The sequence below is a fragment of the Thalassophryne amazonica genome, chromosome 20 (genome assembly GCF_902500255.1).
Source record: "Thalassophryne amazonica chromosome 20, fThaAma1.1, whole genome shotgun sequence".
Taxonomy (NCBI): domain Eukaryota; kingdom Metazoa; phylum Chordata; class Actinopteri; order Batrachoidiformes; family Batrachoididae; genus Thalassophryne; species Thalassophryne amazonica.
This window is the reverse complement of record NC_047122.1, coordinates 52,584,212-52,829,163: the sequence shown is the minus strand read 5'-3', so window position 1 is coordinate 52,829,163 and position 244,952 is coordinate 52,584,212. Positions and strand designations below refer to the sequence as shown.

General features: G+C 41.0%; 4 protein-coding genes across 4 annotated transcripts; 2 read left to right on the top strand and 2 right to left on the bottom strand.

Annotated features, from left to right (window-relative positions):
• The first annotated feature begins 19,650 nt into the window (after positions 1–19,650).
• Positions 19,651–140,231, top strand: kcnh8 (potassium voltage-gated channel, subfamily H (eag-related), member 8). Its single transcript, XM_034161081.1, has 16 exons — positions 19,651–19,855; positions 49,063–49,296; positions 59,744–59,875; positions 66,627–66,754; positions 69,978–70,215; positions 70,303–70,460; positions 81,979–82,183; positions 89,139–89,348; positions 96,368–96,567; positions 98,981–99,230; positions 105,645–105,859; positions 119,009–119,050; positions 119,208–119,482; positions 124,563–124,678; positions 124,882–124,961; positions 139,173–140,231. Exons 1-16 carry the CDS (start codon positions 19,780–19,782, stop codon positions 139,611–139,613), a joined length of 3,000 nt encoding a protein of 999 aa, XP_034016972.1. The 5' UTR covers positions 19,651–19,779; the 3' UTR covers positions 139,614–140,231.
• A 16,862-nt stretch (positions 140,232–157,093) lies between these two features.
• On the bottom strand, positions 157,094–168,476 carry LOC117502372 (polypeptide N-acetylgalactosaminyltransferase 15-like). The gene is made up of 10 exons (XM_034161404.1): positions 167,680–168,476; positions 167,424–167,590; positions 167,084–167,288; positions 165,799–165,966; positions 163,846–163,963; positions 162,841–163,035; positions 159,339–159,470; positions 159,075–159,176; positions 158,845–158,988; positions 157,094–158,748 (listed from the first exon to the last, which is right to left on the bottom strand). Exons 1-10 carry the CDS (start codon positions 168,225–168,227, stop codon positions 158,548–158,550), a joined length of 1,980 nt encoding a protein of 659 aa, XP_034017295.1. The 5' UTR covers positions 168,228–168,476; the 3' UTR covers positions 157,094–158,547.
• An 8,242-nt stretch (positions 168,477–176,718) lies between these two features.
• gpnmb (glycoprotein (transmembrane) nmb) lies at positions 176,719–188,582 on the top strand. The gene is given in 13 exon segments (XM_034161038.1): positions 176,719–176,944; positions 177,910–178,065; positions 178,165–178,305; positions 179,469–179,642; positions 179,718–179,879; positions 180,686–181,012; positions 183,662–183,721; positions 183,838–184,071; positions 184,639–184,744; positions 186,429–186,544; positions 186,547–186,648; positions 186,734–186,824; positions 188,311–188,582. Coding segments are annotated over 13 exon segments (1,884 nt in total). The 5' UTR covers positions 176,719–176,883; the 3' UTR covers positions 188,465–188,582.
• A 4,037-nt stretch (positions 188,583–192,619) lies between these two features.
• Positions 192,620–241,550, bottom strand: igf2bp3 (insulin-like growth factor 2 mRNA binding protein 3). Its single transcript, XM_034161039.1, has 15 exons — positions 241,165–241,550; positions 240,209–240,269; positions 235,451–235,499; positions 231,489–231,540; positions 229,120–229,183; positions 226,355–226,633; positions 223,425–223,559; positions 219,792–219,914; positions 218,775–218,910; positions 209,678–209,806; positions 199,308–199,427; positions 199,098–199,172; positions 198,753–198,884; positions 198,546–198,659; positions 192,620–195,063 (listed from the first exon to the last, which is right to left on the bottom strand). The coding sequence occupies exons 1-15, from the start codon at positions 241,337–241,339 to the stop codon at positions 194,962–194,964; spliced, it is 1,746 nt and encodes a 581-aa protein (XP_034016930.1). The 5' UTR covers positions 241,340–241,550; the 3' UTR covers positions 192,620–194,961.
• Between the last annotated feature and the right edge of the window lie 3,402 nt (positions 241,551–244,952).

The window sequence follows — 244,952 nt, the reverse complement described above, 5'->3', positions numbered from 1 at the left end:
ATTAATAAAGTTAAGGTAACTTTTTCCACATAACATTGTCAATTAAGTGCACAACAATATTGTAGTTGAAATTAATTAAATCAGTTGAAACATTATTACTTAAATCCCTAAAATTAACAATTGTAAGTATATTGAAAATACTAGTATTAATTACATTTAAACCCCCCGTGTTTCATTTCTTAGAGTGCATAAATATTAATTAACACCTTCATTTCTAAGAGTGTACTTTGTTGATGCACCTTAGCAATTACAGCCTCAAGTCTTCTTGAATATGATGCCACAAGCTTTGTGCACCTATCTTTGAGTAGTTTTGTCCATTCCTCTTTGCAGCACCTCTCAAGATCCATCAGGTTGGATGGGGAGTGTCGGTGCTCAGCTATTTTCAGATCTCTCCAAAGATGTTCAATCAGATTCAGGTTGTTGTTGATAACAGTCTAGACCACAGGTCTACTGACAGAGTGCAGGTTTCTTTGCAACCACCCACTCCACCAGGTGTTTTCACTGATTAACTGATTCCATCTGCTCAAAGTGATATTAATCAGTGAAATCACCTGGTGGAGTGGGTGGTTGCAAAGAAAACCTGCACTGTCTCGGCCCTTTCTGGAACAAGTTTGAGACCTCTGGTCTAGATGGTCCCCTTCGTCTTTGGTTCAGAGCACACACTGTTAATTTCTTTCAAAAAAGCTCTGACATACTGATTTGTCTGCCAAGACCAAAGAAGTCAAAGCCACATCTGGATAAATTGACACAAGGCTTCTTTTTACAATAAAATTTTAAGTGTCATTTATGAATGTAACTCCATACTCTAGTGCTTGACAAAGGTTTCCCAAAGTAATCACTTGCTCAAGTGGTTATATCAGCTATTCATGAATGATGGTTCTTGATTGTGCCACCCGAACTTTTTATAATTTGGGGTTGTATTATATATATCATAAGGTGTGGTATAGTCACTACAGGACACTGTAGTGTGATATACAGTGGGGAAAAAAGTATTTGACCCCCTATCAGTGTTGCAGGTTTTCCCACCTACAAAGAATGGAGAGGTCTGTAATTTTTATCGTAGGTACACTTCAACTGTGAGAGACAGAATCTAAAAAAAAAAAAAAAATCCAGAAAATCACATTGCATGATTTTTAAATAATTAATTTGCATTTTATTGCATAAAAGTATTTGAACCCCTACCAACTAGCAAGAATTCTGGGTCTCACAGACCTGTTAATTTTTCTTTAAGAAGCCCTCTTATTCTGCACTCTTTACCTGTATTAATTGCACCTGTTTGAACTTGTTACCTGTACAAAAGACACCTGTTCACACACTCAATCAATCACAGTCCAACCTGTCCACCATAGCCAAGACGAAAGAGCTGTCTAAGGACACTAGGGACAAAACTGTAGACCTGCACAAGGCTGGGATGGACTACAGGACAACAGGCAAGCAGCTTGGTAGAAGACAACAACTGTTATGATTATTTATTAGAAAGTGGAAGAAACACAAGATGACTGTCAATCTCCCTCAGTCTGGGATTCCATGCAAAATCTCACTTTGTGGGGTAAGGATGATTCTGAGAAAGCTCAGAACTACACAGGAGGACCTGGTCAATGACCTGAAGAGAGCTGGGACCACAGTCACAAAGATTACATTAGTAACACATGATGCTGTCATGATTTAAAATCCTGCAGGGCAGCAAGGTCCCCCTGCTCAAGCCAGCACATGTCCAGGCCCGTTTGAAGTTCACCAGGGACCATCTGGATGATCCAGAGGAGGCATGGGAGAAGGTCATGTGGTCAGATGAGACCAGAATAGAGCTTTTTGGAATCAACTCCACTTACCATGTTTAGAGGATGAGAACAACCCCAAGAAAACCATCCCAACCGTGAAGCATGGGGGTGGAAACATCATACTCTGGGGGTGCTCTTCTGCAAAGGGGATAGGACGACTGCACCGTATTGAAGGGAGGGTGGATGGGGTCATGTATTGCGAGATTTTGGCAAACAACCTCCTTCCCTCAGTAAGAGCATTGAAGATGGGTCATTGCTGGGTCTTCCAGCATGACAATGACCCCAAACACACAGCCAGGGCAACTAAGGAGGGGCTCCATAAGAAGCATTTCAAGGTCCTGGAGTGGCCTGGTCAGTCTCCAGACCTGAACTCAATAGAAAATCTTTGGAGGGAGCTGAAACGCCAAACCTGAAAGATTTGGAAAAGATCTGTATGGAGGAGTGGACCAAAATCCCTGTTGCAGTGTGTGAAAACTTGGTCAAGAACTACAGGAAAGTCTGACCTCTGTAATGGCAGACAAATGTTTCTGTACCAATTGTTAAGCTGTGTTTTTGTAGGGGTCAAATACTTATTTTATGCAATAAAATGCTAATTAATTATTAAAAAATCATACAATGTGATTTTCTGGATTTTTTTTTTTTTTAGATTCTGTCTCTCGCAGTTGAAGTGTACCTATGATAAAAATTACAGACCTCTCCATTCTTTGTAGGTGGGAAAACCTGCAAAACGTACAGGGGGTCAAATACTTATTTTCCCCACTGTATATTCTTTCACAGTATAGTGAAACATAGTGTAACGTATAGTGTAACATATAACTTAATATATGGTATGCTGTGCAGTACAGTATTGTCATGTAACATATTTCATGATATTTACAGTTGTGCTCAAAAGTCTACATACCCTGGCAGAATTTTTGCTTTTTTGGCCATTTTTAAGAGAATATGAATGACAACACAAAAACTTTTTTCCACTCATGGTTAGTGGTTGGGTGAAGCCATTTATTGTCAAACAGCTGTTTCCTCTTTTTAAATCAAAATGACAAGAGAACTACCCAAATGACCCTGATCCAAAGTTTACATCCCCCTGTTCTTAATACTGTGTGTTGCCCCCTTTAACATCAATGACAGCTTGGAGTCTTTTGTGGTAGTTGTGGACGAGGCTCTCTGATGGTGAAGCTGCCACTGAATATTTCTTGGACTTTATTTACATTAATTACAAAGAAATACAAACAGTATGACACTTTATGGTAAATCTGCATGGCGTAGACAGTTCTCAAAAACTGAGTGACTGTGCAAGGAGAAGAGTGAGGAAAGCCACCAAGACACCCAGACAACCCAGGAGAAGTTATGGGCTTATGTGGCTGTGATTGGAGAAATTGTGCACACTACAAGCTCTGCATTTTGCATCACTACTCTTAGCTTTATAGTGAAGTAGAGCAGAGAAGGATTTTCTTTCACCAAAACAGATTAAATCCAGGCTTGCACCTCAGATGCACCTTCTGGCAATTTGTAGCTAAACTTTCAGGTCTTCTTTTTAAGAAAATCCTCCTCTATTCCACTTCATCATGAAGATGGATAACTGGTGATACAAAATGCAAAGCTTACACTGTGCATAATTTCTCCAATCACAGCCACATAAGCCCATAACTTCTTCTGGGTTGTCTGGGTGTCTTGGTGGCTTTCCTCACTCTTCTCCTTCTTGCACAGTCACTCAGTTTTTGAGAACTGTCTACTCCATGCAGATTTACCATAGAGTGCCATATTGTTTGCATTTCTTCATAACTGATGTAAATAAAGAGAGAGCCTCGTCCACAACTACCACAAAAGACTCCAAGCTGTCGATGTTAAAGGGGCAATACACAGTATTAAGAACAGGGGTATGTAAACTTTTGATCGGGGTCATTTGGGTAGTTCTCTTGTCATTTTGATTTAAAAAGAGAAAACAGTTGTTTGACAAAAAGTGGCTTCACCCAACCACTAACCATGAGTGGAAAAAAAAAAGTTTTTGTGTTGTCATTCATACGAGGTCTATTAGAAAAGAAACCAACCTTTTTATTTTTTCAAAAACTATATGGATTTGAATCACGTGTGATTGCGTCAGACAAGCTTGAACCCTCGTGCGCATGCGTGAGTTTTTCCACACCTGTCGGTTGCGTCATTCGCCTGTGAGCAGGCTTTGAGTGAGTAGTGGTCCACCTCCTCGGCGGATTTTTATTGTCAGGAAATGGCGGAATGATTTGGGCTTTTTTTCCATCAGAATTTTTTCAGAAACTGTTAGAGACTGGCAGCTGGAAACCATTCGAAAAATTTATCTGGCTTTTGGTGAAAATTTTACGGGCTTCACAGAGAATAAGGACTGTTACTACAGCTTTAAGGACAGCTTTAAGGACAGCTTTAAGGACGCTTGGCGCGCTGCGCTCCGTGCCGCCATCGAGACCCACAAACCACCGGATTATTTCTAAACAGATGGCTCTGTGGATCCGAGACCATCGTGTGCACTTTCTCTGGTTATCACAAGAGCTGGACATTAGCCATTTTCCGGCAGATTTCACTTTTAACAAGAGATTTTGTCATGGAAAGCCGAGCGGAGACTTTGCGCGTCACGACCGATTTGCTGATGGAGCGAGACAAAGGAACACCTCCGTTTTGGTCTCACAGGACGGCTTTGAGATGGCGTTCAGACAGCTGTCGGTGGTTTTTCCATCGAGTGATTATCCGAGAAATTGTGGATGTGCCTGGACATGCCAGAACATGTCCCGTGAGGCTTCATCACGGCGTTGAAGTTCCGCTCCTCTTTCCATGACAAAAACTCCTGTAACAGTGGAATGTGCCCTTCATTTCCAAACTGGATGCTGTGTTTTATCCGGGACGTCGTCTGACTAGCACAGGAATTGTGAAAAGATGTGGACATCAGCACTTTTTCGGCACATTGAGACAGATGTGCAGAGGAATTCTGCACGTCGTGCAGGAGTGTAAACTCGTGTTTAATGGGTGTAGACTAAATGTGAGAGGGGCGCCGGTGCATGCAACTGCGCAAAGACAATTTTGAAATGTTCAAAAATCTTTCATGCATAAATGTCATGCAACATGGCGCGATCTGCTTGCTAACACTACGTGCAGCTCATCAAGTTGAGTAAAGAAGAAGTGAACAGAGTGAGTGATTGCGTCAGCGCACCGCATCAGAGCGCAGCCCGTCTGAACGATTATAATAACATGTTTAATCTGTCATAAACATACTTTAACAGCTGCACACAAGATGGAAAGAACATGCAACTGTTTTACCAAGCCATGACAATGTAAACATGTCAAATAATTACCTTTTTAGACAGCTCCAAAGGGTTTCTCCAGCTCGTTCAGCCACTCTGGCTGGAGCAGTCCTCTGTGATTCAGGAAGCCGTTTTCAGCAGACAGCTTGCAGAGGAAATGATTAATCCACTATGAAATAATTATTGTATATATGCAGCATCCAGCACAGAGCGTGTGGCAGCCTGTGGAACAAAGCACGGCATCCAGCTGGGAACACAGTGGGTGGGATCATCACAATGACGGCATGCATGCAAGTGCATGGATCACAGTCATGCAAGTGTCAGGGCATCTTTATTCCCCAGATGTGGCAGGAATCCTGTTTTTTTGACAGTCTGCCTAATTCAGCTTGGCTCGTGCTCATTCGTACTAAGTGTGATGGGGGTTTTAGAATGGCCTAAGCAGTAGGTCACCCCTCTGAGTCTGGTCTGCTTGAGGTTTCTTCCTCAGCAACATCATCAGAGGGAGTTTTTCCTCACCACTGTCACCTGTGTGCTTGTTCTAGGGGTTGGTAAAGTTAGACCTTTCTCGTGTGAAGCGCCTTGAGGCAGCTTTGTTGTGATTTGGTGCTGTATAAATGAAATAAATTGAAATTTAATTAAATTGAAAATTGGATAGTATTAGGGATTCCAGAAAACACAAAAATATATAATTTTGACACAGTTGACAAAAGCACACTGGAAAAACATTTGAAGTACAGCTGTCAAAAGCGATATAAGTCACCTAAACACATTGTTTTACACATCACTTCAAAGTCTGGATCCAGCTGAATTATTCTGTTTGCACAGAAACAGTTCAGTAGGTATCCAGTTCCCACAAACCTGAAGTTGCAGCCAGGCGTCCTCCGCACCGTCCTCTGCAGATGGGCTTAAAAGCCGGAGCCGTGTTCTCTAAACCACACGCATGTGTGAAGAGACAAATCAGAGGTCTGTCTTTCCAGCAGATATGATTTAAAGGACTACCAGGTGAAATGTTGCATCAAAGGAAGAACATGTATAGAAGGACGGATGCAGCATGGGTGTATGTTTGGAGAGAAAGTGAGAGAATGTGAGAGAAAGAGAGCGAGAGCATGCTGTAATACTTTTGACTAATTAAACAAAGTGAATTAATCATCTCCCTAGCCAGAGCGACTCATGGCTGGTTACCCATCACTCATAGTGATGAATTCAGCGAGAAAGATGTCACTCAGATCACTGCAGGTAGGTTTGCATATGTGCCTTTAAGTGGTTCCATATCTATATTTCTGTCTGTTTCACCCTCTGCTCCACTGTTTCATCACTAGCTTGGTGACGCTGGCATGCTAAATGAAAATTAAGACCATTACACGCTCACAGAGCATGCTACCAGTGCAGCATGCGGCTCTCTCAATCAGAGCCCCTTCTCGGGGGACACCCCACTACTCACACAGTCGTGCATCTCTGCAAATTAGGTTAGATTTTCATCCCACCTCATTGGCTGTAGATGTGATGTGGCTATTATAACCTCGTGATATGGTTAGTGAGCCTGCTGCTGTGAGATGGGTGGAGGCTTCATGTTGGCACTTAAAAGGGGGAATGGATTAGCAGTGAAGGTAGGGCACATCTTCAGTTTCTTTTGCACATGCCCACGCAAATAAGTATACCATAACTTAATACACACAAATGCACGTGCATGTCACACAAATGCACACTTGTGTCCATTACATGCAGCGCGGCGTCCGACCTGTCATCTCAATGCACGGCCCCCCCACCTGCTTATCATGGGGTAAAACACCCAACTTGGAAAGCTATCTGTGCAGACATGAGATATACAGTAAACTTATCGCTGACATTGTGCCGCAGCCAAGTTCTGAGACGGCTCTCTCGCTCTCTCCTCGGGTTTCTCCTGGTCTTGGATGTGTGCAGGCTCCTCACCTTGATATCGTAACAGTGCAGGTGCAGTGCTTTGGGGGAGAAAACAATACCCACAGATCTTCTACTGAACTCTGAGAAGACTGAAGCAGGTAAAAAGCAAGAACGTCTTTGACAAAGGAGGTTAAAGAGTGGATTCAAAGATTGTTAGATTTCAGATCGGGATTAGGATCGGAATTATGCACTCCGAAACTATTTGACTGAGGGTTCATTTGATGACAACAAAAATGCGTGCACACATAGGTATATACAAAATTTTGTCTTCTTGTATTATACTGCGCTTTACCATGTTATACTATACCATATTACACTATATTATTCTGGGTTACACCTTACCATGAGGTACTGTATGATGTAGTGCAATACCATGCTACACTATGCAGCACAATGCTGCATCATCCTGCACTGTGCCATGCTGTAGCAGTAGCACATTATGGTATAGAATATTACACAATACACAACACACTGAGTAGTGCAGAAGGCTCTCGGTTCAAACCCTACCCCTGCCCATTTCCTCATGTAATGTGGAGTTGAATGAATATTTTATTTCAGACATTCCACCAAAAGTAACCAAAACACCAAAATCAACGCACCTGTTATTCAGTATTAATACAAACACCACGTCACATATACACTGAAAAAACAACCAATTTAAAAAAGCGTTACAGTTAAAGTTCCTTTCACACTGGCGCAAACGTAAAGCTGTGTATTGTGGCGTAAGATCTATGCCGAGTTGAGCAGCTGTACGCCCACTTTTAGCAGCTCTACGCAGAGTTTTTGCTCCCTACACAGCAGTATGTTGAGAGCTACGCGCTTAGGATGGAAGAAATTAAACGTTTAATTTTTTTGGCGTAGAGCACAGGACACAGAAAATACGCAGTTTTAAGCAGGTCTGCGCAGCACGGCATTACTGCATGCAAGTCTGTGCAACACGGCGCTCCTGTACATATCCAAAAACTGAGTGCGTGCATCCAGAGTGAATCAGCTGGAGAACATGATCACACAGCCCACAGCACATCTCTGTGTGCTCAGAACAGCTGATCTTACTGATGGACGTGTGTGTGCTCAGAACAGGGAATCGAACCTCAAGTCATAAATCCAGAAATCCAGAAACAGAACAGAAACAGCAGGTCGGCCGCTCACTCTGTCTCACTCTGTCTCTCTCTCTCTCTCCCTCTGTCACTCTCTCCCTCTCTCTCGCTCTCTCCCTCTCTCTCTCTTAGGTCTGATCAAACCTGAAAAAGCGCTGTGTCTCTTTAAAAGCGCTGTTGGTGCGATCATCAGATGCCCTGATCGATCAGGTCTGATCAAACCTGAATAAGCGCTGTGACTCTTTAAAATAAACGCGCCGTTGCTGCATGTCGGTGCGATCATCAGACGCCCTGATCGATAACACAGCCAGACTCAGCAGCAGCTGTACACAATGAAAATGATCCATCAAGACAAATAATGAAACAAATAAAATTAATAAAATAATGTTAAATTTCTGTTTCTGACGTGCACCACACCGTGCAGTAGAGAACAGAGCGCACATCCACAGAGGCAGAAAATAGCAGCTATGGCTACATACGTGGCAGTAATGCAACTGTAAAAACCTCATGATACAGTCCACTGTTTTCCAAGTGCAACAATGTGTTCTGCACAGCCGGCAGGAGGGAACTGAAAAACATATATATATATACGAGGGCTGTCCGTAAAGTATAGGTCCTTTTTATTTTTTTCTAAAACTATATGGATAAACCTGTGAGACACATCGAAGTGGACATGGTTCGAAAAATTAAGCTGGTCTTCAGTGAAAATTTTAACAGCTGATGAGAGATTTTGAGGTGATTCTGTCGCTTTAAGGACTTTTCACGGTGCGAGACGTCGCGCAGTGCTCTCAGGCGGCGTCATCAGCCTGTTTCAAGCTTGAAACCTCCACATTTCAGGCTTTATTGATCCAGGACGTTGTGAGAGAACAGAGAAGTTTCAGAAGAAGTCGGTTTCAGCATTTTATCCGGATATTCCACTGTTAAAGGAGCTTTTTTTAATGAAAGACGTGCAGGCGGATTGCAGCGTCGGCTCGCAGCCGCCGCGACGCTCCGCCACAGGAAAAACACCTCTGTTGGAAGCCTTGAGGACAAGTTGGAACATCTCCAGCTGATAAACAATTTCTCATATACTCACTCCACTGAAAGCCATCAAAATCCGCCTGGATTTTACAAATGGTTATCAACACGGAGGTGTTTTTCCTGTGCCGCCGCGCCGCGTCGGCTGCGTCCCGACGCGCGGACCCGTCCGCACGTCTTTCATTAAAAAAATCTCCTTTAACAGTGGAATATCCGGATAAAATGCTGAAACCGACTTCTTCTGAAACTTCTCTGTTCTCTCACGACGTCCTGGATCAATACAGCCTGAAATGTGGAGGTTTTAAGCTTGAAACAGGCTGATGACGCTGCCTGAGAGCGCAGCGCGACGTCTCGCACCGTGAAAAGTCCTTAAAGCGACAGAATCACCTCAAAATCTCTCATCAGCTGTTAAAATTTTCACTGAAAACCAGCTTAATTTTTCGAACCATGTCCACTTCGATGTGTCTCACAGGTTTAGAAAAAACTTTGATCAAACAAAGCGCCAGTCTCTCAGCAACTTCTCAGACAAAGGAATTCCGACGAGGGGCTGGACGACTCCTCCCACAAGGAGTGCTCACAGGCGAATGACGTCACCGACAGGCATGGAAAAACTCACGCATGCGCACAAGGGTGCAAGCATGTCTGACGTAAAAACATATGAATGAAATCCATATAGTTTTAGAAAAAAATAAAAAGGACCTATACTTTACGGACAGCCCTCGAGAATGTGTACCTATATATATATATATATATATATATATATATATATATATAGGTACACATTCTCACACTTATTAGGGAGGGGTGTTATTTCAAAAAATTTGGAAATCTATAAATGTTTGCATGGAATATGGAAATATACACGAAATAAACCATAGCAGGATAAATTTTGGGTCATTTGGTTCCAAAAACCCATATGGACGGAGCCCGTGAAGATATCGGGTTCTAAAATCGCCAAAAATATAGACGAAAATGTCATATCTTGAGAACCGCTGCACCTAAAGACTTGAAATTTGGCTCCAAATGTTACTTGACCCCAAGTTTATATTCAACTTCTATAGTAACAATAAGCCTATCTGGTGTTTTTAAGAGTAATTGACAAAAAAAATAATAATTTCAGTACATATGTTACGATAAACTGTAACAAACAAAATCTATGTAGTTTTTATTTCAGGAACATCAGTTGAGTATAATCATCACATGTAAAGAATGACATGGCCACACTGAACTAATTATAAGCAGCAGAGTGGTTTTCTACGTCAACATCACATATATGACACACTCGTTGAAATTTTCAAACTCTCCATCCATATGGGTTTTTGGAACCAAATGACCCAAAATTTATCCTGCTATGGTTTATTCCATGTATATTTCCATATTCCATGCAAACATTTATAGATTTCCAAATTTTTTAAATAACACCCCTCCCTACCCTTATACATCATACACCCATACACACACACCCACACATACACACATCCCAACACACTGTCATTCCCCTCCCCTCCTCATCTCCGTACCTATTAATAATAATGAGTTTGAACCTTGTCTTAAACAGACTCATGCTTGGATTTTGTTTCAGCTCTTTGCTGAGTTTGTTCTACACTCTAAAACATTGTAGCACATTTAGTTTTGTCCACTTGCTACCTCTCTTTAACATAAAGAGCTCTTACAAGTTTTGGATGTTGAACTCAACTTTACAACTCTACTCAACTTGTAAAGTTGAGTTCAACACATCCAAAACTTGTAAGAGCTCTTTATGTTAAAGAGAGGCAGCAAGTGGACATGACTAAACGCAGCTGCAATGTTTTAGAGTGCAGACTCTCACACCACTGACTGGAATGTACATTCTTTTCATGGTTGTTCGGACAGTTAAGGTTTTGAAATTTAAGTTTTCCCTGTAATTATACCCCCCCAACAAAGAGTTTTTGTAAGTTATCTGGTAGCAGTTTGTTTCTATCTTTATACATTAACTGAGCTGTTTGAAATTCTACCAGATCTGGAAATTTTAGCAGGCAGGAGTTAATGAATAATGAATTAGTGTGATCATGATAACCCACCTTATGCACCGTCCTGATGGCTTTTTTTTTTTTTTTCCTGTTGGTAATACCCCAACTTCAGTAATTCAGATATGGCAAAATCAGAGAACAATACAAAATGTGTAGTGCTTTTCAATTCCGAAAGCATTTTACTTTATTAATAATATAGATGCTTCTAGTAGTTTAGTCTGAACATATTTAATGTGAGGTTCCCAGCAGATTTTGTGATCAATCATCACACCCAGAAATTTAATTTCCTTTATTTTTCCACATTCTTACCATCTCTTTTAACTTTCACTTCACTGTTTCCTTTATAGATTCCAAATAACATAAACTGAGTTTTATCTATATTTAAGGACAATTTGTTTATATCCAACTACTTTTTTAATTGACTAATTTCTGGTGTGATGTCTTCCAAGAGCTGCTGTAAATTCTCACCTGTACAAAAATATTTGTATCATCTGCAAATAGAACAAATTTTAATATTTTTGAAACCTTACATATGTTATTTATATAGAAGATAAACAATTTTGGTCCTAACACTGACCCCTGGGGGACTCCACAAACAAAGTTCAAGCATGATGACTGATAATCACCAATTTTTTCATGTTGTTGCCTGTTGCTTACATAGCTCTTCATCTACTCAAGAACCACCCCACGAACACCATAATGCTCTAGTTTCTTAATTAGTATTTTGTGATCACTCATGTCAAATGTTTTTTTTAGATCAATAAATGCTCAACTTTTCGAAAATATGTGATATTGTCACAAAAAGTGCCACATTTTTGTAACAGGAGCACAAATTCATTCTTATACATTCTGCTGCACGAAATTAAAAATGAGGCGGGCGGGGGGGGGGGGGGGCATCGGGGGTGGTTATGGTTGTCGTTGGGGGAAGGAGTAGGGTTAGTAATAGTGAGTTAAAAAAAACCTGTCACAAAAATTTGAATCATTTCGTGATGGAAGCATGAAAAAAAACGTGAGACTGGGTTGGCCGTACTACACTATGCTATGCTGTACTATGCTATACAATACTACTCTATAATACAATATACTTTCTATACTATAATTTACCAAAATATAATATTCTATACTATGCACGGCACACTACATTACACTGTGCCATGCTATGTTATCCTATGCCATGCTGTGCCATGCAGTGCTGTACTATGCTATGCTGTTCTATACTGTGCTGTACTACTCTACTCTACTCTACTCTACTATATTCTACTCTACTATACTCTACTATACTATACTGTATAATGGCTGAGTGGATCCTGGTCATTTGATTGGTGGGTTGTATGTCACGTGACATGGATTATTCATAGCATTTGCTGTTGTGTTTCATTGACCGTGCAATAGTACTTTTTAGCGTGCAATTTTGGTGCTATATGAAATGTGCTATTGCATGGCCTGAACACCATGTACGCTCACACTACCGCGGGTGGTGTTTAGCTAAACATAGTGCAGTTTGTGTTGCTGGCGGACGATGATTTGAAGGAGCTAATTGACGCTGCTGATTCTTCTAACACACACAAAAAAACAAAAACAAATCCACCATGCCGTAAGCCGAGGCATGAAGCGCTGTTAAGATGAAGTTAGGATGAAAAGATGGACAAATTTCTGTCGCGATTTTTCGCTGGAGTGAGGAAAGCAGACAGCAGTCTGCACACGAAGTCAGTGCACCGCATCACGGACTACTGAGAACAATTTTGTACGCCTATTTAAAGTTTGTGTTGGACTGTTAAGCACCAGTGATGCACACCAAAATGGAAGTCCCTTTTCTGTTGTTTTTAAATTAATGAAGGATCTATTTCAGCCATTATGTAAAACAAATAATGACTGTTTTTTCATTCTTTCAATGGAACAAATATTTAATTAGTTTATATTTATTTCACCTCATGAAATATTTGTACCATTGAAAGAATGAAAAAACAGTCATTATTTGTATACTGTGCATGGCACACTACATTACACTGTGCCATGCTATACTATACTATGCCATGCTGTGCAATACCATACTATGCTTGCTGTGCCATGCTATGCTGCTATGCTATTGGATGGTTTCTTTCTTGATCCCAGACGGGGATCGTGGACCCAGAGATGTCTGAACATGCCCATGTTCTTTCATCTGTTCTCTGTGACTTTGTTTATATGCATTTTTTGAGGACTTCTACTAAAATGGTGGTTATTATCTGGTTATGTAACAGTTGTTTACCTGATAAAATTCAAATGAGACGATGCATACCCACACAACCGTGCTGAAAGGATTTCAAATGAACGTAGCCAAAGCAAACACTTTTTCCTTGTCGCTTTTTAAAATGTTTAGTGCTGTTATTCTCCTGCCAATTAACGGCTCTTTTAAATTTAGCAAACAAAATAAAAACATTCAATTTGAAATTTTGTGCTTGATATATATGGGTGATTCTTAGACTACGGGCACTTATTAAGTCCTTTGATCATATTGTATGAAAAACAGAAAAAAGGGGAAATTTCACACTTTTATAGTTATCTTTACAATGAAAGTGTGTTAAGAAATTTGTTCTAGTAGTCTATGATGACTTTTTCACCTTTTTTCAGCATCATTATATGCAAATATTGCCATTTTGTGCTTGTCCCACACCCAGACTTTTGATTTTCAATGATAAAAATGAATGGTAAAGAAACGTTTTTTCTAATGTTGTAAAATATCTCTGAATAAAATATCAGTAAAATAAAACATAATTGGGGTATTCAATGTCATACAACTGTTGTGATTTTTTTAAACAAAATGTAGTTGTCCCACACTATTGCTGTAATTTCCACCACAACACCGTAATATCCCTTTAAACAGTTTGTATGAAAGATTGTTTGGGTAGTTTCTATGGAGATAAACAGTGACATCAGAGCACATGTATATAGCGCCAAATCACAACAAACAGTTGCCCCAAGGCGCTTTATATTGTAAGGCAATGGTGTGGTGGAAATTACATTTACAAGGCCAGTAGTGCCCGTAGTTAAAGAATCACCCATATATCATAACTGGTTGTTAACTGACTGTTTGTATTGAACATTAAAAACAGTGCAGATTGACAGAAAGGACTGCAAGCAACAGTGAGTCACTGTCATTTTCTGAAAGCTTACCGCTGGCGTGTGCACGCACTCATACGTGAGCTTATAGAGACACAGGCACACATGGTTTGTGTTTGGAGCAGTGATCAGGCTTAAATGATGCATTAAGTGCTTAATTAATCAAGCGAAGCATCTTTGTGTGCTGGCTGTCTGTTTTAATTTTATTAGCTGACACATTTGTGGAAGTGCCTCTCTGTGCTTAATTAATCCACATTACTTCACCTCAGGGGGATGAATCACATATGTGTGCACTATCTGTGTGCTATATGTCACCGGACCTGTGTGCAGTGTGTGCACATGCTCGAGGTCCATGAGGTGATTTGTGATTGACGGAAGAGCGACTGATGCAACTGTAGCTTCACCTTTCTGGATGATCTGAGTAGGAGGCACGCCGTGCATGTTTTGGCTGTTTGCCCCTCACGCTATGGCACTCTTAGTAAAGGGATTGACCCACATAGGACACTACTTCTGTCTATGATGTTTCCTCAGTGTGCAAAGCTTTAGATGCAATCCCTTCTTTTGTATTTCTAACATAGTTTCAGATCATCAAATTAGGATTTTTTTCTTGTACTGGTCAGCACCCGCTTCAGCATGAAGCGGGTGAGAGTCTATGACCTCCTAACTGAGTCAGGTATCCATTTACAGCTGGGTAGACTGTGACTTTGTAGATGAAGTGTCTTGTCCAAGGACACATACAGGTAGCGTGACCTGGAATCGAACCCTGGTCTCTATACTGGTCGTCGAACACCAATCTCCAAACCAGTATTCATTTAATTCATTAAAATATGATAATTCACAACTAGCCTGACAGGGCATAGGTAGAGATGTGTCATGCCCAAAGATTAATGTGCTGTTGGGTTATGAATGAATGAATTTATTGAACACACACAGATACAAAACAACAAAAAACATACAAAGAAAGAGAAAAAATAATCCAACAATGCACCCATGCACCCGAATCAATCAAATCCCAAAATTTCAAAATATGCAAATGGACAAACAATGTATTTGTTGGCTCACGATATGGTTTCTTACTAATAATTCTTATAGCTTTCTTTTGAAGTAAAAATATAGGATTTGTATTAGTTTTGTAGGTGGTTATGGCATACTATAAACTAAAATGTCAAATTTTGTATTGTCAAAGTTTCAGTGGTCCTGCTTGAGTCCTCTTGCTCAACTCTTGGAGTTTATATGTAACATTTATATGTATATAAATTTATATTTATATGTAACATTTATATAATAATTGTATGTTTGTCTCTGTTGCAATCTGCCCCTTGTGCCTGTCTTAAGTTCTGTTTGTTGATTGTTGTGTTTTTGTGGTCCCCGTTAATTTGTTTTATACTTCTGCTATTTTTTGAGTTCTGCTTTAGTTTTCAGGTACCGCACTTTTGTTGACTTCTTGTTTAGTTTCACGCAGTGGTCTTTGAGTATGTTATTTGTGGTTTAAGTTATACTCACCCTGGGTTTCTTTTAGTTTGATGTTTCACTTTGTCTGTCAGTCTGTGTCTATGTGACTTGCCACTCGATGTTCCTCACAGCTGTTCCACATCACAATCACTACACCTGTTGCTTGTGTCGTAATTACATTCACTATTTAAGTTTGTTCCCAGGTCTTCTTTGTTTGCTGTACATGATCACAGGTAGGTGTTCGCCTACTATAGTATATGCTCCCTAACGCACCTCCTCCGGTGCCTATGGGTTGGCTTGCTGCAGGGTCGTCAGCCAGGTACCACCGATCCTTCATGTTTCGCCCCTTTGAACCCGGAACATCTCCTGGTGGCGGGGCAGCGACTGGGACATCTCCCAGACACCCCCTGCAGCCTGCCCTTGATCTAGGTTGTGCCCCAGCATGTATCCCTCCTTTTGAGCCAAAGCCAGAAGCTACTTCTCTCCGCCTCCTCTGCCAGGTCTTTTGTTGCTTTTCGGGGACCTGCCCTGCACACACCCACCTTCCTCAGGAGGTGGATGACTGATGTTCCCACAAAGCCATGGCAGCCAACCTCCACAGGGTAAATAGTGGTCCTCCAGCCCGCCTCCCTGTACTCTTCTGCAAGGTCAGAGTATTTGAGCCTCTTCCGCTCCCATGCCGCCTCCACGCCTGCTTCCCACGGGACAGTTAGCTCTATGAGAAGCACTGTCTTGGTGCTGCTGGACCACAGCACAATATCTGGACGCAGGCTAGTGATGATGATCTCGGCAGGAAACTGCTGCCTCCTGCCCAGGTCGATTCTCATATTGCAGTCCTGGGTCACAAGCGGTGATGACTGTGGAAGCCTCTGAGGAGCTTGCAGACTGGTCTTTGCTCCTGTCTCCCCTTCATGAACAAAGTCAATGTGCCGGTCCCTTAGTGAAGGGTGCCTTTTGCTTGCCTCCTGCCTCTGCCCCTCTAGGACCTCCGCCAGCTTTCTAAGGACCTGATCATGTCGCCATCTGTAGCGTCCTTGAGAGAGTGCAGTCTTGCAGCCTGACAGGATATGGTTGAGGCTTGCACTCCTGGTGCCACAGAGAGGGCATCATTCCTCTTTGCCCAACCAGAGTTCTAGATTCCATGGGCAGGGGAGGGAGTCATATGTGGCTCTCACCAGAAAGCTGAGCCTAGCCTGCGGGATCTTCCATAGGTCAGCCACATTAATGGTTTTTCCAACCACGCCCTCCCATGTAGTCCATTCCTCCTGGTGTCCCTGAGCAATGGCATTGATCTTGAGACGATCGCTCTCCACCTCAGCCACAATCAGCTCCTTCCTCTCTTTCCTAGTTGCCTTTGACCAGAACTTTGGGGCTTCTCCATATCCAAGGCCAGCTCTCCCTACTTGCACTCGGCCAATGATTTCTTTGTGCTGCAGCCTGCTTACTGCCTAGGCAACTGGATTATTATTGTGTTTCTCATCCTGTTCACAGTGGCCTTATCATTGCCCTTTTTTGAGCCTCTCTCTATCACACCTCCTGACAACATGACTGTTTGGACTGTACCCTGGTTTTGAACTTCACTTGACACTGTGGGAATAAAATTTTTTTTCATTCTCCGTGTGGTTATTGCCTGCATTTTGGGTTCTATTAATGCAAATCATAACAGTTTCAGCAACATTTGACTCTGTCCTCATGAATATGCCTCATGTATCAGAATTACCTTCTCTTTGGATTCATAAAAACTTGTCTCTGCTATAAAAAAGCAATCTGATTGATATATTATTATATAATGATGTTTACAGCAAAAATTTAGGTATCCCAGTCACGTTTGATGCCCCCTTTTTTATTGGTATGTCAATGCAAAATCAGTTCCAACAAAAGTTAATATGTAAGGAATATTTTTATTCAATAACAACAATATTATTAATAACAATTTCTTTGTAAGTGTACTGACCAGTAGAATACCACACAAACACAGTTACAAATGCTTATGCAATATTCAAATGATTGTAAAATACAATTACTCATATTTTAAGCAACAACAGCAGCAGCAACAACAACTGAAAGTTCTTTACAGAAAAGAAGGTGTTAAAATATTTAAGTGTACAATAAATAAACATGTTAAACATCTGAAACTATTACTAATAATTATAGTAATTGCTGTTTTGACCTGAAACTGTTTTTGGTTGTTTTTAATGCCTTTGTTCTTGTGAAGCACTTTGTATTTTTAAGTGATGTGCCATAATAATAATAGTTAGTCCCTTCCACTGCTCCCTTGTTTTGCACTCGGGGTCGCCACAGCAAATCCAAGGTGGATCTGCATGTTGAATTTGCATAAGTTTAATGCCAGATGACTTTCCTGATGCAACTCCACATTATATGGAGAAATGTGGCAGGGGTGGGGTTTGAACCGGGAGCCTTCTGCATTGAAACCAAGTGCATTAACCACTTGGCCACCACCCCTGATAATAATAATAATAATAATACCTGTAATAATAACTCAAAGTTATTTGCAGAAAGAAAAGTTGTTAAAACATTTAAATCATTAATAAATAAACAACAAAGTAAAACAGGTACATGGATTAAAACTGCAGATGTAAAACACCTGTTATTAATAATTATATTATTCTACCCTGAAGCTATGTTTTTTTAATTACAGTGTTATTGTTTGTTGCATTTCATTTTATTGATAAATTGCTTCAATTTGCCACATGCCAATAAAATAATGATGATGGTGTTGATTAAGCAGAGCAGCAAAGAAGATTATTAGGGCCAGGCTGCCAACCATTGGTGAAATGGCAGAACAACACTACCTGTCCAGGGCAAGAAGGATAATCAGGGACACTTCACATCCCTTTAACAAACTGTTTTCCCTCCTGCCCTCAGGCAGATGGTACCATAGCCTGAAGTGGAAAACATGCAGATTCAGGGACAGCTTTTACCCAGCCTCCATAAGACAGTTAAATACAAGACAGTTAAATACAGACTGATAGAGAGAACTGTGCCATATAGAATACAGGACATAGAATATACTGTAGCATCTGGGAGCAACTTTATCCTTGCAGCATCTTCATACGTGCAATATCTTGTGTCCTTTATTTATCTGTTGTATGTTGTGCATATACAGATACAGAGACAGTTATTTTTTACAACTCTATTGGGAGCAGCCGAAAGAAGAGGAAGATATATCACCATCACATACCTTGGGCATTTATTCTGTTTTTATTTATTCATGCAGTGTATTGATATTTCCTTCTGTGACAGCATCTGTGTTGTTTTTCACTTAGTCTAAACAAAGAGTGTGACAAAACAAGATTCAGTGAGGATGATTTTATTTGTGTATTTTGCATCATCTAACCAACTCAACACTTATTTTATGAATTTGAACTTTCACCTCTGTTGGCCTATTTATTGCACTGTAGGCACCGTATTGTTCACTAAGGGACGCTGTTGCACCATTGGTGTAGCTCCTGCAGTCTCGCACAAGCGTTTACTCTTGTTTACCAGCCGGTGGCGCCAAACACTCAATTTATGGTCAGCCTGCGCCTAAGGATATGCTTATACACACATCTGATACAGAAATACTGCAGATTGCCTTAATATAGATGCATATTACTAAAAATTTTATTTGTGACTTTGTTTGTTGGCCAGTTTGTCCTGATGACACACACATTCATAAAAATAAGAGTATTAATAATAATTGGAAAGAAAAACACTACAAACTAAAGTGTTTTTGGTGCATCCCGAGACCTTGTGCTCACGTGTGCTGCTGAGCCTGAGCGTGATTTATGCTGTTCCCATTGCGCGCTGTGGACAGATGACCATTGAATCCAGCGTCGGTGTAATAATGGTCCGCTGACAGGGAGCCCGTCTCTCTCTCTCCGCCGTCCACGCCTGATACCTGAGCTCCACCTGCGTGCTTCGTCTTCTCCACACGCAACCCAGGCTCCACATCCACGGGGACGCGCATCGCGAGCACGCGCGCTGGGTAGGGCCGGGTGTTGTTTGGCTGAGTTGACCGGATAGGTCCTTATCCAGCAGGTGGACGGGGCTCTTAAAGGCGGGGCGGCCGCGCACGTTCGGACCACTCCAACCTTCTCTTCACCAACTTTGATGGGGACTTTCACATTAAGCCGGGAAAATGCCTGTGATGAAAGGATTATTAGCGCCGCAGAACACCTTTCTGGACACTATAGCCACAAGATTTGACGGAACTCGTGAGTTATTTCCAGATCCTTTCATTTTTGGGGGTTGATTTTGCCAAAAGCGCAGCGCAGATTAACAAAGAAAGAAAGAAAGAAAAAAAAAATCTAACTGTCCAGACTCCTGCGTGAATTATATGTGTTTGCGCTTGATGAGTTTAGTTCATTTCCCTTTAAAATAAGCCATCACATGCTTGATTTTTGCGGAGAAATAAAGTTGAAGCGGAGCCGCGTTCTGTCGCTGTCCGTGGTGCTGAAACCCATCAGCACCATGGACAGCGACACCGGCCGCTTCCACGCTCACAGCCACAGCAACTTTAGGGAATAATTCCATTTGTGGCATCTGTTTGCACTGATTAAACTTTATTAATATTATTATCATTATTATTATTTGATTATTGTACATTTATTTTTCTGCCATATCTGCATGAAATACGCATTTACGATCTGTCTTTTGTCCGAGAAGATTTGTGTGTGAGAGATCTTTGTCCTGCTGATCTGAAACCAGCAGACGCATTGATGGATAGATGACTGAATTAATAAATTCCATTTTCTGGCTTTTAAAACATAAATCGGCCCTTTATTGTTTGTTTAGGCTGCACAGCTTAGGTGCGCAAATTATGACTGAGTACACTTTGGATTTGTCTTGCCATATAAACTTTTTTATGTTGTATGGACTCTATTTTTTAAGGAGTCCACCATTACACACTACCTCTGCTTTATGTGATATGTTTTATTTGAATATTATTACCAATCAGTTTATTATTTTTTCATATTTAATATGATTTTGTTTGATTTTAAATAAACTATTAATAACATGGTCAGAAAAGGAGGGAAAAGCAAATCAAGTTAAGTTTTATTTACTTGACTCAGACATGTTCTTGCACTTTCATTTTCACATTTCCACAATTGATTGTTGACCATGAAATATTCGTTCATTTTCATTCATTTCATTTCTGCTGCTTATCTGGGTCTGGGTTGAGGTGACGGTATACCAAGCAGCTCGTCCCACACTTCCCTATCCTCAGTCAAATTCTCTAACTCTTCCCGAGGGATCCCCAGACGGGAAATGTATTCTCCTCAGGTGTGTCCTGGGTCTTCCCCGGGGCCTCCTCCCAGTTGCCTGGAATACGTCCCCAGAGGGCATCCTCACCAGATGGCTTACCAGATGCCTGAACTACCTCTACATCAACTCCTTCTTGGATATTTGAGCTTCTCACCTTGTTCCAAGGTATAAGCCCAGAGTAATCCCCTTTCCATGTCTTATATTCTCAACCCTGTTCTTTTGGTCATCACCCCAAGTTCACAACCATATGTGAGGATAGAAGAATAAACTGACTGATCAATCAAAAGCCTTGCCTTCTGGCTCAGTCTGTAGTCTCTCACACGCAGCCCCAGTTAGTCTATTGGTCTTACACTCCATCTTACATGCACTCATGAATAAGATCCCGAGCTACTTGAACTCCCCCACTTGGGGCAGTAACTCTCCTCTGACCCAGATGGGACAGTCCATCCTTTTCCAGCACAGGACTATAGTCTTGTACATAGTACATTTTGCAGAGTAAAATATAGTCTGCCAAGATAACATTTGGTCCCAGTCCAAATAGAGTTAAATATACTCTATCACAGTGCTAAATCAGTTCTATCACAGAGTAAAATCAACTCTGTGAATGACTCTTATTGGAATTGAAAAATGTGATTTCACAAGACGCAAGAGCTGATTTCACTCTATAATGGAGTGTATTTAACTCTATTTGGACTGGGACCAAATGTTATCCTGGCAGAGTATATTTTACTCTGCAAAATTTACTGTGTGTGTTCTGTTCCTCATCCCAGTCGCTTCACACTGTGACTGAAACCTGCCCTGAAAGGAAATATAAAATATGCAAGTTATAGTTTTGAGGTTTTAGGGCGGCACACTGGATTAGTGGTTGGCACTGTTGCCTCCCACCAAGAAGGTCGTGGGATCTCTTCCCACCTTTCTTTGCAGAGTTTGCATGTTCTCCCCTTGTTCGGGTAGGTTCCCTCGAGGTGCTCTGGGTTCCTCCCATTCTGAATGTGTTTCTCTGTCTATATGTGGCCCTGGTGTCCTGTCCTGATTGTACACCTCCTCTTGCCCAGTGACTACTGGGATAGGCTCCAGCTTCCCCTTGACCCTTAAATGGAGTAAGGGGTTTCAGAAAATGAATGAATTTTGAGGTTTTATTCACATAAAATCCTGAGTGCTAACAATTCTGACACTGTGACAGTGATCACAAGTGAAAATTTACAAGGCCGTGTTCTCCTCTGAATTTGTCTGATTTGTTTTTATGTGGAACCGCACCTCTTTTCTTTTCTCCCCTGTGTAAAAATCTTCCCCTCTTGTATGATTCATATTATTTGCAGTTATATTTACTCTTGATAGGATTGTGAGTATCAGAGCAGCCCCCTTTATTGTTTTCATGTGACTCACAACATTCTCCGTAATTCACATGTTCACCAGTGGTTTGTGTCCCATGCTACACTGGTGACCTGTCATCACAGGAGACCACACCGATGTATCACTTGTTTTGTTATTTGTTTAGTCACTAATGCACATGCAGCGCTTTTTGTGAGCCGATTTGAACATTATTGTGGTCTCACACACACACAGTTACAAGTAAGACCTATATAGTCCTTGAGGCCCATTGTTTTGGGTGCTTAATCTTGGATTCTGCAGTATGAAGCAGATGAGATTCTATGACTCCATCTCGATGGGGTGCTAGTCTGATACAAATTACTTCCCCAGCCAAGGCTGGATACACATTTACAGTTGGGTGGACAGGGACAATGCAGATGAAGTGACTTGTCCAAGAACATAGACAGGTAATATGACCTGGAATCAAACCCCGGTGTACATATTGAGAATTGCTTTTGTCTTAAGCTACAATGACACCCCCCCCCCCCCCACCCCCCAGTTTAGGAACCTTTGTACTACTAGTGTATGGATGATGTATCACTTGTTTTTGTTAATAATGCACATGCAACACTATTTCTTGATAGATTTGTACATTAACATGGTCAGTCACAGCAATAGGCAGCTCAAGCACATCTATAAGTAAGTCAAGCATACCAATGATAAAGTCAAGCACACCTATAACTAAGTCAAGTACACCAATAACTAAGTTAAGCACACCTAAAACTAAGTCAAGCACACCAAGTCAAGCACTCCTACAAATAAGTCAAACACACCTGTAAGGAAATCAGTCAAGCGCACCTATAAATAAGTCAAGCACACCAGTAATTAAGTCAAGCACCCCAATAATTAAGTCAAGCACCCCAATAATTAAGTCAAGCACACCTACAAGTAAGTCAAGCACACCTGTAAACAAATCAGTCAAGCGCACCTATAAATAAGTCAAGCACACCAGTGACTAAGTCAGGCACACCAATAACTAAGCAACACTAAGCAATAACAAGCACCCAGATAATTAGGTCAAGCACACCTACAAGTACATCAAGCATGCCTACAAGTAAGTCAAACACACCTATAAATAATTCAAGCACACCAGTAACTAAGTCAAGCACCCCAATAATTAAGTCAAGCACACCTATAAGTAAGTCAAGCGCACCAACAACTAAGTCAAGCATGCCTATAACTAAGTCAAGCACACCTATAAGTAAGTCAAGCACACCAACAACTAAATCAAACACACCAGGTAACTAAGTCAAGCACACTTATAAGCATGTCAAACGCAGCAAAAAGCATGGCAGACACACCAGTAATTAAGCCAAGCACACCTATCAAGTAAGTGGTAAAGACGGAGCTGAGCCAGAAGACTAGGCTCTCAATTTTCCAATCAATTTACGCTCTGATCCTCACTGATGGTCATGAGCTTTGGGTAATGAGTGATAGTATTTGATTGCAGATATGCAAGCAGCAGAAATGAGATTCCTCGGTCTGGTATCTGGGCTTACACTCCTCGACAGGGTGAGAAGCTCGATTATCTGGGAGTGACTCAGAGTACAGCTGCTAATTATTCACATTGAAAGGAGCCAGTTGAGGTGGATCGGGAATCTACTGAGGATGCTCCCTGGTCATCTCCCTAAGAGCATCTTCCAGGCATGTCCAACCGGGAGGATGCCCTGGGTAAGACCCAGGACATGCTGGAGAGATTCCCAGCTGGCTTGGGAATGCCTCGGGATGCCCCGGGAAGAGTTACAAGACTTGGCTAAGGATAGGGAAGTGCGGGATGAGCTGCTTTCTCTGCTGCCAGCACGACCCAGATAAGCAGCTGAAGATGATTGAAGGAATGAATGAATATCCTAAACGTTTCTTCGGTCCCTGTGCACACTCTGTGTTCACATTGTTCATATCATCTACTTTTACATCTAATAACAGCAGGCTGAAGAGTACGGTTTGGCCAACAGTGGCCCACAAACAGTCAGCTGCATGGACAAGAGCATATGGAGTGGAACTGTTCTGAACAGAAGTGGTTTTCCAATGTGGCATTGAAAGAACTGCTGTCCTTGAACAATGAGTTAAAGGAAATTAACACTGGAGTCCAACTGCAAGGTAGGCCAGGCCAGTGGCAGCAGAGCTTGACAGGACTATTTGTGTGTGATGGCCCGGCCAAGAGAAAATATACAGGGAAATACCGGGATCATTGTGCTGTGATCCCCTTTCATGTCATCTTGAGGTCAGATAGGTCACATCTGGCTACAGCTTACATTAAATGGATGAAAAGAAAAGTGGATACATCTGCAACTTGGTCAAATTTGCATCCAGAGAAAGGTTTTTGCAGATGCTGGCACATACTTATTCACCTCTAGAACTTTTTATGATGTGTAACACACACAGAAGTGAAATTTACTTGATAAAACAGCTTAAATGCGTTTTAAGTATATTGAACATAAAATAGGTATTTTGCTCACTCTTTACTGATATATCCTACTTCAGTATTATGCCATGTATCAGTCAGGACAGATCCTGGAGTCTCTGTACAGTCTCACCCGAGAGGATTCCTTCTCCTCCTTCCTCCTGGATATTTTAACACAAATTACCAGGGATTACACCACTAATCTGCTGGTAATTGGAAAACCATCTCTACTTGCTGACCTACAGTCAAATAATGTCAAGTAGCTTCAAAATTATAACTGGTTTGTTGTAACTGCAGCTGTGGCTCAGATGGCAAAACACTTTATTACTTCTGTGTCCAAATGTCCTTGAGCAAGAGGGAAAAGCAGCAGGATGCTCAATGGAAAGGTTTGAGTGAGGCATCACTGAAAAAAAAATATCTGTTAGTAGTATTGACACAATGCTGAAGAAGAGTAACGTTGACAACAAGCATCAGTGGCCTTGAAGGCCACCAGACAGGCTTTGGAAATGAAAAAAGTGACAATGTTTTTCAAATAACACAACACATAACATGAATAATTACACATACCCTAGGGGGGAGAGAGAGAGAGAGAGAGAGAGAGAGAGAGAGAGAGAGAGAGAGAGAGAGAGAGAGAGAGAGAGAGAGAGAGAGAGAGAGAGAGAGAGAGAGAGAGAGAAGTGTGTGTGCCTTGGTTATTTTCATACGAAATCCTTTATGAAGGGTTGTGTGGACTTGAACTGTTATTTGAATTTTGAATGTAACCACTGTCAAAACAAACAAACAACAACAACAACAACCCCCCACCAGATAATAGTGCATTGCTTTTCAACTTGATTTTCAACTTACCTTTGTGGAAATGTTTTGTCTCTCACCCAGTCTCCATCTATGTTTATTTGTCGAAATGGTCTGTGTGATTTACTGACAACCACACCTGCTGGATTGATGGTGGATTAGGAGCAGGTGTGGTATCTATCTATCTATCTATCTATCTATCTATCTATCTATCTATCTATCTATCTATCTATCTATCTATCTATCTATCTATCTATCTATCTATCTATCTATCTATCTATCTATCTATCTATCTATCTATCTATCTATCTATCTATCTATCTATCTATCTATCTATCTATCTATCTATCTATCTATCTATCTATCTATCTGTCTATCTATCTATCTATCTATCTGTCTATCTATCTATCTATCTGTCTGTCTGTCTGTCTGTCTGTCTGTCTGTCTGTCTATCTGTCTATTCTGGAGCTCTCTATATATTGTTCTGACACTCTCCGAATCATTATATATATATATATATATATATATATATATATATATATATATATATATATATATATATATATATATATATATATATATATATATATATATAGTGAGGAAAATGTAGGGGTCTAAAATTTTCATCTTAGGTGCATGTCCACTGTGAGAGACATAATCAAAAAAAAAAAAATCCAGAAATCACAATGTATGATTTTTTTAATAATTTATTTGTATGTTACTGCTGCAAATAAGTATTTGAACACCTGTGAAAATTAATGTTAATGTTTGGTACAGTAGCCTTTGTTTGCAATTACAAAGGTCAAACATTTCCTGTAGTTCTTGACCAAGTTTTCACACACTGCAGCAGGGATTTTGGTCCACTCCTCCATACAGATCTTTTCCAAATCTTTCAGGTTTGGAGTTTCAGCTCCCTCCAAAGATTTTCTATTGAGTTCAGGTCTGGAGACTGGCCAGGCCACTCCAGGACCTTGAAATGCTTCTTACGGAGCCCCTCCTTAGTTGCCCTGGCTGTGTGTTTGGGGTCATTGTCATGCTGGAAGACCCAGCAATGACCCATCTTCAATGCTCTTACTGAGGGAAGGAGGTTGTTTGCCAAAATCTCACAATACATGACCCCATCCATTCTCCCTTCAATACGGTGCAGTCGTCCTGTCCCCTTTGCAGAAGAGCACCCCCAGAGTATGATGTTCCACCCCCATGCTTCACGGTTGGGATGGTTTTCTTGGGGTTGTTCTCATCCTCTAAACATGGTAAGTGGAGTTGATTCCAAAAAGCTCTATTCTGGTCTCATCTGACCACATGACCTTCTCCCATGCCTCCTCTGGATCATCCAGATGGTCACTGGTGAACTTCAAACGGGCCTGGACATGTGCTGGCTTGAGCAGGGGGACCTTGCTGCCCTGCAGGATTTTAAACCATGACAGCATCATGTGTTACTAATGTAATCTTTGTGACTGTGGTCCCAGCTCTCTTTAGGTCATTGACCAGGTCCTCCTGTGTAGTTCTGAGCTTTCTCAGAATCATCCTTACCACACAAAGTGAGCTCTTGCATGGAATCCCAGGCCGAGGAAGACTGACAGTCATCTTGTGTTTCTTCCACTTTCTAATAAATAATCATAACAGATGTTGTCTTCTACCAACCTGCTTGCCTGTTGTCCTGTAGTCCATCCCAGCCATGTGCAGGTCTACAGTTGTGTCCCTGGTGTCCTTAGACAGCTCTTTGGTCTTGGCTATGGTGGACAGGTTGGAGTGTGATTGATTGAGTGTGTGAACAGGTGTCTTTTATACAGGTAACAAGTTCAAACAGGTGCAATTAATACAGGTAAAGAGTGCAGAATGAGAGGGCTTTAAAGAAAACTTAACAGTGTGAGCCAGAATTCTTGCTGGTTGGTAGGTGTTCAAATACTTACTCAAATACTCAAATACCAAGTAACATACAAATAAATAATTAAAACATCATACATTGTGATTTCCAGATTTTTTTTTTTTTAGATTATGTCTCTCACAGTGGACATGCACCTAAGATGAAAATTTCAGACCCCTCCATGATTTCTAAGTGGGAGAACTTGCAAAACTGCAGGGTGTTCAAATGCTTATTTTCCTCACTGTACATACATATCTTTCTGTCTCTATTCCTCTCTATTTCTTTATCTATATCTCTCAATCTCTATTTTTATCTCTCTACATCTGGCTCTATATCTACTGTATTTCTATATCCATATAGCTCCTTATCTATGCACTGCCTTTTATGGGGTACATAAGTAGGTCCCCACCCCAAATCGCAGAAAAGCACAGAGAATACATCATGTTAAAGTGTTTACTTTCAGTATTGAAACTGCTACAAAGCAAGTTGTACTCTTCCATTTATTTTTCAGTGATAACAGATACGGTTTAGTAATTGAAAAACCTTAAGGGTCATTCCAATTAACTGTAGTGACAAAACACTGCACCCTTGCTTGTGTGCTGAAATACACACACACACACACACACACACACACACACACACACACACACACACACACACACACACACACACACACACACACACACACACACACACACACACACACACACACACACGCACACACACACCTCTGATCACTGCGTTGATTTCACCGCGCCCCTTTTTCAATTTCTTGTAGCTAAAATACCTACGTAAATCAGCCCTTAGTGAAGTGTGTGACATACAAAGGAAAAAAATTACCACAGGGAAAATGGAGCTGAAATGTGCCTTCATGCTGGATAACAAATAGTCAAGCGATACCTTTGAACCCAACGTGATTATTGCAAGCTTGTCGCTGCACTTGCTGACTTGACATTCTCTGAGTGTTTGACAGCGCTCACTGGAGAGACGGCCACAATAATACAGTGCCCTGCTGCCAAATGAAGTCGACTGTTTGGTGTTACAGTCGTATCTGACAGCTGTGTAAAGCCTCCCGCCGTGTGCCGTGAATTCCCATTCCACACCATTCTCCCATATTGCTATTTTCTCACACTAACTACACCTTTACTAGGCAGGTAATTACTGTCACAATCACAGACGCCGGGGCTTGGAGCAGCTGTGTTGTACTGGGGGCAGTGGTGGTGGTTGGATGGAGGAGTGGGGTGGTGGTAATGTTTCAGTGTGGGTATGAGAGCAAGAGAAAGCCTGTTTGTGTGTAAAACAAGATAAAGCACTTTGCAGGTTTGCATCACAGAACTTTATGTATGTGTGTGTGTGTGTGTGTGTGTGTGTGTGTGTGTGTGTGTGTGTGTGTGTGTGTGTGTGTGTGTGTGTGTGTGTGTGTGTGTGTGTATGCCCAGCTGTCTTTCTTTGAACATAAGGCTACTAAAACAGAAGTTTTCCCCTCTGCTTATTAACTTTCTTTAAATGCAGCACGTCTAATTAAGCTGTTACAGTAAAGCGCGACAGTGGGATCTCACACCGTGATTACCACATGCCGCAGAGTGTGAACACTTGAAGACTCGCACAAGTATCACCATGCATAATAGTGGAGCAAGTAAGAGAATATTTACAGAAGAATCCTTCAAATGGTGATGCAAGCACCAAATTTGGCACAAATACTCCTTATACATTACTCTTTTGAAAAAGCAGTGTCCACTTAATTTTCAATAGGCGGCCAGGCAGGGGTCAATTCAAGAATTACACAGGGGTCAAAATTTAAAAATGCTCCACTCATATTGAAAGGCAGTCCATCTTATTTGTCTGATCATAACAATTTTAAAGAGGTATAGCGTGGACTAACTATGACTGAATTCTATGGAGTTATGGGGTAAAAAATTGGCAAACATGGTGACAAAGGTCAGTTTCCATTTGTACAGGGTTAAAAGATAAAGTTGCTTCAATTTTGGTAAAAAGTGATGCAAATTATTGGTTGAGTAAATAGGGTTGTAAAAATGAATAGTTTGCACCATCTGTCATGCTTAGTTATCATATTACAGGGTAACATATGTTACCTTTCACTGCTATGCTGATGATATTCAGTTATACATGCCGATAACTGCTGGTAATCTCATCCACATAAAACCCTTAGAAGATTGCCTTGCATCAGTGAGAAGTTGAATGTCGAGCAATTTCCTACTTTTAAACTCTGATAAGACTGAAATGATGGTTCTTGGTCCAGTGAGACATCGGCATCAATTTGACCTGCTAACGCTTAGTTAGCCAAGGCTTGTGTCTTGTACATCACACTGACAAAGTGAGGAACCTTGGGGTAATTTTTGATCCTACATTGTCCTTTGATCTCCACATTAGAGATATTACGAGGACTGCTTTCTTCCACCTGCGAAATATAGCGAAAATTCGTCTCATCCTGTCTATGGCTGATGGTGAGACCCTGATTCATGCATTTGTTTCTTCTTGACTGGACTACTGCAGTGTTCTACAAAGCAGTTTGACCACATTACATCCATTTTGGCATTTCTTCACTGGCTTCCTGTCCCTGTGAGATTAGATTTTAAGGTTCTGCTACTAGTCTACTGTATAAAATTGTTCATGGACTGGCACCTCCCTACTTAGCTGATCTAATTAAAACCTATGTACTGCCCTGGGCTTTGCATTCTCAGGGTGCAGGACTACTTTGTGTCCCTAGGGTGAATAAAAAGTCTGCGGGTCACAGAGCTTTCTCTGTGAAGAGTCCGATTCTGTATAGACTTTCAAGTCCAGACTTAAGACGCACTTATTTTCCCTTTTGTATGGCTAGCCTACTGGCATAGTATGTTACTATGCTTTTTACTCTTTCAAATTCATTTTATTATGAAACAGAGCGGGCCGTGGTCTCAACTTTATCTAAATTCTGGGTCTTTTGGTGAATCTTAGGGCTAGTGGCCGGCGATCACCTTACTATTTCTTCTGTTTTTCTTGGTGCTTAATGCTGACATACCTTATTTGTTGTCTTTCTGATGCCTGATTCAGTTTTTTTGTCTCTGTTTGAGGTGTAGCTCCATCCAGAAATGGGTGTGGTGTCTGTTTTTGCAACCTCTGTCCTGTGCACCGGCAACATTTCCTGTATATTCATTTTGTGAATTGTTTTGTAATTTGTGTCTCTAGCATGGCCCAAGCAGAGGGTCACCCCTTTGAGTCTCGTCTGCTTGAGGTTTCTTCCTCAAATCATCAGAGGAAGTTTTTCCTTACCACTGTCCCCTGTATGCTTGCTCTGGGGGTTGATAAGGTTAGACCTTGCTTGTGTGAAGCACCTTGAGGCAACTTTGTTGTGATTTGGTGGTATATAAATGAAAATAAATTGAAATTGAAATTGAAAATTGAAACATATATTATATGCCATATAATCCAATGGATGTTGACATTGTTTGACCTTTGCTGTGGATACCACACATTCAGCATGGTCAAACTATTCCATTTATTAATCCTACTAGCTCAACCTATAATTTGCATCACTTTTTACCAAAACTGGAGTAACTTTAACTTTTAATCCCTGTACAAATGGAAATTGACATTTGTCACCATGTTTTTCTATTTTTACCCCATAACTCCATGGAATTCAGTCATAGATAGCCCAAACTATACCTTTTTGGAACCTCTGTGTGCAGACAAATAATGTGGTATAGTCTTCAATATGATTGGAGCATCTTTTAATTTTGACCCCTGTGTAATTCTTAAATAGACCCCTACCTGGCTGCCTATTGAAATTTCAAGTGGACACCCTGCTTTTTCAAAATGGTGATGTCTAAGGTGTATTTGTGCCAACTGTGGTGCTTGCATCACCATTTGAAGGATTTTTTTTTTCCGTTATCCACTGCACTATAAGAAGAAGAAGAAGAAGAAGCTGTCAGGAGCAGGTCAGGCTCGTCTCTGACAGCAGACAAAGGATGTGCTCTCTCTCACCAACAACCCCGTGATCTTTGGAAAGAATCAGAGACAGTTAATTACAGAGTGTGAATGACCACAAACCCCACTCGTATTTCCAAAAAGTTTCTAAAGTGGATTATTTGCTTGAATAAGCCAAATGCCACACAATGCCAGAAACAATGGCAGTGCTGTCACTTCCCTTAATAGACGTTTAGCAATTGTGCTTATTTGTGCAAAGGTCTAGTGCTGTCCTCCGCTAGGAAAGAAATAATGAGTGCGGTTATGAGACTGTGAGGGAGTGATCAATCATCATTGACGAGAGTGCTGCAGGGTGCACGGGGCCGCTCACTTACTGACAGTGGATTGGCGCTCCTGCTCCATTTTTTCTTCAAAGTCCACTTAATAACATTTTCATTTAGTGTGAAAATAAACAGAAATGGCAGTGTGGTGAATGTGATTGTATCAGCCGTACATACTTGTAGAAGCTTGCTTTCATGACATCACAGCACCATATCAAGTTCATTAATTAATCACAAATAATCTTTCAGGATGCTCTGCATGTGTGTAGGAGTAGGTAATCATGAACTGTGTAAAGCATCAAAACACCACCTCAGAGTAAAAAATTACTCAAATTAGTCTTTTGTTACTTCTGTCGAGGAGGCTGTGTGATAACATTTATGTGTGTTTGTTTGTTAGTAGGATTAAGCAAAAACAGATGCACAAGTTTTAATGAAACTTGCTGGAAGGAAAGAGTATGGGCCCAGGACGAAACAGCTCCATTTTGGTACAGGTCCAGATCAAAGGACGGATCCTTAATACTAGACTTTGCTCCTGTAATTGGTGTTACAGGCCACTGACGAAGAACAAAGATTTGTATCAGGGATATCTAAGATCATTAATCAAATTAAGATAAAAAAAAATCATTAAAGAGTATCAAAGGTTAATGATCATTCATGTTAGTTAAATCATCACGTTAAATCACAATCAGGAGTAAAGCAATGTGTATGATCAAAGATCAGCACTTAAGATCAGCAATCAGGATCAAAGGTCAGTAACTGGGATGTTAAAGGTCATCAATCAAGTTTGAATTAAAATCAGTAATGTGGATCAAAAGTCAATGATCATGATTAAAGTTAAATCATGATCATGGTTATGATCCTAGTTGAATGATTCCCATCAAAATCAGCAATCTGTATCAAAGATCAGTAATCAGAATATCTAATGTTATCAATCAAGCCTGAATGAAAGGTCAGTGATCATGGTTAAAGTTGATTCATGATCATGGTTAAAAATCACAATTATGATCCAAATTCAATGATTCCCATCAAAGATCAGTAATCAGGATATCTAATGTTATCAATCAAGCCTGGATCAAAGGTCAGTGATCATTGTTAAAGTTAATTCATGATCATGGTTAAAATCACAATTATCATCCAAGTTCCAAGATTTCCATCAAAGATCGGGAATCAGGATATCTAATGTTTTCAGCTAGATAGATGCTTTACTGAAGGAAATTTAATCATTTGGATTAAAAATCAGTCATGAGGATCAAAAGTCAATGATCATTATGGTTAAAGTTAAACCACAATCACTATTAAAGTCATGATTAGGAGCAAATTCAGTGAGTTGGATCAGACATCAGCAGTTAGGATCAGTGATCTTAGTCAGAATCAGGTCATCCATCCAAAATCAGGATCAAAGGTCAATAATTGGCATCAAAGTTCACTTATCAGGATCAAAGATCAGGCAGAGCAGTAACCAGGATATCTAAGGTAAACACATTCTCCCTCTCAATTTGTCACATTTTTTAATGCTTGGTCAGTGCCCCTTTGATTGCACTGACCAAGTCAGTGCAATTTGAGTCTCTATGATTTCAATTCAGTTTAATTTATTCAATTTATACCGCACCAACTAACAACAACATTGTCTCAAGGCGCCTCACAAAAACAGTTTAGAAACAGATTATAAAGAATTAAAAGATTAAAAAGCACAATTTAAGAGACACAATTAAATAAAAGAAATAAAAGGCAACACACAAACCTAAGCTAAGCGCTAGCTGGTCAAATTGATGCGGATGCCTCGGTGTGCCAAGAACCATCATTTCAGTCTTATCAGTGTTTAAAAGTAGGAAGTTACGAGACATCCAACTTCTCACTGATGCAAGGCAATCTTCCAAAGATTTTAAGTGAATGAGATTACCAACAGTTATCGGCATGTAAATTTGAGTATCATCAGCATACCAATGAAAGGCAATCCGAAAAAGCCACAGTATATTCCCAAGGGTTGCTACATAAAGGGAGAAAAGCAGGGGGGTCTAAGACTGATCCCTGTGGAACCCCAAACTTCATGTCACTAAGATTAGAGGTTGTGTTATTATATGAAACACAATGAGAATGACAGGTATGACGTCACCCATGCAGGGGCACTTCCAGTAATCCCAAAATGACTCTCCAACCTATTAAGTAAAACACAATGTTCCACAGTATCAAACACAGTATTGAGATCTAACAGCACCAGAACTGAAGTGGAGTCTGAGTCCATTGCTCACAGAAGGTCATTCACTACTTTAGTGAGTGTGGTCTCTGTGGAGTGAAACCACTTTTTCCAGAATTTTAGAACAAAATGATAGATTTGATATCGGCCTATAATTTTTCAATACACTAGGGTCAAGATTAGATTTCTTAAATAATGGCTTAATCACTGCACATTTAAAGCATTTAGGAACAGATCCAGACGTTGGTGAGAGATTAACAATTTCCAGCACAGTCGGCCCAAGAGTGGGACACAGATCCTTAAACAGTTTTGTTGGTATGGGATCAAATAAACAGGTTGCACTTTTTGTAGATGTCCACTTTCGTCAGCTCACGCAGTGAGATGCTATCAGATACTGTAAATCTAGGTAACACCTCAATGGTAGCACCCACCTCAATAACAGGATGCAATGGCTTAGCCAAGACATGCTGAGATATGCTTCTATTTTCTTCTCGAAATAATCCAGGAAGCCCTGTGCTGAGAAAAGAGAGCGACTAACAGGTGGCTGTCCATGAATGAGAGTTGCTACCCTGTCAAACAAAAACTTTGAGTTATGCTTGTTTTTATTGATCAAATCAGAGTAATAGGTCCGCTTTGTAGCAAACAATGCTTGCTTATAATCTAAGATAGCATCATGCCACGTAAGGTGGAACATGTCTAATTTGGAGCTACGCCATTTCCACATGATAACTTAAGTCACTCTGCACATCATTTAATGAGTGGAGAAGATTTCATTTCTTTTCTTTTTTTTACAGCAGAAACATTTCTCTCTGACAGCACACATAATCTGCTTCACTTCCACATCATCAGGGAACATTCATCTGTGTTTTGGTTATGGTCATGGTGATGCTTATGATTATGGCGAGGCTTAGCATTTCTGCGTGTGTTACATAGTGTAGCAAAGGGACGGCCCAACTTGTCACATATTCATTTATGATCAAAAGTAACCTTGCGCATTCTAAATGTGATGAACTGGGTGTGAGACGGTATTGCTAAACTCATCATTCAAGTCAGGATTAAAAATCAGTAACGAGGTACAAAGATCAGTGTGATCAAAGACCAGTGATCAGGATCATAGGTCAGCATCAAAATCAAAAGCTACGGATCAGGATCAATATGAAATAATTTGCATCAATGTTCACTTATCAGGTGTCAAAGAGCAGTAATCAGGATAAAATGGTCAGCAAACATGATCAAAGTTAGATCAGGATCAAAGTCAAAATTTAGATCAAAGTTCATCTAGTGGGATTTAAGCTCAGTAATCAAGATGAAAGGCAGAGGTGTGACGTTTCAGTTTAATTAGGGTGATATTATCACCACAGACTCAGCAGATAAAGGCTGGTCTCACTGGAAGGTCTCCTGGCCTGAGTATTACTGTGTACTTAAAGGGCTGCAAGTACATCCAGTACTTTGTCGGTTGTAATAAATTCCGTGAGACATTGGTAGGACAGCGTCCCCATTACTGACAATGTTCTCTCTTGTTAAACAGCTTAATTGGTGCCGTTCTTTGGCTAATCATTGACTTATGAGTCTTATGAGTTTTGCGTTAGGAGGCCAGAAGATTAGACTTTTCAAATGATTCCATAAGAATAAGAAAAATATTTGTTTTAAGTTGTCATACTGCAAGAAGGTAGCTAACATTTTTTCATTATGATGCCATAAAGATAAACCTAAAATGGTTTGCCTGTGATGTCCAGACAGAAAAGGAAAACCTTACGTAACGTAGCTCAGCCCCTGGCTGTGTTTGGGGGAAAAAAAGATTGATGAGCCATTCTTCTGAACGACTCTCAGACACAAATAGACCCTCGAGATCTGGATCCGTTCAAGAAGCCATTATTCCCAACTCTAGCCTGATTTTCTTAAAACGCGGTGAAGAGGTACAATGTGAGTCATGAAAACAAGATTGACATTAAATTCATTAAAACGTGGATCCAGGATTTCTTTTTACTTTCATCAAGTGCTCACATGATTCCTCTGTGATGTCGAAAAAGATCAACCTAAAATATTTATGATGATGTCACCAAGACAAGAAAGGAAAACTTATTTTTGCTTTGTGATAATATAAGGCAGGATATTTTTGTTTGTTTTCTATGACATCATCAACCAAAACATTTTAGGTTTAGCTTTTTGTTGTCAGAAAGAAAGAAAGAAAGAAAGAAGGAAAGAATTTCATGAACATTATTCCATAACTTTTTGTGCAATCCTACTGATAATTGGACAAACAAGCACACAGGGACATGAAATAAGCTCTTATTAACTTGTGTATGTAACATGAAATCCCAAATGTTGACTAAAAGATTCAGAATCTCTTCTTAAAACAAATGCTACATGTATAACCTTGGTTGCCATGGTGCGTCGGTAGTAACCATGACAACCCTGGTATAACTTATTTTGCCAGAAAGAAGCTGTGTTGCTTGAAGGGCTCGCACGCATCATGAAATCTGGCAAAACAGATCTGAGAAGGTCTTTCCAGCTGCCTGTCCTCTTCCCTGACACTTTTCATCACTCTCCATCTCTATCTTTCATCATTTCACCCGTCACAGCTCCATCCTCCCTTTAGCTTCAACTTTGGCTCTTTTTTTTGTTGGTTACATCATCCTGTCACTCTCTGTTGCTTTACTGTCCTCGTCTGTCTACCTGTCCTTCTTTTCCCCATCCCACGTCCCTTCATCTCTCACTTTCTCCACTGCCTCCTCATCCATCTTTTGCTCTCCCTCCTGTACTTGCGCTCTCTCTTTCTTAACTCGCCTTGCTACCTTATGCTCGCTCGATCATCCCATGAATTGCTGCTGTATCTAAAATAGCTTAGGGGGTGATCACACTGGGCTGTTGGGGAGCTGATGCAGAGTATTTCTGGGCCGGTGTTACACCCCAAATCTGGGGCATAGCTGACAAGATGCTAACTAATTTGGGTGCTTAAATACCCAAACACCATTTGTCTGAGGCAGTAGTGAAGAACTGCACCTGGTGGTGCTACCCCAGATACACTTATGGACTGTAACACCAACCTGCTGACAGTACGTTAGCGAACATAATATTTGAGAGAATTTGCGCTGATCACAAATATTATAAGACAAGAATATGTAAATGTATATGCAAATAAGTCTATGTGTGCATTTTAAAAGCTATAACCGTCACTGCCCACATACTTCCACGCGTCCTTTATGTTGACACAGATGTTCAGTCAAGCATCTTGAAAGTTTGTGACATCATCAAAAATAGTGATAGTCAAAGGCATCAAAGAGGCCAATTTACTAAATGTTTGTTGGTGTGAAAATGTGCGCAAACACCATAGCTCGTGTTAAAAAAAGTACAGTGAGCAGGTTTGAGGCCAAGTGTGAAGCGACTGGGATGAGAATGAGCACCTCCAATTCTGAGTTCATGTTCCTTTGTTGGAAAAAGGTGGACTGTCCCCTCTGGTTCAGGGGAGACTTACTGACCCAAGTGGTGGAGTTTAAGTATATTAAGTATGAGTAAATTGGAGAGTGAGGTTGATAGATGGATTGGGGCAGTGCCTGATGTTTTACGGATGCTGTACCAGACCATCGTGATGAAGAAAGAGCTGAGCGAGAAGATGAGACGCTCAATTTACCAGTCAATTTACACTCCTATTCTCAGCAATGGTCATGAACTTTGGGTAATGGGTGAAAGAATAAGGCCACGGATACCAGCAGCAGAAATGATATTCCTCCATTGGGTATCTGAGCTTATGCTCCTGGACACGATGAGAAGCTCAACTCTCCAGCAGAGACTCAGAGTAGAGCCGCTGCTTCTTCACACTGAAAGGAGCCAGTTGAGGTGGTTCGGGCATCTAGTGAGGACGGCCCTTGGTCGCCTTCCTAAGGAGGTCTTCCAGGCATGGCCAACTGGGAAGAGGTTGGAGGGATTATATTTCCCAGATGGCTTGGGAATGCCTTTATGCGATTTTGTTTCAACTTTGATAGTACAGCGGATTTTATCCCTTGGGGCAGCTGCCCCAAGGGGTTTCTGTGAAGGCTGTCAATTGTCCAGGTGGTTTCCATAGTAGAGAAGCTTGAATCTTTGACTGGACTGGGTTGCTTGACACGAGGACATTTCGCTTCAAATCGCAGAAGCTTCCTCAGCTAAAATTCTTGCTGTGGTAGTCTGACTTCCATTCGAAGATTCAAGCTTCTCTATTATGCTCCAAGGGGTTGTGATAAACTAAGTTTTCCAAAAACGTTAACTGCAGCATGATTGCAGCATGGCTTTGTGTTAACAATATTATAATATAGGAAAAAGTGGTCATGAAATAGATGTCCTGGACTCCATGGACTCCAAAAATTTCCTGTATATTTGTATTTTAAAGTATATCAGTAGCATGTCCTGAGCAGAGAGTCACCCCTCTGAGTCTGGTCTGCTTGAGGTTTCTTCCTCAAATCTTCAGAGGGAGTTTTTCCTTACCGCTGTCGCCTGTGTGCTTGCTCTAGGGGTTGGTAAGGTTAGACCTTACTTGTGTGAAGCACCTTGAGGCAGCTTTGTTGTGATTTGGCGCTATATGAATAAAATAAATTTAACTGAAATTGAACTTATTCTTTAGCAGTTTTCAAAAGCATGAAGTGACTGTTTTATTTAAATTTTACCTGCTAGTAATCACTTTGATTTTTAATTGATGCTGTATATAAATCACTCAGTCACCAACATTTACAAACCACACCGTGTCACGTTCCTTACGTAAGAAAAATTGCAAACATCTCTTTTCCTTCTTGCTCTCATTTTCACCTGTCTGCCTGTCTGTCTGTCTGCCTGTGCGTGCATCTGTCTGTTTGTCTTTCTTCCTCTCCGTTTCTCGTCCCTGTGGGGTTTCTCCAGCAGCTGTCATGCAGCATGAGGGGAGATGATCTATGGGCTCCTACACCGGAGCAATTAGCCCAAAGAAATGCTGGAGCCAAAGCGGGGAGAGAGTGTAACAGGGAGTGAGAGAGGAGGTGTTAGATACCAAGACAGAAGGGAGAAAGAAAGGAATGAGGAAAAAAAGGAGGACAAAAGCAAGAGAAAGGGGAGTTGGGGAGGAGGGATAATTGGAGTATTAGTAGAAAAGTGAGATGAAATATGAAACGACTTGGAGAAGGAGTGATATTCAGACTTTTTGTAGTTTTGTTTTAACAGAGATGCAGGGTGCAGATGAACAGATTGTAAACGCAGACAGATGAGGCTGTCAGCGAGGGTTTGTCGTGAAACTGCACCGAAGCTGAATGAAATGAATGGATTGGGGAAAACAATAGGCAGGTGGTATTTCAAGGCCAGAGAGGAGATGAAAAGGAATTAGGAGGAAAGATCCAAAACAAAAGGTTGGGACATGCGAGCTGGGAGGGAACAGGAGAAGAAGAGAGGGCAGGAATGTTAGAGGGCGGGGTAGTGGGAGCCTTTCGGAGAAGGGGGGAAGGCAGTAAGGTGAGAAAGTTAGAGGAAGGGAGTAGGAGGCAAGGAGAAAAGGTGCATGGGAAGGAGAAGTGAGGTTTTAAGGATATAATACAGGAATGGGGGAACAGGTAAGAGAAGAAGCAAAGGAGGGAAGAAAAGAGGACAGGAAAGTAGGACAGGGGACAGGACGGGGAGAAGGAATGGTAGTGGAAAATGGAGATGAGGGGATTTCGGAGAAAGAATGTGGCACAAGTTACAACTAACTTTAACAAATGACAGGGAAACCATTTGAAATGTTTGAATCCATTTATTAATTCCATCTGCCAAGGACATAATAAATGGATCAAGTTTCACTTTCTATAGGCTTTGAAGGATTGCTGTTAGCAGGATTACGTCAAAGCTAATGCATGGGGTTTGACTAAATTTTCACCACAGATAGATATTAGGCCATGGAAGACTCCATTAAATTTTGGAGGTGATTCGGATCTGGATTCTGGATCAAGTGTCTCTTTATAGGCTTTGAAGGATTACGTCAAAACTACTTCATGGATTCTCACTAAATCTGCACCACAGACAGATATTAGGGCATGAAAGACACCACTGAATTTTACAGGTGAGCCAGAGGATACTGTTTGGTAAATCTGTGTCAGGTATCTTCAAAAAATGAGTGACTGTGCTGGAAGGAGACTAGTCAGGGAAGCCACCAAGACACCTAGAGATCTCTGCAGGACTCATTCTACTGTGATTCTGACTGTGATGTGATTCTTCTTTGGTTGGAGAAACAGTGCATAGTGCACCTTTTGTCTGTTGCACCGCCAGTTAAACAAATATGATATAGTTGATTTAGCGCAGGGGTGCAAGCCCCTCTAGATCCACCACTGGTATTTGTATTTACTGTAATACCTGAACATCTTCTGTCTGTAAGTGCAGAAAATGATCTTTTTGAAGATCGACAGCTTTGACCAATGCATGTAAAGGCTTTTATTCGTGAGCCAAATAACCTTTGCATGAAATAAATCAAATAACCAAGCAGCATGTATTTTCTAGTCCTTAAAACTTTGGATCATCCTCACACAGTGCCCTCCAAAAGTGTTGGAATAGTTGGCATTTCACACATTTTAATTTGTTTATACCATTTCAAATACAAAAAATACAAAAAAAAATATCTTCCCTAAAATCAAATGGAAAGCAAATCTCTACAACTTGATATAAATTAATGAAAAATATAAAAGCCAAGAGGATGGGTTGCGTAAGTAATGGAATACGTTGGTATAATACCTGTAAATTATCTGTTTTTTTTGCCAGTTTTTTTCAGACAAGTCAGGGGATGGATACATGAACATTTCCACGTCACTGAATACGTCTTGGACTAAATTGACATCAATTATGAAGAAATACAAACAGTATGGCACTCTATGGTAAATCTGTATGGAGTAGACAGTTCTCAAAAACCAGTGGTGGGCACAGCTTACCAGAAAGTTAGCTTCGATAACCATTAATCTGATAACTGAAAAGTTATCTTTTATGACGGTAAACTGATAAAATGCTAAAAAATTGATCTTTATTACTGATAACCGATAACTTTGAGTACTGATTCGGACATGGCCACATCAGATTACACTGTCGGCTTCTGATAAACCAGTTTCACTTTCACTTTTCGCTGCTGGGTAAATTCAAGGATCACAAACACATAAGAATGCACGAAAAATGAATGAATAAAATAATAAAACCCCAAACACTGTCATCATCTTTCAAAAGCAGTAAAACACAGTATTAGAAGTCACAGTTTATCTCGGTATTAGATACTCCATCATTTACGAACTAAAAAGCTGCTGCTTTTTTCACACGCATTCAACCCTGCCCGAAATACATCCATTAAAGACATGTAAAAGACATGTAGTAAATATAAATTCTTACCTGTTAGTTTCAGTGGGATTCATCTGAATAAATATTCCACATAAAGAATCCTTTTTAAAAAAAAATCCAAAACAGTGTCTAAATGGTGAAGAAAAGTCCCTCTGTACACAGCTGCGCTGTGAGAGCTCCTCTCCCCCACCAAGTCTTGGTGATTAAATTATACCATCAGCCACAAAGAAATAAAATAAAATAATGTTAAAATTAGTCCATTTTGTTTTTGTGTCGAGCAGACGACTCACTGTAACATCCAAAGTGAACCTGAACTACACTACTCACAATGCTCCCTGCGTTGCCTGGCCAATCACGTTTTGCACTTAATGATGACATCATCAGCAAGAGACAGTCAGCCAGTCTGTTACAAAGGGTTAGCACTATTTAACCACTCTGTAAGTCTGATGCATGGAAACTGATGACGTCCCAACACATCCCCATTATATATTAAAAGTATTTTCATTAGGGGGATTTTCAGGGGTGGGGGGGCAGTAAATATTTGAAAAAAAAAATCCATCTCTGATATTTGAGGGATAAAAAACCCCATGAAAGTTTGCCAAATTTACGCATCAGACTTACAGAGTTGTTAGCGCTAACCACTACAAACACACAACAGATGAACTAAAATGTTTGATTTTAAGGTTTACACACATTTTTGACTGTTAAACTTTGCTTATTTTACCAGCAAAAAAAAAAAAAAAATGTTATCGGACTGAAAGTTATTGGAACTAAATTTATTGGAAGATAATTGGTCCAATGATGGTTTTAAAACTTATCTGAAAAGCTAATCCGTTAGCAAAACATTAGCTTTGATAATTATCTGTTATCGGATTAGCTGAACTGTGCCCACCACTGTCAAAAACTGAGCTACTGTGCAAGAAGGAGAAGAGTGAGGAAAGCCACCAAGACACCCAGACAACCCAGAAGAAGTTATAGGCTTCTGTGGCTGTGATTGGAGAAACTGTGCATCGTGCACATTTTCCATGTTGTATTCGCAGTTATACAGCTTCATGATGAAGTGGCACAGAGGAGGATCTTCTTTCACCAAAACATCAAATCTAGGCTTGCATCTCAGATGTACCTACTGACAAATTGTAGCTGAACTTTCAGGTCTTTCTTTTAAGAAAATCCTAGAATTTTTTAGAAATTCAGCCCTAATAGAAATGTTTATTTTTTTGTATTTTTTTGTACTTGAAATGGCATAAACACGTTAAAATGTGTGTTCCAATACTTCTGGAGGGCAGTGCATGCATTTTGCAGTATCTCATCATCTGTCAGGTTTGTGCAGCTGAAGTTAAACAGTAGTAAACGTTAGTTGTCCGTCAGCGCCATCCTTTCACGCTCCGGGGGGAGCTGGCACTAGACGGGCTGCAGGGCTTCACTTGGGGTCCCCAGGTGGCTGGCAGCCCCGTCGTCGGTCTGTCTCTGTTTATACTGAGCGTGAGCTGGAGGGGCCTCACATCTGACAGCCGCTCCCAAAGCTGCGACCTGCTCTGACCAGCTGTCTAGGCTGCACACTCGGCCGGTGTAAATGAATGAAAACGAAAATGCTACATGCACTTCTAAATGTGTTTATCTTTGTGTGGTTAGTGACTAACAATGAAGCAGTTAGAGCAAGTTTGACTGCTTATCGAATTACAGCAGATTGCAATATATAGTACAGTTGTGCCCTGTGTGTATATCGTGCATTATACGTCACGGCAAGACAGTCTGCAGACTTGTGCACGCTTTAAGTACGCCCGTGTTCATGCAGTTCTTATTAATAGATGCATTCAGGCATAAACAGCTTGTCTACTTCAACAAAGCATTTGGAGCTCGACACAAACAGGCTAATTAATTGTGATAAATTACTCATAACCATCCCAAAGACGTATCGTTATCTTTGGCTGCTTTCAGTGATGCCGGTATTTGATTAGACTCTTTCTCTCAGATTGTTCTGTCTGAGTTATTTTCATTAGTTACTTCATCCAAACCATCAACATGTCTATTAGACCCCATTCCTACCAGGCTGCTCAAGGAAGCCCTACCATTAATTAATACTTCAATCTTAAATATGATCAATCTATCTTTGTTAGTTGGCTATGTACCACAGGCTTTTAAGGTGGCAGTAATTAAACCATTACTTAAAAAGCCATCACTTGACCCAGATATCTTAGCTAATTATAGGCCAATCTCCAACCTTCCTTTTCTCTCAAAAATTCTTGAAAGGGTAGTTGTAAAACAGCTAACTGATCATCTGCAGAGGAATGGTCTATTTGAAGAGTTTCAATCAGGTTTTAGAATTCATCATAGTACAGAAACAGCATTAGTGAAGGTTACAAATTATCTTCTTATGGCCTCAGACAGTGGACTCATCTCTGTGCTTGTTCTGTTAGACCTCAGTGCTGCTTTTGATACTGTTGACCATAAAATTTTATTACAGAGATTAGAGCATGCCATAGGTATTAAAGGCACTGCGCTGCGGTGGTTTGAATCATATTTGTCTAATAGATTACAATTTGTTCATGTAAATGGGGAATCTTCTTCACAGACTAAGGTTAATTATGGAGTTCCACAAGGTTCTGTGCTAGGACCAATTTTATTCACTTATACATGCTTCCCTTAGGCAGTATTATTAGACGGTATTGCTTAAATTTTCATTGTTACGCAGATGATACCCAGCTTTATCTATCCATGAAGCCAGAGGACACACACCAATTAGCTAAACTGCAGGATTGTCTTACAGACATAAAGACATGGATGACCTCTAATTTCCTGCTTTTAAACTCAGATAAAACTGAAGTTATTGTACTTGGCCCCACAAATCTTAGAAACATGGTGTCTAACCAGATCCTTACTCTGGATGGCATTCCCCTGACCTCTAGTAATACTGTGAGAAATCTTGGAGTCATTTTGATCAGGATATGTCATTCAAAGCGCATATTAAACAAATATGTAGGACTGCTTTTTTGCATTTACGCAATATCTCTAAAATTAGAAAGGTCTTGTCTCAGAGTGATGCTGAAAAACTAATTCATGCATTTATTTCCTCTAGGCTGGACTATTGTAATTCATTATTATCAGGTTGTCCTAAAAGTTCCCTGAAAAGCCTTCAGTTAATTCAAAATGCTGCAGCTAGAGTACTAATGGGGACTAGAGGGAGAGAGCATATCTCACCCATATTGGCCTCTCTTCATTGGCTTCCTGTTAATTCTAGAATAGAATTTAAAATTCTTCTTCTTACTTATAAGGTTTTGAATAATCAGGTCCCATCTTATCTTAGGGACCTCGTAGTACCATATCACCCCAATAGAGCGCTTCGCTCTCAGACTGCAGGCTTACTTGTAGTTCCTAGGGTTTGTAAGAGTAGAATGGGAGGCAGAGCCTTCAGCTTTCAGGCTCCTCTCCTGTGGAACCAGCTCCCAATTCAGATCAGGGAGACAGGCACCTTCTCTACTTTTAAGATTAGGCTTAAAACTTTCCTTTTTGCTAAAGCTTATAGTTAGGGCTGGATCAGGTGACCCTGAACCATCCCTTAGTTATGCTGCTATAGACTTAGACTGCTGGGGGGTTGCCATGATGCACTGTTTCTTTCTCTTTTTGCTCTGTATGCACCACTCTGCATTTAATCATTAGTGATTGATCTCTGCTCCCCTCCACAGCATGTCTTTTTCCTGGTTCTCTCCCTCAGCCCCAACCAGTCCCAGCAGAAGACTGCCCCTCCCTGAGCCTGGTTCTGCTGGAGGTTTCTTCCTGTTAAAAGGGAGTTTTTCCTTCCCACTGTCGCCAAGTGCTTGCTCACAGGGGGTCGTTTTGACCGTTGGGGTTTTACATAATTATTGTATGGCCTTGCCTTACAATATAAAGCGCCTTGGGGCAGCTGTTTGTTGTGATTTGGCGCTATATAAAAAAAAAATTGATTGATTGATTGATAAACTTCAACACTAATGCAAATCTATTTCTGCTACCTTCTTTCTAGCACAGGCTCCGCTTCATTTTTTACACGCTTTCTTTACCCAAAGCTTCTCCTTGATGCTAACAGCAGTTTGAATTCAGGGTTGATTTATTGCCAGGAAGAAAAAAAGATGGTGTGACACTTCAGCTTGCACATAAATCAGTGACTTATCGAGGTGCACGACCTTCATGCTGCAGTCCACGCAGGCCATCATCAGGCTGAACTCAGGATCCCATCTATCTTTGTGCTGGTTTTAATCTGACTGGATGGCAGCCATCATTTTGTTAAAAACACCATGAAAAGCACTCCTTGACTAATTGAATTTTACTTCCATTTTTAAATGGGCAGAGTTTAAAATGTGGGTGGTTTGTACAACGGGCTGGTGGCCACAGCGTTGGCGGTGCAGCTTTTTGGTTGAGCTTGGTGAAAATATCACTTTGGTGTAGTTGAAAGAAGAAGAATAATAAGAAGCCATCACAGGAGAACACCAAGGGTCTTGTCTTTGGAGGATGGTAGTTGGTGCGTTGCTGAGGTGGTCATCCGCTGCATGGCGACACCCAGCTCACGTGGGCAGAACATAGTTTCTCTCAGTAAGGATGAATGCTGTTGTGGGAGCTTAAAAAAATTCTGTGTTGCAGTGGTTGCACTATCTGAGGTGAGAAGACCTGGAAGTGGACAGATCTCTGTGGGTGGGCACACCTAGTTTTGGTCTGGTTGTCCTAATAGTTGGCTTACGGAGGGAGTGGCAGTCGCCGTGGCAGACCATCTCCTTTGAGTGGTGTTGCATGCCACTCCATCAATAAGCATATTATGAGGCACAGACTCAAACATTCACTAGGTGTTGTGTCTCAGTCTATATTCCGACTGCAGTGAGCAATGTCTCTAGGTGACACTTTACTTCAATGGACTTCACTGGTCTACATGGATCTGGAAACTGTGACAAAAATGGATCAATGCTCCTTGACTTTGCAAAAAAGTTGATGCTACAAGTTGCTGGGCCCTTGTATGTTTGACCTTTCTCTGTTGTGCTTTGCTGTTTGCTATTTTGTTATTGGTACTATGGCCAAAGGAGATGGTCACGCCATTGAGTCTGGTCTGCTTGAGGTTTCTTCTTGCAATCAAAAATACCTGAGGCAGCTGTCACCATTGTGCTTACTTAGGGGGTTAGGGTTAGACATTACTCTTGTGAAGAGCCTGGGAGTGAGTTATGTTGTCATTTGGTTCTCGACAAATAAATTGAATTGAATTTAAATAAAATCTCTTGGTAGATGCTGTCTTGATTTTTGTGTTGATTAAACACAGTGTAAATTACTTTCATCTGAAAAGAGGACATTGGACCAATGAGTAGTGACCCAGTTCCTTTTCTCCTTAGCACAGCTCTGACATTGCTTCTGGTTTAGTTGTGGCTTGACACTAGGAATGCAACACTTGTAGCACATTTCCTGGGCATGTCTGTGTGTGGTGGGGCTTGATGCATTGTCTCCAGCCTTAGTCCATGATCTGTCTCCGACCCCCTGCATGCCATACTGATGTCCTGTCAGAGCACCTTCAGCCATAAAATGAAACCACCGAGGTGCACCACAGAACGCCACGGGAGGTCTTTACTACCTGTGGCAATCGGACTGTATAATTCCCCCCCCCCCCCCCCCCCCCCACCTGCAGGATGAATGCGTAACGAACAGAACTATTCAGGGTTATTTAGTTATTCAGAGAAACTTTGCTGCACTTATTGTAAAAAAAACTAACAAAACAAACAAACAAACAAAAACATTGTTTGCTATTTACTGTTTCTGTACTCTGGTGAAATAATTTCCTTCGGGATAAATAAAGTTGATCTTATCTTATCTTGGGATAAGTTTTTATTGTTTTAACTGTAGGCTGTAATAATCAAAATTAATATAAACAATTATAGTAACATTTAGTTTAGATGTAATGATTTTTATCAGTTATTTCATTTTCTGAAATAACTGACAAAAAATACTGAACTTTTTCACAGTATTCCAAATTTTAAGAATGCACAGAAGTTACAGTAGTGTTCAGAATAATAGTAGTGCTATGTGACTAAAAAGATTAATCCAGGTTTTGAGTATTTCTTATTTTTACATGGGAAACAAGGTACCAGTAGATTCAGTAGATTCTCACAAATCCAACAAGACCAAGCATTCATGATATGCACAGTGCACACTCTTAAGGCTATGAAATTGGGCTATTAGTAAAAAAAAGTAGAAAAGTGGGTGTTCACAATAATAGTAGCATCTGCTGTTGACACTACAAACTCAAAACTATTATGTTCAAACTGCTTTTTTAGCAATCCTGTGAATCACTAAACTAGTATTTAGTTGTATAACCACAGTTTTTCATGATTTCTTCACATCTGCGAGGCATTCATTTTGTTGGTTTGGAACCAAGATTTTGCTCGTTTACTAGTGTGCTTGGGGTCATTGTCTTGTTGAAACACCCATTTCATGGGGATGTCCTCTTCAGCATAAGGCAACATGACCTCTTCAAGTATTCTGACATATCCAAACTGATCCATGATACCTGGTATGCGATATATAGGCCCAACACCATAGTAGGAGAAACATGCCCATATCATGATGCTTGCACCACCATACTTCACTGTCTTCACTGTGAACTGTGGCTTGAATTCAGAGTTTGGGGGTCATCTCACAAACTGTCTGCAGCCCTTGCCCCCAAAAAGAACAGTTTTACTCTCATCAGTCCACAAAATATTCCTCCATTTCTCTTTAGGCCAGTTGATGTGTTCTTTGGCAAATTGTAACCTCTTCTGCACGTCTTTTATTTAACAGAAGGACTTTGCGGGGGATTCTTGCAAATAAATTAGCTTCACACAGGCTTCTTCTAACTGTCACAACACTTACAGGTAACTCTAGACTGTCTTTGATCATCCTGGAGCTGATCAATGGGTGAGCCTTTGCCATTCTGGTTATTCTTCTATCCATTTTGATGGTTGTTTTCTGTTTTCTTCCACACATCTCTGTTTTTTTTTTTTTGTCCATTTTAAAGCATTGGAGATCATTGTAGATGAACAGCCTATAATTTTTTGCACCTGCGTATAGGTTTTCCCCTCTCCAATCAACTTTTTAATCAAACTACGCTGTTCTTATGAACAATGTCTTGAACGTCCCATTTTCCTCAGGCTTTCAAAGATTAAAGCATGTTCAACAGGTGCTGGCTTCATCCTTACATAGGGGACACCTGATTCACACCTGTTTGTTCCACAAAATTGACAAACTCACTGACTGAATGCCACACTACTATTATTGTGAACACCCCCTTTTCTGCTTTTTTTTACTAATAGCCCAATTTCATAGCCTTAAGAGTGTGCATATCATGAATGCTTGGTCTTGTTGGATTTGTGAGTATCTACTGAATCTACTGGTACCTTGTTTCCCACGTAACAATAAGAAATATACTCAAAACCTGGATTAATCTTTTTAGTCACATAGCACTACTATTATTCTGAACACTACTGTACATCGTGTACACTTTCTACAGGAACAACCCTAGAAGCCTCTAACTCTTTCTGGGTTGTTGTGGGTAACTTGCTTGCTTCCTTCACTAGCCTCCTTGTTGCACGGACAGTCAGTTTTTGAGAACTGCCTCTTCCAGATAGATTTACCGTACAGTCCCATGCTGTTTGTTTTCTTATTGATGAAAATGAAATCCAAGACATATTCAGTGAACTGGAAATGTTCATGTATTCATCCGTTGACTTGTCTATAGCAAGCTGGCTGTAAAAGTAATGATTTGTGTTTGGTGTACAGACGCAAAAATACAAAAAGGTGTAAGGATGTCCAAATACTTACGGACCTGACTGTAAATATTACACATGTAGTTTATTCCCTCATTCTTTAGAGATGTTCAGTGGGTGTGGGATCTTTCAACCTACAAACAACAAAAAAGCCACATCTGCCCGTATAAGAAGTGTTGTATAACTCTACTCCAACACCCCCGCCTCTTTATCCCCCGGTTCACGTCATTTCTTCTTGTTCTCTTGCAGACAGCAATTTCATTCTGGCCAACGCTCAGGTGTCAAAGGGCTTTCCCATTGTCTACTGCTCCGATGGCTTCTGTGAGCTCACGGGCTTCTCCCGGGCCGAGGTCATGCAGAAGAGCTGTGCCTGTAAATTCCTCTACGGGCCCGAGACGAGTGAAAGTATCATCCTCAGAATTGACAATGCCCTTGAAGAGCGCAAAGAGTTTAAGGATGAGATTATGTTCTGCAAAAAGACAGGTGAGCTTCATAAAGACTGTCCTTTTGCTGTCTTAAATTATGCCTCTATCATATGAGCCATAACTTGTTGTAACCTGCACAGGGTGACTGATTACAATATGGGACTTCGTAAATGGATGATACATAATTCTCTATTGCTCTTTCTGAAGGGGCTACACTTCCATTACCACGGATAACTGTGGATAGATGGGGCAATGGGTGAATGGATGGATGCATATGCTTTTTTATTAGCTCATTTTCATTAAAAGGTGATTAATCAAAGCCACCAGTCAGAAATGTCCCACAGTTATTATTTAACACTGAGGCACATTAAACTTTCATAACTGTCTGTTTAGCAACTCTTTAACACTGTCTACTTTAATTACACTGGAGCCCAACAGCTAACCGAGCTGTAGTTCAGTTTGTGCCAAATAGATACACAGCGCTGACTGGGAGGTGGTGACGTCCTCTTGCACTCTTGTAGCGGGGATCACTTATTTGTTTTCTTACTTTTGTACTTTGAAGTTAATTTGCATAAACATAAATTCAACTGTTGTCTTCTAAGTACGAGGTCTGTGAGAAAAGAAACGGACCTTTTTATTTTTTTCAAAAACTATATGGATTTGAATCACATGCGATTACGTCAGACAAGCTTGAACCCTCGTGCGCATGCGTGAGTTTTTTCACGCCTGTCGGTTGCGTCATTCACCTGTGGGCAGGCTTTGAGTGAGCACTGGTCCACCCCTCCCGTCAGAATTCCTTTGTCTGACTACTTGCTGAGAGACTGGAGCTTTGCTTTATCAAAATTTTTTCAGAAACTGTGAGGCAGATCCAAGTGGACACCATTCGAGAAATTCAGACGGTTTTCGGTGAAAATTTTAAGGGCTGATGAGAGATTATGGAGTGTTACTGTCGCTTTAAGGACTGCCCACGGAGCCAGATGGCGCGCTGCGCCCGAGCTGCCGTCGTCAGCCTGTTTCGAGCTGAAAACATCCAAATTTAAGTCTCTGTTGACCCAGGACATCGTGAGAGAACAGAGAAGTTTCAGAAGAGGTCAGGATCAGCAGTTTATCTGGACATTCCACTGTTAAAGGAGATTTTGTAATGAAAGACGTGTGGACGGATTCGCGCGTCGGGACGCAGCCGCTCATCGCGCGGCGCCACATGAAAACGCCTCCGTGTTGATAACCATTCGTAAGATTTAGGCGGCTTTCGATGGCTTTCGTCGAGTGAGTATCCGAGAAATTGTTTAGCAGCTGGGCATGTTCAAACTTGTCCTGTAAGGCTTCCAATGGAGGTGTTTTGCTGTGGCGCCGCGCCATGAGCGGCTGGGTGCCGACGCGCGAATCCGTCCGCACGTCTTTCATTACAAAATCTCCTTTAACAGTGGAATGTCCGGATAAACTGCTGATCCCGACCTCTTCTGAAACTTCTCTGTTCTCTCACGACGTCCTGGGTCAACAGAGGCTTAAATTTGCAAGTTTTCAGCTCGAAACAGGCTGACGACGGCGACTCGGGGCGCGGCGCGCCGTGCCGTCTGGCTCCGTGGGCAGTCCTTAAAGCGACAGTAACACTCCATAATCTCTCATCAGCCCTTAAAATTTTCACAGAAAACCGTCTGAATTTCTCGAATGGTGTCCACTCGGATCTGCCTCACAGATTCTGAAAAAATTTTGATAAAGCAAAGCGCCAGTCTCTCAGCAAGTAGTCAGACAAAGGAATTCCGACGGGAGGGGTGGACCAGTGCTCACTCAAAGCCTGCCCACAGGTGAATGACGCAACCGACAGGCGTGAAAAAACTCACGCATGCGCACGAGGGTTCAAGCTTGTCTGATGTAATCGCACGTGATTCAAATCCATATAGTTTTTGAAAAAAATAAAAAGGTCCATTTCTTTTCTCACAGACCTCGTATAACCATACTATATAGGCAGAATAAGAAGTGCCAGTGTTAATAGTCTAGGGATAGACCGATAATCAGCTTGGCCGACAATTGGCTGATTATCGGCCAGGCCAATTATAGGCATCGGCCGATTATCGGGCAAGCTGATTATACCCAGTCGATTATCGGTCTATACCTACAAAGCACCCAGAGGGATTATCGGGCGATGCCGATTATCGGCCCAACTGATTTTCATCTATCCCTACAGAGCACACAGAGGGATTATCTGCCAATGTAGATTATTGGCACAGCCGATTGTTGGTCTATACCTAGTGGATTTTATTGAGTGCGGAAAGTTCCTTGTTCAAGGCCACCCCTGCCCATTCTCCAAGTAATGTGGAGTTGTGTCAGGAATGGCATCCAGTGTAAAGTGTCTGCCAAATCAACTTGCAGGTCCATCTCAGATTGGCTGTGGTGACCCCAAGTGAAAGAAGGGAGAAGCTGAAGAGACTTACTATTGACATTTATCCACTAGTGATGGTGATGTCACTGATTTTTAAAAAGTCATTGATGCCAAGTGATAGACATGGCAGGTGCCAGAAACAAACCATTATCTCCTACTCGTAATTTCAAGAGGAGGCTGATGTGGACAATTATTTTCATTTGGCTCATATTTGTTGGCTGTTGGATGAGATATGAACGTCGTGCTGAGTCTCAAAAAAAATAAACTTGTGCTTACAGTGTGTTAACATAAGCTATCAATTAGAGAATAAATATGGTGTTTTTGTTATGGAAGTCCTACTGCACACCTGTATTTATAAAAAGACTGCAGAGATTTATGGCATTTACAGCATCATCACTGGAACAGCTAATCCAGCTTGATAAAATAAGTAAGTAAAATTCTTACAGTGTATTCCTTCTATCTGTCAATCTTAATTTTGCTGTAAAAATAATTTGTAAGATACAAGTTTCTTGAAGCTCTAATGGAAATTTTGGCCAGAAAGTGGAAAAAATACTATGGTAACATCCAAACATTATTGAACTGATCTTGGCATAAATTTCCATGTACATTCACAAAATAACTATTGTTTATCCAGACAGCTTTGGGAAGAATCAATCGTACATCGCCCGACAGGAGTCCTGCCGGGAAAGCAGATCTGCACATCTTGGCTTATTACCATGTATAAAGCAGAGATTTCAAATATACATGTGAAACAGGCTTTAACATATAGAGTCAGACACACATTTGCAACCACAGGTGGTGATCTAACTTGGTGAATTTGTGTCTGAACAGCACATTGTATGAGCGCATGCTAGGGCTGTTCATGTTATATAGTGAAAAAATAAAAGTTGTGAAAGACTTTGAGTCACATGTTGATTTTGTTCCATTTGGGGTTTTATAGGTGCAGACCAAATTTGAACTCAATCAGATAAGATTTAGAGGTCCCCCAGAGTGACACATTTTCCTCTCTTTCCGCTGGCAAGGCACCGTCTGTTGTGTTGTTGGGGGGCTTGGCTGGATATTTTTGTGGTGTTTTCTTCTCTTTGCTCTCCAGGTGGTATGCAAACTGGTTTTTGTCTGTGGAGAAGGTGCTGGCAGAAGAGTCCTTCACCCTCATCAGCATTATTAGCTGCACCTGTGGAGGATGTTCACGTGCAGGCCTACTGACTCACAGCACCTATGGATGATGCTCACGTGCAAACTTAAAGACTTTCAGCTGAAGCAGATAATGAGATGGCGTTCTGCATTTAAGCCATGAGTGATTCAAGCAGAATTGCCGGGAACTCGACCTTGTGACGTTCGTTTGTGAGACGCTGAGGACCGCGCCAGGGTTTGACACATCGTGCCTGTGAAGGAGGACGGGTGAGGGACACATGCTGTCAGCACACATCAGAGGTGATTATTGTCTGAATGCTCGTTAATAGTAATTTGGCATTTTGTTACACAGTATATTTGAACATTGATGAGAATTGTGCAGTTTGCTTCTCACTGCCGTGGCGTACGGACTGATGATCCTCCACCTGTTGTGAGAAGCTGCTCATTTACATAAAGCTTAAATTCAGACCTGAATGTGTTGCTGATAGTGTGTGCCTCTGAAGGATGTTTGCTGTAGCTCTGTTGACTTACCTCACCTTTTCTATCCTTCACAGAGTCAGTTTGTCGTGTCCACCTGGGGGGAGTTTGGCGGTGAATCTGAGTCCAGAAGCGCCGGGCTTCGATCCCTTTGGGTGCTGGAGAGTGCGCCGTCCTTCACTCCACCAGACAAACCAAATATTTATGTTGTACACCAAGTATTGCACAGGAGGGGAAATAAAATTGTTTTGTTTTTGGAACCGTTTTCTGGTTATTTAGCGCTGGGTTCGGTCAGACGTTGGTCCGCTCCTCAACCTGCGTCTGCACATAACACTGTCACCTTAACGGGAGAAGACTCTGATGCCATTATTTATTTTTTTACAGGTACATGTGATGGCTTCTAATCGCAAAAAGTGGTGGTTGATTGGTCACCCAGAGGAGAACATTACTGGAATTACTGGATTACTACATTGCTTGTTTGGGGAAAATTGTTGTTTTGTGGGGGACCCCTAAACAATGTCAGATTACAATAAAATTTGGCACAGATCTTTTATTTTATTAGTGGAACAAGAACAACATGTGGCCCAAAAGATTTTGTAACATTTGAATGAATGGTCATTGCAGATGGCCACCGCAGTGTGTCTGGTCTGCTTGAAGTTTCTTCCTATAATCAAAAAAAATGGAGAGGAAGTATTTTCCTTGACACTGTGCTTGTCCATAGGTTGAGTAAGGTCTCGACCTTGCTCGTGTATATTGTGTTGAGGTGACTTATGTTGTGATTTTGTGAATTGAAGCTGAATGGAAATGGTGGCGTAATGAAGAAGAGAAATTGTTGGGGGTTCATTTCTTATCAAAAAGGAGATTATACATCCATCCATCCATCCATTTTCTTCCGCTTTATCCAGAGTCGGGTTGCGGGGGCAGCAGCTCAAGCAAAGCCGCCCAGACCTCCCGATCCACACACACCTCCCCCAGCTCCTCCGGGGGAACCCCAAGGCGTTCCCAAGCCAGCCGAGAGATGTAATCCTTCCAGCGTGTCCTGGGTCTTCCCCGGGGCCTCCTCCCAATGGGACGTGCCTGGAACACCTCTCCAGCGAGGCGTCCAGGGGGCATCCGGAAAAGATGCCTGAGCCACCTCAACTGACTCCTTTCGACGTGGAGGAGCAGCGGCTCAACTCCGAGCTCCTCCTGAGTGACCGAGCTCCTCACCCTATCTCTAAGGGAGCGCCCAGCCACCCTGCGGAGGAAACTCATCTTGGCCGCTTGTACCCGCGATCTCGTTCTTTTGGTCATGAGCCAAATCTCATGACCATAGGTGAGGATCGGAACGTAGATCGATTGGTAAATCGAGAGCTTTATCCCCTACTCAGCTCTCTTCACCACGACGGTCCGATACAGCGACCGCATCACTGCAGACGCTGCACCGATCCGTCTATTGATCTCACACTCCATCCGTCCCTCACTCGTGAACAAGACCCCGAGATACTTAAACTCCTCCACTTGAGGCAAGGACACTCCACCGACCTGAAGAGGGCAAAGCACCTTTTTCCGGTCGAGAACCATGGCCTCGGATTTGGAGGTGCTGATTTTCATCCCGGACACCTCACACTCGGCTGCAAACCGCCCCAGTGCACGCTGAAGGTCCTGATTTGACGAAGCCAACAGAACCACATCATCCGCAAACAGCAGAGACGAGATTCTGTGGTTCCCAAACCAGACCCCCTCTACACCCTGGCTACACCTAGAAATTCTGTCCATAAAAATAATGAACAGAACCGGTGACAAAGGGCAGCCCTGGCGGAGGCCAACGAGCACTGGAAACAGGTTTGACTTACTACCGGCAATGTGAACCAAGCTCCTGCTGCGGTCGTACAGGGACCGGATAGCCCTTAGCAAAGGACCCCGGACCCCGTACTCCCGGAGCACTCCCCACAGGGTGCCCCGAGGGACACGGTCGAACGCCTTCTCCAGATCCACAAAACACATGTGGACTGGTTGGGCGAACTCCCATGAACCCTCGAGCACCCGATGGAGCGTGTAGAGCTGGTCCAGTGTGCTGCGACCAGGACGAAAACCACACTGCTCCTCCTGAATCTATAGGCTAAAGCTTATAGTTAGGGCTGGATCAGGTGACCCTGAACCATCCCTTAGTTATGCTGCTATAGACGTAGACTGCTGGGGGGTTCCCATGATGCACTGTTTCTTTCTCTTTTTGCTCTGTATGCACCACTCTGCATTTAATCATTAGTGATCAATCTCTGCTCCCCTCCACAGCATGTCTTTTTCCTGGTTCTCTCCCTCAGCCCCAACCAGTCCCAGCAGAAGACTGCCCCTCCCTGAGCCTGGTTCTGCTGGAGGTTTCTTCCTGTTAAAAGGGAGTTTTTCCTTCCCACTGTAGCCAAGTGCTTGCTCACAGGGGGTCATTTTGACCGTTGGGGTTTTACGTAATTATTGTATGGCCTTGCCTTACAATATAAAGCGCCTTGGGGCAACTGTTTGTTGTGATTTGGCGCTATATAAAAAAAATTGATTGATTGATTGATTGATTGACCATTGGTCGAATTCTCCTCTCCAGTACTCTGGAATAGACCTTACCGGGGAGGCTGAGGAGTGTGATCCCCCTATAGTTGGAACACACCCTCCGGTCCCCCTTCTTAAACAGAGGGACCACCACCCCGGTCTGCCAATCTAGAGGCACTGTCCCCGATCGCCACGCGATGTTGCAGAGGCGTGTCAGCCAAGACAGTCCCACAACATCCAGAGACTTAAGGTACTCAGGACAGATTTCATCCACCCCAGGAGCCTTGCCACCGAGGAGCTTTCTAACCACCTCGGTGACTTCTGCCTGGGTAATGTATAAGTCCGCCTCTGGGTCCCCAGTCTCTGCCTCCTCTTCGGAAGACGTGACGATGGGATTGAAAAGATCCTCGAAGTACTCCTTCCACCGCCCAACAACATCCCCAGTCAGGGTCAACACCTCCCCACCCGCACCGTAAACAGTGCCGGTGGAGAGCTGCTTCCGCCTCCTGAGGTGTCGGACGGTTTGCCAGAATCTCTTCGAGGCCGAGATTATACAGCATGGCCAAAAGTCTGATTGGGTTGTGACTTCTGAAAGCCTGATTTTGAGAAAAAAATCATCAAATTTACTGATTTATAATGTAAATTTACCCGGTGGCTCAGTGCTCGGCTTGACCACACCTGTTTATTAGAGACTTAGCACTTCTACATCACACTGTCTACTGTATTTTCTAAGCATCCACGCCCCCTTTTTGCCTTTTGTTACCTTTCAGTTCTCAGTTTCCTGTTTGTCTCTCTGTCTCGCATTCATTATCACACTTGCTCTTTCTCTTCCTCTGTCTTTTTGTTCCACCTCTACCCCCGCTTTCCATCTATCAAAGCAGAATCTTGAAAGTAACGTAGCTGATTGACTTGGTTTTCCTCCATCTGTCTGCCTGAAGAATAGAGAACCAGCATGTTCGCAATCAAGAATGCTATTTCCCTCGCTGTGTGCTTGATCACACCGCCTTGCCAAACACACATGCACACACTCAGACACACACAATAACAGAAAAAAACCCCATTATGATTGAGTCATCGCCGGGCAAGACATGACGGGAGGGAACTCCATGGGAATTCCCTCTTAATGATCAACACATTTCTTCCGTGACTACTGAAAAGAAACAGAGATCACAACTATGACTTCAAGACAAAATACAGGTTTATCATTCACTGTCACATAAAACAAAAGCATCAGGCAAAATGTCTGACAACTAAAGAAGAAAAAGTGGTTTATCAGACTAGGTTCATTATACTGCATATGACCTGCTTTGTAATATTCCGAAGACTAGAAATCCCGAGAGGCTGACATGCTCATTACACCCCAAAAAATGGAGAGATGACTTTGCTATTCTTGGATCTGTAACAGCAGTGGGGCAAAAGTGTGACATTTAGCAGCAGAGGAAAAGACATGGTGTACAAATGATAAAACAAACTCTTTACTAAAGACCTTTTACATCTCAGGTACAGGTTGTCAAGTTAATCTCTTTCACATTAGATTTGGGTTTTTATCAGCTTTGATCAGTCAGAACTGTGTGCTTGTGTACGTATTTGCCGTTTTGAAGCTTTAATCTGAATTTAAGTGCCAATCTTCCTGGATTTACCATTTTGGATGACCGAATACAAGAACGGGGGATTTGCTGTAATTGCCTGAACCGAGGCAACGCCAAATGCAGGGGTTCCCTGAATTATCTTCTCCCTAGCACACATAAACAGGTTGCTACTTTCTGACAACAGCTACTATTTTGTAATTGCTAATATGCCCAACCAAGGTATTAATAGTTTAAAAGCAGGTGTATATAATTTGCAGTCAGCTTTAAGACAATTCTAGATAGCACAACAACACTCATTAAAAAAAAAAAAAATTATCCAGTTAGCGGCCATGTTAGTGTGCTAGCTAGCATGGATAGTTGAAGTAAATGACATATGCGTATGTGTTTTGCTAATACAACATGCATTCAGGGATAACGTAAGCTGTTATTTACTTTTTAAAATAAAAATTAAATAGTTTATTTTAACATGACAAATTTGTATTTGGTTAAATGCACATTGATAATGCACAAGCTACTGCACTTAGCCTAAAGCCTGTTTTGTTTAGAAAGAGAGCAAATCAAATTTACATTCTTGACTCATGATTTGATGATATATAAAATAAATAGAATTCTTTTTTTTTTAAAGCTACAGCCTGTAGGAATTTAAACAGCCCAGTCTCAGGCTGTTTCTTTTGTGATGCTGTCACAAAATTTAAAGGGTGTTTATTAGCAGAAAGTGAATGTAGCACTCATAACCATTTGTTCATCAACATTCAAAACCAAATTTATGTATTTTCATAAGTTAACGATGACCCCGTTATGTCTAAAAAGGAGCGGTGATCACCATATTTGCAATGCGGCTGAAAGCAAAGGTATCAGTGGTCCTGCTCCTCCATGCATTCTTTACTGGGTGCTAATGGACGCTAACATGTTTGAGAACCTCCATTTTTGTGAAATGAAGGATTATAAAGTAAGTCCTTTCACTTCACGGTTGTTCCACTCCGAGTCTCTACAACTGTAGTGGTGTGTGTGTCATTCATAATGAGGACGGCACACACTACAGAGAGGAGGTGAGACTCTTCACTGATTGGTGCAACAACAACAGTCTGATCCTGATTGTGGAGAAAACCAAGGAGCTGGTATCGACTTCAGGAGAAGATGCTCCCCTCATGCACCCATTTACATCAAGGACTCTGCTGTGGAGATTGTGCAGTAATCAAAATTCCTGGGGGTTCATGTCTCCAACAACCTCACCTGGGCTCTGCACATATCCTCTCTGGTTAAAAAAACAACCAACACCTCCACTTTCTTCGCAGGTTAAAGAATGCCCATCTCAGTCTGGCTGTCCTCATCTGTTTCTATAGAGGAACAATAAAGAGTGTACTAACCACTAGCATCTCTCTGTGGCATGAAAGTATCAGCCTTGCCGACAGGAAGGCACTAGGAAGAGTCGTGAGGGCAGCAGAGAAGATTATTAGGGCCAGGCTGCCAACCATTGGTGAACTGGCAGAACAGCGCTGCTTGTCCAGGGCAAGAAGGATAATCAGGGACACTTCACATTCTTTTAACAATCTGTTTTCCCTCCTGCCGTTAGGTAGACATTACCATAGTCTGAGTTGCAACACACGCAAATTCAACTCTACATCACATAGAATGGGTAGGGATGGCCTTGAACCAGGAACCTTTTGCACTGGAAATAAGTGCACTAATCCCTTAGCCGCCACACCTAACCCATAAAGAGAAGTGAAACATAAAGAGAAACAATATCATGACTGATGATGGCAAAATGAAATCTGTAGCTTCACCACTAGGTGACTCTAAATCCTACACAGTGGAGCTTTAATTTGACAGGCTTACTGAATACACTGAAGAAATAGTTCTGCAAATGACAAGGAAACTGCCACTTCGTACACATTCACTTAACCAAGTAGCCTTCATGGTCACCGTGCAACCATTTTGTTTTTGTATAAATTACTTTGAGAAAACTCAAATGGTTTTGTTTTATGTTGTCATATGTGTGTGCAGTATGAAGATGTATACACTGTACTTCTTCATTTAACAGTCAGGCGCTTGACATTTTCTGAACCAATCTCACAAAGCTGACTAAATCATAAGCACAAACAAACACATAGTGGAGCAGATGGACTTGCATTGCGACCCGATCTTCCTCTGAAACACAATTTATATAGCAGGAGATGAGACTTCAGACATGGGTTAATTTTGCTGCCTGGGGAACAATGATTTGGTCTATTTAAAGGCTTTTCTTCTCCCGAGGGAGTTCCCTGTGTTGATAGGCTTACTAATAAGTCTGCAACTGCGAACTGTTTCTGTAATCATGTACATTTCCACACTTTCATTATAAATCCATTCAGAATATTAACAGAGACACTGTGTGATTATGTTAATCAGACTGTTTTCCCTTTTAGTGGTGCTCTTCTGGTGCCTGCTGGACATTGTGCCAATTAAGAATGAGAAGGGGGACGTGGTGCTTTTTCTGGCTTCATTTAAGGATATCACTGACACGAAATCCAAAGCCATCCAAGAGGACAAGAAGGAAGGTCAGTATGGGGACACGCACACAGGTCTTTATGTGGCACATCTTTAATTTCTGTAATACTTAAGAAACAAGACCACAACATTACAGCATTCATTTAACAATCGGAATCTTTACATTGCTTGCTTTTGTCTGAAAAACACTTTTCAGACAAAGCTCCAAAGTGACGAATCCAATGCTCTAGTCCTCTGACAACTGTTTGGCTGGTTCTACACAAACAATCATAATCTCTGAATGGGCTGAAATAGTACAAATACTATTAACAAGAGTATGACCGGAAAGGACCAAGCAGTATTATTTGAAATTGGATGTATGTCACAAACACTTTCATTTTCCCTTCCATTCATTTTTTACACAAAAACAATTTAAAGAATAAAAAAGGTCTGGTCAGGTCTGGGAGTTTGCACTTGTGGTGCTGCAGTATCTAATCATCTAATCCACCACACTATAGAACCATGGATAGATGGCAACCACCCATACAGACATCTGGTCCATCCCTACCTTTCCATTCATTTATGTTACCATCTACTATATATTGCAGCCAGTTGAAATGTGGGGGTTGGCTTCCTACAGCCATTGTGGTCCTAAACACTGGTTCATGCCAAGACAAACATGCTGCAAGGCCAAATTGGTGTAGCCCCTTCGCCTAACCCGAATGTCTTTGGAAGCAGGAGGAAGCCAGAGCACCTGTATGGAAGCCAGGCAAACACAGGGAGAACATGCAAACTCCACACAGAATGGAGCAGGTGGGAAGTGATCCCACAACCTGCTTGCTGTGGGGCAACAGCACTAAGTCATGCTATTGGAAAAATGACAAAACTTCACTTTAGTGCTGCACTGCTTCACCTCAGGGAGCATTGGTGGCCACTGTCCATGTCATGCTCTGACATGTTGCACTTAATCCTTTAACACACCTGAAATCCTTTCATATGCATCATCTTTCTCAATACTACATCACTGTGCACCTGGCACACTCCGCTTTGAAAGTGATGGTAGGTCCCACTCTGATTGGTTGATGCCGTGTTCAGACTACAATATGGCTAACCCTTTGCACCCCAGCACTGCGGTTTGTGAAGGCTGTTGTGTGAAATTCAGTGAGCAGGTGAGAGAGGCAGTGGAGGGAGGGGAAGCAGTTTTGCACAACTGGAAAAGTATGGCAGATGTGGTGAGGGAGACAGCTAGAAAGGTACTGGCTTTGACATCTGGACAGCGGAAGGAAGACCAGGAGACTTGGTAATGGAACGAAGATGTCCAGGAAAGCATAAGGAGAAAGAGGTTGGTAAAAAAAAGAATTTGGATAGTCAGAGAGATGAGGAAAGTAGATAATGAAATACAGCTTAAGATGAAAAGAGAAGTGGCAAAACTAAGGAAAAGGCATATATCAAGCTGTACAAGAAGTTGAATAGTAAGGAAGGAGAAAGGGATTTGTACCAAGAGGCCAGACAAAGGGACAGAGCTAGAAAGGATGTGCAGCAGATTAGGGTGGTAAAAGATACAGATGGCAATGTGCTGACAAGCGAGGAGAGTGTGTTCAGAACATGGAGGGAATATTTTGAGGAGCCGATGAATGCAGGAAATGAGAGAGAGAAAAGGCTAGATGATGTGGAGAGAGTAAATCAGGAAGTGTAAGAGATTAGTAAGGATGAAATGAGGGCAGCTATGAAGAGGATGAAGAGTGGAAAGGCAGAAGGTCCAGATGATATTCAAATGGAGGCATGGAAATGTCTAGGAGAGATGGAAGTGGAGTTTATAACCAGATTGCTTAATAAAATCTTGGAAAGTGAGATGATGCCTGAGGAGTGGAGATGAAGTGTTCTGGTTCCTATTTTTAAGAACAAGAGTGATGTGCAGAACTGCGGTAACTACAGAGGCAAAAAGTTAATCAGCCACAGCGTGAAGTTATGGGAAAGGGTAGTAGAAGCTTGGCTTAGAAAACAGGTGAAGATCTGTGAGCAGCAATATGGTTTCATGCTGAGAAAGCGCACTACAGATGCAATGTTTGCTCTGGGAAAACTGATGGAGAGAGATGGAAACGATTGATCTGCAAAAAGAAGAAGAGGGCTGTGGTTTGTGCTGACATTTCCAACCTCTTAAATAGTAGTGTGGAAAGACACACCCCATATGGAAATGCACCGTCTACACCATTTGTTTTTATGCCCACTGTCAAGATAAAGCCCTTACAGTTCACTGTAATTTAAAATTTGGTTTGCAAACATCTCTACTGTTGCACCCTATTTTAATGGGAAAATTATGACAATTGATGTTTTTGAAAATGTATTTTCATGCATACTTATTCTGAGAATGTTAGATTAATATTTGTATATTATATTGTATTTCATAATCTGATTACATGAGTATAACGATGATAATGTTTAAAGGTGTGCTGTTACAGACATTCATAAAGAAGCTTATGCACTAACATGTTCATTCCAAGGCACCAGCGCTGTGATGCTCTGTGACGCATTTGACATTTCGCTGCTGGGGGATGCGTAGTGGATGGGAATCTACATCTGTTTACTGATGCCCATGTCGGCATTTCTACAGAGACACAGGGAGAATTTTAATTTGTGACATCTGTCCGAAATATTGTGACTTTTTCATTTACTACCTTCAGTTTGCACAGCCCTATTCAGATGTTTACATACACCTCCTACTTGTGCACCAAATTCTTCTATTTTTATTCCATTAAAGCAATATCATATCAAAGAAATCACTGAAAGATGAATATTTTCATGACATTCACATCCATGATCAGTACATGTAGACATATGACCATAACTGTACCTGCGATGTTGATTAAGGAAACAGCAAGCGTACGCCCCCCACCCCCTTCCTTCTCAAATTGCAATTATGATAAATACATAGAACATTTAATACGGTCACACACATTTCCCCAAATTCAATACCTTCAATGGTTTCATCGAAGGACAACACCTGACCCAAAGCAAAAATCAGACGAGGAAACAACAACAAGGTCCTTACGAGTTTTGCCCCCCCCCACCAGCGGCTTTAATTGCTCTCAATACTGTAAATGATGGAGAGCAAAAAATGGCAAGCACGGTTATTTTGAACACATAATGAAATGGTTTTTATAGAATACAGTTGATGCAGTGCGCCTTCACTCTGAGACATACGTCTCACTTTAATAACCGCGAGCCTGACAAATCTTTAAATGAGGATGTTTTATGAAAGTCTCAGTGCGGCTGTAAAAAGGATGGACTTGTTTCTGTGTGTAACCTTGTGCAGTAATATAAAGACACCACAAAAAAAAATCAATAAATAAAGGTGTTTGTAAGGTACCAAATGTATTTGGAAACTGCCTTTAAAACTGACATCCTATCTGCAAACCCAAGTGTACTGTGAAAATGTATATTTTGTATGGACAGACTTTTTAAATTTATGTTTGTAAAATCCTGTAACTCCTTGGATGCCGCTATCATTTTCGTGTATGTCCGCTATCTTCATAGAATTTTTCAGAGAAGCTCTTCTTTGTGTAGCAGGATGAAGGTCCTGGGTCCTGATTGAAAAGACGTTCCCGCTAGTTTGGCTAACGGGGAATTCCACTTTGGCTGACCTGGTAAAGGAATGGTCTTTAGTGCGAGCCATCCGGGTTCGATCCCACGTCGTCCTGGCCACAAAGGTCCTGTGGTCACAATCTGGTGTCACAAACAGGATGTGGGTAGTCACAGAACATGCTTAAATGCACCTGTGACTTCGGGACGAAGTCAAAAATGGTGGGGAGATACGCAGCAAGATGAAGTCCAGATTGAAAAGACGTTCCCGTTAGCTTGGCTAACGGGGAATTCCCATTTGGCTGACCTGGTAGAGTTCTGGTCTTTAGTGCGAGCAGTCCGGGGTTTGATCCCACCGCCGTCCCAGCCACAAATGTCCTACGGTCACAATTGGCGTTGTCGGCAGGATGTGGGTGGTCACAGAACATGCTTAAATGCACCTGTGACTTCGGGACGAAGTCAGAAATGGTGGGGAGATATGTAGCAGGATGAAGGTCCTGGGTCCTGATTGAAAAGTCGTTCCCGCTAGCTTGGCTAACAAGGAATTCCCCTTTGGCTAACCTGGTAAAGGAATGGTCTTTAGTGCGATCCGTCCAGGTTTGATTCCACCATCGTCCCGGCCACAAAGGTCCTGCGGTCACAATCACTTACTCATTCTCCAGGTGCATCATTGGACAGCAAAGCCTGCTGGCACCAGTGGTGGGCACAGTTCTGGCAATCCGCTAACCGCTAATTAGCCAAGCTAACCTTTTTGTTAGTGGATTAGCTTTTCAGCTAACTTCAGAAACTATCAGCTGACCAATTAACTTCTGCTAAATTTAGTTCCGCTAACTTTCAGTCCGCTAACACTTTTTTTGTTGTTGTTGGTAAAGTGATTAAAGTTTAACTGTCAACAACGTTTGCAAACCCTAAAATCATACATGTTAGTTCCTGTCTGTTGTGTGTCTGCAACAGTCAGGCCGGTGTCGCCGACCAAACGTCCCCCTTAAAAGTCGGTCTGCCCTGCCTTCACTGTGCATGTGTCATTAGCCGCGGTTCACGGATTATCGCCTCGTTTCTGCATAAAACTGCACTCTAGTCATCATCTATCTCAGCAACAGATATCTGAAGCTTTTGTACAACAATCATTTCCACATAAATTCAGCATTATTTCATCATAAAAGATGGAGGAAACGATCAGAGCGCCACGGCTACACGAGCTGCTAGCTGATGCGTTCACCGAGCGTCTGTCATTTCAAAACATCACAGAATATCTGCTCATTTTTGCTTAAAACAGGCTCGTTTGTGCTTAAAAATGACTTCAGAATGATTTAAGGGGTTTTACCTTGCCATCTGATGTTTAATAATCCCATTAATCCACAGAACACCAGTGTTCTGTTGAGATGAGCTCCCATATCGACAGTTAGTGTGTCTGCTGTAAAAACAGTGTGTACATGCAAATCTTTACTTTTTTAAAGTGAAAACACACTTATTGCTGTATTTTTATATAAAGACAAAACTTTCGTTTTGAGCACTGTTTTTGACCTACCATAGCCCAAAGAACATGTACGATTATGACTTCTGACATTTGTTTTTTCCCCACACAACATAAAGCGTTACTAAATCATCATCTTTTAAGTAAATGGGACGTATAAGACACCAAATGAAAGCTGTCTTTATATAGAATCGACTACATTTTGAATTATGTGCATGGCTTTCTTGTTCACATCGTAGGGTACACCTTCAAAGAAACCCCCATGTCGTAGGTTGGAATGATATATTCTTGACCTACTTCATGTGTGGCCTCTTCTGCTACTTGCAGGCATTCTTTGACAGTTTTGTATTCCTTAATAGGGTGGTTAATGACAGTGTAGTAATCCAGTGTTGTCATATGTCATAGTGAGACCCAGTATTTTTACTGTTAGCAGTTATTTCTCTAATCTAGACATCCTAAGCTTTCTCATCATACCCAATGTATAGGGTTGGTGGTGGTGGGGGGGTACACCGGACCATGCTGGCCCATGGCCTCTGGTAAATTTGTTGTGATTTGAGTCTGCATAAAAAAATTTAATAGAATTGAACTGAATTAACGAATTGGACCTTTGTTCTCCTGCCATCGTATCAACATCTCCAAACACCTCTGTCCAGTGACCTCCTGAGTCCATGAGCTCTTCCCCTGGGAGGTCATGGTCTAGTGGTTAAGCATTGGGCTTGAGACCAGAGGATCCTCGGTTCAAATCTCAGCCTGACCAGAAACTCACTAAGGGCCCTTGGGCAAGCTCCTTATTCGCCTATTGCTCCCAGTGTGTTGTGGGCATCTTTCATGACAGCCTCACATTGGGGTGAATGTGAGGCATTATTGTAAAGCGCTTTGAATGTCTGATGCAGATGGAAAAGCGCTATATAAATGCATTCCTTTCCCAGGCATCTCAAAGTCCGAGTACCCAGTGACATTAATGTCACCGCCAAGACAGTGAAAGTGAAATTCTACTAGTTATTATTTGATATATCCATTTTTGCTGCATTAGCCAAATATTACACTGGCGTGCAGCATCACTGTAGCTTACTCAGGTCTTTAATCTGCTCACTACTATAGCTCCGCAAGACCAGCTATGAAAGTGAAGGGAAATTCATTAGGTCTAAAAATAAGCAAGTCCCTGTCTGTGAGTTCCTGGTGTGTTGCGTCCCTCCAAGGCGTCGCCGTGTTATGGATGGGCTCTGTCTGTTAGACTCATCTAGGGGTCCGTGCACACTCGCGCGTGTGACAGATAGCGTACTTTCCAAAGGACACTCCAAAGCAGTTATCACTTCCATTCTCCGGCGTTGTTATTGCCATCGTCTCCTCTAAAGCCAGTCTGGCCTTCATCCTTTCCTGTGGCTTCACAGCGGTGAGAATGAGGCCCAGATCTCAGTAAGCAATAAAGTGCCACCTCCCATTACCCTACCCCTCCGTCTGAACACATATCTCCTGTGTTAGCCGCTTTATCTGCACATCCACTGTTCAACTTAACCCCCTGTCTGCCCCAGTAGATTTATCAAAGCCGAAACATGCTTTCCGTCTCCATGCTGGGATGACACAACATGTAATGCAAACAGCAAAATGACAGCAACAACTCAGATGTCACACAGACTGTTGTGTTGTGTTCAAGCTTTCTTAGTCAGGGTAAAATATTGTGTATTTTTGATTCAGTCATGAATCATGAATGGTGGCGGGTTGGTTGGGGTGCCGCACATTTGTGCACTAACTTGTGTATTTGCCGCCAGAGCGACGACGCGGCCGGGTGAAAACGGGCTCACCCTTCAGCTCAGCTCGTCTGCGAAGCAGCACCGTCCTCTACCACATCTCTGATCACCTCCACAGCAGAAAGAAGCGCAAGCTTAAGCTCAACAAGGTACATTATCAGATATTTTTAAAAATAGGGATTGTGATTCAGGAAGTAAGGGAGGTGGTTCTCGTTAAGCCGACAAGATCTATATCAGGCTGCAGAGTCACTGTGTACAGGTGAAGAGGGGTTTTTCCAATAAACAGGAAACTTAAAGACTTAACTGACGCTGTCACAGATTTAATAAGTGAAAATCTCTCACAAGTGATTTAATGATAAGTGTTAAACTGAAAGCTGGGTGCAATGTAAAACCGAAAATTCAAGAAAGGTTAAAGATTCGGGGCAACTGGCTGGATAGATAGATAGATAGATAGATAGATAGATAGATAGATAGATAGATAGATAGATAGATAGATAGATAGATAGATAGATAGATAGATAGATAGATAGATAGATAGATAGATAGATAGATAGATAGATAGATAGATAGATAGATAGATAGATAGATAGATAGATAGATAGATAGATAGATAGATAGATAGATAGATAGATAGATAGATAATATTCTACACACAATACCCCATAATGACAACATGAAGAAATGTTTTTTTTTTTAGATTTTTGCAAATTTATTAAAAATAAAACAACTAAGAAATCACATGTACATAAGTATTCACAGCCTTTGCCATGAAGCTTGAAACTGAGCTTCCTGTTTTTACTGATCATCCTTGACATGTTTCTATAGCTTAATTGGAGTCCATCTGGGGTACATTAATTTGATTGGACATGATTTGGAAAGACACACACCTGTCTACATAAAAGGTCCCATAGTTGACAGTGCATGTCAGAGCACAAACCAAGCATGAAGTTAAAGGAATTGTCTGTAGATCTCTGAGTCAGGATTGTCTTGAGGCACAAATCTGGTGAAGGGTACAGAAGTATTTCTGCTGCTTTGAAGGTCCCAGTGAGCACAGTGGCTGTCAACATACATAAATGGAAGAAGTTGGGATCCACCAGGACTCTTTCTCGAGCTGGCCACCTGTCTAAACTGAGTGATCGGGGGAGAAAGGCCTTAGTCAGGGAGGTGATCAAGAACCATATGGTTACTCTTCTAGAGCTCCAGCATTCCTCTGTGGAGAGAGGAGAACCTTCCAGAAGGACAACCATCTCTGCAGCAATCCACTAATCAGGCCTGTATGGTAGAGTGACCAGACAGCAGCCACTCCTTAGTAAAAAGCACATGGCAGTTCACCTGGAGTTTACCAAAAGGCACCTGAAGGACTCTCAGACCATGAGAAACAAAATTCTCTGGTCTGATGAGAAAAAGATTGAACTATTGATGTGAATACCAGGCATCATGTTTGGAGGAAACCAGGCACAGTGAAGCATAGTGTTGGCAGCATCATGCTGTGGGGATGTTTTTCAGTGGCAGGAACTGGGAGACTAGTCAGGATTGAGGTGAAGATGAATGCAGCAATGTACCTGGATGAAAACCTGCTCCAGAACATTCTTGACCTCAGACTGGGGCGACGGTTCATCTTTCAGCAGGACAATGACCCTAAGTAGACAGCCAGGATACAGGGTAACCCCCACCAAAAAAATAGAACCCATAAAAATTGTAATAAATCCTACAAAAGTCCAGCAAATTTCAAGAAATTCAAGAAATTTGCTGGGCATAAACTTCACAGTCTGTGTATGATCATTCCCCAAAGTTTCAGTTATCTTGGTTGCTTGCATAAAAGTCATGGTCTTTCAAAATTATGCTCCAAATGGTATGACTTGTTGGTGAACTAGACCTTCAGGCAAAATGTCTTTTCCTTGGTTGACCAAGACATGTTGGGGAAGACGACTGGAACAATAGTCTTCCCCAACATGTCTTGGGAATGATTGATCAAATTTGCTGGACCTTTGTAGGATTTATTGCAATTTTTATGGGTTCTGTCTTTTTTTGGGTCAACTTGTATCGAAGGAGTGGCTTCAGTACAACGCTGTGAATGTCCTTGCGTGGCCCAGCCAGACCCTAGACCTGAATCCAATTGATCAACTTTGGAGAGATCTGAAAATGGCTGTACTTCCCATCTAATCTGATAGAACTTAAGAGGTGCAGCAAAGAGGAATAGGTAAAACTGCCCAAAGTGCATCAACCTTGTGGCATCATATTCAGGAAGACTTGAGGCTGTAATTGCTGACAAAGGTGTATCAACAAAGTATTGAGTAAAGGCTGTGAGTACTTATGTACAGCTAATTTCTTAGTTTTTAATTTTTAATACATTTGCAAAAATTAAAAAAATAAGTCATGTTATCATTATGGGGTGTTGTGTGTGGAATTTTGAGGGAAAAAACTGAATTCACTCCATTTTGGAATAAGGCTGTAATATAACAAAATGTGGAAAAAATAAAGGGCTACACTGTAGATAGAGTAGGTTGGGTGGAGAAATGTGGCAGGAGTGATTTATGACTGAATGGTATCTGGAAGCTGTCCGATGGTGTGCGATGTCCAAGGTGGTTCTGGTGAGGACTCCCCTGGTCATCTCTTTAGGGAGGTTTTTCAAGCATATCCAGGAGGCCCTGGGGAAGACCCAGGATACACTGGAGAGATTGCATTTCCTAGCTATCTTGGGAATGCCTCAGGATCCCCTGACTTGGCAAAGGATAGGGAAGTGTTGGGTGAGCTGCTTGGTCTACTGCCAATGTGACCCATACCTGGATAAGCGGCAGAAAATGAATGAATGAATGAATGACAGGGTATCTGGAAGAGTGAAAGGGAAAGTTTACAAGACGGTTGAGAGACCACCTGCATTGTACGGCTTAGAGGTGGTGGTGTTAATAAAAAGCAGAGCTGGAGGTGGCAGAGCTGAAGATGCTATGATTTTCCTTTGGAGTGATGAGGATGGACAGGATTGGGAATTACCATATCAGCGAGAGACCACAAGTAGGACAGTTTGGAGACAACGTCATGGGAGATGAGATTGGGCTGGTTTGGACATGTACGGAGGAGGGATGTAGGATATATAGGGAGAAGGATGCTGAGGATGGAGCCACTATACAGTAGAGGAGGGAGGCCAAGAAGCAGGTTTATGGATGTGCTGAGGGAAGACATTCAGGTGGATGGTCTGTGCAGAGGACAGGGTGAGATGGACACAGATGATTTGCTGTGGTTACCTCTAACGGGAGCAACTAAAAGACAGAAATACTTCATCTAAATTTAGCTTGAAATGCTTTCAAATTGACTGTTTTCACTGGACCATCAGTCTTTGTTTCTACTTGTGTTTTATTTTTTTCCTCAAATCAGAATGTCTTTGGAGATCCACCTGCTCTGCCAGAATACAAGGTAGCAGATGCCAAGAAGTCCAAATTCATCTTACTTCACTTCAGCACATTCAAAGCCGGGTGGGACTGGTTAATTCTGCTCGCCACCTTCTACGTTGCCGTCACAGTCCCCTACAACGTCTGTTTCATCGGCGATGACGACGATCTGACCCGCAGCACGACTGTCAGTGACATCGCAGTGGAAATACTCTTCATCATAGGTGTGACACTAATTAACAGAAAATAAAAGTGCTAACGTGAATTGTGAAAACATTTGCCTACAATAAATATTCCTTCCTGTCTGCCAGACATTGTATTCAATTTTCGCACCACTTACGTCAGCAAGTCGGGTCAGGTGATCTTTGACGCTCAGCAGATCTGCATCCACTACCTGACCACATGGTTCATCATTGACCTGGTGGCAGCCCTGCCCTTTGACCTGCTTTATGCCTTCAAAGTCAGTGTGGTAAGTAGCCACAAAGTTGTCACTAAAACACTCAGGGCAGCTGTGGATCAGGCTGTGATGAGGGTTTGTATTGCATATTCCAACACTTATACCACATGACTTCATAAGAATGGATTCCATGTGTTATTTGCGGTGCCGCTCTGGCACATATTTGATTCTGTGTATTGATTCCACACACTGTACAAAGCCTGACAAAGCAATCTAACATGCATCATTAAAGCCCTTTTTTACTTCTCCTACGTTCAAAAACATGGCCCCCTTAAGAGTAGAATGAAGGAAGAAAAGAGAGATCTAGAGCAATTAGGTAGATCTCCTTCTCTTGGCTGTGCCTGGATGATAATGCCCTGTGGATGCACAAAACTGTTGGGAAATTTTGACTGTTTGCTTGATGTTACAGAAGGCTTTTGTTTTTAATTATTTTTTTACTCTCTACCCTGTCATTTGTAATAAGAGGCTCACAGATGTTGCTTTAACCTGCAACTGAAGCAAGCCAATATTCTAGCTGGATGCACACAAACGATTGCTGCTTGTTTGTTCACAAAGTGAAACTGAAGTGACTTCTACTTATTTGAAATTCTCAAGTCAAGTCTAGAGAAATGCACTGGCGCTCCATCGGCCTAACCTCGGCCTTAGGTTCTGGATGGCAACTATTCAGACACACAACCGAGCCATCCCCCTTCTCAAAGCTAACCATTTATCTACTGCAGCCTGGTGAAACATGGGTGGTCCCTTGGGGTGGTCCTTCCAACTGTTGGGGTCCTCTGTGTGTTGGATCGTGCAGAGAAACACACCACATGGCCACCATGCAAGTGACACTCTTCATCTCAGTTTCCCTACGTAACCACTGATTTGATGTATTCATTGCAGCTGTACCCAAAGACCAGCTGAATAGACCTAATACCAAAGACATCTTATTCATGCTTTAGGTAACTGATTATCAATGTACAACTACACAATAAGACAGAATGCATTAGAACCTGAAAGACTTGGACCTTTATTCTCCTGTAAACATATCAGCATCGCCAAACACCTCTGTCTAGCATCCTCATGACTCCACAACCTCTTCCTAGGCATATGCTGATCTCAGGGGCTGAGGACCCATAACCATGAATGTCGCCGCCAAGACAAGTGAATGTCTCTTCAAATTCAACAGTCACTACATTCAGATACACTTCTGATGTCTGATTCTCAAAAGTCATTGAATCCCTTGATCTTAGTCTTGATCCAAGACTGACTGTAGCCATTATTCCCACAAAATCACAGCATCACCGATGAAGTCAAGGTCAGTAACCCTTTCCTTGCCAACAAAACCACCTAAGGTGCTGGTTTCCACAACCCAGCCCACCATCCAGTCAAAGCAAGTATTGAACATTGTAGGTACCAGAACACAGCCCTGATGAATGCCAGTTTTCACTGGGAACAATTGAGACTTCAGATTTAAAGACATGCAGGTTAGGTGAATTGGAAACGTTATAATTGTCCAAGTCTCCCCTGCAAAAGAAGTCTCAATCTCAATGGGACTAACCTGGTTAAATAAAGGTTAAATAAATAAATAAAATAAAGACTTTCTGCCCCCCAATGCAGCAGCACTCATAATACCTGTAATATCAAGCAACGTCTTGGGGATCCCACCAATTTCCAACATGCCCCAAAGAGCAGCCTGGTCAACTAAATCAAAAGCATTTGATTTTGACTTGACGTATGACTGATAATAGAAAAAGCACCCAGGTGAAGAAAAAAAGTCAAAAAGAATGGAAAAGAATTCTTGTGGAACAAGCTAGAGGTGAGATTGAGTGCTGTGAAAGGGAGCGTAAGCGATGAAAGAGTAGATGGTGTCTCGCCGAGCAGAGGGCTGGGCAGAATGACAGACTGCTTCGGGCTCAGGCACCAATTTGGTCCCACATTCTATTAATGGAAATTCCATGCACACTCCCACTAGATTGGGATTTCAATGCAAGGTTAGATAAACGTGTCCCGCTGCAGGGAACACCAGGAAAGGCTGGTAATTATGGAACGCCATCTCTAAGGATGGACTGTTTAGATGGATGTCCCCTCTGAGAGCAAAGTCATCTTTTACCAAAATGAGCCAGGGGCTCTCAGCAGTGCTCTCCTCTTTCCTGTTCATTTATGCTTTTTTTTTGGGGGGGGGGGGGCTTTATGTTTTACTGGCTTATTTGGTGGTTTCTTAGAATGTTACAGCAATTTTTACATTTTGGAATGGATTTGCAAAAAGAACCAAAGAAGTTCAATAAAACCTCTGGCATTACTACATTCTCCTCTATACCTGACCAGCATGAATCCTGTCTTCTGTGTCTTTAGCAGTAGCACAGGCGGGGGTATTATTTTCGGTCCTGTGACTGCATCTGTCTGTCACCCCATGCGTGAGCAAATAACTCAAAGAGGTTTTATCCGATTTGGATCAAACTTGGTGGAAAGGTGGTGTGACAGTAGGCGGGTATAGAAAATAGATGGATGACACAGTAGCATGAAATAATCATTCAACTTTCTCTTGGATACATGACCTTTGACTTTGGGTGATCTTGAAAGAGCAAAGTCTTAGAATGGCTTATTTTGAGGAACTGGGTGCAGATACACCTGTGGTTACTATGATCAGAAACAGAATCAGAATTGAATTTATTGCCAAGTAAGTTCTCACATACAAGGAATTTGATCTGGTGTCACTGGTGCATAAACAACAATAAAAGAAAAGGGGAAAAAATGCTTCTGTAAGAAGTAAAAGAGTCAAACGGGCAAAACTATGTTTACTGTCAAATAAATATAGTGGAATGGGGCTGTGCAGGCATGCAGATGTACAGTACCTTTGTGGGAGTGTGTGTGTGTGTGGGGGGGGGGGTAAGTGGGGGTATCTGGCATTATTTCTAAGTCTACCCGCAGATAGAAAGAACCTGTTTTTGTGTCTTGAAGTTTTAGTCCTGATGGACCTCAGCCATCTGCCAAAGGAGAGGGTGACAAAGAGTTTCAGATTGGCTGGTGTCTTCCTTGTTTGTCTCAGGGCCCTGGAGGTGTACAGGTCCTGTAGGGATGGCAGATTGCAGTCGATACACTAATATGAAATCTTATGTTGAATTTCATATCAATTTAACTTGATATGACCTCTGACCTCGGTGACCTTGAAAAAGCAAACTCCTTTATATCACTTAAGTTTGTGGATAATTCATGATTTGCAGCTGATTCACAGTTTGAGGGTTAACAGATGCACATATGATTACTGTTAAACACTAATATGAAGTCATACAGTCACTGGCCACTTTATTAGGTACACCTTGCTAGCATCAGGTTGAACCCCCTTTTGCCTTCAGAACTACCTTAATTCTTTGTGGCATAGATTCAGCAAGGCGTTGGAAACATTCCTCAGAGATGTTGGTCCATATTGACATGATGGCATCACCCTGTCACCCATTCAACCAGTCTGTCCATTCACCTCTGATTCTTGACATCAACAAGGCATTTTTGTCCACACAGCTGCCACTCACTGGATATCTTCTCTTTTTCGGACTATTCTCTGTCAACCCTACAGATGGTTGCGTGTGAAAATCCCAGTAGATCAGCAGTTTTTAAAATACTCAGACCAGCCCGGCTGGCACCAACAACCATGCCACATTCAAAGTCACTTAAATCTCCTTTCTTCCCCATTCTGATGCTTGGTTTGAACTTTAGCACCTCTTCTTCACCACGTCTAGATGCCTAAATGTATTGACTTGCTGCCATGTAATTGGCTGATTAGTTATTTGTGTTAACAAGCAATTGCACAGGTGTACCTAATAAAGTGGCCTGTGACTGTATATCACCTATCTCTTGATCTCGTAACCTTTGACTTTGAAAAGTAACTCAGACATTTTGGAGCAGAACTGATCAAATGCCAATGTCATGGCAAACCATATATTATGGTATCACTGAATTAAAAAAAAAAATAAATCAAAGAAATTATGTTACATAGTTGGCATTAAATGTGTTAAACAATCAATCAATCAATCAATTTTTTTTTTATATAGCGCCAAATCACAACAAACAGTTGCCCCAAGGCGCTTTATATTGTAAGGCAAGGCCATACAATAATGATGTAAAACCCCAACGGTCAAAACGACCCCCTGTGAGCAAGCACTTGGCTACAGTGGGAAGGAAAAACTCCCTTTTAACAGGAAGAAACCTCCAGCAGAACCAGGCTCAGGGAGGGGCAGTCTTCTGCTGGGACTGGTTGGGGCTGAGGGAGAGAACCAGGAAAAAGACATGCTGTGGAGGGGAGCAGAGATCGATCACTAATGATTAAATGCAGAGTGGTGCATACAGAGCAAAAAGAGAAAGAAACAGTGCATCATGGGAACCCCCCAGCAGTCTACGTCTATAGCAGCATAACTAAGGGATGGTTCAGGGTCACCTGATCCAGCCCTAACTATAAGCTTTAGCAAAAAGGAAAGTTTTAAGCCTAATCTTAAAAGTAGAGAGGGTGTCTGTCTCCCTGATCTGAATTGGGAGCTGGTTCCACAGGAGAGGAGCCTGAAAGCTGAAGGCTCTGCCTCCCATTCTACTCTTACAAACCCTAGGAACTACAAGTAAGCCTGCAGTCTGAGAGCGAAGCGCTCTATTGGGGTGATATGGTACTACGAGGTCCCTAAGATAAGATGGGACCTGATTATTCAAAACCTTATAAGTAAGAAGAAGAATTTTAAATTCTATTCTAGAATTAACAGGAAGCCAATGAAGAGAGGCCAATATGGGTGAGATATGCTCTCTCCTTCTAGTCCCCGTCAGCACTCTAGCTGCAGCATTTTGAATTAACTGAAGGCTTTTTAGGGAACTTTTAGGACAACCTGATAATAATGAATTACAATAGTCCAGCCTAGAGGAAATAAATGCATGAATTAGTTTTTCAGCATCACTCTGAGACAAGACCTTTCTGATTTTAGAGATATTGCGTAAATGCAAAAAAGCAGTCCTACATATTTGTTTAATATGCGCTTTGAATGACATATCCTGATCAAAAATGACTCCAAGATTTCTCACAGTATTACTAGAGGTCAGGGTAATGCCATCCACAGTAAGGATCTGGTTAGACACCATGTTTCTAAGATTTGTGGGGCCAAGTACAATAACTTCAGTTTTATCTGAGTTTAAAAGCAGGAAATTAGAGGTCATCCATGTCTTTATGTCTGTAAGACAATCCTGCAGTTTAGCTAATTGGTGTGTGTCGTCTGGCTTCATGGATAGATAAAGCTGGGTATCATCTGCGTAACAATGAAAATTTAAGCAATACCGTCTAATAATACTGCCTAAGGGAAGCATATATAAAGTGAATAAAATTGGTCCTAGCACAGAACCTTGTGGAACTCCATAATTAACTTTAGTCTGTGAAGAAGATTCCCCATTTACATGAACAAATTGTAATCTATTAGACAAATATGATTCAAACCACCGCAGCGCAGTGCCTTTAATACCTATGGCATGCTCTAATCTCTGTAATAAAATTTTATGGTCAACAGTATCAAAAGCAGCACTGAGGTCTAACAGAACAAGCACAGAGATGAGTCCACTGTCCGAGGCCATAAGAAGATCATTTGTAACCTTCACTAATGCTGTTTCTGTACTATGATGAATTCTAAAACCTGACTGAAACTCTTCAAATAGACCATTCCTCTGCAGATGATCAGTTAGCTGTTTTACAACTACCCTTTCAAGAATTTTTGAGAGAAAAGGAAGGTTGGAGATTGGCCTATAATTAGCTAAGATAGCTGGGTCAAGTGATGGCTTTTTAAGTAATGGTTTAATTACTGCCACCTTAAAAGCCTGTGGTACATAGCCAACTAACAAAGATAGATTGATCATATTTAAGATCGAAGCATTAAATAATGGTAGGGCTTCCTTGAGCAGCCTGGTAGGAATGGGGTCTAATAAACATGTTGATGGTTTGGATGAAGTAACTAATGAAAATAACTCAGACAGAACAATCGGAGAGAAAGAGTCTAACCAAATACCGGCATCACTGAAAGCAGCCAAAGATAACGATACGTCTTTGGGATGGTTATGAGTAATTTTTTCTCTAATAGTTAAAATTTTGTTAGCAAAGAAAGTCATGAACTCATTACTAGTTAAAGTTAATGGAATACTCAGCTCAATAGAGCTCTGACTCTTTGTCAGCCTGGCTACAGTGCTGAAAAGAAACCTGGGGTTGTTCTTATTTTCTTCAATTAGTGATGAGTAGAAAGATGTCCTAGCTTTACGGAGGGCTTTTTTATAGAGCAACAGACTCTTTTTCCAGGCTAAGTGAAGATCTTCTAAATTAGTGAGACGCCATTTCCTCTCCAACTTACGGGTTATCTGCTTTAAGCTACGAGTTTGAGAGTTATACCATGGAGTCAGACACTTCTGATTTAAAGCTCTCTTTTTCAGAGGAGCTACAGCATCCAAAGCTGTCTTCAATGAGGATGTAAAACTATTGACGAGATACTCTATCTCCCTTACAGAGTTTAGGTAGCTACTCTGCACTGTGTTGTTATATGGCATTAGAGAACATAAAGAAGGAATCATATCCTTAAACCTAGTTACAGCGCTTTCTGAAAGACTTCTAGTGTAATGAAACTTATTCCCTACTGCTGGGTAGTCCATCAGAGTAAATGTAAATGTTATTAAAAAATGATCAGACAGAAGGGAGTTTTCAGGGAATACTGTTAAGTCTTCTATTTCCATACCATAAGTCAGAACAAGATCTAAGATATGATTAAAGTGGTGGGTGGACTCATTTACTTTTTGAGCAAAGCCAATAGAGTCTAATAATAGATTAAATGCAGTGTTGAGGCTGTCATTCTCAGCATCTGTGTGGATGTTAAAATCGCCCACTATAATTATCTTATCTGAGCTAAGCACTAAGTCAGACAAAAGGTCTGAAAATTCACAGAGAAACTCACAGTAACGACCAGGTGGACGATAGATAATAACAAATAAAACTGGTTTTTGGGACTTCCAATTTGGATGGACAAGACTAAGAGACAAGCTTTCAAATGAATTAAAGCTCTGTCTGGGTTTTTGATTAATTAATAAGCTGGAATGGAAGATTGCTGCTAATCCACCGCCCCGGCCCGTGCTACGAGCATTCTGACAGTTAGTGTGACTCGGGGGTGTTGACTCATTTAAACTAACATATTCATCCTGCTGTAACCAGGTTTCTGTTAGGCAGAATAAATCAATATGTTGATCAATTATTATATCATTTACCAACAGGGACTTAGAAGAGAGAGACCTAATGTTTAATAGACCACATTTAACTGTTTTAGTCTGTGGTGCAGTTGAAGGTGCTATATTATTTTTTCTTTTTGAATTTTTATGCTTAAATAGATTTTGCTGGTTATTGGTAGTCTGGGAGCAGGCACCGTCTCTACGGGGATGGGGTAATGAGGGGATGGCAGGGGGAGAGAAGCTGCAGAGAGGTGTGTAAGACTACAACTCTGCTTCCTGGTCCCAACCCTGGATAGTCACTGATTCTAGTTTGGTCTTGAGCTGCTGCTCATTTGTAAAAGGTCCCACACAGAGATGAGTGATCCACTATGTCATTTGAAGTAATATTCTACTTTGACAGATCTTTAATCTTTTGCGAACCTTTGATTGGTTTTTAGCATTTTTCTCAAAGTGCTCATAATCCTGTTCATTTTCATCAGTTCAGTGTTTTAACGGTAATTTTACTCTTGCTGACCTTTTAATCGCTTTATATTGCTGCTGTCTTTTAATCACTGAAATCAAAGCATCCCCAGCTGAAGTGGTGGTCAGCGTTTTTGTAGCATCGAAGATCATTTGTAGAGAAGTCGCTGCGTAGAAAGATGACGCTGAAACTTCAGTCTGGCGGTAACGTCTTCACACCGTAACCAAAGGCACTGGAGGTTGTTATTAATTCCTTACTGCTGCAGTTATTATTAAAGCTCCTGTGAATACGTCTTGTGGGCCTGAAGACCTAGTTTGTATCTGGGTGTGATGCATAACATTATTCCTGCTTATTGGCTCACGCCTGCTGCATCAATAAAGCTAATAAAAAATAAGCATGACTAGTCACGCTGCTGCCGTGAATGGCTTGTAGCGCTAAAGGCGGGGCCAAAGGCAAAGAAGTAATGATGGAGTTTTTCCCCACCCCTTGTCAACTTACTTTGTCCCATATGTGCAAATAGTGCCTTAACAGCAAAATGAAAAACGTGAAAGGTATCAAAAGGTAAATTTCACACCTGGTGAGTGGGGAAAATGGAAATGTGATTGGCAGATGCAGGAGGGCTGTCATGGAAGTGGCAGAGGGACAAGTTTGTGGGAGAAAGCAGTGAAAGGCGGAACCGGCTCTGGCTGTGCGTAGTTGTTTATTGCTCGCGCCGCTGAAGGAGGATGGGACGAGGCACTTACTGCTCTCTCTCTCTCCACAGGTGGGATGTGGTGAAGTGATAGATGGTAGGGAAGAGATGGAGCTTCTCCCCAGAGCTTCGTAGGAGGCTTCATTACCCCTCGTGTTCCAGCGCTTCTCATTTTTGCACAGCAGAGTTGGTGGGGTGGGGGTGGGTTGTGGGGGGGGGGCATCATAAAATTTTGTGGAACCACATGCAAGAAACCCTGTGATAGGGTTTGTCCTCACGTGGTCTTTTGGTTTTGTGCAAGGATTCCGATTGTGTACTTTTCCTTTTCTTTTCTTCTGTTTGTTTCTCCTCCTTACATTTGTTTTATCTCTATTTTTCTATACCAGAATATCATAGTACCTGCGGGTATCAAGACGTTAAGGGCTATAGTAATCTGACCCCCATCATCTTGGCTTTTCCTCAACTGGTTGACCTTTGACTAACTTTACAAGGGCAATTCTGGAATCCACCTATAGTAATTGTGTGCCTCCAAATTCTCTCCAGGATGTGTCCCATCTCTCACACAATGACCTTTGGAATAGGATCCAGCTTCCCGAATAGACAAGTACAGAGAATGAATGAATGGATGAATGGAAAGGATTTGGTTAAATCTGGGTTGAAAATCAACTTCCTTGACTTTGACATTTCCAAAATGAATTCTTTTAGGGCAACCTTCAATGACATACCAAGACTGGTAGAAATCAGCACAAGGCCCTCAGAGGATTTAGCCAATAAACAGAAAGACCGACCTGACCTTGGACCCAGTGATTGAGCATTGGCACATTTGACCTTTCTGGACAATCTTGGACCTCAGCTTTATATATGTGTATCGCGTTTGGTGCAAATCAGAGGGAAAAACCTAAATTTTGATCTTTGACCCCATTGTTAATCCCACTGATTAACCTTTGGTAAATTTGATCTTGTCTGGGCGATTTCAGAACCCATATGTGTGCCGCATTTGATGGAAATTGCAGTGAAAAAATAGAAAAAACAAAGAAATCTAAACTTTGACCTTTTACCCAAAGACCTTTACCATTACCAAAACAAACCCTTTAAGGGTAATTCTTATATTGGCCTTAATCCACTTATTAAGTTTGGTGGAAAACAGATGAAGAACTGGGGAGGACTAAGGAAACAACAAGACAAACCAAAATTTTGTCCTTTCACCCCAGTGACCTTGACTTTTCCCCAAAAAGCCTTTTAAGGAGAATTCTGGGGTAATTTTTCTTCCACATGCCAAGTTTAGTTAGAATCTGCCAAAGGACTTGAGGTGAGAAGGCGAACAAACAGAGAAATGTTTCTCAGATTATAGTGTGATTTATGTCCCTATATTCATTTTCCACCAGCTTCCCAAATGCACACGTGCACTACACAAAATATGCATAACATGCATCTTTATGAGAGGTTACAATAATTGACCTTGTCCCACATCCTCTTGAAATCATGCCCTGTGCCTGTGCAGCGCCTCCTGTGGGGATTTGTGGTGCAAAGCCCACTGCAGTTGGAGATTACCTGAGGAGCAGGTGCACGATTAATGACCTTCACAGTACATCACAGAGTGTGAGGAAAGACAGAAAATGACAGGTGCAGATATACCTGTGCTTTAATTCATATTCAGGGACCCTTCATGAAAATAAGAGACACTTGAGGTGCATAATGCGCCACCAAAACGCTGAAGCTGGCTGATGACCTAAATGGGACATGTTTTGCATTTGTCTGTGGTGTGGTCAGGTCAGGTCTGGGAGCATGCACAGGTCCCATGCGTTGATGCTTCCAACCACGCAATGGAAGTGTCTTGGATCCTGGATGGAAGCCACCCAGGTAGACAACCTGTTCATCCCCACCGCTTGAAAGTAACCATCTATGTATCTGCCAGATCCAGCTTCAACGCTGTAGCACCTCCTGCGTTCTGGATCTGGCCTAAGAAATGCACCATGTGGTCAAAACATCATAGCTGACATTCTGTCACAAGTGATGCTGTAAGGGTCTTGTGATTCGTTCCTGTGTTGTGGTTTGCTATATCTTGTTATGATTAAAGTTATGAGCTAAATTTTGTTCTTATGTATATTATCCATTTTTTCTGTTACTGTTAGAGTTTTGTTGTTTTCAAGTGTCAAGTTTTATGTTTCTGAGTAGCACGTTGCCCATGGGGATCCACGGGCTCTAGTTTGGGTAGTATTTAAAAAATAGGCACCTGACATTTTTCAAGGGTGGTAATAAATTATGCAAATTTTCTATAATGATTTTAACTGAAAGTGCAAGACATTAAAATGCTAACATTTTGTGAATGATTGTATTTATTATTTGGCACATTTCACAACTGGCAAGGTTGAAATATTTCCTTTGTTTTGAGCTTGTTTCATTACCAAGGACTAATTAATGGTGATATCGACATCCATTGTTCACAGTTGTTACCTAATATCCCTAATTTCTCCACAAATAATCCTGTCAACTTTCCGTTTTTGCGGCATTCATCTTTGACTCAAAATACATAAACATACCAAACGACAAACGTCAGCTCTCCCCAGTTTGTCCGTGAAGTTACATACACATACACAGAGACCACTTGGCTTTTAATATATAGATTATTTCCTTTTTGTCCAGTTTTAGTTATCATATTTCCCTTGTTTATTTCATGGTGTCCTTTTGGTAAATTTTTTTTTTTTGCAGATATTTTTGCATGTGAGTTTTTGGTTGATTTATTCTACTGTCTTGGTGTTTTCTGTTTGATTCGAACACGAGTGTGCCTGTACACAGATTGTACTCATTTTCTTTAGACCCCTCTTCCTACCTATACCCTAAAATGTCAAGACATGAAAAGGAGAGTGTGGTGTTGGATGTTGTGGTAGTATTTGCTATTTAGCGTGGAATGAAAAGGCATGTTGCATTAAGAAAAATGAGTAGCTACATTTTTCATCAGTTGTGTTTCTGATGTACACGTTGGTTGTATATATATTTCTTACAACCTGTGTTCTTGATTTTCAAAATCTCGTGTCTAGTTGAGGTTTAATGGGTGTTGGCGTGTATGCTGGTGTATGTTCATGTTTATTTTAAAAAGCTTCATCGCACACACACACAGTCGAAATGATGCCTTACGGGAGCTTGTATAGTAGCCTTGGCTTATTGTTCCTCATTCCTAGGTGTCTGTGGTGCACCTGCTAAAAACTGTGCGTCTACTTCGTTTGCTTCGGCTGCTCCAGAAGATGGACCGCTACTCGCAGCACAGTACCGTTGTCCTGACCCTGCTGATGTCCATGTTCGCCCTGCTGGCCCACTGGATGGCCTGCATCTGGTATATCATCGGCAAAATGGAGATGGAAGCCAACACCTACAACTGGGACATTGGTGAGTAAGACTGCAAAGTCTGTTAACTTCTTCTCTTGTCAGCTCACGTTGGTGTTTTTAAGTAGTTGTACATAATTTTTTCCAGCTCACTTGAGTGTTTTTAGGATGTAGAAAAACATCATGAGGTGTATTTTGTATTGAGGCACTGCTGGAGTTGTGATTAATGTTATTAGTGGATGCAACGTGATATGAAGTGCGAAGGTGATATACAGTGTTGTATTCATAATTTCCAAATACTACATACTGGGGTGGGGCGGCATGGTGGATTAGTGGTTAGCACTGTGGCCTCACAGTGAGAAGGTACCAGGTTTGCTTCCGACTCGCACCTTCCTCTGTGGAGTTTGCATCTCCCCCTGTGTTTGGAGTTCCCATCTGGCTTCCTCCCAGTTTGAAATAGATGCAAGTTGGGTGAATGTGTGACTCTAAACGGACTGTAGGTGTGTGTGCAGATGCGAATGAGTTTGTCTGTCTATGTGTATCGACCCTGCGATAGACCGGCGGGATAGGATCCATCTCCCCTGTGAACTCTAACTGGAGAAAGCAAGTTTAGAAAATTATTGAATATATACTTTCTTGTTATCATAATGTAAATTATAAAAGAACAGGATGAAATTGATGATTCACCTTAAAAAAAGAAGATAAATACCAGCATTGGCAGCTGTGGATTTAACAAGAACAGATGATGAAAATGATGGTTTTCCATTCAAGGGACAAATATTTACTCACTAAACAACCAGAACACATGAACAGATAGAGAGGCAGCACCGTGATCACGACCCAGTAACAGATGAGTCTGTTGGAATGTACAGAATGTACCATGTGAAGCTATGTAAACCCCGGCTGCCCAATTTGGGGCAGTTTGCCCAGTTTGGCTGCACTCCCTTTGTTTAGACCTGATTCAACAGGGGCGTCTGAAGGTAAAGTCTCAAGAAAAAAATGGGTGAGGCGCATATATGCCTTTAGATCTATTAAGAAAGTCCTATACAGGCCCCGAGGCCCATTGGTGTGGTGGTTGTCCATGGTAAAAAACAAACAAACAAACAAACATAATATAAAATAATCATTCCTTAATTGTAATTGAGGAAAAAGTTTGAAATAATCATGGTATTGACTTGGAGTATGGTGGGCACAGCTAACCCTAAAAGTTAGCTTTCATAACTGCTAGTCCACTAACTGAAAAGTTAGCTGTGATGTTGCTAAACAAATAAACTGTCAACACATTCATCTGAAGCTACTGCAAACTGCTAATCGCTAACTTTTATGTGGCTTTCGCTCTTTTGTTTTTTTGTTCAAAAACACAGAAAAACAAACCTAAAGAGCTGAGATTTTAATAAGTATAAGCATAAACATGCAGGTTTCCAAAATGACGAGCACGCCAGGATCAGAAGATAATTAAGATGCACATAAATAATTCAATGAAGGCATGAAATTAAACAGTACTTAGTTTCTATTCAACATACGGTTTATTCACAGTACAGAAAGTAGTAAACCAATAAGAAATGTTCTGAAATAAAAATAAAAGTGAAAAATTATTTTAAAAATTGAATTAATGTGGTCAAGGTTGACTCTGGTCTGACCTCCTGCTCCTCGATCTACTCAAAATAATGTTTGCTGCCTTCACGCAATGTGTTGATTTCACTGATGAGTGCCAGTAGAAGAAAACATGTTTGATTTTATGGTTTATAAATGTTTTGACTGTTAAATTTTATTTAAAAAAATGTTAGCAGACTTAAAAGTTAGCAAAACTAAATGCAGTGGATGCTGATTGTTCAGCTAAAGGTCTTTCAAGTTAGCTGAAACTTTAATCTACAAACAAAAATGTGTGGCTAATTAGCAGTAAGCTGCTTAGCTGAACTGGATTTGGAGTCATATTATAGCTATACAAATTTTGGAGACAAAGGGAGAGAGTTGAGTTTGAGATGACTTGGGCATGTGAAGAAGGAGAAAGGGTATATAGGAAGAAGGATGCTGAGGATGGAGGGGTTAATCAGGAGGAGAAGAGGGAGGCCAAAATAGAGATTTACGGATGTGATGAGGGATGACATCCAGGAGTTTGGCGAAAAAGAAGAAGCTGGAGAATACAAGGTGAGATGGAAACAGATGATCTGCTGTGATGACCACAGTAAATGACCATAAATGCTTGTTTTGGCTTCAAACCACTGAAATGTGTTCTTGCAGTGTCTTACTAACAACAAATTCTAGCCTTGAATTACTCAGAGACCCCAAGTTTCTGTTTGTTTTAGATGAAGATTTTTCCTGATAATGAGCAAAAAAAAAAAAAAAAAAATCCCTCGTTTGACCTTTGAGGCAAATGAATCGATCTGTTGCTGTATCTCAGCAACATTTGAGGTTAAAGAGATGTTGACCTTCAGTTTTTCAGGGATCTCAAGTTTAAACATTTTTCATCAAAATGACTGCAGAGTTTTGTTTCAGCCTTTGACCTGGATGAAATGGCTCTGTGTATTTCAGCAACAGGTCAGCAAATATCTGCTGAAAATGTACTATTGTAATTTATTTTGGATTCTCAGGGTCACATTTTGGCAATGGTTTTACAGTGCATCCAGAAAGTATTCACAGAGCTTCACTTTTTCCACAATTTGTTATGTAATGTAATGTAATTTGTTATGTTATGTAAAATAATTCATTTCATCAAAAAATGGATGAAATGAATTATTATTCCTCAGAATTCTACACACAATACCCCATAATGACAATAAGATTTTTTTTAGATTTTTGCAAATTTATTAAAAAAAACCCCTAAGAAATCACATAGACTTAAGTATTCACAACCTTTGCCATGAAGCTCAAAACTGAGCTCAGGTGCATCCTGTTTCCACTGATCATCCTTGTGATGTCTCTACAGCTTAATTGGAGTCCACCTGGGGTAAATTCAGTTGATTGGACATGATTTGGAAAGACACACACCTGTCTACATATAAGGTCCCACAGTTGACAGTGCATGTCAGAGCACAAACCAAGCTTGAAGTCAAAGGAATTGTCTGTAGACCTCTGAGACAGGATTATCTTGAGGTACAAATCTGTGGAAGGGTACAGAAGCATTTCTGTTGTTTTGAAGGTCCCAATGAGCACAGTGGCCTCCACCATTCGTAAATGGATGATGTACCAAGATAAGTGCACCAAGCTTGTAGCATCATATTCAAAATGACTTGAGGCTGTAATTGCTACCAAAGGTGCATCAACAAAGTATTGAGCAAAGGATATGAATTTACTAAATTTGCAAAACATTCAAAAAACGTTTTTTGATGTTGTCATTATGGGGTGTTGTGAATTGAATTTTTGGAATAAGGCTGTAACATAACAAAATGTGGAAAAAGTGAAGCTTTGTGAATAGTTCAAGACGCACTGTACCACGGATGCCCTTTGGACCCACCTCCAGAAGTACAAGGAGAGTGACACACAGGCAGCCTTCAACCAGGGACCTTCTTTTTGAGCAGCAACCTAAGCATCACCATGCTTCCAAAATCAAGACAGCCTGCACAAAATGTGCTTGGACATGGGTTTTGACAAAATGGGTTGTGCACCGTAGGATAAAAAAATCTTGTGTATCAGGATTTAGATTGTCATTAAAATAATTAAAATGTCAATCAAGAATGTCATACAAATGAGGCATTCACAGTAAAGCAGAGGCTGTACGGTAAAGTAATGCAGAGCGTGTCCTCAACAGTGATGGGGATGAAAGACCAGCGAAAACAAGGTTGAGGCTGAACATGAGAGAATTGGAGGCACACTGGCGGGTGCATGGTCAGGCAGTGACCATGCTTTGCCAGCTGCATGCTTTTGCATTCCTGATTTGATCCCAGAGCCGGTAGACCTCTGCTTCAGGTCTCTCCCAGCAGTCGCTCTCAACTTGCACTGTCTAAGAAAACAGAGCAAAAGTTCTCAGAGCAAAACTTGAAGTGTGACAGTTTGTGAAAGGATCTTAATAAGCAGACATTCATCGCCTGACGTGCAGACACTTGTGTTCTAAATGGAAATCCGGTTTGGTTTTTGCGATACGGGCCGAAAAAAAGACGTTAACTGAAGTGTTTTCTTTCTATCAACATTTTTCTTTAGCTGAAGAAGCTGTTATTCATCTTTGTCATGCACTGTGTCTGAATCAATAAAACGGAACCACCAGGCATTAAAAGGGAAAAAAACCCCCAGTAGATTTAATGTAGACCACAGTTATAGCTCTAAATTGTGGAATTTTAGTTTTATTGATCATCTGGTATCAGGAAAATAAATCTTCATTTATTATAAATGAAAGCTGTTTCTCTCACTTTACTTTTACTGTCAGTACAGATTCTTTAGATTTGACTTCTGTATTTTCTTATCTATATTATCTAAAGACTTTAACCTTGTTTTTTCCAAATTAGCAACAATTCTTAAAAGTTATAAAATGTAAGGCTTTGATGTACACTTGTAGATTTGCATTCATTAATGCATCCATAGATACTGTATTTCACATTTAAACTCCTCACAAATTCTGCCACACTGAGTAATGGTAAGTTTCATCAGAAAAAGATTCCATTTTGAAACAATTACAAAAAGAAGATGAAGTGAAGCAACTGTATCAAAATGATTCTGCATTTTGAAATTCTCAAACACGCAATGTAACAATTACTTTCAAAATTCATTGTTTCCAGTTTCCAAATGGCTGAAATATTGAAGAAAACAACTGCTTCAAAAATGAGTCAGTGTTTTTGAAATATTGATCAACAAATAAATAAATAAACTATTATTATTATTATTATTATTATTTGTTACAAATAATCAGTTTTGAACCCCTTAAATGAACCATCAGAAAAGGGTTCACTGTGTCAAAAGTTTCAAAACACTAATTGAACCAATTGCTCCAGAAAAGGGTTCACTGTTTTGAATACTTGAAACTTAAATGAGTCAATTACTTTAGAAAATGGTTCAGTGTTTTGAAATAATGAAAAAAGTAAATGAAATGAAACAATTATTTTAAAAAAAGAATCAGTTTTGAAACCCTTAAATGAACAATATTCTTCAGAAAAAAATAATCTTGCAAATGCCTAAAAACTAAATGAAACAAACTAAGGATTTAGTTTCAGAAACTTCAAAACACAAATGGATCAAAACACTAATGGAACCAATTGCTTCAGAAACCGATTCACTGTGTTGAATGTTTGAAACATAAACTGTCGTCATCTGCCCCGTGTCTTCGTTTTCATCTTGGTTTTGTCTGTGTCCATGTCCCCAGTGTGTCGATCCCGTTTTTGATTTTCAGTTTAGGATTACTTTAGTCACTGGTTTTATTTTGCATTTTAAACCCCAATAGTCATTGGTGGTAATTTTCTTGTTGATCACTTTTCAGTTCTCACCTTTGTTTTCCTGGTTTCGTTCCTTCCATGTGTAGATTTTCTTTTGCATTCTGTTTGGGACTCACCTTCCAGTTTCTGTCTGCTTTAGTGTTTACCCTTACGCACTCTCCTGCCACCTGCTCACCTCATTTTGTTCTCTTCTTCCACACCTCTATTTCTGTCTGCTTAGTGTTTATTTTTCTGCACTCTGTTGCTCCTGCTTGCCTCATCTTTTGTCTCTTTCTTCCACAACCCCCCCTTCCTGAATTTTCTCACACACCTGTATTCCACTTTCCTAATCACATCCTGTTATTTAAGCCTTGCATTTCTTTGTTCTTTGCCAGTTTGTCTGACCTATGGTCTGCGTTCCAGCCTTGTTTTACTCTTGTTTTGTCCATTGATGTCCAATTACTGTGTATGATCTTGCTTGTTTTTACCTTGCTTTTTGCCACAGTCTTTGTATGTGGACTCACTGTGTTTTTGAACCTGCTTGTTTTGTGACCATGCCTCAGCCTCCCGTCTGCCAGTTACCTTGCTATGCTGGTCTGATTACCTGTGTCCGTACCTTGCCTGTTAATTCAAGATAAAGCCTTCTTTATTATTACTCCACCACCCGAGCCTGTGAGTCTGCATATTGTGTCCAGCATTCTGTTCGTTCCACGCCATGAATGAAAAAAAAAAAAAAAAACGGGCACTGAACACTATTGCAGTGCTTACATTTAAAACCAGTGGATTTGAAACAAAGTACACAAAACTGGTTTATACACTCATCATGTTGCTGTTTTATGGAGCAGCTGCTCATGACAGACGTTCGTCTGGATCCTAAAAATATCTCGGTAAAGCATTAAACAATTCAGTTGCACAATGTAGTGTGTCCCCACGTGTTGTAAAATGAGTATTAAGCAGAAAACTTTAGCACGACATCTAAACCAGCTTGTGTGTGTGTGTGTTTGCCTGCATAAAAAACTGAGTGAGACAACAATGTGATTCTTCTCATAATTAATGGAAAAGCTCGCCGGGTTCCCCTCAGCCTCACAGTCCCTGTAATGAGGCCCGTTGGGCTGATCTTTGGTCAGTATCGATGAGCTGCATTTGCTCGCAATTACCTCACTGGTTGTACGCATTCATTAACTGGTTCCGGGTCAGCATTGACTGTGCTATGTCAGCAATGTAGATTCTTTTTTGCCAATTACTGCATTCAGTGCCATAAAGTAACAGACGAGGTTAATGTGCTTTATCCTAATTATGGGTTTTTCATGCTGTGCTGATTTTGACGTCAGACAGCTGTGAAGGACTTCCATCCAATTACGATGTCTGCCGCGCCTCTCTCCTGGGATCAGATACGTTTTTGTCTGCACACCAATGTGCTGCCGGGATCAGCTTGGTTGCCACGTAAGAATCAAGGGATCGATCACAGTTGTCCACAGTGATTATCTATTGATGGGGTGATGCTGACATAAATTTGTTAGTTGATGTGCAAAGTGTTGTGATAAACAGTGTCATCATTACCCTGCAGATATGACATAAAATGGCTTGAGATGAATATTAATGTGCACAACATCTGTTTATCTTTGTTCTCCACCTACTTCTTCTTCCATTCATCAATTTCCTTTAAATCTGACAAACAGGATGGTTGCATGAGCTGGGAAAGCGTTTGGAGTCTCCGTACTTTGCCATTGGAGGTGTGAACAGTACCAGCAATGGCCCCTCCATCCGGAGCGTCTACATCGCCTCACTGTACTTCACCCTCAGCAGCCTGACCAGCGTGGGCTTTGGCAACGTGTCGGCCAACACCGATGCCGAGAAGATCTTTTCCATTTGTGTCATGCTGATAGGAGGTAATCCAAATACAAGTGAGAACTGGGTGTCAACTCTAGATTTTCTTCAGTCACATTGATGGAACTCCACACTTCATCAGGAATTTCCTGCATGTATCTTACACTGATTTTCACATCCTGGAACAACAACGATGATGAAGATGACAACAATAATACTAACGATAATGACAGTACAACAAAAGCAATCAGAGACTTTCTGGCTTTAAGAAACACTATAAGAAATCAAGAAAAAAAGATTGTGGCAGTCAGTAACGGTTACTTTTTTAGACCAAGCAGAGGAAAAAAATATGGAATCACTCAATTCTGAGGAAAAAATTATGGAATCACCCTGTAAATTTTCATCCCCAAAACTAACACCTGCATCATATCAGATCTGCTCGTTAGTCTGCATCTAAAAAGGAGTGATCACACCTTGGAGAGCTGTTGCACCAAGCGGACTGACATGAATCATGGCTCCAACACGAGAGATGTCAATTGAAACAAAGGAGAGGATTATCAAACTCTTAAAAGAGGGTAAATCATCACGCAATGTTGCAAAAGATGTTGGTTGTTCACAGTCAGCTGTGTCTAAACTCTGGACCAAATACAAACAACATGGGAAGGTTGTTAAAGGCAAACATACTGGTAGACCAAGGAAGACATCAAAGCGTCAAGACAGAAACTTAAAGCAATATGTTTCAAAATCGAAAAAATGCACAACAAAACAAATGAGGAACGAAATGGGAGGAAACTGGAGTCAACGTCTGTGACCGAACTGTAAGAAACCGCCTAAAGGAAATGGGATTTACATACAGAAAAGCTAAACAAAAGCCATCATTAACACCTAAACAGAAAAAAACCAAGGTTACAATGGGCTAAGGAAAAGCAATCATGGACTGTGGATGACTGGATGAAAGTCATATTCAGTGATGAATCTCGAATCTGCATTGGGCAAGGTGATGATGCTGGAACTTTTGTTTGGTGCCATTCCAATGAGATTTATAAAGATGACTGCCTGAAGAGAACATGTAAATTTCCACAGTCATTGATGATATGGGGCTGCATGTCAGGTAAAGGCACTGGGGAGATGGCTGTCATTACATCATCAATAAATGCACAAGTTTATGTTGATATTTTGGACAATTGAAAGGATGTTTGGGGATGATTAAATCATTTTTTTAAGATGATAATGCATCTTGCCATAGAGCAAAAACTGTGAAAACATTCCTTGCAAAAAGACACATAGGATCAATGTCATGGCATAGGGTCAGTGTCAACGAGCAGATCTGATTTGATGCAGGTGTTAGTTTGGGGGATGAAAATTTACAGGGTGATTCCATAATTTATTCCTCAGAATTGAGTGATTCCATATTTTTTTCCTCTGCTTGGTCTAAAAAAGTAACCGTTACTGACTGTCACAATCTTTTTTTCTTGATTTCTTATAGTGTTTCTTAAAGCCAGAAAGTTGCCATTTGAAATGACTTTAGTTTTGTGTCATGTCTGTGATCTGCTTTTTTTTCTACAAAATTAAACAACTGAATGAACATCATCCGAGGCCAGTGATTCCATAATTTTTGCCAGGGGTTGTATATAAAGTGCAACTTGATCCAGATCACCTCCAAAATTTAATGGAGTCTTCCATGGCCTAATCTTTATTTGTGTTGAAAATGTTGTCAAAATCCGTGCAGTAGTTTTGACGTAATCTTGCTAACAGTAATCCTTCAAAGCCTATATAAACTGAAACTTGATCTAGAACAGGGGTGGGCAACGAGGGCCGAGACACTGCATGTTTTCCTTGCAACCAGTCACCTCAGCAGGTAGGTTGCTGATGAGCTTCTCCCTTGAACATAAACACCTGGTTGTCAATGAAATCACCTGCTGAAACACCTGAACATTAATGAAATCACCTGCTGAGATGATTGGTAGCAAGGAAAACCTGCAGTGCTTCGGCCCTTCATGGCACATGATTGCCCACCCCTGATCTAGAATCTAAATTCGGATCCGGATCACCTCCAAAATTGAATGGGTTCCTCCATGGCTGAATATCAATCTGTGCGTAATCCTGCTAACAGACAGACAAATAAATAAATGCTGGTGATTTTATTACATCCTTGGCGGACGTAATAATGACAATGATAATAACAGCAATTATGGTGACAATCATGACAACAATGATCAAGACAACTACAATGGCAACTGCTCTAAAGTTAGTGTGAGTCGTGTCTGGCACCGGTGATCCTGTGTTTGTTTCTGTTTTTCTGCTGCATCCTTGCCTTGGATGCTCTGTTTACTTAACCATTTGGGTTGTAAGTTGTGGTCAAGAGTAGGCAGAGTTGTTTGACTCTTACGGCCCATTAGTAGTTCAACTGGACTGACCCCAGTACTGCTACTTGGAGTAGATCTGTAGCACAAAAGTGCTAAAGGAAGGTCTTTTTGTTGCAACATCCCTTTTCCTGTGTGTACCACTCATTCAGCATGCGTGTTTCATGGGTTCTTTGTTATTACAAAAAGGACAGTTTATTTATTTCATGTGAAGTCAATCATACCAGATCTGGGGTTCTTGCCGTCCCGCGATCACGCAGGAACTCGTTCAGGAAAGAGACCCGGAACACAGTTGACAGTAACGTTTTTATAGACATCTATTGACATCATTCATGATGAAGAATTGGTCCTCCCATTTGTGTGCTTACGTAATCAAAAAAATATGCATGTTTAGGCCATGTGGCTAACTGGTTCAAACTTGAAAGACGTAAAACCTAAGATCTTGGGTTGGTGGCTGATCGGTGAGCCTAATTGTTTGTTACGTGTTTCAGGACAGCAGGATAAGACAATACGCTACCTTTTTTACAAGATGTACTTTTCTTTGCTGATTAAAAAGGATTTTAACAAGAACCCAGTGTGTTACTGTACAGATATGATTTTCAGCAAGAACATATTGACCTGCAAAATTGCTGACCGTTATCGCTCTTAACCTCACGTAACCCCCAGCAGAAATGCAACAGTGTATTAAGATGGGTTTAGAGCATTTGAAATCAATAATGTTATATGACATACGTATTTCTAAGGTATTTATTAACACTCTGATCTTGTTCTGCCATGAACGCTGATGCCATCCTTGTACACTGATGTTTCTTGTAGGCCTTCCAATTTCTTGACCATCTTTCACTGGAATATTTCAAGGGTGCTAAAAATTCCAAAAAAGGCAGGCAATTAAAGTAGTATCTGGTGAATGGTGTGACAAAAGTTCTTAGTCTTTGGCTGTCTTTGTGGAATTTGCCAGAACCCCACTGCTGCATACCATAACAAGAACACTGTGGTTTTCCTCAATGATCTCCTCCAGCAATGGAAGACTGGGCCTCTCCCTTTTCACTACTTTGTTCACCCATCTATGACAGGGGTGGGCAACTTGTTCCAGAAAGGGCCAAGAGGGTACAGGTTTTCTTTGCAGCCACTGATTCCACCGGGTGATTTCACTGATTAATATCACTTTGAGCATATGGAATCAGTTAATACGCGTACGCGTCTTTCTTGGCCTTTTCCAGGCTGGTGGCATGGGGCACACCACTCTGTGGGGTTGGTTGCATTTTCTATGTTGCCCTTGGCATCAATCCTGTCTTGTTGCTCTTTAACAGCCTTCATGAGTGTACTCAGGACCCTCTGCACAGTGTGTACCGCATCGGGTTGTGCATCATCTTGAAGTGCTATTTGCCCAGGTGAGCTATTAAGGAGGCCAAATTCTTCTCCATCACACTATGGATCTCATTATCCTTTTAGGGCCCCATTGCCTGTGCTACTGGCCTGCCAAGTACATTGCTGACACTCTCTCCCTAATTACAAAACCTTCAAATGGATGCTTTTTGCATTTGTATACTGTGTTTGCTATGAACTGGCCCGAGACAGTTTAAGCAGCCACCTGGACTACTTCACCTGGTTGTAGTCCCTTAAAGGTCTCATGACACATACGTCAGCCCCAGTGTCTATTTTGAAAGTAATGGGCATGTTCTGAATATTTAATTTGACTGTTCATTGTTTGTTGCCTGAGGGTGTACTTACTACTACGGTGCACCTGGAAAGTATTCACAGCGCTTCACCTTTTCCACATTTTGTTATGTTACAGCCTCATTCCAAAATGGAGTAAATTAAATTTCCCCTCAAAATTCAACTCACAACACCCCATAATAAAAAAAACTCTGTTGTTTTCACTAAGGGTTGCCACAGCAGATCCGAGGTGGATCTGTATTTTGATTTGGTACAAGTTTTACACCAGATACCCTTCCTGACGGAACGACACATTACATGGAGAAATGTGGCAGGGGTGGGGTTTGATCTGGGAACCTGCCACACTGAAACCATGCGCACTAACCACTTGATACAACACCCCATAATGACAACATGAAAAAAGGTTTGGTTTTTGAAATTTTTCCAAAAAAAATAAGAAATCACATGTACATAAGTATTCACACCCTTTTCTCAATACTTTGGCAGCAATTACAGCCTCAGGTCTTCTTGAATATGATGCCACAAGCTTGGTGCACCTATTTTTTTGGGCAGTTTTGCCCATTCCTCTTTACAGCACCTCTCAAGCTCCATCAAGTTGGATGGGGAGCATCAGTGCACAGCCATTTTCAGATCTCTCCAGAGATGTTCAATCAGATTCAGGTCTGAGCTCTGGCTGGTTCACTCAAGGACATTCAAAGAGTTGTCCTGAAGCCACTCATTTGATATCTTGACTCTGTGCTTAGGGTCATTGTCCTGCTGAAAGATGAACCATTGCCCCAGTCTGAGGTCAAGAGCACTCTGGAGCAGGTTTTCATCCAGGATGTCTTTGTACATTGCTGCATTCATCTTTCTCTCAATCCTGACTAGTCTCCCAGTTCCTGCTGCTGAAAAACATCCTCACAGCATGATGCTGCCACCACCATGCTTCACTATAGTGATGGTCCCAGGTTTCCTCCAAACATGATACCAGGCATCATGTTTGGTCCTTCAGGTGCCTTTTGGCAAACTCCAGGCAGTCTGCCCCATGCCTTTTACTAAGGAATGGCTTCCATCTGACCACTCTAATACACAGGCTTGACTGGTGGATTGCTGCAGAGACACTTCTCCTCTCTCCACAGAGGAATGCTGGAGTTCTGACACAGTGATTATCAGGTTCTTGATCACCTCCCTAATTAAGGCTCTTCTCTCCTGATCGCTCAGTTTAGACAGGCGACCAACTCTAGTAAGAGCCCTGGTGGATCTGAACTTCTTCCATTTACGGTTGATGGAGGTCACTGTGCTCACTGAGCCCTTCAAAACAGCAAAAACATATCTGTACTCTTCCCCAGATTTGTGCCTTGAGACAATCCTGTCTCAGAGGTCTACAGACAATTCCTTTGACTTCATGCTTGGTTTGTTGTCTGGCATGCACTGTCAACTGTGGGACCTTATATGTAGACAGGTGTGTATCTTTCAAAATCATGTCCAATCAACTGCATTTTCCCTAGGTGAACTCCAATTAAGCTGTGGAAACATCTCAAGGATGATCAGTGGAAACAGGATGCACCTGAGCACAATTTTGAGCTTCCTGGCAAAGGCTGTGAATACTTATGTACATGTGATTTCTTAGTTTTTAATTTTTAATAAATTTACAAAAATCTCAAACTTTTTTCACATTGTCATTATGGGGTATTGTGTGTAGAATTTTGAGGGAAAATTAATTTAATCTATTTTGGAATAAGGCTGTAACATAACAAAATGTGGGAAAAGTCAAGCGCTGTGAATACATTCTGTACTGAGTCTAAAAAGGAAGCTGAATTTTCTTATTGTCTTCCCACACCAGTTTGGTTCTGCACATTCTTTCGCAATAGCCTGTTTTCTTGCACCTGCTGCATGGTTAGCTGCAGTAATTATGTCTGAACTGTCATTCCGCTTCGTTATGTCATTTCCTCGCCATTATGTCCTTTTGGTGGCCCCGTGCTACTTCATGTACATGCATCCTTGCCTTGCTAACTAACTTGGGCTTTGACCTTCTCCTGGTGATGGCTTTCCTGCACTGTCATCTCCAGGGTATAAGGTTTTGGATAAGTTGCAGTTCTGAAACAGCTCTTCATCTTGGATGCCCTACACCAATCCGCTCTCTTATGAGCTTCTTCATGATTAGCTCCAAAATTGCAGTAATTTGAAAGTTCTTAAAGAGCACAAATAAATGTTTCCACTTTGTTCACTTCAAACTGCCACGTTGGTAAAACCATGCTCTCTCAAGATTCAGGATGAAGTAGGTGTCAAACATCTGCGTGACCATTGCAGTCAGTTTCCTTTTTGTAACTCAGAGCGCTCACTTGTACTACACTATCCTTCTTATCCAGCTTCATAGCCACTCTGTAGTGCAAGAGGCGTTTCTTCCAATCAGTCTGTTTGACAGAAATTATCCAGTGGGTTAAACTTTGCCATCTCCACCTGGAGTCACTTAGGCCAAAGTGTAATAAATCCTGTCGATGTCCGCTTCTTGGTGCTATATCCAAATGATTTTTACTGAACACACGTTACAGGTGTACCACTTAATGCCACATTTTCACTCCTACTTTATGGGTATTAAACCACACTTTCTGTGGCACTGTTGCAACATATGTATGATCCTCCTCTTGGTCCTGAAACTTGTGTTCCTACAGCCTGAGAAGGGGAGAGTTTTAAGAGTTGAATCTAAGTATTCCCGTGTGAAATCATCCCTCAGTTTAGCCCAGTTCAGCTTTTTATTATCCTGAAAAATGAATTTTTTGGTAGAGTATATCTACTGGCAGTGTGTCAAGAGTCTGATTTAGGAGAGTTCTGTTGGGGTACATATCCACCCCAATAATAAAAACATCAAAATAAGACACTTCTCCAGTCATCCTTTTTACTGATAAAGCTGTGAATTTCCATCACACAGTTATGTTCTGCACTCTAAAATACATAACTGCTGGTGTCTCGCCAATGCTGCGAAGATATAATCAATTCATTGTCAGTCTAGTCTTTTTCATGCATATTTTGTTCCTCTTCCATCCTTTCCTTCTCCTCCACAGCACTGATGCATGCATTGGTCTTTGGTAATGTGACAGCTATTATCCAGAGGATGTATTCACGCTGGTCCCAGTACCATACCCGAACCAAAGACCTCAAGGACTTCATACGTGTCCATCATCTACCGCAGAGCCTCAAACAGCGAATGCTGGAGTATTTCCAGACCACATGGTCGGTCAACAATGGAATCGATTGCAATGAGGTACAAAAAGGAAGCTAATGTAGTTTAATTTGAAGTTTTAGTTTTTTCCTCACCCGTAATGTCTGAACAGGCAGGATCCTACCAATATGTAGTCCCGGTGTAACAATATATCTTCCCCCCATGGATATCCCGCACCCCGACAGGCAACATTCCAACATTCCACCCTTGGAATTAACTCCAAAATGAGTTGAGACTGAAAGAGCTAGTGCCGCTTAACATAGTATATCTTCTAAGATAAACTGTTGCACCAGGTCTGATTCGCAGTCGCTCAACCTGCTTGTTTCTTTGGATGCTTCATGTGCATTATCTTAGTCCACTCAGCTGTAAATGGGTACTACTTGGGTAGGGAAGTAACCTGTGATGGACTAGTGTCCCATCCATGGGGAGTTGCTAACTCCTATATGCTTCATGCTACAGAATCTGGCGATCAGCACGGCAACCATTGAGTCTCAGGGCTTATAAAGGACTTGGAGTAAGCAGGTATAGAAAATGAATGCATAAATAAATGACGCTTCAAATCCCTGAGATACATGGTTCTCTGTGAAGTTTGCTTGTGTGCTGCTGCAGCACTCATGACTGAATGAAAGTTAATGAAAATGTACCCCTTTATCTGTATCTGCTACAAAATGTAATAGGTTTTTCCTTCCACTGAAGTTCACAATAATCCTGCAGACAGATGGACAGACAGAGAGAATGACAGACAGTAATGAAAACATGACCTTTTTGGTCGCAGTAATCAAGAACCAAATTCAGTTGTAAACAGAAAAATGCTGTAAGCTGAGCACTGTGGGGCATGTAATCATTAATAATCGAATTCAAATGGAAGGTTGTGATTGTGTTCCGCTGATCATCCCATATTACTCGGTATCAGAAACAGAATTTGTGGCAAATATAAAGCAAAAAAATTTTTAGTGTTGGTGTAAACAGAGGTGCCACCAGCGATTTTGGACCCCATGAAAAGAAATCTTACTGGCCACGCCCCACGTCCCCCCATTTTTCAGTATTATAATTGTTATTTTATGTTGTGTTCTATTTTATTTAGTTTTCAGTTCTTCTTTCAGTTCAGTTTTTCTGGGGTTTTCTGGTTTGTGTTTCTTTGGCTGCACGCTCTTGCCTTTCAGTGTAGGCTTTGGTTTGGGGTGTGTCTGTTCCCTTTGTTTGCCACGCCCTTTCCCTACTTGTCTCCCTTACCTGTGTCTGATTTACTGTGATCACACCCTCTATTTAAGTCTTGCTGTTTCTGTCCTTCAATGCCAGAATCGTTGTGCTTTTTCGCCTTCACTTCCAGTTTTCCTTCCAAGTTTTTGTCATAGTCTTTGTTCTGATTGCCTGCCGTGTTTTTGACCTCTTTCCTGTTTTTTCGAGCATGTCCTGCTTCATGAATCTATTACCGTTGTTGATCTTTGACTGCCTTCTTGTGTACCAAATCCTGCCTGTGACCAGATTAAACCTTTTTGAATGCAGAACGTCTGAGTCAGAGTCACGCATTTGTGTCCAGCCTTCTTTGGTAACTGGACTGCATTTATATAGCGCTTTTCCATCTGCATCAGATGCTCAAAGCGCATTACACATCAAATGCCTCACATTCACCCCAATGTGAGGCTGCTACCATGCAAGGTGCCGACTACACACCAAGAACAACTAGGGGATTAAGAACCTTTCCAAAGGGCCCTTAGTGATTTTCCAGTCAGGCTGGGATTTGAATCGAGGATCATCTGGTCTGAAGCCCAACGCTTAACCACAAGACCATCACCTCCCTGCTCTTTGGTCCCAAAGCCTGATAATTAGGGATAATCTGGGCCTCTGTCAATCATGGGCCCCTGGAATCCTTCTCCTTATTCTCCCCTTTTTCGGCACCCCTGGGTGTCAATAACACACATAGGCAGTGTGTTCGGTAAACACCCCCTCCCCAAATAGAAACAAGAAAAGCCCAGTCTCTGTTAAAGACAGTGTGATCTTTCCTTATAGTGGTCTCCCACCATCACATGAAGTCAATCAATGAGTCATCAGAGCCAGACTGATTGTAATCAACAGGCCCATCTATAATTCATCTGTCTGGGATTCATCATCATCAGTCCGTCTAAACGCTGCTGTGAGCTCTGACAGCTGTCTTGCAGGCATTCACAGCCTGGAGGGACAAGCTGCCGTTACACCGCTGACTGGCTGCCTCCGTTTCCTCTTGCTTAAGTCTGCTTCTCTGTTATTATTTTTTTTAAATATTACTTTCCTCAGCTTAATGCAATAGTTACAAACCCCACTCTGTCACCACCTGCATCCATATCACTTCCTCCTCTGCTGCAGGGTGCAATGCACATTTTCAGATATTTGTATTGAAAATGAGATTTTAGATGGAATAATGTTAGAAAAACGAACATTGATCTCCATCACCGTGTCTCATTTTCTACCTTCACAGCTGCTGAAGGACTTCCCGGATGAGCTGCGCTCTGACATCACAATGCACCTTAACAAGGAGATCCTGGAGCTGTCGCTGTTTGCCTCCGCCAGTCGCGGCTGCCTCCGCTCCCTGTCGCTGCACATTAAAACCTCCTTCTGTGCTCCCGGAGAGTATCTTCTCCGACAGGGCGACGCGCTCCAGGCCATTTTCTTCGTCTGCTCGGGTTCCATGGAGGTGCTGAAGGACGGCATGGTGCTGGCCATCCTGGGTAAGATACAAAGAGGGGAGCAAGAATCCCTTTGTGACATCATTATAGTTTTACAAAGAAACTCCCCTTAGCAGACTTTATAATAAAGCCCTTTGCTGCTCATTGTGTTAAAGCTGAGTCCACTAAATGAGCTCAGAGCGTTAGAGCATCCTAAAGGCTACCGCTCACTTTCAAAGGCTTTATTATAAACATGAAAAATCCCATAAATTCAACTCAACTTATATGTAATTTTTGCAGCAACATTGTAAGAGCCCAAATACGGCTGAGGCATCACAAACTATGGGTTTGCTTCTTTCTTTCCTAACCTTTTTAATTGACGTTGGGCAACAGAAGTTTAATTGTTAGTGAGAAGTTTTTGGCAGGTCTACCAACGGAGTGCAGTGCTGACAAGCAACTGTCAGGTCATTAAAACTTTGCATTCTTACCCTCAGCCTCCAAAATGACTGTGTATGTGTGTGTGTTCCCTCAAATATGGAACTTGAAAACTATTGGTTATATTTATTTTAGAATTTTGCACGTTTTGCACAATATACACACTGGTATGTTGGCCAGTCCTTTTAATTTTCTCATTATATTATATTAATGGAACCTATCAGAGGCGTTACTACGGACCAGAATGCCTCTTGACACAACTGGATGGACTAACAACCAATTAGAGCAATGAAACATGTGATGTGACGTATGGTGAGCAAATCAAAACAAATAAAAAATAAATAAATAAAACAAAACAAACAGCTAATATGAACTGAATCAGCTTGGATAAGTGAACGTAAGTTAAGATAAGTTAAAAAAAAGCTGCATGAATCATAGTCCGCTGCTTTTTTTTATTGCCGTTATTATTACATTGCAACCTCAATAAAACCACATGCAAGTTTGCGTCCATAATTTCAGGATAGCTAGCTAATTATAATGCTTATAATTTCTGTGTAAGGTGAACTTCGTCCACAATAATCTCCATAAGTTTTCTTGGAAAACCTTGGAGACCAACATGCCCCACCACTTGCAGCCTGGACTTTGGACTACCAAATAAAAGCCACAAATGGCCAAGGACCACTTGTAGGGAGCTTCAGAAAGACCTAGAATTAGCAGGTACAATTGTTTCAAAGAAAACAGTAAGTAATGCACTCAATCACCATGGCCTGTCAATTTTCAGTTGACAGGCCATGGTGATTGAGTGCCATGGTGACCTTACTAACCCCCAGAGCCATGGCCTGGGGGTTAGTAAGGTCTAACCTTACTAACCTTACTAATCCCCAGAGCAACAGTGGTAAGGAAAAACTCCCTCTGAGGACGAAACCTCAAGCAGACCAGACTCAAAGGGGTGACCCTCACTTGGGCCATGCTACAGACATAAATTATAGAACAATTCACAAAATGAATATACAGGAAATGCTGTTGGTGCACAGGACAGGAGGGTCGCCAGCACAAATACAACTCCCATCTCTGGATGGAGCTGCACCTTAAACAGAGAGAAAAAACAGAATCAGGCATCAGAAAGACAAAAAAATACTGTATAATTTGCCAGCATTAAACAACAAGAAAAACAGAGAAATACTAAGGTGATCGCCGGCCACTAGCCCTAAGCTTCACTAAAAGACCCAGAATTTAGTTAAAGTTGAGGCTGCGGCACGCTCTGTTTCCTAATGAAATGAAATAAAAGAGTAAAAAACGTAAAACAAAACTATACCCATATGCTAGCCATACGAAAGGGAAAAGTCTTAAGTCTGGACTTGAAAGTCTCCACAGAATCTGACTGTTTCATTGAAGCAGGGAGATCATTCTACAGAACAGGGGCATGATAAGAGAAAGCTCTATGACCTCCAGACTTCTTATTCACCCTAGGGACACAAAGTAGTCCTGCACCCTGAGAACGCAAAGCCTGGGCCGGTACGTAAGGTTTAATTAGGTCAGCTAGGTAGGGAGGTGTCAGTCCATGAACAATTTTATAGACTAGCAGCAGAACCTTAAAATCTGATCTTACTGGGACAGGAAGCCAGTGAAGGGATGCCAAAATGGGTGTAATGTGGTTGAACTTTCTGCTTCGTGTCAAAAGTCTGTCTGCAGCATTTTGAACCAATTGGAGACCCCTAATGCTAGACTGCAGTAAACCAGAAAATAGAACATTGCAGTAGTCCAATCTAGAAGAGATAAACGCATGGATCAGGGTCTCAGCATCAGCCATAGACAGGATGGGACGAATCTTTGTTATATTTCGCAGGTGGAAGAAAGCAGTCCTAGTAATATTTGTAATGTGGAGGTCAAAAGACAATGAAGGATCAAAAATTACCCCAAGGTTCCTCACTTTGTCAGTGTGATGTATGACACACGAGCCTTGGCTGAGTGTTAACTGGTCAAACTGATGCCGATGTCTCACTGGACCAAGAACCATCATTTCAGACTTATCAGAGTTTAAAAGTAGGAAGTTTCTAGACATCCAACTTCTCAGTGATGCAAGGCAATCTTCTAAGGATTTTATGTGAATGAGATTGCCAGCAGTTATCGGCATGTATGCATGCTCACCACACAAGACTCCATTGCTGAAGAAGAAGCATGTTGAAGCTTGTTTAAAGTTTGCTGCACAACATTTAGACAAGCCTGTGAAATACTGGGAGAATATAGGGTGGTCAGATGATACCAAAATTGAACTCTTTGGATGCCATAATACACACCATGTTTGGAGGTCAAATGGTGCTGCACATCACCCCAAAAACATCATCCCACCCCCAACAGTGAAGTTTGGAGGTGGGAACATCAAGGTGTGAGGCTGTTTTACAGCAAACTCCACTGCCAAATGTCATATAATTGAAGCAAGGACAAATGGAGAAACATACTGAGACATTCTTGATAAAAATCTGCTGCCATCCACCAGAATGATGAAGATGAAACGAGGGTGGACATTTAAACAAGACAGTGATCCCAAACACAGAGCCAAGGAAACTCTCAATTGATTTCAGAGAATGAAAATAAAGCTGCTAGAATGGTCCAGCCAATCACCTGACTTGAATCCAACAGAAAAATTTATCGAAAGAGCTAAAAATCAGAGTTCCCAGAAGAGGTCCACGGAAACTTCAAGATTTGAAGACTGTTTGTGTGGAAGAATGGGACAAAATCACACCTGTGACTAGTTTCTCCATACAGGAGGTGCCTTGAAGCTTCATTACCAACAAAAGCTTTTTGTATGGAGTACTAAATACATTTCAGTACGCGTGTTCAATACTTTTTCACTGTGCCATTCCATTTTATTACACATAACTTAATTTATGTACTTACTGTATTTGTTTTCATTTCTTTGCATGTGTGGATTACTTGGGTTGTTACCGATATCTGGTGAAAATTTAATGTCAATAGCACCCTTAGAAATATATTTACTGAGAGAAATGGTGATGTGTTCACTACTTATTTTACCCGCTGTATGTGGAGACGTTAACATTTTAATTTGGTGTATGATGAGACCACTTCAAAATAAAATAACAGGTTTAATGCCACTGTAAGTGTCACTTTTTAAAAGATGTAATGATTATTATTTTTGAGCGAAGTGGCTGAGATCACTGGTTTTTGTGCTCGTGATTCGTAGGAAAGTCCCTCTTTAGTGTTAATGCCCCTTAAGCCATAATAAAATATTCATTATGGTCATTGTGATCTGTGAATGCTGCTCAGTTACGCCGAGGCTGATAGAGTGGCAGTCGTGACTGTTAATATTTTCCTCCACCCCTCCCCTCGTCTGCCTTTCTGCTCCGCACATTACCTGTTTCGGCTTCTTGTCCTCTCTCTTGCTTTCAAGCTATTACCACTGTCCTCCCTTCATTTCTAACCATATATCCTTTGTTGCTTCTTCCCTACCAGCTCTACATTCTTGTCGTTCTGTGCATTCTTTCACATGCACGTCCTCCTTTTTTCTTTTTTCATGCTCTGTTCTGTTTCCATTAATCCTACTTGTTCATCATCGTCTCTATTACACGATACAAATCCGTGACCCGAGTCTGTGGTGACGTGAAGGCTGAGTGGGCAAAGAAAGAAGAAAGCAGAAAAGTGAAGGAGAGGGAAAACCTTAACCTCCCACCCCCGCTTTCAGAGGGAAATTCCGTGTAAGCTTGACCTTCTGCACCTTCGTCAGGCAAGCAGAGAGACAAACTTGTCCACCTGTCAAACCTTCACACGCAGCCAGTATTCTAGGTTGTTGCTTTTGAGAGCGCCACTGACACCTTGAAGACAGTTTGCACCTTCTGTGGATGATTTGTGCACCAAGAGAATTTACTCAACAGAGGTATCATCTGAGTGTCAGATTTTCCTTTGGACATAATGTTTATGGGAATACAAAGGAGTGATGTAATCTCCATGAGATTGAAAAAGTGACTAAAAAAGATGCAAGTATCTGTGGTATAAAAGCTGAACTCCTTCAGGCAGGTGGAGATGCTGTTCTCCTGGTGTTGCCAACAAGCTTTGCTTTCTTCTGGGAGACAGTAAACTGGAGGAAAGAAGTTGTTGCTCTCTGGAAAGGAAAAGGTGACCCCTGGATTGTAACCACTGCAGGGGTATTAAACTGCTCTCTGTGCCAGGCAAGGTACTAGCAAGGGTCATTATCAACATGATTCAGTCCCAGTTATTTGCTCTCAGTCTGGCTTTGCATTCAATAAATCAACTACTGACCACTCTGAGAGTACTTATCAAATGTAAGAATTCTGACAGTGCTTCTTTGCAGCCAATGTTGATTTTTGCAAAACTCTTGATTCAGTTGTTAGAGCTGCTGCGTGGAACATTCTGAGGATGTGCAGGATCTCCACTAAATTGCTGGACATCATAAACAGCCTATGCACAGGTACTGTGAGTGCTGTATGGAGTGGGGGTGGAATCACTGATATCTTCCAAGTGAATTCTGGTGTTTGATAAGGATGTGTACTGCGCTGGCTCCTATTCTCCATGTAACCAGCTGAAACACCCGAATGTAAAAATGTCTTGAATTTCATTGGATTCACCATTTCTTAGTCATATTGTGTCCATATTATTACATCAAAATGGTAAAATCCAAAACTGCAACCCTGAAAGATGTTAGGGACAAGCGTACTACACATTCCTAAAAGTTGCAAGGGTGACTTCCAGGAATTCTGAGAGCTTTGCCAAACAGATGTTGACATTAACTGCAAATGAGAAGGCAGTTACAAGCCAGCATGCATCTGGTTGATAACTGCTCCTGATGAGCAAAGCAAATAGCGGTTAAACGGCATGAAGCTTTCCACACACACCAAGTACCAGGCCAACAGCAAACTCTGAGATGCAGCAGGAAACTGCCTGAGATAGCATAAATTAGCATCATTGTTGAGGAAAATGTGTTCTTATATTTTATCATCACTGAAAAAGAAATGCAATTTTACGGCTGTGGGTTCATTAATCATGACTGTACTTTGAGTTGAGCATGATGTGCACAGAGCTGCTAATGCACTTGAGTACTTTTAGTAAGACATTTTGGAGTATGACGGCGATATCAGCCGCCCCACCTGCTGCGGTTTGTGTCTGCTGGACCAGTTTTTCCCAACTGGGTCAGTTGGTTCTCTTGGGGTGGTCTGACACTATCTTTTAATTTACGACTTTATATAATGGCTGCCATTGCATTCATTGTAAAGGAAAAAAAATCAGTGTTTAAATCCCTTGTATTTGTATGAACAATAAACCAAGCAAATGCATATTATTGGTGAGAACTGATTAAAATCTAACATATATAGTGCATTTACGTCACTGCACTTTTTCCACATTTTAAGTTACAGCCTTATTCCAAAAAGGATGACATTCATTTTTTAGCTCATAATTCTACACACAGTACCCCATAATGACAATGTGAAAACTGTTTTTCTGAGATTTTTGCAAATTTATTAAAAATAAAAATAAAAAAACTAAGAAATCACACATATGTAACTACTCACAGCTGTGAGTAGTTAGCTCAGGCTAATGGGCTCTGGTGAAAGAAGATGTCCTCAGAAGTGGATCAGGTGGAGGAGGTGATGGCTTGCAACCAAACGGCTGTGAAGGTAGATGAAGGCTCCAGCAGGTCCTCAGAACCCCATCGTCTGGATTTCCTAGCTGTGGGACCAGGTTAAGGATCTATGAAGGACCGTGTGTTTGTCGACGTGCAACAACATCCCCACACACATGCACTGTACTTCCCCAATCAAGGCCATGACGCTTTTACAGCTGGGTGGACTAGGAATGTGAACTAGGTGAACATAGATAATAGGTCACCATTCTATGACAGAATGGTGTAAATCAGACTCCAGCCTGATTCTAAACATTTCTAAAAACCTCTTGCACGGTGTACATCAGGGAACCCTACAAAGCCTACAACTTTAACCCATGTCAGCAGTATGTGAGCATTAGCTGTAACTGTGACTTTGACCTGCACTGTCTGTGGATCCCTGTGTGCAGGTAAAGGCGATCTGATTGGGGCAAACCTCTCCTTAGATGACCGCGTGATTAAGACCAACGCAGACGTGAAAGCTCTGACGTACTGCGACCTGCAGTGTATCAACCTAAAGGGTCTGTACGAAGTTTTGGATCTTTACCCCGAGTACTCCAAACACTTTGTCCAGGACATCCAGCAGGATCTCACGTACAATCTGAGAGAAGGACACGAAACACATGTGAGTCCAACTAAGTTCTTACATGCTTCAAAATGCTGTTTGATACTGCTGTAGTGCAGGGGCATAGCCAATCATTTTTTCGGGGGGGGGGGGGGGGGGTGGTTGTCAGCATTTTGAAACATTTAACGTATTATTATTGTTATTATTATTAATGTTTCAATTGTTTCAAAACAGAACCCATTTGATGCTGCTGTTTCATTTGATTTTCAAGTGATTCAAAACACAGAATTTTAACCAGTAAATGTTGATTTTTTTTCCCCCTTTCAATTTAAAATAATGAAGCCTTCTCAATTAATCCCCACTGACCAAGAGGTGTCTCCTTTAAAGTGTTACCATTTTTCATAACAATGTTTAATTTTGTGTTTTTGACATTTCAAAACACTGAATCACATGCTAAACCCTTTTGTTGTTTTGTTTTGTTTTTGTTTTTTACTTTTAATTTAGCATGTTTCAAACAGTGAATCATTTTCTGAATTAATAGGTTCATTTAATGATTTGAGCATGTGAAAGTTGAATTATTAGGTATCATTTAGCCTATTTAGTTGTTTTGTGAAAAGAAACACTGAATGCTTTTCTGAAGAAATAGTTTTATTTTGTTTTTGTTTGTCTGTTTTTTTTTCTTTTTTTTAAAAAACAGTGAATCAGTTTCTAAACCAAGGAATCTCCACTGTCCGTGAGATGCGTTCATTGTAGTGTGAGCATTTTCAAAACACTGAGTCTTTTGCTGAATTAGTTGTTTCATTTAGTGCTTTGAGCCTTTTGAAACAATGAAGCATTTTCCGAATCAATTATTTCAAATAAAGTTTTAAAATTTTGGAAACAGTGAATAATTTTTTTAAGTAAATATTTTTTATTTTTTTTGTCACACTTCAAAACATTGAAGCCTTTTCTGAGCAAAACTAATCTCCACTGTCCACGAGTTTGTCACCTTTACAGTGTTTTGAGCATTTTCAGAACAAACTTGGTCATGTTGTGTTTTCAGTATTTCAGATCACTGAATCACTTTGTACGCCATTTTTGTTACTTTTTCATGTGAATCATTTTTCTAAACCAAGGAATCCACATTTTCCATGAGATGTCGTCATTAGAGCATTTTCAAAACAGTGAGTCTTTTTGTGGTTCATTTGGTGTTCAGGAAGCGGCACATTTTCTGAATCAATCTTTTCATCTACAGTTTTGGTCATTTGAACACAGTGAATTATTTTTTGAAGTAATACTTTCATTTTGTGGCATTTCAAAACAGCGATCAGTTTTCCAAAATGATGGTTTCATTTTGTTTTGCCATTTAAATTAAGTAAGTTACCTTTTAAAGAAAGTGACTGAATGCAGTATTAAATAAGAAAAAAAAATTCTGTCATCAACGTGTGCAACATTTCAGAAGGGGTTTGAAACTGAAACCCACCCCATCCTGCTACCCCTGTTATGTGTCGACGCGGGTTGAGGAGCGGACCTGCGTCAGATGGAACCCAGTGCTAAAAATAACCAGAAAGCGTTTCCAATAACAAAACAATGTATTTATTACACCCATTAGTGCATAATAAAGTGCAAGAATTTAAAAAGCGTCCCTCTGGTGGAGTGACTGTTGGCACGCTCTCCAGCGCCCGTAAGGATCAAAGCCCGGCGCTCCTGGACCCACTACCACCGCCAAACACCCCCCAGGTGGACACAACAAACTGACTCTCTGTGAAGCAAAGAAGAGGTTAGGTAAGTCAGCAGTTACAACAATATCTTTCAAAAGACACACGCTATCAACAATTAGTCAAATACTTAATCACCTTTGATGTGTGCTGACAGCATGTGTCCCTCACCCTTCCTTGCTTCACGGGCTTGATGTGTCAAACCCAGGCGCGGTCCTCAGCGTCTCACAAACGAACATCACAAGGTCGAGTTCCCGGCAGTTCTGCTTGAATCACACATGATTTAAATGCAGAACGCCATCCAATTATCTGCTTCAGCTGAAAGTCTTTAAGGTTGCATGTGAGCACCAGTCACAGGTGCTACACATGATGTTGATGAGGGTGAGGACTCTTCAGCCAGCACCTTCTCCACAGACAAATCAGTTTCCATGCCACCTGAAGAGCAAAGAAAAGAAAACCAAAATATCCAGCCACACCCCCCAACACACAACAGTACCCCCCCATCAACGGGAAGCCTCCCGGCGACCGAGCAGACCAGGCCCGAGAACAGCCCCTCCCTCCGGGGTCCTCGTCAGGAAGCAGACAGCACCACGCTCCTAAGGTCCACCACAGACAGCAGGACAGGCACCACAGCAGGAAGGCCGGCTGGCATCAACAAAAGCCCCAAAACATTCCCCAGTACAATTCAACACACAGAAAAAAAAAAACATAAAACCCACCCAAAACCTCCCCAGGGGACCGTCCCATCAAACCCCGGGAAGAAAAGAAAAACACCCAAACGCAAAAACCCAACACAGCCCCACAAACACAATACAAACGTAAATGCATAAAAGAAAAACAACAACCCCCCCAGAATGACCTGCAGAGCCCAACCCCCCCCCCCCCAGAAGGCCTTCATCGCCAGTTCCAGGAGGAACACCCAGAACCATAATCCCACAAAGGTCCCCAGGTGTATACGGAGCAAACGGCGCCCCCCAGAGGACCGTACCATCAACCCCAGGAGGAACCCTCCCCACAACCCCGGAACCCCAGACCCGGTCACACTTGGCTAGTTGGCCCCAAGCCAATTCCCCCCCAGAGGACCGTCCCATCAACCCTGGAGGTGGAACCCGGAAGGAAACAGAACAAAATCAAAAATCAACCCCCGGAGGACTACAAAAACAACCCCGGGGGGATATAAAACGACCGTAAACCTTGTTACCCTCCCCGGCACACCGAAAGACCCCAGGTCCCTCCCAGAGCCCCTCGGCGGCTCAATTTTGGCGAACGGCTAAAAACATTAAGCCGGGGAAGGGAACAGGAAAAACTAACCCAGCCCCAACCCCAAGGCGCAGCGGAGAACCGGAAATACGTCCGGTGCCCCAACTCGACCATACCCCAGCCTCTCGGGAGGGGTGGAACTACCGAAATGGCAAACGGCAACAGATCGGCCCACCCCTCAGACTGAGGTATGTCTCCGCTGCACCACACCCCGGCAACACCAATGACGAACGGTACAAAGGCTCACCGAGGCTGGAGTGGAACCGGGCCCTAACCAAACCAAGAAAAACGCCTCTAACACCCCCACCCCCCCCCCCCTAGGTGCAGAGGTCTTCTGAGAATGCTCAGCGTGACCAACCTGCACCACCCCACAACGCACAAGACTAACGGTCTTGGGGCAAGTGAGGTTGGGGTTAGGGATGTAGAGAAATAAAAAACAACAAAATAAAACGACCCAACAACCCAAACAGAAAATACCCAAAAACACATAAAAATTAACAATGACGTGAGCCCAGGCGGACTTCTAACCGCCTAACAGTCACTCCACCAGATACGCCTCTGACTCCCCATATGATTATAACCCCTATTTAAAGAAAACAAAACATTTACCCGTGCTAGATTTTTTTTTTTTTTATGTGTGTTATTTTGCCTGTCCCAGAACACTTGGAGATACGTCACCATTATTTCTCTTGCCGCTTACGTGTCGGGGCAATACAGTAATCTCTGCTCGTCCGAGCTGCATGGGCTCGTCAACAGGAGGAGCCAGAGGTCCCGTCGGAGGAGCTTCAGTGGGGCGAAGAAGAGGCGGCCCAGATCTGTGTCGGGGTAGCCCCGAGACGAAAAAACCTGCTCTGATGGGCGTCCTCTCTCGCATCCATGCTCCCTCATCCGATCATCTAGACGAATCACCAACGATATTAGCTCATCTAAATCGTTTGGCTCGTCACGGACTGCCGGCTCGTCTTTTAATGACTCATTTAACCCAACTACAAACATTCCTCGTAAAGCTGCGGCGCTCCAACCTGACTGAGCAGAAACCAGAGAACATTGCATCACCACACAAGGCTCCGGACGACAAACAATCGGTTCGGACGCCGAATCTCTGGGTGACGGAGTTATCTGCACTAGTATCGATGGTGCCGCAGCTGGAGCAGCAGGAAGCAGAACGGCTTGCGCTGCAAGCTCCATAACACGGGCGTCTGTTTGTTTAATTTGGTTTGCGAGATGCTGTAATTGCTCCCATATTTTCTCCAAGTGTTCTTGAACTTTTTCGGCAAAAGGAACCGCCTCTGCCGCTGGGTCCATTATGGAATGGCCGGGAACTACTGTTATGTGTCGACGCGAGTTGAGGAGCGGACCTGCGTCAGACAGCGCTAAAAATAACCAGAAAGCGGTTCCAACAACAGAAACAATTTATTTTTCACCTGTGCATAATAATGTGTACAAGAACTTAAAAAGCGTCCCTCTGGTGGAGTGACTGTTGGTACGCTCTCCAGCGCCCGTAAGGATCAAAGCCCGGCGCTCCTGGACCCACTACCACCGCCAAACACCCCCCAGGTGGACACGACAAACTGACTCTCTGTGAAGCAAAGAAGAGGTGAGGTAAGTCAGCAGTTACAACAATATCTTTCAAAAGACACACGCTATCAACAATTAGTCAAATACTTAATCACCTTTGATGTGTGCTGACAGCATGTGTCCCTCACCCTTCCTTGCTTCACGGGCTCGATGTGTCAAACCCAGGCGCGGTCCTCAGCGTCTCACAAATGAACATCACAAGGTCGAGTTCCCGGCAGTTCTGCTTGAATCACACATGATTTAAATGCAGAACGCCATCCAATTATCTGCTTCAGCTGAAAGTCTTTAAGGTTGCATGTGAGCACCAGTCACAGGTGCTACACATGATGTTGATGAGGGTGAGGACTCTTCAGCCAGCACCTTCTCCACAGACAAATCAGTTTCCATGCCACCTGAAGAGCAAAGAAAAGAAAACCAAAATATCCAGCCACACCCCCCAACACACAACAACCCCTGTGTTACAGAACATTTTTTTTTATTCCAATCCAGATTCACCTAAATCTTGTGTCTACACAAACACACACACACATACACACACCTTTGTAATATTCCTGCTGCAAGAGAATACTGGTGCAAATAGAAAATAAAGACAATCACAGCTGCTGATTATGCATCATTAAGTATTACAGGTGTGCAACAAGATGCCCTTTAACCGTAGGGTCAGTGGTTTGATCCCTCATCATTCTTGATGGTGTGCCAAAGTAACACTGAGCAAGACACTGATTCTCACTTTGAAGCTTCTAGCAAGGATTTGGACAAAAATGCCAAGTATGTGAACATAATTTTCACATGTGGTGTTGGGAAAGGAAACAGAATAGCACTTGGAGGTTAAAGAGCAAAATGAGAAATGTATTAGAAGCAAAAAAAAAAAAGGAAAGGAAGAGAGAACAGATAGAGGGAGAGAAATGGTAAAAAAAAAAAAAAAAAAGTTGCTGGTGCACCTGGAGGAGTTCTGCTGCTGTAATTACACTCACACGCGCCTGTCGGGGCAACCTATAACAACACACACACACACACACACACATTGCCGCAGGGCTTTTAGTGCAGGAGGAAACAGGCAGCTCGGGCTGGGTGGCCTGGAAAAGCTGTGACCCTAAAAACCCCACGGAATGTGTTATACTCACAGCAGTTTGACAAAACAATCAGCAAGCTTCAAGAATGAAACTAAACCACAAACACTTATTTCAAACACCAAAGTTATTACCATGCATGTTGTTATGTGTCGGACGCAGCTCGGAGAACCGACCAGCGTTTGAAGGACCCAGTATGAAATAAGCAGAGCACGGTACAAAGGCTAACTGAATTTAATACATAACAGTGATAATACAAAAAGGTGCGGCCTGGCGTGGTGCGCTCCCAGCAGCGCTAACGGTCCGGAGCCAGAAGCTGTTTCGGACCCAAGGACCCCGCCGACACCCCCCAGGTGGCCGCAACAACCGAGTCTGTGAAAGAAGGAACCATTATGTGAGTCCACACTCTACACACAGAACACTTAAAGGTGTACAAACAGCAAACACTTCCTGGCTTGATTACTGATCAGCTTCCCAACCTGCAGGCATGGAACATCCCGTTCACAAAACTCCACCGCAGTGGAAGCTGATACATGACTAACATACAGCTCAATACAATAAGGTGTGAGGGACACCACATTTACTGACTGTATAACTGTTAGTCACAAAATCCAACGTACCTCAGGAAGTGTGCTGACGAGCGTGAGACCTCACCCCCTCCTCTTTCACAGACCGTGCATCAAACCTGGACGTTTCTCAGCATCCGCTGCTGATGAGATGGCTCCCGAGACGACGATCTCACCCGTCTGGTCACAAGGTCGAGTCTCTGGCAAATACACACTGTGCACTCCAGTCTTAAATGCCAACATGCTCCAATCCATCCAGATGCACCTCAGCTGTGAGTCCTGATGAGTCGCAGGTGATCAGGGTGAGGTCCTGACAGCCTCAGCAACACAGCCACTCAGTCCCAAATGCACGCCACCTGGGAGGAAAACAAAAAGACAAACAAACCGGCAGCCAGGCCCCCCCAGCCATATAACACATGTGATATGATTCTTCCCTGCAACAAGCGCAGACATGTCCAGAAGATATGAGAGGGTCCACTAGTCCATCGGTCCACTGGCCCTAGGGTTCACTAGTCCTAGGATCTTCTGGTCCTTGGGTCTGCTAGTCCTCTGGTCCACTGGTCCTAGGATCCACTGGTCCTAAGGTCCACTAGTCCTAGGAACTACTGGTCCTAGGGTCCACTAGTCCTCTGGTCCACTGGTCCTAGGATCCACTGGTCCTAGGGTCCACTTTTCCTAACCTCTTTATATCATTTGATAAATAAAAGTAAGTAAAGTGCTTTTATTGTTATTGTACATACATATATACAATGAAATTTAACCCATCCTAATTGCAGTTAGACAATCCAACCACTAGGAAGAGTGGGCAGCCACAGTCCAGCACCCGAGGACCAACTCCAGATATAGAGATGCTGCCTTGGTCAGGGGCAGAGAAAGTACGAGGTCTGTCCAAAAAGTATTGTACCTTTTTATTTTTTTCAAAAACTATATGGATTTGAATCACGTGTGATTACATCAGCCAAGTTTGAACGTTCGTGCGCATGCGTGAGTTTTTCCACGCCTGTCGGTTGCGTCATTCGCCTGTGGGCAGGCTTTGAGTGAATCAGGAGATTTTGTAATGAAAGACGTGCAGAGGATTTTGCGCGTTGGCACGAAGCAGCTAAGGACGTGCAGCAAAAAAAACACCTCCGTCTTGGAAGTCTCACAGGACATGTTGGGGCATGTCCAGCTGTTACACAATTTTTCAGATACTCACTCGACTGAAAGCCATCGAAAGCCGTCTGAATCTTCTGAATGGTTTCTTTTGTTTTTTGTTTTTTTAGAGTGTTTTTTTTTTTGCTGCGCGTCCTGAGCTGCTCCGTGCCGACGCGCGAAATCCTCCACACGTCCGTCATTACAAAATCTCCTGTAACAGTGGAATGTGCCACAAAAGTGCTATGTCCAGCTCTGTTGCCATTTCTGTGGTAGTCACATGATGTCCCGGATCAACACAGTATTCAGTTTAGAAATGATCTGGTCGTTCCAGCCTGTCGAATGGCCACTCGGCGGCAGTCTCTCAGCAAGTTCTCAGACAAAAGAAATCCGACGGGAGGGGTGGACCAGTGCTCACTCAAAGCCTGCCCACAGGCGAATGACGCAACCGACAGGCGTGGAAAAAGTCACACATGCGCACGAAGGTTCAAACTTGGCTGATGCAATCACACGTGATTCAAATCCATATAGTTTTTGAAAAAAATGAAAAGGTCCGTTACTTTTTGGACAGACCTCGTAACAGTCCCTAAATAAGCATATTTTTTGAATGTGTCAGGAAACCCACACAGACACGGGGAGAACATACAAACTTCACACAGAAAGGACGGGAAGCGATCTCACAGCCTTCTTGCTGTGAGGCATCAGTGCTAACCACTAATCCACCGTGTCGGTGTATATTACAACCCCCTACTGATTTTAAAGTTCATAAATAAATGTACTACTTCACGCTGACAACGAACCAAATCCAGTTTTGTTCAATTTATAAAAATTAACCATATGATTCTCTTGACATACATCATTAATCTCCTTTAATTGTGCTGTTGTCTATAAATCTGTTGACTTGAAAACAACAAATAATGGTAATTCATCATAATTAAATGGGTTTGTTTTAATTGTCACAGTTTTATAACATACTTCGTGCAACATATAGCCTACATAAAAACAACTTCAACATGCTCTCCACAAGGCCGAGGACTTGTGGAGCCTAGGACTAGTGGGAAGCTCCCGAGAAGATGATAGATACAATGACACAGTTTTTTTGTATGTTTGCCACCACGAAGACAAAATGAAACAATTAGGAGGTACTTGACATTTTCACATTTAGACTTTTAGCTTTAATTCAGGGGTTGAAACAAAAGCATCACATTGGCAATTTAGGAATTATGGATATTTGTACAGTCTCTCCATTTTTGGGCAGTATGAAATAAAATAATTGCTTTTGCAGCCCTTTTTTGAGACAAGTCAGGGGATGACTACATGAACATTTCCAAGTCACGGAATGTGTCTTTGGCTTCATTTACATCAGTCATTAAGAAATACAGATAGTACGGTTTATCTGTTTGGTGTAGGCAGTTCTCAAAAACTGAGTGCCAATGCAAGAAGTAGGTCAGTGTGGGAAGCCAACAAGACACCTGCACAGATCCTAAGAAGTCATAGTCAAAAGTCTAAATTGGAAATTTTTTGTTGCTTGCATGATCACTTTTAGAGCTTCATGGTAGAGTGGCAAAAAGGCTTTTTCCATAAAAACAAGATGTGAAAATTTAGCTTTAGTTTTTGCAGAAGGCAGATGGAAGACTTGAGCCTAGATCTGATCTCTTCTTGTGTGAAAATCCTCCTCTGTGCCACTCCACTGTGAAGTTATAGAACTGGTTGTGCAACAGACAAAAGCTGCGCTCCGAACAGTTTCTCCAATCCACAGAAGCCTATAGGTTTTGTGGGTGTGTTTTGGAGGCTTCCCTCATTTTGTTGTGTGGGCCGCTGAAGAGGAGGTACTGCTGGCCCAGAAAGCGCCCTGCCTGAAGTGCGGGCTTCAGGCACGAGAGGGCGCTGCCGCCTCAGGAACAAGCCGTGGTGACAGCTGTCACTAATCATCACATCTGGTATAAAAGCAGGAAGACACCTCCACCAAACTGCCGAGATATCATCTTCATCTGGAGGTAATACTCTCAGCCTTTTGTGATTTATAAATCTGTTATTGTGAGTGTTTGCAGGAGAACCGGTCGTTTTTGCGGAGGCTGTGCAAGACGGCGCTCCTCTTCATCTGAGACCGCTGCAACGTGTTTAGTGAGAGGTGGAGGTGGCATTCCCACCATTGTTACTGGGTGTTCACACACCCACCCTTTGACTGTCTTTTGCTTTCTGCCAGCAGTACCAGATCCGACACGCCGGGAAGGTGGCCACCTGGGGACTCCGGGACTTGGCGGCTCCAGTATTCCTCGGGTTCAGGTGGCGGTGGAAATCGTGTGGTTCCGGTTCGTTTCCAGACGGGCGTCTCCTATCGTCGAGCCTGCCCACACGACACCTTTATTAATTGACTGTTGCACATTCTGAATCTGCTGTGTTTGGTTGTGACATTCACAACAGTAAAGTGTTATAATTTGACTCCTTCCACTGTCCGTTCATTTACGCCCCCTGTTGTGGGTCCGTGTCACTACACTTTCCCAACACATTTGTCTGCTTTGTGCATGGTCACTCAGTTTTTGAGAACTGCCTACTCCAGACAGATTTACCATACAGAACCATACCTTTTGTGTTACTTAATGACTGACATAAATGAAGTCCAAGACACATTCAGTGACTTGGAAATGTACATGTATCCATCACCTGACTTATTTAGAGAAATCTGGCCATAAAGGTGATAATTTATGTTCACGATAACTGTTATATAATATGTCCAATTACTTCTGGGTTCTGAAAAGAGTGGAACTATGACTAAAAATAGCTGTAATTCCTAAATGATTAATGCAATGTTTTTTGTTAAATACCTTGAATTAAAGCTGGAAGTCAACAAAGAAAATAATGTCACTTTTTGGATTTATCTGGTCCATCGAAACAATACCAACATTTAATTGGTTTATCATCATTATATAGATTTTTAACTTGAAAACTTAAAGATGAAAGCATTTTTCATTGATTTTGTGTTGAAGACTTAACAGTATTCCCTGAAAACTCCCTTCTGTCTGATCATTTCTTAATAACATTTACATTTACTCTGATGGACTACCCAGCAGTGGGGAATAAGTTTCATTACACTAGAAGTCTTTCAGAAAGCGCTGTAACTAGGTTTAAGGATATGATTCCTTCTTTATGTTCTCTAATGCCATATACCAACACAGTGCAGAGTAGCTACCTAAACTCTGTAAGTGAGATAGAGTATCTCGTCAATAGTTTTACATCCTCATTGAAGACAACTTTGGATGCTGTAGCTCCTCTGAAAAAGAGAGCTTTAAATCAGAAGTGCCTGACTCCGTGGTATAACTCACAAACTCGCAGCTTAAAACAGATAACCCATAAGTTGGAGAGGAAATGGCGTCTCACTAATTTAGAAGATCTTCACTTAGCCTGGAAAAAGAGTCTGTTGCTCTATAAAAAAGCCCTCCGTAAAGCTAGGACATCTTACTACTCATCACTAATTGAAGAAAATAAGAACAACCCCAGGTTTCTTTTCAGCACTGTAGCCAGGCTGACAAAGAGTCAGAGCTCTATTGAGCCGAGTATTCCTTTAACTTTAACTAGTAATGACTTCATGACTTTCTTTGCTAATAAAATTTTAACTATTATAGAAAAAATTACAAATAACCATCCCAAAGACGTATCGTTATCTTTGGCTGCTTTCAGTGATGCCGGTATTTGGTTAGACTGTTTCTCTCCGATTGTTCTGAGTTATTTTCATTAGTTACTTCCTCCAAACCATCAACATGTCTATTGGACCCCATTCCTACCAGGCTGCTCAAGGAAGCCCTACCATTAATTAATGCTTCGATCTTAAATATGATCAATCTATCTTTATTAGTTGGCTATGTACCACAGGCTTTTAAGGTGGCAGTAATTAAACCATTACTTAAAAAGCCATCACTTGACCCAGCTATCTTAGCTAATTATAGGCCAAACTCCAACCTTCCTTTTCTCTCAAACATTCTTGAAAGGGTAGTTGTAAAACAGCTAACTGATCATCTGCAGAGGAATGGTCTATTTGAAGAGTTTCAGTCAGGTTTTAGAATTTATCATAGTACAGAAACAGCATTAGTGAAGGTTACAAATGATCTTCTTATGGCCTCAGACAGTGGACTTGTCTCTGTGCTTGTTCTGTTTGATGTCAGTGCTGCTTTTGATACTGTTGACCATAAAATTTTATTACAGAGATTAGAGCATGCCATAGGTATTAAAGGCACTGTGCTGCGGTGGTTTGAATCATATTTATCTAATAGATTACAATTTGTTCATGTAAATGGGGAATCTTCTTCACAGAATAAGGTTAATTATGGAGTTCCACAAGGTTCTGTGCTAGGACCAGTTTTATTCACTTTATACATGTTTCCCTTAGGCAGTATTATTAGACGGCATTGCTTAAATTTTCACTGTTACGCAGATGATACCCAGCTTTATCTATCCATGAAGCTAGAGGACACACACCAATTAGCTAAACTGCAGGATTGTCTTACAGACATAAAGACATGGATGACCTCTAATTTCCTGCTTTTAAACTCAGATAAAACTGAAGTTATTGTACTTGGCCCCACAAATCTTAGAAACATGGTGTCTAACCAGATCCTTACTCTAGATGGCATTACCCTGACCTCTAGTAATACTGTGAGAAATCTTGGAGTCATTTTTGATCAGGATATGTCATTCAATGCGCATATTAAACAAATATGTAGGACTGCTTTTTGCATTTGCGCAATATCTCTAAAATTAGAAAGGTCTTGTCTCAGAGTGATGCTGAAAAACTAATTCATGCATTTATTTCCTCTAGGCTGGACTATTGTAATTCATTATTATCAGGTTGTCCTAAAAGTTCCCTGAAAAGCCTTCAGTTAATTCAAAATGCTGCAGCTAGAGTGCTAACAGGGACTAGAAGGAGAGAGCATATCTCACCCATATTGGCCTCTCTTCATTGGCTTCCTGTTAATTCTAGAATAGAATTTAAAATTCTTCTTCTTACTCATAAGGTTTTGAATAATCAGGTCCCATCTTATCTTAGGGACCTCATAGTACCATATCACCCCAATAGAGCGCTTCGCTCTCAGACTGCAGGCTTACTTGTAGTTCCTAGGGTTTGTAAGAGTAGAATGGGAGGCAGAGCCTTCAGCTTTCAGGCTCATCTCCTGTGGAACCAGCTCCCAATTCAGATCAGGGAGACAGACACCCTCTCTACTTTTAAGATTAGGCTTAAAACTTTCCTTTTTGCTAAAGCTTATAGTTAGGGCTGGATCAGGTGACCCTGAGCCATCCCTCAGTTAAGCTGCTATAGACTTAGACTGCTGGGGGGTTCCCATGATGCACTGAGTGTTTCTTTCTCTTTTTGCTCTGTATGCACCACTCTGCATTTAACCATTAGTGATTGATCTCTGCTCCCCTCCACAGCATGTCTTTTTCCTGATTCTCTCCCCTCAGCCCCAACCAGTCCCAGCAGAAGACTGCCCCTCCCTGAGCCTGGTTCTGCTGGTGGTTTCTTCCTGTTAAAAGGGAGTTTTTCCTTCCCACTGTTGCCAAGTGCTTGCTCACAGGGGGTCGTTTTGACCGTTGGGGGTTTTTCCGTACTTATTGTATGGCCTTGCCTTACAATATAAGGCGCCTTGGGGAAACTGTTTGTTGTGATTTGGCGCTATATAAATAAAATTGATTTGATTTGATTTTGATCATGTTAACAACCTGGAGGGAATGGAGTCATTTATCTGCCTTTGTATTCATTCACACTCTGCATTTTATAGGTTACATGCAAAAGCTTTTCCAAAGCCTATATAAATAATTGCCGTTGAGGCTTGTAAATAAAGATTTATGGGGAAAAAGTTATTTGATTGGTGATTGCAGAGTTTAATTTGTATTTCCTCTCTGATTCTCTTACAGGTTAAGGCCAGATTGTCCACAACAACAACATCAGACACTCAGGTATGCAGATTTTCAATCTAAAGGCCAAACTAATTAAGCTCTGACCCTCATACTGGGGCTGGTGTTATTTCTGAGCTAAAACAGGTTCAGTAATTTACCCCGACCTTGTCAAATGTTTTACCTGATTTTCTTTGTGTTTCTTTAAATACATTTATAGTCTGCGGTGAAAAGGAATGGTCGAGTGATTCAGGGGTATTCGCCCATCGTTGAAACACAGCTGGGCCACGAGGAAGGCAAGGAAGAGGAAGATGGACCGTTTTGTGTATCTCTGTTATCAGAGAGGAATCAAGCAACAAACCTCAGGGACATCAGTGGGAAGTCTCCAGTTAGTCAACCCCGCCAGAAGACCGAGGGGCCGAGCTCTAGGAGGTCTCAAAGGAAGATCCAGGAAATTACCCTTACTACTTTAGACCCGTCCAACCTCAGTCCCAGGTGAGTCTGACTGTGAGTTATTGATTTTTATGACTCAATTTTTGGGAGTTTGGTATCAGGCCCTGGTCTCTCTGGCTTCCTGTTGTCTTATGGTGTATTGTTATTAAGCTTTAGCATGATATGTACAACTGCAAAGAAAGGCTAGAGCTCGATAAGTCACAGCCTGAGTAATAAAAATATGAGTATTCCATGTTCAGTCGAGAAAAGATAATTGTGTGGTTAAAGGAGATAACGTATACAAAACTGGATTTATATCTGTTTTGCAGCCAAACATGGATGGGTGTGTCATGTTAAACATCCTCAAAATCCCACTATTCCAAAACTCTTTAATGTAACCATCTATGTGCCTCGGGCATCCTTTTGTCCTTTCCCAGCTACTAAAAGGACAAAAGGAAAGGAATCCCAAGGATCCCCTGAACAGACCTTAGTTTGGCATTTAAGGCCTCAATCTATAGATTATCAAATCAAATCAAATCAGTTTTATTTATATAGCGCCAAATCACAACAAACAGTTGCCCCAAGGCACCTTATATTGTAAGGCAAGGCCATACAATAATTACGGAAAAACCCCAACGGTCAAAACGACCCCCTGTGAGCAAGCACTTGGCAACAGTGGGAAGGAAAAACTCCCTTTTAACAGGAAGAAACCTCCAGCAGAACCAGGCTCAGGGAGGGGCAGTCTTCTGCTGGGACTGGTTGGGGCTGAGGGAGAGAACCAGGAAAAAGACATGCTGTGGAGGGGAGCAGAGATCAATCACTAATGATTAAATGCAGAGTGGTGCATACAGAGCAAAAAGAGAAAGAAACACTCAGTGCATCATGGGAACCCCCCAGCAGTCTAAGTCTATAGCAGCATAACTAAGGGATGGTTCAGGGTCACCTGATCCAGCCCTAACTATAAGCTTTAGCAAAAAGGAAAGTTTTAAGCCTAATCTTAAATGTAGAGAGGGTGTCTGTCTCCCTGATCTGAATTGGGAGCTGGTTCCACAGGAGAGGAGCCTGAAAGCTGAAGGCTCTGCCTCCCATTCTACTCTTACAAACGCTAGGAACTACAAGTAAGCCTGCAGTCTGAGAGCGAAGCGCTCTATTGGGGTGATATGGTACTATGAGGTCCCTAAGATAAGATGGGACCTGATTATTCAAAACCTTATGAGTAAGAAGAAGAATTTTTAAATAACAGGAAGCCAATGAAGAGAGGCCAATATGGGTGAGATATGCTCTCTCCTTCTAGTCCCCGTCAGCACTCTAGCTGCAGGATTTTGAATTAACTGAAGGCTTTTCAGGGAACTTTTAGGACAACCTGATAATAATGAATTACAATAGTCCAGCCTAGAGGAAATAAATGCATGAATTAGTTTTTCAGCATCACTCTGAGACAAGACCTTTCTAATTTTAGAGATATTGCGCAAATGCAAAAAAGCAGTCCTACATATTTGTTTAATATGCGCATTGAATGACATATCCTGATCAAAAATGACTCCAAGATTTCTCACAGTATTACTAGAGGTCAGGGTAATGCCATCCAGAGTAAGGATCTGGTTAGACACCATGTTTCTAAGATTTATGGGGCCAAGTACAATAACTTCAGTTTTATCTGAGTTTAAAAGCAGGAAATTAGAGGTCATCCATGTCTTTATGTCTGTAAGACAATCCTGCAGTTTAGCTAATTGGTGTGTGTCCTCTAGCTTCATGGATAGATAAAGCTGGGTATCATCTGCGTAACAGTGAAAATTTAAGCAATGCCGTCTAATAATACTGCCTAAGGGAAACATGTATAAAGTGAATAAAACTGGTCCTAGCACAGAACCTTGTGGAACTCCATAATTAACCTTATTCTGTGAAGAAGATTCCCCATTTACATGAACAAATTGTAATCTATTAGATAAATATGATTCAAACCACCGCAGCGCAGTGCCTTTAATACCTATGGCATGCTCTAATCTCTGTAATAAAATTTTATGGTCAACAGTATCAAAAGCAGCACTGACGTCTAACAGAACAAGCACAGAGACGAGTCCACTGTCTGAGGCCATAAGAAGATCATTTGTAACCTTCACTAATGCTGTTTCTGTACTATGATGAATTCTAAAACCTGACTGAAACTCTTCAAATAGACCATTCCTCTGCAGATGATCAGTTAGCTGTTTTACAACTACCCTTTCAAGAATGTTTGAGAGAAAAGGAAGGTTGGAGTTTGGCCTATAATTAGCTAAGATAGCTGGGTCAAGTGATGGCTTTTTAAGTAATGGTTTAATTACTGCCACCTTAAAAGCCTGTGGCACATAGCCAACTAATAAAGATAGATTGATCATATTTAAGATCGGAGCATTAATTAATGGTAGGGCTTCCTTGAGCAGCCTGGTAGGAATGGGGTCTAATAGACATGTTGATGGTTTGGAGGAAGTAACTAATGAAAATAACTCAGACAGAACAATCGGAGAGAAACAGTCTAACCAAATACCGACATCACTGAAAGCAGCCAAAGATAACGATACGTCTTTGGGATGGTTATGAGTAATTTTTTCTCTAATAGTTAAAATTTTATTAGCAAAGAAAGTCATGAAGTCATTACTAGTTAAAGTTAAAGGAATACTCGGCTCAATAGAGCTCTCACTCTTTGTCAGCCTGGCTACAGTGCTGAAAAGAAACCTGGGGTTGTTCTTATTTTCTTCAATTAGTGATGAGTAGTAAGATGTCCTAGCTTTACGGAGGGCTTTTTTATAGAGCAACAGACCTCTTTTTCCAGGCAAAGTGAAGATCTTCTAAATTAGTGAGACGCCATTTCCTCTCCAACTTACGGGTTATCTGCTTTAAGCTGCGAGTTTGTGAGTTATACCACAGAGTCAGGCACTTCTGATTTAAAGCTCTCTTTTTCAGAGGAGCTACAGCATCCAAAGTTGTCTTCAATGAGGATGTAAAACTATTGATGAGATACTCTATCTCACTTGCAGAGTTTAGGTAGCTACTCTGCACTGTGTTGGTATATGGCATTAGAGAACATAAAGAAGGAATCATATCCTTAAACCTAGTTACAGCGCTTTCTGAAAGACTTCTAGTGTAATGAAACTTATTCCCCACTGCTGGGTAGTCCATCAGAGTAAATGTAAATGTTATTAAGAAATGATCAGACAGAAGAGAGTTTTCAGGGAATACTGTTAAGTCTTCAATTTCCATACCATAAGTCAGAACAAGATCTAAGATATGATTAAAGTGGTGGGTGGACTCATTTACAATCCCTACTGACAAGATTATGACAGAAAGCACGACAACCCTAAAGACCAGGGGCCTCATGTACCAAGACTTGCGTGGATTTCCTACTGAAACATGGCGTACGCTAAAACCCAGAAACTGTTGTACGCACAAAAATATCAGATCTATCAAAATGTGTGCAGTCATGGATCACTGTGCAAGTACATTCCAATTGTACAACCCAATCAATGTGGAATTGAGCACACACGCAGATGTACCAAACTCCTCCCTTTCCACGCCCCTATTTAAATATGCAAAATCATGTAAATAGACCCTGGGAGCTGAGATTCCCCACTCTGCCAGATCTGTCAACATGAACACAGAAAAGATGACTGGAAATGACGTGGAGACACACAAGGATAGTTTATTTGGTACCCTGTCAAATGGAATAAACATGAAACAGAAAAAAGTTCATGGGAGCATGTGTGTGTGTGTGTGTGTGTGTGTGTGTGTGTGTGTGTGTGTGTGTGTGTGTGTGTGTGTGTGTGTGTGTGTGTGTGTGTGTGAGGCTGTAAATGCTGTTGGCTCAGAGCAGCGTGCACACACTGCAGTTAAAACAAGTGAGGTGCACCGCAACTGACAGTGTGTGACATCCACAACTTTGTACACACGCTTATTGACAAATACTGAACACAGGGAGACAATCAGTCACCTGTTAAGAAGTGCTGCAGCTCTAGTTTCATCATAAAGAAACAAGCAACAAACATATTTGAATGTGCACATGCCCAAATGTGCCCGTGCACAGACAGGAGCTTTATACCCCTGTAGTCATTCCAATCCATGTTCACCCTTTCCTTTCCAGAGAGGAACAATATTCTTTGTTCCAGTATGCAAGGATAATACCAATTTCTCAGATCAAAACAAAGACCAAACCTATAACAGGACCAAAACTATAACATCTTCATCCCCCCGGATGAGTTTGGCTTCAAGGGAACAGATCCCGGGAGTTTTCCCTGCTCTCAGCTGTTTCACAATCTTTGTGATCTTACCAACATTTGATGGTTCACCATTGACTGGAGAATCTGCCACAATAATCCTGGCACTGTTAAACATCCCAGTAGAGGGATCAGCCTAATACAGCTGCTCAAAGTAGCCAGCCCAGTAGGGTAGTACAGCAGAGGCATCTGTGAGGACCGGGCCATCATTCCTATGCCAAACCCATGCCTCGTGTAGTGGGACAAGGCATATGTTTGAAGGAAGTGCTTTGAATCGTCCGTAATAGCTCTAGGGTTGCTAGAGCACAGAAGGTCAGTCACCTAATGACAGATTCCTCTAACACAGACTCGAATTTACCTTAAGTTGAACACTATGACACCTCTGCATGATGTTCAGAGTACCTTCAGACATAAAATACCTCTTCCTGTGGGCACTGGCAACTGCAATACAAGCCCTGCTTTCAGGGTCTATTTGTGGACAAACTCCCATACTTGGATTGTCATGTTTGAAAATTCTCCAGCCAGACTGTTTGCAAATTCCTGAGAAAGTGATCAGAAAGATCAGTGGGCTCACTTCTGAAAAAAATATGAAAAATGTAAATGGCTCAAGTTCTAGAAAATCCACATACAACACCTGATCAACATTTCTTCTGTCTGTTGATATATTGACATATTGGTATAATATGTCAGCTTTCATGGCAAAATGCTCAGATGTTCCTTCACTTTGTGAACAGTTTTGTGAAAACTTTGGGATTACTCCTGCTGAACGACTGAAACACTGGTGATCACATGAACTCCGTTGGTGGAGGCAATAAGCTCGAGCAAAAGCAATTATCACGTTATCAGTTGGTACAGGTGCCAAAAGAATTACTCCCATGTCCTTTTTCTTTCAACAGGATAGTGGACGGCACAGAGGACAGTGATGGGACAGAGAGTTCCCCGGCTTTCTCTTTCTCTACCAACCCCGGCTGTCCTATCAGTCAGCCTAACAGTGCCTCAGGATCTGCCACAGGTCATCACACAACACATATTTCAAACATGAACTGCGAGAAATCTGCTCATGCAAATGGCCATGTAGGACAGTTGTATAATCAGGACCATTAAAATGAATTTGCACTTCCTGCCAGTGCCTGCACCATTCCATCTAGATCCAATAGATGAGTGGTGGTTGTGTGGTACTCAAAGTAATTTTCACTCTGCAAATTTGTCTCACAGATATGCTGGAGATCAGCACTGCGGAATTAGCAGCTAAAGCGGAGGAAACCAGAGGACAACTCCAACACCTTGACCAGCAGGTAGAGAGAGCACGAGTAAGACAGAGAGAGTGTAGCATGAGGTCAAACACGCCGTCTGTGTTCAGGTGACCGCAAGCCATATGTCTGAGTGCGTGGGTCAGGCAGGACAGGGAGAAAAGTATTCATCAAAGAAATAGTCCATGAGCCAAGCAGGTTTTCGGTACCACTTAAGGGGAATAAACACATAATGGTGTCCGCACGTCTTTCATTAAAAAAAATCTCCTTTAACAGTGGAATATCCGGATAAAATGCTGAAACCGACTTCTTCTGAAACTTCTCTGTTCTCTCACGACGTCCTGGATCAATAGAGCCTGAAATGTGGAGGTTTTCAGCTTGAAACAGGTTGACGACGGCGCCTGGGACCGCTGCACGACGTCTCGCACCGTGGGAAGTCCTTAAAGCGACAGTATCACCTCAAAATCTCTCATCAGCCGTTAAAATTTTCACTGAAAACCAGCTTAATTTTTCGAACCGTGTCCACTTCGATGTGCCTCACAGGTTTAGAAAAAATTTTGATCAAACAAAGCGCCAGTCTCTCAGCAACTTCTCAGACAAAGGAATTCCAACGAGGGGCTGGACGACTCCTCCCACAAGGAGTGCTCACAGGCGAATGACGTCACCGACAGGCGTGGAAAAACTCACGCATGTGCACGAGGGTTCAAGCATGTCTGACGTAAAAACATATGAATGAAATCCATATAGTTTTTGAAAAAAATAAAAAGGACCTATACTTTATTGACAGCCCTCGTATGATGACCTAAACAAAAATGTATGATAGCCATCCCATGGTGGTAGCTGTAGCCAGGTAGGGTCAGTGAAGAATTACACAGAGGTCAAACTTTAAAAATGCTCCAATCATGTTGAAAACTATATCACATTACTTGTCTGGTCATAATGATTCCAAAAAGGTATAGTTTGGACTATCTGTGATGGAATGTTTTGGAGTTATGTATTTGTATGTATTATGTATTACAGTAAAAGTGGTGACAAAGGTCAGTTTCAGTTTGTACAGGGGTTAAAAGTTAAAGTTGCTCCAATTTCAGTACAAAATGATGCAAATTATTGGATGAAATAAAAGGGTTAATAAATGGAATAGTTTTGACTGTGTTGAATGTTTGGTTTCCAAGGTAAAGGTCAAACAAGTTTAACATCTATTGGATTCTATGACATGTGACATATGTTACCCTGTAACATGATAACTAAGCATGACAGATGGTGCAAACTATTACTTATTAGATCCCTATTAACCCAAACAATAATTTGCATCATTTTTTTACTGAATTTTACCAACTTTAACTTTTGACCCCTATACAAACTGAAATTGACCTTTGTCACCATTTTTGCTGTTTTTACCCCATAACTACAGACCATTCCATCACAGATAGTCCAAACTATACCTTTTTGGAATCGTTATGATCAGACAAATAATGTGATATAGTTTTCAGCATGATTGGAGCATTTTTAAAGTTTGACCTCTGTGTAATTCTTCATTAAACCCTACCTGGCTACAGCTACCACCCTGGGATGGCTATCATGCGTTTTTATGTAGGCCATGATACACTGAGACTGGATTCAAAGTGTTGTTTATTCCCCTTAAATGGTACCAATTTGGTCAAAATTGATGAGTGGCTCATGGACTAAAACAAGACAACAACGACATAAAGCGCTGCTTGATATCACATTAAACACCAAAACACCAAATTCCCTTTGGCCACTCCCAATTCAATTCAATTTGTTTCATTTATATAGCGCCAAATCACAACAAAGTTGCCTCAAGGTGCTTCACACAAGTAAGGTCTAACCTTACCAACCCCTAGTCCACAGATCCTGTCTATTTCTTGACCATTACAGAAGAAGACACCCACCTGTGTTTCCCCTAAAAATAATACAGCCCTGCCGGGCAGCCAAGCAAAATGGAATCCCAGCCAGGCCAGAAATATGTTTTTAATAATGCCAATGCGCACAGATGGCGTATTGCTTCATTCTCTGCACAGGACACCATTATGACATGACTTTTTTTGCATAGAAAATAGTTCTTAGCTGGTATGTAATGTTTAAAATATCATTTATAGGACCTTTAAAAAGACAGGAAGACAAATTAGTAGTGTCATTTCTCTTTAACCTCTTGATATTTTCATTATGAGCCACTTGGATGTATCCTCAGAGATTTGTAGCTATATTTAACGTTTTGCACAAGGTGGCATTTCTTTTGGAAAAATCTTTAAATGTACTTTACATGATAGCAGACTAAGGCAAAGGCATTCTTGCAATGATATTTAAACTCTGCCTCTCTGAGGGTTTTTTTTTTCAAAAATTGCTAATTGATTGTGCTAATTATATTCATTATAATTACCATATAATGAATACACACACATATACTGTATATATATGTTTATATATATGTATACATGTGTGTATATATATGTGTGTATATAGTCCTTAATATGTAAACCCAGTAATTACGAAGTACAAAAAATATATTATATGGTTCCTGTTGAAGTCCAAGTAACCTAAATTACAGTGTTCATTTAGTATTTTTATTACAGCAGGACATACAGTAGTATATCTTTTCTAGCCCGTCATCTGGACTTCATTACACACGCTCATGGTGCCACAGGCTGTACTCTGTGGCTTTGATTGGCAGGAAGCTAAATTGACGTTACAATTTTGGCAGGTACGCAATGTTTGCATCCCCTTGCTAAGCCTCAGTCTGTGGCCTGGGATGAGCAGATAGAGGTGCAATGGCGAGAGAGAAATGGAATCGGTACAAGGATTTATGGGTAAAAAGCAAAAGCAAATGAGGACTGCACATGAAAATACAGCTGGTGAAGATAGACAGTGAGAGTTACGCTGGCTCTGTTGTACTTTTAGTGCCACTGTGGTCATTGTGGTTTAACTGGAAGCCTCTCACCATCTGAATCAATCCACACTGTAAACCATACCCAAAAAGAGAGCATCTGTACAGAGGGCTCCATGTCGACAAATTAAAGTGCATGGTCCAAGACACAAAGCGTAAGCCCGTATGAGGCATCTACAACTCATTTTTACTTTTTATGGAATACAAAATCTAAGTTGAGTGCAGGGTTTGGTTAAATCTCTGGAGTCCGAGGGCATTTTTTGGACAGTTCACTCGCCTGGCATAAATGTTTTATTATTGCTGTTAACAGCTCTCCCTGCATCCCACAATCAAGTTTTATGTCTCTTTTTTTCAGGACAACCTGTGCTTTCAGAATATATATGTTTTTGTTGTGTTTTATAAGTGTAATAAAGGTTTACAATCAATAATAGGCAAGGAAAAAATAAAACGAAAAATAATTTTCCACACACATTTATTCAAAACACACAGTAAACTATAATAAACAACTGTTTTGACACTTAATAAAGGTAATTTGAGGTCTTGTGTGAAAGGCTGTACAACAAAAAGGTTCAAACAATAAACACAAATGCACATTTTGAACAATATATACAAAATGGTCTATGCGTATTGTTGTCCATTGATATGGTAAACAGTGCTTCCAGTCCATCCAGTAACATTCACATGCAAAGTAGTGGAGCAATCCTGGTAGTTACACACTCTTTGTTTGAGCACGTGAGATTGTCATCAGTTCAGTTTCAGTTTATTGCCATTTGCAGTAGAAAAACTACATTGGAATTAAAAAATTGCGAGCAGATCTCAGTGCACATCAAACACACAAACACAAGCCATTCATTCAACATGTACAGCATGATTAAAACCCCCAAGCCACATAAAAATCTCAAAAGAAGGTATTTAAAGTCAATACATAGTAATTTAAAATATCAAAAACTTAAGTGCCACTTCAGAGGCTCTCCATCTGCTCCTTTCACTGATCGCTGTGCGTAATGGCGCAGGGCACACTGAGTATGTACTAATAGTATGTACTCATTGGAGCACCCAGGGGGCTATTCAAATGGGCCAACTAGTAACATATCACTCCTGAAAACAATCTTTGGCTTTTCACGTGAGGTAAATCTGCCCTATGATTGGATTTTGGAACACCATGTGATGGTGAACGAATTCCAATTGGACACTCACATTGCACACGTCATCACACAGCTTCTATGAGGAGTACAAAGATGGCCAATGGCTGGCTCGAAAGTCCGTGGAGTTAACTTTTCAGCAAAAAAAGAGGAAGTTTCTATCTTGTATCATTCAAAAGTTATTTATAATTTAGTAAAGCTTGGTCTCAGCTGTCGTATATGACGGCGTCGGCCCAAGAGGGTTAAATCTCTGCATTATTCAAGGGCGTGTTGTGGGCATACATTGAATTCAACCAATCAGAGTGGCTCCTGCCATCACCTTTAAGCTGGAGGGCAGTTGTGTCCACTGTTATATGTGCAGATTGCTCACTTACCATCATGCATTATTGCAAAGATTAGGAAGGACAAATCCAAGACAAGATGTAGTGCTTGCACCACTGTTAACACTAAGGTAAAAACTGTTCATTTTTACACTGTTGTACACTCTGTGGTCTTACGCATATGGAGGGCTTGTGTGAATTGAGCTTTTATATTTTTAATGTCCGGACCCTTGAGGAAAACTGTATCCCTTATGTTCACCCACCTGATCTCCACTCAGCTTCAGCCATAGGGAGGGAGAATTTTATTTGTTTTTGGTCTTTTATGTGCTTTCTGCACATCCTTTTACACCCCTATATGTGGATTTCACACGCATAGTCATTGTGGATCCATCTCATTGACCCACCCCGTGAAGCTTTCTGACTATGGCAGTAATAGACTACAGTGGACTTTAGACTGGGTGTTTCTAGTCAAGGGTGCAAACGCTTTCTGGTGTCAGATGATATAGATGCACCAGCTCTGTGCCTCACCATGCCACACCCACGAGTGCCACTGGATTACTGATTAAATCACATGATCACCGTGTGTAAAAGCCATCACTGTCTCGAGTGGACACTGAGCAAAATCACTCTTGCGTTGAGTTGTGTGCCGCCACTTTGTGCATGGTGGAAAATACAGTCTAAAGCTGATTTACACTGTTTACAATCTCACACACAAATAAGCAATAAATATTCATGAACCTTGGCGCAGTTGATCTTCAAAACATGCCTTACCACTCTCTATATATGAGTGTTACATTTTTTAATGCGTTTTTATGTGACAGCCAATTTGAATTGGCGATGAAGCCACCAAATTGGACATGAGGTCATATCTCAGCAAAGCTTTGATATATTAAAACTAAACTTGGTACATGGGCTTAGAACCCTGTTGTAAGTAAGCATGAAAAAAGTGGTGTCATTTAACCTCTAGGGGCATTGTTTATCTCACTCAATTCTGTTTACAGCTGTATTCATAGATTTAATTGCTTCACTTCATATTTTGGTAAAAAACCATTGTCTGAAAGTCAATATAAAAACATTACTTCCAGAACTGAACCTTTCATTAAAGGACAAGCTTCAAACATATATAACAAACACTGTAATCACAGACTTTTTTCTCATAGGGAGGTTTTAACCTTTAGGTTTTAAAGGTTTAGTGTTAATCCGCCAGCATTGTTTTGGAATACTGCAATTAGTTTTTTTTTTTATTAATCTGATGCATTACTCATATCAATCTGCGAATCAGATTTCACAGCAACATCCACAACCATTCATAAGTTATCTTCACAAATTAATCCACATATTGCACACACAGAATCACAAGTGAAAGCATTCTTCACTGTAATGACAAATGACAACATTGTGCATGTAAATGAATTTAAAAAACTGAGGGGACAACTTCAAATGTGCTTAGTGGGCAAAAACAGGCTTGTTACTGAAGACAAATGAGCCACTGTACCCACATCATCTCCATTTTTATTCACATATCTCCACCGAAGGGGAAACAATACTACAAAATAATGCTGGGGCCAGTTTGTTCGATGCCATTCCCATAAAAAAAGTTCTAAAAAAACTGCTGCTTTCTCGAGACAAGCATTTTTTGGAGGTTGTTCGCTTCAAGGTTCATGACATGGTTAACTTTTTTACTGAAACCTGGAACTACACAACGTGGCAAAAATTGAAATGAACTCCAAATCACGAACAAAGCATTAACTGGTTTTACCCTCTTTTTTGACCTGTCGCTGCACCTTTTCCTGTCAAAGCATGGATTGGGTATTATTAATGCGCTTGAAGAAGGTGACCTCTGCACCAGGTCATGGAAGTCACACCATTCATCTGCACAACTGGAACAATGAGCATCATATCTGGACAGTCTGAGAAATTGCTTTTAGGATTTCAGTACTAGGTTGAAAAATGCCGACTGGAGACACACTTTACAGTTTACACTCATGCACTGGACCAGTTTTACTAATTAAGCAACAACCAAAAAAACAACTAAAGCCTGCAGTAAGCTGCATCCTTCAAACCTAATTTGTGCTCAAATGTGTGTGTGTGTTTAAGGAAAATATTTCTCAGAACAAATTTCCTCTCACAGTTACACATAATACAAATATTCAAATTTTTATATCTCCTCAAAATTCATTCATATCTGTGCATAGCGCTGTTAGCTGCTCATTTGTCATTGTATTAAGTCATATAAAGTGCATTCATAGTGCACCACTTTTCCCACATTTTATGTTATAGCCTTATTCCAAAAATGGTTAAAATTCATTTCTTTCCCTCAAAATTCTACCCACAACACCCCATAATGACAACATGATTTTTTTTTATTTTTGCAAATTTATTAAAAATAAAAACTAAAATCACTCACTCACTCACTCACTCACTCACTCACTCACTCACTCACTCACTCACTCACTCACTCACTCACTCACTCACTCACTCACTCACCTTCAACCACTTACTCCAATGAAGGGTTGTGGGCAGCTGGAGCCTATCCCAGCAGTTATAGAACGTGAGGCAGGGTACACCCTGGACAGGATGGCAGTCTGTCGCAGGGCCACATAAAGACAAACACAATTACACTCACATGCACACCTACAGACCATTTCAAGTGTCCAATCCACCTAACCTGCATGGCTTTGGATGTGGGAGGAAGCCGGAGCAACCGGAGAGAACCAACGCAAACATGGGGAGAACATGCAAACTCCACACTGAAAGGCCCCAGGTGGGAATCAAACCCGTGACCTTCTTGCTGTCAGGCAATGGTGCTAACCAGTAAGTCACATGTACATAGGTATTCACACCCTTTGCTCAATACTTTGTTGACACACTTTTGGCAGCAACTACAGCTTCAAGTCTTCTTGAATGTGATGCCACAAGCTTGGTGCACCTATCTTTGGGCAGTTTTGTCCATTCTTCTTTGCAGCACCTCTCAAGCTCCATCAGGTTGGATGGGGAGCGTCGGTGCACAGCCATTTTCAGATCTCTCCAGAGATGTTCAGTCAGATTCAGGTCTGGGCTCTGGCTGGGCCACTCAAGGACATATGCAGAGTTGTCCTGAAACCACGCCTTTGATATGTTGGCTGTGTGTTTAGGATCATTGTGTTGCTGAAAGATGAACTGTTGGCCCAGTTTGAGGTCAAGAGCGCTCTGGAGCAGGTTTCATCCAGGATGTTTTTGTACATTGCTGCATTCATCTTTCCCTCAATCCTGACTAGTCTCACAGTTTCCGCTGCTGAAAAACATCCCCACAGCATGATGCTGCCACCACAGCCCAGTCTCACGGTTTTGTTTTTAGTGCTCCCGTGATGAATTGACTCAAATTTTTGTGACAGGGCTTTTTTTTTAACTCACTATCACTAACACTACTCCCACCCCCAACCCTAACCATAACCACCCCGACCCCCGCTTCACTTTTAATTTTGTGCAGCCATCATGGAATGAATGAGAATGAATTTGTGCTGCCGTGACGAAAATGAGGTGCTTTTCGTCACAATATCTTGAACCAATAGATTAATGTATATTTCATGCTGCTAAATCACGACTTGCCGTGAGACTGGGTTGGCCATCACCATGCTTCACTGTAGGGATGGTGCCTGTTTTCCTCCAAGCATGACTCCTGGCATTCACGCTAAAGAGCTCAATTTTTGTCTCATTAGACCAGAGAACTTTCTCATGATTTGTACCTCGAGACAATCCTGTCTCAGAGGTCTACAGACAATTCCTTTGACTTCATGCTTGGTTTGTGCTCTGACATGCACTGTCAACTGTGGGACCTTATATATAGACAGGTACCTTTCCAAATCATGTCCAATCAACTGAATTTACCCCGAGTGGACTCCAGTTAAGCTGTAGAAACATCTCAAGGATGATCATTGGAAACAAGATGCACCTGAGCTCAATTTTGAGCTTCATGGCAAAGGATGTGAATACTTATGTACATGTGAGTTCTGAGTTTTGTTTGTTGTTTTACTAAATTTGGAAAAAACACTCAAAAACACATTTTTGTCACATTGTCATTATGGGGTATTGTGAGTAGAATTTTTAGGAAATCTCAATTTTGGAATAAGGCTGTAATATGACAAAATGTGGAAAAAACTGAAGCACTGTAAAAACTTTGCGGATCCGCTGTACTCTGCAACATTTAATTTTTTTTTTGGGGGGGGGGGGGGGGGGGGGGTGTTGGATTTTCGTTGTGGCTGACCTTGCCAGGGGTGGCTTTGTGGTTAGCACTGTTGCCTCACAGCAAGAAGGCTGTGGGATTGCATCCCACCTTGTCCTTTCTGTGTGCAGTTTGCATGTTCTTCCCATGTTCACATGGGTTCTCCCCTGGTTGTTCAGCTTCCTCCCACTTCTAAAGACATGCAGGTTAGGTGAACGGGTGTCTCTAAATTGACTGTAGGTGTGAATGAGTTTATCCATATGTGGCCCTGTGATAAACTGGTGTCCCGTCCAGGGTGTACCCCACCTCTTGCTCTATGACTGCTATAATAGGCTTTCTGCAGGGTTGTGTGGATTTGTGATTGTGTTACTTCAGCTTTGGAACATAACCACTGTAATATAATCAGAACTAATTTGACCACCTCCATTACTTGCTTTTTCTTAAATTCCTAAATTCATTCAAAATCCTTTCTGCAGGGTTGTGTGTAGTAGTTATGATAATGTTAGCTGAATTTTAGAATGTAACCACTGTAAAGCAACACAAAGTAATAGTTAGGTACATTTGTACATTTGAGGAAATGGTCTGACTCACTGACAGCCACACCTGCTTCGAATTTCCATCATCCATTCACAGTCCAGCAACCATGCAGCAGGTGGCAGTGTTCAACAGGTGGGAGACTTATCAGTAGGATATTATTTAAGTGAAACAAAGTTGCTTTTTGTATTAATCTGATCCATCAGATTTCACCAGATTTTAATACATTTTTCCTCAATGTATGCCCTTTATGTTATGATTTCTGTCTGTGTCTGTCCTTATCCTCTGTCTCCCTGTTTTGACCGTTCCTGGGTTTGGTTCTCTTTGTTAGGTTCTCTGCAGAGGTGGGACGAAGTCACCAGCAAGTCATTCACAAATCATGAATCGGCAAGTCTCAAGTCATAATGACCACTTGACTTGACACATACTGATTCATGACTTGAGAATGACTTGAAAGTGACTTCGTCCCACCTCTGGTTCTCTGTGTTATCAATGTCATATCTTTCTCAAACACTTCCAGCTTTATTTATTGGTCAGTTTCCTTGTGCGTGTTGTTAGCTTTCTTCCTGTGTCTCTCATCTGTTTCCCATCAGGGATTTTCCTCACCTGTCTCCCATTTGTGTGATCACCTCCCTGTATATTTATACCCCTGTGTTCCTCTCCCACTTTACCTAAATGTTGTGCTTTTTGATCTCTTCTCACCAGTAGTTTTCTAGTGTTTCCTTTAAATTGACTTCTTGTTGTTAAGCCTGATTTTCCCTTAGTGTATTTTTGGTATTTCCTGCCATTTATTAGGCACGGTTGCCCATTATTCTGATTGATCACTGTGTTTTGACATCTAGCTCTGTTTTTTTTTTTTTTTTTTGGACCTTCTGCCGATGTATCCCCTCATGGACGCTGTCATGTGAGTTTCCTGGCTTCCTGTGTACTGACCTCTGCAACGACCCTGGTTCTAGCAGTAACGCCGTTTCTTAAGCCAACACAACTTATCTCTACTTTGGGGTCTTCAACCCTCTTCCCTCTGTGACACTTTTAATTTAGAGACATACAAAATGACAGCATTTATTGTTTTTGATGAACATGTTAACAAACTAGAAGAGAGGGACACATTCATTTATTTGTCACATTGCATTTTATAGGGTACCTGTCTGGGCTTTTCCCAAGCCAATGAATAATAGAACACATTGGTGTTGCAAAACTAATCCTGGATATTTACATCTTTAAGATACTGTTACAGCGTAACAATCTAACACTGTTTCTGGTGACTGTTGAGGTGAACATGCCTCTAGCTGCACTGGCCTGTGGTCATTTATGCGGCTAGTTGTTTGACCATCTTCTTAGATGGCTGATTCTGAGGTGGAAGTACTGAAATCTTGTTGACAGTGTGCCGGATTGGACTGTCCTGTCGCTCTCATCTTTTCTATTTTTATCAGACCCGGAGTTTTGATTTGGGCTTTTATCATCCACTCCAAAGGGAGAGCGAGATAGAAATGGCAGAATTGTGAGAGGGAAGGAGAGTGTTTTTCTCTCCTAAAACTACTGTACTGTGAGCGTCTGCATTGTAGATCAAACAATGTAATGGGTATAAAAATATACTAAAACACACAGCTGATTGTGCATTCTGGGTCTGTCCATTAAGGTGAAAGTAGAGAAATCAGTATGTTTGAAGCATATGGAGCTGATTTGGTTGGACATCTCACATTATACATTAACAACATATGTACAGCTGTCACTCAATGATGATAATAATACTACTAATAATAATTTGACAGTTCAGAAATATTCACTGACCCTTCTTTTCAATAACCACGAGTCTTCCATCCATTGAGTCTGTTAGTTTCTTGACCTGTTGATGAATAACTTTTTGTGCAGCGGCAACCACAGGCTGCCGAATGCTTATCAAAAAGGTGTACGATTTTCCTTCATTTTAAATCTCACATTTAAGAAGAGTCCAAATGTACTCAAGTCAGGTGAGGAAGGGGGTCATGTCATTAATGTGTCATCTTTGAGGTCTTTGCTGCATAGCCAACCAGCAGAGTACTTGGATGCATGTGATGGAGCTTTGTCTTCTTGCATAAAAATGATGGCCTTCTTGAATGAAGTACACTTTTTCTTGTACTGCTCCTTGAAGAAAATAGGTTTGTGAGTTGATTTTAAGTCTATCTTCAACCCAAAAAGGTCCCCAATATGATATTCTTCACAATAGTAGTCATTATCAGAACCCCTCCACCACTAGGCTATTACCTGAGTAGAATTGGTGCTGTGTGTCCATTAGTGATCCAGCAGCCCCATCCATCTGGTCCATCAAGAGTCACTCTTATTATATCTGTCCATGAAGACTTTGAAAAAATCTGTCTTCAGATAGTTCTTGGCCCAGTATTGATATTTCAGTTTGTGAGTCTTGTTTAGTGGTGGTCATGTTTCAGTCTTCGTCCATGTCTCTGAGCACTGAACATCTTCCACTTCTGGACAGTCCAGGTAGGTGCCAACTCTAGACTATGGCAGCACTGGAGGATAATGGGTTCCCGGTCTGCAGTCTGCCATCCCTACAGGACCTGAGTAGATGGCTGGTTTTGAGAGGTGGCAATAGACCAGTTGTCTCCCTGGGTGGTTGCCAATCAGGATTCAGGGGCATTCAGGTGGATGTGAACTTCTACACTGCCATCACTGACTCCATCATCTCCTCTTCCACCACCGTCTGGTACGCTGCTGCCACTGGTATGGACAAGAGCAAACTGCAGTGCATCATCCATGCAGCAGAGAAGGTGATCGACTGCAATCTGCCATTCCTACAGGACCTGCATGCCTCCAGGGCCCTGAGGTGAGCAAGGAAGATTGTGGCTGATCCCTCCCACCCAGTTCGCAAACTTTTTGTCACCCTCCCCTCTGGCAGGTGGCAGAGGTCCATCCGGACCAAAACCTCAAGACACACAAACAGCTTCTTTCCATCTGCAGATCGACTACTAAGTAATGCACTACCACAAAGTACAGATTGATCATCCCTGCCCTGAAACGTACTGTACATCTGTACTCCAATCACTTGTTTTTGCTATCCCACTCCACTGCGTTATATTTATATTTATTTAACAGTGAATATTGTATTGCCTATTTGACTCTTTTACTTCTTACAGAAGTGTTTTTTTCTTTTCTTGTTCTTATTGTTTTTGCACCAATAACACCAGATCAAATTTCTTGTATGTGCAAACTTATTTGGCAATAAATTTGATTCTGATTCTGGTAGCATCATGCTTAATTCGTCTGAAGTCTTTTGCAGTTAATTTGCATCTTTTCTTCTCCACACTTTTCTTGCGATACTGTTGATTATTTGCAACAAAATGTTTGATTGTTCTGTGATCAAGCCTTAATAGCTGAGCTATTTCTAGTGTGTTGCATCCCACTGAAAGGCATTTTACAACTTCTGACTTTTTAGTCTCTGTTTAATCTCTATTTTGCCCCTTTTTGCCTGAGGTAATGAAGCTGCCTAATAATTATGCAGATCTTGATATACGGTGTTAATCGCCACAACCTTCCAAGTTACACAATTGTGTATCACCTGAAAATACTTAAACCCAACAAGCATTCATGTTAAAACATTGCTTGGAACTGGAAAATATGCATAGAAATGATGATAAGGTCAGAACACTCGCTTAATAATTATGCATGCATTTGATAAACGGACAGCTTTCGGGTTTTGATGTAGTGATATAGCAACTGGCATGATTCCCACATGGAGTTGTGTGTCCTGCTGGGGGCTGATGTGCATCCAGTACTACTGATGTGCATGATTGACCTGATGAATGGTCATGGATGCCTTGAGTGGCAGAAGCAGATGGCACGTTGGCAGAGCTCAGTCGTTGTGCCCTCTGTGGACATGCCACGTGCTGAGCACAAGTAATCACCCGCTCCCACTCAACACTTAAATAACCAAGTGCAGCAGCACGATGCTTAACACAAACTCCATGTAGGAGGATGAAATACGTACATACCAACCGATCTGACCACACAAAGTACACCATGCAGCCTTTTCTTCTGGTATATTTCCTGCTACTCTGTACATAATATGTGGGACATCATATGGTCATGCTTGTGTCTGTCCGTCTGTCGCTGTGAGCATGGACACATTTTTGAAGATGAGATAACTCAATAACTACACTGCAGACAAGTGATGTTCCCACCACCCCCTGTGGATTAGATGATCTTGCTCATATAGTGGCACATTAAAGAGGGAAATGATGATGGAGACTTTCCGTGTGTGTGTGTGTGTGTGCATGTGAGTGAATGCAACATATTGTTACCAGTACATCGTACATACTTTCACCATAGGTACACTGAAAAAAGAGAATAGTTGAACCAACTTAAATGAATTGTTTCAATTGGTAACATGTAAATGAATTAAGTTGTTTCATCTTAAGTTTGTAAGTTGATCTAACTTACTAAGTTCAAACAACTTAATTCATTTAGAAAGTTGATCTAACTTATTAACTTAAGTTCAAGCAATTTAATTCATTTAGATGTTACCCAAAGAACCAACTTTTTAAGTTGGTTCTTTTTTTCAGTGTACATTTTTGGAACTGGATTGGAGCTGATTTCTAATTTTGGTTTGCTTGATAAATGGTAAATTCTGTATTTTTTGCTCTTGTGAACACAATAACTTATTTAGAAATTGCATTTGGCAACTGTATTTGTTAATTAGATTAGATTAGATTAGATATACTTTATTGATCTCACAATGGAGAAATTACGTTTACACTCCAGTTACCTCAGACAGCAATTAGTCCACAATTATTACTTGTTTACCGTAATAATGGCACACATCAGAATTAAAGGCTAAATAGTTGATCCCAATCTCACAGGTACCCCACCCTGAGGAGTAGATTAGCTGATTGCATTTTAAGATTGTTTTGAACTTTTGTGCATATTAATATATATTTTTCTTTATATTAACATATAAAGAAGTCTTTTGTTCTAATCGTCAAATCTGATGGTGGCTTCTATTACGAATCATGTATTGTTTTGACAGATATAATCACATATATATGACCGTTGGTGTGCTGACTTGCAACTTGGAATGCGATAATTCCAGTGCTGCTTTTTACAAAATTCCTCTTGGTTGTATTTTTCCAAACATTTATGAAAACTAGCATTTTTTTCTGGCAGGTGAGCACCCTGGGGAAAGAAGTGGCGGACCTTGGACATGTAATGAAAAGAATGGCCCAACTCATGGAGACACTCATGTTATCACTGCCACAGCCTTCAATAATCTGTCCCACGCACTGCTCTCCAGCACACCACCCACTACTATCCCATCCTGCAGCTTCTGCATCATATCCGCCCCCCTCCTCATCTCAGCTTACCTCCACCTGGACAGACATGCCAACATCATTGCCCTCCCCTGGTAATACCACACAACTCCCCTTTTCACTCTCTCAGCAACATGGTGGAATTTGCCATATGGACTCAATCTCTCACAAACATATACCCCAGGACCTTCAGGTGGGATACACTACTGCCCCAAACTCAACACCACCCCAAAGCCCCAACTCTTCAGCTCTTCAGCTACAACCAACAATACCTTCTGTCATCTCCTCAACATCATGAAGCCTGGTCTGCCTTCTCTTCCACCTCTGTGGGAAGGAAGAGGTGACGGTATCCTCAAACATCATCAGGGCTCTGGAAGTTCTCGAACTTGAATTGTGAGGAATCAACAACAACCAAGCAAAGAGTCCTTCCTGGACTGGGCTGGATCTCTTACAGGATACTTATTTGGGATGTGCCTGAACTAAAAAAATAAAATAAAATAAAAAATAAACTGACAAAATGGGGTTATCCATTTAACTTGAGGACATTTGCAGGGACACACCTCAGATTTGACTTTTCCACTCATTATAAAGGCACATATTTAAATATCCAGTTGCATGACAACAGCTACAGATGGAGTAGGTGTGGTAGCTTTACCTTTTTAATTAAAGATGTTGTGTTGAGGCATAGGAATCAGTGGGCTAATCCTACACTACTTACAGTCCACTGAGCAACCCCCCCCCCCACCCCCCCCGTCAGAGGACAACACAAGAATTTTACTGTAAAGGAGGACATAAGGGTTGTACAAGAGTGGAGGGATGGGGGATCGGGGAAGTTTGTCTGTCCATGTTTTTGCTCCTGGTTATAGGGATTAGAGCCTGACTGATATATTGGTTGCCCAATAATATCAGCGGATATGAGCTTTTTGCAGACAATATCCCTATTGGCATTGTTTTTGCCGGTATTAAAACGTTTTACCAAATAAACAATGTAGATAAACACTTTGGCTGTTGGAAATGGTGTCATTACATAGTTTGTCCAACAGAGAGTGCGGCGTCATTTACAATGCTGTCAAGCATGGCTTGGACCCCATCACCCCTTGGTCACATTAGCTACGAGAGACAGAGGCCAAGCGACCAGCTGCTATTCATTTTCAATCAGAGTGGATGTTTTACAGTGATAAGGAGGCAAGTCTAAAATAGACAAGAAGTCTTTTTAATTCAAATGCTGAGTGATGTGACGTGATGACTGCTTATCTGAGTGAAGGCAGCGTAACAGCAATGTGATGTGTATTGGTCGGTTGCTAGAACAAAATCATCCAAGATGCTGGAATGTGCTCCCAGACAGCTGTATTTCTGGATAAATCTAATACATTTGGCATTCTTTATTTAGTTAAAGTTATATGTCAACAGATATGTCAGTATTGTAAATTTTTTACTCCCTAGTGTTGGTATCGGTCCCCAAAAATTTATATCGGTCGGGCTCTAATGGAGATGGTAGAAAGTTGGTTGGTTCTGTTGGAGGAAGACAAAGCACAGTAAGAGGTAGAAGTGGAGGTTGGATATGAACCTCCACCGCCACCTGTTCTGCCATTTACTCCTCAGCCGCCACCACATCTTCTGACCCTTCTTCCCTTCCTCAGTCAGCCTGTTCCCTGGATTGTGTTGACTGGTCAGCGGTCAGTTGCGGGCTGGTTGGCTCTTTGCCACTGGCCTTGGCTAGTAAAAGCTGACGTTGGGATTGCGGTGGGTGTATGTAATGCCTCGGGCAACACAGGCCCTGCTGTCATCTGAGCACAGAGACTTTCACTCTTTCTCTTTCTCCCCCCTTCTCCCCATATGTCTGTCACTTTCTCCACTGTTGTCTCTCTCTCTCTTTTTCTCTCTGCATGCCTTTCAAAGCCTTTTGAGTAGTGCCTGCAGACACACATTAACATGCATGTCACCCTGTGGAAATCCAGCTTGCTATTTATCTATTTAAAGGAAACACGGTTCGTTGTTTTAATAACTGAACCGGCTGTATATTGAATGTGAGCTCTGATAAATTGAGTTATTTTAGGCTCAAGATAGACATCCCTGTCGAAATGTGGCCTGAAGCAAATCACAAACACTATATAGCCTCATGATCCGTGACAGGCCGTTCTCGTGATCGCCACCCAGGGATAACAATGCTGAGATCCATTTTCTCAGCTGTGTGGAGTGAAGGCAATATATCCCCCCAAAAAGCACAATAGTAAATAAAGATGCTTTTATATTTCTATGAATATGAATATGAATGTATCAAGATGTATTTTTTTGTACCTCAAAGAATGAAAGCGTGAGGGACATTAGTCGGCTAATTGAAGCTGGAGGATGTGAGGTTATGGCACGTTTTGTTTGCCATTACCAGCCAAAGCAATGAAACCACGAAAAGCTCATCCCAGCAGATCATCTCATCTCTTTTGAATTCACGTAGGTTTCACTCTGCTTCTCTGCAAATGGAATGTACTGTAACCAACTTTTTTCCTCACTATTTTGATATGTATTAGATACAATAAAACGGTTATGCTAATAAATGACAAATAAGACTGTTACGCAGTGACTTTTGTTTTATACTAGCATGATAACTTACTTTTTGGTGGTTCATTCATCAGGTGAAGGAGGTGATCAATTAATTTGTATGGTCAGATTATAACAACTAGGCAATAGTACCCATGGGAATGAACACAATAATGGCTACAGCAATCTGACATTTGGTCCAAAATGACCTTGACGTTCACCCCAATGATTAACCACTGCCTGACCATGCCAAGGCACCATGCCAATCCACCAGTGTGGGTGCCATTTTGGAGCTGAAAATCAAATTTCTTGACTTTGTTCTTTGCCAAAATAAAATCAAAATTCCTGGACCTTCACTTTTGCCCAAATGAGTTATTCAAGGGTGCACTGATTAATGTCAATCAGCACTGAGGTTGGGGTTGGGATCAGTCAGGCAACAGTGATGTTTGTCATGGTCCCAGAAAAGTTTTCAACATGCTTAAAATCTTCAGCATTCATACTAAAATGCCAGTAAAAGTTGGGCTCCGCTACCACTATGTCACCTTCGCTCATGTGCATTACCACTCTGCTCACCTCCAATGGCCAACATTGGATACATGAACATCGGACATGAACAAATGTGTAGAACTATGAAGAAATGTAAAGGAATGTGTAGAACCTTTCTTGATGGCACACCAGTAGGAAGTAAGTCAATTGCAGCGTTACATAGAGTTTATGTAGGCTATGTCACCTGACGTCTCAAAGGTTGAGTTGACGATCAACTTTGCCAAGCTATGCTACTGCTCCACAAAGTTCGCGACCAATGCGTCTGCCGTTCAATGTCAAAAGTTGAACTCCCTCCTATAGTAAGTCAATGGACCATCACGAAACATGGTGCTCCATCAGTACAATGTCGCTCTCTACTGGGCTATGATGACCTGTGTTGAAGACAGGATCTCTAGTCTCCTGGAGTGAGCCTTCTCTGGGTTTTCACAGAGATTTGTCAGAATCTGCCAAATCGTCCAACATTAGCTACTTCACATCATAGTGTGAATGGGCCTTAAGGGCAATTTCAGGGTCAACCTTCCTTCACCTACCAAGTTTGGTAGAAATCCTGGGAGGTGGCCAACAGACCTGGAAGGAGTAGGCCAACAGAAAAGTAGACATGAACCATCAGGTCACCATCACCAGATAGAACCATCCCTGGTTCTCAAGACCAGGCATCTAAGTGGCTCTACTCTACTCTTCTATTCTACTCTTCTTCTTTTTCTTTTTTTAGACATTTAGATATACCTTAGTATACACTAGTAGAGTTCTACTTTAGAATTGGAATATATTATAGAAGACATACCTTACTGAATTTTCATTACCTTGACCCCAGTGACTGACCTTTTGCAAATTTGACCTTAAAGAACAATTGTGAACTCACCTCCATGCGTTTGCCAAGTTAAATGCAAATCTGAGCGGAGAAAAACTCTAAATTTTGACCGTTGACCTCAGTGACCTTAACCCAAATGATCGACATATGGCAAATTTGTTCTTGCCTACATAATTCCATAACCCACCTACATATGTGTGCCACAGGCATAGACAAATCATAAAGTTGACCTTTGATGCCAATGACCATGACCTTTGCCAAAACAAACCCCCATCCTGGTATCAGCCTACATGCACTTAGCAAGTTTGGTGGAAACTGGCCCAAGCACCTCAGAGAAGCAGTGACACAAACAAACATTCCTCAAATGATACTCGGATAAACGTCATTCAATACTTTCCAAAACTGTCAAACTCGGAAATCTTGTAGAAATGCCTTAGAATTGGTCTGACTTTGAAATCAGAGATCTATGCTCCACCCACAGCGGAGAGGAGATAAGTCTTGTACATTGTGCACCGCTTCCTTCTTCGATAAGTCTCACCCACCAGATGGCAAATATCACACGATTATTAACGTTCTTTCCATAAAGGTCTTACTGTGTTTGAACAGAGCCACGGAGAAATGTTGCCCTAAAGGAGACGAACATCTGAAAGTTAAACACGGAACAGCTTGCATGTAAGCAACGGGATTTCTTCAACCTCTTAATGCACCAACACACGTGCGGCCACAAATACCCAGCGTCAATAATAACAGCAGAATTCTGCATTGCCAGACTGCTGCTTCTCCGTGCCGTGTTGGTAATACCAGCGCGTATTAGTGCTGTGCATGTGTGTACCTGCCCTTTGTTTGTTGCAGCCACGGTCCATCTGAAGTGAAAGTGCACCGTCGTCACATCACACTGGTGTCGTAGGCGAGGATGAAACCTGAGTAAGCGTGCGTGTGCCTGATCCCGTTGACACACCTGTCATCGGCCTCGCTGCTCGCATGAAGACCTGGACCACAAAACTTGCCTGTTTCTGCTTTTGTGTGTGTGTCTGTTGTAAAAATATGAGCGGGGATCTTCCTCCCGGGTGTTGCAGTGCCTGCTGGCGAAAACGACACATGATGTGAGCGCGCAAGGCAAATGTAAATGTTATGATTACAGATGGGTTGGGTTGGGAAGGCGCTGTGTCACACAACACGGAGCAGTGCACCCTTGTATTGTGGTTTGTCAGCCCTCTACCACAGAAGATTTTGTTTTAAGTTGTGTTGAGTGATATTTTTTAAACAAAAGTGTTGACTGTGATAATAAAGTATTTTGTTGTCACGTACAATGTTTGGCAAAATTCTATCCTAGGTCTTTTTGGATCCTTTGGATCTATGAAGGTTAAATATGAAAAAGTATCTATCGGCGATACTGGGCCTGTATTTACTTGGTGTATGTGTAACTTCAATCACGGAGAAACCGGGGAGAGCCAACATTTGCCGCTTGGTTTTCTTATGTATTTAGGATCGAGGATGAACGCTGTGAAAATGGAAAGTTGATAGGACAAATATTTTTGGAGAAATTAGGGATAATAGCTAACAAGAGTGAACAATGGATGTTAATATCACCATTAATCATCTCTGGATGACAAGCTGTGAACAAAGGAAATATCTCAACCTTGCCAGTTGTAAAACATTAAACTAAATGTGCCAAATAAATGTAATTATTCACAAAACTTTCTCATTTTAACTTCCTGCACTTTCAGTTAAAATCATAGAAACTTTACTTAATTTATTACCACCATTGAAAAACGTCAGCTATTTATTTTATAAACACTTCCCAATCTAGAACCCATGGATCCCCATGGGTAACGTGCTGGTGTATATTTATTTGTACATTTACATCATGGAATAAAGAGTGTGCAGGATTTGCATCAGTGCTCTAATGCTTTTCATTAAAGTTGAACCAAATGGACACAAGGAGACTGCAGGGATGTAGAAAAGCAGAAGCATGAGACAGAGGTGTGATGTGTATTGTTGAAACACATTTTGCACATACTTAATAACCGATTCATATTCACTCCTATTTGTGTGGGTCTGCATTTAATCCACTGTGTTCAATCAACTCAATCAACTTTTTTCTTATATAGCACCAAATCACAACAAACAGTTGCCCCAAGGCGCTGTTTGTTGTGACATTGTCACATTGTTTGATGGCAGGCCTGACCCAAATACAGCAACTATTCATCCCCATCCGCACCTTCTATCTAAAAAGCACAGAGAGAATACGGTGCAAGCACTTATTCATGCGTTCATCCATCCATTCAAATGAGCACTTTATCACAGCTAAAAGAGCCACTTAACTTCTCCTTCGTCCCAGATTTTGGTGCAAAAAACATTGGCCTTTTGTATGAGGTGAGAGGTTCGCTTTTGTGTAATAAAAATCTGTTGATTCCTCTCACTTCATCTGCACAGGCTCAGTGGAATATGTTGGAAGCTTTCAGCTGTGTCTCCCATCAACCCTTCTGAGTTCTGCATGATAACAGAAGGGAGATCAGCATTGCATATTCTAGATGTTCTCCCACTCTGCATGCAAGCATACTTAAAAGGAGCACCTGCACAGCGGAGACGGGCTTTATCTGCTCCACTACGGCTGGCAGCCACCACTGCACATCTGAACATTATATTTGTACTGATGTTAAGTCAGAAGGGTGAACATGGCTGCACGACATCTTCTGTGTCTAAACGTACTGCGATACAAGTCACAGGTGGGTAGGTGAGCAGGATAATGTTAGAAGGAGCAATAAATGTCAGATTTCATTTTAGAGGTGCAGGTCTGTCTGTGTCGATGAGGTGACAACGCTACAACGGCTGCCAAATGAACATCTGCCTTGCAGTAATCTCAGCATGAATGAATAATCTCAGTGCTACTGAATAATGTCAGGGCTAATGAATAATCTCATCATGAATTAATAATCTCAGTGCTACTGAATAATGTCAGGGCTAATGAATAATGTCAGCACTGTTGAATAATCTCAGTGCTAATCAATAATGTCACAGTGCTAATGAATAATGTCAGGGCTAATGAATAATCTCATCATGAATTAATAATCTCAGTGCTACTGAATAATGTCAGCACTGTTGAACAATCTCAGTGCTAATGAATAATGTCAGCACTATTGAATAATCTCGCAGTGCTAATGAATAATGTCCGGGCTAATGAATAATCTCAGCACTATTGAATAATAGTGCTAATGAATAATGTCAGCACTATTGAATAATCTCAGTGCTAATGAATAATGTCAGCACTATTGAATAATAGTGCTAATGAATAATGTCAGCACTATTGAATAATCTCAGTGCTAATGAATAATGTCAGCACTATTGAATAATCTCAGTGCTAATGAATAATGTCAGCACTATTGAATAATCTCAGTGCTAATGAATAATGTCAGCACTATTGAATAATCTCAGTGCTAATGAATAATGTCAGCACTATTGAATAATCTCAGTGCTAATGAATAATCTCAGCACTATTGAATAATAGTGCTAATGAATAATGTCAGCACTATTGAATAATCTCAGTGCTAATGAATAATGTCAGCACTATCGAATAATCTCAGTGCTAATGAATAATGTCAGCACTATTGAATAATCTCAGTGCTAATGAATAATGTCAGCACTATTGAATAATCTCAGTGCTAATGAATAATGTCAGCACTATCGAATAATCTCAGTGCTAATGAATAATCTCAGCACTATTGAATAATGAATAATGAATAATCTCTCAGCTAATTAATGATCTCAGTGCTAATGAATAATATCAATGCTAATATATAATATCAATGCTAATATATAATATCAGGCTAATGAATAATTGCATTGCTAATGAATAGTATTAGCGTTCATGAATAATATCAGCAGGAATGAATAATATCAATGCTAATCAATAATATCAGTGCTAATAAATAATATCGCTAATGAATAATATTAGTGCTAATGAATAATATCTGCGCTGATTAATCTCAGTGCTAGTGAATAATATTAGTGCTAATGAATAATTTCAGCACTAATGAATAATTGCAGTGCTAATGAATAGTATTAGTGTTCATGAATAATATCAGCAGGAATGAATAATATCAATGCTAATCAATAATATCAGTGCTAATAAATAATATCAGTGCTAATAAATAATATCGCTAATGAATAATATTAGTGCTAATGAATAATATCTGCGCTGATTAATCTCAGTGCTAGTGAATAATATTAGTGCTAATGAATAATTTCAGCACTAATGAATAATTGCAGTAGTAATGAATAATATTAGTGTTCAAGCAGGAATGAATAATATCAATGCTAATCAATAATATCAGTGCTAATAAATAATATCATCGCTAATGAATAATATTAGTGTTCAAGCAGGAATGAATAATATCAATGCTAATCAATAATATCAGTGCTAATAAATAATATCATCGCTAATGAATAATATTAGTGTTCAAGCAGGAATGAATAATATCAATGCTAATCAATAATATCAGTGCTAATAAATAATATCATCGCTAATGAATAATATTAGTGCTAAAGAATAATCTCGACACTAATGATTAATCTCAGTGCAAGTGAATAATATCAGTGCTAATGAATAATTTTAGCACTAATGACTAATGTCAGCACTAATGAATAATCTCAGTGCTAATGAATAATCTCAGTGCTAATGAATAATATCTGTGCTAATAAATAATATCGCTAATGACTAATATTAGTGCTAATGAATAATATCAGCAGGAATGAATAATATCAATGCTAATAAATAATATCAGTGCTAATAAATAATATCGCTAATGAATAATATTAGTAATAATATATTAATATTATAATTCACTAAAATTAACATTAAATCGGTGTGTAACTTTGCAAAAACAATGTCGGACTCTGTAGTTTTCTCTGGGCCCCTCCCCAATCAGACCGGGAGTGACATGTTTAGCTGCATGTTCTCCTTGAATCGCTGGCTGTCTGAGTGGTGTCCAAAAAATGAGGTGGGCTTCATTGATAATTGGCAAAGCTTCTGGGGAAAACCTGGTCTTGTTAGGAGAGACGGCATCCATCCCACTTTAGATGGAGCAGTTCTCATTTCTAGAAATCTGGCCAATTTTCTTGGATCCTCCAAACTGTGACTGTCCAGCGTTGGGACCAGGAGGCAGAGCTGTGGTCTTATACACCTCTCTGCAGCTTCTCTCCCCCTGCCATCCCCTCATTACCCCATCCCCGTAGAGACGGTGCCTGCTCCCAGACCACCAATAACCAGCAAAAATCTATTTAAGCATAAAAATTCAAAAAGAAAAAATAATATAGCACCTTCAATTGCACCACAGACTAAAACAGTTAAATGTGGTCTATTAAACATTAGGTCTCTCTCTTCTAAGTCCCTGTTGGTAAATGATATAATAATTGATCAATGTATTGATTTATTCTGCCTAACAGAAACCTGGTTACAGCAGGATGAATATGTTAGTTTAAATGAGTCAACACCCCCGAGTCACACTAACTGTCAGAATGCTCGTAGCACGGGCCGGGGCGGAGGATTAGCAGCAATCTTCCATTCCAGCCTATTAATTAATCAAAAACCTAGACAGAGCTTTAATTCATTTGAAAGCTTGTCTCTTAGTCTTGTCCATCCAAATTGGAAGTCCCCAAAACCAGTTTTATTTGTTATTATCTATCGTCCACCTGGTCGTTACTGTGAGTTTCTCTGTGAATTTTCAGACTTTTTGTCTGACTTAGTGCTTAGCTCAGATAAGATAATTATAGTGGGCGATTTTAATATCCACACAGATGCTGAGAATGACAGCCTCAACACTGCATTTAATCTATTATTAGACTCTATTGGCTTTGCTCAAAAAGTAAATGAGTCCACCCACCACTTTAATCATATCTTAGATCTTGTTCTGACTTATGGTATGGAAATAGAAGATTTAACAGTATTCCCTGAAAACTCCCTTCTGTCTGATCATTTTTTAATAACATTTACATTTACCCTGATGGACTACCCTGCAGTGGGGAATAAGTTTCATTACACTAGAAGTCTTTCAGAAAGCGCTGTAACTAGGTTTAAGGATATGATTCCTTCGTTATGTTCTCTAATGTCATATACCAACACAGAGCAGAGTAGCTACCTAAACTCTGTAAGGGAGTTAGAGTATCTCGTCAATAGTTTTACATCCTCTTTGAAGACAACTTTGGATGCTGTAGCTCCTCTGAAAAAGAGAGCTTTAAATCAGAAGTGTCTGACTCCGTGGTATAACTCACAAACTCGTAGCTTAAAGCAGATAACCCGTAAGTTGGAGAGGAAATGGCATCTCACTAATTTAGAAGATCTTCACTTAGCCTGGAAAAAGAGTTTGTTGCTCTATAAAAAAGCCCTCCGTAAAGCTAGGACATCTTTCTACTCATCACTAATTGAAGAAAATAAGAATAACCTCAGGTTTCTTTTCAGCACTGTAGCTAGGCTGACAAAGAGTCAGAGCTCTATTGAGCTGAGTATTCCATTAACTTTAACTAGTAATGACTTCATGACTTTCTTTGCTAACAAAATTTTGACTATTAGAGAAAGAATTACTCATAACCATCCCAAAGATGTATCGTTATCTTTGGCTGCTTTCAGTGATGCCGGTATTTGGTTAGACTCTTTCTCTCCGGTTGTTCTGTCTGAGTTATTTTCACTGGTTGCTTCGTCCGAACCATCGGCATGTTTATTGGACCCCATTCCTGCCAGGCTGCTCAAGGAAGTCCTACCATTATTTAATGCTTCAATCTTAAATATGATCAATCTATCTTTGTTAGTTGGTTATGTACCACAGGCCTTTAAGGTGGCAGTAATTAAACCATTACTTAAAAAGCCATCACTTGACCCAGCTATCTTAGGTAATTATAGGCCAATTTCCAACCTTCCTTTTCTCTCAAAGATTCTTGAGAGGGTAGTTGTAAAATAGTTAACTGATCACCTGCAGAGGAATGGTCTATTTGAAGAGTTTCAGTCAGGTTTTAGAATTCATCATAGTACAGAAACAGCATTAGTGAAGGTTACAAATGATCGTCTTATGGCTTCGGACAGTGGACTTATCTCTGTGCTTGTTCTGTTGGACCTCAGTGCTGCTTTTGATACTGTTGACCATAAAATTTTATTACAGAGATTAGAGCATGTCATAGGTATTAAAGGCACTGCGCTGCGGTGGTTTGAATCATATTTGTCTAATAGATTACAGTTTGTTCAGGTAAATGGGGAATCTTCTTCACAGACTAAAGTTAATTATGGAGTTCCACAAGGTTCTGTGCTAGGACCAATTTTATTCACTTTATACATGCTTCCCTTAGGCAGTATTATTAGACGGTATTGCTTAAATTTTCATTGTTACGCAGATGATACCCAGCTTTATCTATCCATGAAGCCAGAGGATACACACCAATTAGCTAAACTGCAGGATTGTCTTACAGACATAAAGACATGGATGACCTCTAATTTCCTGCTTTTAAACTCAGATAAAACTGAAGTTATTGTACTTGGCCCCACAAATCTTAGAAGCATGGTGTCTAACCAGATCGTTACTCTGGATGGCATTTCCCTGATCTCTAGTAATACTGTGAGAAATCTTGGAGTCATTTTTGATCAGGATATGTCATTCAAAGCGCATATTAAACAAATATGTAGGACTGCCTTTTTGCATTTACGCAATATCTCTAAAATCAGAAAGGTCTTGTCTCAGAGTGATGCTGAAAAACTAATTCATGCATTTATTTCCTCTAGGCTGGACTATTGTAATTCATTATTATCAGGTTGTCCTAAAAGTTCCCTAAAAAGCCTTCAGTTGGTTCAGAATGCTGCAGCTAGAGTACTGACGGGGACTAGCAGGAGAGAGCATATCTCACCCGTGTTGGCCTCTCTTCATTGGCTTCCTGTTAATTCTAGAATAGAATTTAAAATTCTTCTTCTTACTTATAAGGTTTTGAATAATCAGGTCCCATCTTATCTTAGGGACCTCGTAGTACCATATTACCCCATTAGAGCGCTTCGCTCTCAGACTGCGGGCTTACTTGTAGTTCCTAGGGTTTGTAAGAGTAGAATGGGAGGCAGAGCCTTCAGCTTTCAGGCTCCTCTCCTGTGGAACCAGCTCCCAATTCAGATCAGGGAGACAGATACCCTCTCTACTTTTAAGATTAGGCTTAAAACTTTCCTTTTCGCTAAGGCTTATAGTTAGGGCTGGATCGGGTGACCCTGGACCATCCCTTGGTTATGCTGCTTTAGACGTAGATTGTGGGGGGGTTCCCATGATGCACTGTTTCTTTCTCTTTTTGCTCCATATGCATCACTCTGCATTTAATCATTAGTGATCGATCTCTGCCCCCCTTCACGGCATGTCTTTTTCCTGGTTTTTTCCCTCAGCCCCAACCAGTCTCAGCAGAAGACTGCCCCTCCCTGAGCCTGGTTCTGCTGGAGGTTTCTTCCTGTTAAAAGGGAGTTTTTCCTTCCCACTGTGGCCAAGTGCTTGCTCATAGGGGGTCGTTTTGACCGTTGGGGTTTTTCATGGTTATTGTATGGCCTTGCCTTGCAATATGGAGCGCCTTGGGGCAACTGTTTGTTGTGATTTGGCGCTATATAAGAAAAAAGTTGATTGATTGATTGATTAATATCTGCACTGATTAATCTCAGTGCTAGTGAATAATATTAGTGCTAATGAATAATTTCAGCACTAATGAATAATTGCAGTACTAATGAATAATATTAGTGTTCAAGCAGGAATGAATAATATCAATGCTAATCAATAATATCAGTGCTAATAAATAATATCATCGCTAATGAATAATATTAGTGTTCAAGCAGGAATGAATAATATCAATGCTAATCAATAATATCAGTGCTAATAAATAATATCATCGCTAATGAATAATATTAGTGCTAAAGAATAATCTCGACACTAATGATTAATCTCAGTGCAAGTGAATAATATCAGTGCTAATGAATAATTTTAGCACTAATGACTAATGTCAGCACTAATGAATAATCTCAGTGCTAATGAATAATCTCAGTGCTAATGAATAATCTCAGTGCTAATGAATAATATCGGTGCTAATAAATAATATCGCTAATGAATAATATTAGTGCTAATGAATAATATCTGCGTTAATGATTAATCTCAGTGCTAGTGAATAATATCAATGCTAATGGATAATTTTAGCACTAATGAATAATCTCAGTGCTAATGAATAATCTCAGCGCAAATGAATAATCTCAGCGCTAAAGAATAATCTCGGGGCTAATGAATAATATTAATGCAAATGAATGTATTAGTGCTAATGAATAATTTCAGCACTAATGAATAATCGCAGTACTAATGAATAATATTAGTGTTCAAACAGGAATGAATAATATCAATGCTAATCAATAATATCAGTGCTATTAAATAATATCATCACTAATGAATAATATTAGTGCTAATGAATAATCTCAACACTAATGATTAATCTCAGTGCTAGTGAATAATATTAGTGCTAATGAATAATATCTGCGTTAATGATTAATCTCAGTGCTAGTGAATAATATCAATGCTAATGGATAATTTTAGCACTAATGAATAATCTCAGTGCTAATGAATAATCTCAGCGCAAATGAATAATCTCAGCGCTAAAGAATAATCTCGGGGCTAATGAATAATATTAATGCAAATGAATGTATTAGTGCTAATGAATAATTTCAGCACTAATGAATAATCGCAGTACTAATGAATAATATTAGTGTTCAAACAGGAATGAATAATATCAATGCTAATCAATAATATCAGTGCTATTAAATAATATCATCACTAATGAATAATATTAGTGCTAATGAATAATCTCAACACTAATGATTAATCTCAGTGCTAGTGAATAATATTAGTGCTAATGAATAATATCTGCGTTAATGATTAATCTCAGTGCTAGTGAATAATATCAATGCTAATGGATAATTTTAGCACTAATGAATAATCTCAGTGCTAATGAATAATCTCAGCGCAAATGAATAATCTCAGCGCTAAAGAATAATCTCGGGGCTAATGAATAATATTAATGCAAATGAATGTATTAGTGCTAATGAATAATTTCAGCACTAATGAATAATCGCAGTACTAATGAATAATATTAGTGTTCAAACAGGAATGAATAATATCAATGCTAATCAATAATATCAGTGCTATTAAATAATATCATCACTAATGAATAATATTAGTGCTAATGAATAATCTCAACACTAATGATTAATCTCAGTGCTAGTGAATAATATTAGTGCTAATGAATAATTTTAGCAGTAATGAGTAATGTCAGCACTAATGAATAATATTAGTGCTAATGAATAATGTCAGTGATAATTAATACTTTTAGTGCTAATAAATAATCTTAGTGCTAATGAATAATCTCATCTGTAATGAACAGCATGTAACTTTGTTATGACTGAAAGGAATCTTTGGATAATTAACTCAGAATTTACAGTGAAAATCATAAATGTGTCTCTGGGAAGCCTTTTTTTTTATATATCTGCTGCTAGGCAAGTTTTTGTCACATTTCAGTGCACTTAATCTCTGCTGAGTGTCAGGTCCTGCTGCCACGAAACATCCACAGCAGTCTAATTGCATGACAAGCACATTAGTATTGCTGAGAACAATGGCGTCTGCGTGCAGAACACCCAAGGCTGTCTGTGGAGCAACCAGTAAGTACAGCGTGAAATAGCTCCATGGATCTTCATAAAGGGGCCACAGCTTCCTCCATGGCAGCAAGTCGCATCCATCCGAGTCACCCGGGTCCTGGGAAGAGGTGTGTATGTGTGTGTGTGTGTGCGTGTCATCATGCAAAACCGTGGGGTTACAAAGTTGTTGTCAAAATTTTGTCTTGATTAGAGATGGTGAGAGGGAGACAAAATACAGTCAGACAGACCAGGACAGTTTCAGGACAGGATGGCAGAGAGAAGAAGAGTCTCAGGAGAATATGACTGTAGGCAGAAGGAGAAAAACCTGGAAACGTTACAGTTAGTGTGGCTGCTGCAAAGCCTTTACATATGAAAGGCTGTTATTTACAGATTTTGTAATAAACTCCTCCATCCATTCTCTTCTGCTTGTCCCTTCAGATGAAATGTGTGATGCTGGGACCCAATAATACAAAAGCTTTATACAAGCAGAGTGTGCATGCGTCATGAACCTGCTTATGTAAGGAGTATCTGAATGTTGCATCTTACATACACCAGAATGACTCTGCACTTGATTTCAGACCAGGTTATTGGTGGTGCATGGTGTCAGCTCTTTCTGCATCCTCTTGATAGCAATCCACTAAGGCTGACCGTGTGCCCTTGTTTTTATGGTCCAACTCAGGATTACAGCTCAGATAGAAATGTGACATCATCCACCTTTAATGGAGCACTCCATCACTATGTCCTAAAAAACTGTAGATGGCTGGTTTAGAGAGGTGGTGATGGAGCAGTCTCTGATCCTGATGTGGTGACACATGCTCCCAAATCTGCTCTGACCTAGGTTACATTGGCACCAGTGTCATCCACATCACAGTTGAGACCATAAAAAAAATCCATCATATGATGTCATGACACGAATAATGGATTTTCTGGAACAATCCCAACACAATGATACTCTGTAGTACTCGGAATGAAGCTCTTTTGCACTGCTTGATTAGCTGTTTGTATTCTTCTTGATTGTACTTTGCATCTCCTGCCGTCTTTGACCTGTTTTGATAAAGGTCATCACTGTCTCATCTCTTCAAGAGTGGGCGAACACGAACTGCATTTCACATTGATATCACTCTCAAGCTATTAGAGTGTGACTTTTGGCCACAGTCTAATCTTCTTTTCCAGCAGATCAGTGGCCTGTAAGTATTTACAGCAACTTAAGGAAGACATTCCATCCTCTACCTCCAAGCTGCAGACCGGCTGACTCAGGTTTATTGAAAAAGTGCAGTTATTTAACTTAGCGAAGTGCACCATGGGTTAAAAGTACTGCAGTGATAGCAGGTAGGTAGATATGAGCTCATAGCCAGTCCATCACCAGTTTGCATCTTAAAGGTGTAGCTTCATTTGATTTTTACCTCCACCAATGAAGTTGGAGGCGGTCATGTTATCACCTCTGTTTGTTGGTCTGTTTGTCTGATTTTGAACAGCCTGGAGCCCACAATTTTTCATATATCATTATGACATTTTTACTGAAGATTCATATTCTGATAGGCAAGAAGGGATTCAATTTTAAAGGTCATAGGTCAAAGGGCAAGTCAGGGAAAAACCTTGGAATATTGGGAAAATTCCTATCTTTAACATTGAATGAATTTTAAAAATGTCCTAATTCTGTCAAAAACAAACAACAACAACAAAAAAATCTAATTTCTTTAATATTTGAGAGTGTTGTGTAGGAAGGTATCCTTTATCAACTGACAAAGTTTGATCCAGATCTGATCCAGATTACAGATTTTGTGGCCATTTAAATTTAACATTAAAAGCCCCATTTAAGGTATATTTTGCATTATATCTTAATCAAACATGCCCCGATCACTCTTATATTTTAAAGTAAGGTGCAGACTGGCACTCACTATCATCTGACAAAGTTTGATCTGAATCTGATCTGGATTGTGGATTTTGTAGACATTTGAATTTAATATTGAAAAGGCCATTTGGTTTACATTTTGCATTATAACTCAATGAAAAGTGCCTCAATCACTCTCATTTTTCTGTTATTGATTTACCTACACCACCAAAATTGAATGGAGGTTCCAATGTTATGCCTGTTTGTCTGTCTTCCAGTTATTAGTCAGAAACCAAGTGCCAAAAAGCAATGACAAATTGTGCATAGTAGAGATAACCCATGTTCTTTGAAAATTGTTTGAACAAGAATTCCAAAAACGAAAAAGTTCGGAGAAAAAAACCTGACAACACCACAAAAAAAAAAAAAAAAACTTCAACTCAAGTGCATGAACTAAATACATCCCCCTGACATTTGATCACATTACATTTATCTTACGAAAAGTCACTTCTAACATGAGTTTGACCTTGAAAATTTTTTCCAAGGTAAAATTTTGTGGAATTGTCAACTAGTATTGGCGGATGTTTGCGCTCTACGAGTGCGGTGCGCTAGTGTTGTTTTGTAACCATTTAAGTCATAAAAAGGATTTTCTTCAGCACCACTCCAACTTTGATCTTTCATGTTCAAAGAAAGGTTTCACAATCTTATATCGCCAACATAATTAAAACTCAGTTTGTCTGGAAACAATCAAAAATTTTGACCCACGTGGGTTAAAATATAGCAATAAGACAAGTTTTTAGTACACCAACTGCCCGTCTTGAAATACGACACACGTGCAAGGAGAATGCGGCACTGGTGGCCTTAAACCAAAGGCCTTCTTATTGTACGGCAAAGGTTCTACCCGCTAGTGCCCATGTGCGCTAGGCCCCTTGTCAGAATGCAACAGCAGTGTGTGATAAAGACATCTTTGACTACGTGATTCACCTTTTCAAAACTTGAAACGGTAAATGAAACTATTATTTCAGAAAATTATACAGTGTTTAGAAATGCTCAAAACACTGATTGAAACAATGGCTTCAGAATATATATATTTTTTTATTTGTTTTTTTTAGTTTCATGATGCACGAAACACTAACACTGCAATGGCGACATCTAGTGGACAGGCGGTCCCTCCCACCTAAATGAGTTTTATCTGTTCATATCCAATACAAAAGGTCTGGGTGTGAAGGATAACAGATTGCGAAGCTCTCTGAGGTACATTTTAATGTGATTTTGGGCCACATAAATAAATTTATCCTGACTGAGACAGACGGCGTCCTCCCATCTTCATCACACATGGTTCAGTACATTAAACATGGTGGGTTTATAACATAATTAGTTTTAGCAACCGATAAAAGAACAGTTTGATTTAAATACTCGGGGGTGAATTATACAAGGAGGTTATTCTTCTGTAATGAAAAAATGAAATCATGACCTTGAGGTGGATTAAGAAGGCAGAAGGCTCCCTCTGCTGTTTGGTGATAATGTAACAAAAAACCCTGAAACTACACACAATAAAATGTTGATTTAGATTTGATCATTTTCTTGTGTTTAAACCTGGCCTTAGACCTGTAGGATGATAGGTACAATCCCTGTCATGAAACTTTGCTAATTCAAGTCCAATGTTTTTGATGTTGATTCTGCTTTCTGTTACATAAAACTGTTTATTAACAACAGTGTTGTAGTCAATGTCCAAACCCTGAAGATTCAAAGCCAAAGCTTTGACCAAGGTGCAGGCCATGTATTTGAACCCTCAAGAGGAAGGCCTTTACCCCTCAAGACCAAGGGTTTGTCCCTCAAAGATAAAGATTTGACCTCTCAAGTCCACACCCAACGCTTTGACTCTTCAGGGCTATGCCGAGGCTTTATCCCTCTAGACTAAGGCTTTGACCCCAAAATGCCAATGCTTTGTCCCTCAAGGCTAAGACTTTAACCCCTCAAAGCCAATGGCCAAGGCTTTATCCCACATGACTAAGGCTTTGACTGCTCAAGGCCATGGCCAAGGCTTTGTCCCTCAAAGTGAAGGCTCTGACCTTTCAAGGCTATGGCCAAGGCTTTGACTACTCAAGGCCATGTCCAAAGCTTTGTTCCTCAAAGTCAAGGTTCTGATCTTTCAAGGCTACGGCCAAAGTTTTGTCCCTCAAGACTAAGAATTTGACCCCTCTAGGCTATGGCCAAGGCTTTGTCCCTTAATGCTAAGAATTTGACCCCTCTAGGCCATGGCTAAGCCTTTGACTACTCAAGGCCATGGCCAAGGTTTTATCTCTCAAGGTCAAGGTTTTGACCTTTCAAGGCTATGGCTAAGGTTTTGTCCCTCAAGCAATATTCTGTATTCTGCAGCTTAAGTACCTAAATAGTAGTGAAATTCTGTGTGCCTTGAAAATCCTTTGAATTTTCTTGAGATTACCAAGATTTTGAATCCTCAAGTACAATTCAACCAACATCAAGGCCTGGGGAAAAAAGGGTCTTAAGGTACCTTAAGGACAAGACAAAGCATCAAGGCACTATAACACTGATTGTGATTTAAAGCCCTTAAATGGTTTCTGCCATCTTTAAAACAGCATAACATGACAGGACCACTTGTGCCCATTCTCCATGTGCTGTGGAGTTGCATCAGGAAGGGTATCCAGTGTAAAACTTGTGCCAAATCAACATGTAGACTCATATTGGACCTGTTGCGGCAACCCTGAGTGAAAAAGAAAGAAGCCAAAAGAACTTAAAATATGATATTTTATACACCATTTCGTCATGTGTGCTTCTTCATGTGCAGTCATAACAATCCGACCGTACTTTCTTCATCAGACACCTTTAGGTGCCACAAGCTGCTCAAAATGCCACTGTTGTCTCGGGTGGTGCATGCACCGGCGCAGGAGCAGACGTCCTCTGATGGTTTGGGTGCTACTGCCTCTTGGCTGGCCAGCATGGTTTTCTGGGAAGCCTTCCTCCTTCACGGCTTCCAGACAAAGCTGGGACTCCTGGTGAACGAGCTGACCGCTCAGCTGAGGAGCAGCAGAAAGGTGGACAGTTGCTGCTGTAATCTTCTGCAAAAACTACAACCACTTTAACATGATATCTTGTGAGAATCTGTGTCTTGCCTTTATGAATTTCCACTGGAGTTTGCTGTTAGTTTGTTGATGGGCGGGGCAGGGCGAAAGGACCACGCTGTCTCCTTTGGCGTCCAAACACAAATCCTCCATTGGTCCCCATCGGACTTCACCCTGACTGTTCAGCTCACAGTGCTGCAATAGCAAAAGTAGGGTTTGGTGCAGTTTGTCGTTTAATTCACACAGAGTGTCCTCGCTAAGGAAACTGTCTTCATGTTTACCTGGCTGCCTGTGCCGCTACACGGAGCTATCATCATGGCTCCGCCATGAGGGTCTCGCCCCCGAGGGTAGTCCGCACAGCTGCTGGTGCCAACGTTGTACAGCTTCAAGTGGGCACAGATTTCTCCGTCATAACTGTCACAGAGCTGCAAGCATGCTTTGTAGTTGTGTGTGTGTGTGTGTGTGTGTGTGTGTGTGTGTGTGTGTGTGTGTGTGTGTGTGTGTGTGTGTGTGTGTGTGTGTGTGTGTGTGTGCACATGCATTACCTCGCCTGACAGTGCAGGTCTATCTTGAGGGATGTAGAGCTGTGGATAGACACCAGTCAGGTACCAGTGGAAATTCCTGCAGCCCAGGTTCCTCTTCAGTCTCAGGTGCTCTGTGATGTTTGGGTTCTCGGACTGCACGGAAAGAAAACTGAGTTTATCTTTTGTTTTCCTTTTAATTATAAGTAGAGTAACTGGAAGGGCACTCAGACAGCACGTTCCTCTGCCACCACCTAACCGTCCTCTGTTTACATCTTTGTGGAAATTTTCCTTTTATCTCTTTGTTTTTCATTGCTGGAAATGATTAATCTTTCTTTAACTTCTGGATCTGTTCCTAAATGTTTCATATCTGCAGTGATTAAACCATTACTTAAGAAACTTAATCTTGACCCTAGTGTATTGAAAAAATATCGGCCGATATCAAATCTATCATTTTACTCTAAAATTCTGGAAAAAGTGGTGTCACAGCAGCTCGTAGACTATCTTACTGAGAATAATCTCTTTGAGCCACTGCAGTCTGCTTTTAGAAAATATCATTCCACAGAGACGGCTCTCACTAAAGTGGTGAATGATCTTCTGCTTACAATGGATTCGGACACCACTACGGTTCTGTTGCTGTTAGATCTCAGTGCTGCATTTGATACAGTGGACCATCTTATTCTACTTGATAAGCTGGAAAATCATTTTGGGATTACTGGGAGTGCCCTTGCATGGCTGACGTCATACTTGACCAGTCGTTCTCACTGTGTTTTGTACAGTAACACTACCTATAACCTTAGTGACATGAAATTTGGGGTTCCACAGGGGTCTGTCTTAGGCCCCCTGCTTTTCTCCCTTTATATAGCACCCCTTGCGCACATATTGCGGCGTTTTGGGATTACCTTTCACTGCTATGCAGGTGATACTCAGTTATACATGCCGATAACTGCTGGTAATCTCGTTCACATAAAATCCTTCGAAGATTGCCTTGCAGCAGTGAGAAGTTGGATGTCTAGAAACTTCCTACTTTTAAACTCTGATAAGACTGAAATGATGGTTCTTGGTCCAGTGAGACATCGGCATCAATTTGACCAGTTAACGCTCAGCCTCGGCTCATGTGTCATACATCACACTGACAAAGTGAGGAACCTTAGAGTAATTTTTGATCCTTCGTTGTCCTTTGGCCTCCACATTAGAAATATTACTAGTACTGCTTTCTTCCACCTGCGAAATATAGTGAAGATTCATCCCATCCTGTCTATGGCTGATGTTGAGACCCTGAGCCATGCATTTGTTTCTTCTTGATTGGACTACTGCAATGTTCTATTTTCTGGTTTACCACAGTCTAGCAGTAGGGGTCTCCAATTGGTTCAAAATGCTGCAGCCAGACTTTTGACACGAAGCAGAAAGTTCGACCACATTACACCCATTTCACTGGCTTCCTGTCCCAATGAGATCAGATTTTAAGGTTCTGCTACTAACCTATAAAATTATTCATGGTCTGGCACCTCCCTACCTAGCTGACCTAATTAAACCTTACGTACCGGCCCGGGCTTTACGTTCTCAGAGTGCAGGACTACTTTGTGTCCCTAAGGTGAATAAGTAGTCTGCGGGCCACAGAGCTTTCTCTTATCGTGCCCCTGTTCTGTGGAATGATCTCCCTGCGTCAATAAAACAGTCAGATTCTGTGGAGATTTTCAAGTCCAGACTTAAGACGCACTTATTTTCCCTTTTATATGGCTAGCATACTGGTACATTTTTTTTTTTTTACACTTTTTATTCTTTTAATTCATTTATTAGTAATTGGAGCACGCTGCAGCCTCAACTTTACCTAAATTCTGGGTCTTTTAGTGAAGCTTAGGGCTAGCGGCCGGCGATCACCTTAGTATTTCTCTGTTTTTCTTGTTGATTAATGCTGGCAAATTATACAGTATTTTTTGTCTTTCTGATGCCTGATTCTGTTTTTTTTTTTTCTCTGTTTAAGGTGCAGCTCCATCCAGAGATGGGAGTTGTATTTGTGTTGGCGACCCTCCTGTCCTGTGCGCCAATAGCATTTCTTGTATATTCGTCCGTGAATTGTTCTGTGAATTGTTTCTGTAATTTGTGTCTGTAGCATGGCCCAAGCAGAGGGTCACCCCTTTGAGTCTGGTCTGCTCCTCAGAGGGAGTTTTTTTCTTACCACTGTTGCTCTGGGGGTTGGTAAGGTTAGACCTTACCTGTGTGAAGCGCTTTGAGGCAACTCTATTGTGATTTGGCGCTATATAAATGAAAATAAATTGAAATTGAAATTGAAATTCATTGTGATGTCTTCTCAAACTCATGAGATCCCAAATGATGAACTTTGATCCTGAAAGCTTATGTATCTTCCCTAGTTCCTAGTTCCAGTTCCTAGTTCCATCCATTTTTAATCACTGCTGCTGGTCATTGATCCTGACCACTCACCTTTCACCTCCAGAGCATTGATCCTAATTGCTGACCTTTGATTCTGAGTGACAATCCTAATTGTTGACATTTGATCCTGAGCAGTGATCCAAGTTTTTTGTGTTTCATCTTGATCGCTCACCTTTTATGCTATTCTTTGATCATGAGCACCGAATCCCATTTAATAAGCTTTGATCTTGAGCAATGATTTCAATCACTCACCTTTGATCCTGAGATTTTTTTTTTTTTTTTTTTTTTTTTTTTTTTTGCCAAATTGACCAAATTGACCGACCATTGATCCTCATCACTCACTTGTGATCCTGTTAGTTAATTCTGGACATTGATCTTAATTTCTGGATTTTGATCCTGATCACTCACTTTTGATTCTGTTCTTTGATCATGAGCATTGATCCTAATTTCTAACTTTTGATACTTAACCATGATCCTAAGCCCTGACTATTGATAATAGTCCCTCTTTTGATTCTAAGTGATTCTGAGAATTGATTCTAAATGGTGTCTTTTGATCCTGATCATTCATCCTGATTGCTGATCTTTGATCGTTTAACCTTGCCTGTCACATTGTTTTTGTCTGTCTTGCATGTATTCTAGAATTGGAATCAAAAGAATCAGAATCAAGGGCTAATAACCAGTAATAATTACAGGTGTAAGCAGCAGTATTGATTTCCTGTTTCCTTTGATTCTATACAATCAAAGGAAATAGAATCAAAGATCAATGCTTTAATCTCAAAGATCAAGGCAAAGCCCCTTGATTTAGATCAGCACCAAAATTTAGTAAGCTCTTCCTTGAAACAACATCTACACTGAATTTAAGTACATTTTATTTGTCCTTTTGGTATATCTTGCAGACTGACTAAATGACAGACAGACAGACAGAAAAAGGCAATGAAAACAATAATGCCCCTTGCAGATGTGAAGGAGATCTACGTTCAGATTTTTAGTGTTCTGATGTCAAAAGTGACCAAGCAGTCTCTTGGTCCAGTTTCCATTCTCATTCACACACACACACACACACACACACACACACACACACACACACACACACACACACACACACACACACACACACACACACACACACACACACCTGTCTGATGAAGTGAGCTTGTGTGTCTCTCCTGTAGTAAATCTTCCTGTACGTGTCCATCCAGGTGTCTGCAATGCGGATCTTGTTTTTCTGAGTCTGCTCCTGGTCTGGGATTTGATAAGGTATGTGGTGGTGGTCTAGGTGGGCCACACGGGAACATGGCACCACCTCCATGGAGCCCCCACATGACCACACCTAGAAATAAACCAAACACCAAAAACACAATTATGATGAAGCCGCTTTAAAAAAAAACCTGCAAGGTCCTCTCTACCATTAAAGCTACTTTTGGTTATGATCCTTCCTCCTGCAGTTTGTATGTATTTGCACAAATACTGCAAGTTGCGTGTGGATTTTTGTACACACTGCATCATTTTAAACAGCGTCTAATATGATCCTCTCACAGAATATGGGTATTTTTCATCATTAGAGACCAAATAGATCTGTTAAAAAAAAAATTCTTTATGCATTTGTCAGCTGGTCATGGGATCGAGTCCCACGTGTAGCCTTTCTGTGTGTAGTTTGCATGTTCTCCCTGTGTTTGTGTGGGTTCCCTCTAGGTGATCCGGCTTTCTCCCACATCCAAAGACACTCAGGTTAGATGAATTGGAAACTTTAAAATTGTCCGTAGGTGTGTGTGTGTGTGTGCGCAGGTGTGAGTGTGTTTGTTTGTCTATATGTGCCCTGCGACAGACTGGCATCCTGTCCAGGGTGTAGCCCGCCTCAAGCCCTATGACTGCTGGGATAGGATCCAACCCCCCGTGATCCTTAATTGGTGTAAGCTGGAATAGAAAATGGATGGATGGATGGCAAATATGTTCCCAAACAAACAGCCTTTTAAACATGACGAGTAAAAGGGCCCATTTGTGAGGATAAACACGAGTTTGTCACAAGGCAGCTGAATCACTGACACAACAGCTTATGGAATTATGATCTTCTGTCTTTTCTGCACATCCACGTGAATGCTACAATTAGGCTGCACACGAAAGTGTCAGACTATTCCGTTACCCTGATTGACAGCTCTATTTGTTCCGCTCCCCACAGCAGCATCCCTGGGTCATAGGCTCCAACACTCTGGAAAAAATGTTTATCCACAGCCAGAACTCCGCCTCCTAAAGCAGGACTCCTGTCACGGTGACAATCAGCGTCACATTCCATTTCATACATCTGAACCAATACAATTCTCTATTATACAAGAAGAAAATGAAGTGTGTATTTAAAGGTAGAGTGTGTAGGTTTTAGAGATGTTTATTAGCATGAATGGAATATAAGATTCATATGGAAGTATAAATTTCCTGCAACAAAGAATCTATGCATTTTCATTAACTTTAGGACCCCCTCATGGAGGCCGGCATGTTCCACCACAATGTTAATAGCTCAAAGGGAACATATTTACTCTGGTTTTCACATTTTAGGCCGTGATTGGAAGTGAGAATCTACTGGTTGCTAATGCAGGCTAACAAATCTGAGAAACCTTATTTTTGTGAACAGCGAGACTCCGTAGCTGTTTAATGGGTACAGAGAGTGTTGCTTCCCATAGCTGGCAATCAGTGTATGGCTACAGAAAGTAATGCTTTCCACTAACCCCAACCCTAACCCCAGATGTGCTTTGGAGAGCAGACTGGCCAGTGGGACTCTTCAGGCAGACCATGGAATGTCAGAGGGGTCCACCACGGATTGCAGAACCGGACTGCACAGGGAGAGCATTGCTAAGGGCAGCTGTGCTCTGATGTCCACCTTCCGAACATGCGGCAGTGACCACGGGTTGACCAAGGACACCACACAGCAGAGCACAAGCATTTCCCCATAACCCTGACCTTAACCCAAATCATAACCCTAATCCTGACCCCAAACCTAACCCTCATCCCAGATCCTTCCTAATTCCAACCAAACCCCACACTCCCACAATGGTGCAACACTGGATGGGATCAGGTTATTGTTCCCTTAGCCCCAAGCCGAACCATAACCGTAAACCATAACCCTAACCACAACCCTAAACCCTAACCCTCATTTTCCGCTAATACCTAACCCTAGAATAATGTAACCTTAACCCTAGCCAAAGATAACCCTACTCCTAACCCTAACTATAACACTAACCCCTAACCCAAATCCTAACCCCTAACCCCTAATGCTAACCCTAACCCTGAATTCCCCCCATCCCTAACCCTACCCCTAATTCCAACCAATCCCCACACTCCCACTATGGTGCAACACTGGATGTGGATAAGGGCTGGGTTAACCGTAAACCTAACCGTAACCCAAAATTCCTTCCCCCCATCCCAGATCCTTCCTAATTCCAACCAATTCCCACGCTCTCACTATGGTGCAACACTGGATGGGGATCAGGTCATTTCCCCTTAACCCCAACCCGAAACATAACCATAAATCCTAACCACTATCCCTAACCACAACCCTAATCCTAACCCTAAACCCTAACCCTCATTTTCCGCTAATCCCTTACCCTAACCCAATCGAACCCTAACCAAAGCTAACCCTAAATCTAACCCTAATTCTAACCCCTAATGCTAACCCTAACCCTAACACTCTAACCCTAAGCCTAATCCTAACATTAACCCTAACCCTGAATTCCCCCCCATCCCAGATCCTTCCTAATTCCCCACACTCCCACTATGGTGCAACACTGGATAGGGATCAGGTAACCTGAACCCTAACCCTAACTCTAACCTATACCCTAACCTCTAACCTACAGAAAGCAATGTATTACTTATTATATTATATAATATTATATTATCATATATATTATATTATTATATATTTATTGTAATGTTTTCTCTGCAGCCGTTAATGGCTATGGAATCTATTCGTTTGGGGAAATGGAGGACCTACATGATGACACTAAATCATCCACACTGTAGCTTTAAAGACACATCATGAATGCCCAGCTCAGAATTTTTTATTATTATTATTATTATTATTATTATTATTAGTTAATATACTTACTCACAGGCTGAACAGCCCCAGTCTGAGTCTTCTTCCTGAAGTTGAGGATTTGAATCCCAATGGAAGTCAAGTCTCCAGTCGAACACTCCCCTAACTGGCCACTGGGTGGCATTGTACTGGAAAGTCTGCCAGTCAATCACATCAATGATTGGGGACACCACTCTGGTCCTGCAAAGAGACACAATAAAACAAACTGGTCTGAGCTTCTGTTTTCATACAAAAAACAAACAAAACAAACAAACAAAAACGTGAGTTTATTTATTTGCATTATAAAAAGTGAGTCCAAATGAGTCTGTCCATGGGAGTCATGTGAAATAAAACCGGATCAGGGTTTGCAAGTTTTACAAAGTAATTACTTGCAGACACGTGACATTTTAAATATTTCTACCAATAAATATTTGCTGTGATGTTCAATGGATGGAATGACAAGAGTTTAAAAAAGAAAAGAAAGAACAAAAGAAATGAAAATGGGCAAAGGGTCAAACATGTGGCTGAGAGGGCAGAGTGTAAGAGTTCAGCCTAATTAGTCCAATAAGAGCCACCCTGCAGGAAGCCTGGAACACAAGAGGAGAGCCAGATCATGAGGACGCGTGGATCTGCTGCTTTACTGATGAATACGGACAACGTCTGACTCTGACCCTCCGTCTCCTCACCTCGCCACAAGTGCTTCTGTCCAAACAGAAATATGAGCAGACAGTCTGAAAACATTTGGGCACAGCTGCCGATTTCAATTTCCCATCCGGCATTAACGTTGGGAGAACTGAGCTGAATTGAAATATGAGAGCTTTTGCAGCTGATCACAAAATACCCTCAAAGGCACAATGTCACAATTTCATAAAATGATTTTGTCTGTCTGTTCCCCTCCTCTTCCCAGGTCCTTTGTCCAATTTGCACCACACTTGGGATGTGGATGAAGGTCAATCCTGGAATTGCCCTAAAAGGGTTCTTTTCACCAAATGTCAAAGACATTGTGGTCAAAGGTCAAAATTTAATCTGTAAAGGACAAACAGCAGAGTGGAGGACAGACTTGAATTGAAATGTCTTGCAACCTGTGGCTTCAGAAGCAGATAAAAATCTTGGAAAAAAATAACAACTCTGACCATAAAACCTTTCTGTAAAATCTGCAGCTCCTCTTGTCCAGTTTTGAATTTGATCATGAGGAGGTAAATGCTCTAGTGACCACATAATTGCCTTCTCCCTGCTTGGTGGAACAGGTGTTTGAACAGTCTCCCTCTAGCTTTTGAAATACCTGCTGAGTGTAGGTATTTTCTACATGGACACTAACCTGTCCTGGGTCACTCTCTCCAGCAGGGGCTCCAGCCAGCCTCTCTGGCATTCGCAGTGGGAGTCCATGAACACCAGCACCTCCCCTGCAGCCCTGGCAGCACCTAGAGAACGACATCCTCCAACTCCCAGGCGCTTACTGCTGCGAATCAAACGCACCCTGTCCAGATGAGCTAGATACTCACTCAGGACACTCTTTAGATGACCTGAGGAGCGCACAAAAACCAAGGCGCATGGATGGATGGATGGATGGATGGATGGATGGATGGATGGATGGATGGATGGATGGATGGATGGATGGATGGATGGATGGATGGATGGATGGATGGATGGAAACTCACCATGCTGACTCAAGTCATCCACCAGCAGGACCTCGTGCAGGAACCGTTTAGGGGCGGTGTCCAGCACACTGTGCACGGTGCGCAGGAGCGTGGACCACGCCTCGTCGTGGAAACAGATAATGATGCTGGCCGACGGTAGTGACATGATGTATTCTTTCCCCACACACCTGTTAATTGCAAAACAAACGCGCACTGACTGACAAAGAAAGCTCCAAACGCGTAATGCTGCGTGCGCCTTTTGGCACTTGGCACTCACTCAGGATGGCGCGCGTCAGGGAGCCGCCGGTGCAATGAAATCCTCTCGCTGACTACTTCGTTAAAACCGTACTTCTTCACGGCAGCAAGCTCCAAATCTTTCCCGAAACTATCCAGGTTAAGCCGAAGTTCTTTCCCCATTTCCTCGTGCGTCAGGGGAGCAGGCGTGGATGCGTCCTTGTTTACACCCGGCAGAAACACTTTGTAAATCCTCTTTTTCTGAGGCGGCTCCCTGGTGTTCTGCTGCGCTGATGGCACGAATAACAACTGATCCTCTTGGAGAGAGTTGAGCGGGGCGAGGTCCATACTGAGCTCTAAGGCCGGATCTTTGGAGTCCACCATAACCTCCAGATCGGGTGAAATTGGGATTCCTTGGAGAGGACGACGGGGAGGGCTGGGATTCTGTTGAGAGCGATCCCCGTTTCGGTTAAAGAGGTCCGAGAACAGCAAAGTTAACAAGGCGAAAGTGAGGAGCAGCAGCCAGAGGCAAAGCATCCTCCGCCGGAGCGCACCGACCCTGATCCACAACTTCATGCTGGACAACTTCATACCGGAGTGCTGACTCGTCGTCCGCGGTTTTGGGGTCTGCGCCTCGGATTTAAAACGGACTGCCTGCTGCAAAGCTGCATGATTGTGCGCAGAGACGATTCAGAAAGAATAGCAGATAAATTACGCATATTGAAATGTTTTGATGGCTGAGCTCACGCAGCGTCAGACGGGGCAGATTCCACCCACGCCCGCCCAACTTCCAGTTCACCCTGCGGTCTTAAAGCCTGCCCTTGTGTCGGATTTAAGAGGCACACCTCCATCCACCTGTTGCGACATCTGTTTTACAAGCCTGAACACACAACATGCATGTGACAGGGAGTTAATGCGTTAAAAAAAAAACACAGCAGAAGGTTTGAGGTTGCAAATCAGACTGTTGGAATCAGAATTCAAGTGGATAAAGTCACATTTTAACGGATTTATATGGCAGATATTTTTAGACAGCTCCGGTGTGGGAACGTGCGCTGTGCTTCTGCGCGTCGCTGACCTGGATGGCGACCACCCAGGCAGACAACTGGTCCATTCCCACCTCTCACCAGCAGCCAGGGAAGTACGAAACACATATAACACCGTGCTGCAGCGGAAAGAGGCAGAATGTGGTGCCTCACGCAACAAGGATGCGCTCTCTGTCCAGCTGGCGGCGCGCCACCGAGTCCCATGACCGTCTGCCGGTGCCGAGGAGCCAACATTAGCTGCCTTTTGTCTCCCCGGGTGTCTTAGCAGCGCCAAATGTTCTCTTTTCGGATTCAAACTTGTTCTTCTGATTGTGTTTACTGCCAATTTTGTACCGAATATACAGCAGCATCTTTATGAAAAAACAGATTTATGTTCTTGGTAAGATGACATGTGCTTCATAGTAATGTTAATATTGTGGGAGTGGGGTAAACTTGCAAATAAAGCCTGGATAAGACGCTTGTGGAATGATTTACATGTATAGTAAAAAAAAAAAATCTGTCTTTTTTCTTTTTTTAATATAATATTTGTCAGATTAAAACTGTTTGCAGTCAAGCCTTTCAGTGCAAACTGCTCTAAAGGAAATACACAGGTTAAAAAAAGCTGTAAAGCTCCAAACTCAACCTGCATTTTTCCAGTAGTGGATCTAGATGGGGGGGGGTTGCCCCCCTTGCCCCCAGCTGCTAACCAAAAGTGCAATAAAATATAAGAAATGTCTTGCATAAATAAAGACCGACTGATGAACGCTGCTGCATGTAGATAAGATTCCAGTGTTTAAAATAAAAATTGTTTATTAAAAACAAGGTGGCCAAGTGGTTAAGTGTGTTATGTGTCGGACGCAGCTCGGAGAACCGACCAGCGTTTGAAGGACCCAGTATGAAATAAGCAGAGCACGGTACAAAGGCTAACTGAATTTAATACATAACAGTGATACAAAAAACAACAAAGAAAGTGCGGTCTGGCGTGGTGCGCTCCCAGCAGCGCTAACGGTCCGGAGCCAGAAGCTGTTCGGACCCAAGGACCCCGCCGACACCCCCCAGGTGGCCGCAACAAACCGAGTCTGTGAAAGAAGGAACCTTATGTGAGGTCCACACTCTACACACAGAGAGAACACTTAAAGGTGTACAAACAGCAAACACTTCCTGGCTTGATTACTAATCAGCTTCCCAACCTGCAGGCATGGAACATCCAGTTCACAAAACTCCACTGCAGTGGAAGCCGATACATGACTAACATACAGCTCAATATAAAAAGGTGTGAGGGACACCACATTTACTGACTGTATAAATGTTAGTCACAAAATCTAACGTACCTCAGGAAGTGTGCTGACGAGCGTGAGACCTCACCCCCTCCTCTTTCACAGACCGTGCATCAAACTCTGGACGTTCTCTGCATCCACTGATGATGAGATGGCTCCCGAGACGACGATCTCACCCGTCTGGTCACAAGGTCGAGTCTCTGGCAAATACACACTGTATACTCCAGTCTTAAATGCCACCATGTTCCAATCCATATAGATGCACCTGAGTCCTGACAAGCCGCAGGTGATCAGGGTGAGGTCCTGATAACCTCAGCAACACAGCCACTCAGTCCCAAATGCAAGCCACCTGGAAGGAAAAACAAAAGACAGAAACAAAAAGGCAGCCAGGCCCCCCAGCCATACAACAAAGTGCCCTGGTTTCCCATGCGAAAGGTTCCCAGTTCCAAACCCCACCTCTACCCATTCTCCAATGTGGAGTTGCATGAGGAAGGACATCCGCTGTAAGACTTGTGCCAAATCAACGTGCAGATCTGCTTTCGCGACCCAGAGTGAAAAAAATAAGGGAGATGCTGAAGGGACTTATACTTTTTAAAAATGAAGATTAGAGAGTCAGTATAGTTTCCCACATTGCTTAAGAAAAAGGCTATAGGTTTTTAAAAAAAATTTAAAGGGAAGTGATTGGGTGGGGGTGGGGGGTACCCCAGACCCGCCTATCTGGATATTAGCTTTTTTGATGAATAGCAAACAAGTGTTATTTCCTGCTTGGCCAATTTAAGTGATATATTTTACACTACTTGAAAGGGTAGTTGTAAAACAGCTAACTGATCATCTGCAGAGGAATGGTCTATTTGAAGAGTTTCAGTCAGGTTTTAGAATTCATCATAGTACAGAAACAGCATTAGTGAGGTTACAAATGATCTTCTTATGGCCTCAGACAGTGGACTCATCTCTGTGCTTGTTCTGTTAGACCTCAGTGCTGCTTTTGATACTGTTGACCATAAAATTATATTACAGAGATTAGAGCATGCCATAGGTATTAAAGGCACTGCGCTGCAGTGGTTGAATCATATTATCTAATAGATTTACAATTTGTTCATGTAAATGGGGAATCTTCTTCACAGACTAAGGTTATTATGGAGTTTCCACAAGGTTCTGTGCTAGGACCAATTTTATTCACTTTATACATGCTTCCCTTAGGCAGTATTATTAGACGGCATTGCTTAAATTTTCATTGTTACGCAGATGATACCCAGCTTTATCTATCCATGAAGATCGAGGACACACACCGTTAGCTAACTGCAGGATTGTCTTACAGACATAAAGAATGGATGACCTCTAATTTCCTGCTTTAAACTCAGATAAAACTGAGTTATTGTACTTGGCCCACAAATCTTAGAAACATGGTGTCTAACCAGATCCTTACTCTGGATGGCATTACCCTGACCTCTAGTAATACTGTGAGAAATCTTGGAGTCATTTTTGATCAGGATATGTCATTCAATGCGCATATTAAACAAATATGTAGGACTGCTTTTTTGCATTTACGCAATATCTCTAAAATCAGAAAGGTCTTGTCTCAGAGTGATGCTGAAAAACTAATTCATGCATTTATTTCCTCTAGGCTGGACTATTGTAATTCATTATTATCAGGTTGTCCTAAAAGTTCCCTGAAAAGCCTTCAGTTAATTCAAAATGCTGCATGCTAACGGGGACTAGAAGGAGAGAGCATATCTCACCCATAATGGCCTCTCTTCATTGGCTTCCTGTTAATTCTAGAATAGAATTTAAAATTCTTCTTCTTACTTATAAGGTTTTGAATAATCAGGTCCCATCTTATCTTAGGGACCTCATAGTACCATATCACCCCAATAGAGCGCTTCGCTCTCAGACTGCAGGCTACTTGTAGTTCCTAGGGTTTGTAAGAGTAGAATGGGAGGCAGAGCCTCCAGCTTTCAGGCTCCTCTCCTCTGGAACCAGCTCCCAATTCAGATCAGGGAGACAGACACCCTCTCTACTTTTAAGATTAGGCTTAAAACTTTCCTTTTTGCTAAAGCTTATAGTTAGGGCTGGATCAGGTGACCCTGAACCATCCTTAGTTATGCTGCTATAGGACTTAGACTGCTGGGGGGTTCCCATGATGCACTGAGTGTTTCTTTCTCTTTTTGCTCTGTATGCACCACTCTGCATTTAATCATTAGTGACTGATCTCTGCTCCCCTCCACAGCATGTCTTTTTCCTGGTTCTCTCCCTCAGCCCCAACCAGTCCCAGCAGAAGACTGCCCCTCCCTGAGCCTAGTTCTGCTGGAGGTTTCTTCCTGTTAAAAGGGAGTTTTTCCTTCCCACTGTCGCCAAGTGCTTGCTCACAGGGGGTCGTTTTGACCGTTGGGGTTTTTACGTAATTATTGTATGGTTTTGCCTTACAATATAAAGCACCATGGGGCAACTGTTTGTTGTGATTTGGCGCTATATAAATAAAATTGATTGAATTGATTGATTGATTGACTACACCTGTGTTGTTTATAGGTAAGAACCATGTATGACATTAATGTTACGAAACAAACTGACCGAAGCTAACATCTGCGACTATCGCAGGATTGATATAAACTAGTATATTAGAATAAACACACCTGCTTGGACATGATTCTTAAGATGTTTTACAGCTAAAGCTCCAACAATTACAGAGTGAGGAGCACATTATTGATATTTTTGCAAGGTCAGTCAGGTCAGATCTGGAAGCAGTGCCATGTGTTGCTGTATCTACCATCCTACAAAACTACATTTGGTCCTGGATGGCAACCACCCAGATAGAGCTGGTGTTCTCTCATAACACACAAGTAACACTCCTCATCTGAATCTCTCTCAAAGCAGTTGTCTGTTTAATACAAAAGATCCTCCATACAGACATGGTACCAAAGACATCTCATCATCACCTTCTGTCACTGCTTAGAGTTAAAGTTCCACACATTCAGCTGAGAAGCACCAGGACCCTAAAGACTTGAATCTCCATTCTCCAGCAAAGATAGCTGCATCGGCATCGCCAAACACCTCTGTCCGTCGATCTCGTGGCTTCATTGGGCTCTTCCCACATGTGTCTCGATCGAAAACACCTGCAGATTGACAACTGAGATAAGTGGTCTCTCTTCAAGTTCAACACTTTGTGCCAGCCAGTGTTTCTGCCATGGATAGCCTCCTCTGGATTTTGTTTCAGGTGCATGATGCATCACGATTGCAACGGCTATGCACTTGGCCACCCTTCATCTCCAGTGGCACCAACAGGGATGGCGATGTGTTGGTCTTGGTGGTTGCAGCGGATTGCTGGATGAGTCTGTGTCAAGGATCATCTTGACCACACCAGCCCAGTTGGTGCTGCTCTGGCTGCTATTGGAGGCAAAGATCTTTGCCACAGTGTAGCCCTAAACAGGATCTAGACAGTCCGACTCCTCTCTCAACTTCTCAAGTGTTGCGATCATGACACCCATTGCTTCCACAAAGAACACAGCATCTTCTGCAAAGTCAAGGTCAGTAAACCTTTCAAAACTGACAAAACCACCCAAGTTTGTTGGACTCCATGACCTTATACCCATCAACCAGTCCATGCAAATCCATCAACTTACTGTGGCGTGCACATCAAAGAGCCTCATGTGACTTTTGCACTACTTCTACTTCTTTGACTGTACCAGAAGGATGTGCAAACTTGGGATTCTGACCGAACTCTGATATCGCCCTGAACTCACTGCAGCATTTCTCCACGGCCCCATTGGAACTGGAGATCCAGCTGCCTTGCAGCTGATGAACTCTGAATGGCCGTGCGTCCTTTGAAGCTGCTTTGTCTGCAGTCACAGATTTCTCAGCCGCGTGCGCGTTCAGACACGTGTTTCCCACTGCGTAAGGACTCGTGCGCTCAGTATGACACGACGCACTGGCTTCTGATCACTGTGGTGATACCCAGAGGAGATGCAGGAGGTGAAAGAGTCAAGAGAGCACGCAGATGAGAGAGGATCGACAAAAACAAGGTCTTTGTGTATTTCCAGAGCTGCTCTGAACACTCCCATATGTTCCATCCTGCAGCCAAAACACACAGAGAATAAAGTTTCCACTGGCGGCACATTCTCACTCACGCCCACATACACGAGGTAAAGAGTCCAGTCCCACACACATCCTCTGCAGGAATGTGTCTGGATTCCGCTCTCCGACTCGAAGCCAGCGCCGTTAAATGAGAAAGCAAAACGACAGAAACTCGAGTCCCGGGACGCACGGGCGCGCGCGCACACGCACGCACCGAGGAGCCGCAAACAGAACAAAAGCGGAGACTAATTAGCTGCATTTCTGGTTGTTGGTCGTTCATATTTTGGTTTATGACGTCTGGAAGCTTGTTGTCAGACAGACAGAGAGAGAGAAAAAGAACCCACATCAAACATTTAAAATATTTTATGTGCCATTTTGCGTAATGTTCAGTTGTAATGTGCCCGTCTTGTTTTTGTGTGTGTGTGTGTGTGTGTGTGTGTGTGTGTGTGTGTGTGTGTGTGTGTGTTTGTTTCTTTTTCCTCTATCATAGTCCTGTAAACGAAACACACGTTAACAGGGAGCAACAGGGAGAAATGCTGCCATCTACTGGAAAATAAGCAAAATGAGTTCACAGTTTGTTCTATGATCATGATGATTCTTCCACTACTACTACTACTACTACTACTACTACTACTACTACTACTACTACTACTACTAATAATAATAATAATAATAATAATAACAATAATAATAATAATAATAATAACAATAATAATAATAATAATATACAGGCACTTTTCACTTTGTGCATATTGAGCAATAAAAAAGGCAAATATTACAGCATCTTTAGATCATTATTTCTGTCACCTGATCATCTGTACTTTATCAACAATACTTTATGCAAACACACACACACACACACACACACACACACACACACACACACACACACACACACACACACACACACACACACACACACACACACACACATGTCCAGGGGTGGTGGCCAGGTGATTAGAGCACTTGGTTTCAGTGCGGAAGGTTACCGGTTCAAATCCCACCCCTGGCACATTTCTCCATGTAATATGGAGTTGCGTCAGGAAGGGCATCCGGCGTAAAACCTGTGCCAATTCAACATGCATATCCACCTTATAAATAATGGAGGTGTGTGTATATATATATATATATATATATATATATATATATATATATATATATATATATATATATATATATATATATCAAAATCACTGCCCTAAATGTTTAGAGTAGCTCTGTAGGAGCACCCCAGTTTCGTTGTAACCCCCCCGTACAATGACAATAGCAGCAACCCAGTTTTCTATTCTATTCTATAATTATTTCAATGCAGCAGAAACAGTAAAAGTGCGAATTTCAATTATGTGGTGGTGCAAGTTGTCACATCGTTTTAAGTTTTTTTTTTTTTTTTACCGGGATGAGTGAGATTTTCAACTTTTCTCCAAGTACAACAGAACCTTCTTTTGTTTTCAACTGCATAAATCATTAACAGTGCGTGACTTTTACCTGGTTTCTCTCACATTTATAGAGGAAAGATCTGATCACACAAATGTTTTGAACACAAACGACAGTTTTTATTCTGTTGCTCAATCAAAGACAACTAACCCCATGACTTTCAAACGGAATGTATTAAAATCTAAGGAAGGAAACGTTATTTGGTAGCCCTCTGGTAGTAATGACAGTCACATGTATAACTGAAAAAAACGCAGACGGACCGATCATAAGATTTGTTTGTGTCACATCCTGTCAGTGGGAATGACTGAAAATCCCCTGAATTAAACTGTTAAATATGTTTAAGATTCTCAAGCGTTTCAACTCTTCACTCAGCAAATTTCAACTGAAAAGGGGTGATTATACTGGATACAGAATGCGACAAATTTTTGTGTTAAAATTATATTAAAAGTATTTTTTTAAAGTCGAAATATTTTAATATTGATGAAAAATCAAATATTCAAACTTTCTCTTATTTTCACACAGAAATAAGAGAAACATAAGTAATAAATGCAAAAAGTATAAACATTTCTAATAGATGTTCATAAAACAACAATTATTCTGCTTTCTATCCTTTTATTTCAAGACTAAAATAAGAGAAAATCAAGTCAAAAAGTAATCTCATTTTATAGTAGATGTTTATAAAACAATCATTCTGCTTTTTCTATTATTTTAAGACAAAAATGCAGGAAAACAAGTAACAAATGAAAAAAGGAAATATTTAGTAGGTTTATTAAACAGCAAAAAGGAGAACAAGTGCAACACAATATGAATAGTTTAGTTGATGTTTATAAAATAGCAAATATTCCGCTTCTCCCCCTTTGACATTCAGAATAAAATCAGAGAAAACAAGTAACAAGTTAAAAAATAACAACTAAATTCAAGTATATCATTTCCCCCTCTCATTTTAAAATAAAAATGAAAACAAACCCGTTTTTGAAAGAACTATTATACAAATTTACATCCATTTATTCCACGTTTTGAGACTGAAATGGGAGGGAAAACGAATAATAAAAAAAGCCCAAAAGAATTTTAAGAAACAACAATCATTCCGGTTTTTTAAACGCGTAAATTCGCCAAACTAAAAGAGAAAACAATGCCGCAAATGTGGGTTAGAAACTGTTTTGAATGAGCAGTTGTTATAACTTCTTCAAAATGAAGATCTGGATGGCTTACGTGCGCATAAAGCGCGTGTACGCGTCAGTGGCAGGACTCTAATGAAAGAAAAGACGCGTCTCGTTAGGACGCGTCACATGTCTGTGCGCGCTCATTCAATTACTGCACATCGGGACAAACAGCGGGCACGGACGCGCAGAGCGCAACAGACTCGGACGGCGGAGACAAACATTTTAGGGGAAAAGAAAAAAGGATTTTGTGAAATATATTGTTAACTTGTTTTTGCTCCCAGAAATGGAAGTTTTATATCTCTTTCTGTTCGCCTGCTGTGTTTGTCAGGTTGATGGACGCAAAGGTGAGAATCGAACCTTGAAAATTAGTAAGTGGAATTTAGAAAAAAAACTTCTTTAAATGCTTAAATAATAATAATTAATAATAACAATAATAAATCGGTGTTGACAGTATTACTTTTCTGTGACGCATCGCGCTGATGTCAGAAACCCATGAGTTTAATTTAAGGGCGTGCGTAATGCGCGCTCTTGACAAAATTAACTCTTCCATGAACACCGAATTCCAAGTGTTAAAAAAAAAAACACAAAACAAAATTGGAGTTAACTAAACAGGCAGTTGCAATTCTGGAATTTATTTATTTATTTATTTATTTATTTTACACTTAAAACTTCAGTTGTAGTTCAGGGTGATTGGTGTTGGATGAGCTTTCAGTATAATTTAACACCACACCGTTGTTGATATTGCCGCTCCTCACACTCCAGCTTCGCTTGAAGATGTGGCTGCACATCTCATTCTCTTCCCCGTCCTCTGATAACCAGGTGAAAGAAATTTTTCGTCACAATATCACGAACCAATAGATTAATGTATATTTCGTGCTGCTGAATCACGACTTGCCTTGAGACCAGGTTGTTCTGAAACAAGCCATATATATGGCGCCTTTAATGGCCATCAGGAGCCTTTGATGACCTGGTTTGTTTGTTTTTAATGGTGCATTTTTACTGCCATGCTTTCAAACAGAGAAATTGTAGCTCCTGTTTAAGTCAAATTGCCTTTAGTCTAATTGAATTCCTACTTTTTTCCCTAATAAAAAGAAGGTGAATTGCACAGATGTGTAAAGGGACTCTGAGCAGCACCCCTCCCCCACAGACACAGGTTTCATTCAACCCAATCTCATACCATTTCGTGTTGACATCACGAAAAGTAAATTAATCTATGGTTCATGATGCCGTCACGAAAACCACTTCATTTTCGTGACAATGATACAAATTCAAACATATTTTGACTCTCGTCTCCTTCCTGTCTCTCCAGCATTCAGTGACATGTTCCCCCACAAACACTCAGCACCAGGGAAGCTTCCTTTTCCAATTCCAAAAATCCCAGGTTGGGATCCAGACACCAATCCATGGGATGACTACCTCTACCCACCACTAAATCCAAAACCAAAGGAGCTCATGCACCACAGAGGTGAGTAAAGTCTGTCTCTCCTCTGCCACTGGTAATTCTTGCAGCCATATTTGGAGATGTTAACCTGAAACATACATACATACATACATACATCCACAGGTAGACCAAAGGTCCATCTGACCAACGACAGTCCGGCTATCAAGGGTTCTTGCATTTCCTTCACTGCAAAGCTGGAGTATCCTTCATGTCAAAAGGAGGACAAAAACGGGGACCTTGTGTGGGACGAGCACTGTGAGGACGGTACAGAGCCGGGTGCATCAGGAGGTGTCAAACATCCAGGCAACATCCACTCAAATCAGCATCACACCTACAACACCATCCCAGGCAGCAAACACAGACCTCAGAGACCCATCGAATCTGTGTGATGTCATAAAGCATGAGTGATAAAGGAAAGATCAAAGGAAAACCTTCTGAAAATGTTAACAGAATTAAAGATAATTTATTTATTTATTTATTTATTTATTTATTTATTTATTTGTCAAGGAGCTGAATCACTGCCAAAATATAATTAACTCTTCCCTCACGTAGATTTCAGGGGCTGAGCTAGAATTTTTTATTTATTATTTTTTTGGGGGGGGAGGGTTGGGGAGTGGTGTTCCATTGTCCACCAGACGTTATCATCATACTATTTTAAGTGCTTTGGAACGCTGACTCTTATTACATTTACTGTTTCCATACTTCAGTAATCTGATTGTTCTATGAAGCAATTAGTTCATTTAGGTTTTGGAATATTTCAGAACAGTGAATCACTATCTGAAGTGTTTGAATCACTTATAAACAAAGTATCACATTCAGAACCCTTCTTTAATTTAGTGCATAAAGCATTTTTGAAACAGTAAGTAATTTTTTAAGCTTTTTTCAGTTTAGCATTCATATATTTTGAAGTAATGAATTAATTTACTGTATCAAACCATTCAAAAAGATGGATGTTTTTGCAAAACAGTTTATTTATTGTTTTGAGTATTTCAATAAGGTGAATCATTGTCTGGTGTGATGGAAGCATTTATAATCAATAACTTTAGAAAATATTTTGTTTAGTGCTTAAAGATATTTGAAACACTGAATCATTTTTTAAACTGTTTCATTTTGGCTATCAAGTTGGGTTTTTTTTTATAATAAAAGTTTTTTACTATATGAAACATTTCAAATGGCTGGATGTTGTTGAAGCCGTGGTTCATTCACTGTTATGAGTGTTTCAAAGCAATGAATCATTTTCAGATGAAGTTTTTATATTTTGTGTTTCAAAACAGAGAATCATTCATCTGAAGCAAATACATTTCTACTTAATTGATTTCAAATGAATTATGTTTTAAAGCAATTGCTTCATTTAACTGAAACTGTCACTCCATCACTTTTCTCTCAGTTGACAAAACATTATTTATTCATTTATTTCCTGTGTGCAGCCAATGGGCAGGTGCGATCTGGCTATGTGTACAACTGGACATCCTGGCTGGATGACTATGGGTTTGGGAAGTGTAGAGATATGAAAAGATGCAACGTATTCCCTGACGGGAAACCCTTCCCTCAAAGCTACAGTTGGAGACGCAAGAGCTACGTCTACGTGTGGCACACAATGGGTACAGATGCACAAGTTCATTCATGTGCACCCAAAGAACTGTCAAACTTGAATCCTTTATCCTTCTCTCCTTCAGGTCAGTACTATGAGACATGTGATGGCTCCTCCTCCAGTGTGACACTTAACAGCACCGATCTCCCTCTGGGTGCAGAGATCATGGAGGTCATGGTCTACAGGAAGAGTGAACGCAGGAAGTACAGCCCGTTAACCACTGACAGCGACGTGTTCTACGTCACAGGTGGAGAAGGACTTTCTTTTCATGTCCAAATAAGGGTTCAATCTGATGGCCCGGGGGCTAAATGAGGCCCATAAACCAGCAGTTAATGGCCAGTGTAATGCTTTATCCTTTATCATGAAATGTGCTAGATTTTAATGCATAGGCAACTTAGGCGGTGGCCTAGGGTGCCAACTTTTTTGGGCATGAATTCTTCTAGGGCACTAGAATGACAGAAACAACTCTGATTTTTATGTACATGGTTTTCTATGACCTCAGCAGTAGCTGTACAACAACTGGGTTTCAGACCACTTGAGTGGATGCGTATGCTTATTTTTTATGAAAAAACATTTTACGATTGCCTGTTTTTAATAATAATAATAATAATAATAATAATAAATTCTGAAACGGCTGGTAAACAGACTGCATTTAAATGGCGCTTTTCCATCTACATCAGATGCTCAAAGCGATTACAATAATGCCTCACATTTCCCCCGATGTGAGGGTGCTGCCATACAAGGTGCTCACTACACACCGGGAGCAACTAGGGGATTAAGGACTTGCTCAAGTGCCCTTAGTGATTTTCCAGTCAGGCTGGGATTTGAACCAAGGATTGTCTGTTCTCAAGCCCAACGCTTTAACCACTAGACCATCACCTCCCCTAATCTTGTTTATTCAACTAAACTCAATTAGTCGAATAATCTTTTGACATTAATCCTTGCACAAAGCGCTGAGTCGAAAAAAAAAAAAAAAAAACAGACGCATCAAATACAGTGGAAAATGAAACGTTCTTAAATTTTTTTTTTTTTATTGCATATACGCTCTGTTAGATAAGATCCCAGTGGCAGTCACTGTATTCCAGAAGGCTGCAGTCAACCAGTCAGACAACGTCTTCCTCCGTGGAGAGGACATAGTCTTCAAAGTCCAGGTCCACGACCCGAGCAACTACCTCAAAACATCTGCCGCCTACGTCGACTACATCTGGGACTTCAGAGATGGCAACCGGCTGGTAACACATCACGACGTGGTCACTCATGCCTACAAGATGTTGGGCAACATCAGTGTGAAGCTGGTGGTGGAGGCGGCATTCCGTATTGAATGCCCACCTCATGTCACAACCCTGAAACCAAAGAGCTCTACATCAATGCCAACTACAGGTACCACAGATCATTCTCTACACAGTAAAATCACCAGTGTTAAATTAACACTGCCAGTGTACATATGGTCCTCTGTCAGTGTTAGATTTACACTGGTGATTTTACTGTGTATGGTCCAATATACATGTTGCCATTAAGGTCATTCAAACCACCTCGTGAAACAAAATGTTTCACGAGGTGGTTTGAGCATTCTGAAACAATGAATAATTTTCTCAAGCAATTGTTTCATTTAGTTTTCAAGTTTTGAAACAATGATGAATTTTGTGAAGGTTGTCTTATTTAATGTTTTGAACATCTCAGAATCCCAAATTGCTTCAGTTATTTTAGTATAAAAGTGAAGCCTGAAGCAGGTTTTTTAAAATAGTGTTTTGTAACTGATTAATTGTCTATTATTTAATTTTTATTTTGAGTATTTTGTCATAGTTACTGATTTTTAGAAGCAATTATTTCATTCAGTGTTGAGACAACTGTGTTTTGAGCATATCAGAAGGAAAAGTTCTGACATAATTGCTTTAATCAGTTTGGAAAACTGAATATTCTGGTGAAGCAATTAGTTCACTTAGTTTCTTGCATTTTGAAACAATTGTTGTCTGAAGAAACTTTATTTTACTGTTTCAAGCCTTTTCAAAGTAATTTGAGTAATTTGGTTCATTTGCTAGTTTTGGTATTTTGAAACTGAATCACTAATGTTTCAAACATTTTGAAACACTGAATACCTTATGCAAGTGTTTCATTTACCCTTCCCCAAACAGTGACTCAATTTTTCTGAGCATTTGTTTCAGTTAGTATTTGAGTTTTAAGACATTTGTTTTTCTGACTCATATATAATTTTATGTATTGAGCATCTCGAAAACAAAACAATTTTCTGAAGTCATTGCTTTAAGCCTTTCAGAAAAGTGAATATTTTTGTGAAGCAGCTGATTCATTTGAACCAATGAATAATTGCCTCAAACAAGCATTTCAATTACTGCTTTGAATATTTAGAAACTGTGAATCATTTCCTGACACTATTTTCATTTATTGTTTGAGTTTTTAAACAATATATTTCTGAATCATGCGTCACATGATTTTTGAGCATCTCAAAACTGAATAATTTTGTAAAGGCATTGCTTTGTGAATTTCAGAAAAGTCAATCATTTGTGAAGCAACTTCATTTACAGTTTATGGCATTTTGAAACAGTCAATGAAATTTCAAGTATTTTGAAACACTGACTTATTCCCTTAAGCAAGTCTTTAATTTACTGTTGTGCCCTTTTCTGTGGCAGTTCTTTAATTTAGTGTTTGTTTTGAAACAGTATTTTTCTGAATCATCCTTCACTTGATGATTTAAGAATCTGAAAAGTGAATCATTTTCTGAAGTCATTTAATTGTGCCTATCAGAAAAAATATATTTTTGTGAAGGAAGAACAACTGGTTCATTTACTGTTTCTAGACGTTTGAAACTATCACGGTCAGAAAAAAAATCTTTTATTATTTTGAGTATTTGAAACAGTGAACAAAATAACTGTTTCATTACTGTGTCAACCCTTTTGACACATTTAATTGTTTTTTGAAGCTTCATTTGATTCAAGGATCCCAAAAGCCTTGATTCTACTACCACCTAGACAGGGTTGGGTAGGATTACTTTGAAATGTAATTCAAAAGTAATCAGATTACAAGTAATCCAAATGTATGTACATACGTACATGTAATCCACATGTTCTTTCAAAGTAATCCTACCCAACCTTGCACCTAGAATATTTTGGAATGGGTGTTAACTTTGAAATTCAGAAAGACTTGTAGTGTAGCAGATAACTGAAACAATCCTTCAGATGGTGATACAAGCATTAAATTCAGCACAAATACACCTTAGATATTACTTTTTTTTTAAAAAACAACTGGCCAATTGAATTTTCAATAGGCAGCCAGGTAGGGCTCAATTGAAGAATTACACAGGGGTCAAAATTAAAAGATGGTCCAATTATATTGAAAACTACACCACATTACTTGTCTGATCATAAAGCTTCCAAAAAGGTATAGTTTGGCCTCTCTGTGACTGAATGTTATGGGGTAAAAACAGCAAGAATGGTGACAAAGGTCAGTTTCAGTTTGTACAGGGGTCAAAAGTTAAAATTGCTCCAATTTTGGTAAAAGTGATGCAAAATTACTGGTTGACCTAATATAATAGTTTTGACTGTGCTTGGTCTCTAAAGTAAAGGTCACCATTCTTGCTGTTTTTACCCCATAACTCCATAACATTCAGTCACAGAGAGGCCAAACTATACCTTTTTGGAATCTTTGTAATCAGACAAATAATGTGGTGTATATAATTGGACCAGCTTTTAATTTTGACCCCCGTTTAATTCTTCAATTGACATTTCAATTGAAAATTCAAGTGGCCAATCGTTTTTTTAAAAAAGGAATGTCTAAGGTGTATTTGTGCTGCATTTGACGCTCGTATCACCATTTGCAGGATTCCACTCTAAATATTCTCTTATCTGCTGCACTACTGAACATGATTTAGAGGTGGAGATCAGTTCTTTATGAAAACCTTGATCAGGTCTCTGGATGTCTGATCCTGTATTCTAACCTCTGCAGTCAGTGAGGTGTAACACCCAAAACGACAAGTGTGTGACTGTCATATAATTCTCCCTGTGGCTCTTCCTCCAGAGGCTCCCACACCTTCACCTGGTACTCACACTGTAACTGTGAAGACAGAGACCACACCTGGTAAACTGTCACAGCTCCAACATAAAGGAACAACAAATACGGCCTTTTATGCCTCCACATATGCACGTCCTCGTCCACTGAGTCCATATCTTAGGTGTCACTGTTTCCTGTTTCAGTGCCACCAACTACCAGCGAGACTTTTACCTCCTCCAGTGGATTTGTCACCACAGGCGACCCCACTACAGAGCCCCTGCCCTCTACTTTTTCATTTATGACACCGGAGTTTGAGCCCACGACCCCGGAGTTTGAGCCCACGACCCTGTCTCTGTTCCATGTCCGCCGCCGGGTCAACAGCAAAGAGTGCTTCCGCTATGCATACGGGACCTTCGTGGGTAACATCACCGTGATCGGTAGGTGGAGTGCAGTTAGTGTACAAAAGGACATCAAATGACTTTTTTTTAATCATTAATTATAACTGTCCTTTCGGAAAACACATATGAAAATGTTTTGTCTTTTTTATTAATCAATGTGAATAATCCCAACTGAGTTTGTTTTTATTTTACATGTCATTATGTGCATTATCTAAAAATATTAAAAACTAAAACGTCAATTTCCTACTATACAAAATTATAGCAAAGGCATAGACTCAAATGTTGAAAATTTTGTAAGTAACGCTTTCTGTCAGTGATTAATATTCATTAAAAATGTTTTTTTTTGGAATATAGATTCTTTACAAAAATCATAATCATATCACATTTGTGTTGAATAGTTGCTTTTTGGGTACAGTCATGCCACATTAAAACACGAATTATTGCTTTCTAATCTTTATTTTCATGAAAACCAGGAGTCATCATTTGGTTTTGACCCAGAAACAAATTCTAAAGACAGGCTGGACCCAGAGATAAACATCTGCTTCATCCTTGACAAATTAATAATTGAAAAATAATAAATCAAATGCATTGATGTGTTCTCCACAGAACCCAAACACATGCCAAAGAATGAGCCAAACATTCGGATTGTGGGCATATCGTCTGCAAAAGTGACCGACTCTGATGTCAGCTTTGTGGTGAAATGTCGAGGCAGGTGAGTGTGTGATTCAATAAGTCCATCAGGTCTGTCGATGTAGACTTCAATTAATAGAACACAAAGGATTTTCACAAATGCAGCGGCATGAGTTCTGATATCATAATATCACAGAAAATTTGATTTGAAATTATTCATTGTGTGTTTTTTGGTTAAAAATAGTTTGTTCAATTCCTTGTGCATTTCCTCGGATCAGTCAAACTGTGTTGAAGTGATCTTCATGAAACTGGGCAGGGGAGTGGGTCAGAAGCCTTGAAAGAACCCATTAGATTGGATCAAGATCCAGGCTGTTGTTGTTGTATATTTTTTATATATATATTAAAATTATAGAGCAGGTACCTCAGTGGGATAAGGAGAAGGAGTTGGTCATGTTGACCTGGATTTGGTTCTCAGCCATTCTACCTTATTTGTGTCCTTGCGTTCACTTCATCTTCATGAACTCAGTAGACTCATCTGTAAATGGGTACTGGTCTTTGGCTGGAGAAGTAACCTGTGATGGGCTGGTGTCCTATCCAGGAGGAGATGTAAACTCTCACTGTTCAGTGTCTGGGGATAGGCACGAGCCCTGCAGGACCAATATACACTAAGACCTACTTATCCTATAAGGCTAAAGGTCATATGCCCAATAAAAATGAAATAATATAAGACTTCATATTGTTGTTTAATAATAATCATAGGTTTAGAAATGATGCAAATCATTCCATGATGGTTGGTCCAAATACAAACAAAATACTTCGAGTTATTTTGTGTGCACATGGTCACACATACAGGGGACCCCCCACCCCCACCCCCCCACCCCCATGGTGGTGGATTGGATGCCTGCAAGGACTCTCATCAATTGTCGTTGTGTTGTGTTCTGTATTGTAGACCTTTTTGGTAGAATGGCCTAAGCAGTGGGTCACCTCTTTGAGTTTGGTCTGCTTGAGGTTTCTTCCTTAATATCATCAGAGGAAGTTTTTCCTTACCACTGTCGCCTGTGTGCTTGCTCTAGGGGTTGATAAGGTTAGACCTAACATGTGTGAAGCACTTTGAGGCAGCTTTTGTTGTGATTTAGCACTATATAAACTAAACTAAAAATAAATAAATAAATAAATCTGCTCCAAATCATAGTGGTCACTGATACTACTACATGAAATATTTGTGACTTTTTTCAAATTAATTTTTTTATTGGGATCCAGGCATTATTTCTTGAGTTTTTGTTGACCGTGTTGGGCGGAGATCTCTATTTCACAAGGTTTAAAAAATATTCCAGATTTTATTCAAATCATTTTGTTACATTTTTTGGCTTTAAAGCAGACTTAAAGAGCTGAAAATTTAAGGTACTGTAGCGTAAACATGGAGGTTCCTAAAAAGGATTAGCATGCCAAGATCAGATGATGATCAAAATGTACATCATTAAATGAACACATAAGTTCCAACAAGAACAAACATGATTTTAGGGTTTACAAACATTTTTGACCATAAAATTTTGTTTTAAACAACAGTAGCTGTTGTTAGCAGAATTCAATTCAGTGAACTAATTTGTTCGCTAATGGTTACCAAGTTCGCTGTAAAGCTAATCTGCTAACAAAAACGTTAGCCTTGCTAATTAGGTGTTAGCTAGAGAGTGTCCACCACATTTTGAGTTCAGACGGATTCAGTAAAGGACTCGTCTGCTTCTTTTCATTTCTTTTGTCGTCCTCAGTACCCCGACTTCAGCATGTGTGATCGTGTCAGACCCGAGCTGCACACGGGTGCGTGACTTTATGTGCGATGACATGCCGCCATCGTTGGAGTGTGTGGTGCATCTGAACAGAACCTTTTGGAACCCGGCACCTACTGTGTCAACATCACCCTGGAGGACTCTGGCAGCCTGTCCCTGGCCAGCACCAGTGTCACCATTAGCAAGTCCCAGAATGCACCTGGTTGGTTACACAGCACAAATCAAATGTCTGTTTTAATCACAGCTTCATAGACGGTGGACAGAATGTCATCTTCTGTCCATTGCAGTGTCCAACAGTCCTCACACTGCCAAGGTTGTCCTCACTTCAACTGTTGTGCTCGTGACGCTGTTTGTGTTAATTTCCTACCTGGTTTACAGGTAAGAGGCTTTACACCGACGCGCAATGCGACTGTCACCAACCAATCAGTTGCCTCTGTTTTAACACTTTCTGCCCTTATCAATCCCCTGGACCTTTTCATCAGTGGCATTGAAGTGCAAACCAAATTTATGTTGCAAAATAAAAATACAAAAGATTTTTTTTATTTTTTATTTTTATTAATTCATTTATTTATTTATTTTTTGCTAAATATTAATTTGTTTTTACCTTTGGAAATGTATTTTCCATTGGGTCAATTTCTTTTATAAATGTAAATTTATTTTTACCTTTACAATTTTGTTATCCAAATGTAACCTTATACTTTTGTAAATTTGTCTCTTTCTTTGTCTTGTATCTTTCTCAACTTGTGCATTTTTTACTAACATTGCTTGTACTTTTTTACTTTTGTTTTCTAACTTGTAAATTTGTTTGTACTTTTGTAAACATGTTTCTCAACTTGTAATTTTGTCTTCTAAGTTGTACATTTGTTTTTACTTTTGTAAATTTGTTTTCTAACAATTAAATGTATTTACACTTTTGTAAATGTCTTTCTAAAAACTTGTATATTTGTTTTTACTTTTGTAAAAGTGTTTTTCAACTGTAATTTTGTTTTGTAAGTTGTAAATTTGTTTTATAACTTGTAAATTTGGTTTGCACTTGTTTGCACCACTGTAATTTTCTACCTGCGAACCACTGGCAATGCCATTTACTTAATTTGCATTACATTTCAACACCAGAGGGTGCAAATCAGCTGGAAGAGTGACATAATGAGGCCCCAAAAGCACAATGCATGATGTCTTTCTTTTGATACAGACTCTGGAACAATATTCTGAAACATGAGTGTCACAAACGTTTGAAAAGTTCCAGAACAATGTTTTCAGTTTGCATAAAGGTCACATTTAGTGTCCCCCTCAAACGAGACTGCGTTGCCCAATTGTTGCAGTAGCAACAAAAAGTTTTGTCATGATCCCCAGCCACACATTCTATCCATTTTTTTGACTATGCAATTCTGTTTTGTATTTCATTCTGTAGTTCCCTACATAACAGCCATCTTGTTTCTCCCCACATTTGCTAGCTTAATTTGTTATCTGACACAGACTTCAAAGTGAGTGCCGGTCGGCGGAGTATACTGATGCGCACACATGCCCATTGCTCTGCAGGTGGCAGATAAAATATGCAATTTAACCACACCTGTCTGCAATTTTTCCAAAATTCATTCAAGACCCACTTATCATCCAGCAGGTGGCAGATGTGTAGGGGATGTTACATAGGCAAACCAAAGGTGCTTTATCAATTGACCTGGTGCCTGACCTTTAACCAGACTCTAATCACTTCATCCTCATTATGTGCTCCTTTATTTTGGTGAAATACAAGCCAGAAGCATTTATTGTTTTTGAGTTATTCCTTATACAAGATGGCTTGAACAGATGATGACACCCACCACAGGGAATATTATATCTCGTTCTTTCTTACATCTGTCTCTCTCAGGCATAACAAGACCTACCGACCCATTGGTGGCTCACTGGTGGAGGATGTCTGCAGCAACTCTAGGATCAGAGGTCGCATGGGCCGCCTGAAGGGCGCCCTCTTCCGCTGCAGCGAGGAAAGACACCACCTGCTGACTGAGATACGCCCCCTGTAGTCTCTCTGTGGTATCTACAGCGACTTCAAAGCTTTTTGCAGTACAATCATGATGCAGAATCTCTCACTGATGAGGCAAAATAACCGTATTGTCAATGTGCAAAGAGAAATATCAGTAAGCTAAACTGTCTCATTTGACATAATTTAGTTGTTTGTTTATGTTATTGATACTGCAATATTCCTGCAGCAGATATTGCAGGAAATCTTACTTCAGCAATAACCTGTTATTGCTTTGGCAAAACATGATTTAGTTATTTTGCAGTGTTGGTTGCAGTAAATGTTAATACTAAACCAATAACTTTTTGTGGTATGTATAAATTTAATGCTTGTGTGTCATGTTGCTGTTGCAAGAATCCACAAATATTTTATGTTCATTTAATGACGTACATGTTCTCAGTTGAATGAATTTGTGATACTTGGAAAGCTGAGGCTTCCAGTAAAGCCTGTAAACTAACCACATCAGTGTTGGTCATGTTTGTACAACTCTTTCAAGTGTAGATTTTCCGGACAAGTTTTTATTTGCTTTCAATTAAACTTACTGGGGGCAGCACGCTGGATTAGTGGTTAGCACTGTTGTCTCACAGTGAGAAGGTCATGGGTTCGATTCCCACCTGTGGCCTTTCTGTGTGGAGTTCGCGTGTTCTCCTCGTTTTTGTGTGGGCTCCTCCCACATCCATAGACACGCAGGTTAGGTGGATTGGGAACTTTAAATTGTCCATAGGTGTGTGTGTGTGGGTGTGTATCTGTTTGATTATATAGTGCAGCAGACAACAGAATAGTTACAGAGGAATCCTTTAAATGGTGATACAAGCACTAAATTTGGCAAAAGTACACCTTAGATATTACTCTTTTGAAAAAACTGATGAGCCACTTGAATTTTCAATAGGCGGCCACGTAGGGGTCAATTAAAGAATTACATAGGGGTCAAAATATAAAAATGCTCCAGTTATATTAAAAATTATACCACATTATTTGTTTGATTGTAAAGATTCCAAAAATGTATAGTTTGGACTATGTATGACTGAATTCTATAGAGTAAAAGAGAGTTAGAGTTGCTCCAATTTTGTTCAAAGGTGATGCAAATTATTGGTTGAGTTAATGGGGTTTCAAAAAGGAATAGTTTGCACCATGTATCATGCTTAGTTATCATGCTACAGGGTAACATATGTCACATATCATAGAATTCAATGGATGTCAACATTATTTGACCTTTACTTTAGAGACCAAGCATTCAACACAGTCAAAACTATTCCATTTATTAATCCAAGTAGCTCAATCAACAATTTGCACCATTTTTTACTAAAATTGGAGCAACTTTAATTTTTGACCCCTGTACAAACTGAAATTGACCTTTGTCACCATTCTTAAGGTTTTTACCCCATAACTCCATAACATTCAGTCATAGATAGTCCAAACTATACCTTTTTGGAATCATTATGATAGACAAATAATGTGGTATAGTTTTCAATATGATTGGAGCATTTTTATATTTTAACCCCTGTGTAATTCTTCAGTTGACCCCTACGTGGCCACCTATTGAAAATTCAAGTGGCCTGTCGGTTTTTTCAAAAGAGCAATGTCTAAGGAGAATTTGTGCTGGATTTGGTGGTTGTATCACCATGTGAAGTATTGTTTCAGTTATTCAGGATGCCAGGGTGTACCCTGCCTCACGCTCTATGACTGTTGGGATAGGCTCCAGCCCTCCGTGACCCTTAATTGGACGAAGCTGTTGAAGATGAGAGTGTGTGTGTGTGTGTGTGTGTGTGTGTGTGGGTGAGTAACTGCTAAACATCATAGTACTTATGCAACCACTGTTGGCAACAGATAACCAAGGAATACTGTTGGTTGAGGGAGCCACTGTCTACTAGATGTCACCATTTGCAGTGTTGCAAGTACTTTGATAGATTCAGGTGTTTGAACCAAATGTCAATCTCAAAACCAGTCAAGATTTCAAAAAACACACCCACAGACTTTTGGGGGGTGGGCATCGTACATACTTCCACCAAAAACTGAGTTATTTTGGTCCAACTACATTGACCAAATGTGGTTGCAAATAGTTGCCCAGTCATCTTGTAGCAGTTCAACAAAATCTTTCTGGTTGCGTAAAGCACTGACCAGTTTGTACTCCATCAGGAGAGCCTTGAACCATATGCAATATAGAAGGCTACAGTTTTTATTTTAAAAAAAACAAAACTTTTGAGCCCTGCATCAAGACAACAATGGCCAATTATTGCATCTGCCAACAAATCTGGAGTCTGACTTTCCACAGAATCCATCTATGAAGCAATTGATAGCACGGACCCAAGCATGACCAGTTCTTCAATTTAAAGTTCCAAATAAGATTGCTACAATACATCCCTCTAGAGATAGTTGGGCCTGTTGAGTGTCAAAATAAAAACCTTAGCATACACAGGACTCATTCCCGCTGGGTGTGATTCACAGTCATTTACGCCAGATGTTACTGCAACATATCACAATTGACAACTGGCCGCATGAAAACACTAACTGTAGTTGAAATGAAACAGTCAACTGCTAGCCGTCAACATCAACACTAACGTCACTTAACCCCGTTGACTGGGCTTTCAGACAAACTCGTCCTGTCAATGCAACAATATCCCTTAGTGGTTAGCACTGATGCCTCACAGAAACAAGGTTCTGGGATCGTTTCCCTCCGGTTGCGCCAGCTTCCTCAGACATGCAGTTTAGGTGAATTGGATGCTTTAAATTGACTGCAGGTGTGAATTTGTATGTGGTCCTGCAATAGACTGGGGTCCTGTCCAGGGTATACCCAGGCTCATGCCCTATGACTACTGGCATAGACTCCAGCCCCACCCCTCGTAACCCAAAAGTAAGCTGGTATAGAAAATTAATTAATAGCCGTATCACCAGATCTTTATCGATGTCACTGGTTGGCTTCCATTGATGCTTTGAGACAGTAGAGATTTAGTACGCTGTAGAACATTACAATGCAGACTTTAGCGCAGGGGTGGGCAACTTTTTCCAGAAAGGGCCAAGAGGGTGCAGGTTTTCTTTGCAGCCACTGACTCCACCAGGTGATTTCACTGATTAACTGATTCCATCTGCTCAAAGTGATAATCAGTGAAATCACCTGGTGGAGTCAGTGGCTGCAAAGAAACCTGCACCCTCTTGCCCTTTCTGGAAAAAGTTGCCCACCCCTGCTTTAGAGTGAAGCAACCATTTGCACAGTGAAATTGAAGTTTTTGCAAACCAAGTTGTGTAACTTTATCCCTTCTCAGCTCTGTCCTGGACATCCCCTGGACTCAGTGCAGGAGGTGGGAGAAAAGGAGGATTGCTAAGCCGTCATCCCTGCTGGAGAACACCTCCCACCCCACGTGCGACACCCTGACTGCACTAGAAAGCAACTTTAGAGACAGGCTGCTCCACCCAAAGTGCATGAAGAAGCGATACCGCAGGTCCTTCCTTCCTGCTGCTGTTAGACACCACAACCAGCACTGTTCCTTGTAGACCACTCAAATCAGTCATTTAATACTTTCACACTTGTGGAATATTACAAAACATTCTTTCTGCTTGTATACATTATTCCACACAGAACTTTACTTCTGTATTTTGGACATTTTTCTTCCATCTTATTTTTGCATACTTGCACTGTTGTCCTGTGATGGTCCCTGTGGTGCTCCAAGATTGGAAATTTCCACATCGTGGAACTATTAAAGGATTATCTCAACACTACAAAAAAAAAAAAAAAAAAAAACTGACATCACAGATCATAGCTAATACTAAAAGGTGTAGACAAAACGAAACAAACATCCAGCTGAGTTTTGTCCATTTTGTTTATTCAGAGGCATTTGATAAGTGGAGCTGTGTGAGGAGGTGAAGGGGCACAAGCATGGTTGCAGCGAGAGAGGAGGGAATATCATGCCGCCGTTACATCACTTTTCAAGAAAGAAAAAAGTCAAGACCCAGACCCTCATCTGTCCCATGCCGAGATGTTCCACATTACACAGCCAAGAAATACTAAACAGAAGAATATAGCTACCAAATCAGCAAGTGTAGCCTTTGTGAGAGGAAACAAAAAAGGAAATAAAGGCAGGACTTGTATGAAATTTGTAGCTTTACAAGTCTGATAAGAAAAGCAGGCCCTTAAAAAAAAAAAAGAAAAAAAAAAAAAGCTGTATTTAAGTTTCATCTACTTAAAGAAAATTTAAGTGTAATATGACCTTCCCCCCCACAAAAACCTAAACAATAGTTCAAATACATGTAAGCCACACCACCAAAAACAGAAAGTTATCACTTGAGGATTTCATTTAAGCTTAAGTATATATATATAAAAAAAAAAGAATGGGGAGAGAGAGAGAAAAAATGCTGGCAAAGAAAAATTTGATCACTTTCAAACATGATTTAAGTTCTCATTCAAATCTGAAGAGGAAAAAAAAAAGCCACAGCCGTAAAGGGTTTAACTACCAAATAGAAGAATGCCTCTACTTCAAATATGCATCTAAAGAGGTAGATCAAAACAAACTGCGGGAAGTTGCGGTGGGGGGAGGAGGAGGGGGGATGGGTTGTTAAGAGGGAAGCAGGAGGACTTTTAAGCATCACTTGTGCCCCTCAGTTAAGTGTGGTGTTAGGATGGCGCGCCCGTGTACTAGAGTATTCTGAAGGATTGAGGTATCGGGCGTGCCGGCGCTCAGTGGGGTGGGGGGGAAGGAGCCAGGGCGGCAGTGTCCTGGTGCCACCACAAACCCTGCCCAGCCCCTTAGCTGATGGTAGATGGCGTTCCGCGGAAGCATGGATACACTTCGAGCACTTTTACCACAATCGACATTTACATTCTGCACGAAAAGAAAAAGTTAAAAAGTTGTCTAAGTTTTGGATTTCTTTCCTCTTTTCTCACCCCAGTCAAGGTTCATTCAGTACTGTGTGCCTTTCTGACTCATCTTTCCCTGCGCAAAAAAAGAAAAATTTAAAGATGGGGATTCTTCTCTCCAAATCATTTTCTTATAGCAAAACAGGGGAAAAAAACAACAAAAAAAGAAATAATGCATATCAATGTAACTCCCCCTACCCTCACCATGCAGTGAACATTAGACTTGATGGCCTGGCTACTAGGGCCACTCCTAACTGACAAAACATGCTCTGAAAACAAACCTAGTTGGGCGTTGCCATTGCGAGGAAGGTGGCAGATAGGAACAAAGAGAATGATGTTTGCTCTTGCAACTGTTGGGGGTAGCTACAGAGGAACGGTCCACCCTACCGACCACAGCCCTCCTAGGAAGGCAAAAACGGAAATGCGAGAAACCAAAGTACCAATAACTGTCAATCTCAAAACTAAGTGGCATTGCTGCATTTATGCACGGTTGGCATTATTTGCACGTCTTCGTTAGTTTGTACTTTTCAGAAGATGGTGGACCCTCAGGGGAAAAACTGAGGCGATTTTCTTGATACTCCCGTCAGCCGCCAGCTGAGAAGGCGCCAACTCGTGCTCTGGGGTCGCTATGTACAGACTTTATGTACAGGGTCATCTTTAAGTCACACATACACATGTACAAAACGCCACCAAAAAGCACCAAGAGTTGAAGGCGGGGTCAGTTGGCAGCTGAGCAAATTTTAAATTTTCTTAAAAAAATAAAAATGTTTAAAGACTATCAGCTTTATAAAGTATACAAAATACCACAAAAGCAAAATAAAAAACAAAAACTTTTCATATATAATCTTTTTTCTGAGGTACTAGATCCTGAGGTAGTTGCGTAAAATGCATATTAAATTGGTTTTCCTGGGCAGCAGCAGATTTACAGATTCCTGTAGGGTCATAGCGCTGCCCTTACCTCTAAATATATAATATTCATCTATGTATATAGGTCTTTCTATAAAATGCATCCGAATTTATAAAATGCCACTATCATTACAAGGGCAGGACGCCCCATATAATCCACCGTTTCAGGGGTCCTGTCCTCAAACAAGAATCTTTCCCCTAAACATGGCCCCACCCACTCTAAGCCAACCCTCCCTCCAAATAAACCCGTCGGTCCTACCGGGACCTCCATAGCAATGCCTTTTACTTTACACAGAACTCATGAAAAAAAAAAAAGCTTCAATCAAATCCAAAAACTGAAATCAAGTGTGAAATAATTTGGAAGTCAAAACATCTTGTCAGGTTTGAAGTACACAACCGAGGAGGGTGACAGGAGGGGGCGGTTCTTATTTCTTCTTTGTTTCTAGTGTAAAAAGAGGGAAGAAAGAAAAAAACAAACACCCTTGAGGCGAGCAGCCTCGGGGGGGTGTACGTGTGAGAGCAGGTGACGTTTGAGCCCTCTGGTACATTCCCAAAAATGCAGAGAGGTCAGGAGGGTGGAGTCAGAGGGTCTCTTAGCCACACTAAGTCAATCAAGTAAGACGAGTCGGGGTGGATGTTTGATTTGACCCCTGAGATGAGTAATAGGACCCCTCGTCTTCCCCTGGACTGTCCAGCCCTCATCTTCTGGCAGATTTGGTTGTCGTTCCTACAAGTCCGCTGGATCTTCACTTCCTGCGGGACATTGGAGGTTGGGACCCTGATGTGGGCTTCTGCTGTTGTTGCCTCCTCACCTGGGTCAGGATTTCCTGGATCTTCCTCTGGGCCAGCTACAAATGAGAATATGTATGTTGAAGGTCAGAATAAAGCCCAAAAAATACAAACCAAGGAGTCTTGAAGGACCCAACGACATTCACATGAAGGTACAAGTAGAGGCACTAAATGAATAAAGTTCTTTTGCTGCACCATGTCAAATGTTCATGCCGGTTCACTCGCCACAACTGGAGCTCAGTTTTTCCGCAAGGTATCAGGTTGATATTTTGCCACAACTCCAATAACAAGCAAGCACCAGCATGGCACCCTGGGCAAACCCTGACAGGAGTACCACTGACAAGCACCGCTTTTTTGTAGCAGGCTTTAACAAAGTACATTTCAGTGATTTTGACCTTAAAAGCCTTCTTATGCACGTACCTAACAAGTTTGAGGACAATGAGGCCATTAGGAAATAGGTTATTGCGGCCCCAAGATTTGACTCGTTTCCCCAAATCCAATTGGCCTTTTGGAGTAGATATATGTAACAGAGGTCAGCAGGTGTCGCTGTGCAGATGTAATTAGTAAATCTCACTCCCAACAGCTCAAAAGGATTCTCTGGTCACAAGGCCAGAGCCCTGGGTTTTAGCCTTCTGGTCAGAGAGTCCGACTCCCATGCCGAGGATTGTGAGTTCGTGTCCCGAGGGGAGCGAATGGGCGGAGTCATAACACAACGCAGAGGGCAACTGCTACATATATATATGGCTCAAAAAAAAAAAAAAAAATTAAAGAAACACTTTATTCAGAGTATAGCATCAAGTCAATTCAACTTTTGGGATACTGATCTGGTCAGTTAAGTAGCAGACGGGGTTGTTAGTGAGTTTCAGCTGCACTAGCGGGTCAATAATGAGCCAAAATTGTGGCAGTCAGTAACGGTTACTTTTTTAGGCCAAGCAGAGGGGGGGGGGGAAAAATATGGAATCACTCAATTCTGAGGAATAAATTATGGAATCATGAAAAACAGAAGAACGCGCCAACACATCCCTGTATTTTGTTGCACCACCTCTGGCTTTTATAACAGCTTGCAGTCAGGCATGGACTTAATGAGTGACAAACAGTACTCTTCATCAATCTGGCTCCAACTTTCTCTGATTGCTGTTGCCAGATCAGCTTTGCAGGTTGGTGCCTTGTCATGGACCATTTTCTTCAACTTCCAAAGATTTTCAATTGGATTAAGATCCGGACTATTTGCAGGCCATGACATTGACCCTATGTGTCTTTTTGCAAGGAATGTTTTCACAGGTTTTGCTCTATGGCAAGATGCATTATCATCTTGAAAAATGATATCATCCCCAAACATCCTTTCAATTGAAGGGATAAGAAAAGTGTCCAAAATATCAACATAAACTTGTGCATTTATTGATGATGTAATGACAGCCATCTCCCCAGTGCCTTTACCTGACATGCAGCCCCATATCATCAATGACTGGAAATTTACATGTTCTCTTCAGGCAGTCATCTTTATAAATCTCATTGGAACGGCACCAAACAAAAGTTCCAGCATCATCACCTTGCCCAATGCAGATTCGAGATTCATCACTGAATATGACTTTCATCCACAGTCCACGATTGCTTTTACTTAGCCCATTCTAACCTTGTTTTTTTCTGTTTAGGTGTTAATGATGGCTCTCGTTTAGCTTTTCTGTATGTAAATCCCATTTCCTTGAGGCGGTTTCTTACAGTTCGGTCAGACATTGACTCCAGTGTCCTCCCATTTGTTCCTCATTTGTTTTGTTGTGCATTTTCAATTTTTGAGACATATTGCTTTAAGTTTTCTGTCTTGACGCTTTGATGTCTTCCTTGGTCTACCAGTATGTTTGCCTTTAACAACCTTCCCATGTTTGTATTTGGTCCAGAGTTTAGACACAGCTGACTGAACAACCAACATCTTTTGCAACACTGCGTGATGATTTACACTTTTAAGAGTTTGATAATCCTCTCCTTTGTTTCAATTGACATTTCTCGTGTTGGAGCCATGACTCATGTCAGTCCACTTGGTGCAACAGCTCTCCAAGGTGTGATCACTCCTTTTTAGATGCAGACTAACAAGCAGATCTGATTTGTTTTGGGGATGAAAATTTACAGGGTGATTCCATAATTTATTCCTCAGAATTGAGTGAGTCCATATTTTTTCCCCTCTACTTGGTCTAAAAAAGTAACCGTTACTGACTGCCACAATTTTTTTCCTTCATTTCTTATAGTGTTTCTTAAAGCCAGAAAGTTGCCATTTGAAATGACTTTAGTTTTGTGTGATGTCTGTGATCTTTTTTCTACAAAATTAAACAACTGAATAAACATCCTCCGAGGCCGGTAATTTCATAATTTTTGCCAGGGGTTGTAGGAGACAGGCAGTTAAGGTGCCCTGACACTTGCACAACTTTGATCCACACACTAGCAAGCACTTCGTGACAATCCCACCTGCTGTGTTCCCAGGTGGACACCGTGCTTTGTTCCACTGGATGCTGCATACATAAAATAATTATTTCATAGCAGATTAACCATTTTTTTCCTCAGAGGTGGCTGTTGAAAACACTTAATAGATTCCGGAATCACAGAGGACCGCTCCAGCTGCCGCTTTTCTCTGCGTCTCTCCTGTGCACTGAATGAGGTGGAGAAAGTATTTGGAACCATCTAAAAAGTTAAGTAAAGGTGCCCTATTATGTTGTAATAGTTTGGTAAAGCAGTTGCATGTTCATTCATTCTTGTGATCAGCTATAAAAGTATGTTTATGATAGATTTAGCATCTCATAATTGTTCAGATGAGCTGCACTCTGATGCAAGCACTCGCACGCAGTGTTTTTTTAATACTTTGTGTAATGTTCACGTGAGGTTCATGTAAATGCGTGACAGAGATTTTGAACATTTCAAAGTTTTGTTGTGCACTTATAACACGTTTACTCTCCTGCATGGCAGAGTGCGTGCAAGTGGGTGGATCAAAGTCGTGCAAGTGTCAGGGCACCTTTACTCTGGATAAGCTGGACAGGGCTGCAGAAGATCCTTAACCCATCAGCAGGGTCGGTATTTGCTCCTTTGTACAAGCAGAAACAGGTTGGGCACTGCCAAAAGCCTAGAAAATGACCTCCAGCAGGTCACTGGTGTTAATGTCTCTGACTGACCAAACGATCAGAAGCAGACTTCATGAGGGTGGCCTGAGGGCCCGACATCTGTATGGGCCCAGTGCACACTGGCTGGCACCTTCATTGGCATTTGCAACAGAACACCAAAATTGGCAGGTCCACCACTGGTGCACTGTGCTTTTCACAGATGAAAGCAAGTTCAACCTGAGCACACGTGACAGACAAAAGGATCTAAAGACGTCATGGAGAACATTCTGTCTGCAACATCATTCAGCATGAGCGGTTTGGTGGTGGGTCAGTGATGGTCTGGAGAGGGCATATTCCAGGAAGGATGCACAGACCTCTACAGGCTGGACATTGAACAATGGTCAGGTAGAACATCAACACAAGCCCTAGTCCAGGTTTGTTCTGTCCCCAAGACCTACCTGGCAAGCAAAGAAGTGTCCACTGATTTTGACAATGACTTGGTCATTCTCATCAGGCGTCTGGTCCCTGGGCACCACCACTTCTGCACATGTCAGGTTCTGCAGCTCATTTACCTAAGACCAGAGATACATATAAATAGAGCAGGAATATGTGGAATCAGAAGGCACCATGTTTTCACAAGGCTAAAGCAATTTAATATAATTTACCGTCTTTCCACCCTTTCCAATAACTCGTCCAGCTGCGAAAGAGGGCACTTTGATATGAGCCTCAAGCTTCACCTCTTCCTTGGGCCCGAAGAAATTCTCTTCTTTCAGCTTTCCGAAGATGCGACCCTGAGCCTGCAGTCAGTTTAGTGCAGTGGTAACTCATGTTGTTAAGAACCTCCAAAAATCAATAGCCGGAAAAAATCAAATGAGAGAAGACACCGACTGCCAAGTAAATTCTCAGTTATACAACAAATACTGCCATCAAACAGAAAGCAACTCCAACCTGCATTCTTTAAAAAAAAAAAAAAAAAAAAGTGTCCTTATGACTATAAAATTGTGTAACACCTTAAACTGAGCCTCTGGTGTTCCAACAATGATGACCATCCTGCTTTTGCAATCTGTTCCATCTGCAGGGGCAATCTGAAAGAGGGCAGAGTCAGAATAAGAAAAACCAGCCTCCATTACGTTTCCAATTCCCCCACCAGACAAGTAACGAGACCGTGCCCACCGACATGGTCATTGAGATTCACAACTTCTTCACTGCTCGTCACTTACCTTGATTGACGCTCCAGCAAAGTGTGAAAGCTGTTTGATGTGTTGACCCTGTTTTCCAATGATGGCTCCCACAGCAAGCGCTGGGATGAACAAGTGAACCGTCTCGGACTCCGGCTGTCCCTGATGGGTGCAACACATTAGGACTACTGTGACAAGCCAAGTGCACACAAATCCAGGCTTCAAATGCATAAGTTCAAGCAAGTCAAGTTATTTACAGACTTCACACATGCTGGAAACAGATTTGGAAAAGCTTAGTCCTGCAGCAAATAGTCATGTCCAGCGAGAGTTTCTCTACAGCAGTAAAGACCTTGCCATTTATTCATAAGAGAATGGGCACAGCAATGCATCTTCAACATGCAAAATTCAGTATACATTAAACCTGTGCGCCAAGAAGGTGCTCCCTTCCAGTAGGTTTCAGTGTAATGGTTCAATCGCACATGTTGCTCATTGGCCAAGAAAAAAAAAAAAAAAAAAATCCATTTAAGGTCCATGAGATAAAGTAATTTTGGTTACCACTCTACATAGAAGGGGGAAGGATCTGCACACTGCTTGTAAAAGACAATTTATTGGGAGTAGCAACGTTTCGATCATAGATCTTCAGGCATCTTACAAAAGTTAAAAAAGTCAGAATAAGTACAGGAGGTCTGCACAGTTGATTGGAAGTTAGGTAATCAGCTGATAGTCAGCTGTTCTAATTAGACCTGATGAGCAATTGTTAGAGATAAACAATCCTGATAAAAAAATTAAACATACAGCAAAAAAACAAAAAACAAAAGCAGAAACAACATTTTAAGCACAATATAACCATAAGTAGTCACAAAAAAGGTTTTAAATCAAAATCCAAATTGAGGCCTTTAGGTGACAGGGTATTGAGGTAAAATATATAAAATGCCTCTTCTTAGAAGAACACTTGATATCCCCTCCCCTTCTTGGGACTTTTACATGTTCAATCCCAATGTATCTCAACGAGGAGGGATTGTGTTTCATGGAATTGAAGTGCACCGCAACAGGATTTTTTTCATCACAAGTTCTTATACTGCTTATACACCGAGTGGTTTTTCCTATGTATGCCAAACCACAAGGGCATTTAATCATATAAATAACATTTTTACTGTTAAAGGAAACAGTACCTTTGATAATCTTTTTTCCAGTGTGGATGGGTGAAGTAATGACACTTAGAAGTAAAATTACATTGTGCACAATTGCCACACTTGTTGCCAGATGGAATAACATAAAAAGTGTGAAGGTTGCTCAGGTGGCAGATCGGCTCTAACAATTTGATCTCATATTTGGAGCGCGTTTGTACACAATGCGTGGAGAATCATTGAAAACCATTTTTAAATTGGAGTCAGATTTCAAAATGTGCCAATGCTGTTGAACGATGTCTTTAAATGAGTTTCCCAAGGGGGAGAATTGTATTGCACAAAATGGCCTATAACTATCAGAATTGACTCTTCTCATTTTAAGACAATCATTTTGGTTGACATTTTTAAACCGCTCTACAGCATTTTGCACCCAGTCTTCTTGATATTGTCTGTCTCTAAATCTTTTCACCATGTCACTGTGTTTGGCATACGATTCATCTGAACTGCATATACGACGCACCCTGTTGAATTGGCCAATTGGGAGGCTCTTTTTTAGGGTGGTTGGATGGAAGCTTTTGCCGTGCAGGATGGTATTCCTGTCTGAAGGTTTTCTATACAAGTCTGACAATTTGTCTTGTTCTTTTGTAATTAAAATGTCCAAAAAATTAATTTGTAGATCATCATAATTGACTTTGAGGCGGCTACTACTAACATTGAGAAAATTCACAAAATTAAATAGTTCATTTGAAGTACCTGACCACAGCAGAAAAATATCAATATACCTTCGCCAGAGGCCAATATGATGGAAAAAAACATTATGTGACCTATTAAATGGAAATTCATGTTCAAAGAAACCAACATATAGCAAGGTATAGGTTGGGGCCATGGTGCTACCCATAGCTGTGCCCTTCACCTGTAAATAGTGAGCATCTTTATACATAAAAGCATTTTTGTAATAACCAACTTGGTCAATTCTTTAATGCAGGTGATACTAGGTTTCATATCCAAATGTAAAGGTCGTAGATAGAAATCAACTGCTTCAATACCTCCCTCATGTGGTATATTTGTGTATAGTGATTCCATATCAAGTGTCACCAGTAACATATTTTTCACAGAAATCGACTGTAAAACATTGATCATATCAATTGTCTTTTACAAATGATGGTAATATATTAACATGTGGTTTTAAAAAGAAATCAAATGTAGAAATTTTTTCAGTTAAAGACCCAATACCAGATATAATGGGTCTGCCTGGTGGTTGCTCAAGGTTTATATGGATTTTGAGTAATGTGTATATCACTGGTCTAATAGGATAGTCAATCTTCATGAAATCAAACACTTTTGTGATATCACCACTTTCCAAGAAGTGACTGAATAGTTTTTTTTTTATTCTTCAGTAGGGTCTGAGTCACGTTTTTGATAAAACAGCTGATTGGAAAGCTGTTGGTTGACTTCATGGTCATAGTCACACAAATCCATTACAACTATAGATCCACCTTTGTCTGCTGGTTTAACAATGATTCCTGAATCTCTTAAGTTCCAATAAGGCCTCTTTCATCCCATGGTAAATTATTATGAGTCCCATGAAGGGGATATCAACAGTATTCTTCTAAGAAGAGAGGCATTTTATATATTTTACCTCAATACCCTGTCACCTAAAGGCCTCAATTTGGATTTTGATTTAAAACCTTTTTTGTGACTACTTATTATATTGTGCTTATACTTGTTAAAAATGTTGCTGTTTCTGCTTTTGTTTTGTTTTTTTGCTGTATGTGTTTAATTTTTTATCAGGATTGTTTATCTCTAACAACTGCTTATCAGGCCTAATTAGAACAGCTGACTATCAGCTGATACCTAACTGCCAATCAGATGTGCAGGCCTGTACTTATTCTGACTGTTTAACTTTTGTCAGATGCCTGAAGAAGATCTATGATCGAAACGTTGCTACTCCCAATAAATTAAGTCTTTTACAAGCAGTGTGCAGATCCTTCCCCATTCTACGTACGTTTTTGATTTGGCACCTGCTGATGTTTGTCTTGGATATGTGCGCCCTCCACCACATTTTGGTTACAACTCTACAACCATGTGGCAGGCTCCCCTGAGCATGATTCTGCACGCACCTGTCTTAGTGCTGAAAACTCCAACAACTGGGGGGAAAGGTGAAGGCAGACAAATCAAACCCAAGGCTCCTGGAGCTACAATTTGGATTTCCACAATACAAGACTCTTCCTGAGGACCTATCTTGAAAAAAGCCATGGTAATACAAGCAAATATTACAAAAATTTACCAAAAAAGCCCAAGCATACAGGAATGAATTATCCCAAAGGACCCAAGAGAACCTCAGGACCAGAAATAAGACATTGATAGAGTTTGAGTCATGAAAGAAAAGTTGATAATCCACCTTTGAGAGCGCTACAACACCACAGTCTAAAAAGCCGCTGACCAAGGAGGAAGCCATTAATCAACAAGAGTACAATATGCCTCGCTGGCCGTAACTCCGCCAAAATGTGTCAGTCTTAAACAATATTACAATATGCGTATTACCAACTTATAACAAGGACTTGCGCCAAGTTTCACAAAATTCCACCTAAAAATGTGGCAGTTGATTTCAGAATGCTCCCCTTTTGGGGAGGGAAGGAGAGAGACAGAAATCACCAAGACATAATCCCCCTTTGGGTCTTCGGAGAATAAAAATTGATAGATTCAGAAGCTTTGACAAGTAAATCCCATCAATTTGTGGACTCTTCCATGCTGTTGGGACATCTGTGTTTGGAAAGTGCTGAAAAACTTAAGTTTATATCAAACATAATGACGCAAGAAAGTGCAAGTTATGATTTTTCACTTTGAACTGGGGAAAATATTTTCACACACCAAAAGTGGATAACATTTATATTACCGGTAGGTGCAATGAATTTTGTAACACTGCCAAATCAAACACTATTCTGCATTTTAGATAAATGCATAACTCCAAATCAAAGCATTGGGACAGCATGGAAAATACAAATAAACCTGCAGTGATTCTTACATTTGTGTTATTCATTGCAGAAAGTATGAACCCAAGATAATTCCTGTGTTAGCTTTATTTCATTTGTTAGAATCAATCCATTTCTGCATTTCAGGTCTGCCAAAAAAAAGTTGAGGCTGGGGCAAAAATCAAGATTTCAAAAAGTTAAATAACCATGCTATTTCAAAGACTTTAATGTAATTAGTATTGACCAAAGGCTCAGTCTTTGAACAGCAAAAATAGACAGAAGATCTACAAAGTCAAATGTGAGAAAAATGAAATGTTTAAAAACATTAAAAAGCCTTGTGCTGACCTTGACCAGAAGTTTAATCAACTTCTATGGCCTTGGAGGCATCTAGGTTGGACCATCATACAGTAGAAATGTGTATTGTGGTCATACAAATCTGTATTAGAGATCGTTTCTGGAAGAAATGAAACCATGTGCTCCAGATGGGTGGCATGTATTTTTGATTTTTTTCCCCCACAGCAGCTGCACGACGTGGTTACACATGCTGCAGACAACACTATTGCTTTGTATTCTCCAAAAGGTCTTAAATGCCATGAGAAGGAATGGGAACAACACAAAGTGGTAAATACGTTAACGTCCCAATTATTTGGGGGGGCATTTCAATATTTAAATGCAGGACTGTTGGCTACTCAATGAAGATGATCACACAAAACATGAAATACTTAATTTATACAGTCTGCAATTAAGTAAAAATCTAAATAAATGCAAGCATCACCATTTCATTCATTTGTACCTCCTGTCACGTCCCAACTGTTTCTGGTTTGGGATTCTGTTCATCAGAAGTATTTCCCTGAATACACCAACGTCTGTGACTATCAGACAAACCAGAATAGCAACAACTGAATCAGTCTGCAGAAAGATCTCATTATGAAAAACCGGTTTATCCAGGACACGACTAATATGATGAATGACTGCAACCGTGTTATTCAAGGGATTTGGGTTTCGGTGAAATATATCAAGTATACCATGTCTGTCTGTAAATCTTCCAACAAAGTAATTCATTGGATATTTTGCTCGGTATATTATCAAAAGCCACAGTCTAAGTTCTCAAAATCTGGTTCTACCAACAATTTGCAGCGTCCAGATGACCACTTTATACATGAAGACCATTCTGAGCCATGCAAATGCTTCTTGGCAGAAAGATTAAGTTACAGTGCTATAATAGGTTAGTATATTATGGCCAAGGTTGTTTAACAGTCAACCAACAGATTACTGGTTGCACATAGATAAAGGCAGGGGTCTCAAAGTACTGGTCCGGGGACCAAATCTGGGCGGTGGCATGAATTCAGAATTACTCTTGTAACTGAATGATACAGTGCAGCTGTACAACATAAACTCATTCCTTCAAATTAAAGCCTGGCTCATTTATATATTCTGAAGTTACTTGGGGCTTATTTTCAAAAATATTTTTACATCTGCCAACGAAATTGGGCAGAGGTTATGTTTTCACCCGTTTGAGAACAGCCTGTAACCCACACTTTTTCCATACATCATTATGAAGCTTTTCCTGAAGATTGACATCCTGATAGGCAAGAACTGATTCAATTTAAGGGCAAAGGTCAAAGTCAGGAAAAAAACAAAAAAAACAAAACACTAAGTAACACTGAACAAGTTCTCGAAAATTCATAACTCAAGAAATATCAAATTTCTTTCATATACGAGAGTGTTCTGTAGGATGATATCCTTTACCGAAAGTTTGATCTGGATCTGATCCAGATTACAGATTTTGTACCCATTTAAATGTAACATTGAAGACCTCATTTAATGTATATTTTACATTACATCTTAAAACGTGCTTCAATCACCCTCCTATTTGAAAGTAAGGTGCAGACTAGCACTCAATCACCTAACAGTTTGATCAGATCTGATCCCAATTGTGGATTTTATGGACATTTGAATTTAGTATTGAAAAGCCCATTTGGTGTACATTTTGCATTATATCTCAAGAGTTCCTCAGTCACTCATTTGTGACAATGACTGGTACTGGAACTCAATGAACAGACCAAGTTTGATCTGCATCTGATCCTTATTGTGGATTTAGTGGTTGATTTTAACATTGAAAAGCCCTTTTGATCTATATTTTTTGTATTATGTTTTAGTCTATAAAACACCACTTCTAACAGGACTTTGACCTTGGGGAACCCCTCCCTCCCCCAAGGTAAAAAAAAAAAAAATTGTGGAATTGGCAACTAGTCCTGGCAGAGGTTTGCGTTCTACAAGCGTGGTGCTCCAGTTTAACTATGCAACTGGTCAACAGCACTGTGCAGTTGACTGGCTGCACAGACTGATGGGTGATTTCCTTCAATGCATGGATATTTTTCAACTGCAAGAAGAAATCGCTTCCCTTTAAATCTGAGGAAGACCCTTGAGTTTTCTATTGGGTGTTGAAGCGAGCCACTAGACAGAACAGTTCCAGCAGCCCCCAATTAATTACAGTTTGAGACCCCTGGATTACAACCACTCTAGAAGGTAAGAGTTGTAGTCTTACACACCTCTCTGCAGCTTCTCTCCCCCTGCCATCCCCTCATTACCCCATCCCCATAGAGACGGTGTCTGCTCCCAGACTACCAATAACCAGCAAAAATCTATTTAAGCATAAAAATTCAAAAAGAAAAAATAATATAGCACCTTCAACTGCACCACAGACTAAAACAGTTAAATGTGGTCTATTAAACATTAGGTCTCTCTCTTCTAAGTCCCTGTTGGTAAATGATATAATAATTGATCAACATATTGATTTATTCTGCCTAACAGAAACCTGGTTACAGCAGGATGAATATGTTAGTTTAAATGAGTCAACACCCCCGAGTCACACTAACTGTCAGAATGCTCGTAGCACGGGCCGAGGCGGAGGATTAGCAGCAATCTTCCATTCCAGCTTATTAATTAATCCAAAACCCAGACAGAGCTATAATTCATTTGAAAGCTTGTCTCTTAGTCTTGTCCATCCAAATTGGAAGTCCCAAAAAACAGTTTTATTTGTTATTATCTATCGTCCACCTGGTCGTTACTGTGAGTTTCTCTGTGAATTTTCAGACCTTTTGTCTGACTTAGTGCTTAGCTCAGATAATTATAGTGAGCGATTTTAACATCCACACAGATGCTGAGAATGACAGCCTCAACACTGCATTTAATCTATTATTAGACTCTATTGGCTTTGCTCAAAAAGTAAATGAGTCCACCCACCACTTTAATCATATCTTAGATCTTGTTCTGACTTATGGTATGGAAATTGAAGACTTAACAGTGTTCCCTGAAAACTCCCTTCTGTCTGATCATTTCTTAATAACATTTACATTTACTCTGATGGACTACCCAGCAGTGGGGAATAAGTTTCATTACACTAGAAGTCTTTCAGAAAGCGCTGTAACTAGGTTTAAGGATATGATTCCTTCTTTATGTTCTCTAATGCCATATACCAACAAAGTGCAGAGTAGCTACCTAAACTCTGTAAGGGAGATAGAGTATCTCGTCAGTAGTTTTATATCCTCATTGAAGACAACTTTGGATGCTGTAGCTCCTCTGAAAAAGAGAGCTTTAAATCAGAAGTGTCTGACTCCGTGGTATAACTCACAAACTCGTAGCTTAAAGCAGATAACCCGTAAGTTGGAGAGGAAATGGCATCTCACTAATTTAGAAGATCTTCACTTAGCCTGGAAAAAGAGTCTGTTGCTCTATAAAAAAGCCCTCCGTAAAGCTAGGACATCTTTCTACTCATCACTAATTGAAGAAAATAAGAACAACCCCAGGTTTCTTTTCAGCACTGTAGCCAGGCTGACAAAGAGTCAGAGCTCTATTGAGCTGAGTATTCCATTAACTTTAACTAGTAATGACTTCATGACTTTCTTTTCTAACAAAATTTTAACTATTAGAGAAAAAATTACTCATAACCATCCCAAAGACGTATCGTTATCTTTGGCTGCTTTCAGTGATGCCGGTATTTGGTTAGACTCTTTCTCTCCGATTGTTCTGTCTGAGTTATTTTCATTAGTTACTTCATCCAAACCATCAACATGTTTATTAGACCCCATTCCTACCAGGCTGCTCAAGGAAGCCTTACCATTATTTAATGCTTCGATCTTAAATATGATCAATCTATCTTTGTTAGTTGGCTATGTACCACAGGCTTTTAAGGTGGCAGTAATTAAACCATTACTTAAAAAGCCATCACCTGACCCAGCTATCTTAGCTAATTATAGGCCAATCTCCAACCTTCCTTTTCTCTCAAAAATTCTTGAAAGGGTAGTTGTAAAACAGCTAACTGATCATCTGCAGAGGAATGGTCTATTTGAAGAGTTTCAGTCAGGTTTTAGAATTCATCATAGTACAGAAACAGCATTAGTGAAGGTTACAAATGATCTTCTTATGGCCTCGGACAGTGGACTCATCTCTGCGCTTGTTCTGTTAGACCTCAGTGCTGCTTTTGATACTGTTGACCATAAAATTTTATTACAGAGATTAGAGCATGCCATAGGTATTAAAGGCACTGCGCTGCGGTGGTTTGAATCATATTTGTCTAATAGATTACAATTTGTTCATGTAAATGGGGAATCTTCTTCACAGACTAAAGTTAATTATGGAGTTCCACAAGTTTCTGTGCTAGGACCAGTTTTATTCACTTTATACATGCTTCCCTTAGGCAGTATTATTAGACGGTATTGCTTAAATTTTCATTGTTACGCAGATGATACCCAGCTTTATCTATCCATGAAGCCAGAGGACACACACCAATTAGCTAAACTGCAGGATTGTCTTACAGACATAAAGACATGGATGACCTCTAATTTCCTGCTTTTAAACTCAGATAAAACTGAAGTTATTGTACTTGGCCCCACAAATCTTAGAAACATGGTGTCTAACCAGATCCTTACTCTGGATGGCATTACCCTGACCTCTAGTAATACTGTGAGAAATCTTGGAGTCATTTTTGATCAGGATATGTCATTCAAAGCGCATATTAAACAAATATGTAGGACTGCTTTTTTGCATTTACGCAATATCTCTAAAATCAGAAAGGCCTTGTCTCAGAGTGATGCTGAAAAACTAATTCATGCATTTATTTCCTCTAGGCTGGACTATTGTAATTCATTATTATCAGGTTGTCCTAAAAGTTCCCTAAAAAGCCTTCAGTTAATTCAAAATGCTGCAGCTAGAGTACTGACGGGGACTAGAAGGAGAGAGCATATCTCACCCATATTGGCCTCTCTTCATTGGCTTCCTGTTAATTCTAGAATAGAATTTAAAATTCTTCTTCTTACTTATAAGGTTTTGAATAATCAGGTCCCATCTTATCTTAGGGACCTCGTAGTACCATATCACCCCAATAGAGCGCTTCGCTCTCAGACTGCAGGCTTACTTGTAGTTCCTAGGGTTTGTAAGAGTAGAATGGGAGGCAGAGCCTTCAGCTTTCAGGCTCCTCTCCTGTGGAACCAGCTCCCAATTCAGATCAGGGAGACAGACACCCTCTCTACTTTTAAGATTAGGCTTAAAACTTTCCTTTTTGCTAAAGCTTATAGTTAGGGCTGGATCAGGTGACCCTGAACCATCCCTTAGTTATGCTGCTATAGATGTAGACTGCTGGGGGGTTCCCATGATGCACTGTTTCTTTCTCTTTTTGCTCTGTATGCACCACTCTGCATTTAATCATTAGTGATCGATCTCTGCTCCCCTCCACAGCATGTCTTTTTCCTGGTTCTCTCCCTCAGCCCCAACCAGTCCAGCAGAAGACTGCCCCTCCCTGAGCCTGGTTCTGCTGGAGGTTTCTTCCTGTTAAAAGGGAGTTTTCCTTCCCACTGTAGCCAAGTGCTTGCTCACAGGGGGTCGTTTTGACCGTTGGGGTTTTACATAATTATTGTATGGCCTTGCCTTACAATATAAAGCGCCTTGGGGCAACTGTTTGTTGTGATTTGGCGCTATATAAAAAAATTGATTGAATTGATTGAATAGAATTAATCTGGACTTTAGATGCGGAAAAACCCTGCCCCCTCTTCCTGCAGCAAGCAGCCACAAGCCGTGCAAAGCACTGTGGGATAGATGACTTACAGTGAGGGGCTGGCTGCTTGCTGACAGCATTGGCCAATATGGCCCCTCACTCCCATAAGGAGTGCACTAAAAGGAAGAGAATCACATACAACCTGAGTTTCTACACAATAAAAGGCTTTTGTCTGAACAATTACACCAATCTGATGGGGAAAGACTCCGTTGCCTCATCTGTACAGAGCAGATGTGTGAAGGACATCTTAGAGTCACTTACTCCAAATGAACATCCAGGAAGGGCTCCAGGAGGTGGGATACTAGACATGGAAGGGCCCATCCCTGATGCACCACTGGGGAATAAACCCAAAGTGCTCAGGTTCAAGCCTGGAATCAAGTTGGCCTGGAGCTGCAAAGAATCAGAATGTTTCAGTCACATTACAATATACATAACCATCAATACTGTAAAACAATCCCTTTTACATGGTTTAGTCCTGATCTCCAATTAGTCCATGAGCCAGTAGTTAATTTTGTCCTAATCAGTATTGCTTCAAGGAACACATCTTGGTGTACCATGGCCTACACAATGTATGCTAGCCATCGCAGGGTGGTAGCTACAGCCAGGTAGGGGTCAAAGAATTATAGAGGTCAAAATTTAAAAATACTCCAATTGTTTTTGAAAAGTATACCATACTTGTCTTATAATTCCAAAACAGTTTGGACCATCTATGGCCAAACGTTGGGGAGTAAAAACAGCAAAAATGGTGACAGGTTTCTTTCAGTTGGTACAAAGTTCAAAAAAAAAGTTGCTCCAGTTTCTGTTGAAAGTGATGCAAATTATTGGTTCAACTAAAAGGATTAATAAATGGAATGTTTTGACCATGATTAATGCTTGGTCTCCAGAGTAAAAAGGTCAATGTCCATTGGATTCTATGATGTGTATTATCCTGTAACGCGATAGCTAAGCAGGACACATGGTGCAAACCATTTCTTTTTAAAACCCTATTAACCAGTAATTTGCATCACCAGAATTGGCACAATTTTTGACCCCTGTACAAACTGAAATCAACCTTTACCTTTGCTGCTGTTTTCACCTCATAACATTCAGTCAGGTAGTCCAAACTATACCTTTTTGGAATCTTTATCAGACAATGTGGTATAGTTTAATATGACTAGAGCATTTTTCAAATTTGACCTCTAATTCTTCATTGATCTCTACCTGGGTACAGCTAGTCTTGGGATGGCTCATATTTTGTGTTGGCCATGTTACACAGACTGGATTGTAAATAATTTAGTCCCCTTAAGTGATCAAAAAAAAAACAACCTACTTGGTCCATGGACTAAATCTTTGAAGCCTGCCAAAGGACATTAACATTTTCATTTTTGTTTGTTCGTTTGAATTGAAGCTCAATAATCACAGGTCAAAGGCAACATCCAATCCTTGATCCACATCTCTCAACATACACCACTGCCATTTTATAACAGATTTAATTTGAAATTCTGAATTTTTAAGGGGCAATTGAGAGGTTTATGGCCTGTCCCTAAAAAAGGCAGCTGCGGTTCATCTTTTGCATTCTGACAAACCAACATTTCTCAAGAAAGCCTGAAGTTTTGACTCGCTGGGTGCAATGTTGGGAAATGAAGAAGCACACCCTCAAAATTTCTCAATTGCCCCTCATAACTGGGCAAGTTAATTACATAGCACAAGTTGCCACAGTGGTCTAATGAGAGCCAACTTCTTGTCCCTCAAAGTGGTTGCTTTAGGCTCAACATACCTTGCTAACATTCCTTTGAGGAACTGGGTGACTAGCCATGAGTGAGCCAAGCCTACCTTTTTAGGGTTACAGAATCCTCAAAATAGCACAGGAAACATTCACCTGTAAGCCAACATAGGCCTGAGCAATCGGTACTCTCGCTTTCTAACACACTCAGGTTACGGCAGTAATCCTAATGCAAGACTACTCGATCCCGTCACAAAATTAATCCAAAACAATTATTCTAGAAAGATTTCTGCAAAGTTATTTAACAAGTGTGGTGACCTCAAGAGCCCACTTCATGCACCATTACAAATTTATATATTTTTTTTTAATTCTAACATTTTATTGATATGCAGCCTTTGACAAAAAGGATAAAATCACCATAAAGGATGTTCACCTAGTTTTCTTTGTAAATGGGGGGAGGAAACGAAGAGCTCAACAGCTGAACATTCTGGATACATAAAACACACCTCAAGCAAATCAATTGTTGGAAATAATGGAATATTGTTTTGCAGATTGAATGTAAGTGAAAAAAAATATACTGGCACAAGTCTAAAAATGCAAGTGAGTCTGAAGTGTTTACTGTCCTCAAGTGGTTGAGCTTTGCTAATTGAAAGGAAACATGACCTCAACATGTTTGTTCAACTCAAACAGTGCCAAAGGATTATAAAAGTTCTTAAGTAAAAAAATACAACATGAATGGAACAACATGAATGGAACAACATGAAGGTTGCTCCCAGTAAACTGCATCTAACATTTGGTATAAGTACAAACATGGGACGATTAGCAATATCAAAATGCCACAATAGAAAACAAAACAAAAACGGGTGGATACAGGAGCCCCCGCTTGTGACAAAACTAACAAATCAACTGAAGTGGAATTTACAAGCAAAAAAAAAAGTTAAATAAAAATATAAATAAAATTGTTCTGTGCATGTGTTTTTATAAAACACCAAATATATAAGTGTGGACTCAAGCATAGAGACTCTTGTTTGGACTATTACCACTCCAGCAAAGTCAAATATTTGTGCAACTCATTGGTTGTGCTGCACTAAAGCACTTTGTACTTGTGTCACTAACTAAAATAGGAACGCATATTATTGGTGGAGTTCTGCTGCACTAGTGAAAATATGCATTTCCAATAATTTGGGTTCAAGTTATGATGCACATTATACAATTGAAAGTTAAAAAAAAAAAAGATTCCAGGACAGGTGATCACAACTGGAAAACTTTATAAAACAGAATGGCAGTATGCTTCACCTGAGTCTTCAGATAAATCAGTGTGCTTGCAGACTTGAAAAATCATTTTGGGAGGAGCGGCAAGTGCCATTGCTCAACTTCTCTCCCCTAGATTTTAGCATAAACCATCAGATGTGACCATGGATTGTTGCCTCTTGTTCTGTCTTTGTGTTCAAGTCCATCCAAAAATAGGTGCTGCTTCTTTTCAACTATGCTGCGTGTACCTCAGCACCCAGTCTACAACAGACTGGCTTAACAAAGACTATGGTATATTGACTTAATGAAAAAGTGCTGGCTCAAAAAAAATAAAATCACTTTATCACATTTTCACTCCTTTTTTTCCCCCAGCAGTTTGTGAACAGCCTGTAACAATTTTTCATATAGTTTTTTTTTTTTTTTTTTTTTTTTTAAACAGGATTCATATCCTGATTCAATTTTCAAGGTCATAGGTTAATTGAATTTGTTTAATAAAATAATGCACAAAATATATACGTAATTGCCCATTAAAATACACAGAACAAGAAAGTGAAAAATATGAGTTTCCATTGTGGTAAGGAAAAACCTCATCCTTTAACACAATGAATTTTCAAAAAATAAAAAGTTTTCATATTTTATAGCACTATGCAGGATGGGTCCATCGTCTGACAGTTTGACCTGGATCTGATCCAGATTACAGATTTTTGTGGCCATTTAAATTCAACATTGAAAACCCCATTTAATGTACATTTCAGGTCAAATGTGCCCCAATCACTCATTTGAAAGTGAGGTGCAGACTGGCACTCACTATCACCTGACAAAGTTTGGTCCGGATCCGATCATGGATATTTGAAATATTGAAAAGCCCATTTGGTGTACATTTTGCATTATATCTCAATCAAAAGTGTCATTTTTCTCTTATGGATTTATTTACACCACCAATCCTGGATGGAGCTTCCAATTTTATGCCCGTTTGTCTTCCAGTTATCAGCTGGAAACAAAGTGCCAAAAAGCAATGACAAATTCTATATGGCAGAGATAACCAATGTTTTCTGAAAATCATCTGACAAAGAATTTAGAAACTGAAAGAGGTGAAGAAAAAAAAAAAAAAACCCTTTTAATTCAAGTGCATGAACTAAATACATATTCCTGACATTTGATCACATCTAATTCATCTTATGAAAAGTCACTTCTAACAGGACTTTGATTTAGAAATTTTTTTTTCAAGGTTAAAATTTATGGAATTGGGACTGGTGTTGACGGAGGTTTGCACTCTACAAGCACGGTGCTCCAGTTAAACTGATTTATCCTCTTACAAGTGATTATTAACCAGTAACCTGCTTTTCAGTACATCTAACATAATGATATACCAGTCTGCTGTAAATCTACAGCGCACAGCACCTTTGCAGGTGCCACGGCGTGCGCAGCATGGATGAAAGAAGCACCATTTGTTTGTGGATTGATGCCAACACCATGAAAGAAGACTGAAGGAGAGGCAGCCAACAGCAATCTGTAGTCACATCTGACCAGTTTTAATCCCCAAATCAGGATGGGTGGGTTGGGGAGCTACACAATTGGGCGCGCTTGCTGCTCCTCCCAATAAACCAACCTTCAATTTATTGATTGTACAACCTGTGCAGGCATGCTGAAGGCTCAGGTAAAGTGTGCTTTACATTGTTTTACAGAGGGATGAGAAATGTCCAAGTCTTTTTGCCAAGTATCACTATCTTTTCTAGTGGTCATCACCTAAAACAGTCCACCAGTTTCAATACAACTACATATGCGCTGTAGCGCATTGTAGGATGACCAAATGCCCCATTTTCCCAGGACGTGTCCTGTTTTCACTTTTTTTTTTTTAAGAATGTGATGACAATATCCTGGTTTTCACTGTGCCATTAAATTGACTGGCATTCAGGGAACTACTAATTGCCAGAACTATAGGCGGAATGGAACAACTGGTAATCGGTAGAATGTGTCGTTTTTTGCATATATTACACCCAAAACAAGTATTGATGAGATGATCAGGTCTCACCATTGAAATAATCAAGGTATTTAGCCACTATATAAAGCTATAAGTCAACATGAGAAGCCCCAATCTCTTGACAGAATGGCAGAACAGGAACTTGTGTGGTTCCAGCTAGCGTTACTGAGGATACATTTTCCAATAAACCAATCTGCTATTCCGACGATTAGTGCTAACTGGAAAAAAAAAAGAAGATACATTTGTGCTTTGAACATAAGGGGGGGGGGGGGGGGGCGGCATTATCTTGACAGTTATCAATATCTTAGAGTAGGGGGCATAGTAAGGTGCTGTTCTGTCCGTCATTCCGTCAATGATATCATTCCAGTTCCGCCAATTAGTACCTGCTGCCAACAGAGCATCTCGGTAATGCTGCGTTTACACATAACGACGACAAGTCACGAATGCCACGAAGTACACATTCTTGGCCGCTGATCACGAATGTGATGATTCGGGGCAGAGGCGTCAGGTGTTCTCAGGAACTGCTGCAACCTGTTACCATATGTTACGATTAATGGCACGTGTTGCTGGAGAATTATCAGGAATCATTAAGCACGGTTAAGAATAGTGTTCCGCGCTATTGCGCATAACAGCACATCGTTAAGTTCTGTCACGTTGTGAACGAGGTGAGTTGTCTCCACACACCCATAATCATCCAACCGAATTCAGATCACTCCAGTTTTTCAGAAGAACTTTGCGACTGCATGCATAGTTGGGCTCTATGTCGTGGAGTGGCGCAGAGAGGAGGAGGAGGACAGAGCCAGATGTGTGGCTTCATGTGGCTCTCGTCTCGCGCATTTTCCCAAACATCATGCACATGCAGCAGGTGGAACACCTGCAGGAGCGCGCTGAAGAGCACAGAAATTAGACTTTTAGCCGAGTTGGTGTCAGCAATCAAACTGAATGCAGTGCAGCAGGGTTTAATTGTGCGCACGCTTCTTCCTCCGCTGGGCTGGAGGAGGTGCAGAAATGTCTGGCTGCACTTGAGTCTCCTCTCGCTCTTCTGGTTCTTCTGGCTCAGACTCGTTCTCCCGCTCGTCGGTTAAAACAGCAGGTGGAACACCTGCAGGAGCGTCCTGAGGAGCTTCAGCAGAACTGTGGAACGACATTTGGAGCCGAGTTTAATTGTGCGCACGTGACAGAAAACTGATTCGTCGTGGCGCACAGTGAAATGTGACGCAGCGTTACAAGTCGTGTCAACATTTGACAGTTTCCATGTCACTTCGTAATAACGCGTGACAGTTTGGGCTCCAAGAACCATCACAGGAACCACTACAAACGTCACGTTCTATTAAGGATTACTACTCAAGACGGATCAATACGCTCAGTTGCGACCTCCATGACGTGAGAAGAAATGAGGGTGGTGTGTGACATTTGTGGAAGATTTTTTGACAGGCAAAAAAAACATGCTCCACGAATATCAAGAATATCACGCACCAACACGCACTATTAAGAAACCTGTTCAGATGCGTTAAGTCACATTAAGAATGTCAGGAATGTGTCACGAATGACAGAAAAATGACATTCGTAATGCGTCTTGGTTATGTGTAAATGCATCATAATCAAAATATGGTCACCCTACCACTGTGCATATAGTTTGCCACTGAACTCGGTTACAATTTAAATGCAAATACACACGTACACACACAGAGCAGGTGTCACGTTTCCAGCAGTACACTGAAGTTCAACCAATAACTGCGCATATTCCTGTTAGTCATTCCAACAAGCACAAAGTGCAACACTACGTGCAAGTATTATGACAAGGTGCAAACATCTTACCTTGCTGTAGTCCAAACAGGAGTCAGTTAATAGTGCCAGCATGCTTGATATGCTGATTGTTATGGTGTTAAGCGTTTTTGCAACTTTGTTATGGGGGGGGGGGGTCCAACTATTGTCTCAGACCCAGTTGACAGAAAACAGCATAATACATGTAGGGGTAGAAACAGTTTTACCAACTTTGATTTTCATGCACACAAATGTATCCAGTTACGATTCAGGGCCACAGCGACTTTTCCCAGACTTCGAGAAAAAAAAGTCATAATATTACAACAAAACTTGATTAAAGTATGTTACTAGAATCAAGACGTAATTTTGAGAAATAACTTGTATTATATTAATAAAGTCATATTACAAGAATAAATGCAACATGAGATTTAATATGAGAATAAACTTGTACAACCCCTGGGAAAAATTATGCAATCACCGGCCTCGGAGGATGTTCATTCAGTTGTTTAATTTTGTAGAAAAAAAAGCAGATCACAGACATGACACAAAACTAAAGTCATTTCAAATGGCAACTTTCTGGCTTTAAGAAACACTATAAGAAATCAGGAAAAAAAATTGTGGCAGTCAGTAATGGTTACTTTTTAGACCAAGCAGAAGAAAAAAATATGGAATCACTCAATTCTGAGGAATAAATTATGGAATCATGAAAAACAAAAGAACGCTCCAACAGATCACTAGTATTTTGTTGCACCACCTCTGGCTTTTATAACAGCTTGCAGTCTGAGGCACAGACTTAATGAGTGACAAACAGTACTCTTCATCAATCTGGCTCCAACTTTCTGTGATTGCTGTTGCCAGATCAGCTTTGCAGGTTGGAGCCTTGTCATGGACCATTTTCTTCAACTTCCAAAGATTTTCAATTGGATTAAGATCCGGACTATTTGCAGGCCATGACATTGACCCTATGTGTCTTTTTGCAAGGAATGTTTTCACAGTTTTTGCTCTATGGCAAGATGCATTATCATCTTGAAAAATGATATCATTTCCAAACATCCTTTCAATTGATGGGATAAGAAAAGTGTCCAAAATATCAACGTAAACTTGTGCATTTATTGATGATGTAATGACAGCCATCTCCCCAGTGCCTTTACCTGACATGCAGCCCCATATCATCAATGACTGTGGAAATTTACATGTTCTCTTCAGGCAGTCATCTTTATAAATCTCATTGGAACGGCACCAAACAAAAGTTCCAGCATCATCACCTTGCCCAATGCAGATTCGAGATTCATCACTGAATATGACTTTCATCCAGTCATCCACAGTCCACGATTGCTTTTCCTTAGCCCATTGTAACCTTGTTTTTTTCTGTTTAGGTGTTAATGATGGCTTTTGTTTAGCTTTTCTGTATGTAAATCCCATTTCCTTTAGGCGGTTTCTTACAGTTCGGTCACAGGCGTTGACTCCAGTTTCCTCCCATTCATTCCTCATTTGCTTTGTTGTGCATTTTTGATTTTTGAGACATATTGCTTTTTATCCCATCAATTGAAAGGCTGTTTGGGGATGATGAAATCATTTTTCAAGATGATAATGCATCTTGCCATAGAGCAAAAACTGTGAAAACATTCCTTGCAAAAAGACACATAGGGTCAATCTGTCTTGACGCTTTGATGTCTTCCTTGGTCTACCTGTATGTTTGCCTTTAACAACCTTCCCATGTTTGTATTTGGTCCAGAGTTTAGACAGCTGACTGAACAACCAACATCTTTTGCAACATTGCGTGATGATTTACCCTCTTAAGAGTTTGATAATCCTCTCCTTTGTTTCAATTGACATCTCTCGTGTTGGAGCCATGATTCATGTCAGTCCACTTGGTGCAACAGCTCTCCAAGGTGTGATCACTGCTTTTTAGATGCAGACTAACAAGCAGATCTGATTTGATGCAGGTGTTAGTTTTGGGGATGAAAATTTACAGTGTGATTCTATAATTTATTCCTCAGAATTGAGTGAGTCCATATTTTTTTTCCCCCTCTGGTCTAAAAAGTAACCGTTACTGACTGACACAATTTCTTTTCCTGATTTCTTATAGTGTTTCTTAATGCCAGAAAGTTGCCATTTGAAATGACTTTAGTTTTGTGTCATGTCTGATCTGCTTTTTTTCTACAAAATTAAACAACTGAATGAACATCCTCCGAGGCTGGTGATTCCATAATTATTGCCAGGGGTTGTAATTTTACAAGCGATCAAAATGAGATTTATGGAGAGCTTTGTTAAGTTACCCCAACCTCAGTATAGGTTTTACAAACAAGGAAACACTATCTTTTGGCCCATCTGCACCACATTAGTATCAGAACTTTGAAAAGAATATGCAAGAAAATGTGTATTCCAGAGGAGGACCCGCACAGACTTCAACTGTAGTTCTGGCGATTAGTAGCTCCCGAAATTGCCTCTTTCCCAGAGGAGATGGCTGGAACTGGCAGTCTGCAGGGTTATCGCTTCTCGTATAAATAAAACTTTATTCTCATAATATTATGACTTCATTCTCGAAGTCTTAAAAAAAAAAAAGTTTCCCTAAATCAGCCTCATATCCAGTCAACTCGACACTAATGGAACTGTCGCACTTGAAGCTCTCTTCCTCAACTAGTGCAACCATCACTTACACTTAAAGCAGCCATGTCGCTCTCATGACATTGCCTGATGTTCTTCATCACCGTCTCCTCCGCCCTCGCGCATGCATCCGCGTCACCTTTGAACGTGACCGTCCGCTCCAGGTTGTACACAGTCAAGTCCTGCAGACTGGACAGAATGATCGGGGCAACAGCAAACGCATTAAACTCGTGTTAATGACAGCGGGGTTCTCGTGTGCCCTTCCAGGTGGTGTCAGTAGAGACCACACAGAGCGCATGCATGAAACATGAACTTTGGAAGTACTAGAGGTCCGACTCCTAATGCAACCACATGCCACCAAGGAGGCAGCGGCGCCATCACCGAATGGGCAAACATGCAGAGAGTCACTGCAACAATAAACCAGTTTGTTTACCAGTTTACTACTTTGTCTGGTTCTACATCTGCGTGAGCTTCTATGCTTTTATGGAAATGCCTTACAGCTGTGTGTGCTACGACTGTTTTAACCAAAGGAAAAGCTGGTGAAAAACATCTGTACTCCAGCGACTATTTAAATTTCTTTAAGAAAATCAAAGAAACTGCAGCAGGATGACCAGGAGCGCTGCTGATCATGTTATCTTGTAACGAGTGGACAAACTGCAGGACGCAGCAACAAGCTCTTTTTGAATTTACACTTTTTTTTTTTTAAATCCGATGTAGACTGATGTCCAGATTTACAAAGTCTTGTGCACACAGATGGACTTGAGCATTACGCCGTAACTCACCAATTGCAGTTACGCTTATGCTGCACATTGACTTCAGCTCTAAACTGTCAATTCAAGGTACCACACTATATCAAATGCATCTGTAAGCACTATTAATATACTTTCATGATCCATAAGATAAATTTATATACTGCTTTGCTGTCAAATTACTGGTTTACATAGTTCGGGAGCACTTCCAGTTTCCATGAGTGATGAAAGATGGTGCCAGATGGTGGCACGCTCGCGATACATGTGCAATACAGAGAGTTGGACGTCTAGTTCATCTATGGGTCAGTCAAACCATCTTACGATGAGATTGTGATCTTTGTTCCAGTTTCCTGTTCAATCTTTTTCAAGTTGCGTCCGTCCTTCCCAATTAGTCTTCCCACAAAGTTGTTGTGTACAAGGATCTTCAGGGGGATTTCTTCAGTACTACACACACACAAAAAGGGCTGTTATTAAAAAGTGCGACGCCCAAAAACCCAATATTTAAACAGCGTGGCTTCTACATTTGTAGCACATTTCAAGTTCCGATTAATAGTCTGCTTATATACAACAAGCATTAACAGCATACAGGCTTTCCAGGTCTGATCTGACTGGAGAGAAACACCACTAATCAGAACAAAAACTTTAGAAAGGAATTGGATGTAAAGGATTGTCAAGTTTGAACCAGATCAGATTTATAACTGACACATTGGTAATTACAGGCTTATGCACGTAGAAGATGCAGAGAGTTTATCACCACCACAGCCATCCTTTAGAATTTAAAACCTTGTTTCAAGTTACAGATAAGGACAAAATCATTAGTTCCCCTATGAAATTTTACATTTTCAATATTTTTCCAAGTGCTTAAAAAAAAGGCAAGGAATTTTTCATCAGCATTTCTGAACAGCCTAGTTTTATTTTGGATGTTAACATTTATTTATTTACTTACTTTGCACACACACACACACACACACACACACAAAAAACAAAACAAAAAATAAACCAAAATCACAAAAACCAAAAGGGTCACAATTATTAGCCCCCCTCTGATGCTAACAGTTAATAGTGTATGTTTTGGGTTGTTGGAAGACAAAGTGACAACCCAGACCCCCTCACATACCATATTTACTCCATTTTATTATTTATTTTTTATGCAATTGCGTAGCAGCTACTACATGCAGAAAAAACATTTGAGTCTGCACTGCTTCTCTTGCATGAAGTATGCATGTCCGTAAGCCCCGTAAGAGCATACTGTATACAGCATGTATGCAAGCGCACACAAACGACAGTCAATAAATGCACCCCTTTTTGAAAATTGCAGGCTTCCAGAGCGTTTAGAGCAAGTATGGTATCCTCTTTTCTTCATGATTCCTTCTACCTTGAGGAGATTCTCAGTTCCAGATGCACTGAAGAGTCACCACAGCACAATACTTCCACCGCCGTGTTTCACAGTGGCGACGGTCTTCGTTGGTTATACGCCTCTCCCTTCTTTCGCATTTGACCAAAGGCCATGTATAATCTTTCTCCAGGTTGTCCTTCGCATATTATTTATCTGGCTTGTAGGAGTTGCTTCTGCAGAACTGGAGTTCTTCTTGGTCTGCAAACTTACAGTACATTCCTGTCCATGGCTCTAGTGATAGTCCTCTTTGAAACTACAAATCATGAAATGTCCAAGTCATTCACTAATGTCCTGGCAGTTGTTTTGGAGTCTTTAGACATCTGTCACCCCCCCCCCCCCCCCCCCCCCAAGAGTCTGTCTTGCTTTGAGCATTACAAAGATAAAGCACATCACTGCACAACAGTGGTTTGTGCTATGGTTTAACAAAAAGGTCAGTTCTTAGGAGCTAATAATTCTGACCCTGGTAGTTTGTTTTTTCTGAAATAACTTTGCTTCCAAGTGCAAAGTAAAATAATGGAAACATCTGGAAAAAAAACGGCTTAGAAATGCTGAATTGAAAATTCTTTGCTCTGTTAAAAGCACTTGGGAAAACTTAAGAAAATACAACCTCTGGCAAAAATTATGGAATCACCGGCCTCAGAGGATGTTCATTCAGTTGTTTAATTTTGTAGAAAAAAAGCAGATCACACACATGACAAAACTAAAGTCATTTCAAATGGCAACTTTCTGGCTTTAAGAAACACTATAAGAAATCAAGAAAAAAAGATTGTGGCAGTCAGTAACGGTTACTTTTTTAGACCAAGCAGAGGAAAAAAATATGGAATCAATCCTGAGGAAAAAATTATGGAATCACCCTGTAAATTTTCATTCCCAAAACTAACACCTGCATCATATCAGATCTGCTCATTAGTCTGCATCTAAAAAGGAGTGATCACACCTTGGAGAGCTGTTGCACCAAGTGGACTGACATGAATCATGGCTCCAACACGAGAGATGTCAGTTGAAACAAAGGAGAGGATTATCAAACTCTTAAGAGAGTAAATCATCATGCAATGTTGCAAAAGATGTTGGTTGTTCACAGTCAGCTGTGTCTAAACTCTGGACCAAATACAAACATGGGAAGGTTGTTAAAGGCAAACATACTGGTAGACCAAGGAAGACATCAAAGCGTCAAGACAGAAAACTTAAAGCAATATGTCTCAAAAATCCAAAAATGCACAACAAAACAAATGAGGAACGAATGGGAAGAAACTGGAGTCAACGCCTGTGACCGAACTGTAAGAAACCGCCTAAAGGAAATGGGATTTACATACAGAAAAGCTAAACAAAAGCCATCATTAACACCTAAACAGAAAAAAACAAGGTTACAATGGGCTAAGGAAAAGCAATCGTGGACTGTGGATGACTGGATGAAAGTGATATTCAGTGATGAATCTCAAATCTGCATTGGGCAAGGAGATGATGCTGGAACTTTTGTTTGGTGCTGTTCCAATGAGATTTATAAAGATGATTGCCTGAAGAGAACATCTAAATTTCCACAGTCATTGATGATATGGGGCTGCATGTCAGGTAAAGGCACTGGGGAGATGGCTGTCATTACATCATCAATAAATGCACAAGTTTACGTTGATATTTTGGACAATTGAAAGGATGTTTGGGGATGATGAAATCATTTTTCAAGATGATAATGCATCTTGCCATAGAGCAAAAACTGTGAAAACGTTCCTTGCAAAAAGACACATAGGATCAATGTCATGGCATAGGGTCAGTGTCAATGAGCAGATCTGATTTGATGCAGGTTTTAGTTTGGGGGATGGAAATTTACAGGCTGATTCCATAATTTATTCCATATTTTTTTCCTCTGCTTGGTCTAAAAAAGTAACCGTTACTGACCTGATCTTTTTTTCTTGATTTCTTATAGTGTTTCTTAAAGCCAGAAAGTTGCCATTTGAAATGACTTTAGTTTTGTGTCATGTCTGTGATCTGCTTTTTTTCTACAAAATTAGACAACTGAATGAACATCCTCCGAGGCCGGTGATTCCATAATTTTTGCCAGGGGTTGTATTAACTTTCATAAGGGGCAAATAAGTTTGTTCTCATCTGTACATTAAACTTCAAACCACACAAGCGTTCAGAGAGCAGTTGCTGCTTTGGCTACATTCATACCAGAAGTTGCCGCAGGGCTATGTGGGCCTCAGACCGTATCAATTGAGTAGTTAAAGAAAACCCTCAAGTTATTTCTGTGCTTTTAGATTGACTCTAGATTAATTCTTGCAGAAACCGTCTGCCTCAAATCCATCATCCGCTAACCATCCAGCAGGTGGCAGGCATCTACAGGATATTAAATATTCAGAACAAAGTTGCACTGGCAACAAAATACTTTGAAACAGATCGGACCACCACCAAAACTTGCTTAAGCCTTCTGTGACCTTAACGACCTTTTTGACAAAAAGGTCAGTGTAATTTGCACCCTCAAAACCTCCAGCCTCTTCTATCAGCTGGTGGCAGTAATAAAGTTCCCAAAGTCAAAATGCATCTCATTGTTGAAGACAACTTACAATTTTGTGTCAAGGGCCTCCTTCTGCATAATCTCCATGATGGTTCTGCATGCACTTGAACAACCTTCAGGGGTCGAGTGAATTGTGATGGGCTTCTCTGCTGCACCTGCGTTTTCTTTTCTATGGATGTCGATCCTGATGGAAACGATTGAGGTTAGAGACGCGTAGATTCAAACAACCCCACTAGTACAGCAGATAAATTCGGTACAAATACGCCTTAGATGTTACTCGTTTGAAATAACTGATTAACCACCTGGATTTTCAATAGGCAGCCAGCTAGGAGTCAAAATTAAAAGATGCTCTAATCATATTGAAAACTATATCACATTATTTGCTTGATCATAACAATTCCAAAAAGGTATAGTTTAGACTATGACTGTTGAATGAATGACTATGAATGTTATGGAGTTATGGGGTAAAAAGAGCATGAATGGTGACAAAGGTCAGTTTCAGTTTGTACAGGGGTCAAAAGTTAAAGCTACCACAATTTTGGTAAAAAGTGATGCAAATTGGTTGAGCTAATAGGATGAATAAATGGAGTAGTTTTGACAGTGTTGAATGCTTGGTCTCTAAAGTAAAAGGTCAAACAATGACCACTGGATTCTATGACATGTCACATACACTCAAAAATATAAACGCAACACTTTTGGTTTTGCTCCCATTTTGTATGAGATGAACTCAAAGATCTAAAACTTTTTCAACATACACAATATCACCATTTCCCTCAAATATTGTTCACAAACCAGTCTAAATCTGTGATAGTGAGCACTTCTTTGCTGAGATAATCCATCCCACCTCACAGGTGGGCCATATATCAAGATGCTGATTAGACACCATGATTAGTGCACAGGTGTGCCTTAGACTGCCCACAATAAAAGGCCACTCTGAAAGGTGCAGTTTTGTTTTATTGGGGGGGGGATACCAGTCAGTATCTGGTGTGACCACCATTTGCCTCATGCAGTGCAACACATCTCCTTTGCATAGAGTTGATCAGGTTGTCAACTGTGGCCTGTGGAATGTTGGTCCACTCCTCTTCAATGGCTGTGCGAAGTTGCTGGATATTGGCAGGAACTGGTACACGCTGTTGTATACGCCGGTCCAGAGTATCTCAAACATGCTCAATGGGTGACATGTCCGGTGAGTATGCCGGCCATGTAAGAACTGGGACATTTTCAGCTTCCAAGAATTGTGTACAGATCCTTGCAACATGGGGCTGTGTATTATCCTGCTGCAACATGAGGTGATGTTCTTGGATGTATGGCACAACAATGGGCCTCAGGATCTCATCACGGTATCTCTGTGCATTCAAAATGCCATCAATAAAATGCACCTGTGTTCTTCGTCCATAACAGACGCCTGCCCATACCATAACCCCACCGCCACCATGGGCCACTCGATCCACAACATTTACATCAGAAAACCGCTCACCCACACGACGCCACACACGCTGTCTGCCATCTGCCCTGGACAGTGTGAACCGGGATTCATCCGTGAAGAGAACACCTCTCCAACGTGCCAAACGCCAGCGAATGTGAGCATTTGCCCACTCAAGTCGTTTACGACGACAAACTGGAGTCAGGTCGAGACCCCGATGAGGACAATGAGCATGTAGATGAGCTTCCCTGAGACGGTTTCTGACAGTTTGTGCAGAAATTCTTTGGTTATGCAAATCGATTGTTTCAGCAGCTGTCCGACTGGCTGGTCTCAGACAATCTTGGAGGTGAACATGCTGGATGTGGAGGTCCTGGGCTGGTGTGGTTACACGTGGTCTGTGGTTGTGAGGCTGGTTGGATGTACTGCCAAATTCTCTGAAACGCCTTTGGAGACGGCTTATGGTAGAGAAACGAACATTCAATACACGAGCAACAGCTCTGGTTGACATTCCTGCTGTCGGCATGCCAATTGCACGCTCCTTCAAATCTTGCGTCATCTGTGGCATTGTGCTGTGTGATAAAACTGCACCTTTCAGAGTGGCCTTTTATTGTGGGCAGTCTAAGGCACACCTGTGCACTAATCACGGTGTCTAATCAGCATCTTGAGATGGCACACCTGTGAGGTGGGATGGATTATCTCAGCAAAGGAGAAGTGCTCACTATCACAGATTTAGACTGGTTTGTGAACAATATTTGAGGGAAATGGTGATATTGTGTATGTGGAAAAAGTTTTAGATCTTTGAGTTCATCTCATACAAAATGGGAGCAAAACCAAAAGTGTTGCGTTTATATTTTTGTTGAGTGTATGTCATCCTGTAACATGATAACTAAGCAGGACACATGCTCCAAACTATTCCTTTTTAGAACTCTGTTAAATAATTTCCATCACTTTTTAATCAAAATTGGGGCAACTTTAACTTTTGACCCCTGTATAAACTAACCTTTGTCACCATTCTTGCCGTTCTAACCCCATAACATGTAGTCAGATAGTCCAAACTATACCTTTTTGGACACTGATCAGCAAATAATGTGGTATGGTTTTCAGTATTATTGGAGCATCTTCAATTTTGACTGCTGTGTAATTCTTCAATTGACCCCCTCAGCTGGCTAATCGGTTATTTCAAAAGACTAATGTCTGAGTATTTGATGCTTGTATCACCATTTGCAGGATTCCGCTCTAAATATTCTGTTATCTGCTGCACTACGCCCCATAAACCTCAGGATATTTGCTGATAGATTTAAATGCCACAACCATGTGCATTTTTCTTAAACAAAAAAAATCATCAAATTTGTAGCTACAACATTAACTGCTGTTGCATTTTGATTTGTTTTGCCTGTTCCTGTGATACTGTTGTAGAGCTTTGATACCCATCCAGTGTATCAACTGGGGCACTTCAGAATTGTCCACATTAACAGACATCTACAGAGACTTGGGGTCTACAGAAAACCTGATGATTTTTTTTTTTTTAAATAAGTTCTTGAGCTCTAGGCACGTACTTTGAGTGGGTCTGTTTCGTGATGTTTCGGATAGTGGCACCCTCCTTGCCAATAATTGCACCTACAAACTGAGTGGGAACCAGCATTCTTAAGGGGATGTCAGACTGCACTTTGGGCCGGGCACCCAGACCCGGCGAGCTGGATCGAGGGGGTCCACGAGCATTATAGCCTCTCCTGCCCCCAGCTGATTGAGTATCTTGTGCAACAGCTTCATCTGGGATATAAGACACCTTCAAGGCGTAGTTCTCCATCATATATCCATTCAGCTTCTCAATCGCCCTGAAAAACATGAGAAATTAATGCCTCAGGATAAACCACAAAGTTTAAATGAAGTACAGAGGTCACCAACCACGCTCCTAGACATCACTTGCACTACAGTCCTTTCTCTACCAGAGATGTACCTGCTTCAACCACAGCTGATTAGTCAAGTCTCAACATTTCCCCAACTCTTGATTGGCTGAACACTGACTTAGTCAAGCAAATGGGTGGACAATGGACTGGCTATATACACCACATGGTGCACATAGCATGATATGGGTGCGTAATTTGCACCACCCGAGGCAGCCATATTGCATTTTGGGATGTGTGGGTAGTTTATGTGATAAACTTCAAAATATTGCTAGTTTGGATCAAAGATTTAGTTGTGAAAATCAGAAGGCTTTTCGAATTTCACCTGGGAAGAGCAGAAGCAGCCATGTTGCATTTAGGGAATAACCTTGTGTCTGATCATGTGTCGGACATTCATGCTGGGATATGTGTTCGAAAATATTGCTTTACCAGAAAAGCATAGCCGGCAAAAGGGATATTTTCACCTTATATAATGGCATAAATGTCCGACACAGACAAGGGGGTTATTCCCATTCTAATCCAACTGCATCGTTTGCACGGTTTATTTTTCTGTAGGTAATTCAGTCTGCGAGGGTAGTCTTACCGTCTCTCCAACAGCGGTCAGGGTGCGGAGTAATCCAACAAATGTGAAACAGTAATTCTGTATCAGAATCCACGTCAATACTTTCGTACGTTATCTTAAATGACCCATTTCGGCGGCAGCATGCGACTTTCTCTCACTCTGAGCTAACAGCACTAAAGCTAGCAGAGCGCGCAGGCAGTGTTCTGATGAATTGTGAGTCTCGAAAGTTCCACGTCTTGACAATGCTGCGCATTCACAGTTGCACGCAGAGTACAGGAATGACATCTCGTCAGAACGGAGTAATACATCTTTGTCCACCGGTGTAATATTTTGTTCCCTTCCACAGCTATTATACGCCTAATTATGTCACACGATTAACCAATCAGATTTGTGGAAAAAATTTAATTGACTTAGAATTAATATTATACATTAAATTTGTGTAGATGAGGGTGGTGCGAATAGGAGTGTACGACATCCTAATTTACATATCAGTGATTTATATAGTACAATTCAATTCTATTGCGTTATTGTGACGCCAAAATCTCACACGGGTATTATTTCAATGTTGCAATGATATAACCTTTTATGGAATTGAGATCAGGTTGTGGTCCAATATGGGTACACCCCCCCCTCTAAACTTCTGTTTTCACCCAATTTAAGGAAAAAAATAAATTAGTGTCAGTATTCAGTGTTTTGGTGTACAGAAATGTAATTCAACAGATTTAAGCCACATAAAAGTCAAACTAAATGAATTAATCTCCACAAACATTTATATCTAGACAGCTTATTGGACTCAAACCCCACAGAGCTTTAAAAACAGTGCAACAATTGCAAAATATACCATTTATTAAAATCACAAACTCATTGAGGACTTGTCAGAAATGGCCATTAGATGCGCTACCAGAGAGTCTACATGAGACAAACTGAAGCGAATTGGTCACAAGTTTACATGCCGGATAGGAGCAGCATGGCTTGATGGCACTTGCGCGCTTTTAACCCGCGCACTGCCGCACAATTCGCCGGGCCAATGCAGCCCGCTGGATGCTGCGCTGTGTGCTGCGTTAAATAAAAATTATTTCGTAGCGGATTAATAATTTGCTCCCAGACTGGCTGATAAAACTATCTCTATTCGCTCCGGAAGCACAGAGGAATTTTCTACAGCAGCTTTTCTTGTGTGCTTCATGGGGTGGACAAAGCGTTTGGAATAATCTCAAAGGCAATTATTTATAATATTTATATTGTAATAGCTTGGTAAAATGGTTGCATTTTCACTCCTTATACGCATCTGTAAAATTATGTTTATTATGGATTTAGACAGTTGTTTGACCGACCGTCTGTTGACATTTCCCAACAGTTTTCTACATGCCTTCGTTTCCCCCAGTAAGAAAGATCCAAAGGGACAGAACAGTTCAGACATTTTGCCCATGTAAGAGCAGTGAGCACTCGTAACGAGCGCCAGAAAACTCCGGTCAAATGTCGCTTTTCATACGCTACTAAATTGCCCTCTGATCTGATGATAGGGTTCAGAATTTTGTCCACTTTCAGCCCTGGAGCATTTATGTCTAACGAAACCACTTGTGTGCTTGAGTTGCTCATGCGGAGCGCCAACACTGCAATATAATTCAGGTACACCAGGGGGCACCAGATTGCTAACTTAACCCCACCCCCTTTCCTCTGAATTGCATGCCAACCCTCCTGTCATTGCTGCATATCAAATTAATGTAGGCTTTTCTCTTTTTTTGGTTTAGAGGAGGAAATCATAAGACAAGAATAAGAAAAGCAGGAGAAAACCAAGAAAAACAGAAGTTTAAAAGCTCACAGATAGACCAGTACGCAGGCGTGCATTTGTACTCACAGCCTGGCCTGGTCCTTGGCCGCATATCGAACGTTGACCACTGCCGTCTCTGTGTCACTGTTTACTGCAGGACGACACACACACGAGTCAGTCACATAAGAGTGAATCTACTAAACAAATTGATTCGATTATAATACTACAGTCCCATTGCAATTCTACAGCTGCAACTACCGATTGTTTTCATTATTGAAAAATCAGCGGGGGGGGAATCATCAATTAGTTGATTGGTCCATAAAGTCTCCGAATATTGACCAGTGTTTTCAAACACCCAGGACGAAGCCCTGAAATGTCTTTTTTGTCCACAACCCAAAGATTCAGTTTACTGGTCGAGAAGAATAAAGAATATTTGAAGATGCTGAGAGAATTTAGAGATTTAAAAAAAAACCTCTTGTTCTCAACTTTGTCATTAATAGGGAAAGATTTTCTTTTTTAATTAATTGGAATCGTATGCCTTTGATGTATCAACCCCTCTAGGAATTTATATAGCCATTTTTTAAAGTTACTGGCCGTAACGCAAAAGTCATGGCACCAAAATCCAACATTTTTTCCTCCGTATATTAATTAAAAAAATAAAACTGAAATTAATTTTGCATGTTTTATACATATTCTCAATATAGTATGCTCGGCTCCAGCCCCTCCGTGACCCTTCACTGGATCAAGTGGGTATAGAAAATGTATATTTTGTTCTTAAATGTGCTTATTTATTACCCGCCTGCACACAGACGACCTTAACCACACCCTGTGTGCACCTTTTTTGTCTGTAATATGTTGACAGACTAGAAAGCTTGAAATTTAAATTCCTTTATCCATTTTATTTGAGCTGTCACAGTATCAAGACTGGCCACAGTACTTACACAGGTCAATGCCCAGTCTGAAGAAGGAGGGAGGCAACATGTAAGAACATAAAAAAAAAACCACATTTAGCCAAGTCAAAAATGTGCGCTGCAGTTAATATTTACGATGGCCTGATCTGGTTAGCAATTTACGAAGTTTAGTGGCCCGTACTGGCCTGGGCCACCTCAAACATCAGACAGAGCTCGATGTCGATTCCTGTCCTTACCATTGTCGCCATGCTCTTTGGCGCCATGTCACGACACTAAACCCTGCATCAAGCAAGTAAAACCGACAAACTTTTGCAAACCTACATTTTCATCCACCCACCCACACAGACGATTTGTTCAGGACCAACAATTAGCATCGATAATAGCATGAATAAAAATCTCAATTCCCACATGTAGCGATTAATAGTCACTGCAATTCTACAATGCGTGGCTAAAAACTAGAGCTTGTCCACGGCACAGCGTTTGACTGCAACGTGGAAACTTAAACACATACTACACTGCCCAGATCTACCAATGAGGGTTAAATCTGCAATCAGTATTACAAATAACTTCATCAGATCCTTAGTTTAAAGTTAATTTGTGATGCCAGCTGCAAAGTTGTTTTTTTTGCGGGGCACACACACACATCTGTTGCCAAGAACAACAGGAGACAAACCGCTTTGAACACATTTGAGAAAGTAATGTGTTACATTCCAATGGTGGCTAACTTGGGGGGGAGCACGTGTACCCCCAACACAGAAGAGCACGTACAACAGTATTTGATGCTGTGATAACTAACCACTCACTTCAATTTCAATGGAGCTTTGACATGGGAAAAATGTTTACATTGTCAAAGCAAAAAAATAAGATGTACATACAATTAATATTCTACAGTAAATAAATGTGTAAACAGGAGATGTGGGATTAAAATAGTAAAATTTGTGCTTTCAGTGTAATAGTATACTATAAAATATGTACTATTATACTGGTCAACATGATTTTTTTTTTTTTGCATGGGACTTCAACAGATTTTGGGTCATTTGGGGGATGCTGAATCCAAATCTGTTAGTTTTTGCCAATCACATCACATTTTTGAGATATGAAGACATTTCTCATATCAAACATTGAAGCAAAAGCTGCAGTCTTACGGCTCTTTGTTCACATATCACCAACCAGGTTAAAAAAAAAAAAAATTATGCTTTTGTGCACAATTAGTATCAAACTCATGAGTGAATGAGCAACTTTTACATAATCCATCAATATGGAACATGCAGATTGCAAAAAAATGTAATGTGATAGAGGAAAGCTGAGCTCGGATTTGATTAAGCACCCGAAAATTACTGTAAAAATCAGTTCTCAAAGTCCATGAAAATTATTTTTTTTTCCTCAGTGTTATACATAGAAGTTTAATCTCCTGTTTTGGGTTTACAGTGGTTTATGTCCATTGCTCCTTTTCATTTGCCTCACATACACACCACTGAGAAAAGGTCAAAGTATAAGTGTGGGACTTGTGGGGACCCCATCTGTAAGGGTTAGACTCCCATTTACCTTGTTCACAGCTCTCAACTCCACCATACTGCGCAAGCATACCATCCAAAACCTGAGATATAAGAGGAAAAAAACAAAACCATACAATTGGACATTGATACATTTGTCGGTTCATTTTGCAGGTGCATTAAAAAGGTTCAAAACCCTCAGTTCTGCATATTTTTTAATATATATATTTTGTGCTGATATCTGTATTAGAAATACTTAAATTGAATTTGTGACAGGGACCAGGTTATGAACAAAGAGCTTGTTTACAGCAGAACCAGTAGAGACTGAGGACACAGTCCATTAATTCAAACCCCAGAGTTCACCGTGTTAGCTGGCTAAAACGTGCTGCCTTCTCCTTAAAGACGTACACCATAAAAAGATAATACAAGCTCCTTCTGGCTCACTCAGACTGTGTGGAAAATTGTAAGAAAAAAAAAACAAAAATATAAAATGATCTTCTGCAATGATTTTGTATTATAAATAGCCTGATTTATCAAATCACCCATGAAGAAGGTTTGCAGATAAAGTGTTAAATGTACACATTAAAAAAAAAAGGGTTTCAAACAAAATATTAAAATTTCTTTATTACAGAAAATAAAGATGAGGATTCATTACAAAAAACAAAACAATTCATCTTCCATCTAATGTGGCGACTGTAGTATTGCAATCCATAAATATAATCAAACGTCGGGGGAAGAGGCTCCAAACCTACACATTCAAGACTCCAACCATGCTTAGTGAACGCATGGCCACACCCCCAAGAGCTCAACCCTTCTTTCTAGCCAACAAGACTGCATCCCTGCCCCCCCAACTCCACCAACCAAGCAACCTCCCGCCTCTCCGCCATCTGGCTCTGCCATTGGCTGCGTTGACAGCGGGAGCTCCCTGAAGCGATGAATCGCAGGCTGCCGGCTGGTTACGCCGCCTGCCCGTCAGCAGCGAGCAGCCAATGGAAATCCAGGCCATTCTGGAAAGGGTGGGGTACATTCCAGCAGGAAGCAGTGACTGGGGGAGGGGTGAGAGCTCATGCTACACATTCTGTGAATCAGTGCACATGGCAGGGAAGGGGAAACCGTCCAGGCCCACCCACCCACCCAGCATGTGAACACGCCACTACTCCCAACGCTGCCGCCACCAAACTTCTGTAGCTGTAGTGCCGTGCACATCGTGACCCATTGTCTTCTGTACCTGATAAGATGTTCGGAGAGGCCTTTGCATCAAAAGATACCATTCTTCTAATTCCTCACCGCCCCCTCCGAGGGGGTGTCAAACCTTTGTCACCTTCTGACAAAGCAAACTACTCGCTCGATCGCTAGGCACACGGGTGGATGTGGAGCAGAGGGCCCTGCAAGTCCACCATTACGAGACAGCGCCCGCCCGCAACCATTCAATGGCAGGGAATGAATCTAAAACTGCACCTAAAATATTAAGAGTTTTAACAAATCCTACAGGAAACGTCACTAGGATGCATTTTAGTACTCAAAGACAGTTAGACCTTAATGTCAACAGCATACACAAGTCCAAATTAATTTTAATTAAAAGTCAGTCAAGACATATGCTTTAATTTCACTAAAATCTGACATTGTCTGACTTAATTACATATGCCCAGTAGTTTAGTGCAAATAAAATACGTTGTTAGTGCCATGTAGAGTATTTGCATTAAAATGACAAGACGTGCAGTTTTCCACTAATCAGGCAGTGTGATACATTTTCATTTTTACACAAAACTACCATTTCCTGGCCCCTATTTATGGAACTGCATTTAATTAAAAACACTGATATTTAGTCATTTATGGTGAGACATTCAGGTTTAAATGAGCCACTGCAGAAACCTGCTCCAAACATGCGATGGACTTCGCCTTTCTTGTACGAGGATGCCGTTTTGTGTCAACATAGGAGTTTCTTGGATTACTTCCCTAATAAAATTTGTGGGCACAATGTGTGTGTTTTTAAGTGATGTGCACAAATTCAGGCTTTGAAAAACAATGCAGCTTGAAGCAGTTCTGCACAATAGCTTTTTTTTTTTAAACAGTCATGAATTTTGATTTTCCATTTCTTAACGGAGGACAATGTCAGTACCCCAGGCATACACAACACAAACATTTTAGAGCTTGCATTTTCAGTTGTTTTGACCCAACAAATGTATGGGATAATTTTATTGTAGTGTTGCACACTTTTCTAAGAGGTGTAACAGTGACCAATGTGGCAACTTCTGCCCCAAATCATGATTTATAACAAACCTATGTAGTTCTGAAATATTTATAACTATAGTTACATCAAATTGCAATCATATTGATTTCGTCACTGCTGCTTCACATGTCAGTGCATTATGCTTTTATAATAAAAAATTTTTAAATAAAGAAATTTCCTAACTCGGTACAGCTTGGTGTAAAGATATACAAATTTTACAGTTTATCCTATTTATGCACAGAGTGTTAGCAGGTTAAACTGCCCCATACATGCTCTAATCCAAAGGACAACAGCTCAGCTATGAGTTTTATAATATAAGAGTTCAAAAAAAACCCTTCATATTCATAATGCCACATAACCTGTATTCAAAAACATCGCAAGAGAGCAACTACACAGTAAAAACTGCAGCGTGAAATAGACTCCAGCCAGATTCGATATGGTCCCACTCCAATCAAAGTGAAACCAACTCTATAGTATAAATGAATTAGTAGAGTTTAACAACTTGATTTGACAATATAAGAGCTGATTTTAAACTGTAAGTGTACATTATCGCGCACCAGATGATATGGCAGAACAATCGCAATCCACCTGTGTGTAGACCCATAATATCTTTCAATACTATTAAATTTATATGCATAATCATATACTGCAGTTAATCACACTATGAACTGTTGGGCCACATATCAGTCAGGACTTTGACAAGAGAGCCACTTCAAACAATGTGGACTCTGTGCATTACAGCCCTGTTGAGCAATACCTATAACCTCTATTTGATCAATTTCAAAATTTCTATTGATAATACAACTAGCTTTTCACACCCTATGAACTTTTAGGCCATATAGCATCAACGTCTGTCCTTTTCTGGATTAGGAGCACAAGTTATACGTGAATGCTTCAGTTAGTCCTGGTGGAGGAACCTCGGCCACAAACTGCCTTGTTTAGCTTGTAGAGGGACACATTTTAATTCCAGCAGTGCATTTTAACACTACAAATTTACTGTATACAGCTGATCCCATTAGCCTAAGAATCAAAACAGCCTGAATTGTCAGAAACTTTCAGCTTGCATGCTAGAAATCCAGCAAAAATTGAGAATATACACATACAAGGACCCAATAATTCCTAAAGTGCTGGCTATGAATACACAAAGTCAAAAGGTCCTCAAGAACGTTGCTATACTAGAAACTCAAATGCTGATCCCTGTCAAGCTGCTGTGTACAATATCCTACATCAACCTCTCATCTGTACCACGCCAAAATACCTTGTAATTTACACAAACCTGGTAATTTCATTCCCTAAGTTGGAGCCACAACCCTTCAGTCTCCAGCAAATTGATTGACCCAATATTGGTACAGGGGCGAGAAGAGATGGAAAGTTCTACCACAAGATGGAGCTCGTAACATTGACAGGGAACCAGAGTGTGTGATATTCAACCAGTTTTGGTTTTTTACCAACATGTTAATCATAATCAATAGCATGTTTATTTTATTCCACATTACACATCTTTGAAATCTTATAAGATCATACTCATGACAGCAGTTTGCTTCCACGTGAACCACACCAGTTCTATATTTACGGCACTTGTCATTTCCTCCCAGTTGTTCCCTGCCACACTTAACCGCATCGGCACCCCCTCCCCGCCACCCATCAAAATTTGAGCTGCAGTCTTGTTGACAGCATGCTCAGTTGAAACCCAACGATAGACAAGGTGGCTGCGGCGACCACTAAATAAGAACCGAGTCAGGCCGCCCCACCCTGGAAGCAGTTAGAAGCCTGTTAGCACTCACCTCCCACTGCATGTGAGGCGGGATGTTCCTGATCTGCAGTTTACAGCTCCTGGAGTGAAAACAAGATGGAAAAAGAGTGAAGGGGTGATCAAGGCAAGCGGTGGAATTGAGAAAGTTGTCCGGCAAATATTTAAGCACTTTTGGCAAAATGAAATAAAAGGCCAAAAGGTTCCTGTTTAAAAAAGAAAAAAAAAAAAAAAAAAAAAAACCTCCAGTAGTTCCTTTCGCTTCAAGTAGAGAGGCAAATTAAGAGTGGAGATGCTATAGCTATGACTGATGCTGCAATACCGTTTCCAGCCCAGTAGGTTTACAGAAACGCTCCAGGTAGGGCGTGGGAGGACGGCTAAATTAAACAAGAACCAAGAGTTCATTTGGAGTCACTATGGGTACTCAAAATTAAAAAACAAACAAAAAAAAAAAAAAAACTGCAACCCACGTTCTCCCAAATTACCAATTGGAGCTGTGCAGAGCAGAGGAATGACATGATTAAAAAAATGGAAAAAAACAAAACTGAAAAAGGTTAAAGAAATTTTGTCCAAAAATACCCCTTTACAGACTCCTATGTCATCTTAATGGGGCAAACCAGGGCTTCAAACCAAACAAACAGTGTTGCCATTAGCTGGGCTGCGAACTTGTTCATAGCGGCGCACAAAAAAAAAAAAACGAAAAACACTGAGAAACCAGGTTGGTGTTCTCATCCAGTTCACCTAAAGATCTCATTTTAGTTTGAAGTTAGTCATATTCCGGCTATGTCAAAGTCACGCGGACAATGCCAACTTGTCGATCGATGACTCGGACTTTCACAACTGTTTGCCTGGATGTTGCAGACAATGTGAGAAATGTGGGACGCTCCAAAGTCCACTGGCTGTTGACACACTCAAACCTAAAGGAACAAAACATACGTACAGCCAAGAGCTGAGGCATGAACGGCAACACACACACACACACACACGTGGATCCACAAACTGAACAGTGTGTTGAGATCAGGATTACACGATACTGCACATACCAGACAAGGCAGCATTCACAAACCCAGCACGAACACGCAATTTGTTGCATGTGAAAGTTGAACATTAGTGCTTTTTTCCCCCCCAGTCAATGAACTGCAGCTCATCTATTTCTGATTGTTAAAACTTTTAGACGATAACATCCGCCAGCTACGTGCACGGTTTGTCAAACGTAAAGACATGCAAGAAAGGGAATTTGACAAAAAAATACAATAGAGAGGTTGCGTTTGTACATCATATTCTGGGAAAAAGTATGGGTGGGGGGGGACTACTAAGAAATGCTGAAAACAAGCAAACATAAAATTACACAGTGAGGGAAAAGATTCTTGTAATCCATGTGTTAAAAATGCCAAAACTGCGGTGGTGCTTTAGTTTAAAAATAAATAAATAAAAAGTTTTAAAGTAAAGGGAGAATAAAACGGCATTTTAAAGAGATACAGCTGCTACAAGGGCCACAACACACTCATGACTTAGTCACTAAATTAGACACCAACTGGATGCAACGTATTTATTAAGAGGCTTCAACAAATGACTAAATGGGGGGGGGGACGTAAAGAAAAATTCATAAATAACTTTCCAAGAGGAATTCCAGACTTTTCCGGCCTACTTGTGCCATTCCTGCCTGACCCACCACCAACACCACCGCCCCTCAAGCACATTCCATACGCTCTGCATTGCGGTGGGAACGCCATACAAACGTTTCATTTGGAAAAGAAGGGAAAGAGCGAGAAAAAAAATAAAAAGATCTATAGCGCCACACACACACACACACACACACACACACACACTCAGGAAGTCAGTATGGCTAAGGGAGGTATACATTCCCTAGTCCCAGCGTTTGATTTGGGGAGGGGTGCGAGGGGTAACAAGGGCCCTCTCTGCCCTGTGGGGGTGGGGCCCCGTTGCTATGGACACAGACAAGTCCACCGACAGGAACATGTATAGCTTGGGTTAAAAGTGGAGGGGGTGTCGGAGGAGGAAAGGGCAGGGAGTGACTGGTCACGTGATGGCCAGGAGGAGCCCCGGCTCCTTATTTACTTAAAGGCCAATATTCTACACAGTCAACCCCCGCCGCCTGGCTGAGAGCTGAGGGGCCTCTACTATGGAGTACCCTCCATAGTACCCTATGGAGTACCCTCGTGTGTTCACGCGAGCGTGAACACACATTTGAGGAAACAAAAAATTTCACAAGATGAGTAACACGCCTGCATTCGCCTCCAGCTCACTGCACTCTACAATACTCAACATGGTACCCAACCAGTACTCAGTACACAGAGGAGCCGAGGGACTGGACTTAAGGCTTTAAAATAAAAAAAATAAAAAATAAAAAAAAAATAAAAAAAAAATAGTCCTTCCATGTGCCAATCATTCAGCACAATGTGACACTGGTTTACAGTCTGGCTACGATTATCTTGATCTGAGAAGTCACAACTTAAAAAAAAAAGGGGGAGCAAACAAACCTGCCATTCTGGTGACCACATTTAAAAACCAGGGCACAGTTACTGCAGATAAGGTTTAAAAATAATAGTAATAATAATAAAAAAAGTTCATAATTTTCTGGCACCCTGAGACTCCTGCAGGTCAAGTCGGATCGTGACCCCGGATTCTAGATAAGACTTACTACGAGCAGCCCAACATCATCTATGAAAAATATGGCACTATAAGACTTAAAAAAAACTGTTTTAATCTACTCAGAATTCTCACAAAGACCCATGCCTCAAAAATAAAAATACACACACACACGCTCCTACAACACAGCCATTTTCTTTCTTCCTGAACTTGGGACCAAGCAGCAGGTATGAGAGCAGGTGGAAGTGTAAGATAGCATCACTTTTATTGAAAAGTGACATTTTAAGAGACGTTACACAAGAAGTACAATCAAAACCCCAACACACACACAAAACCCCAACACACAACTTACACTTATAGTGGAAATGACCATTTGACAATGCATTATTTAAATTGGCAATTATATAAGTTAACTTGGACCACATGCAATAATTTGCAGATAATCCGCTAGATTTTTTATTGAATGTGTATTGATATGTAAGATTTTGATCAATGGAAGGGGGAAAAAAAAAATAGTGTATAATTGCATACATACTGAAACAAACCATTTAAAACAAATGGGTGTTTAAAAAGGACAAAATCATTTCAAGCCTTTTAAGTGAAAATATCAAGCTGAGTTTTTGGTGTACATTTTTGGCTTTGGCTATGTTCATTTTTCTACAATAGGCTGCTGTGACACTAATTCCAGCCATGACCATGCTTTAAGGCATTGTATCACATTTGTCCACACATTTAGCTTCTTTTGGCAAACATGAAGCCACCCCCCCCCCCATCAAAATCCAGCTTTTCCACATTCTTGCTTTGCCAGCTTGCTTACAGCACTTCCCTTTCCTGATGGGTTCAAAGGTTAAACCACAGTGACTGACCAAACCCCCAGCTGATGGCTGCAGCCTGGAAAGCACAGAACAAACCCCCACCCCACCCCCAGGTCCATTTGCATAGAGCCTATATGCTGCATACACCAAAATGTGCCATGTTTGAACAAGGGTGGACACACAAGTCTTGCTGAAGGTCCAGTCTTGCCAACATTAGCCATTTTCACCATCAAGAAATCATAAGGGGGAGGGGGGAACACAAAAAAATATGTAGTTTTCCTGCAAAAGCCTGCTACAATCTAAGCCATCAAACCACCCATGTGACAGCAAAGCTTGCACACCACCCACATATGGAAAAACAACATTTCAGTGTAAAAATAGCCTAAATACAAGCCATTTTCTGATTCATCCATAATTATAACTAGTTTATTTTATAATTTAATTGCGGGGAGCCATTTATTGCCAAAACTTCACAGAAGCCACCTCCCGCACAATATTAGAAATCCCTGTTGAAATTAAATTTGAGGGCGGCTGGATGGAGGTGTGATAATTGCGCAGGAGCAAAATTACGCACGCACAACGCCAAATAACACCTCACGCAGACTTGACGAAAAGCCCTACACACTACTTTTTAAATGACTATTTTCATGAAAATCGTTTACTCAAGAAACGAGAGGTCCACTGAGGTCCAACTCAAACAGGTTTTTCTGTGACTTTGGGGGGGCTGGGGGGAAGCGCGAAGGCTGGCCACTCCCCTCCTCATTCCGCTCGCGTTTTGGAATCCATGTCGTGCAACAGCAGCACAATGTGCAAAGGAGGGCGGAAGCGTAAAGAGTGACGGGGTATATCCTTCTCAAATGGACGACTCCGCCAGGCCTGTGCGCCTCCAAGCTCACCAACCGCCCGCAAACCGTGCGTCAAATCACGCACAGCTTTATACCAGTGAGTGGAGAAATCAAGGTCTCTCTCTCTCTCTCTCTCACACACACACACACACACACACACACACACACACACACAATAAATAAATAAAACGGGCGTGTGCTGCCTACAACACAAATCCACATTTAATTTACTTATTTTGTGCAGGAGCAAGCCAAGCCATGGCGAAGAGATGGCACATTACCACTCCACGACCCCCCACTTTTTTTTTTGTTTGACCTCCAACCATTTTAAAGACCATTCCCTGACCCACATTTCCTCACACAGCTCAATTTACCAAAATATTTCATGGAGAGATATTTGGAGTCATGTAGTAATTCGTAAAACGGCTGAAGAAAGGAAAAGAATGAAGGTGGCAAAAATCAAATCAGAAGCTCTCACCAGTTTTTTTTTTTTTTTAATGAATAAATCAAAACTACACCTACCTTTGACGTTTTGGGACAGAATACTCCACTTCGAGAACTTTTCCATGAAGTTCAACTTTGCCTATAGAGAACAAAAAACAATTTTAATTACATTCGCAACCTAACCCCCCCAAAAGACGTATCTTTTACGTTTTTCTTAGGTAGATTTGGTCTAAAAGTTGTAAAAATCTAAACAGTTACATCTAGAATCAACAGCGTCCTGGATATTTTTTTTTAAAAGGCGAAATATTTGTAGTTACTACGTGAAACAAAAAAAGAGGAGCGTCAAGAGGACACGAAGGGCCACACGTCAGCTTGTATTAGAACTTAGGTTATGCGTAACTGTAGCAGGAAATAAAACTAGTGGAGGATTCGTATTGGCCTACATTTGAGCACACACACACACACACACACACACACACACACACACACACACAATTAAACCACCTGGTGTGGTTGCACAAGCGAAATTGGGTTTTGTGTGCGTGTGGGGGAAAAGTGGAGGCCCCACTGGAGAATATAGTTTGAAACCTGGACACAAAAAAAGAGAATAAGAAATCCACGTTACAATCTTCGTGCCAAAAAGCTGCCTGTGCGTCCTCCTGCCCCCCGAACACCACATTAGCAGCCATTGTACTCAGCCTCGTTAATAGCGCGTTTTCCTCCCCTCACACACCCACACAATCAAACCACGCTTATTATTATTATTTTTAATGACAGCTAAATTACACTCAAACCCCGAGCAGTGTTCTGATCAGCCCCCGTGGTGTCAAAAGGCCAAGCAAAAGGTTGTACGGAAAGAAAGAAACGCACGGATACACCCCTCACCCTGTGCGTTTCTCGTAGCCAACTGCACCAAAAAAACAAACAAAAAAAAAAAAAATCCGTGCGTAATTCCAAAGATCACTTATTTTATTGCGCTTCCCCCCCTCCCCTCCCCCCCTATTAAAAAAAAAAAAACGCTTTGGGGTTCTCACCTGAAAGAACATCGATAGCCTTCATGGCAGTCTTCTCGTCCGGGCAATCCACAAACGCATAACCGGTTTTGAGAAGAAACGGACCACTGTGCGGGATCTTCCACTGCTCGAAGATAGTTTCGAAGTCCTCCTCGTTCGCCTCTCCGCTCACGTTGCCAATGTATAGCTTATTCATGATCTTGCACCGAAAATGGACAATCTTCACGCTGCTGGCGGTGGGTGGGTGAAGAGGGGGGGACAGTTATTTGCCCTCAGTGTTTGGAGTAGCCTAAAGCGCCGTTACTATTCTCCGGAGCGGCTGTGGCGTGCGTGCTTCCCGTCCGTTCGAGCCACAGACAGATTTAAACTGGCAGCCTGACGGTGCGTTCGCGCTCCCTCTCTCCTGTCTCTATCGCGCGATAAAGAAACGCTCAATTATTAATCCCGTGTCTCCAAACGATGGCGGGCCGAGGGAGGAGGAGGAAAAAAAAAAAAAAAAAAAAAAAAAAAAAAAAAAGGAGGAGAAACTACTTTGGCAAAGAGACACTGAATGTCACACACAAGGCTGGCGCCCGGTTCCAAAAGCAGAGCTGAGAGAGAGAGAGAGAGAGACACAGAGCGAGAGCGGAGGAAAAAAAATCCGCTGCTATCCGGCTTTTTTGAATGAGCCACGTGTTCAAACTACAAATCAGCCCACACGTGATGAATCCCAATTGCTCAATTACGTGTTTGCGATTGGGGAAAATGCGCACGGGAATCTGCAGGGTGGGACACGGGAGGGGAGTGGAAGAAATTAAAAAGAAAAAAAAGCGGGGGGGGGGGGGGTAGTTGTGGAGAGGACAAAAAAAAAAAAAAAAATTTAGAAAAACCCTGGCGAGCTCTGTGCGTAAAGGGATTCCGTTAGAACCCAGTGTGTCTTTACAAGCATCACATTCGTGCGCCTTTCCTCTCGCAAAAGCGTGGCCTCTCATTGGTCGGTGGAGGAATAGTAAAGGAAGCGTCTGCGCGGGCGTGCGCTCGCTCACGCCCACAGCGGGGACACGCGGATACTGCGGGGGCTTGTGCGCACGGCGGTGCACAGTGCGCCCCAGTGATGACACAGGGGGTGGGGCCATTCATAAAGGTTGATGCACTATATTGTTTTGGGGCGGGGGAGGGGGGGGGTGCACACACTGGATGTATTTCAATTTTGAGAATGTAAAATAAAATATAATAAAAAGGGGGAGGGGCTTGTGTCACCCACCGGGCCCTCGCTCAATGTGGGAATGACACGTATACTATCCAAATGACGGCGTCCATCTTCTCCAACTAGACCAGGAGCCACACACCCCCCCCACCCCACCCTCCTCTGAACTAAAGTCCACCAGCGGGCCCAGTCTGCCCGCACACGCACACAAGAGGCGTTTTTTGGGCCATAAAGTTGCATTTACGAACATCCAGGGGCCACATGGCCATGTGGGCGAAAAGCACATGGCGGATTCTCTCTGCAATACTCCATGGCGTTTGCATTAACTGAAAGAGGGCGGGGCTTCCTCCTGCACGCACGCGCTCATGGCGTCAGCTCTATAACGGCACTGGATCACGTGCGTAATGCCTATAGAAAATGCTGGACAGCTCTCCATATGGTTTTCTGTTTGCTTTTTGGATTTTTTTTTTTTTTTTTTTTTGGGGAGAGTACAGGTTAGAGGTCACTCCACACAGATCAGCCGTGCATGTTCTAAAAGATTGATACATTATAGAACTTAAAAAATATATATATATATTGTGAAAAATGTCTGGCAGTGTTATCCAGAAACCATGATGATGCCTTCAAATGTCTTGTTTTGTTCACAGACCAGCAGATAGTAAAACACACAAGAAAATATTCACATATAAGAATCTAAAATCAAAGAACTGGGATATTTTTTTTAAAAGGCTTAAAACAATCTATCAAAAATAGTTGCTTATTTAACATGTGATTAATTACTGATTAGTCATTGCAGCTCTGATAGATAAACAGTAAATAAATCTAAAGTACGTCCCTTCGGCTGCTCCGTTGTTTTCACTCCAAGGTGGATTTTCATGTTGATTCGGCACAAGTTTTACACCGTATGCCCTTCCTGACACAACTCCACATTATATGGAGAAATATGGTAGGGGTGGGGTTTGAACCAGGAACCTTCTGCATTGAAATTAAGTGCATTAAACACTTGATCACCACATAGCTAAACAGGAAATGAATCTAAAGACTCCAAAGGACTTCAAATTAAGACTTATTCTATCTTCTCAATTATCAGAGACTTTTTCAACCTAATGGCTCCAGTTATGGTAATACATCCAAATTCAAAGTGGAATTTGAATTCCAGCATTGGTTCAATAAATGTAACGAAAACCAGAAACAATTGATACATTGCTAAGAAGAAAAATGCAACCAAAAGCTTTACACTCTTTTAATGTCCCAGAACATAAATATGAATTTGAAGTAACGGTAACTGGTGAACATCTTCCATTCTATCACAAATCAGATTTTTTTTTTCCTGTTTGTAATAACTTTATATTGTGTTCTCTTCCTGTCCTTCTCTGAACGTCACACACATCTTAGAATGATGGATTTACCAGTTTCTAGGTGATTAAAATGCCACAAGAAGTAAATTTTGTGTTATGTACCTTATAAATGTTGGGTTTAAGCATCAACTTCATCAATGTTTGATGGACACGCTCACGTGCAAAGAAAAACATCGTTGGAAATAGCTAGCTAGCTCCATTATAGGCTAAACAACGTATCCAGCATAGCCTAGCTTGTTAGCATTAGCAACAGGCTGTACAGTAAAACATCACCTGTTTCAGTCGAGTTTTTATAATGTCCAAAAGATACATGAAATAGAACATTATTAACCAATAATTCACTTGGCTTTAACAGGTTCCAGAATGATTATTTTAAGGTCAAACTAGCAACAGAATACATTAAAATATGGATTATGCTTGGATGTTACTAATTTAAAATAATCAATCTGATTTGAAGCTCAAAATTAAAATCACACAATAACATGACATCATTATTATAATTTGATAGATGATGTGTGAATGTCTATTCATACATGAGCTTTTAAAACTGAAAGTCTGATACTGTGTAACAGATTTGAATCAAATCCACAGAATTATCACTTTCCGCCATGTCCAGTATAAATATATGTATCATAATTTGCATTTTAGGCTTTAAACATTCAGCACTTTTTTTCCTTCTTTTTCTAAGGCACTATTGCAGCCCTCAAGTGCTGTAAATGGGTCTTTTGGGGGAGTTCGGTCTCCTGTAGCTTCTGATTTTTGTTACTGTAATGAGATCTGGGCTGAAACTTGCAGTTGTGTTTGCAGGCCGAGGTGTGCACGCTCATGGAAAAGCAGGTTACAAAGGGGAGTGGAGCTTTATTTCAACACACACATGCACACACAGAGCCGACTCTGATTGGCCGGGAAGACTGTCCAATCAGAGCGCCCCGTCGCCGTTCCGTAGTACTGCTGCTGGCTCGGCCTCAACGTGCTCATTCATTGGCTCTCCAGCTCCGTTATTCTATATGAATCAGCGCGCCAATTACGCACCGCTGCGTTTCCTCTGTCGGCTTTTGTCGCAACAACAATGTAACCACGTAGAATCCAGCTGCTGCATTTCGCGATGCTCTTTAACGCAACTTTTCCCACCACCTCGGAAAGTTTTCTTCGTTTAAAAATAGTTTCCATAAAAATTCTAAGGCAAAAAAAAAAAAAAAAAAACGTGGTTGGCGCACCACTTCATTGAAGAACGTGCAGTTATTGCGCGCCGACTTTTATAATGA

What these genes read in the sequence shown, in the direction of transcription:
- kcnh8 (XM_034161081.1), top strand. Translation starts at nt 19,780, where the DNA reads ATGCCTGTGATGAAAGGATTATTAGCGCCGCAGAACACCTTTCTGGAC. An exon ending in GCAAGCTTAAGCTCAACAAG is followed by an intron (nt 66,755 to 69,977) that starts GTACATTATCAG and finishes TCCTCAAATCAG; the next exon opens with AATGTCTTTGGAGATCCACC. An exon ending in CACCTACAACTGGGACATTG is followed by an intron (nt 82,184 to 89,138) that starts GTGAGTAAGACT and finishes TCTGACAAACAG; the next exon opens with GATGGTTGCATGAGCTGGGA.
- LOC117502372 (XM_034161404.1), bottom strand. Translation starts at nt 168,227, where the DNA reads ATGAAGTTGTCCAGCATGAAGTTGTGGATCAGGGTCGGTGCGCTCCGG. An exon ending in GAGAGAGTGACCCAGGACAG is followed by an intron (nt 165,967 to 167,083) that starts GTTAGTGTCCAT and finishes GTCTCTTTGCAG; the next exon opens with GACCAGAGTGGTGTCCCCAA. An exon ending in TGGGGCTGTTCAGCCTGTGA is followed by an intron (nt 163,964 to 165,798) that starts GTAAGTATATTA and finishes TCACCGTGACAG; the next exon opens with GAGTCCTGCTTTAGGAGGCG.
- igf2bp3 (XM_034161039.1), bottom strand. Translation starts at nt 241,339, where the DNA reads ATGAATAAGCTATACATTGGCAACGTGAGCGGAGAGGCGAACGAGGAG. An exon ending in GAGGCCCTTGACACAAAATT is followed by an intron (nt 219,915 to 223,424) that starts GTAAGTTGTCTT and finishes GTGTGTGTGTAG; the next exon opens with TACTGAAGAAATCCCCCTGA. An exon ending in CACCAGAGGCTCAGTTTAAG is followed by an intron (nt 198,885 to 199,097) that starts GTGTTACACAAT and finishes AACTGACTGCAG; the next exon opens with GCTCAGGGTCGCATCTTCGG.